The 288,358-nt window shown below is 40.8% G+C and overlaps 2 protein-coding genes across 2 annotated transcripts; one reads left to right on the forward strand and one right to left on the reverse strand.

The window, feature by feature from the left end:
• Positions 1 to 59,618: 59,618 nt before the first annotated feature.
• LOC124139862 (gamma-aminobutyric acid type B receptor subunit 2-like) lies at positions 59,619 to 220,774 on the reverse strand. Its single transcript, XM_048388273.1, has 17 exons — positions 219,789 to 220,774; positions 128,923 to 129,060; positions 101,088 to 101,258; positions 99,347 to 99,454; positions 98,259 to 98,324; positions 95,517 to 95,705; positions 92,962 to 93,204; positions 92,044 to 92,104; positions 87,609 to 87,698; positions 85,829 to 85,979; positions 81,879 to 82,011; positions 75,752 to 75,868; positions 74,691 to 74,813; positions 70,325 to 70,660; positions 69,060 to 69,215; positions 61,168 to 61,316; positions 59,619 to 60,506 (listed from the first exon to the last, which is right to left on the reverse strand). The coding sequence occupies exons 1-17, from the start codon at positions 220,239 to 220,241 to the stop codon at positions 59,648 to 59,650; spliced, it is 3,543 nt and encodes a 1,180-aa protein (XP_048244230.1). The 5' UTR covers positions 220,242 to 220,774; the 3' UTR covers positions 59,619 to 59,647.
• A 34,996-nt stretch (positions 220,775 to 255,770) lies between these two features.
• On the forward strand, positions 255,771 to 259,672 carry LOC125376185 (KRAB-A domain-containing protein 2-like). Its single transcript, XM_048388129.1, has 2 exons — positions 255,771 to 256,385; positions 259,538 to 259,672. Exons 1-2 carry the CDS (start codon positions 255,771 to 255,773, stop codon positions 259,670 to 259,672), a joined length of 750 nt encoding a protein of 249 aa, XP_048244086.1.
• The last annotated feature ends 28,686 nt before the right edge of the window (positions 259,673 to 288,358 follow it).

Genomic DNA, 288,358 nt, shown 5'->3' on the forward strand with positions numbered 1-288,358 from the left:
CATACACTCGTCCAGGCCCATGCCATGTAGTCCTTTTTACATTCTTTCAGCACGGAACCCGTTTTCTGGACATGACGGTGTTTGGGCTGACAGCTCTAGGGACATGGTACACCATCGGGCGGCAGCAGGGCGAGACAGACGACGTGGAATCAATGACGGGACAGTTGAAGCCCTGTCCTCAGTCAGGGCGGGAAGTCCAATTGGTAGACAGTTCAATGGTAGCCATATTGAAATTCAGTCAGAAGTAGTATTGCCAGCAGACAAGTGCTGTGGTCGACCTCAACATATAAATGTCCGCTGAGAATGCACAACTTCGAAATCAAAACTGATCGAGAGAGCGTTCTGAGCAAGTGCTAAATTCAGATATTACTTCAGCAAGTCGACCTATGGTTACAGGCACTTATACACTCAGACTGACATGCGACTGTCAACGCTGGTTCTTTATCATGTCAATAGAGGTTTTTTTCAATATGCAAATCGATGTCTGATTTTTTCTTGTCACGGAACAATCAAAATTCTGAATTCTTTTATAAGTTTGGCTTGTGGTCCAGTTATATTATGACAACCCGAGTCAGACAACCCAATGGTTGATAGTGTCAATAGAACATGTCAATGCAAGAGAATAACCAGTCTTCATTATCAATCGAAACAGAATCCATTTGGCCAAAGGTCAAAATAGCCGTCACAATTATATAAATGGACTACCACTCAGTCCCCATTTTAGTCTATTTTACGCCAAGCATTGGGTATAGGATACTTCCTCTGCCCCGGAATCCAAACGGGGGATTTGTAGAGCTCCGGTCACCCAACGACAAAGGCACAGCAACCCCCGCTTGAGAGGTGATGGGGTTGGGGGTCGTGCTGGGATGTAGTTCCATTTATCTGGTGTCATCTTAGAAGCTGTAGTACCAGTGAAGACAGAGTTGGTGTCTTTCAATGCAATGGTAGAGTTACTCGTATCGTATAAAGCAGGTAGGACATCACTGTATCACTTTGAGCTTCCTCCAACATAAAACTGACATGTCGTGATATAACTGAAATACTATCGAAAGCGATACTCACTCACTCACACAAGCAAGTGACCCCTCGACTTTAATCTGACATGCATTCAAACGTCTAAACTAATTGTAAATCAGGCGTCACACCCAACTCACTCACTCGTTTTGTCAAGCAACCGCAATTATTCACGAACGCTCATTAATCAATTCATCTAAGTTATTTGAAAACCAATCTATGATTAAGTATTTATATGTAAATTCATATATTTCCCTGGCTGATGGCTTGCTATTTTGGAAACGTATAAATTGCTACAAAAGATATTGAAAATGTGCACGGATGTTTATATACAATTATGATTAGCGACTGGATGTCTCGCCGTTCTAACTAAAGTCAGTACTTTCCAAAAGGTTCCAATGACGGTATATCATTTGAAGCGTGTGTGTCTATGTAGTATGGTCGTTCCGATAATATACGATAAGCCATTCCTTATCTCCGACTGGTTGTGGCGGCGGATGTGAAATATCTGTCTGTCACTGAGGTTAACTTCTGTGGGCTAAATAAGTCTGACTTGTGTGTCTTTATTAATGTCTGTGGGTGATACATTTTCACGAAGATGAAAAATCAACAGTATGTCTCATTTGTCTTATTACATATAACATAGAGGGGACGTCAAATGGGCTTTAATCAAAGGGACGCAATTCGGCTTCTTCCGGTTCTACGTCTATTGTAAGGGTGTATAAACATGTAAAAGTTTCTCGGGTAATTTGTTTTCAAACTGACAAGGGAGTTAGGACCCTTTTAACTGCATTTAGAACCAAGGAATTGGGAGATGTCAACTATTGTTTTCTCTGAACTGGAACTAGCCAAGTTAGGTAAGCCTTGCAAACTTTGGTAGTGACTACAACACATCTAGTATACCGACAGCCTATTATTGATTCGTCTCTGTTTAACCTGTTTAGGGCTTAATTATTTATTAGTTATTTGCGGATCCGCCTGACCGAATAGAAACAAACACTAAAATTAGCGTATGCCTCCAACTGTAATAATCGTTTTGATAATAAGCCATGGCCTTGAGTGAATTTGATGAAACAGTAATAAGCCATGGCCTTGAGTGAATTGGATGAAACAGTAATAAGCCATGGCCTTGAGTGAATTGGACGAAACAGTAATAAGCCATGCCCTTGATTGAATTGGATGAAACAGTAATAAGCCATGCCCTTGAGTGAATTGGATGAAACAGTAATAAGCCATGGCCTTGAGTGAATTGGCTGAAACAGTAATTAGCCATGGCCTTGAGTGAATTGGCTGAAACAGTAATTAGCCATGGCCTTGAGTGAATTTGATGAAACAGTAATAAGCCATGGCCTTGAGTGAATTGGATGAAACAGTAATAAGCCATGGCCTTGAGTGAATTGGATGAAACAGTAATAAGCTATGGCCTTGAGTGAATTGGATGAAACAGTAATAAGCCATGGCCTTGAGTAAATTGGATGAAACAGTAATAAGCCATGGCCTTGAGTGAACTGAATGAAACAGTAATAAGCCATGGCCTTAAGTGAATTGGAGGAAACAGAAACACTACAGTCATTTAAATCTCTGATGTCAAATTCAAGTTTAAAACCACTGAGATCATTTATTCATTTATTTCCACCTACCGACCAAATTTGTCCTAAATAACACATGTAAACTTAAAAATATATGACGGACCTCAGAAGCCAACGTTCTATGTCGTAGCTTTTCGTTAAACCAGGCTCAAGATATACACAGAATAGGATGTAGTAAATGAAACAGCACAATTCAATTTGTTTCGTATACATCCATGGTCAAAATCATGACAATAAACAAATGGTGTTTTGGAGCAATATTCAAACCACATCTGTAAAGAATCTACACTGGCCACGTCAATCATTGACATCATGCTACACGATCAGCCAAATCACACAATGTGGTCCATCTAATCCCCATAAGTCCATTTATACTTTCAAACTTGTGTACCCTTTGTTTTTCAAAATTGATTCATATGTAAAACCAAATCTCAATGTGTATCACAACACGAATTTTCATTCATTCTCAAAATAAATAAAATATGTTTTAATGTGAGAACACTGTGTGAGTCACCCCTGTGAGGTCTGTGAATAATCGAGACTAGACCCGACTGGAATCCAGTGATTGACATCATGAGTATCGATCTAAAAAATTTGGATACGATGACACGTATCAACCAAGTCAGCGAGCCTGACCACCTGATCCCGTTGGTAACCTCTTGCGACAAGCATAGTCGCACTTTATCGCTTGTCGGTGTTCATTGGCATATTGAAATATAAGAGCAAGCTGATGGAGAAAAGGGAAACCTTCACTATCCTTTTTCAATTTCATGGTTCCATTGATAAGAGGCAACCAGATAAATCAACACGTTCACAAACTCAGCACTGAGTAAATCACACAGACACATTTTGGCACAGGCTCTGAAGTTCGAATTATGCTGGCGGAAATTTTTTCAACAAGTTACGCTATCTTCGTCTTAAATTAAGAATTAAAATGCGACGTATTTGAACTAAAAACTGATATTGTTGGTGTACATGTAACGAGTACTCATGAGTACAATGGTACGAAGGTACTTTGGGGAAAGCGTTAAATTGTATTCACAAAACGTTCAACACAATAAGTGCCGTGAGATATTATTTGCTAAATGTATCATTGTATGTAAGTGTTCTTTATATGTCCTGGAAATAACCGGGTGACCTCAGCTGGATTTGAAATAATTCAGGAAATTACTAGCCACATCAAGAAACTGTGCACGGAGAAAATATAGATATAAGGGCACACCGTCCATATATGAAATATAGGTTTGAACACAGCAATTATTGGAGACATTGAAACGCTCATGCACGTGCCATGCGATATGACGTCATTGGTGGGGGCCTATGGACGTGCAATGTGTTACTGCACGTGCATCCTGTGCAGCTGTACACAGCATGTGCAACTCCAAATTTGCTGTCACTTTGGAAAGCATGATCTGTGGTCATTCAAAAATTCAAAACTTCTCAGGCGCAGACACAAGCATATCACAAGCAAATCATGCCAAGATTGACAGCTGCACAGCGTCATGAAGCCATTGGAATGATCCGAGCGGGAATGAGGCAACAACAGGTGGCAACACATTTCCAATGCCATCGTAACACGATATCGGCATTGGTGAGGCGTTATCAGAACACAAATGACGTTGCCGACCACCCACGTTCAGGACGTCCCCGAGTAACGACGCCAAGACAGGACAGATGGATTCGAGTTACACATCTCCGACACAGGTTCCAAACGGCAGTAACGACGTCCGAGACAATTCCTGGACTGCGCCGTATCCATCCGAACACTTTCAGGAATCGTTTACGTCAGTACGGGATTCGACCACGACGCCCTGCCATACGTCCCATCCTGACACACCGTCATCGAGTCAACCGTCTAAGATGGTGTCGAAATCATGTTCGCCAACCTCGAATATGGTGGAGAAATGATGACTTTACAGATGAATCGAGGTTCAACATTTCCCACAGTGACGGGCGCCAACGTGTCTACCGTCATTTGGGAGAACGTTATGCACGCAACTGTATTGTGGAGAGGAATCGTTTTGGAGGTGGCTCTGTGATGATTTGGGGTGGGATAACAGCACGGCACCGAACCCCTTTGGTGGTTGTTCAGGGCAATCTCACCGGTGTTGGCTACAGAGATCAGATCCTGAGGCCTGTGGTCATTCCTTTCCTGCAACGTCATGGCCCGGGATTGACATTTCAACAGGACAACGCTCGTCCTCACACGGCTAGGGTCGCAATGGATTTCCTTCACCATAACAATGTCATGTTACTGCCATGGCCTGCAGTTTCTCCAGATCTTTCCCCAATAGAGCATGTTGGGATGAAATGGAGCGCCGTCTGCGTCGTCTTCCACATCCTCCAGATAACGTCCGTGACTTGGCACAGGATTTGAGGATGATATGGCAGGCCATTCCCCAGGCCTTCCATGCCCATTTGGTGGACTCCATGCGTCGCCGATGCACTACTGTGATTCACGCACAGGGTGGTCATACCCGTTTTTGACTTTGTGACTTTTTCGTATGACCCCCTACTCCATTTTGATCTTCTGACGTTATCGTAACAGATGTTGTTCAGGTCCCGTTGACATTTTCTTATGGCCCGATCATTCAGCTGCTACAGCGTCTGCATCATTTTGTTCTTGCTGTGTTGTATAATTTCAATCCAGAATATATTTTCTCCGTGCACAGTTTCTTTATGTGGCTTGTATATATTGAAAGTCTACTTCATTTCCTTTTTGTTACCATATTACCATGCGGCGCACAAATGACATTCGTAAATTTACATGTAACAATATACAATAGTTTTAATCAATAAACGGCCATCATATGTATTGCTCAACTTTAGACTAACGGGTGTGATGACAGAAAGATGACGTGTCAGTACATACTTCTACAACCATTAATGGCTGACACGGCATGCGACGCCCATACTTCGTATTTGCACTGCATGCCAAGTGTCCATAAACCATCGCATGTTGGTGATGTCTACAACATATGACAGTGAGCCTAATGAGGCCTTGAGATGTTAGTACCAGCAGCCTCTGTATTGCGGGATTAGTTGGCGAATTAATGATCAGCGGATCCTGCTGTTGTACACAGCAAAGGAGGTGAATTGGCATCCGCTGAATCAACTGCATCCTGTCAAGCGTGATACAAGGACTACACCATGATGAGAACTTCAGCTGTGCATAGGCATCACTGGCGGGTCGGACTGGGCACCAGACGGAATAACACGTGGAGCTCCCTGGACGGAATAACACGTGGAGCTCCCTGGAAGGAATAACACGTGGAGCTCCCTGGACGGTATAACACGTGGCACTCCCTGGACGGAATAACACGTGGAGCTCCCTGGACGGAATAACACGTGGAGCTCCCTGGACGGTATAACACGTGGAGCTCCCTGGACGGAATAACACGTGGAGCTCCCTGGACGGTATAACACGTGGAGCTCCCTGGACGTTATAACACGTGGAGCTCCCTGGACGGTATAACACGTGGAACTCCCTGGACGGTATCACACGTGGAGCTCCCTGGACGGAATAACACGTGGAGCTCCCTGGACGGAATAACACGTGGAGCTCCCTGGACGGTATAACACGTGGAGCTCCCTGGACGGTATCACACGTGGAGCTCCCTGGACGGAATAACACGTGGAGCTCCCTGGACGGAATAACACGTGGAGCTCCCTGGACGGTATCACACGTGGAGCCCCTGGACGGAATAACACGTGGAGCTCCCTGGACGGAATAACACGTGGAGCTCCCTGGACGGTATAACACGTGGAGCTCCCTGGACGGTATAACACGTGGAGCTCCCTGGACGGTATAACACGTGGAGCTCCCTGGACGGAATAACACGTTGGGACCTGGCAGAGGTGTACAAACAAACGCTCCAATAAGAAGATATACTGATAGATCCAATTATTCCTTAATGACTACATAGTAACAACCCTACCTAAGGGCTTTAAGTTTTTGTTAGTTTTGAATGAAATGGAGGTTCTGAAACTATGATTTGAAAACAATTAATAATACCCAGATTTATATTCAGAAATAAACTTGAATTGTTACATTTCTAACGTTTGAGATAAGTATCGAAAAATCAACGTGTCCAAATTATATCAAATTGCACACACACGTGTCGCTACCCCTTACATAACACAATATATAGACGGTGATGTAAATGAGTGCATTTCTACATTTCTAATCTAGACACACGTGTAAATATAACAAAGTGATTTGCAATACTTGGAAATGTGTGCATTTACAATGTTATCAACACAATACCCAGAGCCGGTTTGGAAGCTTAGTGGTTAAAGCATTCGCTCGGCACTCAGCCGACCCGGGTTCGAATCTCCACATGGGTACAACGTGTGAAGGCTATTCCACGTGTCCCCCACCGTGATGTTGCCGGAATATTGCTAAAAGCTTATATACACTCACTCTGCCAAAACGTCTCTGGGCTTCCCCGTGTAGTGGTATATGTAAATGACACGTGTGATCTTGCTAAAATACATTAAAAACGAAATTCACGCGTTCATTATCATTTCCGTTTTGAACAAGTTTTTAAAATAATTTGAGCGCTATAAAACTGTGGCGTCAACACTGCAAACACGAAAACGTCGTTTTTTTCCGTATATGGTCATTGGACGGAAAAACGACGTTATTTGGACGTTTTCAAACCATCGTTTTTCCGTCCAAATAACGTCGTTATTTGACATCGGAATTTACTGGGAGAGAACGATAGCGTTAAGCTCCTCCCTTTCTTGATTGACATTGTCAATCAAGCAACAGCGCCTACCGGTATTTCTACTTCTCGGTTTTCATTGGTCTGTCCCCGCGTGTTAGATTACAGGCCCGCGTTTGACGCTGCACTCGAAGCGCTTAGCGGAAGTACTGAAATCAATCGTTCTGCGCATGCGGATTACTTAATGCCTTGACCAAATTTTCCGTTCTGTGCATGCGCGATTTCGCGTATTGTTTCCTAGATTTAATGTCACCACTATTTGACAATGGTTCATAAACACAGTCACGTGAAGGTTCGGAATCGTAACGAGTAACTCCATTTAAATTGAAGAGTATCCTCAGTGATATGGGAGATTCCAAGATGAAACTATTCTATGGCTATCTAGGCTGCCACCCAAACCGATCTAAACGGGACCCGATAGCTTATTGGATGCTATATAGTCATATGGAAGTGGACAAGAACTATACGTTGTATTCCGGCCGATTGTTCTTGCATTTACTTATAAGTCAGGAAAATGGACTTAAAAGGGGAGTTGTTGAATGTAATTATTTTAATTATTAAATGTTGCCTATACACTAATCTGGACGAACTTCTCATTGTTCTATTTATGTCATCCTATATACTATTAGTATGTTACCGTTCTAAAGTCAACCTCTCACATTACATTATATTGTTCATAGTATCAAAGTTTAATAAACAATATCAAGAGCAGCGATTTACACCACTGAAACACCCAAACACAAGGCTGTTATCAAGCGCTAGTGCAGACGTGATGCATCGTAAAAACTGTATCGTGATGTCTTCAGAAATACAATTATACTACGAGATAGTACGGCTAACGCTGACTCACCGGTGGAACAAAGACAATATCGCTAATACAGATATAACGTATTTGAATGTTAATACTAAAGACAAACAATCATTATTTTTGCAGTGACGATATAACACGTATACACGTTTATTGTTAACTTTCATCAGTTTTGCTCTTCATTTTAATAACTTTGTTTTCACATATATATGTAGCAATACCCGACAAGCATGTCATACATAATTATGGGGCAGTTTTCAATCTTGTGCTGACTTACTCTGGTGTTAATGAGCGAAGTTTATTGGCTTGTGTGTAAAACCCCGTTTTTCTGGTAATCCTATTATTACTTAGTTTATTTCTATCTAATGACACCCTGTACTCTGGATCATGGCTCCGTGACTATCCATAACAATTAAGATGAACATTCAGTTCAAGTAAATGAATGAGTTTGTTTTCACGATACAGTCAGTCAAAAAACCAGTGCTGTGAGGTTTGATAACACACTTCTACCAGGTCGAACATCGTGGATCCTCATTTTCTGCCTAAAGAGAATCATAGTTCATATGCTAATCCATCTGCGAATACCCTCCCACTCAAGACAACCTTACTTGTTGCTAAATCTATCATCTATACACCCAATCTCACCCCCCCCCCCCCCCCCCCCCCCACACACACACACACACACCCGCACGCACGCACACACGCACGCACGCACACACACACACACACACACACACACACACACACACACACACACACACACACACACACACACACACACACACACACACACACACACACACACACACAACTGACCTAAACTAAATAACCTGGACAGGAAATACTGCTGATAGCCTCTGGTCAACTCAGCCGCGCCACCGCGGAATGTTCGTCCAACTCTGCAGGGGGCATTCTCAGTGGCTTCAAACGCGCTGAAATGTTTTCGCCTTGCATCCAAGATGCCGGACAAGTGAAATCGTATGAAATTTGGCTATTTTAGGTCTTATCTCTTTTTTGATTACCCAATAAAGTCAATTCATAGTTGCACGGTTGTGAAGAAGCTTACAACTTTATAAGACTTATTCATCTCATTCCAAAAAAGCTACTCGCGCTCACATAAAGTTGTAGTTATTATGTCACTGTTTTATTTCTGTAAAAATATATTACATGTTCAACAATAACAATTAAGATGAACATTCAATTTCCGATATAAGTAAATGAATAAGTGTGTTTTACGCCACAATCAGTCAAAGACCAACGTTGTCCGGTCTGATGACAGACAATCTACCAGGTAGCACATTGTGTAAACCCTATCCCCATTGAAGTCTCCACTGTGGGTATTCCTGAGGACGAAAAGGCCCAATGTACCTAGGAATTTCATCAATACATTCATGCGCGGCATTCTCTGCCTAAAGAAGATCATCTAGTTAACATGCTAATCCATCTCGAACTACCATCCCGCTCAAGATGAATGTTTTATGTAACATCCAACAGGCCCACATTTACGCACGCACGCACGCACGCACGCGCACATACATATTTGGATTTACCAATCCCTGAATTGAGAAGACGTGCGTTACGAAGCTCCTCCAAGTCATCATCAATATCCGTATATGTCTGTGATATCATTACCCATCCAAAGCCGAATATACATTTATTGTGTTTTCTTGACAACAAATGTTATAATTGGGATAACACTTTCTGAGTAAAGTACAGATTCTCGTACTTTCTTGGGTTGAGTCCCGTCCGGGATTTGAACCCACACTGTGAGTGAGGCACCCAATCGCCAGAACACAAAGTTGGCGATCTAACCCAGCCACCGAACCAAAAATGTTAGTCCAGATGACGTATTATTTGTGTACTCCTCTGACAAGAGAAAAATGGCACGGCTTCTATGACCGAAAGCTTTGAACCAACAATGCCTTTAAGAAAGTGGTCAACAGTAACACATATTATATTTGGATACCACTTTCTCAGTAAACTACATATTTTTAGGGTGGAGATAATAGACGTTGATGGTTGATTATCAATGGACAAATTAAAGCCAAAACTTAACTTATGAATGATTGGTAATGGGAAATGGACAATGGGCAAACGGGAGGCGGGGTAATCAGCGCCATGCCAGTTATCTGTTGGCTTCCCTTGTTGCGTTCCCTTCTTTGCTATCTTTTTACTTTTGTTGTTCTTACAGGTACAAATATATGTTCTCTGCCTCATAGCATTTAATGATATGCAACTGATGAAGGAGAAAGTATATATTCCGAAACGCAGTGTTCCTCCGTTGACATCCATAAATATTTTTCCTTGTGTGTATCAGTTCTTAATGCCCTTCAAAGACTCAATCTAGCTTTGTTTTTAAATGTGGTGATATTTGCGTAGAATATAATATGGTCATGCCTATATACATTTGGGTCTTTGTCTACATAAGCATTTAGACATACAATTTAAAGCTAAGGAAATTGCTAATTCTGCAGGCATGAAGTACACGTCATAGCAAGCTGTGATCTTTATTCATACTTTAGATATTCGTAATGGAGATCTGTAACTGAAGTTTACCGTAATCTTCCGCAACTCTCACCTCCTGACCAGTTGAACGTCTTAGTGCATTCAGATGCCATTGTAAAATTCCAGGCTGCCCCTCTTTCTGTGATGTTTTGACGGATGAAATCTATTGCGTTATAATAATCTCTGTTTGCTGATATATAATATGTACATGTTGTAAAATATTTACGATATTTTAAACGTGTAATTCGATGCATATGCAATGCAATGTGAACATAAGTGCGGATGCACGAAGGCGGTAATAGTCATAGTTATACTGCGATGGATGTAGGGGAATGGTAGGGTAGTGTATGTATGTATGAAAGCACGAATACCGATACATGAGGGCGGATATAGTTATAGTTCGATGGATGTTGGGGAATGGTGGGAGGATGGATTATGTATGAAAGCATGCGCATGGATCCATGATGGCTGACGTAGACATAATGGTGGGGAAAGAAGAATGTGTGTGTGTGTGTGTGTGTGTGTGTGTGTGTGTGTGTGTGTGTGTGTGTGTGTGTGTGTGTGTGTGTGTGTGTGTGTGTGTGTGTGTGTGTGTGTGTGTGTGTGTGTGCGTGCGTGCGTGCATGCGTGCTTGCGTTGTGATACGAGGGTTGGCGAACATGTTGTCAGATGATTGTGTAAGTAAGTTAAGTGGTTGAGGATGTGGCAGGTATGAGTATTGGTACATACAGACTTGGGGTTGGGGGACTGGGTGTGCCTGTACTGAGGTCTTTTGTTTCACTCACTTATAGTGTTTTCTTTCACTCAAATACTGTTTTACGCATTTTAATGACTGAAACTGTAGTGACTCAAAGGTCATACTGGCCGGGCATTCAACATATCTACCCCAACTACATACGTAGCCATTTTTATGGTGTACAATTCTTCTTCTACCTCTTTCTCTCTCTCTCTCACACACACACACACACACACACACACACACACACACACACACACACACACACACACACACACACACACACACACACACACACACACACACACACGCATTAATTGTTTTATTAAATGTATCTTCGAGAGTCAGTAAGAAACTAGAAATAACTGCCTTTGTTCTGTAAACCTCTCCAAGTTTCAGCTTTCGCCTCTTCCTTTGTGGACTGAGGTTTCACATTTGTAAAATGATCTCTCTTATCTGTCTGTACCATCAACTTAACTGCCCTCACCCCCTGCAGTTTTCCCGTCCCATAGTGCCAAGCAGGTGACCCACAAGGAGGAATACCGCCCTCCCTCAGTCCAGTGATACTGTGCCTAGCACAATATGTTGGGGATACGTAGCCTTGCTGTGGGCAAACATTTTGTAACAATTTGGCAAACTTTGATATGTAAACAGCAAATATTATTCAGTTTTATTTCAACAAAATCGGAAAAAATCGGATCCTACTTATTTTGTGGATACCATAACAATAAATCAAGCCAATAGATCGTTTGAGCTGGCATGAATATAAAAAATAATTAGCAAGTCGATAGTCATAATTCCCTCTGTTGGTCCCACGTGAAATGTTCTTCATGAATAGAATAGATGGCTGACTTTAAGGATATTAAAACATTACATTTAGGTTCAGTTGTATTTTTATATTTGTATCATTTTGCAAATGTTACAGAGACCTGATCAGGGATATATAATAATGTATAGTCGCTATTCTTAAAGTAAGAATATGTTAGATTTATCAACCAGAAATATTGCACACAAGAGGATAATCATATTTAATGACACTATTCAACGTCGAAGTCAACGATATTTGTGTATGTTATTGCTACATGACACGGATACGTCATGATAAAGCAATTAGAAATTGGCATTTGATGATATAAGATAGCTACGTGATAAATCACAAAGAACAAAGAAGGAAGCGATATTTATTTCACGATAAAACATTGTTCTATCATGACGTCATTTATTGAGATTCGAACATGCACTCGCAAGTTGAAAAGTAAAATTTGTAAATTTGACCTTATTTTTGAGCGGTATGTGTCTAGTGAGTTGTTCCCAATAAATGTTGCTGGAGAATCCGAAAGTGAGAGTGATATGACAATCGGTATTGGGAGAAAAGGTACAGATGATTGACGAGAAAATTGTGAGAATATGCGGGACCAAACTCAAATCCTAAAATGGATTTATCTAGCATGGCCGCTGTCGGATTCTATTCAAGGTATCATCATTATTTAAGTACGGGTAAATATTGTAAAGCGTGTATTTTTTCCTAATTTAACACCCTAAAAGAGGCTGTACGTAATGTTGATATCTCATATAGAAATCAACGAGTCTCGGTCGTTGTTTATCGTACAATAAACAACTCCCACTCGTCGTTTGTTTCTTAATTACATGACCTTATACACTAACATTATATCTTTTCATGTTTATCGGTCAACAAAAGCGACATAAGCATTTCCATTATCATGAGAAACCCTTGCCAAAAGTAGCGCCAACTGCACCATTGCGACAACATCAGGAGCATGTTTCATGATTCATCATAATAAATGATGACATTGGATGCTCGCAAAAACGCGAGCTCATTCCGATCCACTAGTGGCACCCGCCACAAACACATCCAAAGGCAAGCCAATTGTTCACCCGAAAAGGCAGAGAATTGCATCAGACATCATTTTTGTCATTGATACGTCAAACCTGGAAATGCCGTCTACACGTCCAACACAAAGCCCAAGCCAGGACCCAAATCCTTCAAACGTGGCCAAAGTTCTGTTAATTACATACATTTCCCCCTAACCTTAAATAATCTATACTAGTTCTGAAGTAAATCGTATTTACCCGTATGAATCGTCTTATGATATTTATTGCCGATAAACAGAATATGCACACTTTCTGAAAGTACTGTGTGATAAGTCACGCACCAAACCTATACTCTCGATATACATGCTGCTCTTACTTAAAAAAGAATATTGGGTTAACAAGATACGTATATTAAAGTACCATGCTTTCCTGATGTGCTCTCATTCTAATTTGAAATAATGGCATAAATAGTTACCACTCATCTTTCAATAGTTTTCAAGGTTGGGTTAATCACGAACATATTTGAATATGTACAACATCTATACTTACTTATCTTTATACTTAAAGGCATCAGGTTTGTCTGTCATAAGACCCCGAAACAAATATGTCCAACACAGCCCAATATTTGGCTCTTGGCTCCTTGTTCTTATATTTTATAAGTATTGTTTAAACAACTGTTTTTTTCTGTAAAATATGTTCATTTCAGAAATTAGATGTTATTCTAGCATTAGGTCTGTGGTACGTTTACTGCATCAGCATTACATTAAAACGATATTACATTATATAAATCCATACAGAGGAAATGCTTAACATTTATCTTTTAAGGAAGAGTGCAGGACGACTTGCTTTATACATATAAATGTGGACATATATGTATGGACATTTGGATGATACAGATACATACCTCCTTATAGATAGTGTTCGTAGATGACTGTAGAAAATGGAATAATTATGTGAGTAATCGGGTTAATACCACGTTCAGCAATATTTAGCCATATTGCGATATTGGTTTCCAACATACAAGACGGACCATGAAATTATGACTTGAACTTGGACCTGGCTTTCTGGTGTGATGTAACACCCCAGAATCTCCGGTAGAAAAAGGGCTCAAAGCACGAATTAAGATCACGAGATGATACTGATGTATGCATCTGGACATATATTTGCGTAGTATTACTACCTTAATTCATCAGTATATATGTATTTTGCATAAAAGGATATTATAGGATGGACGCTGACATGCGCATATAACCTATTCACCAGTGCTGTAATATTTCATTTCTTCTGACACATATCGACACGAGAAATTATATTTAAATTTAAAAGGAGCCCAAGTGGGATAGAAATTTGAGTCTGAACCTGTTGAACAAGGCTTGTTTCATTTTGGGCTATAGCATTGCCGCAAGGCCTTGGCGGAAGGGAACACCTGTTTGCACCCATCAGATACCAATCACAACTTCTCTCTCCAAACGAAAACAAAATACGAAAAATGTCGGAAGTGTATCCTTCTAATTTTCTATTTAGATACATGTTTTAACTTAAAAGTAATTATATGTATCTCATGTATTATTGGTATCTGTGATGATGGTACCGTTTTGTTGCCATTCTGTAGCTTTGGTGGAGTTATTATGAATATCAAATACATGCCTTGAAATATGGACTTGTGAAAGAACTCATCATTGAATCATTTGCATTTAAATTTATGCATATACCATTTACTTGGCGTGTATGGACATATTATCCATCTACTTATACACACTTATTATGGACATATACAGAATTTCATTGTACCTTATTATTTAAAAAAATACCCGTGAAGATCCGGGTTAGAATAGGCATTCAACAACCCATGCTTGTACGAAGGCGACTTGGCTCGCTGACTTTGTTGATGCATGTCATCGTATCCCAAATGCGTAGATCGGTGCTCTTGATGATAATGACTAAATTGTTTGGTCCAGACTGGATTATTTACGAACCACCGTCATATAGCTGGTATATTGCTGAGTGCGGCGTTAAACAACAAACAATCAAACAAAATCTATATAATTATTAAACACCTTCCAACAATGAGAAATTAAACTTATATTTTCTAAATATTCTGTTATATTTATAACATAATTTGATTCATAATTTAATTATTGCGTTGCTTTTTTCCCTGTCATTCAATGTGCATGTTCAAACCCCTAAACTTTTAATATTTCATTTTTCATAAATGGCTACGTTAGTGCGTTGCCTAGATCTCTCGTTACCTATTCACAAGAATAGATTAAAATAATTTGTTTTACTATCATATTTCTGTTTATCTAATTCATAATACGAAATTGATAATTCATTTATAATAGTATAGATCATATTCGTGTATATCACTATCTGATGCTAAGGTTTTATTTCAGAAAATATAATTAATTCAAAATGTAGAAAGATACACAATTTGCCATTATTTGAAAGTATGATATAATGATCAGAATGCCTGTAACGGGTAGTATTTAAGAAAGAAATATTTGTCGAGAAGTCCAATTTTTCAGATATGCCCTTCAGTAGTAGTATTGCATATCTCCAGAGAGAGGTTTACATTGTAGTTCTCATTATTTGTGGATAATTCAAAAAGCAACATAGAAAATATATATGCTACCATGACGAAAGAATACAGAGTATACATAACTCGCAATTCTATATATTCAGCAAACAGCCCAAAACCGAAACTCCACAACATATCCGATTACACTGATTAAGGCTGTCCCAGTTCTCCATGCGATACTGACGCCCGTTCGTCTCCCAGACCATACAGAATAAATTTAAAAAGAATCTAGCTCAAGTCTAGAACGATTTGGCAAGCCTAGATTGCCTTAATTCTATCCATGAAAGTAAGCATTAATAAAAAAATATTGTTCTTGTCTGCTTCAGATTATATTTTGTAGATACTTATTTTAACTAGGAAAATTGTACTGACACCGGCGCTGTCCCTATTGAAGCTATCCATAAGAATTTCGAATTGCCGTCCATTGTTCGATGTCAATACATCGATGACAAATGAGGATATCATAAAGTAATCGTTGATGCCGTGCTACACTATAATAAAAATTATAATCAAGTTGACTGGTGTGTACATTACTACAGTGAACATGTACATGATCATGCCCTAATAATCAAATGCCGTAATGTCAAATACTAATTTATTATTGTGTGATGAATTTAACTGGATCAGTGGTAACATGTGATGTTAATATTCCATCAATTTCTTTCCTGGTGGGTCCATCCATGTCTTCAAAATGAAAATAATACAATTAAAATGGAGCATAGAACAATTCTTAATTTCAGGCTAGAGCTGTGGAAATCTAGACTTTCCAAATCATTATAGACTTGAGTTGGTCTCATGTTTTACATTATTCTCTTGGGTCAACGTCACAGCTCCTACCATACACTAACAAGACCAGCTTGCCCCCCGCCGGAGCTCCCGGATTTTGGTTATATCATCTAACATGGCCAACTCTGCTCTTAAGTAAACAAGAACCTAATCAGCGAGGGGTCCTTTATCATCCCTATGTGGCTGCTTATACAAATCTGATATCTTTTCCCAAAGACCTGGTTAATAATATATTTTCTGCTGAATATTCGAAACAAATAGAGTGAGTTGGTACTACATGTACATATGTATACGGTTCTATTTTAAATGACTGCAGCGCTCCATTATGAAAACAATTTGTTTTAACGCCGCTCGCAGCAGTATTCCAGTGATAAATGACGGCGGTCTGTTGTATATGAAATATATGCAAATTGAATCTTGAATCTTGAAAGTTGTAACATTTCCGCAAATAAGTATCACATGCAGTATACAGTATATCAACTGCAATATACTGTATACATCAGTATACAGTGTGTCGCGAGCTCTGCGCTGGGCTGGAGCACACATTTCCTACACCTCTCCCTTCGGCAAACACATCACGAGGGTTGCAACGAGGTCACAGGTCAGGCGTGCACTCGTCAGTTGTCTAATACGGTCAAGAGTAAGATCTTCCGGAAGACCACTGCACTGGAGGTATGTGGATTATTGAGGAGGTACTACGTGTTTGGAACTGGGAGTTGAACACTAAGCACTTTTAGAGAAGAGCTCACAATAAAACGTTATGTACTCGCGGACGGACTTGTGTTTTCATTTCAAGACGTACATTTATCAGGTTGAACTTCCTAACTGTAACAATAACTGAACTTTACGCCTTTTATACACATTTGTGATGGGGCGACAATGCGACAACGAGACACATTTTTACCTTGAAAATGTCGCGTTACGGCATCGTCGCCCTTTTGTAAAATAAAGAAAAGGATTATCAAAGAGCGACAATGAGAACACGCGACAATGCGACAAATGGCCAATTGTCGCGCTTTTGTTAATTTTGACACGTTTTGCTTGTTTTTGTAAAGGCGTCAATGCGACAATGCGTCAACGAGACAATGTCCCTTCCATAGTAATCCGTGCAAATAAAACTGAGTAATGAAATAGAAGTCTGACATGCCAGTTAAAAGATAGAGTGTTGCAGCTTCTGATTTCATAGATCTTCAAGAAGGGTTATCAATAATGGGATGGGTGATGAGTTCAACTACATACGCTGTGATTAACAATAATGCTCCGAGTCAATACATTTTGTCAAATGTATGACATGTATTACGTGAATGAGCATAGTGTTTATACTCGTCCATGTTTTTGACGGACAAAATAATTTACATGCTCGGTAAAACTGAGGACGGGCATCATTGTGTGTTTCCGTGCTTTGTTCAGGTGAACAATTGACTTGTCCTTGCATGTGTTTGTGACGGGTGTCACTTGTGTGGCAGGATACGCTCACCTTTTCCCGAACACCCATTGGATGACCTGAACCACTTCGGATTTTTATCCCACATCAGTCTGATACACCATGATATAACTGAAATACTGAAATACTGTACAGTTGAAAATGATGTTTAATGCGATTACCGTAGTGTGTTACTGCAACTGTTCATATTTTGTGCAGTGATGTTATGTAATATGTAAAAGAAAGCATATTCAATTATCCAATTGATTTGAATAGAATAAACTTGCGTCAGTGTATTTTATTAACGCCCCAAATCGTAATTTAAACACATAAAATAACAGATCACGCATGGTGCCTTGACTTACTATTAGATTTAATGGGCCACCCCGGAATAAAATAGTTCCCCCCAAAGCGAGGAACATGTTTTAGTATGTTTACAAGAAATATATTCCAAACAATATCCTCATTAGATGAGAAGATCTTTTACAGAATTACCTCAGTAAGTCAATTACAATGACAGAGCGTCGTAATACATTTACATCAAGTACAATACGTCAAAATGGCCGACACGATAAACGTGACGGGAGATATTTTCGAAGTTGTTAATTAACCTGTGGCTATTTCAAGCCTTTGGCATCACTGATCAATTGGCCGATCATTGAAAGGTGATTGTGAAGATGTGTCAAATAGATACTAAGGTAAATTCATAGATTTCTGTAAATTGTCACTGCGACAGTTTGGATTTTTTTTCGTGTTTTTTCTCTCTGGGATGGGTTGTAGCGAGGGTATCCTTAAATGGGCTTGCAACCACGCTTCTGTATGAATTCGTACCAGGGAATTCCAAGGGTTTTCCCAAGGAATGTGGAAGTAGTCAGTGTTTACGCCTTTTCAAGAATACAGTCACGTGAAGAACGTCATGTGACCGACCTCGCGTCCAAGTCGTATATCTTGTAAACTTCACATTAAAAAATTAGTTATTGTTATAACCAAATGAAACACAACCCATTATCCGATAGGGGTAACTGTACATAGCCGTTACCACAATAAACTTAGTAACATTGTTTGGTTTGACTTCTTGGCGCGTGTCTGAATTCCATTAACATGTAACATATCCTAAAACTAGCTTATCAGCAAATCTCGCTGCACTGCGCGCGACAGATACTAGAGCAAGGCATGCCAGAAATACGAAACCTAAAGCTTCCGAAAGGAAGCCTTGGACATCACGTGCGTCGGGGGACCAGCGCCATCTGATTGGCCGTTAACAGTTGTACAAGGCGGAGCAAAAAGCATCGTTTTTCCGTCCATTTTACGCTTGAAAAACTCGACCCTTTTCTGGACACTTTCTAGACGCTGACCAATTAATCAATTTTAATGAATTTTTAGTCGTTTTTCCGTCCAATGACCATATACGGAAAAAAACGACGTTTTCGTGTTTGCAGTGCAAGCTCAATGTTGCGCACAAGACCGAAACATAGTTCGTGTACGTTTTGTGTTGCCTGCGACGTGACGGAGAAACTGAAATGTAACTATATGTGAATCATTTGTTTTTTTTGCATTTCATGAGCAATACCAGTTAATATTCAAATCTAAAATCCCTACACATAGTAACAATAATTATACTACAGGAAATATACAAATGCAAAAAAAAAAATCATTACAGTCTCGATCAATACAGTAATTGGCACGAACTGCGGGAATAACATGTCTGGAGTCGTGGCCAACACACGGAGCTCATGAATTCCAAAAACACGTTTGAGGATTCGTTATCAAATCTTCCATACCGGGCTTGTTGTATTAACCGCCCGACATACTTCAGGAGAATACGCTACTGCCCTCTGTGCATCCCAGCACATGGTATGAGGTCAATCAAGGGTCACAGTGACCTTATACTTTTATAAAAGCATTCAGTTGGTACCTGCCCTGAAGTCAAGCAGATAACGTTGTTATGAGGAATATTACACTGGCCATGGCAGTATACACGGCTCCGTGCAATGTCTGCAAGCTGCAGCAGTTACCATGGAGACCTATTTTCAGATTAACGATGATATACATGGTGATGATTTCGTCATAATTTGTCTACACGTAAGCAGTTCACGTAGTACATGTTTATTCGTTGTGTAAAATCTTTAGTGTGTACTGATGTATGCATGTAAAACATCAGCATATCAGAGTCTGCTCAGTACGACGAAGGCACGGGTTTGATACCCACCATGACCAGTCGATGAAGCGTATGTTCATCTCATCTTTTCACGATGTTGCTGAAACATTGCTGAAAGCGGCGTTATACCATGCACATTTAGTTACTTTCAAGGTGATATATACTCTCTCAAAAAAGAAACGCATAACGAAATTGGTAAATTGATGCACAAATAATTAAACACAGAGAGTACACTCATGATACGAAGCACCTGAAGACAGACATATAGATATATATGACCCCTATTGACCGCTTGTGCCCAGGTCCAAGGGAGCTAACCAGCCGGTGCCATAACTGACTGGAAAATATAGCAATCTCGAAAAATGTGTGTCATCTTTAAGCTTTTGTGGAAGAAACTTAGCATCCATATTTTTTGCTAAGTTTTGGAATAGTGTCTGAGAAAGGTTTGATGAATAAGTAGATATGCGCGGAGTATATCTATGTATTATACTTAACAAGTTATACAGTGTCAAACTTTGTGATAAATCTGACAATTCTTCTTTCATTATGGTAACATTATAGAAAAATTCTTTAGAAAGCTTACGGTAAGTAGAATACATACATAGGCGGGGAGATACTGTAACTTCTGTCTATTCTATTTTAAAAATTAAAAAAGAACCTAGTCCTTCTTTGCTATCATATATTGCACGCTCCGTTGAACAGGAGGCACAGCAGGCGACAGGCGTCCAATTCTTGCACATGCGGCAATGTATTGGTACAGGGTGGGTTTTTCAAAAAAAAATTGTTTTGTTTATGATTTCTCTGGTGTTTTTGGCTTAAAACGTCATATCCAAACGCATCCCGCATGAAAAACCCGTATGTTAAAGCATGATTTTCGATAGACGCATTTAATGTCACAAAACACGTATTGCACGTGCAATGCGCGGGAAACTCGGGGATCACATCGTGTCGTGGATGGGTATAAAAGATCGATCTCCGTCTTTTTTCATTCACTTTATTTGGAGGTTTGTGAAGACTGCAAAATGCCAAGACTGAGCCGCGCCAATCGTCACATCGCCATAGGTCTCCTGGAAGCAGGACAATCTCAACTTACAGTTGCCCGTCGAATGAATGTTCATCAAAGCACGATTTCTCGTCTCTAGGAGAGATATCGGCAGCAGAACTCGGTGGAAGATGGACCTAGAAGTGGACATCCTCGAGTCACCACTGCGGCGCAAGATAGGTACATCCGGGTACATCACCTGCGTCAGCGAACAGCTACAGCGACCACTACCGCTAGGCAAATACCCGGATTGAGAAGGATATCTGCACAGACTGTCAGGAACAGACTACGAGAGGCAGGTTTAGGAGCAAGTAGACCCTACTTTGGCCCCGTTATGCGTCAGCAGCATCGACGTCATCGCGTTCAATGGTGTACAAACGTTCAGGCCAGGAATTTTGTGAATTGGCGTCGAATCTGGTTCAGCGATGAATCGAGATTTCTGTTGGAACGACGCGATGGAAGAATGCGGGTGTACAGACGACGTCATGAACGTTTTGCCGACGCCTGTGTCCCCCAGGTGGACAGATTCGGCAGGGGCAGCGTGATGATGTGGGGAGCCATATCCTACACTGGAAGAAGTGAGTTGGTGTTGATCCAAGGCAACCTGAGAGCGCATCGCTACTGCGATCAAGTCCTTCGTCCACACCTCCTTCCCATTATCAACCGCCAGAGGGAGTTATTCCAGCAGGATATAACGCCAGACCTCATACGGCATGTGTCACGAGGGCCTTCCTCCAGAATAAGAACATCAATGTGCTGCCCAGGCCCTCCAGATCACCAGACTTAAACCCGATAGAACATCTTTGGGATGCCCTGGACAGACGGGTGCGACAGCAACTAGCACATGCACTACAGGCAGAGTGGGCTACATTGCAGCAACATCAGATTCAGAGACTAATTCGTTCTATGCCGAGACGATGTCGCGCAGTTCTGAACGCCAATGGTGGTCATACGAGGTACTGACTTCAGCGCCATCAAACGTCGATGTGTGATTCATAAACTGACTTTTTCCGATGTCTTAGTAAACAGTGATACCTTGACATTTCCTGTGTAAAATTTGCTATTAACTTGTCCACAGTGTATCCAAATAAAAAGAAATCTGTAGTTAAAATTCTTATATGCGTTTCTTTTTTGAGAGAGTATATTTATATTTGTTGATATTTTGTGTCATAATGTGTTATTGTGTATTTGATACCCCAAAATGTATTTCGAAACAGTTTTTCAAGCCTTGATTTTTTACGGTCCGCTGTGTTCATAGCTATACTATTTACGTGGCCATTTTTTTCACCCCCAATCCTGCTGACATACATTATTGTCTCCAAGCCGACAAGAAGGATGACTACACGATCCTATTGTGAAGTCACTATAATACACCCACGAATGTCAAACATAAGTTCTGTATGTGTTCTATGTGTTGAAATGAAATGTCAGGAGGCCTTGGTTAAAGAGGTGGCAGCACAAATCCCGGATCGACCTTCACATCGGTAAAATGTATTGAGGTCATTCTAGGTGTCATCCGCCGTACTGTTGCTGGATAATTATTAAACATGAGCAAAATAAAACTCACTCACTCACTCACTCGTGGGTTCGAATCTGGTTCGTCCTGATTGTGTTTCTAGGTTTGTCAGCACCATACCCGCTCGTAGGCTTCACCAAAGTGGTAAACGTCAAAGACCACCCTCACTTCGGGCTTTCCTCCAACATAAAGCTGACATGCCGTGATGTAACTGGAATTTCAAAGCGTCGTTTAACTCAACCAACTCACTCACTCACTTAAAAATTGAATATACTAATGATCTGCAGAAGTGCTGTCAATGGGAGACCCATTGTAGTGACGAGAAGTAGACATATGGTTGGCGCTGCAATGGAAGGGAGGTAACTCCTCTAAACTCACCTCCTTGTCCTTCAGGAACACCGTTCAGATGTACGTCGAATACTCGCAAAATACGGCTCCGACCAGATGGACGGGTGGGCAGTTTGTTGTTAGAATAGATTGTTTACGCACATGCACACAGTACTAGTTGAGTATCTGTTTCAGTGTCGTTATATATTCAACCAAAGGTAAATATACCCAGATACAGAAAGACAAAAACATGTATTATTGGTATGAATGTCTGCAGAATCACAAACAGTATTGCACAAATTTAATAAAAAGTTTTTAAACAACCATTTTTCAATCATACGTACTTAAAACGGAATCAGAAAAGAACAAAGTCTGAACTAAATGAAACTTACAGTTACTGTGCTTACTGCATACTTATTTCACAAATCTTTAAGACAAAGAGGGACTACACTAGGGTCAGGTGGCAGACCCAGCATGATTGAGTTCATTTAACTCACTTTGTTCGCTGCTAACATGTCATAACGTCGATGTATAACAATCTAGCAGTTATACATCGCTCCAACACACGGACACACTGCCTCAGTTTAGACCAAGAAGCTACAAAACTGTAGAGCGTAGGCCGCCTTTAACACCCAACCCACCAGAGTGTACCTCAACTGTGGTATGAATACATCTTCAGTTCACTGGTGACAGACGTGTGTCGTTCGGTTATTTCTGAGAGCTGTTACTTATCCGATTAACACACTTTCCGCTGTTCTTCTCCACAAAGATTAGTCTGGGATGTCTATTGCAATCTAGGCCTCCGTGAGTCCGTGTTTTAATCTGGCCGGGATTTCAGCTGTGGCGATTAGTCTGGGACCTCCTGAGAGTGGCGTTAGCTTCCAGTGAACTAGATTGAATCAAATTAAAGAATCTTGTACAGAATTGACAAAAATAAGAATAGGCAGAATATAAAAAAATCGATGCCTTAATTTTCACAAGTATAAAAATAGCGATCCTGTGTTAAATCGGATTAATTGACCACTTTGTGTCTATTGGATCAATACTATCGTGCATTGAGCAAATGAATGTACTATATATGGTACCCATTGATGCGGAAATCAGAATTTTGTTAATTGAAAAGATATTATTAGTTTAGAAAAGCAAAAAATAAAGTGAAACTATTTGGCACTTTTTCACCGGAAGTGTGGATGCATTGCGTCTTTTCCGACCTGTTGAAGCTATTTGGACATCAGCAATATTTTAACAATGTTGTGAAATTATTTCAATATTCGTAGAGTGAGGTCAAAGCTGTATGAAGGACGGGACCTCACACAAAGTGAAAGACAGTTCTTGTAATTTTCATGTCTCTATTTTTAACCTCGAAGGATGTAGACACAATTTCATTTGGCGCATGAGAGACTTCTTGCTTAATCTGACCGCCATGCAAAAACCAGCGGTACAGCGGAGAAGAACATTAGCGTGAAACCTTATGCTCACATTGCTCTACAATATAATCTTTTGAAGTCACAGCAAACATATTTACATAATATCACCCGTTGATGAGAGTCAGGAACTACCTAGTAAGTAAGTCACCTCATAATGGCAGACACATCAACGCGACGGGGGAAGTCGCCACTGACACTGTGAGATGTGATGGTCAAATGGCCGATCACTCAGAGGTGATGAGGATGATGTGTTCATTCACCAGTTGCTGTAGAATGTAGTTTATTGACACTCTCTGTCGAGCCGAGTGTGTGCATGTCTTCGCTTTGTTAACTGGGATCGTCCCGGACATGCAGTCGAACACTCTGACCTCTTCAAATACATGCAAAACACTGTGTTCAGAACTTAAGTGCCTTAAAAGATCAGAATCAACGCTTTTGTAGTGCAAGGGAATGCCCAATTATTTCCCCAGGAATGTGGAAGTAGTCTGTCTATATATATTTACGTCATTTCAAGAAAAAAAGTGTCGTGAAAAACGTATGAACGTCAAAATGGGTCGTTCAAACCAGAGGCCATATAACGGTATATGGCCACTGTTCATACCCTTATGGAGGTCACTTTCAGTTATGCGACCGATCCAGTCGTCTTAGGCTCCGTGATTCGAACATAGTTGCGTCGCTAAGTCACACCAGGATCTGCTGATCGTTGCTTCGAATCCAAGTTACATACTGACGTTAATCTTTGGTTCCTACTCGTGGTAAACGTCTACAACCAGCGTCATCGAATTGGGTCGCCTTGATAAAACTGAATAACTGTCCCAAACGGCGCTTAACACAACTCATCCACTCACACAATCTGTTAACCGCTGCTCTGTGAAAAGGGGAGCACGTTTATTAAGGCCATGCCGTGTCAACCAGACACCCAAAGTGTTCTCCCGCAGCTGCCAGGATCCGGTGGAGGTTCGAAACAAAAATAATAATGATCATCAGAGAGGTAAACGTATGTGGCATGCGTCATTTGGGTTGTCCTCCTGTATCAAAAAGACAGTTGGTGATGTGTATAAAAAAAGTTAGCAAAAGGGGTCAAGACCCAAATCATTTCTCATACTCGGAATGAAATTATCGTCCTATGTCAAGGACATTTTTCTCTGATTCGGACATTTTTAATCGAAGCACTCATAAAATATCTATTATCCCTCGCGATTTGATGTTGAAATCTGTTTTAATTGTTGTTTAACGCCGAACTCAGCAATATTCCAGCTTTTTGATAGATGTCTGTAAATAATCGAGCCTGGACCAGACAATCCAGTGATTAACATCATGAGCATCGATCCACGCAATTGGGATACGATGACATGTATCAACCAAGTCAGCGAGTCTGACCACCAGATCCCGTTAGTCACCTCTTACCACAAGCATAGTCGCGTTCTGTTCGCACGCCTAACCCCCTCTGAGTACACACCCGACAGTGCGGTACGTTTTCCTACTGATTCAAAACTGATAAATCCTTCTCGTCAAATAATTCAATTCATGTCCCCCACGTAAACAATCATGTTCTAAGCATATAAACAGTAGTTTCATAAGTTTACCATGACGCTTAAGGTTGCTTGATTCTATTCCACTCGATACCTCCAATTTAACTCGACTTTTCACACATAACGTTTGCGAATGAAAATATTGATCTATCGATAACCAACGCATCGATGCTTACAACAATGACTGCCCATAACCATTAGAACAGTGTACGTTCGATAAGTGAACAAGAGCTTATCAAACATTATGAAATCTATATTATAACACACTCAATTAAGTAAAACACACACTTATCACGGTGTCATGGCCACAGAATCATCGGTAACAAAACTTAGCAGTCTCTCATACTCCCTCTGTCGTACAATGCCGGCTCGACCCTCTGCAGTTAAAGGGGCGTTCGGGTAGCCTAGTGGTTAAAGCGTTCGCTCGTCACGCCGAAGACCCGATATCGATTCCCGACATGGGTACAATGTGTGAAGCCCATATCTGGTGTCCCCTGCCGTGATATTGCTGGACTATTGCTAAAAGCGGCGTAAAACCATACTCATCCATCATCTGCAGTTAAATACGGCGGTATTAAGCCATACTGCAGGGTGTTTCTGTTGACATTGGGGTTGTACCAGCAGTCCCATTTTCACTAGTAAATCATCATGTTAATGGTGAACATAAACGATGTTGTCCTCTGAGTTCACGCAATGTTGAGATAGCGCTGTCACCCTGAACTACGAGTCTGTTGACCATGCAAAGGGAAGAGTAACTGAAATAGGTCAAGTACTCTGATGTCCAAGTTCGGAGTGAAGCGATCGTCATTCTGAACATGTATTACTGTTACTGGGAGTTATTTTAAACCAACTGGTACAACATCAAAATAAGTAAACCACTGTGATAATTGAGAAATAAATTAGTTCAGCGTTGTTGTCACTATTTCTATAACTTGTCACCCCCACAATGGAAGATACTAATAATAAAGTCCTTTTCTTCAGCGCCATTTCCGTCTACGTAGTCGCTCATAGCGCCCAACATGACATGTTAATTTCTAAGAACCGACTTGTCCAAGTAGGGCGAACATGCATATGGAATAAATACATATCTATGGAGGGTTATTTCATCCCTAATAAATAGGATAACTATTAACTTGAGAAACAATTGTTCTATTTTTCACTGCCTGTGACCCCTTTTCGGCACGTTCTAAGGTAGCTGGCCTACTAGTCCATTACGAGTCACAAAAGAGCACAAAAGAGACATAAGGCAAATATTTAGGAGATAAACCAACTGTGTTTTGATATTTAATGTAGCCAACTGTAGATTAGATACCCCCAATAATATATTTGAAACTTCGTTTCAAAGCGATCATTTCCAAATATAAGGTGTATAATCTACAGTTAGACTACCTCAAATTTCAAAACACAGTAGGTTTATCTCCTGAATATTTGCTTAATTTTTTACGCACTGTAAGTAACGACGTGTGCAGCTCATATTTCGCTTTTACACCCTTCTGCTTACATCCTTTCAAGTGTGTCAGGTCGGATTGCACAGGAATCTCTATCCGTGGTCGCCATGGCCTCTGTCCGTTCATGCTTCGACACACAATGGGAGACACACCTTGAATTCGAACTTTAGAATCAAATTTACTACAAACTCCCTTCTAACTAAAGGATTTCAGTTGCGACAAATTCACTTGATAATTCCAATGTATACCATCATGCCATTGCCTTGTATTGAGAGGATGAGCAAAACATTTGGGGGGCCCAACAATATATTTTCTTTCATGACAATTTACGTTTTCAGGTTCACGTAAAGGCTTAGGGAGAAATATTTTTTTTACAGTTTAATCTTCACGCATTGACGTGTCTCATACTTCAGACCGTTGGGTCACATGGAATGTTAGAATTGGGTGAGTTAATTTTGAAAAGAATCTTAAGAGATATTTTTTTAACTGGCCTAATATGATTGTTGCTCGTCGCCCATTGTTGAGTTCAGAACTTCCGACCGATGGAGTTGGGAGTAATTATCAAAGTGTATCTGTTCCTGTAGTGAAATTGTTCTATTTTTCTCTTGGGGAATTATTTCCATGTAAGAGTTTTTACTAGGAACAGTTTTTTCACTTTACATTTACACTGGCGGTATTTGTTCTGGATGGAATCAATGCCATGTGGAACTGATCATCGTTGACATAATGTCGCTTCAGCCATTGTTATGCGAATTGGAACTGATCTGGGATTACCGAAAGCGGCAGTTACAACAATGGGGCTCTGGTTTGTCCTCTCGGTGAATCAACAAGTACGACGGGACAGAACTAACTGGGGTTGATTGACGTGAGCAAACTGTCGCCAGGAAGCAGGATTGTAGGAAATTAGTTCACACAACCACAACATACTGCTGTCAGTCAACTGGGTGTGAGTGTGTGACTTGGTGAGTTGGAAGGGGGTGGGTGCATGAGTCTGTGTGGGTGGGGAGGTGGAAGGATGAGTGGATGGATGGGTGGATGGATGGTGGTAGTGAGTAAGTCGATTGAAGAGTCGTGGTTAGTTTGTGTTTTGGTGAAAGAGGATTGGTGTGCGAGTGTGAGTATGTGTGTCGAATGCGTCGCCGGATATGCAAGAACTTTCAGCTCGTAGGATCTGAAACACCCTGCTATTCATGCATGTATATGATATTGTACAGTCACGTGACTCAAATTATGTTAGACGAAGTTATACCGTAACGTAATTTGGGTGCACTTTGTTGCTGCAGTTTTCCGCGTGTAATACCGTTAAGATCCGCGTTAGAATTGGTCTTCAGCAACCCATGCTAGACGTAAAAGGCTGACTAACGGGGTCTGAAGGCAAGGCTCTCTGATTTGGTTTATGCATGTCATCGTATCCCAATTGCGTAGATCGATGCTGATGATATCAATCACTGGACTGTATGGTCCAGACTCGATTATTTACAGACCGCCGTCATATAGCTTGAACTTTGGTGAGTGCCCCGTTATGCATGAGCAGCCATGTCCCAGTTTGTTTTCGGGATAAAGGGTCAGTACATGGTACTTGTTAGTTTTTATTATATTGGAGATTGGATTTTCATGTATTTATGACCATTATTGCCACCTTAATAATTGTACATAGCTTGTTGTATATCTTTAATGATACCGTTGGATAGTTTATGTTCAGCGCTTTATTTTGATACTTACATCTGCAGTATATATGTAGTAGTTGATGTGTAATTCGTGCTTTCCCAATGTTTAGAAACACAGTTTGGCTAAGCGCCACAGACTATTGTATTCCCCGGCTATCCAGGAGAGGTTGGCGGGCAGTGAATGTGTACTTCTGACAGATCTTGTGTCTTTATTAAAAAACATGTGAACCTATTACCACGTATGCATTATTACTTTATTCTTGTTTAATGCCAGCCCTGATCATTGGAGCACAGCTCCGCGAAAAATGACAGAAACGGATAGAATGCAGAGCCCAAACAGGAAGTACTGCTGCACGAGAATTCCATGATGTGACTGTGGTTATGTCAAGTAAATTACACAAAAGGCAGTCGCCAGAGACTTCTCGGGCTGTCGGCATGAAGTAACCTGAAGACTTAAATATCTCACAGAAAATGAGAAAAGGAATTTTTTTATCATGGTAACCGAGATATTATAAAACATTTTTTTAAACAATTTGTTTTTGTTGTTGATTTCAAATGTTAACGGAAAGGTCAAGTAGGACTTTTCAATCATAGATCATTTCTTCATTTCTTCCGACCGGAACAAATATACTGCAAGTATTTGTTTCATTTTTGAAATTCATGTATCCTTTCTCTCTTCCATCCTTCCAGCCCTACGGCACAACAGAATCATCGGACTTGAATCGTCTTGACTACTGAATGAGCGACTGCTCCACACAAAGGGCAAGGTCACTGTCCGAGAAAGAACAGATAAGCGTGATATACACGCAGCGTTTTACGCAAAGGATCAATACGGAATGTCATTGTTCACGGATGGGACCACAGAATGAGAAGATTTGTATCGGGAATGTTACATTTTAGTGATCTGATAGTGCAGTCGAATTCGTTCAATAAACACGTTCGTATTGCACAACCGCAGCAGCCAAGTGGGTGTAAGTAGCGTTCAACATGTAGTCTAAACTGACACGGAAATGGACATGGGTATAATGTATGTTTGCAGTAGATCTGTTTTACAAATGAAACAAAGTTACTGGTTATCCAATCAAAATGCATAAAGTGATCACGCGGTCCACCTTGTACGACACACGTGTGGGGTATGAATGTAGTATCTCATCCCCGGTCTCTTCAACCCGTGGGTAATAACGCTGCGTGTGACATATCATCTGACGTCACTCTCCTACCCAGAGTTCCTTGCGGTCAACCTGGTACATTTAGCTCTATTACAGGCCAACAACATGTGACGATTCGTCACATCTTACTCTGTCTATTCAGTGTTATGTTTCTTTAGCGTCCAAGTCCGTGAAATTGGTACCTTTCATTGCGAAAATGTTTTAATACGTGAAAAATTATTCCCACGTGCGTATTTAATCTTTCATAAGATTGACATCGAGGCCCAAAGGAGGTCTAGTCATACGGTCACTTCCCTGTGTTGAAGATACGTTGTCACACCTCATTGTCGCGGTCAGAGTAAGTGTAGTTACTGTAGTATGTCTTTATAACTAAGAAAAACGATATGTAAAACACACTGAGACGCTTTCATAAGATCGGTCTGTCTGATTTCAGAAGAGGCGGTTTTGTTTACAAACAAGAGAAATGTCAGGTCACGTGATATGCAATTTAGCTTGTGACAGTGGTGTAATGCTAAGTCATCACTGTGCCGGAGTCTGGTCTGACATATCATGTGACGTAAAGCGTGACGTGGCATGTGACGTATGTGGCTTTGGCTATGTGAAACTATTGAGGTCACATTTTTCACCACCCTCGTTTCACTGAAGTTTTTGGACGCATCTTACTTCACCATCACTGAGACCGTCCATGTCCCAGATTCTAAACATGTTTCACTTGTCGACAAGCCCTTTACATACCCAAGTGACCCATAAAGATTCGGTTTGGAATAGGTCTTCAGCAACCCATGCTTGTCCTGAGAGGCGACTAACGGGATCTGGTGGTCAGGCTCGCTGACTTGATTGATGCATATCGTATCGCAATTGCGTGATTCGATGCTCATGATGTCAATCATTGGATTGTCTGGTATATTGCTGGAATAATGCGGCGTTAAACAACAAACAAACCATACCCAAGAGGACTTTAATATGGCAGAGATCTAAAACCTGGAAGACTCACAGGAATCAAGGCCAACTTCTTGATTGTACACGCATGTTTAAACACCTGATCTCGAAACGAGGCACGGGTGACCTAGCCGTCTAAGGCGCCGCACTTCACTGCGCAGTGTTGCTTCCTTTAAAAATGTCAGTACACGATGATTTTGAGTTTTCTGAGGATGTCAGCTCCGTATCCGTGGTTGTGGCTTCATCTGATGAGGCAAACGTGAAAGCCATGCAGCAGTTCGGATTTTCCACCCACATCTAGCCGACACACAGTGATATAACGGAAATACTGTACAACGCGGCGTTAAACCAAGCTCATCCACTCGTTCTTTTCCAAAACACCGAGATAGTATATTTTCACTAAAACCATTTTCCTGCTCCCCCAATACGCTCCTTTGTCTAACAATATTAAATTATAACGCACAAACCAACTAATTGTAAAATGAATGGTTTTCAATATTTATACAGAGCACGTATTTACGCACACGGTTGTTTAAACTTTGGCACTAATTCTTAACAAAATACCCTTAGCCAGAGGACATGTTCGCTAACGCACAAATTGCTTTTCGATTTTCAAGTAAAGTGATTGAACCTCAATAATCTCTCATTGATGACAAGGACCGAATGTTGTTTGAGAAAATCTCGGTTGCTTTAATGAAAACAAAATTGTTGTATCTGACTAACCCGGATCAAGAGGCTTCAGATGATCAGTTAGATTTAAGTCCATGTTCGTTTTGTGTGTCACGAGTTTCCAGGGTACTATAGCGCATGTTGGGAGATCGCACTCACCGGTCTGGGAGGTTGTGGTCATACGGCCATACATGAATATGGGGCAGCTGGACACAATTCGGCTATTTATTTACTATGGCCTTATTCCGTCAATCGATATTTGCGTTGCGACTAACATAAGCGGTCATCAATTCAGTTAAAAAAGTTGACATTTGCTTTGAACTAAATGTTCCAATTTAGAAGCAGGGAACAACAACAGTGTTTAAAATGGGTTCTGCCTCGAGGGAGTCCGATTCTAAGTAGGTCTCAAGTACCTCGTAATGGCCGACTGAAAAATGGGCAACAAGAAGATTGTACTTGATACAGCTGGTGTAGTTGTCACTGCGGCGTTAGACAACATTAGCATGTGAATATGTTGGTGATTTATTCTAAAAAAAACACATAAGATGTAAATTTCTGTCTTGCTTGTCTCATTTGATCCCGGATATTATTTCACATGATGCAGAAAAGAGAGAGCACGATTTCATCCCAGGGGAAAAGCCACACGTGTGATTTGTAATACCTTAACAATAGGTGCCGGTTAGACGGGAAGACACCCATTAACCCCCTCACTAACTAGAGCGAGTTAAATAACGACCTACAGGTGAGGTTTCGGGGTTAAATCATAGCATAGCCTACTTTCTGCGAACCTTTATTGGTGTTGGTTTAACGCCGCACTCAGCAATATTCCAGGTATATTACGACGGTGTGTAAGTAATCGAGTCTGGATCAGACAATCCAGTTATTGACATCATGAGCATCGATCCACGCAATTGGAATACGATGACTTGCATCAACCAAGTCAGCGAGTATGACCACCCGATCCTGTTTGTCGCCTCTTACGACAATCATAGTCGCCTTTTACGGCAAGCATGGGTTGTTGAAGACCTATTCTACCCCGAATCTTCACGGGTAGTGAACCTGTCTACGAGAGAGGCAGGTTGGAATGTTTAATTGGCCACTGTTATAAGCCCTAGTGTACAAGTTTCACCAAAGTGGCAAACGGCTTCGAAATGCGACACATTCATGCCACAATTAGCTGACACGCCGTGATATTTCTGAAATACCGTTCCCAGTTTTTAATAATAAACACGCTTCCTCACTCATTCACTCAGCCTACCGCCCACTTACTTATTCTCTTATTCACTCATCCACTCACTCACTCAATCTCCCACTGACTCATCACTTCACTCACATTATCAAATATCACTCATCACTCACCCACACACTCCAACACCCATTCACTCACTCCCCATTCGCTCACGTCCACCCGGGGAGCGGAAAGTCCGCGATTCAATCCCCGGCCGCTTCAAAAAGACGTTAAAAGATGGAACTTGTTGTTACCCTGCCTGACGCTCGGCATTAAGGGGCTTGAACAAGGACTGATCGGCTCCGAGCCTGTATACTGTGTCTGAGTGGGGTAATCATGTTAAATTGCGGGCCAGTGGGCCAGATCTGTAAAATCGGCATTAGTCCGGACAATACACGCAGTCACACGTGCATGTATAAGTGCAATAATCTTGAACGCGACGTTAAACTCCATTTCACCTTGCCCAGAGACCATCATTCTGTATACGGCCTCGCCTCACTAGTTTGGGGAATACGGGACTTGCCGTGAAACACATCGAAGTTGAACATATACTCAGGTCCTTATGAGCTGCCACATGCGTATCATCCTCTCATGTAAGTGGCTTCGTTATCAGATGCTTTATTGGGCAATGATCGGAGACAATTTGATCTCCCGGGAGCCATAAAGCATTGTGCTCTCAAGTCAGCTGATCCCCCTAGATTGAGCCTCGTCTGCTGCCTATTGTCTCGCATGGAATCTGTACCAGACGACATCAAGTCTTCCCGCCACGATTACCTTATCTGCTGCTCATCATCAGCCGAAGACTTCCGCTTCATCTTGGGTAGATTGTTGTAGTGGCCCGTTTAGTCGCGCGTAACCATGGGCGGTGTTTGAAAGGGATGACATGATAGTATTTTGAGGCCTGAAACGAAACAAAACAGGGAGGCCATTTTCAAATAACCAACAAACCAACGGAGAAATAACTTTCCTTGTGCTTAACTCATCACTTAGCTTTCGTCTCGTCAGATAACAATGGTTGCAAATAACTAACTATTGTCAGTGTACTATAATATAATGTTATTGCAGACTTTACCATGCTGTCGGACTATCAACCACTAGTTTCCATAGCCCAATGAAGATCCGGGTTAGAATTAGTCTTCAGCAACCCATGTTTATCATAAGAAGGTAGTAATGGGTGGTCAAGCGCGCTGATTCGGTTGATGCATGTCATCGTATCCAAATTGCGACGCTCGATGTTCATAATGTTCGTCACTGGATTGTCTCGTCCAGACTCAATTATTTACAGACCAACGTCATATAGTTGAGGGCGGTGTTAAGCAACAAACAAACAAACAAACTATATAGTTTCCATACATCTGAGCTGATAGATCACGGACAATTATTGAGGGAATGCTAATTATCAGGTTACTTATAGTATATTATGTTACAAAAGTGAAGTAACTGAGCGTGCTTTGTGAATATGTTTTGTCAGTGTTTAAACCAAGGGGCTAAACCTAGATAATTAATCGATGCGAACCGGGATTTGAATCCGAAAATCTGGCGTGAACAAGGGACGCAACTCTGGCCAGTGAACTGCGCGCTTTGGACCACTGGGCCACCCAGGCCCTCGAAAAGGAATGAGTGAGTGAGTATCTTTACATCATTTACTATGTCCCGACTGGGCTCCAATAATGGCCTTTAAACATTACATCCGTATGGGAATCGAAACCGTTCTTTGCCATTACGACAAACTACTAATCTACTGTTGTAACCCACCTCCCAAAAGGAAGAGGAACATACCATCAGAATCAGTTTCTGTACGTGTTTCCGTAAGATCCTGAAACACCTAGCCCAAACACGTCTTTCAAGAACTCCTTTTCCGTCGATCTTTGCCGTGACCGTTCTCCGTGGCATCCCGCGGTGACTCGACGTGGAGATTGAGATGTATGGGACATCGGTGTGCCACGCACTGCTGGGGCCTAGTGAGAGAGAAGGGCGCTCATATCCCCACCGGTATAGCTGTCGCCCTTCGGATATGAATACGAGTTGCTCTTGGCTGGAGTTTATCTAATAAAGCACAAGACCTCGTTCAATCACGAACTCTGATCATGGTTTGGAGTACCTTTGTCCTCATCAACTGCTGTGGGACACACGGTGCGGGATTGTTGTGGGGTTAATAATGCACGTGGAATTGATCCCCCGTGCAGACAGCGAAGGAGAAGAAATTGTTTCGTGTACTTTTCTCGACTGACATTGAAAGAAGGACGTAAAATGTTTCCATTATTGATCGATTGGGAACTTTTGATGACTATATGTTTCATCTCAACGAATGTTCCCGCAATGTTTCAGTTTCAGCAGAGACCAGAGTCTATTGTATGGTCTCTGGTTTCAGTTTCAGTATAATGACCCGAATTTGAAATTACAGCGTTTCAATTTTAAGAGCAACTACTGTGCTTCACACCACTCACAACCTGCGTATCATGGAATGTGTATATAGGTGCATGGTCTCCTGTATGATATGGGAACCCATGAAGACCCGGGGTACAATAGGTCTTCAGCGACCCATGCTTGCCGTAAAAAGACAACCCATGCTTGTCGTAAGAGGCGACTAACGGGATTAAGTGGTCAGGCTCGCTGACTTGGTTCATGCATGTCATCGTATACCTTTTGCGTAGATCGATGCTGATGATGTCGATCACTTGATTGTCTGGTCCGGACTCGATTATACATAAAGCTGGAATAACGCTAAGTGCGGCCTTAAATAACCAACCAACAAACAAAACAAACATATAGCGAAAAGGATATGTCATGGTTGGGGAAACTACTTGGATGCACTGAGGACAATTGGTGTGCATAACACATTAATTGCAAACTAACACAAGATATTTAGCTGTCGTATTGGCCGTCTGCCCGATACCCTGTACAGTTAATCGTTAAACTTGTTTGAAAGTACAAGTTCTATAATATCACAATGAAACTTAACAAATGAAACACACAGAGATATCCATAGTTACCATTTGGTTGTAGTAATAATTAATATGGGGATTGAAGGGTATGCGTCATTCATTTCATATTGTATCAAGGGTGGGCCACCCGTCTAAGGCGCCGTGATTTGCTGTGCAGAGTTGCGTCCCTTGGGCTTGCCAGAAACCTTTGATTGTGGGCTCGAATCCCGATTTGCTCCGATTATGTTTCTAGGTATTTCAGCACCATACCCTTGCTTGTGCGTTTCACCGAAGTGGTAAATGTCTGATAATTGCATCAGTTAGGGCTATCCTCCCACATTAAGCTGACAGGCCGTGATATAACTGGAAAACTGTTAAAAGCGGCGTTAAACCCAACTCACTCACCCGTTTTGTATAAACGTTAACTGTGTGGTTACACTGATTCGGATGTCGCTCCATTTGTGTGGTTTACCCGAGCACACATAAATTGTGTTTACAGCGGTTACTTCCAAACAATTCTAAAGACGTATGTATACACATAGATGTAAAAACAAGGGACACAATGCAAATTGATCATAAATCAAATATGTATGTCAACAAGAATATTTACGAACAACATTCTTATGATAAGAATAAATGAAATGGTGTTTATTTATCAAACATTACCTGCAATCCATTCAGTAAAGCAAGACATGTTTTGATTTTAGTCTGATTTAATTATTTGTCATGACCCACCACTCGTTTAAGGCGTGATGGTCCTTTAAATCTTCTAATTAGGGCCATAAAACAATGAATTGGTTATCAACGGAATATTTGCGAAATATTCGCATTTTCTCCTCAGATTATCAGAATTATACTGCAGAACACCAAAACACATTTTGGCGTTGTGGTGTAAGTATATGTTATGTAACCATCCCTGCACTTTGACTTCATGCCCCTCACATGGTTCACGATGACATCCTGAGGTATGTCGTTCCACTTCCGTCCAAGACCAGTCAGCAGCTCAAGCATGTCACTTCATCTTGCGTATGCCTTGTTGTCGAATAAACGCATTAAGCACATTTGCACGGTGTGTAAAAGCATTATAGTCCTGAAAGATCCTCTGTAGCGACGCATACTCCTCAAGAAAAGTACCAAATCTGGGGCCAGTATTTCATCTGTGAAGCATTGTGCGTCTCCGTGACCCTCACAAAAACATGAAACCGTGTCATTGAAATAGCTATAATGTCGCCCTAGACCATTATGGAACCACCTTCAAATCGATTGATTGGACAGCATCATCCTCAAAACGTACATGGTGCCGTCTGTAAATATCAAATGTAAACTCCGGAGAATAACCAGTCTTGATTATCCGACGAAACAGATTCCATTGGGCGTAAAAGGCAAAAACGGTGACAGTTATTTGAATAGATCATCGAAAATCAGTGATTTCAAAGAGGGTAAACAAGTCCTCACTACTGGTAGCAGCCGCCGCTCAATTTGTAAAATATGTAGACCAGGATGCAAGGAGAGATTGAATCTGCCCACATATGAGAACAGAAGTGACCAGAACAGACTGTCAGCACCATAGCAAACGAGCTTGCCCATGACGTGGTGTCAGTAGTGGGCGAATTACTGGACGTAGAGAACGAGGAGGAAAGCAACCTTCTTCTTGTGGTGGCCAGGTGGCATCAACAATGCTGAACCACAACAGGACGTGACGTAATAAACCTGTTACGCAGGAAAAGCTTACAGGGTACCTATCTTGCCTCTGTGTTGTGACTCCAGGACGACCAGATCTTTGAGCATATGCAACAGTTCCGGTGGGTTGGTCTGGTTGCCACGTACAGTCTCCCTCTGCAAGTATGACGTGAACACGCACCCCACCTGACTCTGACCAGCTTCTTATCATACCTCCATGTCAGAATGATGAGATCTGATTAGTCCACGTGATCTTGAATACTTTGTTACCCGCCTTGGAGGGAAATACATTTCTCAGCTGGGAAATAAATCCCTTACGTCACGAAAAGAACAAGTCAGGCTGCACGTGGGTTTCTAAGAGGCAGAATAAATCCCTTATACCCCGCTTCGAAGCAAAAAACCGCACGCATTTTTCCGCGTTAACCAAAGTCACGTGACATAGCACAAGTTAACCACCCAACCTCAATAGAACAGCTGTTTTCTATCAATTTTTTGAATTTTTGTTTAATTCTTTTTCAATGGCATATCAAAACATGTCGGTAGGATAAATTCGCTGTAGCAGAATCACGAGGGGTACATGGGGTTTTATGCGTCCATCGTAGGGTTTATTTCCGGCTCGTGGCATAAAACCTCAGGCGGGACGCATAAAACATGTACCCCTGGTGATCCTGCTACAACACATAGCAGCGTAACGTGGCATGGGCAACTGATGGCCGTGCTCGGGTGTTACGTTTTTTGTGACCATGAATAACTTTAAAATGAATTCAAATACAATACAGTACAATAGGTTGAACGAGAACAAATCATGAATAACAAGTTGAAATAGATTATTCAATTATTGCATCATTTATACGCTGCTACGTTTGTATTGTTTGCATTGTACTAAGAAGGATTTTGTCTGTCCTCTTGCAGATTTAGACTCGGAATGTGTACATTCGAGTTAGGAACAAGAATAATTGATTATCGTGAATATATATTATGCTGCTAAATGTTAATATACATATACATGAACACTGTAAATGTATTCACTTTAAAGTCGTATACGACCTTGGACCTTCGCGAACGAGGTGAATGGTTCAGGTTCATTGGACCGAAATGTAGAACGGGTGTATAAGTTTTTGAGTTTGATAAAATACATGTAGGGTTGTTAAATATGATTATAAAACGAATTTCTTTTTACTTCCTTTCAAAATGTCTTCGGAAAGTAGAGCTCACTTGATGGGAAATGTGACGTTAGCCAGCTGAGACTGTACATGTGGACACACATTGCACCGATACATACAACATACATGTAGGCTCTTTGTTCAAGCAGGAATATACAGGAAATGCCATGTAACAATTCTCTGTGTACTTATTACATGTTTGGATGTTGTCAGTTCTTCGTTCTGAGATACAGTGATGTAAGTATCTACCACAATTAACAATACATGTAGATACTAAAGTAAAAAAATAAACTCTGTGCTGGAATGACATAACGTTAGATCGTTATGATACAGGTGGTGACGTGGGAACACCCATACATGTGGTGTTGAAATCAGTCACTGACATGCGCAATAGGGTTAAGCAACATTAACATGCATAAAGGGTACAGAGAACATGGTGAAATGAAATTGAAATGAGATTTTGAGAAAACATATTAACTTCCCGTGCACAAGAAGATTATGTCAAGACATTTATTTTTGGTTTTATAGTCAATAGACAGGTTGACAGCCGTTGCCGACGAGATTTACGTGCATCACTCGGTTATTGGAACGGCAGTGGCCTTGTAATGTTACAGTAACTATACTTTGAGGATTTCTGTGGCCAGTGACGGACGTAATTCAAACTCCTTCCACACTGACACCGTACTTAAGTTATTTGTGTGCTGATTTACATAGCTCTGACTGACAGGGTGGGGAAGTGGGGTGGTCGTTCACACGATACGGACGACACTGTCTGTATCTGCTGGGCCGCGCCTTTAATATCGCCTCCAAACATACATGTAATAGACGGAATCATTAAACGATGATACACATCAGGATCGCGGAGAAAGAAAACACGATTCGTTCTTGTTGTATATCAAGGCACCAATCCATCTGTCATAAGCGTTTTTGTGTCTTCGTGCCTAATATATCCACAATTAACGAAAATGTGTAATTCATGTTTCTACCAAAAATGTATACAGGGTAAGTATTTGCCTATTTAGTAACATATCCATAACTGTTTATTCACGGATGGTGTGGCAGGTCCAAATTGAACATTATGATAACGAGAGCAGGATGTAGATTCATCTGTAAATTAGGCAGACTCTGTTATTTGATACGACTTTCACTCAGGCGAGTGACATTGTGTATTTAAGAGTAAACTGACCTAATTATAAGAAGAAGAGGTCGTACTGAATGTATTATTAAATCCGTATAAAAAGAGGGACAGTTACAATGAATTGCGATTACTAACATCATGTACGTGTTTTCGAAATGTTTAAACTCATTTTGATGTGGACTTCTTATTGAGATCGGGTTGGACTATTAAACAATACATTGCTCATGTTAGAAATATTCTCACTGCTGATGATAACGATAAATGGTATGCCGCTGTATGGGATGACAGAAATAAACCAACCGGGAACGAATTATGTACTTACAGAACTTATAAATGTTTTCCTGGTGTCCATTTTTAGATGCGGTAATCTACCACTGCATATTGCAATTGAGACCGGCCGATACTCCGAGCCGCTGGTGTCCTCCCATTAGTCATACGGCCCATTAGACATACGGCCCATTAGTCATACGGGTTAAAACAACATATGGTATGGTAGACTGCACCAACAGCTACCTTTGTAATACCCACAATTAAAGTGGAATGATCGAAGGAACACAAAATTACAACTTTCAATACTTTTAATAATCTTTTAGTACTCCTCAGCATAGCATATATATTCATCATAGCACATATCATCATCAATGACCTATAATCTTATATGACTTATATACATAAATACTCACATTAAGTAATCACTGTAAGTTAAATTATCATTAACGCAGGATCACATTAACATTTTGAGTTTGCAGTTTCACATTTAGTGGTCAGTTGGATACAGATAACCAGCAGCATCCAGAAACTGAACACAGTTTTTCTGACCTACTTGGAGTTGGTCCCACAATCTGATTTTCCTTCTCGCGATACACTCGTTTTCTGCCCTGGGGAGCAGCACCAAAGTCAATTTGACGCACCTTGGCAGATTTAGACGTCTCAATTTGCTTGATCAGTTCAACAAAACGATAAATGTTTGGATGATGATGTGACAGAGACTTGTTCAGTCGGTAGTGGAAGCCTTCCAGATTATTGTTCGTGCGAGGTCCAATGTTTCGGTGGTGATTCCATAGAGGGATGAGGAATCTAGCATCATCATCAACCCAAGTTGTTACAATATAATCATTAAAGATGAGATGAATCCTGTACTTGTTCCTTAAACATCATAGGTATTTATTTAAATAACATTAATTTGAATGTTTTGATTATCAAAGACTGTCATGTATTATGTTCAAATAACTTCAATGTATATTACTTTATTAACATTCGTTTATGTTTTCATTACCAAAGACTGTGTCATACTCAGTATAGATAATTATGTTAGAGAATAAACTAATCCCAAGCTTTCTAATTAGTGGACTGATCCATTTTGACCAAAGGGTATATGCCTATTGTTGTTTTAACTGATCCCTCATTTTCTGTATAACTATTGGGAGGATGACAAATGGCCGTATGACTAATGGGACATGACCGAGCCGCCCACACCTTTGTCTCAAAGAATATGTAAATATTGTATATACCCTAAAGAACAAAATGCTTTATGAATGTCATTTCTTAATCGAATGTAACTTTTATGATGATTTACGCTTTGAAGTTTTACAAGAAGTATTTGCTATTAACAGAGATTTACAAAAAAATTTAGGTGGCTTAGATAAAGTGATTTTATTATGCAAGAGGAATGAATCAATGAATATTTAAACAAAGTTAAAAAAAATATATATTATACAATATCGACTTTTAAGGATCTCACTTAATGAGTTTCTATATGTTCTAATAGCAACAGGACATTATACAACGTAATTGTGAGAATATGGGTTATCATGAGAAGGCTGTTGTTTTTTCTGAATTGTTCCCGATTTCAAACCAAAAGTGGCAATGCATTTAAAGTTGCATTCGTGTCACAGTATGTATTCACTCAAGTTTTCGTCAATTGGCGGAATGTCATATCACCCATTTTCGAGGATTCCCGCACCCAAACATTGCCGATGTACCTGGTATATACATTCAATTAAAGATTCATTCTTCATTTCAAAACTTCTCAAAACCTCAGAGTTCATTTTGTTGGAGTTTGTTATCACTTTTGTCTGTGACCCGGTTACAAATGATTAGTGCACAATCTCTCCAGCGCAATGAACATGGATTGAAATCAAATGTTCATATTAGGGAGGTGATGATAACCTTTTTTGTTTATTTATTGTTTAACGCCGCACTCAGCAATATTCCAGCAATGTGACGGCGGTCTGTAAATACTTCAGTCTGGACCAGACAACCCAGTGATTGACATCATCAGCTTCGATCTACGCAATGGGGATACGATGACATGCATCAACCAAGTCAGCGAGCCGGACCACCCGATCCCGTTAGTCGCCTCTTTCGACAAGCATATTCGCCTTTTACGGCAAGCATAGGTTGCTGAGGACCTATTCTACCCCGGATCTTCACTGAATCATAAAACGAGTTTAATTGCTTATCCCAACTTTTTCAACAGGTAGATTTGTCACTGGAGTGTAATAAGTACATGTATAACGTGTATGTAGAATACGTAAACACCAAAGGTCATAACAATCAGACCTGTTTTTTTTAATTATGATAAACCAACAGAAATTGCTCATACATTTAACTGTAATCATTATACAAATATTTTCGATTGAGAGTTACACATTATACATGTACATTGTCTTGTTTTTGCACAATGTACTAATCATTCTGAACATACAGCGCTGTTCAATATCTGGAGAAAATCATAAAGATTATTTATCTGTCCCTTGTATAGAACTTAATAGACAATGTGTGAAATATGTCATGAGATAGGAGCGACTGAGGATAATTACCTGACCCTGGTACTACAAAGCACGGGGCAAAGTATGGAATATTGTGAAAGATGTATTTGCGAATACAAAACATATCATGATACAGGTAGCTAAGTCATCAGTTATAACGAACGTGACCATACATACAGTTGAAAGGGTATGTCAAGGTGTAGGAAACTACATGGATGCACTGACGGCAATTGATGTACGTACAATGTCACTCATAAATTACAAACTAATACAAGATAATTAGCTGTGTTACTGACCGTCTGTCTGATTGTAATAACCTGTACAGTACGTGTACAACGTGCTTGAATGTACAAGGTCTACTGTGGTGTCACAATGGCAATTATCACTTACACACGAAAGATCCATAGTTGATAGTTTTAATTTATATAACATGGGAATTATTATCAACGTTAACTGTATGGCCACACAAATCAGGACGTCCCTCCAAATGTACATGCAGGTGTGTTTTAACCAAGTAAATGTACACGCATCAACTGTAATAAAACCAGTGTCAAAGTGCTATGTATCAAACCACTACATAAGTATATGCTAGTACATACATGTATACATGTAGATTTGTACCAAACATGAGACACAATACAAGTTGATCATAAATCAAATATTCATGTCAAAAAGAATATATAAAGACAGCGTTATTATAGCAGGAATATTTTACAAACTGGTGTTCACATGTATTTATCAAATGTACATGCAATCCATTCACAGCGAAGCATCATAGTATACATTTACGGAGAGTATTGCCACGGCAGGCCACGCGTTGATGGCGTGATATTCCCATAAAACTCCTAATTAGTGCCATAAAACAATAAAATAGTTTTCTCAGAAATCCGCGTCGGTTTTTAAATGAATTTTCAGTCGTTGAATGGCAATAACATTCGGCAAAACGTAACCATTTATCTTCTAGTTATTCGCAAATTATTCGCGAATTATTTGCAACTTATCCGCGGAATATCCGCGGATTATTCGCAATGTTACTGCAGAACACGATAACAAGCTTTTGCGGTGTAGTGTACATGTTTCAAATATGTGACAATTTGGACAGAGTTTACCTGCTTTTGTATTATTTGTCATTCGCATAATGTTTGAATTAATGATGTCAGAAAAGTTCATAATCATAACAATAGACTATTTCTGAAAAATGTCGGCTTCAACTCCTTCACACTCACATTTCATACTTTATAAGGGTGCCATTGAAGTAGTGTTCGACATCACTGAGTGTGTTCCATCGAAAATCATGTCACCAAATTTGCACCATCGTATTTATATCCTTGGACACAAATGTTCCATCTGCGTTTCACCTTCTAAACATAAACAGTTTATCTCGGTGCACTTCGGGCGAGTTGTCATAAACACATTCAGAACAAACACAAACTTAATGCATCGTTTGACCTGTTCACGGGGATGCGTGGTACCATAGAGCCCCCGTCAACAGCGTCAATCACGGTACCGAAAATATATGGTAATGTCTTCTCGGTTCTATTCCCCAGACAGAATTAATTATCAGACCGAGAACAGTTCTTTGTATATTTCTATCCTACGCCACATAACATTGATTAAAACGGGAAACTAGAACCATCAAAGCAGTCTTGGCGCCTAAAGGCCACTCAAAACTCATTGTACATAGCACATACCTGTTTTTAGCCCATTGTGGTGAGGTCTTAATGTATTTCAGCAGTCTTGACTGATGAGTTTGGAACCAAACACGCCTTTTCGTCTCGAAATAGGGAATCTACTGAAATCGGAAACATGGAAATGATTAAAATTAGAAAGAAAAATTCATTCCAAAATTCCACTTAACTCTCATTTATGCATAGCGCCTAAATATACATGCATGTTGTTTGTCAGTGCCTTTTGAAAAAAAATATTTATAGCAGCGAAGAGATTTTCTCACGGAAAAATAAAGCTTTGTTAATAAGATTGTTCCTTAAGTCGACATCGTGCCATTAATGACGCCGTGAACGAGGTGAGTGAGTATCAACGGTTTTTTACCCAGCCATCAGCAATATTCCATCAATATCATGGCGGGCGACACCAGAAGTGGGATCCAAACATCGTGCCCATGTGTGGATTCAGACCCGGGTGTCTGACTTGAGGTGCTGACGTTTTTACCACGAGGTTATGCCATGTCTCGTCCCTATGTAGTGACGGTAAGTTGTGACTAAAGAAAATCTATAAGATATTAATAGTAGTAAATGTTAGCCTCATTGATGCTGCATTGGAAGGTACATCTTCTCGAAACCAGGGAGTTAACTGTCTGTAAAGTTCCAATTTCCCACCTTGCTGAACTAGGCTGGAATTCCGGATTTATATTTTGGCTGGACTTAGGAACCTATGCATAGCCCAATCAATATCGCGTTACGAAATCGACATCGGGTTTGTAAACTGCTGTGCAGATGTCAGTCGATTGCAGGATTTACATAGCATGTCTACTATCAACTCGGCGTTGACAGATATTTTCCAAATCGTTTCATGTTTTAATAAAGGTGCTCAAGTAATTTCATGCACTTCGCGAGATAAGATCCGTTTTATTACAATATATTTCTTTATTATCCACCAGATCGCCATTTTGTTTGAAGCCAATGCAAGTAGTGTGATAGGTTAAATCTAATCGGTCAGTTGGGGAGACATAGAAGGGACATAACTCGAGCCGCGAAATTCCAGTCTAGTTCGGCAAGCGGGAAACTGAAAACTAGACTTTTATAGTCAGTTATCTCCCTTGCCTCGGGAAGATGTGGAAGGTACCCATGTCGAGACTAATCAAAAGAACAACGAAGGAGTTCGCCGCTTTAAGCAATGTTCCAGCAATGTCACAGAGGGAGACACCAAAAATGTGACAAGCTAACGCATGAACCACTAGGTATAGGCTACCCCACCACCCCTATTCGTAAAGGAAATATGATGCTAATTAAAAAATGTAAAAATGTAATTCTCAACACTGAAGTTTATGTGACTTCAGACATATAAAAACACATTTAAGCATCAACAGTGAATTTGCTGTTGAATTCTTACATCTTTACCACATCAATTTTTGAACAGATCTCGATGGTTTGCAAACTCGCCCATCCCCATGCGTTACTTATGACGTCATTTAGATTGATGACGTCATAAATTTCCTCCATTGTTATCATAGCCTTGCAAAGGAGATATATTCATCATCGTCATTGTGTAATCAGTGTGGTGGAAACTCTGCTGCTAGCTGACGGTGCCTCAGGTCCAACAGGTCAATAAAGTTACATACAGCTCGCTATTCCAGAGCATATAGGACCCCCTGTGATCATTACCAGAGTGATTTAAAGATAACTCGCCGCCCGTCGTGGTAACTAAATCTCAGCGTTGACTGAACAGTTTTGACAACATGTGTGTTTGTCTTTGCGTTAATCATCTACCCCTGTCATAATGTTATATAAGAGATTCTCTCGGTCACCTCCGAGCAGGAACACAGCTGTAAAAATTCTGCACATGTTTTCGTTTGATGTTTTTCGTCCCCTAAGGGATGATAGATGTGAAATAAACACTGGCTTGATCATTAGAAAAGGTAATTTGTTTAGGATTCCAAAGTTTGACGCCATGTTTCAATCTTGGGTGGTGGAGCTGGGTGAAGAGGAAAGTAATTGTATCCTCGACGTCCGCTGATTAAATGTGATCACACGACTTAATCCATCACAGATAATGAGACCCGACAGGGAGGGAATCTCGGAGGCTGGGTAAGACGTTGTCTCATTTGTCGAAAAAACGCGCAGCAGATTAAATATTTTTCTTCAACTTATCAAGACAATCTTAAAGTCTGGTTTATCTAGGACGTGATCTGGTTCTGTTGAAAAGGGAGGCACGAGTATTTGATTAAACTACGGAGAGACTACTATACTGTGAATGGTGCCTCTCGTCACAACTCGCGCTACCCTTCGTTTCCACTCCATTCACTCGATCATACATCTGTTGAAGGAGCAAGAAGTAGCTCTGAAACGTCGTGACAAAAAATGAAAGACGTTGGTATCCATAAAAAAGTGTCATGTATCCACAAGACACCTCTCAGACCCCCCACCCCACACGCACACCCTCACTGTGACGGTATCTCTCAGTCATTACACATAAGGATTAGTCGCCACAATGGGTGTCCATGTATCATTGGCGTGAATCTTGGCCCATGATTTCAAGACCATGACCATCCATTGGTTGAACTGTCCCATCTGGATAAGTCTGAACCCGAAGTACCACATGTAAGAGCTAACGATTAACTATTAGGCTGCGCAACCGTCCCCTTATCAATCTCTAAATGGCTCTAATCTCTAATGGAAACTTACCCCGATGACGTGTAGCGCCAGCTCAACAACACCTTGTAAACGAAAATAACTCTGACTTTTTTGGCTCACGACACGCTCAGGCCGTTCATCATGGAAATAACGGCGCTGCATCTACAGTAGAAAACGGTCAGTTGAAGTATCAATTACATTTCGAAAGAACTCACACGTTGTTACAAACGAAAAAATAAGCATGACATTTTGGTTCAAGGTAAATACAGCACTGACCATGTCGCGTTGCCTAGGTCCGGACTAGTACAAGCAGCCACACACACGTGCGTGCACATCTCGGTATCAGTGCAATAATCTTGAACGCGATGTTAAACCGAATTCGGTTATTGGCAGCATAATCACACGGGAGACAATTTCAACATGTGAACAGGGGGTAGGTAATGGCTTTCTCGTGCAAGATCGCACGTCCTCCTGTCTGGGACTGATTATGATAAGGGCCTTTTTTGACCCAATGGAAATGTCATATTTTAGTTAAGGAAAGCATTGAAATAGTGCATAAAATTACCAAACATATGAATGCCTTAAGGAAGCCTTTTGTTTTTCCAACATGCGCACATTTCGGACTTCTGGACCTTTGAATGGCTATAATGAGCGAAATAAGCCGACTTTTAAACTTCAAAAACAATTTATCAGTTAAACTATGAGCAGCTCTGCGGCCAAATTGAATAGTAATAAAACCATATATTTGTGATGTATTTAAATATTAGCTTAAGAAAAATAGCTTAGGTGAAATATTTAAAAAAACTTCCTGAAAATGTCATGAATCAGTTTCTGCAACACAACGTAGCCGTAGGTATACGCACTGTGCTGTTTTAAGCCCCAAACATGCAATTGCAGAAATGTCTTGTTCTCGTACATATGGACACAAAGGATAACTTCGAGTTTTGCAAACTTCATAAATGATGCAATCCTGTGGGCCAAAAAGATCCTTTACACCTTGTCCTTTCTAAATATCTTGTAGGCTACGATGGGGGAAGCGTTGTCACATGGGCCATTGACGAATATAATCCTGGACTGCAGCTTGAGGCTTGAACTGTCTTTAATATGAAATGAGGAAATGACCACTGACAAAAATACACATGGACTAAAGCTCGAGGGGAATGACTAGTGGACGTCATTCATGAATAGCGTTGGGGGTGGATGGCCTCTAGCAACGGTCAACCTGACCATGTCTGTCTCTAAACTTTCGAAATAGCTTGAATGGAAAGGAGGTGCCCTGTGATATGACCGCAGACGAATATAACCATGGACTAAACCTGGAGGGTATGAAGCTTGGTGTCGTTAATGCCCTGAAATGAGACCTGATATAACATCAATGTATTTGCTATTTCTAGGTTTGCCTGCTGGTTAAACATGCACCCGTGGAGATTGAGGTTTGAGGCAACATATGGACTTTAAACTGATTTAAAGGAAGTCATCGGTTGAATATCGTGTACACAGATATATGTCCAAATGATATGACTGCGATTCCCTTTAACCGGAATCAGAATGTGTCACTTATAGATGTATGAGGGGGATTCAAACTTGGATCTTTGGCTTGGCGAGGCGACGGTTTAACCACCCATGTGGTAACGCTTTAAGATTCTCAATTATTTCGACACTTTCTTATATAATCAACAAGGGCTTTCAATAACACTGGAACTGATAGATAATAAGGACTTGCCGCAGAAACTGTACATGTACCACTGAATCATGTTACCTGCATACCAATACTGCCTTGAAATCATTGCCAGTTGCTGCATTTATAAGTGTGGAAATGTCTATCAGTAATGCCCTGATCTGACTGAAATTTGTTTACATTATTTTCTCATTTGAGATTGTTCCGATGATACTAGGTAAAATGTGAGGAGGTTTATAGCGTAACGGGGTCAGAGGGTTTCCTGAGGAATTGGGTTCGACGGTTTCTAGAGTAATGGGATCCATCGGTTAACCTATTATACAAGTCCGAGGGTTGTCGGAGTAGTTGGATTAAAGGGGTCCATGAGTACTTGGTCCAAAGTGTTTCCGTTAACACGTCCAATATTTACCAAATTAACCGGGACTTAGGTTGTCAAATACTTGGTTCCAGCGGTTTTATGCTAGTCCGTGGCCAATGGTTGCGAAAGAATCCAACAGTTTCAAGAGAATTCACGCATTGCACGTTTCCGGGGTTACCTGGGGAATGGGGTCTCGTGGTTGGATTAAAGGGGTCCAAGGGTGTCCTGTGGAAGTTTGCTCGAGTAATTTGGTCCAAAAGTTTCCTGTTTAACGGGGACCGTGGGCTTGGTAATGGTATCCAAGACCAGACCCCAGTATCAAGGCCTGAGGTCTTCCCGAGGAACTGAGCACAGCAATTTGTTGAATTTGTCTGAAACACACGATTTAGATGAGAAAGGCCATATACGTCTGAAGACATTCAGAGACGGGAGTATTACCCAAGGGAAAAAAAATGTCAGACAAATCACCCAAGGGAGATAACCCGCGATTACCAGACCAAGGCGATACCATTTACGGCCGAATATACCACCTCCCAGTCAACACACGTCGTTCTTCACACTTTACCTGTATTTGGTGTGCAATTAGACGCGTTATTCATAAGGTTGTCTTGAGTCAGACATGCCCCTCCAGAAGCACAATAATTCCCCATCAAGGGGAGGAAATAGACATTTTCAATCACAATGTTTAATTCGGTCCGTCATGTGATCGCGAGAACGAGCCGAATGTTTTGGCTTGAGACCAACGTCTGTCTTGCACAGTTGAGGTGCCTCTGGTAAAGATTGCGGCGTAGATTGGCTGCAGGATAGAGACGACTGAGACGTCCATGTTTGGTCCCCGGGTCAGCCGTGAGGTCACATCGGATTCATTCTCATTCTTTACACCAGTCAATTGTGAATTGTGCATTTGGATCTTTTCTAATATTCCATTCACATACATCCGTTGGAAAGCACATGGTTGTTTTTAACTTTATGTCTATGTGGCTTTAAAAAAACCCATTAAACATTAAACAAACATGGTGGGATTAACGTCCCTCTGAACACTAAAGTCATTTCCAGAAGTGACAGATTAATTTGGGTAGAAACCCTGATGTGAATTGGGATATGACGACATACATCAACCAAGTCAGTGAGCCTGACCACCCAAACCCGTCATTCAGCTCTTACAAGCATAGTCGCCTTTTGCGGCAGGCATGGGTTGCTGAAGACCTATTTTAAAACGGACTACTTGTAAATGAAGTATATGTAATATGACAAGATGACAAGCACCAGATTTTCACCAGTCTCAGGACTGATGACTTCCAACAACTTAAAATGTGTTTTATTGACTTTTGACTCTTATAGTACGCACATGTATGTCACATGTGTGTGTGAGGGGCACTGGTGTCCCAGTCATCTGGGGCGTAGCAATTCGCTGTGCAGAGTTGCATCCCCTGGGCATGCCTTTAACCTGTGACAGTGGGTAAGAAACCCTATTCTCGCCGGTTATGGTTTTAGGTTGGTCAGCACCGAACCCGTGCTTTCATCAAAGTGGTAAACGTTAGACCTGCATCACTTCGGGCTTTCCTCCCACATTAAACTGACACGCCGTAATATAACTGTTCAAAGCGGCGTTACACCCAACTCACTTAATCATGTTTTGGCATGGAAGTTCCTTGTAGCTTAAAGCCACTTATGTCAGTATTGATTCTTTTACGTCTGTATGTTACAGAAACAAAACTTTGCATTATATTCAAATAGTCAGACTGCAAACATACATGTATATACACTGCGTATTTTATTAATGACAAGATGTATTTGACGTTCGTGCATGCTAGGAATCTGACGAATCTAACGACATCAAAGGAGACCATCAATTTCATTGACAACTTCTTCATCTGATGTCCTTTGAGTGTATGCATGATATGTTCCCCATGCATGGTGATGTACCATTTCTGTAGAAGCACAACCAAAATGGGCATTTGAGATACGATTGATTCGACAACCACAACATCGTTGTCTACAAGCTAGCAATTAACCTACTTTTCGAAGAAAAAAAGGGACGTTTGTAAAACTTCTTTCTCGTACCTTTGTTCGAAGTCAGGCAGGCGCAAAACAAGCCTCTGTGTTGGGCTCTGTGCTCTAACGAATCACAATATATCCTGCAATCATTAAAGAGATTGCCAGTAACACGAGTTAAGCTCTTCTCAACCCATAAGCCTAAGACCAATGGATCAAAATCCACCGATATCCTTCCAAATTTTCTTTCAATTAAAGTACCAGCTTAGGAGTATTGACATTGAGGGAGCTCTCGCGCCGTCGCGCAGCCGACATTTGGTGGCCAACTCACGTTAATTTAGCGGGAAAATCAACGCCACTGACTTGCCTAATGATGTCTCCCTTGTTGAGCAGGGAGGTCGTATTGTGACAAAATCGACCATTAACGCCACGCTCCGTGTTCGGGAGATACTAATAAACTGTCTAGAACCTAATTTTCCACAAGGACTGTTGTCTGAATTGGAAAATACCGTAACGGTTGTCTCAACGTGTGCTGTCATTTAGCCTGTGCAGGTACCAACTCGGAGCTCCCAGAACCGTCGCGACGTGTTTGTCAGAAAAGGTCAAATTCTGTTAAAAATGAATACATTCAGTGAGAACTCGGTTGTAGATATATGATAATCGGTTGTAACGAATTCTGTAACATGATGATGGGTTTGGGTTTTATTGCTATTTGTTTTACGTCACAGTCAACTTTCACGCTATAGCACACAAACCAGTGGTTGAAAGCATGAGACAACCCACACCAAGAGCGGCAATACGTGTTGTTATCTTACATGTAAAATACAGGAATTATTTTGGAAATGACAATTGATAAATTTCCATATACTCATCTGTAACGGTGTCTCTGAACTGTCTGCAATTCAAGCACCTTAGAGTACCCCTCTGTTTGATGTACCCTCTGTGTGGCCGCGTACCCCTCTGTTTGATGTACCCTCTGTGTAGCGGTGTACCCCTTTGTTTGATGTACCCTCTGTGTGACCGTGTACCCCTCTGTTTGATGTACCCTCTGTGTGGCCGTGTACCCCTCTGTTTGATGTACCCTCTGTGTAGCGGTGTACCCCTCTGTGTGACCGTGTACCCCTTTGTTTGATATACCCTCTGTGTAGCGGTGTACCCCTTTCTTTGATGTACCCTCTATGTGGCTGTGTACCTATGTGTTTGATGTACCCTCTGTGTGGCAGTGTACCCCTTTGTTTGATGTACCCTCTGTGTAGCGGTGTACCCCTTTGTTTGATGTACCCTCTGTGTAGCGGTGTACCCCTTTGTTTGATGTACCCTCTGTGTGGCCGTGAACCCCTTTGTTTGATGTACCCTCTGTGTGGCAGTGTACCCCTTTGTTTGATGTACCCTCTGTGTAGCGGTGTACCCCTTTGTTTGATGTACCCTCTGTGTGGCAGTGTACCCCTTTGTTTGATGTACCCTCTGTGTGGCAGTGTACCCCTTTGTTTGATGTACCCTCTGTGCAGCGGTGTACCCCTTTGTTTGATGTACCCTCTGTGTGGCGGTGTACCCCTCTGTTTGATGTACCCTCTGTGTGGCCGTGTACCCCTCTGTTTGATGTACCCTCTATGTGGCGGTGTACCTATGTGTTTGATGTACCCTCTGTGTAGCGGTGTACCCCTTTGTTTGATGTACCCTCTGTGTGGCCGTGTACCCCTTTGTTTGATGTACCCTCTGTGTGGCCGCGTACCCCTCTGTTTGATGTACCCTCTGTGTGGCCGCGTACCCCTCTGTTTGATGTACCCTCTGTGTTGCCGTATACCCATGTGTTTGATGTACCCTCTGTGTAGCGGTGTACCCCTCTGTTTGATGTACCCTCTGTGTGACCGTGTACCCCTCTGTTTGATGTACCCTCTGTGTAGCGGTGTACCCCTTTGTTTGATGTATCCTCTGTGTGACCGTGTACCCCTCTGTTTGATGTACCCTCTGTGTGGCTGTGTACCCCTCTGTTTGATGTACCCTCTATGTGGCTGTGCACCCATGTGTTTGATGTACGCTCTATGTGGCTGTGTACACCTCTGTTTGATGTACCCTCTGTGTGGCTGTGTACCCCTCTGTTTGATGTACCCTCTGTGTGGCCGTGAACCCCTCTGTTTGATGTACCCTCTATGTGGCTGTGCACCCATGTGTTTGATGTACCCTCTGTGTGACCGTATACCCCTCTGTTTGATGTACCCTCTGTCTGGCCGTATACCCCTCTGTTTGATGTACCCTCTGTGAAGCGGTGTACCCATGTGTTTGATGTACCCTCTTTGTGGCCGTATACCAATATGTTTGATGTACCCTCTGTGTGGCCGTGTACCCCTCTGTGTGGCCGTGTACCCCTCTGTTTGATGTACCCTCTGTGTAGCGGTGTACCCCTCTGTTTGATGTACCCTCTGTGTGGCTGTGTACCCCTCTGTTTGATGTACCCTCTGTGTAGCGGTGTACCCCTCTGTTTGATGTACCCTCTATGTGGCTGTGTACCCCTCTGTTTGATGTACCCTCTGTGTAGCGGTGTACCCCTCTGTTTGATGTACCCTCTGTGTGGCTGTGTACCCCTCTGTTTGATGTACCCTCTGTGTAGCGGTGTACCCCTCTGTTTGATGTACCCTCTATGTGGCTGTGTACCCCTCTGTTTGATGTACCCTCTGTGTGGCCGTGTACCCCTCTGTTTGATGTACCCTCTATGTGGCTGTGTACCCCTCTGTTTGATGTACCCTCTGTGTAGCGGTGTACCCCTCTGTTTGATGTACCCTCTGTGTGGCTGTGTACCCCTCTGTTTGATGTACCCTCTGTGTGGCTGTGTACCCCTCTGTTTGATGTACCTTCTGTGTAGCCGTGTACACCTCTGTTTGATGTACCCTCTGTGTGGCCGTGTACCCCTCTGTTTGATGTACCCTCTATGTGGCTGTGTACCCCTCTGTTTGATGTACCCTCTGTGTGACCGTGTACCCCTCTGTTTGATGTACCCTCTGTGTGGCTGTGTACCCCTCTGTTTGATGTACCCTCTGTGTGGCTGTGTACCCCTCTGTTTGATGTACCCTCTGTGTGGCCGTGTACCCCTCTGTTTGATGTACCCTCTATGTGGCTGTGTACCCCTCTGTTTGATGTACCCTCTGTGTGACCGTGTACCCCTCTGTTTGATGTACCCTCTGTGTGGCTGTGTACCCCTCTGTTTGATGTACCCTCTGTGTGGCCGTGTACCCCTCTGTTTGATGTACCCTCTATGTGGCTGTGCACCCATGTGTTTGATGTACCCTTTGTGTGGCCGTATACCCCTCTGTTTGATGTACCCTCTGTCTGGCCGTATACCCCTCTATTTGATGTACCCTCTGTGAAGCGGTGTACCCATGTGTTTGATGTACCCTCTTTGTGGCCGTTTACCCATATGTTTGATGTACCCTCTGTGTGGCCGTGTACCCCTCTGTTTGATGTACCCTCTGTGTGGCCGTGCACCCCTCTGTTTGATGTACCCTCTGTCTGGCCGTATACCCCTCTGTTTGATGTACCCTCTATGTGACTGTGCACCCATGTGTTTGATGTACCCTCTTTGTGGCCGTATACCCATATGTTTGATGTACCCTCTGTGTGGCCGTGTACCCCTCTGTGTGGCCGTGTACCCCTCTGTTTGATGTACCCTCTGTGTAGCGGTGTACCCCTCTGTTTGATGTACCCTCTGTGTGGCTGTGTACCCATGTGTTTGATGTACCCTCTGTGTGGCTGTGTACCCCTCTGTTTGATGTACCCTCTGTGTGGCCGTTTACCCATGTGTTTGATGTACCCTCTTTGTGGCTGTGTACCCCTCTGTTTGATGTACCCTCTGTGTGGCTGTGTACCCATGTGTTTGATGTACCCTCTTTGTGGCCGTGTACCCCTCTGTTTGATGTACCCTATGTACCATGTGTGGCTGTGTACCCATGTGTATGATGTACCTTACATGTGGCCGTGTATCTCTCGGTTTAATGTACCCTCTGTGTGGCTGTGTACCCCTATGTTTGATGTACCCTCTCTGTGGCTGTGTACCCCTCTGTTTCATGTACCCTCTTTGTGGCCGTGTATCTCTCGGTTTGATGTACCCTCTTTGTGGCCGTGTACCTCTCTGTTTCATGTACCCTCTGTGTAGCCGTGTACCCCTCTGTGTGGCCGTGTACCCCTCTGTTTGATGTACCGTCTGTGTGGCCGTGTACCCCTCTGCGTGGCCGTGTACCCCTCTGTTTGATGTACCCTCTGTGTGGCCGTGTATCTCTCGGTTTGATGTACCCTCTTTGTGGCCGTGTACCCCTCTGTTTGATGTACCCTCTGTGTTGCTGTGTGGCCGTGTATCTCTCGGTTTGATGTACCCTCTGTGTGGCTGTGTACCCCTCTGTTTGATGTACCCTCTTTGTGGCCGTGTATGTCCCGGTTTGATGTACACACTACAGATACAGATGGGAGCCATCCATACCCACAATGTTCAAATTTTTGGTTGCTCCCGTGTTGCTGTAACTATCTTGATGCAATGTTGCATACAGACCGGGCAGACATCAGACAGGCCAAGAAAAGGTAGACCCAGGTAACTTCGCCCAATGAAGACCGGTACTTCCGTAATTTGCATCTCCGCTTTCGATTCCTGACAGTGACGTCATTGGCGACGAATGCCTTAGTCGACAGACAGTGACCCGTACGACTCGGGGATCAAGGAATTAGGGCTTATGGAGGGCAGGTATTGACAGCGCAAAATACTTGTCCTTCCAGCCAACATCGTCAGCGTATTGCCGTGGCCTGCACAGACATGTACCCCATAGAACACCTCTAGGTTGCCATGGATAGTCGTGTTCGACAGCGACCACATCCCCCAATCGACCGACAAGAACTGATACGGATAGTCCAAGAAGAATGGTGACGTCATCAGACGACTGACTGTTTCTGTGCCCCGGAGAGTTTTTGTGTGTCTCTTAGCAGGGGGTGATCATGTGATGTGTCATTGAACTTGAGCGATTTAGATTTCTAACTTGAGTTGTGTCAACTTACGGTCTAGATCTAAGTATTTGATAACACATACCAAAATACTGAACTAGTTTCTTGTCATCGGTCAAACGTAAACCAGGCTGATTCCATTTTATCTGTATATTATTTTCGGTTCCGCTGTTTAATCCTCGTTTCTATTTCTAATTTGAATTTGAATTTCAATTTTAATACAACCTGCCTGCTCGACAAGCAAAAGCTGTGTGATTTAGAAGCATTGGAGGAGGGCCATTGTTTTCATTTGAGAACACCTTAAGACGGTGTGGTAAGATAGAACAAAGGAGTGATGATCATTCTTAAACAGTAGTTTTGGGTCGCCTTATGTGGTGTCAGTTTAATTGATAATTGAGTTAACCAAATAGTGTTAATAACAGGGTTTTTAGTGAAGAGTTCCATTCACGACTGCGTCCTTTTTTCCAACAGTTCTGAACAAAAAGTTAAAACATACAAGTAATCTCGCTTACAGAGACTGCATTGTGTACATTTGAAACATCATTCAGGAGCAGTGTCAGTATAAATATGCATCACTTTTCACATAACGAAAGCTTAGCACAGATAAATTTGTAGCGAAATAGATTCATGTAAATATGGCAGCTTCTTCCTTGACTTGTCACGGCTACGATCCTCTTGATTAAATTTTCAGGGAAGGATATAATCATAGGAACAGGAAGAGGGATCACGCTTCGTTTTTCTGTCTACACTTCTTCTGATTAATGTGAGAAAACACTTTAGCATTGTTCAAATGCAATGGGGAATGTCAAGTAATTTTATCATACTGTTAACCAGCAATTCTTTATTGTCGTATTATACGTGTTTTATAACCACACTAACAGAATGTATCATATTCACAGTCATACATAAGCATATAAACATAGTACTTGAATGAACCTTCAGGGTAATGAGTGGCAGTAGATAGTCTTAATGTAAAACAATATCTTGTTTAACAGCTGTACCCAATACAGAAATACGTCTGTCAAAAATATAATTAGGTCACCCATGTTTTCCTTCCTCTGTTCTCCTCTTCCGTCAGACCTATGCTTACTGCCGACCAAGAATGTTTCAAACCTTTTCATCCACTCGACCGGTGAAGATCCGGGTTAGAACTGGTCTTCAGCAATGTATGCTTGTCGTAAGAGGCGACTTACGGAATCGGGTGGTCAGGCTCGCTGGCTTGGTTGATGTATGTCATCGTATCCCAATAGCAAAAATCGATGTTCATGATGTCAATCACTGGATTGTCTGATCCTGACTTAATTATTATCAGACTGCCGTCATGTAGCTGGAGTATTGCTGAGTACGGAGATAGACAACCAAAACAATACAAAAAACATTCAACACGACTCTGAAATCGAACCTACACGTGGTACAATACGTGTTTTTTTTTATAATTTTTATAGGGATTTTGTATATTAATTCCATTCTAGGCTCCTTCATATATTCTGAACCTACTGTCTGTACCCAGTCACTTGTTTTAAAATATCGGTCAAACATGTCTGCCACTGGGCTATCATAACGGTATCTGTTGACCTAAGGTCAAACAATTAGGCCAAGTGTTAAATATGCACGACTGTTATAATGTAGTTTTTCTCTCTTGTCATAGCAGCATTCAGCATGCTCTGACCTCTGCTGCGTCCACCTCTGCCCCTCTATTAATCGTGGGCAGTAATTACAGAATCAGCATTTACGCTTCCTCAGAAGAGAGCTTCACAACAAAGGGAGATAATTGCATCTTCACGCCCATAGGGGAGCAAAGCTGGGCTATCAATCACGTGACCACGGATGCCAAATAGTACTTTTCAGGATCACTCTTGCAATTAATAATCCAATCAATGATTTGGTTTTCGTTGCTCAGTGTTGGGAAAGCGACGTATTGCTATCATGACCCACAGTAGGACAGTGGGAAACTGACGAATTATTCCCGAGAACTGCAACTAAACTGATTTCGGTTTCTAGATCGCTTCATTACTTAAATATTTATTACTGCCGCCACGGAAGGAGCGGCCCGTGTGGCTGACATAGGATCTATTTACCAGGCTTGCTAATGGCGAACGAGTTGGAACTTGGTAACGCCAATTTTCACAAAGTCTAAGGAAATTGTGTTTATTAATCATTTAGTAACATAGCACTGAGTGTAGTCATACATCTAGCGGTACATTGCGTCATTGGCGAAGTTATATTTCGGAAATCATATCTAATTAATCAACTCCGGATATCCCGAAGCGGTTGTAGCGAATAGTTGGTTATAACGAATCAAACTGTAGTCCATGGTGTGGTCATGCATGCTGTTGTTTATGTAAATATGGAGCTTATATCGAACTGAAAGGTCTCCTTGGAGTTCGTTATATAAGGGGTTAATTTTTGATAATAAAGACATGTTAAATAAGATTCCCAAGCATTCCTTGCATCCGGATTGTATATAAATCAAATATTGTTAAATATAATGCAACAATTTCCTTCTGTAATTTCCCAATCATCGAAAACCAATCCACGTGCTGTCTTTCCAATCGTCTGGCGTCTCGCCATTGTGTTCAGTATCAGACTATCATGTTAACCAAGAATTTCATGTTAGTCAATGGGATGCGGCAGGTGAGATTGTTGACGATGGTTTTTGACGCCGTTGAAAATTCGTTACATCAGCAGCGGCATCTGCGGGAATATATTTGACATTGAAATGGGAATTAATGTAGATGTTCGATGTACATAATGTATCTTTGTGTTTAAAGGTACATGTTGATTTTTGTGTATGGGAATATTTAAAAGACAATCAAAAACAACCTTCCCATCATTGCGACCGATACTAAGCCACTGTGCTGACTTAGACGGAACATCGTTATTCCCAACAGCGGCCTTCCTATATAAATGTTTGAAGCTGTCTATGTTCTAAAGCCAAGAGCCCATGTCCATACACGGACAGTGTATATTAGTGAGAAACTCGTTGCCTGCCGTGTGATCAGGGTAATTATTACAAGTGACGGGTATATTGATGTACATGTTAAAACCTGAGTTAACTGCTGAAGACAATGGTTGGTTGAGAGACTTGAATCAAATGTACAAGGACCGCCATCTTTCCCGAAGCCAGTCCCACTCTTGGCCAGTTATTTTATGACATTTTATAGTTGAAATATGGGTATATATAATATATTCTCTCTCTCTCTCTCTCTCTCTCTCTCTCTGTCTCAGGAGTCAGCTCACACAGTATACTCGCCTAAGTGTTTTCACTAATTCCACTGGGGATAAACATTGAATATGTATATGAATGGGTGATATGTTTATGTGTAATCTCTAAATGCACCTCTAATGTAGTATGTTTATAGGCTTAAGCGTAAGTGATGTTAGCTGACGGAAACTAAAAACTGCCACAAGTTTTTAACATTAACTCTGATGATATATACGTAAATAAATACAACACAACGCATTGCTGTCATTATAAATATAATTAAGAAGATGCACAGCACACTTGAAAAGCACAATACACACACAGTCACACTTGGGATACCTCATACTCCAGTTCATCTAAGTCTTGCAATTCCTTCTGAATTTTGACTAAGTCTGTTTGCAATCTGCGAATCCGCACTCGCCTCTCGTGCTCAATAATCGTCTTTGTACTTTTCAGTTTAGAGAGGGAACGGTTTTTCACGAAAGCCGAGTCCACGTCACGTGACTGGGCGCCATTTTGATTTTGCACTGAAACATCATCACTGTCAATATCAATAAGAGGGTTATTTGAGTACGAACAATTGAGATTTGTGGAGTTGCTTTGATTAGATATGCTCGGTATGAACAAAGTAGCACCTGTAGATAAAGGACACTCCTCTAAACAGTCCTCATTTTCCTCTATAATTGATGGCTTGGCCCTTGTATTGTTCTTCAACCGACGCACAGTTCTTGGAGATTTTGGCACAAGCGTATTTTCGGAAGTCTTCAACTGTAAATTATTTTTGAAGGATTGTATACACTGCATATCTCTAAATGAGAAAGCAGCTGCAGGTTTGTCTGTTCGTAGTTCTATTGCACTGTCACTTCGTCTTTTGGGATATGATTGTAAGCAACAGCCTTCTGGCAATGTATTTGAAACACTGTCTCCTTGAAGAATATTGGATCTCTTGGAGCATGGAGACAACGGTTTCGGGAGGTTGAGCCTAGGTTTGAGATAATTTGCTGGACCAATGCTAAGACTTCGACTGATCCTGCAAATCTTCTTGAGCGCTGATTCAGTTTTGTCGAAGCTGTTACGTTTTTCCATTGGTTGGCAACTATCCTCCTGTTTAACGGCAGCCGTGACAGCTGGATTCTCCTCAATGTCACATGATACAGATCCACCGTCTGATATCGAACAGCCGCTGGAAAAGTAAATACAGAATACGTACATATACTGATGGAAAGAAGAAATGAACGTGTAGCAATTCAGTAAAACACTCACAGCTGCGTTCAATAACGGTGGAGTGAAATGTATTTTTGGTCACTTGTAGTCAAACAGTCTCCAGTTAGCTACTATCAAATACATGCTTTCAGTGATAGCCGTTCTCTCACTTCTTTCTATCAGTTTATTTTATACCGCAAAGATTTCCAGAGATCGGGCAATACGCCCGAACTTGTCTGAGGGTCGAACAGATTACAGAAAGCAAAGTTACTACACAGCCACCCCCGAACATAACGGAGTCGGAAAACATGAACTCTCCCGGGATTGATAGCAAAATGCTATAATTGCTTCTTTAAATTTGGAACATCGGATATAATGAACTCATTTGAAGGTCCCTTAGAATCCGTCATATCCGGACTTACTTGACTGTACAAAGAAATATGAAATTTCGCCAAAGATAATGCAATTCCTTCATTTTCAAAGATCGCAACACTAATTCAGGAGTCGTCTCTCAAATTGTTATGCTACCCTCAGCTTTAAGACGTATCCAGTTATGAGCCACAGCTGCAGTCGAATGATGGTTACGACACCTGTTGTGCTGATGCTTTGTTCTTGTAAATGACCCTTCTTTCTTGTCTCACCTGAGTAGATCCCCCCTCCTCCGCCGTGTGTCAGGGGTGCCGTCCACGGCCGTCTCCGGCAACATATACAGCAGCTCCTCCGTGAGACGGGGGTAGGGCTCCACCGGCATTTCCAACAAGCGTTCGAGTCGCATCAATTCCTGCTCCAGCTGAAACAGCAAGAGTTCGAATTTGGACCACACAAACCACATAAAATCACTGGGCACGTTATAAGTACGCCACTTTCTCGCAAACTGTTGTTTATGATATAGGGTTCCATAGTTTGCAATAGACTTAGATCCAGACACAAAAGAACAGTTGTACCTAGAAATCAATAAAGCACTACCTGACAAAATATATAACAGTGATATACTCATATATAAAAGTTCATGTTTCATGATACTCATTCATAGAATGGTTGTTGACATCGAGCACGGTTATGACAATAACTGACTGCGTCGCCCAAACACAAAGACATATTAACGTGAAGCATGATACTCTCGTGTTTCAGGAAAAGCACTTTGATATTGATGCAAGTAAGGATATATAAAGTGGCAATTATCTGATTGCTTAGTCAGCACATATAACCGTTCCACGCAGGAGGCTTTCTGAGGCACTCCGTTGGCAAATTATTGGCATGTATGACACAGGTATGTCACACAGAGCCATTGAACGTCAATTTGGCAGATCTAGTGATCTAGCACATCTTGTGAGGCGACAACCCTTTGCTTCGAGTAAAGCTCTGAAAGAACAATGACTTCACAACAGGCATCTGTTCACCAGAACTGCCCGAAACCGGCTAAAATTATTTGGGTTGAAGTCACGAAGGGTCTTCAGACGTCCCTTGTGAACTGCTCATCGTCAGAGACGATGGTGTATGGCTCGACGTCATTGGAATCTGGGGACGTAGCGACGGATCAATTGGTCTGGTGAACGCATATTCTTGCTGTACGTCACAGATGGGCGAATGAGGGTTTGGAGACACAGCGTATACCCCAAGAAACATTGTATCAACAGTCCAGTATGGTGGAGGCTCCGTCATGGTGTGGGGAGAAATATCTTAACTGTAAATTGAACATGGCAACAGTACGAGGCAATCTCAAAGGCGATCGTTACATCCTCAATCCTGTTGTGCCACATGTTGACAATCATGCACATGCCACTCGACCTGTGTTGATGGACGACAAGCTGACTCCATCGTTCTCGTGCTGTGACTGCATTTCTGCAAGGGCACGCTATTGACATGTTGCCTTGTTACACAAAGTCTAATACCTGGTATATTTGTCTCGACCGAATTATTGCTAACTGACAACCCCAGGTGTTGGAAGGTACATGTAAATATATTAACGATGTATTTACGTCGGAATTCTATAGAAGATGACAATTACTGTGAATGTTTCCCTCAAATGACAGTTTTTATTGAATTATACACGTTTCATAGCCATTGCTGTCTTCATCAGGCGCTACCATCGGTGCTCATCGATGATAATTGACCATTTTCCCTTGGAAACACCTGCTTATAGACAATCGTGTATCAGAGACACATGTTATGTATGAAGAGGTTGTATAGAGAAATTTTAACAGTAAAACCTCCCTATCTCGAAATCGTCGCAACCACAGGATGTATATCGAGTAAGCCACAGTTCGAGACAAGCATGATGTTTATAGTAGATCATAGTGATGATCCGGATGCTGCCTGGCCGTCTTGTGTCGATGTATCGAGATGATCTGTCTCGAGTAAACGAGTTTCATGGCTAATATAAATGAAAGCGACAAACCAATTTCCGTAATCATAGTCTCTGCTAACAGTAGAGGCCATTGTATGGCTCCAACTACATCAGAAGTGTTAAAAAATCTCCATATCAAAAGTGATACTAGGTGTGTGCTTAAAGGTGAGTGTATGCTGCCCCACCCGGTAATCAATCCCCAAGGTAATCGCAGGGTAATCAATCCCCAGGGTAATCGCAGGGTAATCAATCCCCAGGGTAATCGCGGGGTAATCAATCCCCAGGGTAATCGCGGGGTAATCAATCCCCAGGGTAATCGCAGGGTAATCAATCCCCAGGGTAATCGCAGGGTAATCAATCCCCAGGGTAATCGCAGGGTAATCAATCCCCAGGGTAATCGCGGGGTAATCAATCCCCAGGGTAATCGCAGGGTAATCAATCCCCAGGGTAATCGCAGGGTAATCAATCCCCAGGGTAATCGCAGGGTAATCAATCCCCAGGGTAATCGCAGGGTAATCAATCCCCAGGGTAATCGCAGGGTAATCAATCCCCAGGGTAATCGCGGGGTAATCAATCCCCAGGGTAATCGCAGGGTAATCAATCCCCAGGGTAATCGCGGGGTAATCAATCCCTAAAGCCCTACATTATGATATAGCATACGCTGTCATCCCGATCATTTTATGGAATAACTGTGGGGTATTAAACTATCATTATGGGAAAAGGAAATGATAATAGAGAATCATGATAAATTATGTATTCTTCTTCATGTACATTAAAAACAAAAAGTGGTCTCTCGGCCCCAAAATAACATTTATTCTCCAGATATAACTCATATTGTGTAAACAAGATCCTGCCATATCCGGATCTCGTTAATTTCGACATTTGATTTATCTTGATCCAAATGCATCAAGTAACTGTTACACCAAATCATATTAATCCACCCCGTACATAGACAAAATACACTCTCTTTTACTCTTTTCAAACTCTGTTCTTCAAACCTCGTGATGTCTGCACCTCCGTCTCCAACACGACGATTACTTGAGCATAGCCAGTCTCCTGATACCACAGCCGACAGTACTGACCGCTTTCAACTCTATCTGATTTCCTGCTTCATGACGGTGACCAAAATTGATATTCGGAGTATTTATAACCGGGCTGTTCCTTTACGAAAATACCAGAAACAAGCTCTTAACAGCTCCAGTGTCTCCGGGGCATGTGGTGAGAGTGGAGCAGAAGGGGTCGGCTTGACTCAAACGATAACCCCGGATTTTCCGGGAATTAAAGATGTCTAATGCCAGCCTTAAGACTGAGATAATAATGGTGGCACTGAATCTCGCGAAGGTTCATTTCAGTCAGACAGTCTTGTGCACTATTATTATTAGAAAAAAGAAATCCGAATAAAAAAAATACCTTGTTATCTTGCTTCTGGTGAGGTTTTACAAAAATATGTACATATTATTTCTTTTATTCTAGCGGTGATATGTACGCCATAAACAAGATTTTCGTCGAACTGCGAGTTTGATTTCGGATTCCACTGAAGAGCGGTATCCCATTTAAGAATATGGACAGACTTAAGGTGCCAATAATCCGGTCTTATGCGCTTCAGTGTTCTTGCATCTATTGAAGTAGTAGTAATAATAATAATACTAACAATAATAGTGAACCGTTTCAACAGTTTAAGGTGCTCTCATATAACTAGATTACTGTGTCATTCCGTCAAAGGCTCTGTATTCAGATTGCTTTCCCGACTCCCTGGGGAGTATACTTCCCTAGTGTCTCATAGGTACAAGTACATGTACATTTTGTATTGCTTTACCACCTCATCCTTGATGTTTGGCGAACTGGGTGAATGTTCACTATGAATCCTTACAAAGAAACCTCAGTGATACCTACTCAATGGGGTCAAACATGAATTGTACATTCTAAACGCGCACATGCCCAGTGGAATACAAGGATCTGTATGCATGTGACCCCGTTTAACCAGACACTCAGCTTTTCTGAAAATTACTTAAAGAAGAAGTACGTACACGTATGTTCAAAAGACATTACTTCATAAACAATTACTCGTTTATCCGGATATCTGTTAATCCGGACAACCGGACAGACGACCGTGCCGCCCGGATTAGAGGGCTTTCATTTAAAGAAATTTATCAACACAATCTCTTGGTGAAAGGTGCAATAAGCACATAATATGGTTTAGGTAATACAGTTCAGTTTATCACTTGACCAGCTAGGCCATTCAAAATAATTTCTGTAATTCTCATCTCAAGGTATAGGAAGCGGTCGACCTGTCGGTCGGATGAAAATAACAACCATAAAGTAATGGCTTTGGTTAAAAATACAACTGATAAGTCTGTTGTTTAAGATGTGCAAAGATGACAAAATTATGTCCCAAGTGAATCTGTATCGATGAGCTTTAATTACAAGAAAGAAAACAAAAGCAATAGACAGTGATACTGTACCTCTCAGTTGAATTTATATTGTTTGATTTTCAATCGACAATATCTTACGTCAGCAGTATTATATCCAAACATGAACTGCACTTAGTCGGAACTCAAATACTTCTACATGGTTATAAGTTTTAAAATATTTGATTAAAAATTAGAAAAATTCTAAAACACTCGCATAATACGGGGACATCATTGTAGGGGCAATATGGTTGCAATTTCATTTCTAAGCCCAGTCTTCATTGAACCAATTTACTTTTACACAACATTACCCAGCCACAGATCACTTTTCACAACACTGTTGCAGGAATGAGGACCACCGGAAAATGAAAACTCACCTGTTTGAAAATACAACGTTTCGGGTCCTTTTCATTGCTATTTTGCTTTTAACGTCCAATAGAATTTGTTTCTGGGTGATCGAGACAGCCTATTTTCTGGGTTTGACGTTTCATATTTTGAAATTAACTTGAAATAACAATTAATCATGACATCTGATTAAGTTATTCTTGTATCAACCAACCCAAAGTGAAGTTGCTTGATATTTACATCTGACCTTACTTAGTCTCTCAACTGTTCTAATGTTGATGAACAAAACAGATCACTGCAGGAGTGTAGCAGACAAGACGTAGAACAGATACCAGCAGACCCCTGTTTGTCGATGCTGAAATGATTGAACCAATATAAAGGCCATAAGTCATATATTACTAACTCTATTACGAAACGTCGCAGAGTTAATGGAAGTTCCTATTCCAGTGTGTATAACGAAATGTGATTTTAATCCATTAAGCCTACGCTGGGTCATTCAAGTCTCTGGTCACGACATGAAGCGAGGTGGGCGGACAACGCACTGGCCATTAATCATCTCCGTCTGTGTTTGGAGGCTCAATCAGAGATAATACATAGACAATAATTAAAGATATGACATTACGATTTCAGGACGTTGTGCTTATGAACACGTTGTGTTTATGTGAATAAATATTTTTCGTCTATTTCTTTGTGGCTTTGGGTTTGCCTTGTGGTTAAAGCGTTTGCTTGGACCCGAAGCCGAGGACGCGAGTTTGTTACCTCATATACAATGTGTAAAGCCCATTTCTGCGTTTTAGTAATAGTTCCATTTTTAAACGTAATAATGACGTCACGCTATTGTCCTTGTAGTTGATCCTGAGTCGAGGAATTCATTTGCCATTCCGAACGTGCATTTTATACAATAACTACTGATGAAACTATAGGTCATCGTGCAAAATCATACAGAAATCATACATCAGCCAAAGGATGGTTAAAGTCAAAGAAACCTCTCAAATCTCTTCCTGCCGGATGTATAGAATCAACAGATTCGCATGAATTCTCCATTCTCAAAGCGATCTCAGCCCTTCAAGAAACCCATAAATAATACAATGTTATTGTTCCAGATGCAAAGAGTGGGTGAGTTTTTAATCACTGTGTTACAGAATTGCCCTTCCATATTAGTAAGTAAGTGAGTTTGGTTTTTACGCCGCTTTTAGCAATATCAGGGCGGGGGGCACCACACCTGGACTTCACACATTGTACCCAGGGGCCTTCGGCGTTACCGGCGAACGCTGAAACCCCTTCCATATCAAGTGTGCTTAGGATATTGATATTAGTAACATTGACAAAACATATCGAGAGTATATTAAGAGTCAATCATACTATTGTAAAATCAGTATTTGTTCAAAACAAACATCAAAGCATAATGCCTCTCTAGCTTTGCATAAAACTGTATTTGGAGTTGATGAAAAACCATGAGAATCGTCAACGCGTCAAATATGATTTTTGTTTAGGTTAAGAATAAATAAGTAAAACATCGGCATTTCGGTTTAATATCAACACTGCGTTTGTCTCGAAGTACGGTAAACTTAATATATACAGAACAAAATAGGAATCATGAATATTTATTTGTATATTTTCATGAAATTGTGTGCTCGATCTTCACCACAAAAGAATTCACATTCCCCCAAATATTCACATCTTTGTTCAGTATATATTTTACAAGATTTCCAGTTAACGAGGTACCACTATACTTTTTTATGTTCATTTTACCAAGTACATGTTGTACCTACGCTACTCACGCGCTCTAATTGGCATATGTTATTTATACATGTACAGTCAACTACGGTTATAACGAACTCAAAGGGACCACTAATTTTAGCTCGTTTTAACCGTAGTTCGTTATAAGCATATATACAGAAACGACCGAGACGTCGAAATATGTTCGTTCTATCCGTCATAAGCGTGTTACCTTGTTTCCTGTACATGCATATATGTCAATATTTTTGTGTTTTAGGTTTTACCTATCTCATTAACGTCATGCTTACAGCAAAACATCTTGACACATCCTGAAAATGACGACTCAAAAGAAGCCGACATATTTCTCAACCCGCACAAATCATTAACACTGCAGCATTTCACTACATCCGACTGTGTCATGGTAAGAAGCATCATATAAATCCAAATCAAATTACACGTTGTCCATTGGACAGACTAATTACATGGTAGAGTACAGCCATTGGATAGATGCTTGAAGGAAAGGAAGACGAAACCATTGAAGACTAATGCCTTGAAGGTGAATTTTCTTTCTAATGTCGCTTTAAGGGTAAAATGCTGAAAAGATAAAGGCTGTCAAATATAGATTCTTTGACCTACTGTCAAGTCCCAGGGACACGTAAGACTACAGCCCCCGGACAGGGCACACATAACACGTTGGTGACTGTAGGGCTTTTTTCACTGTGACAAAAATTATCATTTTGCTTTATCGGAAAACAAATCATCACCCATGATAGTTTCTAACAGGAGTAATGTGGTTCAAATAATGTTGTTGTTTGTTGTTTGACACCGCACTCAACAATATCCCAGCTATATGACGGCGGTCTGTAAATAATCGAGTCTGGACCACACAACCCCAATGACATCACGAGCATCAATCAGTTGGGATACGATGACATGACCAAGGCAGCGAACCAAGGCCACCCGATCCCATTAGTCGCCTCTTTCGACAAGCAAAGCCGCCTCTGACAGCAAGCATGGCTTTGGGTTGCGAAAGACCTATTCTCTTTACGGAGTTTCAAATGTCTCGATTCACATTAAAAATAAAATTAATACAGAACTCCGGGAGTGTTACTTGATAAGCGATCTTATGACAATAGCCTAGATCATGATGTAAGTCAATACATGCAGGTTTGTTTGGGATTTCTGGTTTGTGTTTTTTGTGTTTCGGGGATGGGTGAGGATTGAGTTCAATTTGTTCAAAATGTTATGATCTGTTTGTATGATCTGTTTCATAACGCATTTTAAAGTGACATTCAATCGTATTGGAAATGAGATGAGAAAGTGATTATGTGTTTGTTTCGGCTTCAGCAAAGTTCGGGATGACCGAAAATGGGCTTCAGACATGTTACCAGCCTATGTATCCAGCCCAGATCTTCGTTCACCACTGTCTTGCGAGTAAGAGACAGAATATCTTTTCGGTCACAGCTTTAATAATGAACACTAAAATACTATTGAAAGAACAACTCACTCACTCTTCCCACTAAGCTAAAGGAACAGAATTAAAATGAGACGATGTCATTTCTATTTCCCATTTATCCTGAACTCCCACCAGGATCACCCATCACCGAATGAAACCAAGCGTGAAATCAGACTGAGACTTGGGCAGTGTGTTGATGGCAAATATTCATCAGACGAGGCTACCACAGGGTCCAGACAGATCGAGTCCGGTATTTACCTCAATCATCTCGCGCTTGTACACCCGGTTCTGTACTTCCGCCCGGTAGTAGATCTCCTTCCGGTCGTCAAACACGAACCGCCTTGTGTTGGCCTCTACAAGGATGCCGGAGGACGCGATCACCGGGTTCCCCTTGGACGACACGATCACATAGATCTGACAATAGGGAAAACACACAGTTAGTTCACTGAAATAAATTAGTCAAGTGTTAAGTGACCGACCATCTGATATTCTGGGGGTGGGGTTGGGGGGTGGGGTTGGGGGGTGGGGTGGGGTTGGGAGGTGGGGGGAGTGGGCAAGCTGGGCTTTTGTATCGAGATTAGATATTTTCAGCTTCAGCTGCAAAACCACCTATTTTTTTATATTTAAAACTGCGAGCCTGAATTTTTGTTAGGAAAAACACATTACAACAATGCAACTTTTTGTGGCTGGTCAAATTCATTTTTTCAAAGGTCTGAAGCATAACTCTTTTATTCAAGAATTTTCAGGGACAATTTTTTTTTTTTCGATAAAATCCCAGGCCCCAACTCAGCCCTTTCCCCGACATGTTATCCTGCCTGAGATGGGATACACAATTCACAAAATTTATTGTTTATCTGATCAGCACCTTAAAATAACGATGACTTTTTAAAACTACTTTGTTATTCTTCAGTTGATGTATCACGTGAATATGTAATACATACTACTCAAAAGAACTTAAAGAACACCCAATTCTTTCATGTCACTATAGTTGATCCGTGAAGATCCGGGATAGAATATGTCTTCAGCAACCCATGCTTGCCGTAAAAGCGACTATGACGACTACAGCTGGATTATTGCTGAGTACGGCGTTAAACAACAAACAAACAAACACATGTTACTTAGTTTATCTGTGATGCAATGACAGGTAAGTTCTTTTAAGAAGTATATATGATGCAGAAAACTTTCATTTCAGCAAATATGTGAATTTCTTAGTCGGCCATAGTAATATGTATATCAGCAGGAGTGAAAGGCATGACAATGGGGTGACTGGATTATTTTTAAAATGAATCTGTTATACAATTTGAAACGCAATTTACAGGCGGAGCCCAGTCGAACAGAAGCTGGACTTTTAAATGTTAGACAAAGTCAATCATTCCACTGTCTCCGCTCAATTTTTAATTCAATCAATAAATACTGGTTCCCTGAATTGTGTATGATCTCGGCTCATTTAGTTTCCTGTATTAATGTTTTTAAGTTGAATTGCTCCTTCCGAGCCACGACTCCCGAGGCTCCAGCGGTCTCACCTTGGGAACAAAGAGTAAACACAGCGTAACTGTAGTGGAGAGGAACATGAGAGATGACTCCATAGCGTAGGCGAGTGTGGGCTGGTTGGAGAGGATGTTGGACAGCACAACGACGCTGATGCTCATGATGACGACGTTGTACACGTTCATGCCGATGTACTGCGAGTCGTTGAGGGCGGGTATCTTGACGTTCCGGGTTTCCCAGGCCATGTACACCCCGAAGATGAGAAGCAAGCCCTTGTAGGCGTAGAATCCCCCCATCCACTTCTCCAGGTGGTGGGAGTGACACGTGGTAAGCTGGTGGAGGTACAGAAGATCTTCGTCATCCTGGGATGCCTGCAACATGAGTGAGTGAGTGAGTGAGTGAGTGAGTGATAGTGAGTAAGTGAGTGAGCGAGAGAGAAAGATGGAGATGATGATGATGATGATGATGATGACGACGGGGGTGAGTGAGTTTCTCATTTTCCGCCCCTTTCTGGATTTAATGATAACCAGGGGATGTAACTCTGACTCTAACCTATTTCAGTGACATGCCTTTTGTTGTTTGGTGTCCTCTATGTGCTTCCGGTTTAGATAGGAATCCGACATGTGCATAGACGACAATATAGCACTGAAGCAAGGAGCTTTAGTATTCATACATAGACATGCTAAATAGGAGATCGCTTTGGTGAGTGAATACAGCATCTTGTTATGTCATAGGTTGTCAGCTTGGTGTGGGAGGAAGGCCCGAAATAATGTAGGCTTTAGACGTTGACCTTTTTGATGAAACCAACGAGCACGGGCATGATGCTGACAAACCTAGAAATATAATCAGGGCGCACCGGGATTCGAACCCACGAATATAAACTTTGGACCTCAGAAGAGATGCGAAACACAGCGAATCGCGGCGCCTTAGACAGACAACTGGGTCATGCATCCTGGATTAATAGTGGGTACAGTATAACACTAATAGAGAGAGATGATCATCAAATGAGATCAGTAATCTGCAATCGTTGAAGCCATCCGATTCCCATGTTACACACTGTAGCTATGTAGATTAATATAATGAAATATGGATCCCTGACAAGCTTTACTACACCACGGGGTTATTTTTGTTTCTTTTTATTTGTTTTATTCGTGAGAGAATTCCATTCGTTACTATTAGCCAAATCAGACAGTTCACGTATGGATCGAACATGCGCTACATGTCCACAGTATTTTACTTCTGTGCACGCTAAAAAACTGAAAAGCATAATCATGTGGATTTTGCAGACAATATCACATTATAACTATCAATCTCTCCTCTGATACTACCTCTTTCCAAAGAGCAACGTACTTATCAAAGGAAGCAGCCAGACAACCAGCGGAAGCCATGTGCCAATTTGCCAGGTGTTGATATTTATAATCGTCGCCTTTTCGTCTAGTGGAAGACATTTCTACACAAATATTGGCGCATGTTCCACAAGCTCATCCCGAGAGTCTAAAGGAGGGGTTTGTTTGTAATAGCCATTGAGTGATCTGGTCATCACTGACAGCACTCGGGCCAAGCACGTGAATCTCACGACGGTGGCTTTCATGTCCAAGAAGGTCATTTAGATTTCTAAATTGGCTTTATTGGCAAAAAATCTAAAACGAAATAAGGATGTTGACACAATTCCAGCCCCCAACTCAGAGCGACCTAGGAGTGAGCCCTTGACGTAATGGACCCCTAATCGGAGGCACCAAGAGTCGGGAGCCAAACTGAAATCAATTTGTAGGATTCAACTCTTGGCGTTTCAGTGCTGATTAAATCTTAAGCCGTGGTTGAGCAAACACTGTTAGAGTAAAAAGTGTTTTGAAACTCTCTTGTGAGACATCCGCCTCTCAGTGGCACCTGGTGCTGTAAACGGTGATAGTAGACGGTTTACTAGACAAAACCCCACATTGTCTACGGGTCAATGGACGGGAGAGTGCTGTGAGTAACTGTACTGTTCTCAAGATGGACATGTCGAATTCTTTTTTCGGACGTTTACACGTCGCATTTGTTCGCATCTGTCCAAATATCGTTAGATTTGAAATGGTATTTTTTTTGTTCTGATATACACAAGAAATGTAATCGTAAGAACCTAGAGTATATTGAAAGTTCGATTTTCTATTATACAACACTTGGCAGTACATGCTTGAAAGTGAGTGCACTATATTCTTATATGTGGAGGCGTATGATATAGCCTAAGGCTTATAGTTAGCACGCTATTGGGTCGTTTTCTAAATTTTGTTTACAGCTGGTTATGTTCGAGTGAGTGAGGGTATTAGTGCACCATTTCAGTACTGTTCTTTCTATTTCGCCGAGTCAGCTTAATGTGGTTGAGAGACCAAAGTGATGCAGGTTATTTTTAACTTTGGCGAAACCAAACAGTACGAGCTGACATGCCAAGACTCACAATTAGGTTGAATGTTTGATCAGCGGATCCTTACATGGCTAAGGGATGCAACTCATTGTGATCGACAAGTATATATACAGTCCCGTATTTATTTGGTTTCATGACACGAGACCAGGCATGTTCTGGCCAATATACTCATTCGCAATGAATACTTACCTATTAAACATAAAAAAATATTAAACTTCAACAGATTAATACTTATAAAAACATGGACAGGATCAACAAAAATAATCAAGCAGTTTTGAAATACAAAAGTATACAAACTGTTAATTTTGTTATTACTTATATGTACAGCATCGATGGTACAATTAACAAACAGGACCTGGTTAATATACTACTCAAAAGACGTTAAGGACTACCCGATTCTTTCATATTACTATTGGTGTTATGTCATGCCATGACAGATTAACAAAATGTAGTAATAGGAAAAAAGAAGGTGGTCTTTAACTTCTTTTGAGTAGAATACATAAATTGGATTTAAGTTACAGCTATGGAACTTCCAGCTCAATAGGGTTAAATGGAGAGAACGCAAAGTCTGGCTAGGGAGCTGTGCTTGTAGAATGGTGTATATGTATGGCCAGTTTAATGCAGGATCTAACTGTCTGGGGCGCGCTGCCTAAATGGACAGAACATGTTCTGTACGTCGTATACATTACGTTCTGTGCACATTATGTAACAGCGTACATGTCCCGATGAATGTTTCGGTAATCTTCGTGAATGTCCCTTGAACCATGCAGACTGGAAATAATCGATTCATTTGGGCCATTCATGATGCGTATTGTCAGCCACGCAATCATCTTTAGGCCATTTTGCTGAATACGTATAGTAGGCTTGAAGTGTTATGTTCTGGTGTAAGTGCAGAAAGGTCAGAGAGGTTTTGATCAAAATGAGGTTGATTCAGGACCTTCAATGATATTCCATAAAGCTTACAAACATCATTCTACACGCATACTGGGCTTTGTCAGACTAATGTGTGTTTAATGAGAGGCAGACATCAAGAACTTGGTACGATCTGAAACAGCCTATAAGTGCTTTTGGTTGATGAGAAGTGTTATAAGTTTTCTGCTGCTCGAAGTTTAGGTATAATTATTATCATTCGTGAAAAATGCGATTAGGTTTAAGTAAAGATAGATGTATAAATATTACATATGTCACGTTAAGGTGTCAAAGATGTTGGGTATAACGAAAAGTCATATATAACATGAAAGTCGTGTGTATTAAACAAAAAAATGAGGGTATAACGAGAAAAAAGGTTGTAACGAAACGTCGGGTGTTAAGTGTGTGTGTGTGTGTGTGTTTGTGTGTGCGTGCGTGCGTGCGCGCGCGCGCGCCTGTACTAGTCCGGACTAATGTCGATTTTATAGTGCAGGCCCGGCTGAGATACCATGACGCAGTTTAACATGATAACATGACTCCGAGCCGAGCAGTCTTTGTTTTTAGCCCTAAATGCCGAGCACCAGGCAGGGTAAACGTCTTTAAACGTCTTTTGGTGTGTGTGTGTTTGTTTGTTTCATGTTGTAACTCAGCAATATTCCAGCTGTATGACGGCGGTCTGTAAACAATCGAGTCTGGACCAAACAATCCAGTGCCTGACATCATGAGCATCGATCCACGCATTTGGGATACGATGACGTGCATCAACCAAGTCAGCGACCCTGACCACCCAACCCCGTTCGTCGCCTTTTACGACAAGCATAGTCGCCTTTTTCGGCAAGCATTGTTGCTGAAGACCTATCCTACCCCGGGTCTCTTTTGGGATGACGCCGCCGGGGACCGCATGCTCGACCTGTATCACGGCGGCCGGTCATTAATCGAATCTGGACCAGACAAACCAAGACTGAAACCATTTACAAACGATCCACGGCATCGAGGCACGATGACTCAAGAGGTAGAACTTGAACCATTCCAGTAGGCTCTTCTGAATGTGTCAGTTGATATTATACGCTCTTTCGTAGATAAGGACGTACCTCTTGTGTAAGGTTGGTGATTCGCCGCTCCATAGGGTCCACCAGCACCCAAACAAATACAATCGCAGAGTCCACTATCAGCAGGGCTCCAATGATGAACAACAGGTGCTTATCCTGAAGCAGCTGAAACATTTATAACACAGTGCCCAATACAACAACATTCCCACTTCAACAACATTCCAAACGTTCCAAAACAGCAAACTTCCCAACTCAACATTTGTTTGTTTGTTTGTTGTTTAACGTCGCACTCAGAAGTATTCCAGCCTCTGGACCAGACAATCCAGTGATTGACATCATGAACATCGGTCCACGCAGTTTGGATACGATGACATGTATCAACCAAGTCAGCGAGTCTGACCACCCGATCCCGTTAGTCGCCTTTTAAAGCAAACATGGGTTGCTGAAGACCCCGGATCCCTATTCTACACCGGATCTTCACGGGACGTCTCATTACAGAATAGAGGTCTCTGAATATTTGCGTGAATGATTATTACGCTTATTATTATTTTTTTCAATACCATGGCGGTGTAGACCGAGAATAAGTTCTACATATTGTATCAGTAGGGATCGAACCCGGACTTTTTATCGCAATGACCTAACGCTGTGTCCGGCGAACCCGAACCATCCACAAGAAATCCTTTCTTTGTTTCTGAATATTTTACATAAAACGAAACACGATATTCATGAGTGCATACTGTTTTATGCCACAGGGAGCTTTTAGAGATATACCGATGCCATATCAAAAATCTGATCTGTTCCAGGTGAGTCCAGTGGTTGTTATCAAGAGCAAACACCAAGGCAACACACTTTGACCACCCGATCCTCAAAAAAATAAGTCAGGACAACAAACATGGGGTACCCGATACCTTTTCTTTCGAACACATTTCCAACATGGTACTAGCAGGTTCCAAGTTAACCTGCATATGTTATTTAGTATTTTGTTGACACTCCAGGGAATGCAATTTATTAACAATAAGAACCCAATCATCATAGTGAGTGAGACTTATCTTATCGAAGTCGTGTCAGACACTCGACTCTGTCGGGTGAAATTAAGGCTTTACCTTGCTCTTAACGAGTCCACTGTTGGCCCGTGTGAAGATCTGGTGCACTCTGTAGGTCTTGGCAAACATGGCACCGAATGCTAGGGAAAAGCCGGCAGCTAGGAGGAAGGCTCGTGTCTGAAGACAAAAACACGTCATTGGTAAGTTCAGGGATCTGAGGTATCTGAAGATTTGAAAGTCAATACAAACACAATTTAATCTTTAAAAGAAAAAACACGTCTTTTAAGCCGGAAGTGTCGCTTGCCATCGCTGAAGGTTGCCATCTGCGTGAAACCAGCGAGCTCGGTAAGGTGCTGACAGACCAAGGATAATGATTAGACGAATATAGGATTTCTACTCACGACCGTCGGATCCATGCGTGGCTAAGGGACACAACTATGCATGGCTGTTAGTGTTGCCTTAAACCAGCCGACCACTCGTGACACCATTGACAAAACCAAAGCTGCACATATTTGCGCGATGTTAATTGATAAGACAGTCAACTTTTTATTTTTAAAATTATTTGCTGTCATTTATGCTTGTTTCGTTTCATAGTTGATGGAATTTAAACACAAAAGAATTTATTCAATGAATGTTGATAAGAAAACGTCAGCTGTGTTCGTTTTTGTCAAATCCTAGAAACATGCCCACAATTTACATTTCTCCAAGAACGAGATCCTGTATTTTGCGGCAAATCAATGACAGGCCAATATAGCATGAGTGTATGTCATAAAATATTTACATTACCTTTTAGAGTGGGTTACCGTCTGACAACCTAACGAAATCTATTGCCATTCAATGTCACGTCCTTTGGAGTATTCAGTAATTCAGTGCACATCAAACATTCCCGTGGTAACACTCTCATAAGAGCGTCGTGAAAATCACCAATACGAACACCAAAAGCAACAAAGTGCCATCTTCGTGCAAATGTGAATACATAATCTGACAGTATTCACAACCAGACTATGAATAAATAAAATATACCAGAGTGCAAATATTTTATCGCTTTCACGTGTTTAAGTGTTTGCATTGTTTTATCCGAGGTGACATGGAATGGCGGTGTTGACAACTTGCTGACATTAATTGGACATAGAATAATATTGGTCTAGACATGCTATTGGGTAGTTTATGAACTGGTCGTTACTGTGGACTGCAGTGATAAAAGAGTTATTAATTGATGGATTGGCGATATACTTGAGATTTATACGTGCGCTTCAATTAACGACCCACCACGGGGCACGCTACCATGCCTCTGTTAGTCAGAGCGTCCCCCGGCACTGACACGATTGAGGTAGTTTCGAGCAGTTCAGTGGAGAAATCAGATATAAAGGCACGTGGATATCAATCAGTTGTGAAAGTGTCGGATGAAAATGTAAAGGTAACTACATTGGCTCCATATTACGTAAATGTGGATAATACGGTTGGGGGATAGGTTAGTGAGGTGAGGTGAAATTAAGTTCAAACGTCGTGTTCATGATTATTGAACCAATATACGTGCATGTTTGTGAGAGAGAGAGAGAGAGAGAGAGAGAGAGAGTATATTAAATATACCCATATTTCAACTATAAAATGTACTGGGACTAGCTTCGGGAAAGATGCCAGTCCTTGTACATTTGATTCAAGTCCTCAACCAACCATTTTCTTTAGAGAGAGAGAGAGAGCTTGTACCATTATTCCGGGTTAATGACGGTTTTATAGTACCAGCCAAATGAGACGACAAAGTCAGACACTGTATACCGACTCCGAGCCGACCAGTCCTTGTTTTATTCCCTTAATGCCGAACAAACAAACTGACACAAAACAAACTGACACAAAACTATCAATGATATTTATCTCACTGGTTGACACATGACACAGTTATGTGATACGGGTAATATGTCAGACACATAACGACATAACAGACGCCGATTATAGTAACAGACAGAAGACTCAACACGTGTCAAAGTAACACTGTCAGACAAATAGCTTAATATCCGACGAATAACACCGTCACCGAACAAGAGCCACACAGACACAAAACACGATTAAAGACAATTCAATAACAGATCCGAGCAGTGCAGCCACTCGGTCTCTCATTAAGTTATGTCATGAATGACACAAAACTCCAAAGAACAAAACATAAGGTACATTTCCTGATAGGATTCCATCACTTACAGAGGGACCCGTGAAGATACAGGTTGGAACAGATCTTCAGCAACCCATGCTTGCCGCAACAGGCGACTAACGAGATCGAGTGGTCACGCTCGCTGACTTGGATGATGCATGTCATCGTATCCCAATTGCGTGGAGCGATGCTCATGATATCAATTACTGGATTGTCTGGCTCAGACTCGATTATTGACAGACCGCCGTCATACAGCTGGAATATTGCTGTGCGGCGTTAAACAACAAACAAAGAAACACTGACAGAGGGTTACACAAACATTTAAATATACGTAGGCGCACGTACATGTAGACATACATATAGGGGAGGGGCACGGCGCCCTCTGCCGAGCATGTCATGGCATGTCAAGTGTAAACTTGACAGTGTAAACTTGACAGCATAATGAGATTGTGTCCAGGAAGATGGATGGCGGGGACAGTGAGGGGTGTTTACACACTGATACATGAGATCGTGGTGTTGGTTGACGCCGCGGGCAGGTCATGGGTACACGTATGGGTTGATGGAATCTCTGCAGACTCTCACAGCCTGGGGTATTAGGGCGAATTTAGTCATTCGTCATGTGCTGAATACTTAATCATTTTGTAATCTCACGATTTCGACATGTGAGTTAATTGAACTGACCTCGTTTTAATCGATCGTTCATTTTGAGAACTTGCATTGGTTGTATTGATAAGTATTCAGTTAGCCCATAGAAGCAGGGGTAGTACAGTGTCACGCGTGTTAATGCAGTTCTGACGTAAGGTATAAACAAAAGGTAACATTATGTAGGCCAATGCAGTTATGAAACAGTGTGCACCTACAAACCTGCCGCCAGAGGATGGGGTTTGAAAGGGAGAGGGATTGGGGCAAGATGCAGGATGAAGCGATGAAGTATAGTCATGACGCACATTACACACAAAGAGGAGATGAAGTATAGTCATGACGCACTTTACACACAAAGAGGAGATGACGTATAGTCATGACGCACATTACACACAAAGTGGAGATGACGTATAGTCATGACGCACATTACACACAAAAAGGAGATGACGTATAGTCATGACGCACTTTACACACAAAGAGGAAATGACGTATACAGTCATGGCGCACATTACACACAAAGAGGAGATGACGTATAGTCATGACGCACATTACACACAAAGTGGTGATGAAGTGTTAAGTCATGACGCACATGACACACAAAGTGGAGATGAAGTGTTAAGTCATGACACACATTACATACACAGAGGAGATGAAGTAGACAGTCATGACGCACATTGCAAACAAAAACGAGATTAAGTATAGTCATGGCGCACATTACACACAAAATGAGGTGAAGTATAGTCATGACGCACATTACACACAAAGAGGAGATGACGTTTAGTCATGGTGTACATTACACACAAAGAGGAGATGGCGTATACAGTCATGACGCACATTACACACAAAGAGGAGATGACGTATAGTCATGACGCACATTACACACAAAGGGGAGATGTAGTATACAGTCATGACGCACGTTACACACAAAGTGGAGATGAAGTGTTAAGTCATGACGCACATTACACACAAAAGAGGAGATGAAGTATACGGTCATGGCGCACATTACACACAAAGAGGAGATGAAGTAGACAGTCATTACGCACATTACACACAAAGAGGAGATGAAGTATAGTCATGGCGCACATTACACACAAAGAGAAGATGGCGTATACAGTCATGACGCACATTACACACAAAGAGGAGATGACGTATAGTCATGACGCACATTACACACAAAGAGGATATGAAGTATAGTCATTACGCACATTACACACAAAGAGGAGATGTAGTATACAGTCATGACGCATGTTACACACAAAGTGGAGATGAAGTGTTAAGTCATGACGCACATTACACACAAAAGAGGAGATGAAGTATACAGTCATGGCGCACATTACACACAAAGAGGAGATGAAGAAGACAGTCATGAGGCACATTACACACAAAGAGGAGATGAAGTATAGTCATGGCGCACATTACACACAAAGAGGAGATGAAGTACAGGCATGACGCACATTACACACAAAGAGGAGATGACGTATAGTCATGACGCACTTTACACACAAAGAGGAGATGACGTATAGTCATGGCGCACATTACACACTAAGAGGAGATGAAGTTCAGGCATGACGCACATTACACACAAAGAGGAGATGAAGTATACAGTCATGACGCACTTTACACACAAAGAGGAGATGAAGTATAGTCATGACGCACATAACACACAAAGTGGAGATGAAGTGTTAAGTCATGACGCACATTACACACAAACTGGAGATGAAGTGTTAAGTCATGACGCACATTGCACACAAAAGAGGAGATGAAGTATACAGTCATGGCGCACATTGCACACAAAAAGGAGATTAAGTATAGTCATGACGCACATTACACACAAGATGAGATGAAGAAGACAGTCATGACGCACATTACACACAAAGAGGAGATGAAGTATACAGTCATGGCGCACATTACACACAAACAGGAGGTGAAGTAGACAGTCATGACGCACATTGCACACAAAGAGGAGATGAAGTATATAGTCATAACGCACATGACACACAAAGAGGAGATGAAGTATACAGTCATGACGCTCATTACACACAAAGAGGAGATGAAGTATACAGTCATGACGCACATTACACACAAAGTGGAGATGAAGTATACAGTCATGATGCACATTACAGGCAAAAGATGAAGTATACAGTCATGATGCACATTACACGCAAAGAGGAGATTAAGCATAGTCATGACGCACATTACACAAACAGAGCAGATGACGTATAGTCATGACGCACATTACACACAAAGAGGAGATGAAGTATACAGTCATGACGCACATTACACACTAAGAAGAGATGGAGTCTACAGTCATGACGCTCATTACACACAAAGACAAGATGAAGTATAGTCATGACGCACATTACACACAAAGAGGAGATGAAGTATACAGTCATGAAGCACATTACACACAAAGTGGAGCTGAAGTATTCAGTCATGGCGCACATTACACACAAAGTGGAGATGAAGTATACAGTCATGGCGCAACATGCACACAAAAAGGAGATGAAGTATACAGTCATGACGCACATTACACACAAAGTGGAGCTGAAGTATTCAGTCATGGCGCACATTACACACAAAGTGGAGATGAAGTATTCAGTCATGGCGCACATTACACGCAAAGAGGAGATGAAGTTTTAAGTCATGACGCACATTACACACAAAGAGGAGATGAAGTATATAGTCATGACGCACATTACACACAAAGAGGAGGTGAAGTATACAGTCATGACGCACATTACACACAAAAAGGAGATTAAGTATACAGTCATGACGCACATTACACACAAAGTGGAGATGAAATATACAGTCATGACGCAACATGCACACAAAAAGGAGATGAAGTATACAGTCATGACGCACCGTACACACAGAGAGGAGATGAAATATACAGTCATGACACTTATTACACATAAAGAGGCGATGAAGTATAGTCATGACGTACCGTACACACAGAGAGGAGATGAAATATACAGTCATGACACTTATTACACACAAAGAGGCGATGAAGTATAGTCATGACGTACCGTACACACAGAGAGGAGATGAAATATACAGTCATGACGCCTCATACTCACAAAGATGAGATGAAGCATAGTCATGACGCACCGTACACACAAAGAGGAGATAAAGTATACAATCGTGACGCACCGTACACACAAAGAGGAGATAAAGTATACAATCGTGACGCACATTACACACAAAGAGGAGATAAAGTATACAATCGTGACGTACCGTACTCACAAAGAGGAGATAAAGTATACAATCGTGACGTACCGTACACACAAAGAGGAGATAAAGTATACAATCGTGACGCACCGTACACACAAAGAGGAGATAAAGTATACAATCGTGACGTACCGTACACACAAAGAGGAGATAAAGTATACAATCGTGACGTACCGTACACACAAAGGGGAAGATGTGCCAGTCTAGTGTGGCGTCGTCCATGCCGAGGAGAATGACGGCAGAGTAGACGAGGATGCAGCCAACCACAGCCACGTTGTTGAGTTTGGGGCTGGATAACTTGATATAGCTGGAAACAAGAGACTGTGGTCTAGACATACATAACACAGGGATCAATGTCGGCAATAGAAAGGAACCGGTAAGGACAACTCAGTATGTCCTACTGCATGTGAACAGCATAAGTATAAGATGGCTTGTAATATGATATAAACTAGGCCAGTCAAACCATTGGTGATGTAAACCTCCACAAACAGTATCCATGCATGGTCAACACCCTACAAGAATGACATACCTGACACCTATGCTGGCCCTAAATCGCAATGGTGCAGTAATAATATATGCTTGTTTGGAGCCCAATTCGTTTGTACCCCATATGCATTAAAATATTCATATAAACAAAACATTAACGGGTTTGTGGTTGCTTGCACAAGAAGAAAGTCGTAATTATACAGAAACACTATTGGATTCTGCGTGTTAACATCTTCATTTCCAAATTCCGACAACATTCAAAACGAATAATTACATCTTGATTGACACATTCCATTTTTCACTAGCTCTACTGCAGCGCGTGTCACTTCTTCGTCAATGCAAGGATTTCGCTCACGGCGTTTCCGCTTGGTTTGAATTTCAGAACCTCAAAAGGTGTGAAAAGTTCCACTTGATTTATCGTTTTTAGTGTACTTAATGCACCTTTTTCCAACTGTTTACAATCATTACCAAATATTACATTATCTAAGAATTATTCATTTATGCATGTAACTTTTGTCTCTCCCTTCAATGCTTTTCAGCTAAGTAAACAAGTCTCGCTGCCATTGCCGCCCTGCGTCGTGTGGCATTATTCGGGCGTTTGATTATGATGCCAATGAATAAGATATTCACAGAATTCTGTCTAAATAAAGTGAGAATTATAGCTTTCTGATTCATACACGGCAATTTACTCTGAGATGAAAAAAAACAATTGAGAATTCTGGACAAAAAACGTTGTTTGTTTTGCTCGAATTTTTCATAATTATTAAAAATAACGGCTCCTGCCAACGATACTAGACATGGCTGTGATTATTCGTTTATCCGGTGATTTGTTCATTGCAACACATACCCTGAGGGAAAGTTTCTACCCATGTCCAAATCCGTGCCAGTTTGCCATTACTCATCAAGTGCAAGAGCTTTCAAACATGCAATTTGAAAATGTCAGCGATAGATGAAACAAAATATGATTAATGCTTTTTTGTTAAAAAATGGACCGAATGAAAGAAAGATGCATGAGTTGTCCAGCACAGTGATAAGGGCCATTCTTATGAAGTCCTGTACAACTCTCAACGGGTCTCGCTGACCCCGTGCTGCCTGTGCACGTGCAAGGCGTGCCAGGTCAAAGTCTAAACTATCTAATATCACACCATTGTCAACATTGTTAGATGCTAATATAAACATTGTGTAAGCAAGATTCCGATACCAGTACTCTCAAGCGAATCTTATCCTTTAACAAAGCCAATACAATCAAAGATTATTTCTGATAATGTCAAACCCCATCTTATCAATTTCATTTCACATGCGCGTGATTTTGAGAAGGGATTTGAAAATACTCCTTTTTCAAATACAAAACTCGGAAGGTAGTTAACACGATTGTTTTGCGTTGTGGGAAATCACGTTCCTCGGGTCTGTTAAGCCTATAGTGATTTGATTACAGAGAGGCCTGAGAATTGTATCTCTTATGATCAATAATCCATAACCCTGAGCTATCGCCCAGCTTTCATACCTTGAGACCAGCACGAGAATGACGGCATGGCACATCCATAGAAAACCCGAGCCCGGCATTACAAGGGAATCTCTAATTTCTTTGATCCTGTTTTTGAGGGAATGTGATTTGAAATTATTCAGTTTTGCTATTGAAGGCAGCCACGCAACAGAACCACGAAGAGAGATCGGCTTCTTTCTCCAAGTTAATCACTACGCCAAGTAACTGTGTTGCTTTTTGTTCCTAGCTCGTTGATGTTTAATGAACAGACAAGGTGTGTGAAGACGATTATACTGTGGTTTGAGGCCGATAGAGGGAAGAACCGTTATCAACCAATCTCCTTTGAAACACGTTTTTTAAAATTGACCTTTCAATCCGATCAGTAAAATCACTTTTATTTCTTACTTGTTTTAGCTTAGCTGTAACGATGTTTAACAAGGGATTGTTCTTGACATTGACTGGTGCAAAACCAAGAAAGGATTTTTTCCAGTCAATCACGTTTGCTGATTTTCATTTATCTAATAGGAACATCCGCAGCGACTGTCTCGGTATGACAGATTATCGTGCATTTCTTCAACAAATCATTGTTTGTTTTATTTATTGACGCTTCAGACAGATAAACAATCGTGTCAGTTAGAAAAAAATATTGAACGTTTTTCAGGGTAGTCATTAATACGATCATCAAATGTGAAGTTAAATCGACTGTTTTTCAAGTTTTAGGAAGTAAAATGTAATTAAAAATATATGATTTTGTATTGATAGGGAAATCTAAAATCTCCAAAGAAATATTAACTGTTTACACGAAAAGCGTTTGATTGGCGTTTGCACGCACTTTCATTGAGTTGTTGCAATAGTTTATTATCATAGCTGAGTGAGCTAAACTTTCAGGTCGCATCGGCACTATTCCATCCATATCTATATCTACATGCATGTCATAAATAAAAAGCTATTCTTAAAAAGCAAATTTGTCAAACATATTTTAGCATAACAATGTCATTTACAACCATAATTCCAGGGCTCGCGTTTCCTGAAGTTTTTCAAAAATTATCTGCCCTTGATTTTCATTGACATATTACCGACCAATCAAAAGTCGAGATAAGGAAAGAGAAAATGGGTAAGGGGGGTAGCTCGTATTGCCTAGCAATAAAGCCACCGTCACTTTTGTAATGGACATGAAGGCATTCCTGTCTAGCCTGCAATGAGTGACGAGTGAGTGAGTTGGGGTTAACGCAGCTAAGGGAGCGTAAAAACTACACATCTTGCCCCCATTCCTCTACCTTTCCACCCCATCGTCTTGCGTCACGTTTGCATTCCAGTTATATCACAGCTTAATGTGGGAGGAAAGCCCTAAATGATGCATGTCTCAGGGGCTCGTTTCACAAAGCAATCTCAGCGCTACGAATGTTAAAGTATACGATAGCATTGCGATCGCTTTATGAAAAGGGTCTCTGACGATTACCACATTGGTGAAACCCACGTGCATGGTGCTGACAAACCCAGAAACGTTATCGGGGCGAAGGCGAATTCGAACCCACATTCATAGGTTTCTAGCGTGCCCAAGGTCAGCAACTCTGCAAAGCAATTTTTCGGCGCCTCACGGGACTGGGTCATCCGTGGCCCTAGCTAGTTAGCTTATATTGATACATGGAATTGATTTCGACCATGAATGAACAGCGCATAGTGTGTATATGGAGATGTCACAGTAGGTTAACCACTATTCGTGATGTACCCATGAAGATCTGGGGTAGAATTGGTCTTACAGAGGCGACTAACAGGATCGGGTGGTCAGGCTCGCTGACTTGGTTGGTCGATCCCAATTGCGTGGATCGATGCTCATGATGACGGCTGTCTGTAAATAATCGTGTCTGTACCAGACAATCCAGTGATTAACATCATGAGCATCGATCTACGCAATTGGGATACGATGACATGTATCACTCAAGTCGGCTTGCCTGACAACCTGATCCCGTTAGTCGCCTCTTACGACAAGCATAGTCGCCACTTGGGACAAGCATGGTTTGCTGAAGACCTATTCTAACCCGGATCTACACGAGTCGACAATCCAGAATCCCAGGTTACTGGCACGCTAAAGGGACAGCAAAATGCAGCGCCATTAACGCTTGGGCCGCATCGCATACATCATTCGACTACTTACCGGAGTTTCCTGTGATGAAGGTTAAACGTGAGAAACAAAATGGCGGCGATGACTCCAAAGCCACACAGTACGCATGACACGTAGAAGAAAAGTGGGTCAATGGTCTTCTGGTTCAGCCATACTATCTTCTTGTCCCGCGGTACACGCCCACCTGTGGTAAGACAGAAACTTGTTAAGGTAGCCAGTTTCTGAAAATTCAGGCACACACAAAAATGTGTAATTTGGGGCTAAAAGTCGCTTTTAACAGTAGATGGGTTTTGATGTAGGGGAAGGCCAAAGTGTTCCAATCCGTACTCCCGTGAGCAGGTGCTGATAACAAACTATAACAACTTGGGAGTTGGTTTAAAACATATGTAATGATCCTGGAGCAAAGGGACGCGACTCTACGTGGGCAAGTCGATGTTGTTGGTAATATCAGTTCACGTATCCCGTCTCAAAAATCTGTAAAATTAAATATAAATTGTCAATGTGAGAGAATAACCAGGCCAGATTACCCACCGAAACAGATTCCATTTGGCGTAAAGGGTTTAATAGTTGCTGAAACAATATGAATGGACCCCTGAAAATCCGCGATGACACCAGGTGTTCGCTACAGAGACAGCATGCCCTGCCCTACAGGTAGCACCCGCCATTCACACAATTTGCATAAAAAGTAACTAGTTATTGCCTGAAAAGGCACATTAACATTCGGTAATAGATGTAAGTCTTACTCAAGGCGACTGTTTAAAGATTGGTTTCAAATAAATCCTGTTGAGGTAAGCAAATCGGCCATGCTTCACACACTCATTTGATCAGTTCCTGGCCTGAACGCCAAGATGTGTTCTTGAGAGGCAATAGATTTAATTAGAGTCCTTCCCTGAAGAGTGGCAACTTAATGACCTTTCGCACGCAATGCAACCGATCTGTCAATTGCAAAAAGACAGATTGGATAACGCAATTTTATGCAATAAGTTTCATTGGAGGTCGATGCGTCACAGTAATGACGTCACAGTATTGTTATGAAAATGAATGTCATCGGAAGAAAGAACCCACACGATTCAATATCTTATAGAACATGCAATCGAATTCAAAGCGTTCTTTAGAACCTTACTAGGTAAGAATATTTTCTTGATATATTTATGTATGTGTGGATGTCAATTATAGGTTCTGGAGAATAAGTTTGACAATTTAGAAGGACATTGTTCAGATATTTCTCACAATGGCATACAATAAATGGTTTTACTCTGAGTATGACCCCTCGGCTCTCCGATTAGATGTTAGTGGAGTGTTTTGCCACTTTCAGGAATATTCCAGTGTCACGGCGCGTGGGGGTGGGTGGGTGGGAGCAAGAATGGGCTGCAAACATCTTCCCCATATGCTGACTCCCCAATTTGTCCAGTTGTATATCAGAAGTGGTGTAACCTAGCACTTAAAGCGTTCTTCTTGCACCCCAAAGACCTATGTGAACGTCATGCTGTTATTCTACTCATGTTAGTAAATACTGCTTGCAGAGGCATAAATATCACTCACACACTCACTCACTTGCGGCAGATATACATACACTGAATACACAGCATTTACCATTCGGTAGCCATGAGGTTAATGTACTACTTCGTCACGTCAAAAGCCCGGGTTCGATTCCCCCAAAATGTACAAACTATCACGCCGATTACTTGAGACCCAGTTGCGATATTGATGAGATATTAATTGCAAATGGTCTCGTAAATCCCGTTCCACCTGCCTTTTTATATATCCTGTATTGATTGATACAGTTTATTAAACAGTTTCTCACAGTACTGACCCTGCCAGTTGATGTCCCGACACTGGTTGCAGTTGAAGTCCAGCTCGTCGCTGTTGGGTTCCAGAACTGCCACACGTGTGAAGTTACCATCTGAAACACATGCCTTGAAAGCTGATCACCACCCTCTTGTTATGCAACAGTTATGTATGTAATCTTTCCTGCCCTACCTTAACCAAGTACACTCCTCGAAAGAAGTTAAGGAACCCGCTTCTTCTGTGTTACTATATTTAGTCTGTCACTGCACGACAGATTACAATAATAGTAATATGAAAGAAGCGAGTGGTCATTAACATCATTTGAGTAGAATAAATACCTCTATATTTTCTACACTTTGATCCAACTTTTTTGTAATTGTTGCTCCGATTGATTTTTGTTTTATTCTTTTTTTCTAAAGAAATTCCCCATTTTTCGTATCGAATATCGTTATTAACGACATATCCGAGTTATTGATATATCAGACTTTTCCTCTATGAAACGTTGCCCATTGGTATATTGAGAGTGAATAATTATGTGCACGTATACGTTCAGTTCACCCACACCACGAGGCGATATGCAAGTCTGAAATGACTACAACTGGAGAGACCAAAAAAATGTTATGGGGATCTTGGAGCTCCATCACAAGCATATTTTCCTGAAATAGCTTAATTGATCTGAAAGATCTCATTCATTATGAGTGTAAATTAAATTTTAACGTCGCATCGGAATTATTTTAGACATATCGCGACGAGAACAAGTTAATATATATACAAACGAGTCATGAATACAAAGTTTTTAAAACAAATTTGTCAAATATATTGGGTCATAACAATATTATTAATGACTGTTTAAAACACGGACTACAGGCCACCAGTAACCAAAGCTAGGTCACCTCGCTGGGGGTCATGTGGAGTTACGGTGCCGCAGCTTCCTGAATGATACCCCAGCAGGATTTACGTCCAGACAATATTCAAAGATGCACAGCAATGAGTTTGCTTAAAACACTGGTTGATGATAGTTACATTGATTATGGTGGGAATTACATGTCACTCTGAGGGACAATTATTTTACGGTACTTTAACCTCCTGGACAGAGCTTGCAATAATGACAGTTGGTAATAGCATCACACCAAATTTGAAAACAAGCAATTAGTTATTCACATACATATTTAAAATTTATGATACAGACGAATTTCTTTTTAGTAGCTTAGAATGAGTTGCCCGCCTACACGGGAAAAGATATCTTATATCATGAGATGTTTGATCATGTGAATCCCCTATAATTGCAAGTCCACACAGTCAAGCAAAACATGCTTGACGGTGAACCTTTCATCACGAGGGATACACCTAGGAGGTTCGCCCTCATCTGTTTTCAGTTTATGGGAAAACCGACCCTGGCCAATACGACATCATGGCTAAACGATCTCACCATGCCTTGACTGACAGCCCAAGTAGGTATGACCGATTGTTGCTTTAATTCATGAAGTTTATTGATTCCTACCTGGGTGTCCCACCTCTTTTGCATGATATCCCGAGTATAACTTTTGATGGCTGTTTGAAATCACTGTACGGGACAAGGAGTGGATACAAGGGTTTGTCAAGAGCTGCCTTAGCTGCAGCATCGGCTTTCTTTTGATTTTGCTATTATGCCTACATGACCCGTAACCAACAATAGACGATGTCACATTGGCCAGTAGAAAGATCATTATATAGTTCAGAAATGTGTTGGATTATAGGATGATATGACAAGGAATCTAAAAAAATGATATTTTTTACATTTATTTCATTGTTTAATGTAGGTCAAAGCTGTTAAGATAGCTTTCGCCTTCACTGTGAAGATTGAACCAATCTGGGATTCTTGAGGTAATAGTTTGGGGTCCAATGATGGTGAATTTTCAATCTAATAGCAACATGTAAAGCACATTTTGAGCTCCTCTATTCGTTATCAATTGGACTCTTTATGCCACTTCGACTGATAAACTTATGTAAAATATGAGTTTCCATTGTTCCACACACTGCACTTTAAGCTCCAGCATGTCATGAAGACGAACAAAATCTCGATCATTTCCCGTCTTCTATTTCACATGGTATTTATGTACGTGGCATTTTTTCTTTGGTGTCAAGCACCGCCTCTGTGTTTCTCTGGTATTTTTTTTTGTTTAACGCCGCACTCAGCAATATTCCAGCTATATGACGGCAGTCGGTAAATAATCTGGACCAACCAATCTCTGTCTCTAGTTGATTGAGCATCTGTCCGGAGAGCAGAAGGTTGGTGGTTTGATCCGGACCGCGTCATGCCAAAAGACGTTAAAAAACTGGTTCTTTTGTTACCTTACCAGGCGCTCGGCATTTAGGGGCTAAAACAAGGACTGGTCTGCTCGGAGTCAGTATACTGCGGCAAAGTATCTCAGTGTGCTAGCACTATAAATCGGCATTAGTCCGGACTAATGCAACAGCCCCACACACGTGTGAGTGCAATAATCTTGGACGTGATGTTGAACTCAAAACTCAAGTCTGAACGCCATTAAAAGCAACCTCGTCCTCCTTCGATAGCCGCGGTCCAATGACTGTCATGTGGTTACGACATGCCTAAATTAACAACCGCCCGTGTCGCACGTGCAACACATAAAACAGGGTGTCACGTCAAGCAGGTTCGGGACGTCAAGTGAAATGTGACTGACAGATCCTTGCTACAAGTTCATTGTTGAAAGGAATTACTCCCGTAAACTCGAAAAGTTCGTGATTCACCTTGATTCCATTTAACACTTACACAAGATATGAAATGGTACTGAACACTTTTCATAAACAAATTATTTTGTGTAGCAAAATAGTTGTCCATTTATTTTGTAAAATCGATTTTTTTCGCTCATTATGCATTGTTACTTGAAAACCATCAAACCAATATTCCTGCCTGTTATGTACACATAGCCACAGCACTCCGGTGCACATATGTCACTTACTTACTTCATGTTGTGTCAGTCTTTGATATTCGTTGACAGATAAATATGTTACGAAAAACGCATGAGACACCTAATGGTTTCTCCTTAACATGTTCTACGATTCTTATTACTTTTTCGAATTGCGAAAAAAACATTTAAAGAATAACTACTTTACCTGGAAATAATATATCTATCTTAATGTGCAAAAAATGACTTTTACAGGTTTCTTTTCAAATGCCGGATATTTGGATTTTAAAATTCAAAAAGACTAAATTGTTTATCTCTTGTGTTTTTGACCGCATAAGAATGAGCGCCAGTCTGGATTTTACTTTTTGTTAACGAGAGGTGTCTTTTATAGATATTCAGTTTTTGTATGGGGGCTTTCCCCAAGATAATCATTTTTTATCAATTTGCAAAACACATGATTCTGTTGATCATATGTTTATTCTTGGAGCTGGGATTGAGTGCCCTCAGTGATCAAATGCCTAGCAATGCAGGAGGTTGCGCCATTTTAATAACATAGAGGCTGAATTGTATTCTAGTATTACTGTGCCATTATTCCACTACACAACCGGGACTGGATGACATCGAGGACAACTGTCCGTATAGGTATGAGGAGGCTCAATCAGCCGATGAATAACATCATGACCACATGATCCAAATTACAGTCGGCTGTCACGACACATGGATGCTGGGGACCACTATCTCTCCACAGAGAGAATTATAATGTTAAATCAGATATATGTACATGTACCAATTATTGTATATCCAAGGTACTTACATCTTACAAGAACCAAAACTTTAAAAATGGAATTGTCCACCCATCGAGTAAACTATATTCGTATGTGATGAAGCAATAATATTCAGACTTGTTCGTATCTTGCCTTTACGTGTATTATTACAGTAATGAGACGTTTTGGTGGTCCAGAGTCGATTATTTACAGACCGCCGTCATATAGCTGAAATAATGCCCAATGGGGCGTTAAACAACAAACAAACAGAAAAAGAGACGAGAAATAACGTAAGCTACAAGAAAAGTAAACAGAAAATATGAAATATAAAACAAAAACCCGCTGGTAAAAGTACATATTTTTCGTTAAAAGAACGACAAATTCTTTATGTAACGAAAACATGTTCCAATTCCAATCACTTAAATGAGTTGACATCAGTGCTGCAATGTTAATTTTCTGTAACCTTTTTTACTTCGATTCTTTACTATGGGTACAGAATCTTCCTTATGGCTATTCATAGCACACATTGAAGTACATGTACATACACCAAATGAAGATTAGGGCTGCAAGGAGCTTGACATAAGTAGTGGAAGGTTCTCCAGTGTGCACAATAAAGGTTTTTAAGAATTTGAGTACTGTGATAATCAGCACCCTCCCTCAGCTTTCATGCATCGGTATTTCATTCGGATGATTTCATCGTAAAAGACAAGTCGATATTGCATAACACATTTCTCCCGTAATGGCATAGGAATCTAGCATCAAAACAACATTGATAGGGATTGACAGTTACCTTGATTTTGATAGATGACTGCTATACTTTCTCTGTCGGAGCCTTTGAAGGAGACGGGGCCCTGTTAGATGAAAAAACATTGTTAAATGAAATATAAAATGGGGATAGAATATAAGATCTTATTCACCGGTGCAGATATGTGATGATTGTAAGACTGAAGAACATACCAACAAAGGCTTTCATTTCTTAGATCTTTTTTATTTGCCCGCAAAATAATGCACGCCTGTCTGGATTTTACTTATTGTTGAATTAAGGTATCCTTGACTGATAGTCGGTTTTTGTGTGGGGGCTTTCCATACAATGATTATTTTTTATCTGTTTGCAAAACAAATGATGCTTTTGATCATATGGTTATTCTTCGAGGTAGGGTTGAGTGCCCACAATGATCAAATGTTCAGCAATGCAGGAGATTGCGTTACGTTAGGTTAAATTGATGAGCACAAAAAGAAACAACCAGCTGTGCACTAACATAATGCTTCTGGCCTTTGACCTGACAGATACTGCTCTTAAACACATCTGTCAGTATTTAGACCAACACTCTCATCTGAGCCTAATCCATATCTGTGTTAATATCGACACCCACAACCAAGCCCATCTTCACAACCACACCCTCAACCCCAACCACACCCGCCTCCACAACCACACCCTCACCCACAACCACGCCCACATCTACATGTACAAATAGCCACCTCTGAACTGCCGGACAAAAGAAAATATAAGCATGGGTTTGACCAACACATTACAAATGTAATCAAAACGTTACTAGGCTAAGAGCAGTGGCCGAAACACTGCCAACTGCCTACTGAAGATCCAAGATCACCATGGAATAACCATTTCCTTTTTGTGTCATTCACAGCTACCATCAAACATGGGTGAAAACTTTCGTTTACCCACACCTACATCAACACCCACACCCACCGAGACTCCAACAAAGCCCAGGTCTTCAATGGTTTTCATGAAGGCGTCCTTGACAGGGCGCATATCGGAGTAGTTGAGCCGTCTGAGGTCGGGGAGGCTGTTGTTGCCTGTGTCCGCGCGTTCCAGAGTCGCCCTCAGTGTTAAGGCTATTGTCCACATGGTGTCGTACGTCGTGCTGGCGTACATGCTCATTGGCACAGACCCGTTGTTCTCCCAGTACTCGCGCTGAAACTCCCCCGTTGTCTGTAAGCACAATGAAAGAATGAAACGTCATCATAATAAAGTGTATGGAGGTTTAGGTGAGTGTATTGGGTCGATGTTATGTGGACATATTGGCTTATGTAAGAGCAGGAGGACGTAGTCAGTTTTACAACGGTGATGTGGTTGTACGCATCTGTGGATCCCTTCGCTCGCTTGCTCCCTCGTTTTAGAAGACAGACCACCCTTCCAAAGGCAATCATTGTATCATTGTCTCATTCTGCCACATGTCCGCATACTGGAATATCATTCGCCCACTGCCTCACTTACACAAAATCTAATCACAAATACAGTCGTCGCCATTCATTTTTACGTTTTATCTCAACACGGAAGTGTAACTGTAAACAACAAACTATCGGCGCCCTGGAGACATTATTCACCGAGTTCCAAATCTCAACTTGCACTTTTTTTATCCTCTAAGAGAAGACCTTCACTACTGAAGTATTTCTTGTCCTTCGTAAGGGAAACTGGGGAAGGGTTTAAATCAAACACACGTCCATGTGCTCTACTATGCTAAACGTAAGAAACGAATACTATTTTACATAGTCCAGCACACCCATTTCGTTACTTCACATCATAAACTCTACTTTCTGTTGTCTCAGAAATACCATGGAAACGGGAGATATTGCTGTCTTTCATATTTCAAAATACAACCCCAGGAGGGATATTGCGTGCTGCGACCATGATAACTTGGAAGTGGATCTCCTGGTTTCCGGGCAAACATTGCTACATGTACATATATATTACATACTCACATGTACATGTAGCAATGTTGTCCCGGAAACCCACTGAAGTGCGATGCCGCCCTTAGTGCAAAAAAACTCAATGCGAAATGGAGCAGCACTGGTGATGCTCTTCAACAAATAAAGGAACCACTCGGTGCTCCAGATGCTGGGGAGGTCTTATCGGATATCAGGAATCCATGCTAAAGGTTGTTATATTCAATGCGTCATTAAGACTAATCAATTGCTCAAACTATCCTGCTATTGTCTTTATTGGATTCGGTTTGCCCTTAACCCAGTTCTCAACGCATCATCATCATGATCATCATCTTTACCATCATCGTCCTTATGATTATTATTAATATTATTATGTATAGATTAAAATAAATGAATGCAGCAAAGAGTGTTTGGGTGATCCTAGCTGGTTAGGCTCGTCATCAGCTAAGGGCCAGTGTCCCTTCTACACGCAGCGCAGACATGGGGCTTCTCTCAGGAAGCGCTGTCTTGTCGACCCACCCAGAACGTTTCGGAGAATGTGAAAACTTCCCCAAAACTGCAGCCTTCTTAATTACCCAGATTGTAAGAAGGGCTGTATTCCTGGCAGCAAAAACGGGAGCTCTCCAAATGTCAGTCAACAGATTGAGAGGTAACCTAAGGCACCAAGAACAATGGGTCGGAGAACTTGGTTCTGTGGATGCAAGCTGAACATTTCGAAAGCGAGATCCGCATCACATAAGTGATAAAAGGTACAAAAATCTTAATGATATAAATGATTTCATTGGATTTTTGAAAAAGGACAAGATCGGGTTTGTTGGCCTGGATAGGTCTCAGGCCGTTTACGGGCCTATTTCAAAGAATTTTGTATTTATCATTTCCATGACGCCCTCTACATAGGCTGGTTCGTTCCATGGATGAACTTCTTTGTCAAAACCACAAGCATGGCGAAGGCAGAAATAAAAAGATCGAGCCACTCCTTCATGTCGCTTAAGATACTGTGTTTATGCTAAAGCTGGGCTACACTAACAATGTGTTGGACAGTCTCATTAAATTCATTGCATATTCTACATTTCAGATTGACATTTTGATGCAAAATCACACACTGGCGGTTTCGAGCGGGAAGTGACTGGTCTTGAGCAGCAAACATTTTTTCAGGCCAGCAGACTTCATCCAAGGGAAGGACTCTGCTGGGTTGCCTCCTTCTCCTCCACACTGCACATAAACTCGATGCAGTGGTCGTTCAGATAGCCCCTCCTTTAGCCGATTTGACCTGGCACTTCGCTTGGCTGACACATATTTCTGTACAGTCCAGCGGTACTGAACCATCAACAAAATCAACACCGACATTGAGATTATGTCCTACATCCTTGGCTCGTTTAAAGGACACTGTGAAATGCCTTGTTTTCATCATGAGTCTTGACATGCTTCAGATGAGGGTCATCAGACAAATAAATGTGTGAAAAGTGCTCAATACAATTCTGTCATGAAGAACGCCACGTTAAACCACGCCCTCCCATTATAATAGGTGAATATAAGCGATTGCTATTATTAATAATTTCATTATTACAGGCTACCTACCAGATTAGCCACAGACATAGTATCGCCCATGAGATTGTTGAGACTGGACACGATGATATACCCCTCCGCCGCTTCCCGTAGTTGTTGTCGTGTGCAGCCGATGACGTCGGTGCTGTTCCACCATGTGTCGAGGAAGCTCCCGACAAGGAGCCATACGTAGCGGTGACCGTACATACCCAACTTGTAGGCCTGTATCAAGCATACGCATACGTTTATTTCTGCTTATTTCCACATTGTAACAACATTTGTCAGTGTTGATCAACTGTAATTAAAATTTGGCCGTTGCAAAACACGTTCTTGACTTTGTCAACATTCAAAACAAAATAATCGTTGTGAGATTCTCAAAAGTTCAATATCGGATAAAAACTTGCCCGAAGTGCAAGTCAATACGAAACAGCCCCAATTGTTCTAGTTTTCTGGAACTTAACATCATCTTTATCGTTGGTAAAATGAGATAAAATACAAGAAATATCGTGTTTTGGTGACGCTGTTAATCCACACCTTGTTATGCAATGCGTTCATTTTTACCATTAAGATTCAGGGTAAGTGTGGGCGTGGGCTATGTTACAGATCTAAAAAGACATCGAACCTGTAAATGCTCTCTTAGCCGGTTTACAAACTGGGGGGGGGGGGGGGGGGGGGGGGAAAGTATACCGAGTTTGTTTTTTAAGTAATTAAAAAATGGAAAGAACTGTTGTTGAATTTGATTGTGTCGATTTAACAATCACTCATTCCTGCAATAGTTTGTAAAATGTAATATATGCCTGGGTAATTTTGTGTAAAAAAAAATTGGTTCAATGAAGACTGGGGAAAGCAATGAATTTGTAACCACATGATCCCAAACCAGTGTTGTAAATTGTGCCGAAAAAAAGTTAATTTATTGATTGTTTAAGATAAGTAGTCATTCCCATCAGCAGTGTCGTATTGTGCGAACTTTATTTTTTTATTTTTAAATGTTTAAAAAAAAAGAACATGTGTAAACCATGTATTTTTTTTAGTGCCAGTACAGTCCATTCTATTAAATGAACTGGCTTACTTTACATAGTTTCAATTGAAAATAAAATATATAAGTTATAGTTTTTCCTCTCGGTTTATCATATACTGGACTGGTAAACGTTGATTCTATTGACAGTGTTGTAGTTGGAAGCTGCTATTATCTCGCTGATGTGTATCCAGTTGGTATAATTATTGGGCAGAGTCGACGTAATGGCCGACTAAAATGAGGACCGGATGGTCACAATGGTTTTGCCTGGCTGATCGTGGGTCATTGTACCCAGACAGTGTGGATTCTTCCCCATACACTCATCAACTCGATTATTTACAAGTGAGCTGGCACAGCTGGACTATTGCTGACTGCGGCATAAAGCAACATTCATGCACTTACTGATGTATATCAATCAGCAGCCATGTACGGCTATTATTAAAACGTAATGTACCCGTAGGGGCGGGAGATGTGACTTTACGTGGCTTAAATTTTCTTAAATTTTAGCATCTAGTTTGTTTGTTTGTTTGTTGTTTAACGCCGCATTCGGCAATATTCCAGCTATATGACGGTGGTCTGTAAATAATCAAGTCTTGACCAGACAATCCAGTCATTGTCATTACGAGCATCGATCTACGCACTGGGGATACCATGACATGCATCAACCAAGTCACCAAGCCAGACCACCCGATCCCGTTAGGCGCCTCTTACGACAAGCATAGTCGCCTTTTAGGACATGCATGGCCATGGGTTGCTGAAGATTTATTCTTCCCCGGATCTTCACGGGTGTTTGAGCATTTGAGCACCTTGATGGTGTATACTTGTATCATAACAATACAATGAAATAACAGGTTTTTTAGCCGTTTAAACACTCGTAGTAGACTACTTAATCCCGTTTGGGAGATACAGCGGACTGCTTGTATGTCGAAGTTAAAGAAATCAAAGGAAACTTCGAAATACCCATAGGTTCGACATGTTGAGGTTAAGATAAGTAAACAGCACGCATTTTGGTCCGTTAGTCAATTTCAAGATGAATCCGAGATAATGGATTCGAAATGTTTGATCTCGGTCTTCGACTATAATATTTGAATCGACCCTTGTTGCCTCGGTTTAAGCTGGAGACTGTACTTGTGAGACACTGTAAGGTTCATTGTGTAAAACTGTGTTGATCAACGCCGTGATGCTGCTGGTGTATTGCTAAAAGTGGCGATATTAAGTGGTTTTATTAATAACTTCAGTTACACTAGTTATCATTAAATAAGTATGTCGATCTGTAAAATGATAACGCGAACCCTAGTAAATGCGGACAGGATGTTCTTAAGATCATTTAATCATACCTTTTTTCAAGAATCTGTTACGAGAACATCGGCCACCTAAATAATGTGCCCAAAACAAACGCAATTCAATCATGTTGTTAACGCCAGGGTACACAGTTGACATTGTCTCCTGAGCCACTACAATAAGCTGGACAGTCCTTTAGTACCAGTTGCGTCCCAGGATCCGTTGGTCAGGGGGGTTCGTTTCTCAGACGTTCCCCAAAGGTGATCATTGGTACGTCACACTACAAGTACCCGTGAGTTTCAAAATTTGCTGAACGTGTACGACCTTCCTTACATTAAAGACACGTCGAGGTAGAACTGACGTTTTAACAGCCTTGTTAAACCGAACTCAGTTATTGTAAACTGTCAATAGGTAAGACAGAGGAAGTGGTCACTGATATATTTTAGAAAGTACTGATATCTTTGTAAACCAAGACAAACCTCACAGAACACTTGCCTCGCAGAAGCCTGCGAAAATCCTCCGATCAAGATCCGAACGTCCAGAGTCTGCAAAGGTTAGACACATCTATTATATTCTGCACAGTTATTTGTATGCATTCACATACACGAAGTGGTTAGGTTTTACTATACATGTAACTGATACTGCCAAATTGCAGCAATGTTCTCGCGCAAACTCGGTGTAATCACCATGCTCAGGTACTATAAAACCAAGAGATCATGCCAAGGCTCACAACAACGTACTAAGTAGACTGTAGACATTAAAGATGGTATCCTGTTGATGAAACATCACTGACAGAGCGGATGATATATTAAGTCTAAGACATACATACATTTTAATTATTACATCGTGTTTCATCAAGTATATACATATATATATATATGACATTATAACACGTGTGTTATCCATGAAAGTGAAATAAGGTGATGATTGGATATTGAAACTTTATTATTCTGCAAGATGTAAGACTCTTGGCATTTCATGATGTTGATAATTACATTAAATTCATAGATTTTGCTCTGTAGAAACTGTGCATATATGTAGCGATTTGCTTGTCAACATTTATATTGCATTTACATATTTTCATTTGTAAGAGACGTGGCGGTTCTGAATTTAATACTTAGGCACACCCCTTTTTGAGAAATATAGTCTTTCTACACAATTAACGTTTTCACCTATGAATGACATTGACCAGTTGTATGTGTTTGACATTATGTATGACATCTTTGCATATAAAATGTCTGTATGTCATTGGAATATGTATGTCACTGACCTCCTTGTCAGACACTGACAATATGTAGTGCATTAATATTTTGTATGAAACTGACATCATGTATGTCACTGACCTCTTTGTCTAACACTGACAATATGTATGGCATTAATATTTTGCATGAAACTAAGATCATGTATATCACTGGCCTCCTTGTAAGACACTGACAATATGCATGACATTATCATTTTGTAAGACATTCTGACATTCTGTGTGTCATTGACCTATACGTATGCTGCCTCACCTCAATCCCCTCCCTGACTTCTACTGACAGCGAACACGCAACGTAATCAAACCTACTTTTAACTTCTTCATTTTTTGAGGCACTTCGTTCTTCGACGTAAAGGACAGTGCCGCGACGGTAGAGATGTTGTGGTTGTCGAACACGTCACCCATATCGTCCATTGCCTGGAAAACATGGTGATGAAGAACTGAATTGTAATTGATTTAGCTCCTTCCATGCAGAAGTCGACAAACCACAATCCATGCTATCATGTTGACAATTCCAGTGCTAAAACTGTACTGGGTCGTTAAAGCCAGGGTATCACCCATTCTCCCTAACACTGCTTCATACCACTAACACCCCAAGCAGTGTTACATGTATTCTCTTGTCAGTCCCTAATGTTGTCTAATATTTGAATATGTCTTAACCTTTCTAAATATTCCAGAAGCATCTTCACAGTATATCCCTGATAAACGTCCCTTAAAACTGTGAGCCATGAATATGAAATAAAGTGATGATTAGATGTCGAACGCAAGATTCCTGGCATTTCATGATGTAGATACTAACATCCATTGTTTCATGCATTTTGAGCTTCACAGTAGTCAAAGTAAGAGCCTTTTAAGACGGATCGCAGTGTACAGTGATTCTTTTGTTCTTTTGACGTAGATATATGTTCAGGAAGCAATCAGCTGAACACTAATTAGTATCTACCCTGAACCTGTTGAGTTCCCTATGCCCCAAGTCTACGGGACTGTCAGGGAATCACCTTTCATGCAAATCACTCCCTGCAGTCATGCATCATCGGTTAATCACCCTGCGGTCTAACAGGCATTAGTGTCCGAGCGGTCACCACCATGGGATGACCATGTTGTCCGGCTAATTGGAAGCAACAGAATCTTTCACGATTCTCTTTACTAAGTTCACGTCGGTCAGGCCCTTGATAGATGAGAAATATCCGTAAGGCTACCTAACGAGATCAGCTCAACACGTATAGCCATCCAAAGGGATATGTGCTTGTTGATGTATATCAGATCCACACGAATGAATGGCCACTCATCACCAATCATGGCGTTCGTGCTGCTTTAATGTCATATTTCAATGTATTCTTAGTGACATATTGCAGGTGATTATTAAGCTTACATCCCCCGTGTGCAATAGTTTATGTGTTTTTCACGTCGAACATTATAAAACCTTTATAAGATTATGGATTTTTTTACATTGCACTTGTGTAAGGAGAATCGAAATCAGAATATTCTGCCCCGCAGAATGAAGTATGTTGCGTTAGATGTTAACTGGGAACAGATATGGTATATGGTGAAAAGGCTCTGACCAACAGTTCTAGCGGGTTTGGTAATCAAATCAAGCCATTCAAATTACCGAACCTCAAATTGGAGTTATATATGTGCATCACTGGCAAATACTCGTTGCCCCAAATTCAGGGAGACGATGTCTTATATCACTTATTAGGACATCTAGATGCGCCCCCAGCACCCCATATCTAGTAGTAAGAGGCGACTTAAATGGGAAGCTATGGGGATTCTGAGTCAGAATTGATCCCTAGTGACCTATGCTGGACGTAAAAGGCGAGCAACTGGATCGCTGGTCAGGCCCGGTGACTTGGTTGGTGACGTGTCAACGTAGCCCGACGTGGATCCTTGCTCATAATACCATATCACTAGATAAGATTTATATTTTCCATCATATTCAAAATATTTTCACTCCGACTTTTTTGTGTGTTGGAGTTTTTTTCCGAACCATCTCTATGATAACCTGTGACATTGGCATCATAAACACAAGCAGACTCTACTTTCTACTTACAAGTGAAAACTTTTCTTTATCCTCGTAAAGTGTAGCAACTGTATTCCACCGGAAGTATTGAATGAGCATGCGCCGAGCAGGATTGAGAGAAGAATCCCCTGGCGCGAGACGGAAGAACGTATTATATTTCTCTCTTTCACTCAAAGCAGGTGACGTGGCAGCATGGGATATCTACAAGAAATGAAGTTTTATATAGTGTCAGTACAATGTTCACAGTTTTCGTTCAACGTCAAGAATATTACGTTATGAAAAACGTGATATTAATTTCATTAATACTTCTCTCGTTTGCTGTCTCCCATTGTGTAAAATCTTAATTACGCTAGAAAAAGACAAATACCAAAAACGACTATCGTCAGGATACCTATATACCTGCACATTGTAATAATTAGTTTTACATTAGAAAGTTTCAGATAACATAAGACCATCCCAAAGGTGTAAACAATTCCTGCAAAACACCCATTGCCAAAGAATGTGTTAACATATTTGGGTTCGAAATGGATTTATGTCTGGTAAATTGTATTATAAACCTCGTTCGTGTAACTCTTGGCGATTATGTAAAAAAGTGTTCAATATAGTAGAAAACTGTAAGCGTTCAATAACGAGCATTGGCTCGTAGACACATTTCATCTCTGAACGTGACTATGTAATCTCAAACGCCATATCAGCATAATTCTACTGACTATGCGAAGTGTGTGTTTTAGTGAATCATTCATATATCGCCCGGCTGATTCGAAAAGCTCCATTGTGTAAGTCACGTTATTCGAATTTAAAAAGCCTTCGATCGGCTTTTCTGCACCAATGCACACTTACATGGAATGTGCCTAAGAGAAACGTATCCAGAGCTTTTAACGTTAGCATCCGGGTTCAAACAGATAAATAACATCATTCGATTCGCATTTAAGAAAATCTATCAAAAAACACGGAGAATTCTCTTGACAGATTAATTCAACTGATTGATCTCAACACAGGTTCGGACCATTTGATTTTTTTAAAACTCATGTGATGAATTGACCTGGGAACAGGTCTTCCACTGATCAAGCTTGTTCGTCATTTCCATTGGTTTCCAGAGAGATGCGAGACGCCCGAGTTCCGATGTCAGCACTGTGGGTTATGCAGGACGGAAATTGTTTTAAAGAAGTCCCGGTAAAAATACTAAATACTCTCTCATACCACCTGAACCAGTAAAACCACGAATGAAGACCAAATATGGCATCTGCAAGGAACAAGGAAATAAAAGGGACGGCTATGAACAGGTCCAATGGTAAGGATCAGGTCCAGGGTCTGGTAGTTCTGCGAGGCTTTAGATTATTTCGATGAGACATTTCCTTTGTGTCTTGCAATGTATTGATCGACGTTTGGTGTCGTACAGATTTTCCTAATTATAATTTTCAAATATGATTTGATAATTTACCATATATATGTGAGGAGGAATGAGAGAAGGGTGGCATCGGCTGTCCCACAATGACTGAATGGTTACACGAACTGCGCATGCGTGCCATCTTCTGTAGTCTTAGGGAGCGGTTCAAAAGCTCGATGTCGGATTAAAATCAAAATTCCTCAATCCTCAATTTTTTAATCAAGAGTATCATATTTGCAAATTTTCTGTCCGACATAATCAAGTTTTGAAAAGAATCGCTTTGAGGGTGTCAACAGCTTGCATGAGACCGCACATTTGTCTGAGCTGATATTCCTGTCAGTGGAATTCCATATTGGTATACAGTGGATGGAAGAAGACAACGTTTGATCAGGACCATTTCGCGCACAATAGAATTGTTCAAATGGCGAAACTAAAATAATCTGCCTCGAAGTTAATCGGGTTTATGTGACCGTCAACTTGCAAATTTCAGGCCTGAGACAACAAGTGGTACATTAGTGATCAATGTGCGAAAACGCCGTTTTAAGATTTCTTAAGAAGATGTTTATATTTTACTGTAAAACGTATTTTATTGTTCAAATGCATTATATATGTCCATCACCATTGCAGACAAATGCACGACAAAAACGTTCATGACGGACTAGCTCATTTCTAAAAACTTTCGAAAATCGATCTTTTCCGTGTATCTTAGCTATAAATCTCTAGTTAATGTGGCCGTAAGTGTAACATTCACATGTTTATTAAAGAAAACAATCGTGCTGTTACATTCTTTAAACGCTTGGGACAAAGGGTTCCTAAATTTGTCCATGTGCCAAATCTAGTTGTCAAAAAGAACCTTATCATCTTTCATCCTGAACAAATCGTTTTCAGTTATTTTTAGTATTCAGAACTAATGTAATTCCTACATGTAAATCAACTTTAAGTTAAAAAGGGGCGAGTGTTCGTGTCGATGTTAAAGTAGGGGGCGAGTGTTCGTGTCGATGTTACAGTTAGGGGCGAGTGTCAGTGTCGATGTTACAGTTAGGGGCGAGTGTCCGTGTCGGTGTTACAGTAAGGGGCGAGAGTCCGTGTCGATGTTACAGTTAGGGGCGAGTGTCCGTGTCGATGTTACAGTAAGGGGCGAGTGTTCGTGTCGATGTTACAGTAAGGGGCGGGTCTCCGTTCCGATGTTACAGAAAGGGGCGAGAGTCCGTGTCGATGTTACAGTAAGGGGCGAGTGTTCGTGTCGATGTTACAGTAAGGGGCGAGAGTCCGTGTCGATGTTACAGAAAGGGGCGAGTGTCCGTGTCGATGTTACAGTAAGGGGCGGGTCTCCGTGTCGATGTTACAGTCAGGGGCGAGAGTCCGTGTCGATGTTACAGAAAGGGGCGAGTGTTCGTGTCGATGTTACAGTAAGGGGCGAGTGTCCGTGTCGATGTTACAGTAAGGGGCGGGTCTCCGTGTCGCTGTTACAGAAAGGGGCGAGTGTTCGTGTCGATGTTACAGTAAGGGGCGAGTGTCCGTGTCGATGTTACAGTAAGGGGCGAGTGTTCGTGTCGATGTTACAGTAAGGGGCGAGTGTCCGTGTCGATGTTACAGTAAGGGGCGAGTGTTCGTGTCGATGTTACAGTAAGGGGCGAGTGTCCGTGTCGATGTTACAGTAAGGGGCGAGAGTCCGTGTCGATGTTACAGTAAGGGGCGAGTGTTCATGTCGATGGTACAGTCAGGGGCGAGTGTCCGTGTTGATGTTACAGTAAGGGTATGACACTTCAACCGGATATCTTCACATGCAGTTCAGAATTGATGAAAACATGTACCACAGCTAGGGGGGATTTCAATTATAACTTTCAAACATGGAACTGCAATGGTCAATGAAAGAGGCAGATTCATCTCTGGCTCTGAAGGTAAGAACCATACCGTCGTTATTGGCCGTGATTGTGAGCACGGCGTCTCATCTTTAATTGGAATTGTGACACATCCCAGAGAAACTAATTTCAGAAGACGGAGATGATACATGGCAAGATTAAACATCAACAAATCACACAGGATCACACAACCTTTGATTGGGTTTGAAAGCATGTGTCGCTTGCATTGCATCCGAGATACGGGGATGGAATAACCATGCATGTACAGGCAGCCAGACTGCCATCAAACAAATGTCTTGGGTCATTGTCTCTCCTATGTGGTAATCTTTATATGCCCATATCGACACAATAGCGAGTCTGGTGAAGTGGAGGAATACTTTTAAGTCATTGATATGGTATTTCATATTCAGTGCATTTTGCCACAGGAAAATGAAACTGACGGACAAAAGAAAGTATACACTTGAAAATTGGATTTAATAAAAAAACACATTTCTGACGTTATGTAAACGTTACTTGGCTGAAAACAGTTGCCGAAACACTGCAACACTTAAGGTCCAAACCCAAACTATGACATCCGTATCAAATACATCACCATCGAATTCTTTTTTTTTCATTTTATAATTAGCCATCATGAAACACGGGTGTATGCTTTCTGTGTAGGTCCCCAGGAACTTGTCGACTATGCTTGTCGTGAAAGGCGACTAACGAGATCTGGTGGTCAGGCTCGCTGACTTGGTTGAAACATGTCATCGATCCCAATTGCGTGGACCGATGCTCATGATATCAATCACTGGATTGTCTGGTCCAGACTCGTTTATTTACAGACCGCCGTCAGATAGCTGGAATATTGCTGAGTGCGGCGTAAAACAACAAACCAACCAACCCCAGGAACTTGCTTGTCGTATGGTGCCACTGGACGGATCTGGTGATCAGGGTCGGCGCGCCAGATGATTTCGTGTCAGCATCCCCCGACAACGTAGCTCATAATATCAATCGCTGGATGTCTGGTACATACTCGATTATAAACAGGCCGCCATTATACAGCCCGAATATTGCTTAGTGCAACATTTAACAACAAACAAACACTCTTCCAAACCGCTAAACCTTGTTCTCTGTCTTCGACAGCAAAACATGAGTTTGACTTACACAAACTTCATTTCATGACGCGTTCTACAAGAAGCAAGACTCCAGTAATGATAATCCTCAACACAGAATCAAGAAGCCATAATCCAATTTCTGGTGAAATGTCACAAAATGTTAAAAAGTGGCCCACTTTTCAACCAGTAAGAATCACGTCTCTTCTTAACATGAAACCTACTTCCAGTGACAGGAGGGTGAGAACATCATGGTATATAGCAACATGTTGACACCCTTGTCGTTTAACAATTACTGCACCATGCCATATCGTCATCCTGACACAGCCGGAGGATGTTTAACATTGCTCCGCAGGCAGAGATGACATTACCTGGACACTATCCGGCCCCTCCGAGGCTGTGTTGTGTTACCGACTGACCGTCGTCTCTTTCACATGCTACAAATGTAATGAATTTCATCTAGCAAAATATGAAGTTGATTACACAACGGCCTTGGACGTCCTCTTGCGTGGATTAGTATCGCACAACCCTTCTGGTTCCTCAACACGATCGCGGAGCCCATAGAAAGTTCAAATGTTAGCAGCAAATCATTTTTTTTATTATATTTGGAATGGTTGTATCAGAAAAGAATGTTCCATCAAGTCAGATCGATAATTATTTCTGTAATCACATTCTGTGTGTTGTTAAACCAACCTGAGGGGTAAAATGAGGGGTGTTTGTTAAACCAAATTCAGGGGGGAAATGAAGGCTGTTCATATCTGTTGAGGTCAATTGTGATTTCATAGGAGGATTACGGTATCCTATCCACATTACGCTAAACAGATCGAGTTTGACAACTTTTTGGTAGTAGTTGTGCGTTTGTGATATTCTCAATGCCGTTTACCGGTTAGTCCCCGGGCCCACCATTAACTGTTCGGGGGAGTCCACAGCCTGGGAGTTTCTGTTAGAGATAGAGTTAGAGATAGTATTTCAGTTACTGCCTCAACACACGCAATTATTTCTGTGGAAGGAGGAGCCGCTCAATGCGAAAAAACAACTTTGTAAAACAGTTATTTTCCGGACATCAAGCATGTCCCCGAACAATTTATTTTTGAGATTAAACCTGCCAACAAATTATTTCTTTTACAGGGGCTACGAATACGTGGCAATTTACATAACAATTAAGATCCTTAAACAAAGCTTACCACCCTCTGATCTAAATGGTTTCGTCTAACATCAGCATATACACATACGGCGTAGTTACAAAGAACAGCCAGCTCAAACAATGGGCATGACCCAAATGCAACTTTGTCGTGTCGTTATTCTATATGACTAGCATAGGCTTAAGTCGAGTACTGACATCACGATGCCTGAAAATACAGATAACTTGATATCGTTTCAATGGTTCCCAGGATATTAAATTATGCATAATAGAAAGTAATCTAAGAGATATGTTTCTAGGCAAAGATTCAGAAAACACCCAGGTAGCGCAAAACATTACTGTCCCGGCCCGATTTGGCAAAGCGACGTTATCCGTGTGAGTTAGTTGGGTTTAACGCCGCTTTGATCAGTATTTCAGTTATATGGGCGTGTCAATGGGGAAAAGCCCTAAGTGATGCAGGTCTTAGACGTTTACCACTTTGGTGAAACCCACTGGCACAGGTATCGTGCTGACAAACCGTGAAACATAATCGGGGTGAACCGGGATCCGAACCCACAATCACAGGTTTCTGGCGTGCCCAAGGGACACAACTCTGCACAGCGAACTGCGGCGCCATAGACTACTTGATCATCTACATGTATGTCCACCCTCATCCGTATGACCAACTCACAAACATAAAGGCATACAACTGCCGTAGCACAGAGGTCGATTATGGATGCAGGATTATGAGTGAGTGAATGTTGTTTCACGTCAGAGTCAGCCCCGTTCCGACAACTTCACAATGACCGTCAATGGTCGAGTCTGATTAAAGCTAATCAGTTGTAGACTGCATGATTGGTTGGTTTGTTTGTTGTTTAATGCCGCACTCAGCAATATTCCAGCTCTATGATGGCGGTCTGTAAATAATCGAGTCTGGACCAGACAATCCGGTGATTAATATCATGAGCATCGATCCACGCAATTGGGATACGATTATATGCATCAAGTTAGCGAGCCTGACTACCCTATCCCGTTAGTCGCCTCTTATGACAAGCATGGGTTGCCTATTCTACCCCGTGGACTGCATGAGAAACACAAGAAGCTAGATGACAACGTGAACTCGATTCCCATTTGGATGTCAAGTATGTGGTATGGGGACTGGTTGTTATATACTTAACCGCAAAAGAAAAGTCACTTCTTGAAATTTCGTCAAGAATGTTGACATTATATCACTGTCAGGAGGGGCGGTCGGGTAGCCTAGTGGTTAAAGCGTTCGCTCGTCACGCCAAAGACCCGGGTTCGATTCCCGACATGGGTACAATGTGTGAAGCCCATTTCTGGTGTCCCCCGCTGGAGTATTGCTAAAAGCGGCGAGACCATGTTCACTCACTCACTCACTGTAAGGAATCGATTCCGGAGATGCAAAGTACGGAAGAACCGGTAGTCTCTTTGGGCGTAGTTACCCTGGGTCTGCCTGTCTGCTGTCTACACGGTCTGTCTATAACGTTGTATCAGATTAGCTACAACAACGAGGGAGCAACAAAAAGTGGGCGTGGGTGGCTCCCATTTGTATCATACCCAGGGCCCGCTCGCGTGGTTCGGGTGTCAGTCTTGGCAATTCTGTTGTGTTTCTCTTTATCAGCGTGAGTCTCTAACATATCGTCCGTGTCGTTCATATACCCTTGTTGCGCGTTTCGACTGCCAAAGCGGAACGTGTTTTTCACTTTTTCGCATTCTTTTATAAAAAAACGTGCCGTGAACGTGTATCACTGTCCGCACCGAGCATCGTTGTGGTTGGAAGATGTGTTTTGCATTGATTTAGTTTGAACTTGTGTTTTTAAGTTTTTGCAATTTCATTTTTTAAAGTGGTAAAATTTCTTTTGGCCGTCGGTAAAAAAACGCCATTATACACACATTGGAAGTTGTTCAACGAAGATACTTCGTGTTTGCTGTAACCGTCGGAATTTCTTATTTTGCATGCTCTATTGAATACCCGGGTTCTGAGTGAAACTGGTCTGTAGTGCCTGAGGGTAGTGGAAACTGTCTACTTGACGCACGAGGACCAATCGCGACCCACTGTCAACGCCCCATTATTTTCTCCTCCACAACAGTCTCAAGACGGAGTGATTGTTGCAAAGCCAATAGCAATGCTGATTTCTTGTCAGGATTGAAATTAAAGATTGAGTGTTGAAAGGAAATCGACAACACACACCAGAGAAGCGTGTCTACCTAACGCTTTCAATCTAATTAGCTGTGATTTGCATTTATGCAATCATTGTTTGTTACAACCAAATGACGGGTCTGAAATTCCATTACATGTACTTCCTTACAAACTTTGAAAACGGAATGTCTTGACTTGGCTTTGTAGCATTAGGTAGTGTTTTTGTAACCGTCATTCTGTGTTGGAACAACACACAGTGAAAAGTCTGTACTAAGAGTGAGTGAGTGAGTGAGTGGTTTAACGCCCCTTACGGTCAACGAACAGTATTTCAGTTTTATTACTCCGTTAGTTAAACTTAGGATGGAATCCCGAAGTGATGCAGGTCTTAGACGTTTACAGGTTTGTGAAACCAACTATCAAGGTAATGGCGCAGACAGACCAACATTCTAACCGTTTCACCATTCATGAACTTGTCCGTTCAATTAGACATTTGTCGATATAGGTACATGCTTGTTCCATAAGGGGATCAGTATTAAACTATTTAGGATGCATCAAGAGTTTCACAGTTCCATCAGGCGTCCGTAAGTTCCATCAACGTATCTATCAGATGCGTCAAGAGTTTCACAGTTCCATCAAGCGTCTGTCAGTTCCATCAATGTATCTTTCAGCTGCGTCAAGAGTTTCACAGTTCCATCAAGCGTCTGACCGTCCATCAATGTATCTTTCAGATGCGTCAAGAGTTTCACAGTTACATCAGGCGTCCGTCGGTTCAATCAATGTATCTTTCAGCTGCATCAAGAGTTTCACAGTTCCATCAGGCGTCCGTAAGTTCCATCAACGTATCTATCAGATGCGTCAAGAGTTTCACAGTTCCATCAAGTGTCTGTCAGTTCCATCAATGTATCTTTCAGCTGCGTCAAGAGTTTCACAGTTCCATCAAGCGTCTGACCGTCCATCAATGTATCTTTCAGATGCGTCAAGAGTTTCACAGTTACATCAGGCGTCCGTCAGTTCCATCAATGTATCTTTCAGATGCGTCAAGAGTTTCATAGTTCCATCAAGCGTCTGTCAGTTCCATCAATGTATCTTTCAGATGCGTCAATAGTTTCACAGTTCCATCAAGCGTCTGTCAGTTCCATCAATGTATCTTTCAGATGCGTCAAGAGTTTCACAGTTCCATCAGGCCTCAGTCAGTTCCATCAATGTATCTTTCAGCTGCATGAAGAGTTTCACAGTTCAATCAAGCGTCTGTCAGTTCCATCAATGTATCTTTCAGCTGCGACAAGAGTTTCACAGTTCCATCAGGCGTCCGTCAGTTCCATCAATGTATCTTTCACCTGCATGAAGAGTTTCACAGTTCCATCAAGCGTCTGACCGTCCATCAATGTATCTTTCAGCTGCATGAAGAGTTTCACAGTTCCATCAGGCCTCAGTCAGTTCCATCAATGTATCTTTCAGATGCGTCAAGAGTTTAACAGTTTCATCAAGCGTCTGTCAGTTCCATCAATGTATCTTTCAGCTGCATGAAGCGTTTCACAGTTCCATCAAGCGTTTGTCAGTTCCATCAATGTATCTTTCAGCTGCATCAAGAGTTTCACAGTTCCATCAGGCGTCCGTAAGTTCCATCAATGTATCTTTCAGCTGCATCAAGCGTTTCACCGTTCCATCAAGCGTCCGTCAGTTCCATCAATGTATCTTTCAGCTGCTTCAAGAGTTTCACAGCTCCATCAGGGGTACGTCAGTTCCATCAATGTATCTTTCAGATGCGTCAAGAATTTCACAGTTCCATCAAGCGTCTGTCAGTTCCATCAATGTATCTTTCAGCTGCATGAAGAGTTTCACAGTTCCATCAAGCGTCTGACCGTCCATCAATGTATCTTTCAGATGCGTCAAGTGTTTCAAAGTTCCATCAAGCTTCTGTCAGTTACATCAATGTATCTTTCAGATACGTCAAGAGTTTCAAAGTTCCATCAATCGTCTGTCAGTTCCAACAATGTATCTTTCAGATACGCCAAGAGTTTCACAGTTCCATCAAGCGTCTATCAGTTCCATCAGGCGTCTGTCAGTTCCATCAAGCGTCTATCAGTTCCATCAATGTATCTTTCAGCTGCAAGAAGCGTTTCACAGATCCATCAAGTGTCTGTCAGTTCCATCAATGTATCTTTCAGCTGCATCAAGCGTTTCACAGTTCCATCAAGCGTCTATCAGTTCCATCAATGTATCTTTCAGATACGCCAAGAGTTTCACAGTTCCATCAAGCGTCTATCAGTTCCATCAGGCGTCTGTTAGTTCAATCAAGCGTCTATCAGTTCCATCAATGTATCTTTCGGCTGCAAAAAACGTTTCACAGATCCATCAAGCGTCTGTCAGTTCCATCAATGTATCTTTCAGCTGCATGAAGCGTTTCACAGATCCATCAAGCGTCTGTCAGTTCCATCAATGTACCTATCAGATGCACCAAGCGTTTCACAGTTCCATCAAGCGTCTATCAGTTCCATCAATGTATCTTTCAGATACGCCAAGAGTTTCACAGTTCCATCAAGCGTCTATCAGTTCCATCAGGCGTCTGTTAGTTCAATCAAGCGTCTATCAGTTCCATCAATGTATCTTTCAGCTGCAAGAAACGTTTCACAGATCCATCAAGCGTCTGTCAGTTCCATCAATGTATCTTTCAGCTGCAAGAAGCGTTTCACAGATCCATCAAGCGTCTGTCAGTTCCATCAATGTACCTATCAGATGCACCAAGCGTTTCACAGTTCCATCAAGCGTCTGTCAGTTCCATCAATGTGTCTTTCAGCTGCATCAAGAGTTTCACAGTTCAATCAAACGTCTGTCAGTTCCATCAATGTATCTTTCAGCTGCGACAAGAGTTTCACAGTTCCATCAGGCGTCCGTCAGTTCCATCAATGTATCTTTCAGCTGCATGAAGAGTTCCACAGTTCCATCAAGCGTCTGACCGTCCATGAATGTATCTTTCAGATGCGTCAAGAGTTTCACAGTTCCATCAGGCCTCAGTCAGTTTCATCAATGTATCTTTCAGCCGCATCAAGAGTTTCACAGTTCCATCAGGCCTCAGTCAGTTCCATGAATGTATCTTTCAGATGCGTCAAGAGTTTCACAGTTCCATCAGGCCTCAGTCAGTTCCATCAATGTATCTTTCAGATACGCCAAGAGTTTCACAGTTCCATCAAGCGTCTATCAGTTCCATCAGGCGTCTGTTAGTTCAATCAAGCGTCTATCAGTTCCATCAATGTATCTTTCGGCTGCAAAAAACGTTTCACAGATCCATCAAGCGTCTGTCAGTTCCATCAATGTATCTTTCAGCTGCAAGAAGCGTTTCACAGATCCATCAAGCGTCTGTCAGTTCCATCAATGTACCTATCAGATGCACCAAGCGTTTCACAGTTCCATCAAGCGTCTGTCAGTTCCATCAATGTATCTTTCAGCTGCAAGAAGCGTTTCACAGATCCATCAAGCGTCTGTCAGTTCCATCAATGTACCTATCAGATGCACCAAGCGTTTCACAGTTCCATCAAGCGTCTGACCGTCCATGAATGTATCTTTCAGATGCGTCAAGAGTTTCACAGTTCCATCAGGCCTCAGTCAGTTTCATCAATGTATCTTTCAGCCGCATCAAGAGTTTCACAGTTCCATCAGGCCTCAGTCAGTTCCATCAATGTATCTTTCAGATGCGTCAAGAGTTTAACAGTTTCATCAAGCGTCTGTCAGTTCCATCAATGTATCTTTCAGCTGCATGAAGCGTTTCACAGTTCCATCAAGCGTTTGTCAGTTCCATCAATGTATCTTTCAGCTGCATCAAGAGTTTCACAGTTCCATCAGGCGTCTGTCAGTTCCATCAATGTATCTTTCAGCTGCATCAAGCGTTTCACAGTTCCATCAAGCGTCTGACCGTCCATCAATGTATCTTTCAGATGCGTCAAGTGTTTCAAAGTTCCATCAAGCTTCTGTCAGTTACATCAATGTATCTTTCAGATACGTCAAGAGTTTCAAAGTTCCATCAATCGTCTGTCAGTTCCAACAATGTATCTTTCAGATACGCCAAGAGTTTCACGGTTCCTTCAAGCGTCTATCAGTTCCATCAGGCGTCTGTCAGTTCCATCAAGCGTCTATCAGTTCCATCAATGTATCTTTCAGCTGCAAGAAGCGTTTCACAGATCCATCAAGTGTCTGTCAGTTCCATCAATGTATCTTTCAGCTGCAAGAAGCGTTTCACAGTTCCATCAAGCGTCTATCAGTTCCATCAATGTATCTTTCAGATACGCCAAGAGTTTCACAGTTCCATCAAGCGTCTATCAGTTCCATCAGGCGTCTGTTAGTTCAATCAAGCGTCTATCAGTTCCATCAATGTATCTTTCGGCTGCAAGAAGCGTTTCACAGATCCATCAAGCGTCTGTCAGTTCCATCAATGTATCTTTCAGCTGCAAGAAGCGTTTCACAGATCCATCAAGCGTCTGTCAGTTCCATCAATGTACCTATCAGATGCACCAAGCGTTTCACAGTTCCATCAAGCGTCTGTCAGTTCCATCAATGTATCTTTCAGATACGCCAAGAGTTTCACAGTTCCATCAAGCGTCTATCAGTTCCATCAGGCGTCTGTTAGTTCAATCAAGCGTCTATCAGTTCCATCAATGTATCTTTCAGCTGCAAGAAACGTTTCACAGATCCATCAAGCGTCTGTCAGTTCCATCAATGTATCTTTCAGCTGCAAGAAGCGTTTCACAGATCCATCAAGCGTCTGTCAGTTCCATCAATGTACCTATCAGATGCACCAAGCGTTTCACAGTTCCATCAAGCGTCTGTCAGTTCCATCAATGTGTCTTTCAGCTGCATCAAGAGTTTCACAGTTCAATCAAACGTCTGTCAGTTCCATCAATGTATCTTTCAGCTGCGACAAGAGTTTCACAGTTCCATCAGGCGTCCGTCAGTTCCATCAATGTACCTATCAGATGCACCAAGCGTTTCACAGTTCCATCAAGCGTCTGTCAGTTCCATCAATGTGTCTTTCAGCTGCATCAAGAGTTTCACAGTTCAATCAAACGTCTGTCAGTTCCATCAATGTATCTTTCAGCTGCATGAAGAGTTTCACAGTTCCATCAAGCGTCTGACCGTCCATGAATGTATCTTTCAGATGCGTCAAGAGTTTCACAGTTCCATCAGGCCTCAGTCAGTTTCATCAATGTATCTTTCAGCCGCATCAAGAGTTTCACAGTTCCATCAGGCCTCAGTCAGTTCCATCAATGTATCTTTCAGATGCGTCAAGAGTTTAACAGTTTCATCAAACGTCTGTCAGTTCCATCAATGTATCTTTCAGCTGCATGAAGCGTTTCACAGTTCCATCAAGCGTTTGTCAGTTCCATCAATGTATCTTTCAGCTGCATCAAGAGTTTCACAGTTCCATCAGGCGTCCGTCAGTTCCATCAATGTATCTTTCAGCTGCATCAAGCGTTTCACAGTTCCATCAAGCGTCTATCAGTTCCATCAATGTATCTTTCAGCTGCTTCAAGAGTTTCACAGCTCCATCAGGGGTACGTCAGTTCCATCAATGTATCTTTCAGCTGCGTCAAGAATTTCACAGTTCCATCAAGCGTCTATCAGTTCCATTAATGTATCTTTTAGCTGCAAGAAGCGTTTCACAGATCCATCAAGCGTCTGTCAGTTCCATCAATGTATTTTTCAGCTGCGTCAAGAGTTTCACAGTTCCATCAAGCGTCTGTCAGTTCCATAAATGTATCTATCAGATGCATCAAGCGTTTCACAGTTCCATCAAGCGTCTGTCAGGGGCATCAATGTATCTTTCATCTGCATCAAGAGTTTCACAGTTCCATCAAGCGTCTGTCAGTTCCACCAATGTATCTTTCAGCTGCATCAAGCGTTTCACAGTTCCATCAGGCGTCTGTCAGTTCCATCAATGTATCTTTCAGCTGCATCAAGCGTTTCACAGTTCCATCAAGCGTCTGTCAGTTCCATCAATGTATCTTTCACCTGCATCAAGCGTTTCACAGTTCCATCAAGCGTCTCTCAGTTCCATCAATGTATCTTTCAGCTGCATCAAGCGTTTCACAGTTCCATCACGCGTCTGTCAGTTCCATCAATGTATCTTTCAGCTGCATCAAGAGTTTCACAGTTCCATCAAGCGTCTCTCAGTTCCATCAATGTATCTTTCAGCTGCATCAAGCGTTTCACAGTTCCATCAAGCGTCTGTCAGTTCCATCAATGTATCTTTCAGCTGCATCAAGCGTCTGTCAGTTCCATCAGGCGTCCGTCAGTTCCATCAATGTATCTTTCAGCTGCATCAAGAGTTTCACAGTTCCATCAAGCGTCTGTCAGTTCCATCATTGTATCTTTCAGCTGCATCAAGCGTTTCACAGTTCCATCACGCGTCTGTCAGTTCCATCAATGTATCTTTCAGTTGCATCAAGAGTTTCACAGTTCCATCAAGCGTCTCTCAGTTCCATCAATGTATTTTCAGCTGCATCAAGAGTTTCACAGTTCCATCAAGCGTCTGTCAGTTCCATCATTGTATCTTTCAGCTGCAAGAAGAGTTTCACAGTTCCATCAAGCGTCTGTCAGTTCCATCAATGTATCTATCAGATGCATCAAGCGTTTCACAGTTCCATCAAGCGTCTGTCAGTTCCCTCAATGTATCTTTCAGATGCATCAAGAGTTTCACAGTTCTATCAAGCGTCTGTCAGTTCCATCAATGTATCTTTCAGCTGCATCAAGAGTTTCAAAGTACCATCAAGCGTCTGTCAGTTCCATCAATGTATCTCTCTGCTGCAAGAAGCGTTTCACAGTTCCATAAAGCGTCTGTCAGTTCCATCAATGTATCTATCAGATGCATCAAGCGTTTCACAGTTCCATCAAGCGTCTGTCAGTTCCATCAATGTATCTTTCAGATACGTCAAGAGTTTCACAGTTCCATCAAGCGTCTATCAGTTCCATCAATGTATCTTTCAGCTGCGTCAAGCGTTTCACAGTTCCATCACGCGTCTGTCAGTTCCATCAATGTATCTTTCAGATACGTCAAGAGTTTCACAGTTCCATCACGCGTCTGTCAGTTCCATCAATGTATCTTTCAGCTGCATCAAGCGTTTCACAGTTCCATCAAGCGTCTGTCAGTTCCATCAATGTATCTTTCAGATGCATCAAGAGTTTCACAATTCCATCAAGCGTGTATCAGTTCCATTAATGTATCTTTTAGCTGCAAGAAGCTTTCACAGATCCATCAAGCGTCTGTCAGTTCCATCAATGTATTTTTCAGCTGCGTCAAGAGTTTCACAGTTCCATCAAGCGTCTGTCAGTTCCATAAATGTATCTATCAGATGCATCAAGCGTTTCACAGTTCCATCAAGCGTCTGTCAGGGGCATCAATGTATCTTTCATCTGCATCAAGAGTTTCACAGTTCCATCAAGCGTCTGTCAGTTCCACCAATGTATCTTTCAGCTGCATCAAGCGTTTCACAGTTCCATCAGGCGTCTGTCAGTTCCATCAATGTATCTTTCAGCTGCATCAAGCGTTTCACAGTTCCATCAAGCGTCTGTCAGTTCCATCAATGTATCTTTCACCTGCATCAAGCGTTTCACAGTTCCATCAAGCGTCTCTCAGTTCCATCAATGTATCTTTCAGCTGCATCAAGCGTTTCACAGTTCCATCAAGCGTCTGTCAGTTCCATCAATGTATCTTTCAGCTGCATCAAGCGTCTGTCAGTTCCATCAGGCGTCCGTCAGTTCCATCAATGTATCTTTCAGCTGCATCAAGAGTTTCACAGTTCCATCAAGCGTCTGTCAGTTCCATCATTGTATCTTTCAGCTGCAAGAAGAGTTTCACAGTTCCATCAAGCGTCTGTCAGTTCCATCAATGTATCTATCAGATGCATCAAGCGTTTCACAGTTCCATCAAGCGTCTGTCAGTTCCATCAATGTATCTATCAGATGCATCAAGCGTTTCACAGTTCCATCAAGCGTCTGTCAGTTCCATCAATGTATCTTTCACCTGCATCAAGCGTTTCACAGTTCCATCAAGCGTCTGTCAGTTCCACCAATGTATCTTTCAGCTGCATCAAGAGTTTCACAGTTCCATCAAGCGTCTCTCAGTTCCATCAATGTATCTTTCAGATGCATCAAGCGTTTCACAGTTCCATCAAGCGTCTGTCAGTTCCATCAATGTATCTTTCAGCTGCATCAAGAGTTTCACAGTTCCATCAAGCGTCTGTCAGTTCCATCAGGCGTCCGTCAGTTCCACCAATGTATCTTTCAGCTGCATCAAGAGTTTCACAGTTCCATCAAGCGTCTGTCAGTTCCATCATTGTATCTTTCAGCTGCAAGAAGAATTTCACAGTTCCATCAAGCGTCTGTCAGTTCCATCAATGTATCTTTCAGCTGCATCAAGCGTTTCACAGTTCCATCAAGCGTCTGTCAGTTCCACCAATGTATCTTTCAGCTGCATCAAGAGTTTCACAGTTCCATCAAGCGTCTCTCAGTTCCATCAATGTATCTTTCAGCTGCATCAAGCGTTTCACAGTTCCATCAAGCGTCTGTCAGTTCCATCAATGTATCTTTCAGCTGCATCAAGCGTTTCACAGTTCCATCAAGCGTCTGTCAGTTCCATCAGGCGTCTGTCAGTTCCATCAATGTATCTTTCAGCTGCGACAAGAGTTTCACAGTTCCATCAGGCGTCCGTCAGTTCCATCAATGTATCTTTCAGCTGCATGAAGAGTTCCACAGTTCCATCAAGCGTCTGACCGTCCATGAATGTATCTTTCAGATGCGTCAAGAGTTTCACAGTTCCATCAGGCCTCAGTCAGTTTCATCAATGTATCTTTCAGCCGCATCAAGAGTTTCACAGTTCCATCAGGCCTCAGTCAGTTCCATCAATGTACCTTTCAGATGCGTCAAGAGTTTCACAGTTCCATCAGGCGTCTGACCGTCCATGAATGTATCTTTCAGATGCGTCAAGAGTTTCACAGTTCCATCAGGCGTCTGTCAGTTCCATCATTGTATCTTTCAGATACGCCAAGAGTTTCACAGTTCCATCAAGCGTCTATCAGTTCCATCAGGCGTCTGTTAGTTCAATCAAGCGTCTATCAGTTCCATCAATGTATCTTTCGGCTGCAAAAAACGTTTCACAGATCCATCAAGCGTCTGTCAGTTCCATCAATGTATCTTTCAGCTGCAAGAAGCGTTTCACAGATCCATCAAGCGTCTGTCAGTTCCATCAATGTACCTATCAGATGCACCAAGCGTTTCACAGTTCCATCAAGCGTCTATCAGTTCCATCAATGTATCTTTCAGATACGCCAAGAGTTTCACAGTTCCATCAAGCGTCTATCAGTTCCATCAGGCGTCTGTTAGTTCAATCAAGCGTCTATCAGTTCCATCAATGTATCTTTCAGCTGCAAGAAACGTTTCACAGATCCATCAAGCGTCTGTCAGTTCCATCAATGTATCTTTCAGCTGCAAGAAGCGTTTCACAGATCCATCAAGCGTCTGTCAGTTCCATCAATGTACCTATCAGATGCACCAAGCGTTTCACAGTTCCATCAAGCGTCTGTCAGTTCCATCAATGTGTCTTTCAGCTGCATCAAGAGTTTCACAGTTCAATCAAACGTCTGTCAGTTCCATCAATGTATCTTTCAGCTGCGACAAGAGTTTCACAGTTCCATCAGGCGTCCGTCAGTTCCACCAATGTATCTTTCAGCTGCATGAAGAGTTTCACAGTTCCATCAAGCGTCTGTCAGTTCCATCATTGTATCTTTCAGCTGCAAGAAGAGTTTCACAGTTCCATCAAGCGTCTGTCAGTTCCATCAATGTATCTATCAGATGCATCAAGCGTTTCACAGTTCCATCAAGCGTCTGTCAGTTCCATCAATGTATCTATCAGATGCATCAAGCGTTTCACAGTTCCATCAAGCGTCTGTCAGTTCCATCAATGTATCTTTCACCTGCATCAAGCGTTTCACAGTTCCATCAAGCGTCTGTCAGTTCCACCAATGTATCTTTCAGCTGCATCAAGAGTTTCACAGTTCCATCAAGCGTCTCTCAGTTCCATCAATGTATCTTTCAGATGCGTCAAGAGTTTCACAGTTCCATCAGGCGTCTGTCAGTTCCATCATTGTATCTTTCAGCTGCAAGAAGAGTTTCACAGTTCCATCAAGCGTCTGTCAGTTCCATCAATGTATCTATCAGATGCATCAAGCGTTTCACAGTTCCATCAAGCGTCTGTCAGTTCCATCAATGTATCTATCAGATGCATCAAGCGTTTCACAGTTCCATCAAGCGTCTGTCAGTTCCATCAATGTATCTTTCACCTGCATCAAGCGTTTCACAGTTCCATCAAGCGTCTGTCAGTTCCACCAATGTATCTTTCAGCTGCATCAAGAGTTTCACAGTTCCATCAAGCGTCTCTCAGTTCCATCAATGTATCTTTCAGATGCATCAAGCGTTTCACAGTTCCATCAAGCGTCTGTCAGTTCCATCAATGTATCTTTCAGCTGCATCAAGCGTTTCACAGTTCCATCAAGCGTCTGTCAGTTCCATCAGGCGTCCGTCAGTTCCATCAATGTATCTTTCAGCTGCATCAAGAGTTTCACAGTTCCATCAAGCGTCTGTCAGTTCCATCATTGTATCTTTCAGCTGCAAGAAGAATTTCACAGTTCCATCAAGCGTCTGTCAGTTCCATCAATGTATCTTTCAGCTGCATCAAGCGTTTCACAGTTCCATCAAGCGTCTGTCAGTTCCACCAATGTATCTTTCAGCTGCATCAAGAGTTTCACAGTTCCATCAAGCGTCTCTCAGTTCCATCAATGTATCTTTCAGCTGCATCAAGCGTTTCACAGTTCCATCAAGCGTCTGTCAGTTCCATCAATGTATCTTTCAGCTGCATCAAGCGTTTCACAGTTCCATCAAGCGTCTGTCAGTTCCATCAGGCGTCCGTCAGTTCCATCAATGTATCTTTCAGCTGCATGAAGAGTTCCACAGTTCCGTCAAGCGTCTGACCGTCCATGAATGTATCTTTCAGATGCGTCAAGAGTTTCACAGTTCCATCAGGCCTCAGTCAGTTTCATCAATGTATCTTTCAGCCGCATCAAGAGTTTCACAGTTCCATCAGGCCTCAGTCAGTTCCATCAATGTACCTTTCAGATGCGTCAAGAGTTTCACAGTTCCATCAGGCCTCAGTCAGTTCCATCAATGTATCTTTCAGATACGCCAAGAGTTTCACAGTTCCATCAAGCGTCTATCAGTTCCATCAGGCGTCTGTTAGTTCAATCAAGCGTCTATCAGTTCCATCAATGTATCTTTCGGCTGCAAAAAACGTTTCACAGATCCATCAAGCGTCTGTCAGTTCCATCAATGTATCTTTCAGCTGCAAGAAGCGTTTCACAGATCCATCAAGCGTCTGTCAGTTCCATCAATGTACCTATCAGATGCACCAAGCGTTTCACAGTTCCATCAAGCGTCTATCAGTTCCATCAATGTATCTTTCAGATACGCCAAGAGTTTCACAGTTCCATCAAGCGTCTATCAGTTCCATCAGGCGTCTGTTAGTTCAATCAAGCGTCTATCAGTTCCATCAATGTATCTTTCAGCTGCAAGAAACGTTTCACAGATCCATCAAGCGTCTGTCAGTTCCATCAATGTATCTTTCAGCTGCAAGAAGCGTTTCACAGATCCATCAAGCGTCTGTCAGTTCCATCAATGTGTCTTTCAGCTGCATCAAGAGTTTCACAGTTCAATCAAACGTCTGTCAGTTCCATCAATGTATCTTTCAGCTGCGACAAGAGTTTCACAGTTCCATCAGGCGTCCGTCAGTTCCACCAATGTATCTTTCAGCTGCATGAAGAGTTTCACAGTTCCATCAAGCGTCTGACCGTCCATGAATGTATCTTTCAGATGCGTCAAGAGTTTCACAGTTCCATCAGGCCTCAGTCAGTTTCATCAATGTATCTTTCAGCCGCATCAAGAGTTTCACAGTTCCATCAGGCCTCAGTCAGTTCCATCAATGTATCTTTCAGATGCGTCAAGAGTTTAACAGTTTCATCAAGCGTCTGTCAGTTCCATCAATGTATCTTTCAGCTGCATGAAGCGTTTCACAGTTCCATCAAGCGTTTGTCAGTTCCATCAATGTATCTTTCAGCTGCATCAAGAGTTTCACAGTTCCATCAGGCGTCTGTCAGTTCCATCAATGTATCTTTCAGCTGCATCAAGCGTTTCACAGTTCCATCAAGCGTCTGACCGTCCATCAATGTATCTTTCAGATGCGTCAAGTGTTTCAAAGTTCCATCAAGCTTCTGTCAGTTACATCAATGTATCTTTCAGATACGTCAAGAGTTTCAAAGTTCCATCAATCGTCTGTCAGTTCCAACAATGTATCTTTCAGATACGCCAAGAGTTTCACGGTTCCTTCAAGCGTCTATCAGTTCCATCAGGCGTCTGTCAGTTCCATCAAGCGTCTATCAGTTCCATCAATGTATCTTTCAGCTGCAAGAAGCGTTTCACAGATCCATCAAGTGTCTGTCAGTTCCATCAATGTATCTTTCAGCTGCAAGAAGCGTTTCACAGTTCCATCAAGCGTCTATCAGTTCCATCAATGTATCTTTCAGATACGCCAAGAGTTTCACAGTTCCATCAAGCGTCTGTCAGTTCCATCAGGCGTCTGTTAGTTCAATCAAGCGTCTATCAGTTCCATCAATGTATCTTTCGGCTGCAAGAAGCGTTTCACAGATCCATCAAGCGTCTGTCAGTTCCATCAATGTATCTTTCAGCTGCAAGAAGCGTTTCACAGATCCATCAAGCGTCTGTCAGTTCCATCAATGTACCTATCAGATGCACCAAGCGTTTCACAGTTCCATCAAGCGTCTGTCAGTTCCATCAATGTATCTTTCAGATACGCCAAGAGTTTCACAGTTCCATCAAGCGTCTATCAGTTCCATCAGGCGTCTGTTAGTTCAATCAAGCGTCTATCAGTTCCATCAATGTATCTTTCAGCTGCAAGAAACGTTTCACAGATCCATCAAGCGTCTGTCAGTTCCATCAATGTATCTTTCAGCTGCAAGAAGCGTTTCACAGATCCATCAAGCGTCTGTCAGTTCCATCAATGTACCTATCAGATGCACCAAGCGTTTCACAGTTCCATCAAGCGTCTGTCAGTTCCATCAATGTGTCTTTCAGCTGCATCAAGAGTTTCACAGTTCAATCAAACGTCTGTCAGTTCCATCAATGTATCTTTCAGCTGCGACAAGAGTTTCACAGTTCCATCAGGCGTCCGTCAGTTCCATCAATGTACCTATCAGATGCACCAAGCGTTTCACAGTTCCATCAAGCGTCTGTCAGTTCCATCAATGTGTCTTTCAGCTGCATCAAGAGTTTCACAGTTCAATCAAACGTCTGTCAGTTCCATCAATGTATCTTTCAGCTGCATGAAGAGTTTCACAGTTCCATCAAGCGTCTGACCGTCCATGAATGTATCTTTCAGATGCGTCAAGAGTTTCACAGTTCCATCAGGCCTCAGTCAGTTTCATCAATGTATCTTTCAGCCGCATCAAGAGTTTCACAGTTCCATCAGGCCTCAGTCAGTTCCATCAATGTATCTTTCAGATGCGTCAAGAGTTTAACAGTTTCATCAAACGTCTGTCAGTTCCATCAATGTATCTTTCAGCTGCATGAAGCGTTTCACAGTTCCATCAAGCGTTTGTCAGTTCCATCAATGTATCTTTCAGCTGCATCAAGAGTTTCACAGTTCCATCAGGCGTCCGTCAGTTCCATCAATGTATCTTTCAGCTGCATCAAGCGTTTCACAGTTCCATCAAGCGTCTATCAGTTCCATCAATGTATCTTTCAGCTGCTTCAAGAGTTTCACAGCTCCATCAGGGGTACGTCAGTTCCATCAATGTATCTTTCAGCTGCGTCAAGAATTTCACAGTTCCATCAAGCGTCTATCAGTTCCATTAATGTATCTTTCAGCTGCATGAAGCGTTTCACAGTTCCATCAAGCGTTTGTCAGTTCCATCAATGTATCTTTCAGCTGCATCAAGAGTTTCACAGTTCCATCAGGCGTCTGTCAGTTCCATCAATGTATCTTTCAGCTGCATCAAGCGTTTCACAGTTCCATCAAGCGTCTGACCGTCCATCAATGTATCTTTCAGATGCGTCAAGTGTTTCAAAGTTCCATCAAGCTTCTGTCAGTTACATCAATGTATCTTTCAGATACGTCAAGAGTTTCAAAGTTCCATCAATCGTCTGTCAGTTCCAACAATGTATCTTTCAGATACGCCAAGAGTTTCACGGTTCCTTCAAGCGTCTATCAGTTCCATCAGGCGTCTGTCAGTTCCATCAAGCGTCTATCAGTTCCATCAATGTATCTTTCAGCTGCAAGAAGCGTTTCACAGATCCATCAAGTGTCTGTCAGTTCCATCAATGTATCTTTCAGCTGCAAGAAGCGTTTCACAGTTCCATCAAGCGTCTATCAGTTCCATCAATGTATCTTTCAGATACGCCAAGAGTTTCACAGTTCCATCAAGCGTCTGTCAGTTCCATCAGGCGTCTGTTAGTTCAATCAAGCGTCTATCAGTTCCATCAATGTATCTTTCGGCTGCAAGAAGCGTTTCACAGATCCATCAAGCGTCTGTCAGTTCCATCAATGTATCTTTCAGCTGCAAGAAGCGTTTCACAGATCCATCAAGCGTCTGTCAGTTCCATCAATGTACCTATCAGATGCACCAAGCGTTTCACAGTTCCATCAAGCGTCTGTCAGTTCCATCAATGTATCTTTCAGATACGCCAAGAGTTTCACAGTTCCATCAAGCGTCTATCAGTTCCATCAGGCGTCTGTTAGTTCAATCAAGCGTCTATCAGTTCCATCAATGTATCTTTCAGCTGCAAGAAACGTTTCACAGATCCATCAAGCGTCTGTCAGTTCCATCAATGTATCTTTCAGCTGCAAGAAGCGTTTCACAGATCCATCAAGCGTCTGTCAGTTCCATCAATGTACCTATCAGATGCACCAAGCGTTTCACAGTTCCATCAAGCGTCTGTCAGTTCCATCAATGTGTCTTTCAGCTGCATCAAGAGTTTCACAGTTCAATCAAACGTCTGTCAGTTCCATCAATGTATCTTTCAGCTGCGACAAGAGTTTCACAGTTCCATCAGGCGTCCGTCAGTTCCATCAATGTACCTATCAGATGCACCAAGCGTTTCACAGTTCCATCAAGCGTCTGTCAGTTCCATCAATGTGTCTTTCAGCTGCATCAAGAGTTTCACAGTTCAATCAAACGTCTGTCAGTTCCATCAATGTATCTTTCAGCTGCATGAAGAGTTTCACAGTTCCATCAAGCGTCTGACCGTCCATGAATGTATCTTTCAGATGCGTCAAGAGTTTCACAGTTCCATCAGGCCTCAGTCAGTTTCATCAATGTATCTTTCAGCCGCATCAAGAGTTTCACAGTTCCATCAGGCCTCAGTCAGTTCCATCAATGTATCTTTCAGATGCGTCAAGAGTTTAACAGTTTCATCAAGCGTCTGTCAGTTCCATCAATGTATCTTTCAGCTGCATGAAGCGTTTCACAGTTCCATCAAGCGTTTGTCAGTTCCATCAATGTATCTTTCAGCTGCATCAAGAGTTTCACAGTTCCATCAGGCGTCCGTCAGTTCCATCAATGTATCTTTCAGCTGCATCAAGCGTTTCACAGTTCCATCAAGCGTCTATCAGTTCCATCAATGTATCTTTCAGCTGCTTCAAGAGTTTCACAGCTCCATCAGGGGTACGTCAGTTCCATCAATGTATCTTTCAGCTGCGTCAAGAATTTCACAGATCCATCAAGCGTCTATCAGTTCCATTAATGTATCTTTTAGCTGCAAGAAGCGTTTCACAGATCCATCAAGCGTCTGTCAGTTCCATCAATGTATTTTTCAGCTGCGTCAAGAGTTTCACAGTTCCATCAAGCGTCTGTCAGTTCCATAAATGTATCTATCAGATGCATCAAGCGTTTCACAGTTCCATCAAGCGTCTGTCAGGGGCATCAATGTATCTTTCATCTGCATCAAGAGTTTCACAGTTCCATCAAGCGTCTGTCAGTTCCACCAATGTATCTTTCAGCTGCATCAAGCGTTTCACAGTTCCATCAGGCGTCTGTCAGTTCCATCAATGTATCTTTCAGCTGCATCAAGCGTTTCACAGTTCCATCAATCGTCTGTCAGTTCCATCAATGTATCTTTCACCTGCATCAAGCGTTTCACAGTTCCATCAAGCGTCTCTCAGTTCCATCAATGTATCTTTCAGCTGCATCAAGCGTTTCACAGTTCCATCACGCGTCTGTCAGTTCCATCAATGTATCTTTCAGCTGCATCAAGAGTTTCACAGTTCCATCAAGCGTCTCTCAGTTCCATCAATGTATCTTTCAGCTGCATCAAGCTTTTCACAGTTCCATCAAGCGTCTGTCAGTTCCATCAATGTATCTTTCAGCTGCATCAAGCGTCTGTCAGTTCCATCAGGCGTCCGTCAGTTCCATCAATGTATCTTTCAGCTGCATCAAGAGTTTCACAGTTCCATCAAGCGTCTGTCAGTTCCATCATTGTATCTTTCAGCTGCAAGAAGAGTTTCACAGTTCCATCAAGCGTCTGTCAGTTCCATCAATGTATCTTTCAGCTGCATCAAGCGTTTCACAGTTCCATCAAGCGTCTGTCAGTTCCATCAATGTATCTTTCAGATGCATCAAGAGTTTCACAATTCCATCAAGCGTCTATCAGTTCCATTAATGTATCTTTTAGCTGCAAGAAGCGTTTCACAGATCCATCAAGCGTCTGTCAGTTCCATCAATGTATTTTTCAGCTGCGTCAAGAGTTTCACAGTTCCATCAAGCGTCTGTCAGTTCCATAAATGTATCTATCAGATGCATCAAGCGTTTCACAGTTCCATCAAGCGTCTGTCAGGGGCATCAATGTATCTTTCACCTGCATCAAGAGTTTCACAGTTCCATCAAGCGTCTGTCAGTTCCACCAATGTATCTTTCAGCTGCATCAAGCGTTTCACAGTTCCATCAGGCGTCTGTCAGTTCCATCAATGTATCTTTCAGCTGCATCAAGCGTTTCACAGTTCCATCAAGCGTCTGTCAGTTCCATCAATGTATCTTTCACCTGCATCAAGAGTTTCACTTTTCCATCAAGCGTCTCTCAGTTCCATCAATGTATCTTTCAGCTGCATCAAGCGTTTCACAGTTCCATCACGCGTCTGTCAGTTCCATCAATGTATCTTTCAGCTGCATCAAGAGTTTCACAGTTCCATCAAGCGTCTCTCAGTTCCATCAATGTATCTTTCAGCTGCATCAAGCGTTTCACAGTTCCATCAAGCGTCTGTCAGTTCCATCAATGTATCTTTCAGCTGCATCAAGCGTCTGTCAGTTCCATCAGGCGTCCGTCAGTTCCATCAATGTATCTTTCAGCTGCATCAAGAGTTTCACAGTTCCATCAAGCGTCTGTCAGTTCCATCATTGTATCTTTCAGCTGCAAGAAGATTTTCACAGTTCCATCAAGCGTCTGTCAGTTCCATCAATGTATCTATCAGATGCATCAAGCGTTTCACAGTTCCATCAAGCGTCTGTCAGTTCCATCAATGTATCTATCAGATGCATCAAGCGTTTCACAGTTCCATCAAGCGTCTGTCAGTTCCATCAATGTATCTTTCACCTGCATCAAGCGTTTCACAGTTCCATCAAGCGTCTGTCAGTTCCACCAATGTATCTTTCAGCTGCATCAAGAGTTTCACCGTTCCATCAAGCGTCTCTCAGTTCCATCAATGTATCTTTCAGATGCATCAAGCGTTTCACAGTTCCATCAAGCGTCTGTCAGTTCCATCAATGTATCTTTCAGCTGCATCAAGCGTTTCACAGTTCCATCAAGCGTCTGTCAGTTCCATCAGGCGTCCGTCAGTTCCATCAATGTATCTTTCAGCTGCATCAAGAGTTTCACAGTTCCATCAAGCGTCTGTCAGTTCCATCATTGTATCTTTCAGCTGCAAGAAGAATTTCACAGTTCCATCAAGCGTCTGTCAGTTCCATCAATGTATCTTTCAGCTGCATCAAGCGTTTCACAGTTCCATCAAGCGTCTGTCAGTTCCACCAATGTATCTTTCAGCTGCATCAAGAGTTTCACAGTTCCATCAAGCGTCTCTCAGTTCCATCAATGTATCTTTCAGCTGCATCAAGCGTTTCACAGTTCCATCAAGCGTCTGTCAGTTCCATCAATGTATCTTTCAGCTGCATCAAGCGTTTCACAGTTCCATCAAGCGTCTGTCAGTTCCATCAGGCGTCCGTCAGTTCCATCAATGTATCTTTCAGCTGCATCAAGAGTTTCACAGTTCCATCAAGCGTCTGTCAGTTCCATGATTGTATCTTTCAGCTGCAAGAAGAGTTTCACAGTTCCATCAAGCGTCTGTCAGTTCCATCATTGTATCTATCAGATGCATCAAGCGTTTCACAGTTCCATCAAGCGTCTGTCAGTTCGATCAATGTATCTATCAGATGCATCAAGCGTTTCACAGTTCCATCAAGCGTCTGTCAGTTCCATCAATGTATCTATCAGCTGCATCAAGCGTTTCACAGTTCCATCAAGCGTCTTTCAGGTGCATCAGGCGTCCATTAATTCCATCACGTATCTGTCAGTTCCATCAAGTATTTTTCATTTGCGTCAAGAGTTTCTCAGTGCCATTAAGTATCTGTCAGATGATGATGATGACGCCGCGATCAGCAATATTACAGCTTTATGACGGCGGTCTGTAAATAATCGAGACCATACAATCCAGTGATTGACTTCACGAGCATCTATCTACGCACTGGGGATACGATGACATGCATCAACCAAGTCGGCGAGTCTGACCACACGATGCCGTTAGTTGCCTCTTACGACAAGCATAGTCGCCTTTTCCGGCAAGCATGAAGACCTATTTATCCCGGATCTTCACGGGTCAAGAATCTGTCAGTTCCATCCTGTATCTGTCAAATTATCACTTCCACCAGGCGTCTGTCGGTATCATGTAGCTATCATAAGGGTACGTTTTAGAAGCTTGTGAACGACGCAGTCGCCAGTTGTAGGATCGGTGAGGTTTGTATGTTGTTTAACGCGGAACTTAGACGGCGGTGGGTAAAAAAGGGGTCTGGATCAGACAATCTAGTGACTGACATCACGAGCATCGATCTTCGCACTGGGGATACGATGACATGCATCATACAAGCCAGAGAGCCTTTAGTTAATTTCATCAAATTGGTAGCCAATAGGAAATAATGGAGCACGGCGTTATTCACTCCTTTACTGCTTGATCATATATAATGTGCATGATTAAAAAAGACGACTACAAATTAATTAAAATTACTCTAAGTTCTGTTCCAGACGCATGTTTACGAAAAAAGTTATTTCCCCCCAAGTATACATTGGTCTCAGAAAAGATCTACGGCAATCAATATCAAAGTAGGCATTCCATTCTACTTGTACGCCGATAACGACACCTCCGCTGAGAGGCAATCCTGGGGGCTAAATGGCAGTCTTATCATTGAGCCGTGGGTGAAACTAAGGATTTTTTATACGACTGAATTATGGGAGCCGTTGAAATCACCGGGTAAAGGAAACGTCAGCAGTTGGCGAGGGCAGCTGCACCGCAAGTGTCAAATATGTATCGCATCATTTGTAACTCATTATAAGTGAACTCCGGCTATCACGATCTCCGGATAAAACGAACTTCTGATTTCATTGAGAACAGTTGCCATCCAACATTCTTCCTTCAGGTGATCGAAACAAATATAACATTAGTTACTGCTGTTCCTGAATTTTAATACGAGTCGTTGTAACCCTTGACAAACTAAGGAGTAAGTGAGTATTGCTTTTAGCAATATTCCAGCAATATCACGGCGGGGGACACCAGATATGGGCTTCACACACTGTACCCATGTCGGGAATCGAACCCGGGTCTTCGGCGTGACGAGCGAACGCTTTTACCACTAGGCTACCCGTAAACTAAGGATATAACGAAAGACGGATATAACGAATATATGACAGGCCCAGCCAAAATGTAATCCCAAGGTATGCATGGTAAATATTATTATTTTGAGGATCACGTGGAGTTCGTCATATAAGAGGTTGACGGAACTATATCCGAATTCGTTTTATCCGAAGTTGATCGTGTTGCTACTTTGTGAACATGTGTGTGTGGCCTTGTTTTTTAGGCTTCATAATACTCACAAGGATGAGATTCCAGTAAGGCACTATTTCGGCGAGTATCTTAGTGACCTCTGTACAGGCGCTCCCCATAACCATAGTCATCTTGGGTTTCCGATATATCAGGTCATAGAAGGCATCGGTTCCAATACCGGGGTCACACTGGAACAACAAATATTGATTGACATTTACTGGGGACTGCAAAATAAATACGATATACAGTAAATTACGGTTATAACGAACTCAAAGGGATCGCTAATTTTAGTTCATTTTCACCGTAGTTCGTTATAAGCATATATACACAACAACATAAATACAGCATATGGCCGGAACCAACAAATGAGTTCGTCATGTACGTCAATTCGTTATAAGCTTGTTCGTTATGAACGTAGTTTTCTGTTGTAATCATACACAGAACCAGAACATTAAACTGACAACATGGAGAGTGAAATTGTCTTATTCTCTTGTTTGATGACCATAAATATTGATGACAGCATAAATATTCGTCTCATACGTTCCAAAGTTTGTCTTTAAAAAGTGTTCTGTGCAACTCGCTTTGATGAGGTGTGTCTATTAGATGCAAGGATTCGTTTCACAAATCCTAGGTTTAAGTGATTCTAACTAAAGTTTAGCAGCACCATACCGGTGCTAAACATTTTCGACTTGTGGGAATTTGGTCTCTGCATCCACATTCAGATAACACGCCGTGACATAACTTAATTACTGTTGAAATATGCTTTAGCGTTCTACCCATTTATACATTTGGAAGTTTTATAGGTAATCGCGTGCGCCACATGTCTACAACACAATAACTAAATCATTCGGGTAGATGTAGATACCAATAACCCGAGTTCCAAATGCAAATTGCTACGCGAATTATTTCCATTCATAGAGCATATGTTGTTATCACAAAATGTCCTCATCCCTTTCTGAATAGCTTCATCCTCGCTTGACAAATATAACACGTTTGCGGATGAAGAAGGATTCATTATTAGCTTATAATTAAACAAAGTTTCTTCAGCAGATCGTTGAAAACACCATAAAGGCATATTGACAATAACAGTTCCTTCCCGGAACCTTCATACGACTCTCCTGGAACCTATAAAACGGCTATCAGTAAACATGTTTTGATGGTCAAAAACGCTGGGACATTGCAGACAAATGGAAGCACAAATCTTGTTCGCCATAATACATCAACTTTGTGTAATATGAACTGATGTGAGCTGCAGAGGATAAGTTTGAACAAGGTTTCTGTGTCCTGATTTTGCTGGCCATGGGGTGGGGCCGGGGATCACAAACCCAAGCATCTGCAGGGAAACTCCTCGTGATGAATTGCCATGTTTATCTGAGGAGAAAATCTGTCTTGTCCGATAAATGGGAAGTTAAAACTTTAATCAGCCATGGTTTGAATAATTTTTAAATACTTATTTATTGATATTACACGATGGGTTGTAATCAATCTCCGGACACACGCGAGATGAATCGTCCTCACATCGGCAGTCTTGTGGGACCTAATAAAAAACAACAACGAACTTTTGACTTTAAAACATCGAGCCTTAGAACACGACTACTCAAAGTAAGAACGCAAGATATTTAAACTCCATGCGCGACGCACAGCCTTTTGAGTTCTAAGATTTACTAGAGTTTAAATAGCGATTTACAAGCGGGAAATGACGTTGCTCCTGAAACACCATCGCTGTGCTGTCTGCGAGTTTGCATAGTACTTTGATGTTACAAGTATCAATCCTTCACCAATATGTTGTTATAAGTTAGAATTCTACTTATTGAGAATATTACCAAATGTAAACCACTTTGCATATGTTTGTTCAAATAACCATTATACTATCTATTTCAATTGATATGATCTGATTATCGAGTTATCACGAAAGAGATTTATGAGAATAAATCGTTCTTCTGAAACGTTTCTCGTTATCCATCGAGATGTGGTTAGAGGGTTTGGAAAGCTTATTCTTTAATAAACCTACATAATCGACATCTCTCACATCCAGTGCACCAACAACCTCGACCAAATGGGTGAATGAATGTTCCTTCATGCCGCAGTCAATATTCCTGCTACATCAGGACGGAGTGTACACAATCGAACCTGGGCCAGGCAACCTTGGTGTAGACAGCATGAGTAAATATCCACGCTGTCGGGATGCGTTGACACACAAGTTTGTTTGTTTGTTTGTTGTTCAGAGTCAAAAGAAGTTTATTGTACAAAAGGCCACCGGCCCATATACAACGGTTTAACGCCGCACTCAGCAATATTCCAGCTATATGACGGCGGTCTGTAAATAATCGTGTCTGGACCAGACAATCTAGTGATTGACAACATGAACATCGATCCACGCAATTGGGATCGATGACATGCATCAACCAAGTGAGCGAGCCTGACCCTCCGATCCCTCTTACGACAAGCACAGTCGCCTTTTACGGCAAGCATGGGTTGCTGAAGACCTATTCTACCCCGGATCTTCACGGGTCTACGCACAAGTGGACAGTTCATACACTCTGGGTACGTGTAGGGTTACTTTGCGCATGCTCTGCCCCGGGATTCCCAATTGGGTAGCCCACAGGACAGCTGACGGAACCCTTAGATAAAGATTAGCGTTGACGCATTTACCACCATTTGTATGTATAGATAGAGTAGATACATGCACACTGCTACAGGCAATCGATTGTAAACGCCACGGGTAAAATAATTGCGAGTCGCTTTTCCTTATCACAAAGGCCGCATCGTCATTACACAAGGTATCAGTCAGCCCACAGAAGAGGTTCTCTACAAATACAGAAACCTCGGCACGAAGCACCATTCCAATCGAATTTATTTGCCAAATATATTACAAGCGTTCCCGTGACGTGAGTGCTTGACTACTGATGTGATTACTTCAATGTTTCTTATTGCAACGCCTTGGAGCTGATCTAACACTTGCTTGTTCTGAAATTATACGACTTTTGTCTTGACCAATTCAAACACAAAGCGAAAATGGAGCCCCCAGCAATGCACGTCATGTCACGTCATTTGAGTAGTTTGAAAACTGGAATGATTAATCTATTTCGGCGTCTGAGATTCTTTGGGATGTTGCCTGTGTGACGTTGGTCTCGAAGGTATACGTGGTCTTCAACTGATAAAGAGGACTGCAAACACAAGTAAGGGTAATGTCTTTTGGATGCTAAACTGGATAGAGCGCTTAACGAAAGAAGATTTAATTGAAATGTTTATTTGAAACAAAAAACACAGTCAGAATTACGAACGTAAAGTTCGTGTACATGCTTACACAAGGATATGGCGGTTAAGGATTTTAAATTGAAATGTTTAAAGAAATTCAAATTGGTTTATAGTAAGGAAAGGAAGGGAGACACATTAAGAGTTTTCAAGAAACATCGATATTGTTACATGTGGACGTCTTCAGTGTTGGCATCACTTCTTGTTCGTGCACGGCGTGCGTATCAGCCCTCTTTTGTGTTGGCATCTCTTGTTGCTCGTGCACGGCGTGCGTATCAGCCGTCTTTGGTGTTGGCATCACTTGTTGCTCGTGCACGGCGTGCGTATCAGCCGTCTTTGGTGTTGGCATCACTTGTTGCTCATGCACGGCGTGCGTATCAGCCGTCTTTGGTGTTGGCATCACTTGTTGCTCGTGCACGGCGTGCGTATCAGCCGTCTTCAGTGTTGGCATCACTTGTTGCTCGTGCACGGCGTGCGTATCAGCCGTCTTTGGTGTTGGCATCACTTGTTGCTCGTGCACGGCGTGCGTATCAGCCGTCTTTGGTGTTGGCATCACTTGTTGCTCGTGCACGGCGTGCGTATCAGCCGTCTTCATTGTTGGCATAATTTGTTTCACGTACACTTGGTGGGCAGTAAGTAGACATGTCTCCTTGCCTGACCATTCCATCCTGTTAGTCTGTTATTGCTTCAAGCATTGGGTACTGAGGGCCAACGTATCCCCGGGTTCCACAAGGTAGTGGTAACAGTTTTATCAAATATTTAACCCTTTTAGAAAAAAAACTAATATGCCTCGAAAATCGCCGATTCATCGAAAATCAATATTCGCTCCACCGTTGGCGGATACACAGACAGAAATTTTAACAAGTACAACAACCACAAGTTGAATAAAACTGCTATACGGGGAAACCTCATTTGTCCTGACCTTAATAATCCTGAAAATTACACCTGTAAACGTCTTCCTGGCATAAAGAGACATTAGGGAGAATCTATTTGATTTCCCGAGTTGGGTGAGATTTTTTCAAAAAGATAATCAAGCCACTGTTTCACTGAAAAAATACATATGCCTCGCATTTTAGGAAGAAAATAACGTGGCCTCTCCTGCAGACAAGTGTTGAATATGCGTTTTACGTTGTTTAAAGTAACTTAAGGGTACACAATATGTAAAATCTCTCCAGATATAATTCAAGGTCATGTATTCGTTGAATGTGAAGCTGTAATAATCGATCTCAAGAAACTGCTTAATACGCTTTCGAAAATCCGGACAGCACTAACATTTAACATTTCAGTAGTACAATTATCAACAATATAGCAAATTGAAGAAATATTCTATATGTGTGTCACTCCGCTTACATCGAAGTCCTCAGACATTTCTATAGTTTTTGCTCCAAATCATTAACGTGTATAAACACACGTAATATTATGATTCAATACCGTGCGCGCCTCACACCATCCCATGTGTATGTCACGTATCATGAGTATAATCAGAAGATAGCATGAAGCACATCCATGTCCTCACTTCACATGGGCAGATCTCGTAGCTGAAAGCTCCTTTAAGAAAATCGATACAAGCTACGTTAACAGTACAATTTTAGGGTTATTCCCAGCTCATGGCAAGGCATATAAACCTACTAAGACCTATAACGTAATGTGGTCTTGCATTACACCTTAATTTACATGGGCGAGAAATTAACTTTAAAATGAGCTTTGCATACTTTTCTTCCTTGAGAGTTAATAGTCATGTAAGTTATTGCTTTTTGTAAAAAAATACATACAGGCTTTGATCTTTACAGGGCCATTTTTTAACCCCCTGAAATTGTAACAACTGTTTCAAAGAAAGGTAGATATTTCATAGTTACATTGGCGAGGAACTCGGATGAATATGATGACGAAATGCCAGTGAATATGACAATAGCATTGCTGATCACAATGCATAGTATGACACAAAGTAATGTAGTATTGTTTACGACTAATATGACAATAACGGTGATTACAACAAATATACTATTACAAATTGAATGAACATGACGATGATGAGGATAAGAGTTAGTGACAATTACAATAGCGATGTTGGTGGTCATAGTTCCAATGACAATTATGATGATGCAGATGGTGATGATTATGATTATGAAACGGGTGATGATACTCATCATAACATCAGGAAACATATTTCAGATAAGATGTTAGGCAACGGCAGCTTTCACCTTTTAAAGGCTCCAAAATGGGTTCACCATTCAATACAGGTTTTTAAGGATGAAAAAAATATATTTCATTAGTGTCATATTACATTGAGTGACATAAAGACCTTTAGCAAATTAATTAAATTTCCTTTTCGTAATCACATCATATGACCTTTGTTATTTCTAAATATAAAAATCCTTTATATTAATCAAAATCAATAATCCTTATGATTTGATATTTTTTCTTCGTTTGCGTGTCATAAGTCAAATATATTTGATCATTTGTTCGACGAAGCTATGGAATTAACTGTGACACAGAACTACTACCAGATAATAATACAGCAGGATGCACGACCAGTTAACATACATAGGCAATGCGGGACTGCCCCTGGCAGTCTTCATCTTCACGGATGACGTTACAAGAACACAAAGTTATAAACCAGTCTTCCCGTCGATAAAACGGTCATCTTATAATTTGGGCGAGAACTCTTCCGTCAAATTTCAATTACTTAAGTTAGAAGAAGTTAACACTTCTTATAACTGACTTGTGCTCTTGTTGTTTTTTTCTGTTTCGTAGTTGATATGAACGACGTGTGGTTGTCACTTCGACCACTCGGTTAGCGAACCAACTTACAGATGTGGCAGCGCCTGAGACAAGGAAAATCGTTTCATTACATGGGTGCTAATATCTTGGCGGCCATTTGACTGGTCACATGTCCAACAAGGAAAAACCAAAGTGTGGTCCCGGAGTTTACCACTTTGGTGAAACCTACGGTCACAGATGTGGAGCTGGTGAATTAGAGGATTATCATGTGAGTGATTCTGGGACTCGAACAACAAAGGGACACAAACGTGGTACAGTCAATAGTGGCGCCTAGGACCGATGGTTACCATCTTCCAGATTGTATTCTATAATTTACTGATAACAATTTGATAACATATTGATCGATGTAGATTGCGAATGTAAAGAACAGTTCGACAACCAGTCAAATCTGTTTAAATTAATATATATATATATATATATATATATCTGTGAGGGTCAAATGTCGCATAAAACGTCTAGAAAATTTCTGGTCGTCGTTTCAGGGCAACTTATCCGGAAATATTGATTGAAATTGTACCAAGTTGATATTTAGACACTTTTATATCACAGATAAGCAGCCGAAACGGAAATTACTGACAAGGCCAACAGATCTCATATATATAATGACCACAGTTGGTCTTGGACAGATTTAAGCAGAGTCCAGGTATGTTGGGAGAGAGAGAGGGAGAGAGAGAGAGAGAGAGAGAGAGAGAGAGAGAGAGAGAGAGAGAGAGAGAGAGAGAGAGAGAGAGAGAGAGTAGACTGTATGCATGGCATAACTCATGAAAGGCAGGTGAGGTTTCATGGCAGCCCTAATAATGCTCAGTGATAATAAAAACAAATGTCATATAATTATCTAAAACTGTGTCAATTTCCTTTGGTTGATAACGTCGAGAGATGTCAAATATTTAACCAAATTTCATCTGCAAGCAATTTGTATGTAAACCAAGGTCAAAGTCGAATAATAACCATATACGTTAATACATGAGAAAGTCAAAGGTCATATGATAATGACTAAATTGGACTCTTTTCGAGCAAAATGACTGAAGAGATTTCGCATTTCATGAATATCCCATGTAAACTTGTAATTTAAGGCCACGTTATGACACATGTCTTGCAGAATTGGTGAAAATCATCGACATCAGGCTACGTGGCAAAATCTAAAGCCTGCACGCCAACGATTGCTGAATAATTTCCTCTTGAAACTTAAACCATTGAATACTAAAATAGATTAAATTCGATAGCCAGGTAAATGGGTCAGGAATAATTATGTCAAAGTTCAAACACAAACCTTCAGTTGAGCACTCATCCAAAGGACTTTTTGGTGGAGCAATCAGTCCCTTATGCCAATAAATGAGTTTGTAATTATCATCGGAGATGTTTATTATTCATAATGGCTGCACTCATGTAATTAGGTAGGATCACATGGCATTCCAGTCTTATACATATATTCTTTAAAGACCTAGTTCCTCATGTATGCTCTTATTTACTTGCACACACGCATACAAGCACACCAGCAGTCGATACACAAATAACTGGTGTAATTCCCTGATAGCTGGAAGCACCGTTTACAAACCCCATTCAGAATTTTAACATTGACCTTGATATTGATATGTTTTGCGGCCATTAGACTATTATGCAACTCTTACTATAATAGCATCTCGATATCGGGAAAAAACTCCCTAATGATATCATTTACATGTTTTCTGTACAGTAAATCACAGGGCGTGAAAGATGGACAGTGAAAGCCTTTTTACAAATGTTATCGATCTCAAGCTGATCGATGCCAACACTTCTACACTTGACTTTCTGATTGATCTTTGTGATTGTGTTGTAGAAGTTGGAGTTTTGTTGGAATGGAAAAGCAATTTCGATTTCAAATATGTTTGTTGTGTTAAAACCGTGGTGACGCTCCCACTTTAACAACACTTGTGAACAAAAATCGAATCGGGGAGGGAATTTACATAAGAGAAATATTCGTAAAAATACTTACGAATTGCGTAATGGATTATGTGTCGGAAGAATAATTTATGGCATTGTTTTAAAAATGGCTTAAATGTGTTTTACAAAATATTAACATGTTGAGAAATATGTCTTCTGTTTGTTAAAGCTGTTTTGGGTTTAAAAGTGTCGATTTTAAATGATCTATTTAAGTAACCAAGCATTATTCATATGATTGTGTTAAAAAAGCTATAAAATCAATATGACGAAATGTGTTATGCCATCATGATGACGAACATAAAATACATTAATTTTTCATTCAGCACATATATAGAACGAGGCATGTCAAGGTAATAATATGTGACCATTAAATCTACATATGAGAAAACCGTGCAAGTTTTTGACTATACCAATGCAGAAACCAGATGTGCGAAAAAGCATGGATTTTGAGGTTTCGGGAAACAATTTCTAATATTTGCGCCTGCGTAAGTATTTTGGGGAAAGATAGTACAGGCACAAGGCGAAGTAAATGTTTTCGTAAGTGTGAAATTTGCCAATTTACAAAACAGATCACGTATCGTCCCTCAAACTTAAATATTTTGTTGTTTGTTTTGTCTTTTTCTAAGACGAGCTCTTCTTCAACAAACACCTTTACTTGTATCATTGACTGACTGATATTCTTGTTCAATCCATGAACACGTATCCTAACAACAACATTATGACTTAACATGGCAGTCAGTCTGTATCTAGTGTAGATAACTTCATTATCCATTCTAATTAAGAAACCTATAATATCAATATCCGAAGTTCAAACTTCAAACAGTTTAATCAAAATGTTTTAACAAATGCAAAGGTGAAGATCAATGACATTTTTTAAAACTTGGGCGTATCTATGAAATATTTTTTAAACGTCAGGAATAACTCTTTGCACGATTGAATCATTGAAACAAGTTGTTTTTAACAGATTAATCCCTGTGACAATGTCACGTGATCGCGTCACCAGGGTGTTTTTTAATGATATTTACGGTTCATTAAAACTGAAGCAGTTTTATTACTGAAATAGCAATACATCAATATCATAAGACATACTTTGGCAGCTAATCCGTTAAATGCTTTAGGGATGTAATTCCATGGTGATTTGACTATCAGGAGAGGCAGAACAGCATGGCACCATCTGAAGCCGCGGATGAAAACAAATTATTCTCTCCCTTGACATCGTGCTTGCCACTCAAATGCTTTAAAATCATTACAAATTCACTTAAGCAATTTTCTTTGAAATGGCGTTATTAGTTTGTCATTTCCGGTAGTTAGAGGCAAAAAATGATAGAAAAGTGAAAATTAGACAAATTAAAGTGTAAAAGATTGATTCTGTGGGCAATAAACGATTTAGGAAAGCCATTTTGGTCAGGAGTCTGTAATTTAGAAGAAATTAGAGTCCAAAGGAGTACAAGTGGGTTGTCTATCGGCCTTCCGTTGGTAATGAAAACCGCAAATGATCTTTCCGAACAAGAGGTTGAACAAAACACATCATAAAACAACATTATGATTTAATCATCCTCTGAATCAATACATCTTGTTCCTAGTCTGGCGTTTTGGCGCTACTTATCTCTGTTTGAGACTGTATCTAATACTTGTCTCCACTGGAGCGATCTACAGTAAAGTTAGAAATTCGACGAATGTAATCATGCTTTTCGAGCATTTGAACATTTGGACATTTGAAAAACTTGTTTGCAGATCTGTATACATCAGTCATAGGTCATAGGTAAACATTATTTTTGCAAAGGAACATTCGAGCTCTCTGACTTACTTCATGTTGCAGAAACAGTTAAACACTTCCAAAAAGTTCGATATGTTTCAATGTTAAAAACACGAGTCTTGTTGTCGGTCAATCCGAGGAATACATTTATAACCTGTTTTGTAATCTGTGACCTCCAGTTCCGATGACATTCTCGGTTGCTTATACTCGTCAATAAAGTACAAAGGGTACACATATATAAAGAAGGCTGCTAGTCAAGAATATAAGGGTTTAACTTATATTGCACCTATATAGCGACGTGCATGTGTGTGTGTGTTTGTGTGTGTGTGTGTGTGTGTGTGTGTGTAAAAGAGAGAGAGAGAGAGAGTGTGTGTGTAAGAGAGAGAGAGAGAGAGAGTGTGTTTGTGTGTGTGTGTGTGTGTGTGTGTGTGTGTGTGTGTGTGTGTGTGTGTGTGTGTGTGTGTGTGTGTGTGTGTGTGTGTGTGTGTGTGTGTGTGTGTGTGTGTGTGTCTGCTCTAACTAGTCCGGACTAATGCCGATGTTATAGTTCCGATGACATTCTCGGTTGCTTATACTCGTCAATAAAGTACAAAGGGTACACATATATAAAGAAGGCTGCTAGTCAAGAATATAAGGGTTTAACTTATATTGCACCTATATAGCGACGTGCATGTGTGTGTGTGTGTGTTTGTGTGTGTGTGTGTAAAAGAGAGAGAGAGAGTGTGTGTGTGTGTAAGAGAGAGAGAGAGAGAGAGAGAGAGAGAGTGTGTGTGTGTGTGTGTGTGTGTGTGTGTGTGTGTGTGTGTGTGTGTGTGTGTGTGTGTGTGTGTGTGTGTGTGTGTGTGTGTGTCAGTGTGTGTGTGTGTCAGTGTCAGTGTGTGTGTGTGTGTGGCTGCTCTAACTAGTCCGGACTTATGCCGATTTTATAGTTCAAGCTAACTTAGATACCATGCCGCAGTTTAACAACGAACGCCAGACTGCGTGACAACAAGTACCATCTTCTCACGTCTTTTGGTACATGTATGTTGCGACCTGGGACTGAGCCCCCGGCCTTCCGCTCTCCGGAAGACACACTACCACTAGACCATGGAGGCGGCCCAGTTGTGCAATTATTAGTCCATTGTTCTTTCATACGTCCTTTTGTTAATCGTGCATTTTCGTTTTCACACAGAACTATATTGAGGTTAAACATTTCATGGCAGGTCTTGATGTTAGAGTGATTTGCCCTTATCGGGTACAGCACTCCAACCTGATGACCTGATGTGCAGAAATGTCGCAGACTGAAACAGTCATCCGTCGCCATTCGCATGTTTCCGTAACCTACTACAAGACTTTCGTCCTCTCAAAGGCCGCCATGCGTCGAAACTGCACGAGGCATCAGAATGCGCGTCAGCATAGGGGTACTTTGATCAATTATAATCCTGAGTATTTGATAAATTATTTTTGCCAATAAAATTTTGTCTAACAAATGTGGAAAAATATAGATATAGATCAGTTCCACCCTGCAGTGTATGCGGATAACAGAAATGTGTTATAATAGAAACTGATGTTAATCGTAGGGCTGTGTTTGTTGATACGTTCCAATGTACGCGTGCCTTTGTTTACGTTCAGGAAACGGCTCACTTGACAGTAACATTCGTTCATTTGAACTATAACTAGTCCTGGCTTTCCAAAACGACATTCCGTCTCTTTATATTATATACCAAGAATAGAAAAAGTATGAAAAGTAATTAACTAATTACCGATTTCAAAACAAATTATTCACGTACCCATTAAGGCGTATGTCAGTTTTTATTAACTATCTATAAATATGACCTTGTTAGACATTGCTCTGGGGTTTAAATTTAATGTATACCAGCTGGCACTGACATTTAGAGAGACAATCCACTTTCATAACTAGAGCTTTAACAATGATGTTATCTTTTCTTTATTAGCATATTAACAAGCTCATTTGTGAAGGTGAACAGTCAATATCAAAATTAGGGCCGTGGTTATATATTTCAAACGGATGTAATTGCTATAAATAAATATAGGGTGAATATCAGGTTCTCTAAGTTACCCCTAGACACACCTCTGTTTTGTATCAGATCCGTGTCACATACGTTTGTTACATTAACAAGAGATAACTGAAAAAAAAATACAGGTTGCTAGAAAAGAGTCGATTCTCCAATGAAAACTCACAACCATGTGATGGTTTATATACGACAAATCCTAAATGCAAACACAAATAAGATTCGAGCGAATTATTTCGACGTGTGTAAACTCTCGCATAAAATGAAGCCATAGTAGAAAGAACAACATTAAACACTTACAGAAATTGTTAATGAAAACCTAATGTAATACATATTATTGTTTTGAACTGCTTAAATGGGTTGCGTACATATTGAACATGTAAGAAACTAGTATTTTACTCCCACACAATTTCATAACTTAAGGGGGCACGGGTGGCCAAGGCCAGTCGTCTAAGGCGTCGCTATTCGCTTTGCAGAGTTGCGTCCCTTGGGAACGCCTATGATTTTGGGTTCGATTCACGGTTCGCCCCGATTATGTTTCTAGGTTTGTCAGGACCATACCCGTTTCACCGAAGTGGTAAACGTCTGAGACCTGCATCACTTCGGGCTTTCCTCCCACATTAAGCTGACACGCCGTTATATATCTGTTAAAGGCGGCGTTAAACCCAACTCACTCACTCAAAAATTAAATAGCAACTATACTAAAGGTATTTATGTTATATCCAGCACATAGTATGTACTCAGATACATGTCTTTAGTTAGTTTATGAGATTGTAATTCTTCCTACTTTCTTAACACAGTAAGTTTGGACGAGCTTTGAATATTAAAGCTTGTTACTTGTATTTTGCCGCACTAAACACTATTCTCCCTACTGGACGGCTGCTCGTACATATCCGAGACATCACCAGGCAGACCAGTAATTGATATTGTTAGCGACGATCCATGCGGTCAAGGTACGATGGTACGCAATTAACCAAGTTACCGAATCCTACCATCTCATCCATTAAGACACCTATTTCAATCATAGGCTACACGGAGTTTGAATATTATCATGTTTATAAATACCTCGATTCATCTTTGGACATGGTGGATATGACATTTCTTCTTAACTTTGTTTTCATTAATTCATATGAATAAAATGTGTGCACTGTTTGTAAATGAAAGTACAGACTCAATCATGGAATAAATTAATCTTAAAAAGTGTCATTTCAAACATTCAAAACGCAATGTCAAATTTGCCACAATTAACTGAATATGTCCGAGAAATTCATTGTTGAAATTTCTTGAATCCCAAAACCACAAATTGACTTTTCAATTTTTTTCATCTAATTTTAATATCATTTTGAAAATATGATGATTTGCAGTTAAAAGACGAACAGCTGAAAATGAATGAATTGAATGGTTTGCCAAATTTCCTGTTGTACAAAAGAAAATATTTATATATGAGAGGTTCAATATTTTTACAACAAGAATAAGCGAGCACTGCTGTAACGCCTTCAATCTGAATCTTACAGTTAGGCGTGGGTAGAATAAGAGTCATCGTTCTTGTTTGAAGTAGTTCTCGTTTGAAGTAGTTCTCGTGTTCATACGCCAAAATGGACACCTTCGAGAGGGACACGGGTCTACATACGGCTTGTCCAGGAATAGGACGGGTTGATCACGCACAGAAGACTAAATGCGTGAGTTGGAAATGATGCCAACAGAAACTATGTTTGAGAGTTACTCGCACTTGTCGTGTACAAAAATCCGCGAAACAACTGACAATAATATGTTAAATGGACTTTGACCAAATGATACAATTCCGTATTTTCACTTATGCCACACATTTATACTTATACATGTTACTGTGTTTCTTCAGGTGAACGCTGGACATACATCTGCATGTATCTGTGACAGGTGCAACCTCTGGGGGAAGGATGCGCTCACCTTCCCTCGCACTCCTGGCATCATCACAAACTGATAGTGATTTATAAACACATGCTTATGATATGGTCGGAATCGTACAGTCGACTCTGATATGTGCAGAGATTGCTCATGACTCAGGAAATGACAACGACTGTAACTGCTACATGAAAGAGTTACCTGCCCGCGACGTGTACACACATACGCAAAGACCCGATGCACGGGTTTGAAAAGGACGCCGACAGAAAGTTTGTTAAGAGTTACTCACCTTTGCTGTGAACAAAAGAAAAAATACGAACAAACTTTTTGTCGTCGTGGACATGAACTATGTTGCGATTTTGTCCAACGTTATCACGTTCAAAGTTGGCTGGGAATGAGGTGTTGAGTATCGACGGTGGCAACCGCCTATTGATCAGGCTTGACAGGGCTCTCACGTCGCACAGATGGCGAGATGTAACGACTCTGGCCGCTCTGCGAAATCGTGGCACCACAGGAAACTTGTTCGGAAGTGTACAATACTTTCCAAAACAAATGTTCCCCAGATCTCGAAATTATCCCCATACTATTTCAGGGAACGATCGAGAGGACGTCACCCCATGATAAGTATTCTCAATCTTATAGCGTTTGTCAGTGAGTGAGTTAGATTAAAGTCGCTTTGAACCTATTCCAGTTTAAGGAATGAGTCACGGGTGACCCAGCGGGCGATGCAAGTCATTGAATCTATAAGTACAGTAAACTACGTTTATAACGAACACCCATATAACAAACTGACCTATTTTTTACTCCCGGTCATTTGTTGTATATATGTCTATATATTGCTATAACGAACTACGGATATTACGAACTAAAATTAGTGGTCCCTTTGAGTTCGTTATAACCGTAGTTTACTGTAATATATAACTCACCATTAGATCTGTATCTAACAATAACCGGGAAGGTCGGGTAGCCTAGTGGTTAAAGCGTTCGCTCGTCACGCCGAAGACCCGGGTTCGATTCCCGACATGGGTACAATGTGTCCCCCGCCGTGATATTGCTGGAATATTGCCAAAAGCGGCGTAAAACCAGACTCACTCACTCACTCACTCACTCACTCACTCTAACAATCACTATCAGGTGTACAGATAGCAGTAAAACACATTGTTGTAATTAAGTGTAGGGATTCATATGAAATGTCTCTATCGATTTCAAAACTCTGGAGTATATCATTAAGCATACAAGAAGATACCCAAACAATATTTTCCTTCAAATTGAGGAAAAGGCTGTAACATGTTGTTCGCTACTTGAAAGGTTCTATTTTCTCATAATGGGATCATACAGGCCTCATGAAATGTAAGAAAATGTCATCTGAAGTTTACTGAGAAAACAATATGTGAAAAGTTCGGCTTCCTCATTGATAACATCTACGTGGAATTTGGGGATAGCACAAGTAAGCATCCCCATTACCACCATCTGTTTCTTTACCCATATGAATCGGAATTTTTGCTCAAAACAAGGTTAACTAAGACGGTTAAATTTAACGTCAGGTATATCTATGATCTGGTATCTGATATCGTTCAAAAGCGGTCAAAATAACCAATAATCTTCCACTGATCCACTAATCTACCAATACGACCAGCGACCAGCGAAATTGCCTCATCTCTTTCATAATTAGATTTATGCATAAGGATGCAGTGACAATAAAAGATTCGCCACAAGACTGAATGACAATTCTTCAACTTTCGATTTTTGTCGAACAACATTCCAGCAGCTCCAGCCTTTTGTGTCTACATTTTTGTGTCAACTTTTGAGATACAATCGAGCATGCGAAAATTTCAAAGAGCGTCATATTACTCTGGCTCAAGAGTTGTTTGGTCAGAGTTTCAAAATTCAAACACTCAGAAAAAGCCTAAAAATAACCCCTCCAAGCAATACCATATATTGAACAATTGACGTGTCTTTGCATGTGTTTGTGACGGGTGCCACAGATGGGGAAGGATACTTACCCCTGGCATCCTCACCTTTTGAACAAATGCTGATGATATAGTCGAAATCGTACAATGCTCTTAGTAGAGATTCCTTTTGATTAAAGAAATGTCTATTGTCACTTTTACTTATTATGTGTCACAGCTTAACGAAAAACCTTTTTACGAAAAAACGTATTTCTATTTATGTTTTGACGATATGTTTATTCTGACAGGTTAAAATGGAAAACGAAGGTCAAAGGCAAGATCTCCTAATGCGGTACATCAAAAGGAATATGTCTGCATAGAATCCCTGCTAGCCAGGAGCCAGTTTTCTTGAGCCCCAACTTACTGTTGGTAACGTCTTTATCTATAAAAGGGACCTCCATGAATTATTAATCCCACAAAGTGACGTCTATATATTCTTAAATGAGGCAGGGTATAAATAAAACGGCAAATAGACCGTTTATAGTCCAAGCTCTATAATCTACTTTATTCATTCGTTAATCCTGGAATAGTATTGTGGGTCGCGTTTCACAGCGGTTTTCACGTCAGTAGTGTACAGTAGTATGGGGAGTTTATGTTATAGTATACAGGTAAACACAATCGTAGCGCTAAGATTCCTTTGCGACCCGAAGCGATTTCACAGTGGACGGATTGGCGGGGGTGCACAGTACATAATTAAAGCAATTGCGATGAGCTAGGTGACGATGTATGACAACGAATGTGGTCAAATAAGCTACCACCGGACCCAGACGCTAATCCCCATGTCAAGTGAATAACGCTTTCTGTATGAGGAGCTGCTGCACGAACACTCTGATGACATACGTCGGATTCGTCCATCTAATAACAGCTGTGAAGGATTTCTTGTGTGTGCGAACATTTCGGCTTCAAGATCACTTCGTCGAGATTCTTTTGTGGCCCCAACAGCCTTGGTCATTCCTAAACAAATGTTATCCTTCAACGCCACCATAATCTTGGAGTCTTTGAAAGAGCGTCGGGCGTCTAAATATTTATTTGAGCTAGCGATAGTCCAGTTTCGGTGTTGCTTTGATGGGCCTCTCATCGTTTATAACTGTGTCTAAAGTCAATATATCACTGATGTCCGATGATGTGCGTGATACATATGCTCTGATAGCAACCAGGCTGCTTTCATAATTACTGAAAAGCAACCGAAACGGAGGATAAGGTTGGCGAGACAAGTCAGACTGTATGTCAACAGTGAACAGTAGCCATGTTGACTTATTTTGATCAGTTTCTTTCTTTGCAAACAATTTGAGAACGCCTTTTGAGATTTCCTGACTCGTTGGCCATTGAAAATCAGAGAGCTACCTTCTTCGGTGTAACAAATTAATCTTTTATGTTATCAATAAGAAACATTGTCACATGAAGATGCATGACATTTGGAAATGTTAAAGGACATCCCATCTATTTGTGTACAGCAATACATCATCTATGATAATTATTCCGTGGCTGTATTTAGAATGGATATATCTTGGGTTTCAGAAGGAAATATGTAGATGAGGATTTCATTTCAGGATTTATTTCCATCGTTCTTTTGATATTTTGGGAATAACTATAATCCGGTTGAAATTAATTCTCGTGACAGACAAGTTTAATGAAGTATTGTTTGTTTTGATCTTATCTAATATTTCAACATTATTATTGTTATAATTATTTATGTCATTATTTATTCGTAATTTATTTACGACACTGCTTCGTTTGATGTCATTGACTGTAATCGACGTTTATCAATCAGACCTGTTGAAATCAAGTGCCCAAAATGGTTTCTGATTTCCAATAATTTACTTACAGTCACACACTTCTGATTGAATTAAATCAGGGAAGCTCTTAATAATAATTTGTTGCATACATTCTCAATGCATAAATTACGTTACAGTTTCGTAGACTATTCGATATCTAGGATCCGATAGCAGTGAATCCTCACTTGGGGTTCGTTTTATTCGAAATTGGCAGCAATACTAAACTGACAGATTCAAGAGGTCGTCGTATAAAGTTAATAACTTCCTTCAATTATACATGCATAACAATCAGGACAATACAGCACCGGACCGGGACACAGTCCAGTTTAACACTGTGTTCTTCTGACTTAACCTAAGTCTTGAAAATGGTCAACTGAATGTATATCAATGTGCATCAGTAATTCAAAAGGACCACACGCTATTTTGTCCTGTTGATAGAGCGTTCTATTTGACAAATATTGCTTCCCAAGCCTTGCCAAGTAAACGATGTGTTGTTAGTTCTACATCTGCATTAATGACACCAACACATTTGCATTAAGATATGAAATGCGTGAATTCCATTGAAAAAGACGTTGATGCATAAATTGAGCACTCATGTCCTCTTTGCATTTCATCTTTTTACAGAAGTCTTTAATCAAACCACAGTTACTGATTTTCTTCAGCTACATAACATGGACCCACTCCCTCGCTTATCTTCTTCATGGGTATCAAGATTAATGTAAATGTCCATTTAGCCAGTCGATTGAGTTAGTAAGTTAGCCACTCATCACGACGTATCAGATTAGTGTTAGGAATACTATGGGAATAATATGCAAGCATAAGAGAATTACCTCTATGTTAAAACCCACAAGCACGAGTATGGTTCTGACAAACCTAGAAACATTATCAGGCCGAGTCTAGAATTCCGGATCATGACATGCCGATAATGGACGCACAGCGAATTTCCACTCCTTAGACGTTTGGGTCACCGTTACCCCTTCTTGTTGTTTGTAGAATAGAAGTCTTTGCTGATTAAATGTCTCCAAAGAGAGTCATACAACTAGTGCGCAAAAGTTTTTTGATCAAGGTTGGTTGGTTGGTTTGTTGTTTAAAGCCGCACTCAACAATATTCCAGCTATATGCTGTATTCCAGCTGTATATAATCAAGTCTGGACCAGACAATCCAGTGATTAATTTCATGAGCATCGATTCACGCAATCGATGACATGAAGCAACCAAGTGAGCGAGCCTGACCACCCGATCCCCTTAGTCGCCTTTCACGGCAAGCATGGGTTGCTGAAGACCGGGTCGTTTGAGCAAGGTTACCACATTCAATGCCTCAGTAAAGCTGTCAAAAATATATTTCTTCGGGATATTTAAGGCTTTTCCCTCTTCCAATGTCCAAACATAAGCATGTTGCATTAACAGGGCAGGAACATACATGTCATCAGTTCATAAGACAGATTACTACCATCCTCTAAATTTAAAGCTCCTGTCCAAATCTTACCACCATACCAACCTAGCTTCTTTGTCCACCTGCCTTGATCAGTCGATGACCCTGGTTTGATTATAGTATTTCAGCAGATCATTTCCGTGTTTCAGTGAGATCATATTTACAGAAAATACCGGACACCAGTTTAATTAATTACATATCTGATGTTGTCAACGAATACCACGACTGACTTGACCAGTGACATTTCAATCTTATACCCTGGCCAATCAACCCCCTAGGTGGTCTAGTGGTAAAGCATACATCCGGAGAGCGGAAGGTCCGGGGTTTGATCCCCAGCCAGTCATACCAAAAGACGTTTGAAGATGGTACTTGTTGATACCCGGCCTGGCGCTCGGCATTAAGGGGGTAAGAGAAGGAGTTGGATCTTCATGTTAAACTGAGGCAAGGTGCCTCAGTGTGCTAGCACTATGAACTCGGCATTAGTCCGGACTAGTACAAGCAGCCACACACAAACACACACACACACACACACACACACACACACACACACACACACACACACACACACACACACACACACACACACACACACACACGAGCATGCATGTCGCTATATCAGTGAAATAATCTTGAACGCGACGTTAAACCCCACCTCACCCCACCTCACCTCACCCATCTCAACTCGCCTCACCTGGATAATCAACAGAACACAATCTTATCCTACTAACACCGGGAAGTGTCATGGCCATGTCTTGACATATACCTACATGCTTTCGTCTAGCTGTGATCATACGTGATGATGATGAAGATTTATTAAAATATAAAATGCAGCAAAGAGAGTTTGGGTGATCCTAGCACAGTCAGACTGGTTAGGCTCATCATCAGCCCAGGGCCCTTGCCCCCTCTGCACGCAACCCTGACAGCGAATGGAACTTCTCCCAGTAAGTGCTGCCTGGTCAAACCTACCGAGAACGTTTCGGAGAATGTGAAGACTCCCCAAAACTGCAAAACTTCTTCATTACCCAGATTGTCAGAAGGGCTGTATTCCTGGCAGCAAACACAGGTACCCACCCACTGTTAGTCAATAGATCTGGAGGTACCAAACCTTAGGCACCAAAAACAATGGGGAGTCGGACAACTTGGTACCAGAGATGCAAGCGTGACATTTCGAAAGCGAGGTCCGCATATTTGCCATGTTTCCTGAATCTTATCAATCACATGAGGGTCAAAAGGGAAAGAAAACTCAATGATATAAATGATTTCATTGCATTTATCAAAAAGGACAAGATCAGGGTTGTTGGCCTGGATAGGTCTGAGGCTGTATACGGGCTTATTCCGAAGAATTTTGTATTTATCATTTTCCATGACGCCCTCTACATATTCTGGATCATACCATGGATGGACCTCTTTGTCAAAACCACACGCATGGCGAAGACGGTAATAAAATGATGGAACCACACCGTCATGTCGCTTAAGAACAGCTGTGTTTGTGCCAAAGCGAGGCAACCACTAACAATGTGTTGGAGAGTCTCATTAAATTCATTGTATAATCTTTCATATTTATATTTTGATACAAAATCACACATTGACAGTTTCGTGTGGGAAGTGACTGGTCCTGAGCAGCAAACGGAAAGCCTTCTGTTTCACTTTTCAGGCCAGACGACTTCAGCTAAACCTAACACTCTGCAGGGTTGCTGATCCTCTCAACACGATGCAGTGGTCGTTCAGAGAGCCTCTCCTCGAAAAACTGAGCAGGCCGATTTGATATGGCACTTCGCTTGGTTGACACTCATTCCTGTAACGTCCAGCAGTACAGAACCATCAACAAAATAACCATTGACATTGAGATTATGTCCCACATCCTTGGCTCGTTTATGAAAACTGATGAATGATTGTTTTCGTCAGTTTTGACATGCTTCACGAGAGAACCATCAGACAAATAAATGTGTGCAAAAGTGCACGATACAATTCTGTCATGAAGAACCTCCACGTTAATCAAACCACACCCTCCAATTATTGTTTGTAAATGTAAGAGATTGCGGGAAGAGCGAGGATGGGGGGGGGGGGGGTCTATTGTCTGACATGATACTTCATGTGAGAGTTTCAATACCCTGAATGTCTTGTTTCGTCCAGTCAACAACACCACAAGAAGTATTTGTGGCTTTGACTTTATTGCGAGCATTCAGCTCTGAACTCCCGATTTTCTTCAGTCTACATTTCTACTCTGCTTGCAGTTTCTGCTCGTTCTTCCTTGATATGGGCATACCTAAGTACGTATAGGCCTGACCTTCCACGAGACGGGCAATAACTCCTCCCCCAAGTAAACTGACTGATCCTCCCGCTTCTATCTTTCCACATTCCAGATGAAGAATGTTGCATTTGTTGAGTCCAAAGGACATGCCGATGTCATTAGAAAAAGGACTCGAGTATGAGAATCTGTTTTTTAGTGTGGATCCTCCATTGGCAATAAGTTCAAGGTCATCCGTATTAAGAAGGTGAGTAAGGTGTGTGGAGATCTTTGCTGAGGAGGTCCAGCCCCTGCAAATACACATCAAGTTGAGTTGACCAGCGATTCATAAAAGACTTGAGTAAAACAAGCAGTCGCTCAATACATTCCAGTGACTTCAAAATCCATTCGTGAGGTACAGAATCATAAGCTTTTCTGTAGTCTATCCAACACATTGAGAAGTTACGGTGGTAAGTTTTAGCCGAAGATAATCCCCCAAAACAATCAACAAGTGCTAACAGCATCACCATACACAACTACGAGTGAGAAGTGGTTAATAGTCCAGGTATATCCCGCCGGTCTGTGAATAATAGAATCTGGCAAGGCAAGCTAGTTGGCAGCATGCGCACGAAATAAACTCCATTACCAAACCATTTCATATTGTTATACTGCAAGAGTGTAATATAAATAGTTTCCAAATGCAACGAGTAGCATCTTAAGACCACATAAGGTTCACCAAACATTTAAACCAAAATGGTCATCTTAATTTATTGCAGTTATATTTCAGCTCGTGAGCTATTGTAATAACGATTTTATTATCAATGCACATAATGTGGTTATTATATAACTTTGATGTTGTATGTTATGGCACATTAACGACATAAATAAAACATCTCTCGTCCTCCGCTCGTGATCAAAATAACGCTCGCAGATTATTGCCCCATAGCTTTGTCTCTTGCCAGCATTTGATCAAAATTGTTGGGCACTTGTGTGTAAGAACTCTGAAAAAGGAAAACTAATATTCCTTACGGCGCCAGTGTTTTCGGTTACAATGTTTTCCTAATCTATCCAGATCATGATTGTGTTTCAAAAAATGCATGTCGAGGTGGTAATCAATCACGATTTCTTTGAAGTTATGCCCAGACAGTGAAATAGAGAAGATAATTAATAAAACTGAATCAATCTAGGGAGAAAACCAAAGACTTATAAACTTATTTAATTTTCAAGCAATAACATCGTATAATGTGCACAATACAATGATGTATTAAGTATAGAAATCTCTAAAATAAAAATAATATTTAACAACGTAACAATGCTTTGAATCGAGATTTTCAAATTCATTTATGATCAAGTACAAAAGGTTTTTCTTTCACACTAAGTGTCAGTGTTCATAACAATTAATTTGAAATGATATTGTTCTGTCAATATATGTATTAATCAGTTTAAAATCAAGTGTCATAACTTACGGTTATTGTTATTTCGCTATTTTGTAATACAAAATGCCCATGTTTAAATTCAATTTTGGTAACTATTGTAACGCGTGGTAACTAAAGACTGTTTCGTACCATGGCCAATTCCTTCTACGTCCACGTACCGAAGTACACAGCTGTACATCCGTCTGAAAAGTTACAACTATAAACGTATGTAGATACAGTGAACCCCCGTTACCCCAACTCCCCGAACAATGGCCGTACAAAACTGACTAACAAAGTTGCAATACTCCGAACTTTTTCACAGAACCGTCACCGCCTGGATTCGCTGAGGTTAACTGTACATATAAAACGTCAAAGCCAGGGAACAACCAGTATCGATTATCCGCCGAAACAGATTCCTTTGCGCGTTAAGACAAAATAGTGTGAAAATAATATGAACGGATCACTGAAAATCAGGAAAATGCTAAAAATGCTACCCCACCGGTAGCATCGACCACTCACACAATTCGCAAAACAAAGTAAGTGTTTGTAACGAGAACCCACTGGTATCACAATCTTAAAACATGGAAAAGGGTTCAACAACGCTGCTCATGTACTTTGAAATTCTTGTGTTCAGCGAATGTAAAGTACAGGTGAAGTACAACAATGGGGCATCTCTGGACACCTTATGTTTTGTTGATTGGTCGATTTTTATCATGGTCACCATTTCTTGTGATAATATTTGAAGATCAGATGTATTTTCAGATTGTTGATATGCTGCTTTGGAATACAAAGTCTGTTACATCATGGTGCACAGTCCTCAAGTTGACAATTGAATAGTTCCGAGCCTCACCGAGAAGGATTGATAGTACACCCTTAATAGTTTGCATGTATTAAGTATTAAGGATTCGTTTGGCTACCGCGCTGTCATCAAAGGAAGGATGCTGCTTCCTTTGCTACTGCTAAAAGTGGGTAGAGGGGAAGAGAGAGCATTGAAGAAGATCCAAGATCTGGAAGACCTTCAACTGCTACCGCTAAGGCAAATGTCCATAAGCTACATGATAGGAGTATAGCGTCGCATACCCAATGCAGTAGACATGACTCATGACAGAGTTAAATCAAAACAGTGGAATGTCTGACGTCTCCTCTGACGAAAAAGGCAAACTCGGTTCCTTCAGCTGGCAAGGTGATGGCTTCTGTTTTCGGGAATTGCAAAGGAATTCTCCTGGTGGCCTACCTCCCGAAAGGTCACTCCATTAATGGCCACTATTATTCTCAAGCAACTACGTAAGAATGTCAAGGCTAAACGTCGTGGGTAACTCCATCAAAGTGTGTTATGGAAAACCCACTGAGGGTTTGTTGTTCCACCAGGACAGTGCACCTGTGTACAAGTCTGTTTTCGCCATGCATGACGTCGGCTTTGAACTCTGGCAAGCATTATGCACATGATGATGACGATGTCATGTCTGTTGTGGAAGACATTTTACACCACCAGGAGGACCTCTTCCACATCGGTGGGACCCAGGTACTTCAGCCTCTTTGGCAGAAGTGTGTGGACCTCGGAGGGGGTCATGATGAAATATAATTAGCAACCAGTTCATTCAACGCAGTCCATTATTGTTAGAGTCAGCAAGTTTCAGTCACCACTAGTATATATTAATGTCATGACAACAAGAAAAATAATGGGTCTCTATTTGGATGCGACGTCATCATCGAAATTAGATTTGATTTCAGTGAAAGTTGGTGGATTGAAGGGTATATTCTGACGTAACCTGGGGCTCATAGACGAATAATTCCTCAAGTGACAGACATTGATTGTCTTGATACTTGAAGATTGGTGCAGGTGCACGTACACAGCCCAGCTGTGACACTTGGTGTTTTCTCAAACTCTAACGAACAAAACTAGCTAAATTATCGGTTATTAATTTAATAAATCAAAGTCTCGGATCGTGTAAACACGCGATACGGTGTTTTTGGCAGTTGAGACACATAATAAGAAGACCAAGGTTGTTGAAACTCAAGCGACGTTGCATCGGGTCGTCCATACACATGATAAGACGACCAAGGTCGTTCTAAGACAAGACATAATACATATCCTCGGGTCGTCCATACACATGATAAGAGAACCAAGGTCGTTCTAAGATAAGACATAATATATATCCTCGGGTCGTCCATACACATGATAAGACGACCAAGGTCGTTCTAAGATAAGACATAATATATATCCTCGGGTCGTCCATACACATGATAAGACGACCAAGGTCGTTCTAAGACAAGACATAATATATATCCTCGGGTCGTCCATACACATGATAAGAGAACCAAGGTCGTTCTAAGATAAGACATAATATATATCCTCGGGTCGTCCATACACATGATAAGACGACCAAGGTCGTTCTAAGACAAGACATAATACATATCCTCGGGTCGTCCATACACATGATAAGAGAACCAAGGTCGTTCTAAGATAAGACATAATATATATCCTCGGGTCGTCCATACACATGATAAGACGACCAAGGTCGTTCTAAGATAAGACATAATATATATCCTCGGGTCGTCCATACACATGATAAGACGACTAAGGTCATTGAAACACAAGAACGTAGTCTGAGGCCATATAAACAATTTACGATCACGTATTGCGAAGTCTCGGGCCAGGTAACCACATGATAAGAAGTTACGGGTCATTAACTACATGACGCAAAGTCTCTGGTCAATCTGGTACATGATACTAAGTCTCGGATCATTCATCCACGTGATTCGACGTCACATGTCGTTAACGTTCAACAAAATAATACAAAACTCGGATTATAACACATATTCTCTCGGCCCATTAAACATACTAACTCCTGAATACTCTAAGCCCACGTTAAACATGTTAACAAGACCTTAAAACAAATTCCCATAGTTCAAGTCACCATAACACAAATATTGTATTATCGACGCTGACAGTCATGGAAATTAAACAGTTAAAAGTTGGACACGTGGATTAACTGCACTTCTATATATTCATGGTAGATTGCACCCAGAGCACAAGTGTAAGCAGGGAGAGTCAAATTTAAAGAATACGGCATTTAAACATCACTCTGATGATGAACATGAACATGATTAGTTCCATGATCATCTTTACTTCATTACTAATCAAATCACTGTGGTGATTGTTGGATCTTATCAGTTTGTTCGCTGTGGCCATTCTTGGTAATTTGAGACAGGGCCCTCAGGGACGTATTGACATGTTCCATAATTTAGGGAAACTAATTACCATCTGCGAAGATCAAGCCATAACTCTATCAAAAAAGATGATAAATTTGAAATATCAAATTAAGCATTATGCTTCCAATTAAATGCATGCAACTCGAATTAGAAATTAGGCCACAACAAAATGTGCACTTATTTTGGGGGTTGGGGGATTGGGGTTGGGGGATAGGGGGGTAGGGGTGGGGTGTTTCTAGTTTGAGCGCTGTCATGCTGGGGAGTACCAAGAACTACCCCGCGGGGGTTCCGGGTTAGAATTGGTTCTCAGACTTGGTTTACAGGTGGTCGTAAGAGGCGACCAAATCGGATAGTCAGCCTTGGTACCTTGCTTGTTAGCGGGTCATCGTACCTCGACGGTATGGGTCGTTGTCCACACAATACTACTGTATTGTTGACCTACAGGTATTCGCCATATTGCGAGAATATTGTTGAGTGCGGCGTTGAACAACAAATAAACAACTAAAAACAAAGTACCGGCTTTAGGTATTGTGGGTGGGAAATCGAACCGTATCTTTGGAACGTGACGAGCGAACGCTTCAACCACTAAGCCACCCGGCCAGGCACCATTCTTAAAATAGTCATATTAATTTAGCGGAACTCCATATAAAGTCAAGACATATTCACGCACACACCTCCCTACACCCACAATCCAATACATCCACATGCGTTCTGATAAAATGTTTTGTCAATCCATGCCTCGATAATCGGCCGTCTTATTTTTCCTTATATAGCTTTTATACAAAAAGTACATTGAAATGAAACTTTTCATTGTTCGTCTCCTCTCTATTGACCAAATAATTCTTTTGAAAGATGATTCATTTTGTTTTCACTAACATTTCTATCTTATTGCTCTCCTAATATGATATGTCAGGGTGTTGAATTGTCGAGATTAAGTAGCATTTCTGAGAAGCTGCATCAAAGCCTTGGACGGATTCCACAGAGGAACAAGATAATTCACTTATACCCAACAGACATGGACACACGTACATATGCTTACTATCGTTCAGGAACAAAACAGGCACAAAGCTTTCACTTGAAACAAACAGACATGTTTTCCAATGTCAAGAACAATATTGCCCTAAAATCTGATATTTCAAAGTTGAGTTGTGTCGAGGCTGATGAATGTGTGCGTGTGTTGAATGCAAAATCTTTAAATACGATGAAATATCGGCCAGTGTGTAAGTTGCGCTTTCAGTTTTATCACGATGTGTAAGGTCATGTGATCGTAAATATGTTCTATTTTGGTGAGTGAGTTTTGTTTAACGCCACTTTGGACAGTATTTCAGTGACATCACGGCGTATCAGCTTGATGCTGGCGGAAGTCCCGAGGTGATGCAGGTCAACACCTAGCAACACCAGCACGGTGCTGACAAACCTGCTTGTAGAACCATAACATCAAGACACTTCAGGGTGAGCAAGCATTCGGACACATGATCCTAGGTTTCAGGAACGCCTAAGGGGCGCAACTCTGCACACGGAATTGAAGTGCCTTAGGCGACTAGGCCATCCGTGCCCAAACACGTTGGTAAAAACCGACAATTAAAATTATGTTTACAGACCACGCATCGTAAAGCAGGCGAATCCGGAATTCGAAACCAAGAACAGCGCATCCTGATATCTAAGGGATGCAATTCTGTACAACCAGCAAGTTAGAACACTGGATCAACAGCGGTCCTTCAACTTGACGAAATACAAATGCATCTATAAACGACTTATGGATATTTTTTAGATCATTAATTTATCAGTCCCAAGTAACCAAAATGTTCTGTAGATGAACATCTCAAGTAATGAAGGCAGATATGTCGAAACCACAGTTAGCCTTATTCGACTCCTGCAAATACTGTGTTTACATTTCATATATCTATTTCATATGACGAAGTACATCAAACTTCATACTTCTCACAAATACAGTGTGTGAGTGAGGGGGTTGGGTTTAACGACGGGTTTAAACAGTAATTCATTCATATCAAGAGGCGGAGTGGAAGCAGGAAGTACTTGGATGAAACACACGAACATTGGTACGGATCGGGGCGAACATGGCTTAGAACAGATCAACGGATCCTGACACGGCTAAGGGAAGCAACTGTGCGTAAGGCAAGGTGTCTCAGATCACTGACCCCTTCCGTTCTCCAATTTTATAGAATAGACGTTAAGTAGAACACGGTCGCATGGGCTTGCCATTACCTGTGGAGCATGTTACTGATCAAGCCCCTTTCTTAAAAAAGAAAAGAAAAGAAAAAAATTGATTTTTTTTTTTCCAACGTGTAATACACCTCATTCTTTAGCTTCCGTCTTGAGATCTCGTCACATTTGCCTATTGGGAAGTAACCATGATGTAATAAGAAATTCTATAGCTATCTTATTTCATCCACGAACATGACGTTGCCGAGAAATTGTTCAAAGCCAAAAAGGATTTAGAGAAATGAAACCAGCCGTTCGTGCTTTCAAAATTTTACCAGTCGCTTTGGTAAACATTTACCTTCAAGAAAACGGTTTTGAATCTAAAAGACGATTGCCCTAGTGGTGTTGACTTAACACGACACGGAACAATCTGCGCCATACCGTATCGTCCAATCGAAAAGACCTCGCTTGCCCGGATGAACAAGCCAGTGAAAAGCGATCCTTTACAAACACACGCCTAACCACGGGCGTAGCGGTATGAATCGTGGCAAATTACCAACTGGAGGAAAAGCGTCTTCCGAGATAAAATACATTCTTTGAACAGGCACATTTTAAATAGATGTCCATATCGAATTGCACGGTCTTTGCCGGATCGCGAAATCTGTACTAATTGTGTCAGGGTAAGAGTATTGAAAGACTTAAATGTTCCTTTAAAGTAATCGACCTTGCTCTTTGAAAGGATCCCCTAGCCCTCCATGAAGGTGAATACAATACCAGCAGCTCAGACCAAAATAATTATCCTTGTACTTTTTCTTTAAGGGGTTCAGGGACCAGATATAAAGGATTTGGCCACTTGTTCATGCTGGTCAATATGCCTTACACTTGTAGAACATTTAAAATGAGAAATTAAAATTGAATTTAAATACAACAACCATCGGACTGCTGTAACGTAGAATATGTCACCAACATATGTTCCAGATGACATAGTTACCACGCTGCCACTAGTCAACGTTATGTCGTTTTAAAGGAACCTAAAACATATCTGTGAAGGTTTGAGAAAAAAATATGCAAAAGCGTCATTGCCTATATTCAGAAAAATAAAAATTGAATGTATTCTTCGGCACAACTTGGTTACTTTCCTGTTTATATTCTCAAAATATTGGTCGATGCAATTTTCATAATAACTGCAATTTTATTTCATATATCCCTCGCTGTATAAAACCAAACGAGTGTGAGTGAGTGAGTTGGGTTTAACGCCGCTTTTAACAGTATTCCAGATATATATCGCGGCGTGTCAGCTTCATGTGGGACGAAAGCCCGAGGTGATGCAGGTCTCAGACGTTTACCTCTTCGGTGAAACCCACGAGCACGGGTATGGTGCTGACAAACATAGAAACATAATCGGGGCGAACCGGGATTCGAACCCACAATCATAGGTTTCTGGCTTGCCTAAGGGACGCATCTCTGCACAGCGAATCGCGGCGCCTTAGACGACTGGGCCACCCGTGCCCCCTAAAACCAAACGAACCTACATGTACAAGTATATTGCAAAGTTTGTTTACAAAACAGACCACATGCATAATTTGATGAGCCTGTACATAGAAGCGTTGACAGCAGTCCAAATCATTCTAAATGGAAAGCGTTGACAGCAGTCCAAATCATTCTAAATGGAAAGCGTTGACAGCAGTCCAAATCATTCTAAATGGAAAGCGTTGACAGCAGTCCAAATCATTCTAAATGGAAAGCGTTGACAGCAGTCCAAATCATTCTAAATGGAAAGCGTTGACAGCAGTCCAAATCATTCTAAATTGAACTCTAGAGGTTAATAAATACATGATCATAAACAGAAGTTTGACCTCATTACTATTGCATACGCTCTTGGCGCGAGTCGGTATGAAACTAACACTCTTCAAAAAAAGAAACGCGCAGGTAGTATGTAGTTCATTGAACCTGACTACACAAAACATCCGATATACAAACTTGATATATGGTATTGGAAAATGTTGGCGGCCTGATATTCGACAAACGGTGCGTCAAAAGCCATTGGTAGCATGATATTCACACATTTGTTGATATGCAATGTCTTAAACGGCATTCTTTTCACACTTGTTCAAAAATGTCACGGAGGAAAACAGTAAAGCCAAATACACGTACAAGTTATGGCATTCGTAAATCGTGGTTGTAGCTATAAAAAGGCAAGCGTAAGCCAATAATTTGCCATTCAATTGTCAACATTTTTCAAGTTCGAAAATGCCGAGAATCAGCGCTGCCGATCGGAATATCGCCATAGGACGTATCCAAAGAGGGGAATCGCAGTCTTCTGTTGCACGCCACTTCAACGTCCACCACAGCACCATTTGCCGCCTTCGCACAGTTCAATACCACCCCTGCAAAGGATCGCTACATTCGCATGTATTCATCGCAATGCCACAGCTCCGTACGGAGACTGCAGGACGCATCCCTGGTTTGAGGAGGATATCGGACCAACGCGTTACAAGCAGAATGGCGCAGAATTCCGCAGGACAGAATTCGTACACTTACCCAGTCAGTGCCGAGGAGATGCAGAGCCGTGACTGCTGCCCGGGGCGGCCACACGAGATACTGAGTTCAGCGCAAACCTTGTGACATGACAATGAACAGTTTTCAATGCCTTTGTACAACGACATGTGACTATCAAGCTCCAAAATTTCATATTAGTATCTATGATATTAAATTAAATATATCGACTTTTTTCGGTACAATAAATTGCCTACAAATCTTCCTGTGCATTTCGTTGTTTGAAGAGTGTACGCACGATGCCAGACATTCCGAGAAACAATGGCAATACGGATAATCTAAGATATGCAGATGAGTAATCTACGTGAGTAGTGTCTACGTCTGTATTACATAAAAAATCATGCACCATCTTGAGAGTTCCCATCATGACTGTGTACATGTGTATTCCTCCCAATAATCTTACAAGAATCTGCAAATGCTTAATGTTACTACAGACAGAAGCAGGAGTCATCCCTCCGTCAACTCCAACCCATTCAACCAGAACGTCCATCTGACTAGGTAGTTTTTTTCCTTTCGTCCAATTCCCCCTGACTTCTTCCTTCTTTCTCTGACCATCACATGCGTCCATAAAGACGTTTTGTTGACCTGTCAGGAAGACTAACAGGCCAACGTCCAATCTTCAGGCTCACCACACTGATGTAGCGCCGACCCTTCCGCTTCCCTGACCTTGTCCTGGATACCCAATGGAATAACCCTCTTCTTCACTTGCTGGCTAAATCAGCGGAGATCAAATTAACTCTTTTGCTAAGTCAGGTCAATCAAAGAATGTTCTTTGTCTGTGGAAGTGGTATCTAGTTCAGATGTGGTTCAGACCCTAGTCATACATTCCAGACATCTTATAACAGCTGAAATTGGTTATATTGTCGTTCTGCCCGGCCTTAGATGGAGCAATGACTCTAATAGCGAAGTATAAACTCGTGATTTAGAGACACGGGCCATCACAATGGCATCTCACACAACACTAGCCGGACCTGAAATTTATTTATGTCTTATACTTGATTTCTATATAAGGTTGCTACGGAATCCTTCTGTTAATTAATTGTTTTGGGGAGGTTCCTCTGTTGATTACCATGAAATATGACTGTATCTGCTGGAAGAAACTATCATTTCATTCAATTTACAAAACAATATCGCGATAACCTAATAAGTATTGACTAACCTTTCGAGAGTTTGGTGTGCATTAGAGGAGTTTATTGGCCATTCTGTCTCGATACAAATGCAATGAAATAAACACACTGATTTCCCTGAGTGGCAAACCTCGTGGAAAGAATGCCAGCAGAAGGAGTCTACTACGAGATCATCTATAATAACTGTCGAAGAGAAATATCGATCATGAAATTAGAAAATGACGACGATCTTTTGCCGCCTATGCTGCTACTGCAATATTGCCCGCACTCATTTCGTGTTTCAAATTAAAAATTACTGGAGATGCTTGGCGCCTCGGGACAAAATTCCCAATTCTATCCATGCTTTCTACTTTTTTACATGATTTTAATTCCAATCCAAGCACTTTCATCCAAGTGTATTTTTTACATGGTCACCACCACAACCTTTGAACGCTGCAGCGGAACACCAAAAAATGGAATTACCAACAATGTACTCGAGACAATTAAATACATGTATCCAGTAGAGCTATTTGTATTGACACATTTCCTTGACTTCAGTTTCTTCTTTTGAGAACTTTATCATTGAAAAGTTACAGAAAATGAAAATATGATGAAGATACGAATCGGCCAAATTAGGATACAGTTAAAGCATAGACTGTATTTTGTTATTTCTGAAAACGTGAAGGTACAGACATGTTTGTACGACGTATTGGCAATTATCAGTGCTTTCAGTAATGACATGTATTTAGGAGTTAGCGTACGCATGTATTATCATTTCATGTTAAATAAATACATATCATTTACCGATCCAGGGCAATCTCAATAAAATCCGTCAGTTAAGTCCGACACCGTCATCACCGTCACTACCATCAACACCATCACCTACATCAACACCATCACCGACATCAACACCATCACCGCCATCAACACCGTCACCACCATCACCACCATCAACACCGTTACCACCATCATCACCATCACCACCGTCACCACCATCACCACCATCACCACCGTCAACACCAACACCACCAACACCACCATCACCACCATCACCACCGTCATCACAAACACCACCATCAACACCATCAACACCATCACCACCAACACCACCATCACCACCAACACCACCATCAACACCATCACCACCATCACCACCGCCATCACCACCATCACCACCATCAACACCAACACCACCATCACCACCAACGCCACCATCACCACCATCAACACCATCACCATAATCACCACAGTCGCCACCATCAACACCATCAACACCATCAACACCATCACCATCATCACCACCGTCGCCACCATCAACACCATCAACACCATCGCCACCGTCGCCACCATCAACACCATCAACACCGTCAACACCGTCACCACCATCAACACCATCAACACCGTCGCCACCGTCGCCACCGTCACGACCATCAACACCATCAACACCGTCGCCACCATCAACACCATCAACACCATCACCATCATCACCACCGTCGCCACCATCAACACCATCAACACCATCAACGCCGTCGCCACCGTCGCCACCGTCACCACCATAACACCATCAACACCGTCGCCACCGTCACCACCATCAACACAATCAACACCATCAACACCGTCGCCACCATCAACACCATCAACACCGTCGCCACCATCAACACCGTCACCACCATCAACACCATCAACACCGTCGCCACCCCGCTTACTCAGAGCCCATGATTATCTTTCAGCGTTTCGGCAGATGAAAGATTCTGTAAAAAAAATCACCACCAATCAATGTTTGCGTTAGCTAGCTACGCAGAAACCCCGGGTTCGAATCCAAACAAATGTTTCCCTGTTGGATTCCGAGACAGGATCGATCCCCAGTACATTGTGTCTATTGAAGATTGGGTGACCTGGATTGTTGTTCATGATATCGACCATTGGTTTGTCAGTGACAGACTACCATGAAATAGCTAAGTGATATTTCCGATTGCGGCGTGAAACGGCACCCACTCACGCATCCCAAAAGAGTACAATATGTGAAGCACATTCTTGATAACCCGTCGCTTAAAGGGAGATGGGGTGATGCGTGGTTTAGTCGTCTGAAGCGCCATAATTCGCTGTGCAGAGTTGCGTCCCTGCGAGATGCAAGAAACCAATGGTTGTGATTTCGAATCACGGTTCTCCCCGATTATGTTTCTGGGTTTGTCAGCACCATACCTAAGCTCGTTAGTTTCACCACAGTGGAGAAAATCATCACTTCGGGTTTCCTCCCACATCAAGTTGACACGCTGGGATACTGTTAAAAGCGGCGTTAAACCCAACTCACTAACTTGAAAGGGAGCCAGTTAAAGCTGCTTGAATCATCAACATTAAAAAGCTTCTCGGCGTTAATAACATATATCAGTCTGACAGGTGATCACACAAAGACAATGTCTAGGATTCATCATGATACTTATTACAATGTTTAGGCCAAGACTTGAAACGGGCACCTTAGCAAAGAGGAAAGCCCAGCTTTAAATTAGGGTTACCCACTCAACGTGTACTCGCGTCAAAGTGGCCGTCACACACAACCTGATTCATCTGAGTTTCTACGCCCGTATTAATGGTATAAAAGCATCGTGATGCCTCGTGTTAAATGCACGGCGCTAAAGATATCATATTTATTATAAGTGATACTACCTCTTCATCAAAACAATTATTCTTCATTAACCAACCCTCTCATTCAAACACAGGCTCAATGTATTCTAGAGAGGCATCGCTCGTTAGAGTGATACTTGTATAAATATGATGTTGACAGTCGTGAAGAAAATGGGACGATTGTCGTGTTTTGGTGTTGTTAGAACCAAGGGTGAATATCCCTTCTTCAGTTTATTCATGGATTTGTGTCTTTAACTAACTGCAAATCGATTCCGTTTAATGGATCAACTTCAGTCCAGTGTTATATGGCAGATCAACATATTCCAACCATCATGGTAATGTCTGTTCACTGTAATTACCGAGCCGAAAAATAGTCCTTTCCACTTGTATAAGAAAAGCAAGGATATTTAGTGCCATCCTCATCATCAGGTCCACAGATTATTTCAGCAATTTTATCCAGAAGTGTTAAACTATCGAGGGTAATAACTTTCCGATGTTTGCATCTGTGCACTTAGAGACTCAGGACTGAATGTCTTCAATTGATGTGAGATAACGTCACATTCCTGCCTTCTTGAGAGTGGTAGAAATGACGTTATCTTGCGTTCACCACGGCACGAATTGACAACGTTACGATATGAGAACGACAATTGACTTCAGATAATTTTCTGTGTAGTTCTTACAATAAATGCCTTTAACTGGTTTAACTGATAAATAAAATGCGCACTTGAATATCAGGAACAGGAGTTAGTTGTCCCTTTTGAAAGAATGAAAACGAAGACCCATGAAACAGGCGTTGGACTAACGTCATTTATCCTTTAGGGATAGAGCAATCATAATTCCCCGAAGCGCGTTGCCAATTCACTAATTAACACCTCCATTCTGGACCTATTTAATAAAGATTATTTACTTCATGTCCTTAAATTATATCCCCAACAGCCCATCAAAAGAAACTATGTTGCTTGAACATTATGATAACTCACTTTGGCCTTTCCAATCCTTTAGGTGAAGTACCCCCAAGTGCCTATACTCTGCATAACTATCTCAAAGTTGCCATTGTTCAATCATGCTCGCTCAGTATTTATACGAGCATCAAAGTAAAGTTTGATTCACTTTCTCACATCATTTCTTGATCTTTTTATATATCCACATATCGATTCAAAGAATGCAATGTATTTAGTTCTCCGCACGAATGCTATACTATGAAAATAAAACACATTAGCACACTATTATTGCCCGTGAATGTATCCACTAAGTTTCAATGCCGCGAAATCAGAAACCCGGTATATATGTCAGTATCCTTGTGATAGTTATTACTCATGCGATAACCAACAGCAAATGCGACACTGTTTATATTACCCCCACAAGACCAAGACAATACAAGATTTGTTTCTTAGATATACTCAGTAGCTTATTGAAACATCGGAAAGACATCAACATTGTATGACTCCTGTAATTACAGTCATTAGATGGTGATGTATTCGAGACGGGTTTCATAGTTATGTTTTGGACTTTAAGTTTGCATAGTTTCGGCGACTGTTTTCAGCCTTGTGACGTTTTGATCACATTTCCAAGAGTACACCTTTTTTGCCATTTTAGATACAGTAAACACTTGATAACTCGAACACTGTTATGTCGATGCATCGGACATGAAACTTTATTGTCTGTAAGAATTATCGGCAAGACGGTTTTATGTCAACAATACGTTTATGTTGAACTGCGATCATTGATGCAATGTCGATAATATCTTAAATCGATTTTTTTTTATATAGGTATGGATTATAATTAGGACATATGTGCACGTGATCATATAAGGATTATATTTGTTCTTCAAACCAGTGTTTGAGTGCGAAATACGTCACCATGGTATTGTCCTGTAAACTAAAGATCATGTACGTATTAAAACGATATATAGTGAAATGCTAATACACATACACTACATGACATGTATTCAAGGAAAAGTATTATGTGGAGAACGCGACAGTTTCAGATATAAATCTTGCAACAACGTTGTTCTCTATTCCAACTCGTAGTGCAGTTAAATATTTCCTAAGAGATAATTGTGCAAATTCTCTTCATCCTCCACAAAATACAGCCCTTAACCAGGCTCCTTCCCAGTGCGTGGCACCTGTGTTACCCTTCCAGTATCAACAAAGCCACCGGTGTGAACGCTGCCATAGGCCATTAAAAGAATATTGAATTCTTCACTCTAACCCCAAACTGTTGTGACATTTATATTTTGTGCATGTCTTTGGGAATTCCATTCAAGTGAACGGGACAAGTTTACAACTGACTTGTCAAAACTGAAAGCAAATGTAATCTGAAATGTCCTGAGAAAACAATGTTTGAAATGTTAGACTTCATCCCAGATAACATCAATGGGAAATTTGTGGAAAGGACGTTTGGGCCTTGAAGTAGCCATCCCCATGGGTAGGGAATGTGCTCCCCACCTTGCTGATCTGTTTCTTTATACATACGTTGGAAGTTCTTCATGGAATGTCCATACTAAAACATTAAGCGTAAGGTATAGGAATGATCATCCATATGGATGGTTTCTTCAACAATAAAACATGTTTAATGTCACTTTTTACAAGTCTGTCTGGGGAGCGAATATATTTACTGATACGAAATTATGGCAACGCGACGTACACAAAATGTTCAGTTTACTGTTTGAATAAGTTGGAATGACGTGTATATTATCTCTATAGGTCCCTAATCTCTTTCCATTACAGAAAAGTAGCATTTACCAAGTCTATGGTTGTACCAAGATAGATTCACATTATAACATTGTCATGGTGTTAAAATGAACCACTCATAAACCCCTGTCTTACCGTTAAATCTTGAAAACCAAGCGGCTAAGAAAAGGTGTATACGTATTTATACCATATTCCGATGCGTATAAAATCTCTACTTCAAGACCATTTCGCACCTTTTTGGCACACGATGAGGCAGTTCCATCAGAGACTAATAGGTACATCTAATGTGGCTATCACATTGACTATGGCTATCGCAAATATGGCCATCACGATGAACATTGCATTATTTCCTTTCGAATTCTATCTCAAAGACAAGCAACTATTCTGTGTTCCTATGATACACATCTTGGTCTTCTGTAACACGTGGAACACCATCAACATCAAAAGCAATGGTTTCCTACGAACGCCGGGTCAGTGTAAGTGATACCTAACTTTGCCAATTACTTGAATATGGATTATATCCTGCAACGTAAAAATAGTGCGGACTGATGTTTCGAGTCGATAGATATTTACTATTACGAAATTTCCATCATTGACACGTTGTTGTAATAACTTCTGTGAAGGTGTCCAGCGTTATATAAGTGGCGTATTGTCAGTTACAAAAACCTTGAAAATAAGGCTCACATTATCTTGTGCGTAAAAGGTTGTACAAGATGCCATGGCCCTAAGACAACGGGCATAAAGGGAGTGATCCTATTAAACCATCCCAATTCATTAAATGGTTGGTAAAACCTGCTCCCTTGGGCTTGGAGGGCGGTGAAGATATTGAGAAAGATAATTTCCAATCACGACGCCTAGATCGATACTGGCCATCGTATGTTAAAAGTCTTGTTTGGCTTGTGGTCCACCCTCGCGCTGGCCAATACCAAAGGCAGTCCAAGAACCGAAGTGACACGTTCATTCGCCTGAAACTTGGATGTTTTTCTGTCGCGTCGTTTAATCGATGACCATAAATGTTGACTTGTGATCCTTTAGGGAAAGGTTGTTTGTTAAATTAACGTGTTATTAGTTATTTTGACAAAATATTCTGTATCTGTGATTACGTTACATGTTTCTTGTTGAATATACAAGTTTGGACCCTGGTTTACGGAAGGCTAGTGGTTAATGTACCCCTTCGTTAAAGTGACACTGAATACGCGGGTCCATACTTCCTAAAATAGGTGCATGTGCAGTGTGTTAAGTCAATGGCGTATCTGCCCTGATATGGCTTGCATATTGCTACAAGGCGGAACATCATATTTAGACAATCGCATTCGTATCAAAGACTGAAATGTGATGATAGTCATTATAACAATGCATATACCGTTACGTGAATCTTTGTCGAGACATTAATGCAACTATTTTATTGAAACTGTATGTTTGAGGGACGTAGGCAATTTCATGTGAAGTGGTGATCTATTCCATCGACTGCCGATGACACACCATCGGCCAAGTAGCAGTCAATACCTGGTGGGCAACTCAACCAAATGTTAGACGGCTCTTACAAGACTCAGGCAGATCTACTGTGGACCTGAGCTCACAGAAATCCCCACATGGAGTTCCTTGAAGGAGTTTTGTTTATTATAAAGCCGCCTAGGGATGTCCGCTCGTCTGTAGTGATAGTATTTACCTTTTTCTAAGATAGATGTTTCTAAAACCTAGATGCTTGAAGGGGGTTAGTGTGCATTATTTTGCGTTAGGCGCAAGTATTAACGACTGCGACAAATCCTTACCTTAATGTAGAAACATAGGGGAAAACACTTACACTGTTAGGAGTTTTACATAAAAATATGGTTTCTAAACTGACAAAAGAAACGATACACTTGAAAATTGAACAGTCGCCGAAACACTGCAAACTTTACGTCTAACGCTAGGACATCCGTGTCAATACATCACCATCGAATAACCATTTCATTTTTTGCCACCGATATGGCTGTATACTTTCTTTAGTTCGGCAGTTTTTAACGCTTTTTGTAATACTGTAACCACGTGTGGAGTAAACGCCTATATATGGGAACATATGATAATGTCCATCTCTTAGTGTGCTGAGCAAATGGATTAAAACATGCTCATGGTCGTAATTGTTTTGATATCAAACGCACGGGGATATTCCACGGATAACGTCATATAGTACTACGACGTCGTAAAACAAGGTTAAAAGGCAACGACGTCACAGCTAAGAACGTTGCGGCGCTACTCCCGTCCTGTTTGTAAAGATAAATAGGCGACCTGTCGTAAAATTCACGTTTTGTTGAACATTAAAAGCACTACCTAGGACTATTTGACTTTAAGTAACTCGACCACATTTTAAACAATCAATGTGAGCTGGCCCTTGTCTTTACGGCTTTACGCCAAGAATTAAACGGTCTTCATACGATAGCATCTCGCCATTGTCAACCTGCTTCTGTTCACGTGGATGTTAGTTTGATAGATTCGTTCAACGATTGAAGCTCAAATAACATCTCCAGGAACTTAAAAGTGCAAGATAATAGAAAAAAACAATCTCGCCCTACAAGTAGCACTACTATCTCTTAGCATATCGCAACGTATATTAACTCTGTGTAAAAGGACCCGCGCTTCTTGAGAAAATAGGCAATAGTTTGCGGTGTGCGTGTATGTGCATGTGTTTGTGAGCGTGTGTGCCCATGCAGCATGATGATGCCAACTATAGATAAAACAACTATGCCGCGCTACTTTATCGATATTATCAATAGACAAAAGAGAAATGAAAACAGTAATTTGATCATTAACCTTCAACTTTGGTGTTATTAACAAATACACTTGGCCTAGTCATCTAAGGCGCCGCGATTCGCTGTGCAGAGTTGCGTCCCTTGGTCACGCCAGAAACCTATGATTGTGGGTTCGAATCCCGGTTCGCCCCAATTATGTTTCAAGGTTTGACAGCACCATACCCGTGCTCGTGGGTTTCACCGTCTGAGACCTGCATCACTTCGGGCGTTCCTCACACATTAAGCTGACACGCCGTGATGTAACTGGAATACTGTTAAAAGCGACGTTAAACCAACTCACTCACTAGATATACACTTTGTGTAAAAAGAGTTCATGAGTTTATATCATCAGTGGTACATCCTTAAATCCCCAACAACATCCCCAAAGCATCTGGTGAATCTGGGACACACTTGGCTTTATATCATACAATGCAAGGAAATCTACATCATTGTAGATCAGTATTGTCAAAAACATCTTCAAAACAGTTACTTAACCTCGGTCGATGACCTCATTTTCAAACTCATATATATTTCTCTCCTACAAAGTCAAAGCATTCTCTTGGGGTTTTGAATGGTTTTTTTCATTAGTGTCTATGAATAAAATAGGGAGAGTAAACCATTAGTTTACTCTCAAACAATTTGCCTAAAGCCAGCTGTCATAGATCTGGTTTTTCAAACCTTTATCGGAATGTTCTGTTATTGGTATTTACCTTTCAACGCTAACAAGCCACATTGGGAATCTCAAACCAAACCCAAATAAAGGGCACGCGCTGTGATAAGGCGGTTTTTCGGTGCTTACAAATATTTCAAAAGGGTTTCTTTGGCACAAAACAGTTACAACAGCTGACTTTCGTCAGTGGATCAATACGTCATTCATTAGTGAAGTCGTATCATGATGATATATTTACACGTCTTGCATTTACTGCAAAGATATTGCATCTGCGACGTAAACCCATGGGTGTCATGGGGCCACAAGTAGCTATGTTTTTTTAAGTTTTTTAACAAAATGGTTTTTGTTATGATTGATAACAGTGTCTTATATGACCCGAATAAATAATAGAATCAATACGTCATTCAGTGGTAATGGTCGCATCATGATTCTGTGTTTACACGTCTTGCATTTACAGCAAAGTCAGTTAAGATATTTTATCTGCGACTTAAGCTCATGGATGTCATGGTGACAAGAGAAGCTATTTTTAAAAGGTTTTTTTAACTAAATTGTTTTCGTTATGATTGATAACATTGGCTTATTTGGCTAGAATAAATAATTATCATATTATATGTTATTATCTTAATAATCTGAGGTTCACAAAAGTTTTATCCGATCTTTTCTTGTTTCTTGATGTCACTACCGGACGAGACAATGACCACGTGTTTTTAAAATGCACTTTGCTCAAATTTCATCGTCATGTTGTTTCCGTTACTCACATAAACTATTTTCTCTCAAACTCAAACTGTATGGATGGCACTTTTCAAACATATATATAAACTTCAGTGTCGCTATTGTCAAATTAAACACATTAATTCCCAACACAATATACTTGACATATATACCTCAGATTCTGCAAAAAGCAACAAATTGTTGATTTGAATTGTAAAAGTGTCTATACGTAAATGAAATACAGAAAACGAACATATAAATTTCATTTGTTAATTTAATTACATAATGCTGATCAAGTGATTTTATTCGCAACAATGACATCAGATTAAAACATCAACTTGGGAAATCAAGATCACAATAACTGCGATCGAATTGGCAATTGCATTTCTTTTCTCCGTGATTGGATTTTTGTAAAAAGAAACGGAGCATATCTAATTACACATCCTAATCCAGTTAATATTGTATAAAGTACACTACTATTCAAAACTAACGTCCTCTCGATCGCGATCCTGAAGCGACCATTTCGTGGTCGTATCCCAGTTCGTTTGCAATCGGAAAAAGCAACGACACGATCACCGTCGAGGGAGGTTATTTTTCAAGAGAACTGTACGGAAAAGACGATCAAAGACCTAATTAGTTGACAATCAATCACACTCTGTAGCAAGGAAGATAAGGCAAATGTAAAATCAATTGTTAAAATTGTCCAGAGTTCTATCTTGCTGTAGCCATGTTTTTCGTTGTCTTGTCCAACACCCTATTCTGGATTTCATTGCCGTCAACAGGGTGATCGTTTGGCTGATGACTGTCAATTTCCTCGGGCTGACCCATGGTCCGTGTTGCATTTATTTGAGACATGCCTTTAGTTTTGACCTCACACTGTGTTGAACCGTGACGAGTGACAGTGATGCCGAGCTCGAGATTACAAGGGAACCGCATACACAAAGCTGTTACCGACTTCAGCGGCTAAAAATGACGGAACGATCCCAGAGAGCTAGATAACATGTACTGGTTCTACACCATGATTGGAAATAGGACTGTTCGGTATCGTCATATACAACATTTTGGACTAAGAATAATACAGTATTTACCGCAATTACCCACTAAAATTAATATTTGTGTGCTTCACAGATTTAATAATTCTGCTTCGCTCCATCGCAACATGATAGCTGCTTGAAAATACGTAATAAGCTATTAAATGAGGACCATGCTCGGGCCAGTCTTCTGGCAACATTCAAGAGCTCTTTGTTTGTCTGCTAAACTAATTCTTATTACTTAAATCAGTCTGGAAGTTGACAATGGCTAATAAGTAAGAGGCAGTGCTTCTGTTATGTTACAGGGCACCAATCACAACGTTCGTATTGCACACAGGTAACATACTCTTGAGCATAGAGTTAGACAGGCAGTTTACTATGAAAGACGGCAGCATTCAACTACGTACATGTACCATGTATTCTTAAATTTCTGCTGCAGTAACAGATTCCACAACTAACAATATCGCCTGCCTTCAAATTTGTCTCAACAACTGAGTGAGCGAATATCTCAAAATTCCGATCCCGTTAGTCGCCCCTCACGGCAAGCATGGGTTGCTGAAGACCAGTACTAACCAGGATCTTCACAGGTCCATGGCAGTCTGTAATAATGGACAAACCAGTCATCGAAAGCATGATCATCGATTCGTGACATCTAGGTGCAATGCCTATCAATGACATCATACGGAAATGATCCTGATTAAAGGCTGATCGGGGGGGGGGGGGGGGGGGGGGGGGGAGGGGGCAGGGTATGGGTTTAAGGGTTCCTGACATTATCTGAAGGGGATTCTCATATTTTAGCCCCCAAAATGCTAAAAAATGTTGGATCCGCCCTTGAGTGACTCTGGAATAAACCAGTGAGGAGTTAACCAAGCCCCCCACCCTAATGACGAGTTTGTCAACAACGTGTAAGGGTTTCTTTTTAAATCTGTATGCTGCTTATAATGAAACATGTTACATTCTCGGACATAGTAATGTTTCTGAGTGACATTGTCGATTATATGTTCAAAACATCTATCACTCTGACGAAATCGGACAGGTTTAAACAAACTGGCGGATTCTGTACGTACCACTTCGAGCTTTCTTACTGGTCAGTCATGTTGCTTGATTGACTGTGGATAGAGCTTACTTGGAACCCACGAACACTGGATTTCTTACAACCTCAGTCATTGATTTAAAATCGCTTCCTGATGATGGGCCCAACAATGGAAAAGATAATCTCCGTTAGTAAAACAAATCTGCCAATATTTCAGAATGGCACGCCTCCATTTACATAACAAACTACATGTCACGAAACTATCCAAGATAGCAATGGTAGCAAGCAAGCCGGAAAACCGCCGATAAAGACGTTGTTTGGTATGTAATATTTATTCAGCAAGGATGATACGATCTGGCGACAAGGAAATCCTATCATATTGCAAAAGCATCATGTTTTATTACAAAGAAATCCCAATAGCCTGCCAGGAACTATGTTATCTCTATACAATAGGGGAAGTGAGGTTGGTGCTTATCCCAGGGAAAGACTTCAAATCAAATCAATCAAACATTGTTTCATGGTTCGCAAAGGCTGGTGATGATGGTGATAGTATCATCGCCATCATCATGAACATCATTTCTATCATAATCATCACATCATCGTCGTCATCACCTTCGTCGTTATTATTACTTTTATTAGCCGTATAAAACAGTATTCTAAGAATATTCAATATGAGAGCTGTAGCTTAAGATTCAGTAAGTCATGATAAGCCTATAACCTATTACCTATAACCATAATTTTAGAAGTAATATACAAGTGCTTAAGAGATTTGGATCACTTTGCAAACCAGTGACCTTTTTCCGCGATTCCTCTGGGAAAACTAGCCGAACATACATAACTGCAGATTAAGAACGGTATTTGATAAGATAGCGTCTAGACCTTGCAGATAAGATTTAGGTACATGCCAAAAAAATCCCTTTCCACCAAGTTCACTTGTCATCAATCATAGACGTCAGCTTGCATGTACTCCACGCGGACATGTAATTAGACTCTCACTCTCACACTAGGAGTAATCATGAAGGTGTTACTGTGTTAAAACGATTGTGTGGCGTGTTATGCCTGGGACTCCATGAAGTGCTTACTCGGTGAAGGTATCAATCATTTATAAGGCAGTTTATTTTGATGACATATTCGAGATTGACTCATCCGAACCCACCTGTCTGACGACTTCATTATATCAGCAGACGTATTTCGCACTAGCATTAACTGTGGGAATCCACAGGGTTGAACGTTGGCCATCCCAAAATTGGTAAGACAGCGGAACAAGTCGAAATCATCGTCATTTGCGTTGTGTGCGTTGTGGTCAGGAAATATTTGATAATAAGATTATTTCAAATAATATTGTTCCTCAAGATGGAAAATGCTTTAATACAAGGGCTGGTCAAAAAGTCCTAAGTCTGACTAAACTCTCGCTATGGGCAATAACAAAGTGAACTAGTCAAAGAAGTACATTGTTTGAGTAGTTTATTGCAAGAGTATTTGCTCTGTTGAGGCGGTTTGTATATTAGTGACATCCAGTTGAACGTGATCCAAGAACGAGTACGTGATCCAATAAGGAGATAAGTACCCCCCGAGAAATTCATGACCGCATGTCACAAGTGTATGGGAATAGGTGCCCCAGTTATTCCACTGTTAAACGTAAGGCAGCTATGTTTAAGGCAGGGAGGACAAACCTTCATGATTGCCCTAGGCCTTCCCCAACTTCAATCAGTGAAGATTCAATAAAGGCGATAGAAAGACTTCTACTGTCAGATAGACGTATTACCATTGCTGAACTTGAGGAAGACACAAGCCGAAGTCACGGATCCAGTCAAACTATTATTCATAAACATTTACAGATGAATAAGATATCTGCTCGTTTGGTGCTAAAGTTTCCAAATTCTGATCTTAAGGAAAAAACAGCTGACATTGCCAGAGACCATATAGAGTTACTTGAGGAGGACTTCTTCAAATTCGAAAAGAGACTAGTAACGGGTGATGAAACATGAGTCTACTACATGAGTCCCGGGTCAAAACGACAATCCATGGAAGGTACCATTCCACTTCTCCGGCACCAAAGTCTTCAATTGCAAGTCTTCAAGATCAGTGAAGAAATTCATAGCCACTGTATTCTGGGATGCAAAGGGTGTGATCCTTGTTAATTACTTAGAACGTCAAAAGACGATTACTGGTGCCTATTGTGCTGAATTGTTTCATTGCCTGAGAGATTCCAACAAAGAAAAGCGTTGAGGAATGCTGACTGTTGGAGTTCTACCACTTCATGACAATGCCTCTTCTCACACCAAGTCTCTCGACTTCGCAAAGGCTGCTGTACGACAATGTGGGTTCGAAGAGCTTCCTATACCTCCATACTCGCCAGACCTGGCACCAAGTGATTTCCACCTGTTTTCTAAACTGAAAGAACATCTTCGTGGAAAGCACTATGAAGACGATGACCTCAAAGCTGCCGTGAATGGGTTTTTCAGGGTAGCTTCAGAAAACCTCTTCCCGACTGGAATTGAAAAGTATTGAAAAGGAGGGAGATAATGTTGAAATATATAATTTAAAACACTTTCACAATAGTTGGTTTTGTTTGTTAGGTTTAGAAATTTTTGACCAGTCCTCGTATATGTCGATCCTTCCTCTTCTGATGAAGATGATGGTGATGGCGATGACAGACATCGGAACAGGTTGAAATCATCATCAGGGGCTGCCAATTGGCACTGTAAGCTTGTTGTGGTGAGGAGGGATTTAGATAATGGGCTCTTTTACAATAATTATTCCTAAAGATGAGGAATGATTTGATAAATGTCCTTCCTCATCTGGTGATGGTGATGAGGAGGATGGTAGTGGTGAGGCTGGACAGCGAAACAGGTCAAAATCATCATCAAGGGTTGCAGTTTGACACTGCATGCGTTGTTGTTGTGAGGTAGAATTTTGATAATAGGCTTTTTAAAAATAATTGTTCCTCGAGATGGGGAATACTGTCCTTCCTCATCTGATGATGGTGATGGTGATGGTGATGGTGATGAAGAGAATAAACTACGGTCTATCAGGAATTACAGATTACGAAACATGTACATTTCCCGGGGCAACTTTGAGTGAACTTATTCGCGGTAGTTGTAGTCGTAGTGGTAGTAGTGGTGATGGTAGTAGAGGAATACGTGGAAGTAATACTATCAGTAGAAGTAGTAGCATTTGTTACTATATACAGTTCATTGCTCGGTACAAGTAGTTCATTTTAGCATGTATATTGCACCATTATAGAGGGCACTACCAAACAAATAGGGGACTAAACACTGTCATGTCCCTGAAATGTCTGGGCCTTCAATGATATCGTTATATCGTTACTGTTGTTATCGTCAGCATCATCACTAGTAGTAGGCGTAATAGTCGTATCAGCAGCGGCAACAGTAGTTTTTATAGTCGCAGTAGTAGTAGTAGTAGTAGTAGTGGTGGTGGTGGTGGTGATAGTAGTTGTAGTAGTAGTAGTAGTAGTAGTTGTAGTAGTCGTAGAAGTAGTAGCAGCAGCTTGTTTAAGTGACTGAAGATGTAGTTATAGCAGCAGAAGTGGGAGCCTACCTGATAGTAGTAGTAGTAGCAGTAGTTGTTGTTGTTGTTGTCGTCGAAGTAGTAGTAGGAGTGGTAATTGTTTTAGTAGAGTAACTGTATCATTTGTGTCACTATTGTACTTCAAGAACCATGGTCAAATGCTAGTTTGGTATCCCATCATCTCTATCGCCACGCATCCCTGTAGCATGTGCCATCTATAAAAAGCATGTTGTTCATGACTCAACACCATCTAAATACCAGCTCATTGATAGTCTGATAGAATTGGTATATTTTAGGTCTTGTATGTCAACAACACCCAAATGGGTCCAAAACGAATTACAACTTTATCTGAAAATACCATCAAAACAGTACATCATCATAGAAGCATATGCCCCAGAGTGTGCCGCCTTGATTCCGTAGTTAACGTGAACACCACTTACTGTGTCCTATGAAGCACCCCTGCAGCTCTGTTGCTAATAACCCAGGCACATAGGCTGCGATTACCACCATACACAACCACAGCGGATGTCCTATATTTGCAGGGCGGGGAGGGCACACATATAAACGATGACAACAACTCAATTAGCGATACTGTCGAGATATTTCTGAAACAGAACGGTCATAATTGGCTCTATGGGACAGTAAACAGCCATTCACTAATTATAGGAACCACCTTTACCATTAAGTATTTCAGACAGTGACATATGAATGATGTGTTTTCAATGTGGAAACGATGAACTGTGTTATGCAAACGTATCTAATTGTGTACAGTTTCCGAGCAGGGAATGTGGTATCGTAACAGTCGTGCTCACAATATACATAACAATCTTTTGACGTTGCTTATGTGGGATTTTGAATTTGCATTAGGTTGTTTTATTCAAAATTAGATATACTGAATTTCTAGTTCATGATGACACATTGCCATTGGACGAGTTTCTCTTCTGATTTATCAACGAGATATTTCATGATATTTCAAACACATGATAATACAACAGCACGTTAAATCAATTTGCAGAGCTTGCTGTTTCATATTCATACCATAAAATAAACAAGATTAAACACACTTGTGGGTTTGATTGCTTCAGTTCAGTATTCTACATTATGACGAATAAACTCGCTTGCTTATTCATCGAGAGCAAAATCCATCAGGAAGATTAGTAACAAACGCTCAACGAAGTGATCATTTTACTCCCGTCCTTTATTCAGAAAGGACTGGCATGGTGTAGTGTGATTAAATGCTCCTACATTAGCACACAATCTGTCCTACCAGCTCTAACAAACTACCAATGACAAGTTTTCGAAGAGACCAAAGGAAACTTGCCTGTTTTGTCAGACTTTACTTTCTAAGGCTTTGGATTGTTATTATTATTATTGTTGTTGTTGTTTTTATTATTATTATTATTATTATTATTACAAACTGTGATGTGAGCTTATTGACATCCATGACATGTCTGCTTGATCCAATGAATGTTATCCAATCACCAAGAGCTTCACAACGCGAAACATCAGAGGCTGGCCCTGTCTGTCTAAACTTGGAATAAGCAGAACGATGTACGTCCTGAAATATGACACTTGGCGACAGGAGTCTGGTAATTAGCTTACAGTGTCCCCAACATGCTGTACTCCCTTGTCTGGGTCAGAAGAAGCAGTATCAACAATCAGGCTGACATATCAAGTTTCGAGTGCCTAGGAATTATCTGCAATTCCCAGCGGATCCTTGAATCAGATGGATAGGCGGCATTGGCTTAAAACGTCAACACGAGTTGGGAAAAGTTACGGTTATGTTGTTGTGTGCCTACTTAAGAAGGAGGACAGCGGAAGTGTTTTGCTTGTTTTCACTTAACACACAAATTACCTGTGACTTGTACGTTGGAAACAACCACACTAGGCAATTAGTTATATAACGCCACGTGCTATTTCATGCAAACGTGTTTTTTATACTGAAGATATCAGTAATACTATTTGAAAATCAGTCAAACAAAATAACCAAAACTGTATTTTTTTTACTGACGCGTTGACGATAAAGTTGACGTGGACAAGGTGGATTTGAAACAAGACGTATGCTCTTTTCCTTTGCTTAACGTGGGTGAGTTGAGTACCCATGCACAGAACATACACAGGAGACACCAACATTACATCAACATAGTGTATCAGTTTAATGTGGGGGAAAGATCAAGTGACACAATTAGTTAACGTATATCCGTCTGGCGAAGCCTACAAGCACGGTTTTGTTGATGACACCGGGGTTCGAATCAAGGATCAAAGGACCATGGCACGGCTAAGAAACTGTGGCGCCTCAGAGCAGTGGGCTATTGGGCTTATTGTATGTTAGTGTTAAATACATAGATTCACTTATGAACCTGTTGGTTACTATAATAAAATTTAGGACGATCCGGGTTAGAATAGGTCTTTAGCAACCCATGCTTGCCATAAAAGGACTTGGTTGATTCCATCGTATCCAGATTGCATGGATCGATGCTCATGATATCAATCACTGGATTGCCTGATTCAGACTCGATTATTTACATACCTCCGTCATATCGCTGGAATATTGCTGAGTGCGGCGTTAAACAACAAACAAACAAATAATATTTTTTTAAATAATGCGAATTTACGCGATGTACGACTTTTCCATTGAACGAGAGACTGGTCACATAACAGCGAAACGTTTTATACGTCTTTTCACGAGACTATATTCTTGCTCCTTCCTGGGAAAACCCTAGAAATTACACGGCATGCCCTAAATACAGAAGAGTTGTTAGTGATCTGTTTGACCCTTTATTCTTAAACTCAGTGTTTCTGCATACATTGGGATACAATTAGTTGTCGCTACTACCCATCCTAGTAAACCAAAGCGAAGAAATACATACTATTTTTCGAGCAAGCGACTCGGTTCTTTTATAATCCATGTAACATGACCCCTCATGTTGAAATAAACCTATCCATCTAGGTTTATATCCATAACCCGATAATCCAGGCAACGTTAATGGTATATTTATTGTAATGGTGAGGTTTCTGTTCATACTGCCTGGTTCGTTAATGTTGCATAACGCCACATATTCGTTTCATGTATTGAATGCGTCATATGGTTAAAGTACATAATGATTTTATTTCGTCATAGATAACATTAAATGCCATTAACGTGCCACCAATCTCTAGGTAAAGTTGTCAACCATTTCCGAAGAACTCCTGTGTTTGAATAAAAAAGACGTTTTAAGTATCATGCGCCTCTGAAACGAAGCAGTGATGATGTATTGAGCGTGAGGGATTTTGAAAATTGAATGTAATAAAAGTGTCTGAATGGAATACGATTTGAAGACAAATTTTCAAAGAACACATCGATGCAGCTAAACAATGTATCAAACTTGATATAAAATTGTTAATATCTCTGGTTTTATCAAGTATATGAGAGATATCTACTTTGTCGTGGGACTCTGAAGTCGTATCATTTTAACTAAATTGATGCATCTATCAACAAATGAAATGACCGTATGTAATATGACCGCAGGGTTTTCATGCTTTGTAATGATATAGTCGGCATCGTACATTGGACTGAGATTTCTTATGATCACGGGAAGGATTTTATTGCTTTATTTATGAGATGTGTATCAAATCTGATTCCTAGCTAGATTCTGTAAACAGAACGTTATGATCATGGCGTCGTCGGGCTCGCTCTGTGGCTTGAGTTCCGTCTATTTGCGATGTTACTGTTTCAAAACAATAATCAACTTTCTTCCTTAAAGGAGCTATTCCCATTCGAACCATCTCTGCAGAAAGCAGAGGTAATGGTCAACATGACACCTTAGCTGTGCCTGATTCACATCAGAAATATAGTTCAATGTCATCTTTTTTTGGATCCTACATGCAAGGTAAACCAAACCACGACGGTTAAAACGAATTTAGGAAGAAAAGACGACGCACAGTGTTTCTGATGGGACACCAGACTATGGAGAATAGTCTTTCGTTTAACATAAGGGTGGAATCAGAAGGTTATTCTGATGTATACGGCAATACTTGGAAGATGCCGGGGAACAACAGCTTTGATCTGACCCTGGCAAAGGAAGTCAATTCAATATGTGGATAACTGGTTTTAACACAACATACTCTGGGTGAATTAAAAAGTTGGTACCAAAGCAAAATGGTGCACTGGCATTTTATACGCTTAAGAGTGAGTGAGTTGATTTATATTTAGTGCTGCTTTAAACAGAAATTAAATTGATCACGGTGTTGTCTGTCTTATGTTTGTCGAAAGTCCACAAAGGTTTCACGTTTACCGCTTTGGTTGAACCCCCGAATGCGGGCATCAAGGATCAAGAACAAGGAGGGCGAATTTTCAATTTGAAACCACGATGACAGAATCATGGCACGCTTAAAGTACGCAACTCTGTGCAACGAATTGCGGCGCCTCAAATGACCGCCAACCGCCAATCCTGAAACTGTATAGGGATTGCTTATCATTGACTACATACAGATTAAATAGAAATTTACACACGAATTACATATGTTTTAGCTCTCACAAATATATTATAATGTCCCAGATCGAATTCATGTTCTTCGCGTTATGCACACAGTCCTTATTGCCAGTACATGAACCAAATGAAGGTTTCTAATATTCGTAAACGAACTTTAAGTGTCTTGAACCAGTGAACCGGCATAGGACTGTTTATAATGAAGACCACGGACATGCACGGCGGATCTAAATGTCACACGAGTTTGTAATTAATATAATCAATCAAGTATTTCAACAGGCTGTGATTACCAACAAACCCTTGCTAATAGTTCATCGTCCTCCGAGGATGCCAAACGGAAGTGGGTGTGACGTCAGAAGTCGATTCCTGCCGCCATTTTAAAGACCTCAACTCCGTTGTGGCGACAAAGATACCCGAGTTTTAATCTGACCTGCCCCCAAGCGGCGTGTCAAACCCACCTTCCGCTTCTGCTCAGTGTGAGTTGGACTTCGGGAATTGTCTTACATCCGTAGCCTTTGGCCTGGAAATCAGTCAGGGACGCCAAGCAATAGATATGCAGCCATAGGGACCCAGTTTCAGCTGTCAGCTGGGAAGATATGGTCTCAGATGGCGCCGAGACGACTCATGTAGATCAAATATCTGCTGTGGGGGAACATTTTCGGGCAATAAACTGATATGGCTTATGTATCAAGGATTGGTTTCTGGAGTACCATGATGGTATACCTGGATTAACAATAATAACCAAATGTGGTTCTGGTAGATAATTAAACGAAAGACGGTTCTTGTTATGTCGCAAATGTTTTGAATATAACGATTCTTATACAAATGGAGTATTTCGCTTTTTGCCATTGTCATGTGACGTTATTTTAGTGATGTATGACGTCATCATTTGATGTATTGTGTACCACAGTGAAGTAGTATATAAAGTATATAATTCTTTACAACACTGACCACATCGAAACATAGCTTTATGAAATCATGTATATTGTCAAGTATGTGGAGTGTAATAAAACCGGAAGGGGGAACGGTAATTCTGGCACCGCAACTTACAGAGAGTCAATAGTGAGGCATTCGTAGCAACAGATATGCCACTAGAACATTGTCGCACGAAATATAACCTAGTCGAAATAGCGATGGTACGTTGTTTTTTCTTGGCTACGGGTCATCTTAACATATTGTTCTGAAGAACATATCAATGCGGAAGTAACGAGCTAATGCTTCGGTGATATGGAAGCACTGAAGAATATAATCATCGTCAATGATGTAAGGTTAAACTATTCCACAATAAATGGTGCCGTGAAGCGCGTGATAAGTGCAGATCTTTGTAATATTAAGCTAATGTTCTTGAAGAAAGAAGCAATTTGAGGAAAGTTTATTGTACCAATCAATGCTTTTAATGATTAATGACTAACATCTGCGCAGTTTTGTATTTGTTGGCTTTTTTGTTATTATGGTTGGGTTTGTTTTGTTAATATTTGTTGTTTGAGTTTCAATGGTACCTTTTGTTTGCCTTTTGTTCGCTTAGTTTCTTTTGAATTAAAAATATCCTTTTCTCTGGATCTTTTAACAAACAAAACGTCACTATTCGCTTCTAAATAGCAAATCCATTACCGTGATCAAACAAATTTTCGAACCTAAATTACAGGGTTCAAATCCAGACTCAGCACACCAAAATACCAGTGTTTGCTAGTGATTACTTCAAGTATTGGTGAAACGAATGAATGTTCCTACTCTGGCCATGGTTTCCGCCTAGCTGGTAATCACCAGTCCGGTGTGCCATGGAGCCTCCCTGTGTGCGGTGATAATGTTGGCAATTGTTACAGTTGCGTGTCGTCCCACTATTTACGAAGGCATTCCAATATAACGGTACTCCCAGCTTAGTCCGGGCACTCAAGAAGACCTTCACACGAACACTGCCTATCAGGGAAATATGGTAGTATGATATCAAAGAAGGCTGGACGTTTAGACAGTTAACGCTTTGAATCAATGGTTGCGGAATACACTGCTTATCATGCCATACTTCAAAGACAATTTGATCCCGTCAGTCGCTCTTTGCGACAAGGATGGGTTGCTGAAGACGCATTCCAACCCGAATCTTCGCGGTCCGTTCCATATGAAGCCTGAGCACCGTGGTATAACCTTTCAAAACAGCGTTAAACCAAACTCACTCAGTCACTAAAACGTGACACTGTGGTGAGTAATCCGATTAATATCCGAACCCAGCATCCATTTTAACCTCCCGATCCACATTTTATTCGGTAGTTTTATATTACCGCGCAATGCGTGGGGTCAAATGAAGCTTATTTACAAAACATCACAAAGATAATAAGCTACACAGCAAAAAAAATGCAGTTTCCGGTATCCGGATACCTGCCGGATACCACCGGACACTTACCCAAAACGCGTCCGGGTATCCGGTGGCAGATACCTTGCCGGATACCAGATCCGTGGTATCCGGCATGGACACCTCACCTGAAAGTATGCCACCTGGAATCCGGGTATCCGGCACCGGATACCTCACCGGATACCTCAATCTGGGTGTCCAAGGATCCGCACCGGATACCAAGAATCCGGCACCGGATACCTCATCCTGAGTTTCCAAAAACATGTCACAATTTGGGGGTGCATTTTGTTCAATTAAGTGTGAAACACCTAAATATATATTGGAAACTAACCAGGAAAATTGAACATTGCTGAAGGTATCCGGCAGGTATCCGGCAGGTATCCGGATGCAATTTTTCGAGATGTCTTATTTCTGGTAAATAATGTTAGCCTGGGCATATCAGATAGCTGTAGTAATATTCTGTGTCATTTTAGTTGTAAATATCCCCTTAAAGTTGAAATCTATGGGCATGTACTTTTGGAGAAGACAATTTTTTTCAATTTCATCTATAATTCTTTTTAGATGTTAAGCTGTTTAATGAACAAACATCAGTTCTAATACATGTATGATGATATCCTTAAATTTCATGTTCAGACTTCCAGATTATTCTGAGTGAAAGTATAAACTCATCGACTGTGTGCTCACTTGGGCCTTTGGTCCTAGTGAGATGATAATATGATTATTTGTAAAGGTACAAGTACTTGTTATGAGCATACCAGCTTCATTTAAGTTTGAAACACAATATGCCTCACTCTGAGGGTGACATGTACCAGATTTCATCACACTACAGAGAGCTGTTCCTCAGTTACTGTGAACATTTTTACTGAAAGACATTGAAAGCTAATGTCTGTAAAGTAACCACTAGTGCATTTCTGTATGTAATGAGTCAACAGTTGAATGTTCTTTAAGAAGCATACATTGTTTACCCACAAAAGATCCACCATGGTCGCATCCATATGAATGCCAAGTTTCGATCAAATACATTGAATGTTTTTCGAATTCTGCCCCAGAAATGAACCTCATCCCCAATTGAGTCTATGTCCAACTTGATTCCATTAAAAAAAAATAAAAAATAAAAATTAGAAAAATCCCAAAATTTGAAAGGCACCACTTCAGTATGTGCATGATAGCTTTGCCAAGTTTCGATCAAATACACTGAATGGTTTTCGAATTCTGCCCCGGAAACGAACCCAATCCCCAATTGAGTCTATGTCCAACGTCATTCCATAAAAATTTAAAAAAATAAAAATTAGAAAAATCCCAAAATATCAAAAGGCACCACTTCAGTATGTGCCTGATAAGAGTTGCCAAGTTTCGATCAAATACACTGAATGGTTTTCGAATTCTGCCCCAGAAACGAACCCCATCCCCAATTGAGTCTATGTCCAACTTCATTCCATAAAAATTTTAAAAAATAAAAATTAGAAAAATCCCAAAATATCAAAAGGCACCACTTCAGAATGTGCCTGATAAGAGTTGCCAAGTTTCGATCAAATACACTGAATGGTTTGGGAATCCTGCCCCGGAAAAGGAAATGATTACGGACGGACAGACGGACAGACAGGCTGATCACTATATCCCCCGTATTATATGCCGGGGGATAAAAAGTAAGTGTATGACCTGTTGCCAACTTCTATCCCTGCCCTAAGGAAGAGTTTGGCCATTAACAATTTTTTTGACTGGCTGTGACATTGACCTTTGACATAGCAGATCAATGTGTTATTCCAAAGATGTCCAAGCAATGCATGGTTTTATACGATAACTGTGGCTATCAAACTGAGGCAAAATATTGGAAAATCCCCATTTACACAGCGGGCTAAAGAAACAAACAACAAACAAATTATCAATTTCTTTTATTTATATGCATATATCACACATTGAACAGTGTTCATGTAATGGTTCCTGATGCAGTATGCACTTTCCTCCTATTCTTCAATACTCATAACAGAGCGGGATAACTGTTCGCTTGAAAGCATCAGCAGACCATGCTCACCAGTTCAGAGTTACTTGCCCTCAAACATCCTTTTCCTTCTATATTGCCATGGAAAAACAGGAACCAGGATGAGGGGAGGCCAGATGGGCTCTATCCCTGTTGCATTGTGTTAGTAGAATTGTGAACATTCTATTTGGTGTTTGGGTCCACATTTATAGACAAGTAGTCGCAAACATCATTCCTTTCAAGTGATTACCACATGGCAAAAGACAATAATTTCTTCAAGGTCCTTGAAGGATCCCACTCCGACTTGGCATTGGTTGGTCTTCTCACATTTGCCTGACCACCCTTTGTGAGTGTGTCCCAGTGTCAATTGGCATATAACTTCTCGGTAGGCTCCCATTGAAATAACAGGACTCTCCTCATCGCTGTCTGCCAATCACTTCGGATATCTGGAAGGGTCCTTCCAGACTGTCAACCTGTCATCCGGGTATCTCAAGCTGGACTTCAGTTTCTGCAAAATTATGTATAAAGATTGTAGCAAAAGAAAAGAATTGTTGCAACATGTACTTACAGATAAAAGGCAGCAAATTCACTTAATTTATCATCTTTGAGTTTTGTTATATACCAAACATTTGAGATATATATTGTTCCATGCTGATGAGTTGAAACAATCATTAACTGACATCTCTTAAAAATGTTCCTAGCAACCTATGCTTGCCATACAAGCCAAAGTAATAGATGAGGTAGCAAGTGGGCTCATTGAAAGCTCGTAATCGTACCCAATAACATGGGATGTTGTCCATAACAGTCATCATCGGTGCGTCTGGATCGAGCTCATAACATTAATCTCTGGTTTGTCTAGTTGAGATTTGAGATTTGATTAATTTATAATCCTTGTCATTTAGCCGAACTATTGCTGGATGTGGTGTTAAATGAGTGAATTGGGTTTAACGCCTCTTTGAACAGTATTCCAGTTATATCTCAGCATGTAAGCTTGATGTGGGAAGAAAGCCCGAAGTGATGCAGGTCTTACATGTTTACCACTTTGATGAAACCCACAAGCAAGTGTATGATGCTACCCTCGATTCAAACCCACGACCATCGGTTTCTGTCAAGCCCAAGAGATGCAACTATGCACAGCAAGTTGTAGTGCCTTTGATAATTAGGCCATCCATGCCAACAGGTGATAAAGAACAAGCAAACTGAAGAAATATTTGCAGAATAGCTACATGAACATGATGAACCAAACAGAATAATTTCAAATATTTACCACTCACTGCTACTCTTCTCTTGTTCCTCATTGCTTCCCTTTTTCCATTGATGCTGTGCAGATGACTGACTCATTCATTCATCCAGACATTCTGCAAACATAAGTAGCATTCACATTAGAGAAATGTCCAAACTGTACATGCTGTACATTGAATTCAATTGAAAAGGCCCCAGTTGAGTTTCCAACTTAGAACTGTCCTTATTAAAATATTTCATCCCAAACATTCAGAGATAAAACATAACCCCATATTTAACAACTGTCAAACAATTATTTGACAACAAAGCCAGGGTCATTCAACATACACTTTACATAAGGAATCACTTGTTGCAAAAAAGATCCTCGCCAAGGTCAGAGTCATTCCATGAAATATTGAATGATTAAGTTATGAAGCTTATACAAAACAAGGACATAACAGTGTAATTATAACAATATCCTAAGCGTAAAAAATATAAAGTCTTTGGTGGCCATTATTGTAAATTATAATCTGTATTAGCATCCCACGAAAGTTAAGAGTTAATAATCGTTCCTAGATCTTGGTACTGTTCTTCATTATCTATAAAAAAGCGGATCTAATTTGGATCATCTTGTTTTGACCACAAATCCATTACGCCTCTTATGCTAACAAACAGTTGACCATAATACTAAAAAAAGGACCCTTGGCGTTTACGGTAAAGTATGTAGAGCAGGAAAATATCTACATCAATCCGTTCCATAAGATCTCTGCACAGAAATCATAAGGCCTCGAAGCCCTGCTACGTACCTGGCAATGCCAATCGCCTTTCCAAATACTGTTGACTTCCGCGTTGTGGATGGCTGAGAGGAACTTCGGCCGGCATTTCCGTGGTGGAGGTGAATGAGAACAATGTATCGATACACGAGGTAAGCTTATCGTAATCAAGAATCACAGTGTATATCGATACACGAGGTTTGTTTACATCCATGTTCTAAAATGGCGCCCTGGACCGTAGGGGAATATGGGTAAAATGGCTTGTTCCTGGACCGTAGGGGAATATGGGTAAAATGGCTTGTTCCGGGTTAACACTAAGCTGGGCCCCGTCTCTAATATCACATTATTGTTTGGCGCAAGTTGACGACGCGCATAGGGAGCCGGGAACCAGGTTAACACGACATAAGCTGGTTCCCGGCTCTCTATGCGCGTCGTCAACTTGCGCCAAGTTATATTAGAGACGAGGCCCAGCTTATACACTGAACACGATCGGTCATTTCGTCAAAACTGGCCAAATATTGAGATTGCAGCTGAGGTCATGCTGGCAGCTGAAGTGACACATTAAGGTAAGGAATATGTGAATATTACAATGATCACGTATTAAAGTAATTTACCACATGTAAGCCTGTCACATGTGACACATTAACTTTTATAGCCAACATGTAAGTAAATGTATAATTATATTTTTATATGACAAGTAGCCTGTCTATCATATGTTAGTATTTGCTTATGTATATAATGTAGAAATATGTTTACTTTAACTGGATAATTTGTATGCTAATGTGACTCACTGTCTTATTTCATATACTCCCTGTACTCTTTGAGAATGATTAATAGCCTCAACATATTTTTCCAGATGTGAAGAATCAAGAACAGCTGTAATAACAGGGAAGTTTTGCATCAGAGATCATCGTGAAGTGGAAGAAAAGACATTTTAAGGGTATGAACATTTTCACTTGAACTAGTTGAACAATAACCATGATGACAACTTTATCATGGGGGAATTTTTGGTGGTGGGGTAGCCTAGCGGTTGAAGCGTTCACTCTTCGTGCTGAAGACCCAGGTTTGATTCCTGCCACATAGCTGCGATATTGCTGAGTGTGGCGTTAAACATCAAACAAAGCTAACAGCCGCATACTTACTCACGTGGGGATTCCAGGTTGAAGTTAGTCCCCATCAACATGATCAACCTATGCTAGTTGTGAGAGATAACTTAATGGATCGGGTGATCAGGCTCCCTGACTTGGTTGATCCATGTCATTGTATCCCAATTGTGTGGATCGATGCTCATGATGTCAATCACTGGATAGACTGGTCCAGACTTGATTATTTACAGACCGCCGTCATATAGCTGGAATATGGCTGAGTGCAGAGTTAAACAACAAACACCAACATGATTCTACAACCTGCTCTTGTGGATACCATTTTGAAGATCCTACACATAACTTCTTTTCGGGTCTTAACTATTGCAATATGTTCTACTACATGTGTTTTAAACATATATTTTTTTTATAGTGAACTGGATTTGCAAACAAGCCGATGGCTTATCTAAATGATGCTGAAATACAAAATAAGTATAAATAAAATACTAATTCTATACTATTGCAAACTATCAGTTGAGCAATAATGTAATCATCTGATTATAAGTAGATAATGAAGGAGAAGTCCATATTGATTAAATCTACCAGATTCTGAGATAAATGCACGTATTGATTGATTTATTTCAATGTTTTCCTGTACATAATTTTCAACAATTCCATATAAAGCTTTCTTATATCATATCCATGCTGTATAATAATACCTATTATTTCTAATAATAGCATAATTTGGACACACAAATAAGTAATGAATGGTATTTTTATAACAGGTCCCACACATGCGGGATAGGTCATTTGACATGAATCAGTTTTATGTGAATTTAAATCACTACAAGCTGATCTGAGTCATGAAAGGATATGCCTTTGATTCTGTGAAAATGGAAATGCTAAAACATCTCCCAATATTAACCATGCTATTACAGAATCTGTTCACTTGTTTTTGTATGTAAAATATTTTTGAACGATTACATCCATCTAATGATTGTTTGTATGTGTGATATGCCAGTAGAGGTATATGTGTACAAGCATGTGCATACACATAAAAAAAATTATGTTTGTTTGGCTAGGTACCAGTATATGAATAGGTTGTTTAGTGCGACTTGTATATTAGCATCATCATAGTTTCAACAGACAGTTTATGTATATCAAATGTTAAATGTCTTTGTAGGGAGAATTGCATATCAAAACTGTCATTATTTTATTACTTATGAGTAGAACTTTTTAAGTATCTGGCATGATACATTTCCTTGGTCCACAGACACATGTTACCAGTAAACTGACTTGATAAGTAGCATAACAGTCAGTGTGGTTGGAAACTAATTAAGCCGTCACTACTCAATTAAGTAATTAACAGACAATTGCAAGTGATAATACCCACCTGACACTAATTGCCCTGTTAATCCCTAATCCACCATGAGTTGACATTGAGCTCATCTTGCTAATGAGCTGTTGTGAGCGTAACGAGATGATAAACATCAAAGGTGGGGCAGGCTTTGATCAAGTGTTCTGTAGAAGAGATTATGTCACTTGTTTAATGTTTATTTAGGATTAGCTACATCCCTTGATGCGACCAAGACCATACTTGAGATTATCAGACAGTTTGTCTGGATACAGCCTGATGTCTCAACTGTACTTATTGGATTCTGCCTTGTAGCAAACTATGTGTGTGACAAGGACTTTGACCACTCTGTGCAGATGCATAACAATGCATAATGAACTTGGGGTATGATTCAATTATGTCACACAAGTCAAAGATAGGTTCCACTGTATTTAGAAACAGACGATAGATGCAATACTGTGTAACTTTATAACAATCAAATGATTTACAATTACCCTTGAAAAGTTCCAAAACCAAATGGAACTACTTAAATTATGATTACACTTGACCAATATATTTGGCAGTTTTTGCCGTTATTGTTAATCTGAATTAAAGATAGGATAAATGATAAAAATATGATAATGCATATCACACACAAGTGTGTATTATACGCAAATAAATAAGTCTTGTATACATTGATTAATTGGAAAGGGTCCTAATTGGGATTGTTCACTAGCCAATATATTAGCAAATATTCCCCTGGGCGCTTATTAGAGCGAGGCGCTTATTACGTCAAATACTTTAGTTCTGTTTTTATGTATAAGAACCTATTTTATGCAATTTGCATTGCCTTGTTTACCTTTCCTTATGTTTTGATGTAATGCAAACATTTGAGAAAAATTCAGGTGAGCCTGCCTTATGGCACTACAGGAATTGTTTTCAGAAGATCAATTACAATTTTGTATTTTCTGTACAATTTACTGTTTGCTATGGCTTTTTTACATTGGTTAACATGGTTTGGTTAACAGTTGCTTGATAAATTGTCATTACCTTACTCATTGAGAAACCAAATTTTTACCCTTTGTCAATATATGTGTGTTTCTTATATTTTTAATAACAAGCTTTTAAAGATGTTATAAATTGTTTCAGGCACCTGGATTTCACAATGACACCAGATCAGACAAGTCATACAAAGGACTCTCCGGATGATGAATAATCCTCCCCAGAACAACTAACAGGTTCACCTCAGAAAGTGATGATTCTGAATGAATAATGCCACATCAGTGTGATTCTGTAGGTTGTTTTATTACGACATTAATCAAGTCTAAAGGAATCAATACCACAGCAGTGAGACTGTTTATGTGGTGTACACTGACGCTGACTATACAAATCTGAATGACTTTTGTGGTTTACTGCACAAACATAATTGACTTTAGATATTCTTCTACCTTGAAATTCTTCTGAGATTTGACTAATTTGTTTATTTAGAAAATGGCATTGAAGCATCTGTTTCTGTTTTTGAATGTTCTTGCAAACACCTCTGGTTACTGAACCAATGAAATGTCATAAAATCAATAAATATGATTTTTTATCTTAACAATTTTTTTGTTTTGCTTCTTTAAAGAAATATGATATTGATCATTCATAACATAGGTGCTAACATATATCAAATATACTAATGCCCTGAATGTTTTCCTACAATTAATACAGCTCACTGAACAAAGTTTTTAGTTCCATGTCAGTAGAAAAGTTACATTGATATTTTTATGTACCAGTACTTTATTAGGTGTTTTCTGTGGATGCCATTAGTCTTATGCACCCATTTGGGTTAATGATATTCTGTTTCAAACTTCAATGAAACTCGTCTGTCAAGATGTAACAAGTATTGATACAGTTCCAAAATAAACTTTTAATCTCACCAGGAACAAAGGCCCAAGTGAGCACATAGCCAATGACTTTCATTTTTTTGTCAGAGTGAGTATGGTGTTATGCCACTTTATGAGCAAAATTCAAACAATATTATGATGGGTGACACCAAGCAATGTCCTGATGTGGTGAATCGAATGCTTCAACCACTAGGCTAAAACAAACTGGGAATATGAAGATGATATGTAAGGATACCATCATACCAGGACTGAATGCTTTTCATTTAATACGCTGAACATCTAAATTGAAATATATATGAACTTGAAAAATGTTTTCACCAAAAGTACATGCCCATAGATCTCAACTTCAAGGGGATATTTACAACTAAAATAACACAGAATATTACTACAGCTATCTGCTATGCCCAGGCTAACATTATTTACTAGGAGAAAGACATCTCGAAAAATTGCATCCGGATACCTGCCGGATACCTGCCGGATACCTTCAGCAATGTTCAATTTTCATGGTTAGTTTCCAATATATTTTTAGGTGTTTCACACTTAATTGAACAAAATGCACCCCCCAAATTGTGACATGTTTTTGGAAACTCAGAATGAGGTATCCGGTGCCGGATCCCTGGACACCCAGATTGAGGTATCCGGTGAGGTATCCGGTGCCGGATACCTGGATTCCAGGTGACATACTTTCCGGTGAGGTGTCCATGCCGGATACCACAGATCTGGTATCCGGCAAGGTATCTGCCACCGGATACCCGGACGCGTTTTGGGTAAGTGTCCGGTGGTATCCGGCAGGTATCCGGATACCGGAAACTGCATTTTTTTTGCTGTGCTACGACAACCAGAGGGAAATTCTTCGCTGAAAACATACCATTTCTGGATATTTAAAGCATACTAACTCTAACTCTTTTTTCCACGATCTTATTTGAACATATGAACCTTGCATAAAATGAAAGTAGGAAGCTACAACTATCAAAAGTCAAAACCACCAACATGCAAGCAGTCCTACCAGGCAAGACATGGCTGTTTGATTCAGTCGCACACAAAATTCGATCAATATTTTGCGTGATAGTTTCCACAAGAAACTCTTTATCACTGCGGAAGCTAGGACAAAGTAACCATACATGAACAAATCAAACTGAACATCGTCTATTCGTTGCATGAAAAGCTTCATTTATTGAAAGATTGTTCATTAACTCTCGGAAAGTTAAATGGGCGTGCTTCGGGCTTACGTTCGAAAATGTCAGTTTCAGATACAATGACATGTGGAACTATTTCTGTGTAATCCTTAGTTTTTGGAGAATGAATTTACCAAAACCGCCACACTTACACTTGCAAATGGTCAGACGCGAGTCCAGACATAGATATAAGTAACAAATCGATCATTTTAACGGATGAATACATATGTTGATTTGAATGTAAACATCTTGACTGTATTAAATAATGAAATGTTCATGTGTCTTGTGATTCTTTACAACATACAGTAAACTACGGTTATAACGAACTCAAAGGAACTACTAATTTTAGTTCGTTATAATCATAGTTCGTTATATGCATATATACAGCATATGAACAGCAGACGGACGGGTCACCAAAACAGTTCGTTATATCCGTCAGTTCGTTATAAGCGTGTTCGTTATAAACGTAGTTTACTGTATATCACAGCTGCTGGGCATGTTGGAATGATGGTTATACCATTGGAGCATGTTGAGCTGCACTGAGCATACAACGTATCCGAAAGTGGTCTGAATGGAATAAACCTGTGAAGACCCGGGGTAGAAACCCATGCTTGCCGTTACAGGTGAATATGCCTGTCGTAAGAGTCGAATAACGGGAGCGGGTGGTCAGGCTCGCTGACTTGGTTGATGCATGTCATCGTATACCAATTGCGTGGATCGATGTTCATAATGTCAATATGTGCATTGTCGGTCCAGACTCGATTATTTACAGACCGCCGTCATATAGCTGGAGTACTCCTGAGTGCGGCGTTAAACAACAAACAAACAAACAAATCTACATGGAATACAATTTTGTAGGAGCTCTGTTAATATGGATGCTATGGTGGCTTGCTGGGGTCATTTGTAGTCGTACATTTCTCGACGTGCTGTAATTGGGTGTAAATACTGATCAGAAATAGCTTCATCAGCTAATCATGATAAGACTGCATCTGCTACTTCGACGTACGCATATCAGGAAGCTGTCAATACATTACATAGTCTCGTGTCATAACGCCCCGCGTACTGACTGAGTTATCGGCATTGTAATATTCAGATCTCAGTCGTTGTCTGATCATGTTGACGTAAAGTGGCATGGCCATTTGTTGATCTGGGATTTAAAACTAGGAACATCATTAACGTTCGATGCATTTTGTAAGGAACAATACATTCAGTAGCCGGGAACAACGCATTGTGTAGGGAAAAATGCATGTTGTTGGGAACAATGCATTTTGTAAGAATCACTGCATTTAGTAGCCGGGAACAATGCATTAAGTAGCCGAGAACAATGCATGATGTAGGGAACAATGCAGTTTATAAGGAACAGTGAATAAGGAGATATTTAACAGAATTTATATGTCACCGTCATATGCAATTATTAATCATGACTTCAAATGAGACGAACGTCAGAAGTATGGATTCACGTTGGAGCGTTCAATGGACGGTCATGGCGGCCTACAGTTATTTCCTAGAAACCAGGTTTTTTGGCGCGTATCCTGCAAAAATCATTAACGAAATACATTTCACTAATTGGCCGTCAGCTAGGACATCCTGACGATATATTTTAAGGAGAAAAAATATCTGAGTGATAAAAAGACGATGAATGGTCAGGGTGATAAAAACTGATAAACTAAAAAGGATAACTATGAATGAGGTAGGAGGAATAATAACGGAAAAGGTCACTGCTTGCATCTATATAATTAGTCCAGCGGCTAATTGCTTCACAAACAAAGACCGGGGTGGACACCAGTGACATTTGCTCCCCGTCTAGCGACGATTTATATAAATTGTAAAGTCACCAAGGAAAGCCTGCGCCGGAAACGAATCCGGATTCGGATCATCGTATTCTCTGCTTCTACCTGAGTGATCGATGGATGGGCCGCTCGACACGCTCAGAAGAAAGCAGATTCAATTTAGAACATAGAAGTAACATCCAATTGTTTTCTTGTAGAAGCCATTTCCATTTTCAAAGGTCGTTGTCAAAGCCAGCGTGATATTCGATTCTACACATTTCTGTCTGAACGTTTGTGTCTGTGTAATGAAGAATTGTTGAAATCCCCTAACCAAGACTATTAAAAATATATCATAATGTTATATTAGATATAAAATCAAAATGTCACTGCTGTCATGTCTTCTGGTAAACGTGAAGAGAACTTACTAAAAACCATCAGTGTGTGGGGTACTGGCGGTCCATTTGCCTCAGGTGCAATCTTTGTTTGCTTAGGTTTGTTTGAATCCTGAACCATCTGGTTATGATATAAAAAGTATCAGCATTATACCGGTGTTCGTAAACACGATAAACACGATAAACACGATAAACGTTTTACTCACACATAAAAGTGTGACATAATTGAATTGCAACTACGTTACCCACTCGCAGTCAACTTGTAGTCAACTCGTAGTCAGCTCGTAGTCAGGTCGTAGTCAGGTCGTAGTCAGCTCGTAGTCAGCTCGTAGTCAACTCGTAGTCAGCTCGTAGTCAGCTCGTAGTCAACTAGTAGTCAACTCGTAGTCAGCTCGTAGTCAACTCGTAGTCAGCTTGTAGTCAACTCGAAGTCAGGTCGTAGTCAGCTCGTAGTCAACTCGTAGTCAGCTCGTAGTCAGCTCGTAGTCAGCTCGTAGTCAACTCGTAGTCAGCTAGTAGTCAGCTCGTAGTTTACTCGTAGTCAACTCGTAGTCAGCTCGTAGTCAGCTAGTAGTCAGCTGGTAGTCAACTCGTAGTCAGCTCGTAGTCAACTCGTAGTCAGCTCATGTATCACCATGTTCGCGTTGCTGGCACATTTGCAGTTAATGTTCACCTGTTGTGTGAGCGGACACGAGTGACCCAGTCGCCACAACTTGCTGTACAGTGATGTGTTCCATAGACATAGAGAATACTACACTCATTCTCGTTAGACACCATTTTTACGAAACGAGTGGACTTTCTATGGTATCTGACCGAGCGAAAGCGAGGTCAGATAACATAGAAAGTTCACGAGTTACGTAAAAATGGTATCTAACGAGAATGAGTGTGGTATTTTATTTATTACCCACGTTAAATATGTATGTAAGTGTAAATACATAACAACTTTTGTTCGTTGACAGACCAAACTGAAACCGGTTGCAAAATCTGGTTGCGCATGAATATTGATATATGCCCAGATATGGGCATTGTTTACATTCCTATGCATACGCATTAACACCATGCGCCTGCAGTTGTGTTTGCAAACATGACAGCACCGACGCTCAAGATCCTTTTTTGAAGAATTTCTTCAACTTATGAGAATTCAAGCGCCATGTTGTTAGTACGCAGGACACCTACGCGTATAAGAAAATTTGAAAAGTCACATTTGCGCCGCGCTTTGAATATCGGACCAACAGTCGGTCACTCGCACTGCCGGGGTCTGTGCATTCAAGATGGTTCGGTTTCCTTGATCTATCATTTGAATTTATATCATGTCCGTACCATTTTGGAAGAGGGAAATCAGAGTGTTCGCCAAAGACATTCATGTTTACTGTACCACCCTTTACTGAAGACGTGAAAATCAAACACGCTAAGTCTGCTTGCATTCAGCGACAGCTTCAAACGAAGGGCAAGGTCACCACCGGAATAAGAAAATACAACCGTGATCTACTCAGCGTTTTACGCTAGAGATAGGGAATGTTATTGTTCACCTTTGGGATATTTTGGGCCACATAATCAGAAATCAGGCACACTTCTACGGAGCTTTCGAATGATTTGTATCGGAAATGTTCACTTTGAGTGATCTGGTTGTGCAGTCGTGAACAAACAACTCCAGAAACAGTGCCACAAAATACGCTTCGAAGAGGACACTGATGGCACAACCGGATCATCCCAAGTAAGTCTAGATATCTGTCCAGATAGATTAAACTGACTTCATTTCACCACGCTTATCCTTTTACGTTAAATCAAATTGGAAGTTGCGAAAGTAGTCGGGTGCGTCACGCTCATGCGGACCCTCGCTCTATTGAACGGTAGTCGAACATTGTAAATGGATATAGATCTAGCTCGATTATATAATGTCTGTGGAAGCTCAATGCATAACTGATATAGGATGCAAACAGAATTTGATGCGTGTGACTATCTTGTTTGGTTTAATAAAGTGTTTGTTAATATCCCTCGCTCACATGAGATTGCTTCAGTTCTGCCTTGAAGTTGCAAAATGAATGACGTCTCGCGATTTTTTATGAATGAAAAATTAGTCCCGGTGTGACAAAGTTCACGGTTATCCAATCAAACCCAATAAAACAAGGTCAACCTTGTACGACACACGTGTGACGTACGGATTTAGTATCTTGCCACCTGTATCTTCACCACGTGGGTAATAAATCCCAGAATCCTATGACAGTGGTTTCGAAACCAAGATTCGTCCTAATAATGATTCCTTATTTATCCGCACCACGCCCATCTTTGTGGTCTTCACCAATGTGCAAGTGCCATGGACTCTCATCACCACGTGCTTTTGTCTGATAACTGAAATACCGTGAAGTCAAAACCCACTTTACACCCCATTCACCGTCGTATCAACACCTAACCCGCAGGGTTCCACAAGGTTAAGATGCCGTTTATATGGCCAATGCTAGTAGATTTAATATTTCGCACCGTATGAACGGTGAATTTAATATCCGAGTGGTTTAAAAGCTCTTTAGACATTACACATCCATCGTCGACTATGCATTGTGAAAATATCATATTCAATCAAAGTGATGATATCTCGTATTTACATGGTTCTATCGCCTGCGTGCTCTAGTAGAAGAGCGTCTACCCAGAGAGGGGAAGGGAGGGGACAAAAGACGTTAAAAGATGGTACTTATTATTGCGCTGCCTTGTGCTCGGCAATAAGGAGCTAAAACAAAGACTGGTTGGCTCGGCGTCTATATACTGAGAGGAGTATTCATGTTAAACTGCGGCATGGTATTTCAGTGGGCTGGCACTATAAAATAGGCATTAGTGCGGACAACAACAAGCAGCCATACACACGCACGCACGCACGCACGCACACGCACGCACACGTCCACGCACGCATGTACACACATGTGCATGCACGTCGCTATCTTAGTGCAATAATCTTGGACACGACGTTAAACCTCATTTCATCTCACCTTATATGTTTATATCAGATAATGCTTATCGCATAAAATAAATTTGCTAATTCATAATCAAAAGATGACAATCTGCTCTCTACAAGAATCATCCACACCTGAAACAATAATAAACGTAGCAATGTCATCAGCTTAACGGCATGCAGTCATTAAGGTCCAGAGTGGCCAGTGACAACACATCTTTCAACTCTGTTATCCAATGCTGCAACGCAGAGGCAAGATACCAATAGCATAACTCCACAAGCATAACAGCTTCTGTGAAGCCTCGTTAGTATAAGAGGTTGTGAGTTGGCTGGTGGTCATTGCTAGATATGGGAATTGGCTTTCGTGTATCGCGTACTTTCATCACAAAGAGCAATCAAGTAAATGTAGGTGTGATTTATAAACCAATAGGCCCTCATTAGGATTGTTGTTTGTTCAGGCAAAGTAACATGTGGTTATGCATACGCTCATGTCTGGTTACAATCATCGTGTACTGCGCAGTTGGTAAGAGATTGTGAATGCATACAATGCTTAACAAGGCATATTTTGAATCATAAACAGTAAAATTTATAATAAATATAAATATACAGTAACAGTAACAATAAACTGTTACTTTTTAGCCATTATTGTTTATTCGCAAATCACTTATTGCCATAAATGAATCGCCATATTGTGTTCCAGAAATTCAATGGACATCTATTTGCATACAATGTTTTGCGGAATAGACTTTAACTATGACTTTAACTATGACTATTATTAGTCAAATATATTTACAATGTAACCATAGTTGTAGCCTAAAAGATTTACTTCTTCTAAAACGTATTTTTTAAATGAATAGGCATTTGTTACTCCTTGGAGGTCTACTTTAATAATGAATATTATTAGTCATAAGTCTTTTTATTGTGTAACCATTGATGTAGCCTAGCAAATCAGATATTCCCTCTAAAACATATTTGTAAATGAATCGGCATTTCTGTTCAAGATTCGTTTTAATGATTATCATAATCATAAACATTTACGTTTTAGCCATAGTTGTAACTAGACAATTCACTTATAGAGTGAGTGAGTGAACATTTTATATCAAATCGGCAGTATTGCAGCCATCTGGCGATTCGCTTAATGCCTCTGGACATAAAGGAATCGGCACACAGTATTTCAATTTAATACTAGCTTAAACAGTTCTAATTGAATAAACTTTTTTGTTCAATTCGTCAACATGATTAATATTGGTTGCGTGGTGATTCCCTAATTCGTACAAATTGAAAGAACGAGCCGAATGAAGGCTTTCGCGTCTTGATGACAGGTCTCTAGTGTGGTGAAAAGCATTAAGTAAACGGCATTTCATGAATATGCATACATTTCATCGCTTCATCGTTCCTTTTTGAAAATTAGCAATTACATTTTGTTAAGACATGAGTAGCAGGTGCGACGTTTATTTGTAATTACTTCCATTCGTAACGGAGTTCATGCAGTGATAGTGTCTGTTTATCGTTACTGTACGACAGAACGGTCTGGTGTATCAGATGCAGATGTTTCTTTCAAACACATAATTGCCTTTCTATAATAGCATTATCAAGATCGTTTATTGCATTATTTATTAACCCACTCTCTGGAACACTGTGAGAATTTATATTAAACACCGGCACTGTGAAATGTGTCAATTTGGCTCATAGCTTTTGTGGGTGTATTTTTTATAATGAAAAAACGACTAAAATAAGGGAACTAATGATTTGAATGTAGCTATCGTTGGGATATACATTTACAATACCGTGGCGTTGCGTCTGAGCGCAACATCTGATCACAATAAAATTTCGCATCATGCATGACGAGTACGTGATGTACGGGCACACGGAACGGAAGCCAAAGCGTGTGCGCCTATTGGGCAACTCACAATCACTAATGCAAGTGAGCAAAACACAACCATAAGAATGCTTCCGTGTGTGTGTGTGTGTGTGGGGGGGGGGGGGGGGGGGGGGGGGGGGGAGGGAGGACGGGGTGTAACGTCAATACGAGGGTGGGTCGAAACGTTGTAAGCCAAACAAAAACAAAACAACAATTGCGAAACTGTTTATAATTTCATTTTTCAACTTTATCTCCCTCTTTCATTATTCTTCTCATGTCGACAGTGAAGCTTTTCAATTCCAGTCAGTAAGAAGTCTTCTGAAGCAACCCTGACAAACCTATTCACGGCAGCTTTGCGGTCATCGTAGTCGTCATAGCGCTTTCCACGAAGATGTTATTTCAGTTTAGGAAACAGGTGGAAATCACTTTGTGCCAGGTCTGGCGAGTATAGAGGGTGAGGAAGCTCTTCGAACACACATTGTCACACAACAGCCTTTGCAAGTCTATAGGTGTGAGAAGAGGCAGTGTCATGAAAAAATATAACTCAAGCAGTCAGTATTCCTCGACGCTTTTCTTTGATATAATCTCTCCGGCGATGAAGCAAACCAGGACAGTAGGCACCGGTAATCGTCTCTTGATTTTCTAAGTAATCAACAAGGATCATACACCTTTGCTTTCCAGAATACATTGACCATAACTTTCTTTACTGATCTTGAAGACTTGAATTTCCTTGGTGCCGGAGAAGTGGAATGGTGCCATTTCACGGATTGACGTTTTGACTCGGGATCACAGTGGTAGACCACTGTGTAAACACCAGTTACAGATCTCTTTTTGAATTTGAAGAAATCGTCTTTACTTAGCTCAAAATCTTCTCTGGCAATGCCTGTTCTTTTTTCCTTAAGAACAGAATTTAGAAACTTTGGCACCCAACAACAGAGATGCTATTCATCCGTAAATGTTCCTGAATAATAGTTTCACTGGATCCATGGCTCAGACCCGTGTCTTCCTCAAGTTCAGCAATGGTTATACGTCTTTCTGACAGTATAAGTCTTTCTATCTCCTTGATTGAATCTTCATTGATGGAAGTTGAGGGACGTCCAGACCTAAGGTCACCTGCAAGGCCTGTCAAAAGTTTAACAGTGGAATAGCTAGGGAACCTATCCCCATACACTTGCGACATGCGGCCTCTTGGGGGGTATTTTTCTCTGAAGTAAAAAACTTGATGACTGCTCGGTCCTCGTTCTTTTCCATTTCTGCGTCCATTTGGACCCCTATCACGTTCAACTGGGTGCCACTAATATACAAACGGCCTCAACAGATCAAATACACTTGCAATGATCTGCTCAGACAGTGAAATACATTGACTAGTTCACTTTGTTATGGCCCATAGTAAAAAGTTAGTCAAGCTTAGAACGTTTTGAACAGCCCGTATCATTAGTTGCCTGATGTTTGAAAAATCAAAAAGTGTAATTTCTCGTGTGTGGGACGAGTGGCAATGAGACCTGGGTATTTCAGGCCTAAAATGACACCTAAAATAGATTAACTTTAATTGCACTACGCATTAGGTTGAAATCTGCTCTTATTATCAATAGATTATTCGTACAATAACTGGAAAACGAATTTCAACATATACCGTTACAAACCGGCAGCCCGCCTGAAAGCAAGGCGTCCTATGAACGGTGTGATCCTAGGCGCCAAAGATTAGGCAATACAAGGAACGGTCTATGCGCCAATTGCGTTACGCCATGCCTTCCAATTCACAAATGGCAGAAACCTTTTTTGGCGACGTAGCGGCGAGCTATTTGCCAGGGTAACGATTCTTGACCATGATCGGTATAGGGGCGGTATTGTCGTGGTGTGGACGGTATCATGATCATGACAGGCGAACTGATTTGGTTATAGTAAATGGACATTTGACTGGGCAGCGATATGCAAACGACATTTTGCGTCCTGTCGTTGTTCCATTCGCTAGAATTATCGGCAGAAATTTTGAACTGTACGATGACAATGCCAGACCATATCGTGCCTATGTACTCACGAGTAGTCCGACGAGTAGGCATACACACATCAGTCTGGCCCGCTGAGTCCCCTGACATGTCACCAATAGAGCATCTGTGGGATGTTCTCGGGTGGAGAGTGTACGCAAAAGACCAAGCACCCGCCAACTTGGCCCAGCTTGAGGTAGCTCTTTTGGCGGAATAGCGGGCAATACCAAGTTAATCAACAGTAAGCCATAAAGGTGTCGTGCATGTACCGCCCATCACGGTGGGGACACCAGATATTGATCCAGACGCTCGAAATTAAGTTGACAGACAGTTATCGCCATTTCACCTTCAATATCATTTCATCAGTTCCCTTATTTTTTGTCGGTAGTACGATATATTTTGATATCTTAGTGAAACCTCTTTAAGTCGACATCTTATGACAATGCATCGCGTCATTGGTAGTTTGCAGACTATGATGTCAAGGGTCCTATCGACAAAGCGTTCGTACCGTTACGACATAGGTAAGTCTTGACGGTTTGTCTTACGGCAATCATGGGTTGCTGAAGACCTTTTCTACCCCGGATCTTCACGGGTCTCCATGCAATTGGGATACGATTACCTACATCAACCAAGTCAGCAAGGCTTAACCACCCGATCCCGTTAGTCGCCTCTTACAAGCATAGTCGTCTTTTACGACAAACATGGTTTGCTGAAGATCTATTCTAACCGGGATCTTCACAGATCTTTTAAACTTTAGAGTTACGTTTGTCGAAACTAACGTAAACGTAAATCGTTTTACACGTTATATCGAGTTGACAATGTTTCACCCTCGTTAAATTATTTCATTTCCCCACATGGACCAAAATATTGCACCGGCGACATGGTTGGAACCATACAAGTTAATTCAGTCCTTTCTACATCGATTGTGACATTGGCAGGGACGTTCAGTATGGGGACATTAGTAGATTAGATGAGTGAAAGTGGTCGAGTAGAATTGACCTCGGTGGGCCTCAATGGGGCGAACTATTGTCACTGGAACTTTATGACATGTAGAAAGGATGACCCGACAAATGCGGTATCGTAACTTTACACATCTTCTATCAATTTGCAAATCACAAAATATTTCCATGATCGACCCCTGCAAATTGAGGCATCATTAAAGTGTCCTTCCTAAACCGTAGGCATATAACTCTGGCCCATGGCTTAACCGTTGTAATGTAAGTGTTTAGTTGAGAGTTTTACTTCCTCAAATGGATGCGGGGTTACAAGGGGCTGCTTGGGGCCATATCCTGTAAGAGGCACTTGATGAGCGAGGTTTGATGAGATTGTAATGGAATAGTACTAATACGTTTTGAAGATCTGGAACAGATATTGATGACTCACTTGAAACCAATTCATATTCCTTTATCTAATTTTGAATGACGGGTAAACGATTGAGAATTACAGGACACAGACGAGGGAGGAAATTCGTTTATATATGACATTTACCATAAAACATGTCATATGATGATTTTATTTCTTTCCTTACAGTTTCATATTATTCATACACGTTATTCTATATGTTTTTATCTCAACAATATCAATATGAGTTTATTTGATTACCTTGGCGAGTACTGAAAGGTGGTTCAAATAAAACGTTAATATTGATTTATCTTTCATATGCAGTGAGGAATATAGTACTTGATATGAGATCATGACGAGACTTGACTTGGTACCTCGAATGGCGTACCCTTCGGCTAAATGCAGAACAGATTTGACCCACGTTTACATTTGATGTGTCAGTTAAGATGCAATCGGGGCGCTATCCATTAATACCAACCGCGCAGCAACACCGTTGACGGGCTGGACGTCATTAATCAGGACAACGGTAATGGCCATCGTGATCTCTGTCCGCAATGTACACATCTCTGATGCAACTTGGGATTGAGAGATGAATAATGAAGATGGAGGAGATGTTTATAGATCACAGTATCCTTTACGTATATAGTATTAATGGTCGCACCAGGAACGGTAGTTTACACGTAAAAACGCTCATTGCAGCGCGTGACACGTTATGCTTCTCCGTGATCACGACCGCGGTGTTGACCATGTAGTCCGCATGTACTTCTACAACAGAGGGTGTCATGTTGAATAAGATTGTTTTTAGCATAGCATTAAATTACCTTTTGGTCGTGGATTAATCTTTCAATGTAGATGCAGGCTCCTTTATCAGAATGTCCAAAAAATACCACTAGCCACTAGCAAATTACAAAGCTGATATTAAGGTATACGGAACAGAGCAGAACGTATTTCGTATAGTCTGACCATGACGCAAATGGGGCTTCAATTTATATGGTTTTGGAATTTCGAAGTGTAAACATTTTTTCAAGACAAAGGGATAGCTGGAATAAAATGTTGTTGTCATTTGTTGTGAGTAGCGATACAAACTTGTGCATGGTAAGATATTCATAATAATGAAAGGCCAAATGTCTTGACCTTAAGTAAGTATAAGCTGGACATATAAATAGTGCTTGTTATTCATCATCTAAGTCATTTTCACAGAAATTGAACAGGCTGTCAGCAAAGTCGTGATTACTAGATTTTCTAGATTTGTGTATTTTTAAATCATTCGAACAACATCTTACTTTTGTTAGAGCTCTTTGCAGTCTTAATCGATTATAGATATATGTCAGGTTGTAGCATGGGTTTGTAGGTGCAATATAATTCTAGCCGTGGTGAATTAGATACAATCTGGCTATTATTGCATAAACAAATCTCTTGTTCTTTGCTTAAATGTATGGGTAAAAGCACCACAGTCTCCGACATTTTGTATCAACCATACCTTACCAAAGCCATAACTAAACAATGTATATATTTCACAAGTGAAACACAATTTTTTATAACCTACTTCATCATACTTATACTAGGGCTGGTCAAAAAGTTCTAAGCCGAACAAACAAAACCAACAATTGTGAAAGTGTTTTAAATTTTATTTTTCAACATAATCTCCCTGCTTTTCAATACACTTCTCATATCAATCGTGAAGCTTTTCATTGGTGCCATTTGACGGATTGACGTTTTGACTCGGGATCATAATGGTAGACCCATGTTTAAACACCAGTTACAGATCTCTTTTTGAATTTGAAGAAATCGTCCTCATTAAGCTCAAACTTTTCTCTGCAATGCTGTTCTTTTTTCCTTAAGATCCGAATGTAGAAACTTTAGCACCCAACGAACTGATATTCATCTGTAAATGTTCATGAACAATAGTTTCACTGGATCTATGGCTTAGACCTGTGTCTTCCTCAAGTTCAGCAATACGTAATACGTCTATCTGACAGCATAAGTCTTTCTATCTCCTTGATTGAATCTTCATTGATGGAAGTTGAGGGACGTCCAGACCTACATGTAAGGTCATCTTCAAGGCTTGTCCTCCCCGCCCTGAACATAGCTGTCCAACGTTTAACAGTGGAATAGCTAGGGCACGTATTCCCATACGTTTGGGAAATGCGGTTACGAATGTCTTGGAGAGTACTTTTCTCTGACGTCAAAAACTTGATGACTGCTCGGTCCTCGTTCTTTTCCATTTGGACCTCCATCACATTCAATTGGCCGTCACTAATATACAAACGGCCTCAACAGACCAAATCCACTTGCAATGAACTATTCAAAAATGTACAATATTGACTAGTTCACTTTGATATGGCCTATAGTTGAAAGTTAGTCAGGCTTAGAACCTTTTCACCAGCCCTCGTACAGCATGAAATAACAGTGCTTTAGACATTTGCCTAGAGACATTCTTAATAGCCTAATCCAATACTTAGTTACTCTCACAACACCATGTTCATACATTCTCGTTCTTTCAGTTCAGCTTATAGAGCAGTGTTTGAAGATGTATATCTTATTTTCATAGTTATATTTACAGTATTTAGTATTAGAATTTCAATGCTTTTTCTTACTTCTGTACCCCATATTTCCGCACCATACATAAACCTTGGGCTTCGCTGAGTTGAATTTAAATCGATTGACAGCAATTATAAAGTCCTATCTATAGCCGTGTTAATAACCAGTTTCAGGTTAACACGAAATCACCTGAATGATAGAGCATAGAATATTCAGAAACTTATAATACACAATGTCTCTCTATCGATCTAACTTAAAGACGTTTACTGTTTGATGGCGCTTTCGTTGATTATTCCGGAAACACCACTGACCAACATCAACTTTGAAGTTTACTCAACGCGAGAGCCGGGCAGACAGACAAGGACGGTCGCCATATTGACTATAGATGCGTCACGTAAAGCGGTCTCAGCCTCGGTATGGTGCTTTCACCAACGCCGGGATGTGACGCTGCTAACATCAGGATGTGATATGGCTAAGGTGTCCGAACCGGCCAAGGGATTATCTCGGATAACCTAGAAAATAATCGCAATAATGAGACTTTATTTCCGGCAGCGTTCGCGCAATTTCTGCTCATAGCTGTAATATCCAATCTCTGTCGTGATTTCGTCTTATAAGAAACGCGTGTATGGATTATAACTCTCCACAAGGACAACACTGGTGTGGCGCTCGTGGCTTGTCAATCTATCGATTCTTATTTATTTTAGTATGGAATATTTGAACATACTAACTTGACCCTAACTGTTTGTTTTGCAAACGTATAAAACACTGAACTTATTTCTCGCTAAAGATGAATGCCAGAATTTCGACCTTGATGTTAAGTGCATGCATTGATTACGAGGTTTGTACATATTCTGGTATTTAGGAAGCTTTAATGAAAGGGCATATGTTTACATGGGACGTGTGCTTTGTATTTGAAGTGAATTTGGCCCAAATGGTATTCCAGTTATATTATGGCGTGTCAGCTTAATGAGAAATGACAAAATTGACGAAGGACCCTTTCAACATTTTGTAAAATCCGCGGGAGCGGGTAGGATCATAAAGGCTAAGGAATAAGTATCATAATCGGAGTCAATCTGGTGTTCGAACCCATGATCAGCGGATCCTCACGGCAAAATAGTGATGAATATTATTTGTCCGGATCGCTGAATATCAGTGATGACACCAGGTGTTCGCGGAAAGTTAGTTATCTCCCGCTTTACTGGCAGCACCCAACACCTTCATTCAACAAGTGAATACCAGTGAGTAACCGGCGTTAAAACGCTGGTATGTAATGCATGACAAATACAATCTATATCCGTAAAAGAGGAAGAGTCAAATACCAACGCACAAAGCACAGCTCTCCAACGTTTGGGGTGCCATCGGGGGTTCAACTTGGTCAAGCCTGAAACAGTCCTGGTCCTTTACCGTTGTGATGCCATATGAAATACTTTGGAAACAAGCGACCGTGTTCAGTGTCACCTATGTCGATGATGATACCCCAAGGCGGGACGCATATTGACATTTTTTGTAGATGGAAGGGCTTTTGCACTATGGTGAACCGGCATTGAAGAAAGGACATTAAGCTATGAAGTGCTGAGATGCCATGTGATGATTTCCACGCCACCAGATATCGCACTACAGTCGTCTCTGGAGCTGATGTTTGTAGAATTGCCGCTGCTTTTGCTTGTCCTTGCGTGTGTGCTTGTGTCTGCGTTAGCAAATGTCAAAATGAACGTGTGTGAGTGTGAATCTATTGCATCAGCTGTAATAGATCTTGTGTGAATAAGTTTGGCACAGGCAGACCAAAGCACTGATGTTTTACAAGCCATTGTTTAGAGTGAGTTTTACGCTGTTATCAGTATTTCAACCCCAGCCAGTCGGTCAGTTTAAGGGACATGTTTTCATGAGATCACGCAGGGATCTTGGTCTCAAATGCATCCTCTAATTCTTGTTTATTGATATCTTTGTCTCCATTTTGGTCGCCATTTACCTGCGGACGTAAGTTGACATTTTAAATGACTCACTATTTTTATCTTGTCTGTTGGACTTTTATTGGTACAAATACACTGCCGGGCAAAAGAAAGTATACATCCATATCTGGTAGTGCCTACACGTGAAACAAACAAGACATAGCTATTCGAAGGTGATGTGTTTGATGCAGGTATCATGGTTGTGTTTCGAACCTTACTTGTTTCGGCGTCCACCTTCAGCATAGTGTTAATAACATTGGAAATTTTGGGGTCAAATCCAATTTTCAAGTGTTGACTTTTTTTTGCCAGGCAGTTTATAAAAATCTGCGAGTACTATATTTTAAGCATATTGATTGAATACTTCTGCCTATTAGTTACCTAAGTGGTAATAAACAGTACAAACAGCTAAAGTCGCTAAGAACTGACAGGTCCTAGTCAGTCAACCCATACATTCCAATGTTCCCAAGGAATTGCTTCCACATGTAAACCGTCCAAGAGATTTTTTTCCGATACTGTCACAAGCTTTGATGTTGTGAGTACTGGAGAGCAATGCACTTGTATCCCTCGGACACTAAATATTGATCAATCGTTCTCCCATATGACATGATGAAGAATCCGTTTCATTCTGTAGAGATTGTATACAGCGGAAACACTTGGAAACCTGCCGTTTTAATCCCTTGGAAGGCTTGGAAAGCAACGTTTACCGGAAAATCTAGAACGAATCCGTGTACGACTGGGACGAGACGTGAAGAGTTCTATTGATCTGTTAAAGGATCGGTGTGGGGAATAATAACGACCTTATGGTTATAAAAATGGTGGATTGTTTCTTCAAAGGGTGACTAAAAAGAAGCGATTATGCTTTAGTTTCACGGAACGTGGATTTATCATTGGACTTAGTCTGGGAGTGTTGATATAGAGCGACGGGCCAAAGAAAACAATACTTAGAGCAGTTAGGTAGGTGGTAAAGAAAAGTGTAAGCTGATCAAAGAAGCCGGTGCAAGGTTTGTGGAATCACACAGCTGATCGGCTCAGCTTGAAGACGTCATTAAATGGCTAAATCACTGTGGACAGCTTCGAACCTATACGATGTGTTCTTTGAAGCCTAGACCTAGATGTGCTGCATTATAAACTGCCGGGCAAAAGAACGTATAGACTTGAAAATCTATTTCACACACAAAAAAATTACAAAAGTTTGCAAAATTGCAAAACGTGAAAGGTTGAAAGGAAACACTGAACACAGAAACACTGCAAACTTAAGGCCCGAAACACAACTATGACACTGTTAGCACCCTAGGGAAATGAAGTAACTATGCAAGTGTAATGCATTACACTACTAACAGTGTCTTGTGCGAGGTTTCAAGTACATAACATTCTGCTGGATCGCTCAACACATATTACATGTAAGTAGTTCGTCAATGAAAGATACAGAAAGTTTAGAAATAGGTGGTTGGCATATTTAAACTTTAAACTATATGTATATATATATATATATATGTTGAATAAAAAATAAAAAATAATTACATACTTTATTGGTAAACCGTTACTTACCAAGCGAATTAAATGCTGTCCTTAATATAATACCAAGAAACCGCTGACATGTATGGTGTGAGTGATTCCAGCACTATACAATGAGGGAAAGTTGGTATAAAGCTGCAAATGAAGCACATATTTAAACACTGGCGCTGTTTAGTTACAATTAATGACAAATTAGGTCACAAAATTTTACGCACAAAAAAGGCCCAACACTGGAGTGACATCAAACATTAACCAACAACCTATATACTCAGCCAAATTCTAGCATGCTGCGATTGGAATTAGAACTTAGTTCACACAACCACATTTGTCCAATGAATCCCCTTCTATCCGGCGGAACAAATCGAATCTTCCAGGTTAACGGAGTAGGGGATTCCCAGATATTTGGTTCGGAGGAATACCCTTTTATGTATTTTTATTGAAATTCTCTACAATAATCATGATTTTAATGGAGTTAAATGGGTTAATGTGTCTGGCTGACGTCGGTATCGCTGTTGACGTTGGCATCGTTGATGGGTTCAGTGAGTGAGTTGGGTTTAGCGTCCCCTTTCACATTATTCCAGTTATATCACGGCGTGTCAGCTTAATGTGGGAGGAAAGCCCAAAGTGATGCAGGTCTCAGATGTTTACCACTTCAGTGAAACCCACGAGCACGGGTATGGTGCTGAAAAACCTAGAAACATAATCGGGGCGAACCGGGATTCGAACCCACAATCATAAGTTTCTGGTGTGCCCAAGGGACGCAACTCTGCACAGCGAATCGCGGCGCCTTAGACGACTGGGCCACCCGTACCCCCGTTGATGGGTTGAACGGGACATTATGTTACAACACTCCGACCAGATTTCGGCCATATTAAAGTCTCATTTCTGCTGTAAAGAGAAGTTTGCATCTTATCGTCGACTCAAACAGTAGAGATGTACTGTAACCAAAACATGTTAATGTATACTAAATGTGTTCGGGGATATATTTTGTTTTCACATTTTCCACTCATAACGATGTATTGGAATGAAGTTAATGCATGTCACAACACCACACGTCCCGTCCCTACATCAAAGGCAAACATTTTCTGAATATAATTACTTCTGTGATTTCAAAGAAATTACTGTTTTACTTGGACATGAAATAATTTGTTACGTGTCCAATGAGATAGCCAGACCAAAACATCTGTGCATAGGAGGTGCAGTTGCCCTGCAATCGTTGACCATCATGTCGGATGGAGTGTTCGCTGCATCCACAACAGCAGTATCGTTTCGGTACAACAGCACCAACATACTGCAACATTGTTCAACCCTGTACCCCAGATGCCAACAATACAACTGTGAGTACCAGGAAATTTAATTTCAATCAATAATATAATCAAACCCATGTAACCCAAGGGGACTTCAAAACCTGCCCCCAGACGGGGTGTAGCAGAGCGAGCTGAAGCAGATGAAAAGAAAGCCGTTAGTTATTGGCATAATAGAGACATCACACTTTTCCTTGATATCTTTTCACTCGATTGCCTTAGGATCGGCGCACGACGACACGAGACTTAGATGAAATCTCGCGAGAATTGAAAATAAATCACATCTTGGTATTGAAACAGAATTAGGTATCATTCCCCGATAAGGATGGGTGCATAATTGGCTGGACAGCCATTGTATATAATCATACATTGTCCAAAGAATCCGATGAGTTTCTACGAAGATAATACGTCCACAAAGGAAACAGGAGCTGGAGTTATTGGGCTGGTATCTTTTCTGTTGACGATTTTTAGATTGATTAGAGATATTGTATCGGGCGACATGGAGGCATGATACAAGGCATTTGGTGGGGTCAGAAGTGAGGGGAGTGTGAGACAGGAAGATGTATAGAGGTAGGGGGTAATAGGGACGTCGGTAACGACATTGCTTCTGATAACACATCTAATTACGAGCCCGGAAGCATGGACGCATCGACTATGTAGATAACAGTACAGAAGATGATTCGGCCTCGTCCGATGCGGGCTCCACCAACACAGCTATGAGGACGGCACAAATAAATTACATGTTCATCTGATGCTGATGATTATTATATACTTTTCTTAACCTGCATTGCCTTCCCGAAAAACTAAGCCTCTCTGTAAAAGTGAGTAAGTGAGTTGGGGCTTAACAATATTTCTGTCATATGACGGTGTGCCACCGCGACGCGGAAGGTCTTGTTCTTGAAATAGAAGCGACAAACCTTTCCCATAATCATAAGCAATCTATGATAAGAGCAGAGTCCATTGTACGAACTCCACGAACATTGTAATGGTTCGCCCAGATAACTGAAATGTTAATATTCAAAGAAATGCTTAACGCCACTCTCTCATAGTGTTGGAATGATACATTCTGTCGCATCGACGTTGTGTTAATATATGTTTTAGACTTCCCCTGGTCTAAATGCACGTTAGTTCTGAAGTTATTCACAACACATTATCTTGTTTGATCCCCTCGATATCAATTAGTAGATAGGGCGACACGGACGGCTTCTTACAAATGGGTAATGATCACGGCGTTGAAATCACCTCACCACTGTTAGTTAGCAGTACAGGTCTCCTTTAGAACCTAGAAGGGTATCAGTGACTGACATCGTGACTGGTGCTCTTGCACGACGGACTAACGCTTTGTCTCTGTACATAATTTTGATAGAAACAAGCAACCGCAAAAAAACCGTGAAAAAGGGAGCTACGTTGATATACGAGATTTAGAAGCTTTGGAAAATCTAGATTAGGTCTATAGCATCACAGTAAGGGTTGGGGGAGGGGAAAATTATATGGTTCAGGGACTGAAAGACAGACTAGCATGCACGACAGTGGAACCTTACTACAAGGGATACCCTGTACTGCTGGATATGTCATAGGTTGCCTTTATTAGCTGACCTCAATGGCGACCTTAAGGGAAGATCTCCAAGGTTGACCATCAAAGGTGACCTCGTAGGCTTACCTCACAGGCTAGCTTATAGATGTACTTCATACATGCATTCTCAAATACCTTTTTTAAAGTAGGGTTCTGCACAGATTAGACTATATGGGTTTACTCAAAGGTATGCTGTGCTGCAAACGATTTGTGCAAGTTGGTTTAAGATCTTGCTATCAGTTGCAAGACAATCGGTGTGAAACCACAGTGGAGAGGCCTGGGTTCGAAGTCTCACAGGCATACAATATTAAAGCTGTTCGTGGATTACCCTTATATGCGAAATAGTATCCTGAAACCTTACTAAATAATCAAGAATACATGACATTTTTATAGATAGCAACATATTTTATTCTCTGTCACGACGTGTCAGAGCTGTGTAAGTGCATTATCATATTAAGTTAATATATATATATATATTGGATGGAATCAACCACTGGTTTGTTTGGTCCATTCCCGATTGTTACAGGCTGTCGTGATTTTCATCGCTGATTGTGGAATAAAATATATTTTCCATCCGTTATTCTTGGGAAACAACTTCCACATACTTTAGATATAACGGTAAATTCTACCTCCAGTCCCTAAGAACCGGGTTCTTTCCCCCTTGAGTACACCGAAATGATGCCCATTCTTGCTGTGCCCAGCCGTGAGATGGCTTGATATCCCTAAGATGCGAAAAATACAATCACCCATTACTACTCCCGCTTGCTCTTGCATAGAGACAAGGCTGTGATCCCGCATATCACGAACAAAAGTCTCTAACAATGTCAATATATATATACACCCAACAATTAAAAATAGTTACTAATGAATGGCTAAATCTGGTTGACCAACCCCTGCGCCACGGGATATGACCGGAGACTGTGGGACCCTTGTCACCAATCGCAGTTGGCAGACCGAGGATTGGCTCGGCTTAGCTTGTTTTTAACGGTTTCTCGTGTAATGGTTCATGCGTTGCATGATCAAACTTGATTATAAACCTAACGAAGTCAGAAAAGATATTACGTTGGGCTAAAGTAGCAATAATTGGTTCCGGCGCTGTGATCGCTATGTGAGCCTAGGGACAAATATTTGTCTTTTGCCACAAAATCCTTCTCTTCACTGACTCGATCAGTGGCTTTACGTTATTTTGGACTACTTTACAACACAGTGTTAAATATATTCCCAATGTTGATCGATCTTTTGTTGTCGTAAAATAATAATCCCCATATGCACCATTACAGCAACGATTACAAATATTAGCGGATTAAGAGTTTACAGAAACATGAGTCTTATTGATTTCAAAGCACTTGTTGTCCAAATTCTACTGCTTTGTTTTTTTGTAACGAAATCATATTACGTAGACAGGGAGAAAAGAACGAGGAATCGAAGAATTAAACGAGGCACCTTTATATCAACTTTTTTATACACGAAGAACGGTGCACATCAACTGCGGGACAAAAGAAAGTACACATCAATGTTTGACGGTGGAATAAAAATGAAACAAACAAGAAATGGATATTCGATGGTGATGTATTTGAAATGGGTATCATAGTTCTCTTCGGCAGTTTATAATAAGATCATATGTTGTTAGTATGCTTACCGAGCACATTGTTACCACTGCACTAGTACTGTGTTAAACCACTAATGCGACACACTTGCAACTATAGCGACTGTATTCCGATAGCTAGGTTGATTAGTACTTCTATTTCCTACAATTTCGTTTGTTTGTTGGTTGTTCAATGCCGCACTCAGCAATATTCCAGCTATATGACGGCGGTCTGTAAATAATCGAGTCTTGACCAGACAATCCCTTGATTGACATCATGAGCATCTATCTACGCAATTGGGATACAATGACATGCATCAACCAAGTCAGCGAGCCTGACCAACCAATCCCGTTAGTCGCCTTTTATGACAAAAATAGTCGCCTCTTACGGCAAGCATGGGTTGTACAATTTAGTGTTGTACAATTTAGCTTTGTACAATTTAGCGTTCCATGCATATCTGTTAAAATGCCAGGTCCTAGATTCCTGAGGTTCATTGGAAATTGTTGGGAGGAAGATACGTATATTATTATTTAAATAAGCATTTTCCCGAGTGGATATCAAGATGTATCTTCAAGCAATGTGTAATTTGGATCGAAAACCAATGAAAAGTAAATGACAAACAGTATGTTTTTTTCTAAATTATTACGTCTATCAATACTATGGATACTATAGCGTGGCATTGATTGTAACTATTGATATTTTTTACTTACCATTCATATATTGTCACAGAATCATAGTCAATTGCGATTCATCAATAATCGATCAATCGTTAAACCCTAATATGTTGTGATTTCTAGATACATAAACGTCCTGTTTAGTGTGACCCAGGTACCAGCGTTCCACGGGTTCTATTATCTGCAGTGTACTAATTATTCATAGGACTTACAAAACAATGATTCATTTCAATTCAATAAATGTCCAAATCTGTGAACGACGACTGTCACTATTCATGGGCACTTGATTTGAAAGATACCTTCTTCAAACACTATGCTCTCCAATACGACTTTCATCGTCTTTGCTCTCTGCTCATGACAAGTGCTTGAAATGTCAAGTGATGCTCAAAGAACAAGGCCATGTTTCAGGTCTATGTTACAAAGACAAGACGTGATTTAGACCAGTCTATCAGATCATATCGATTTCCATGTCATGTGATATTAGCATTGTTATATCATGCGTCCTTGATACTCATCCCGATATGTTTGCTTGGAGGATTTCCATAAATATTGTATAGGTGGTTAATGGGATCGATGGATCGATCTCCCAATGCACTTACTGTGGGGTATCGCTAAGGAAAATAACTTAAAGACGGATAACGAACTCTTTATTGACAGTTACGAACATATTCCCATGGGAATCAGGACAGAACGGTGAGGTATGAAGACAAAAACGAAAAAGGAAGTTGGCCTACATACATTTGTCATTGCGTAAAAAACAAGGTGTGTCCGTCATCGATTTAAAGCAGAAGTCCAGGTGACAACTCTCCAATCACATTCGTTAAAATATACTTTGGACATATCAAAGTCGGGTAAGAGAAAAATCGTTTATTACGAAATATAGTTAAACCTCGTTAACTCAATGAAATGACATTTAAGATAATTGTATTAAGGTGATGTCAGTAGTCCGCTTATCTCGAATACCTATAACGCGATTTGAGAAGGGTTTTCTTCAGGAAAAGACTATTATTGAACGTGTTATCATCATTTGTTTTACTCATAATGTCACTCATCTCAGAAATATGTTGGGCTATCAAACTAAATAATAACGTTTGCATCAATAAATATAGCCAAACATATTCCATAAAGTATAAAATCGTGTATTACTAATAATAAAATAAATATTATGTTATATAATTATACATGCTTTCATAATATATCTGACAACAAGACCCTCGCCATGTTGCGGCAGTACATTAAAAGTACACGAGTGCATGAAATGTGCTCAACATGCTCCAGCGACAAAGAAATTCCTCGATATTATCTAAATTTAGTTTGATCGATAAATCTACTTTAAATACCTGATCACTGACAAATGATTGCGCCCCCAGACGTAATAAATGTAGAAATGTCGGCATTAACAACAGTAAAAAATAGCCATTGAAACGCAGCACCGTGGAATTAACGTGTAACCTGCCAGAGCATTGTAAGGGTAACAGCATTATTCCAACAATACGACCATGGTGTTCTCCAACGCATTACGTGCTATGTCGCCGTGCTGTAATTTCCAACATCAATGATGTGGAGACAGCTACATTCTACACTCAATATGCATCGGAATCTTATCAAACGGAAAGAATTAACTCATAAAATGCTAGTTCAGAAAAAACACTACGATCGCCGATTGTCACCAGATGTTTGAGAGTGATTTGTGATGCCCCATATGTCAATCATTATCTCCCGTAACCATCGTGAATTCAAAATGCCATTGCTGCTGATTGAAAAGGGGAAGATCAAGGTGCCTGATCAGATTTGTATTTTCTATGGCATGTAATGATGGTTCTTTTGCATATTTCGATTACACACTCATTTTCGTACTTATTTTGCGCCGTAAAGTATTTTAGTGACGCTAAACACAACCTCCATTTCACTACTGAGATTAACCTTTTGTTAAAAGTCCAATGTTTTTCCACAGGAAATAGTGATAAAACCATGCCCGGGGTTTTGTTTTAATTTCTCATATATCAAAAAATAATAATAGAAACGTATACAAAAAGTAATTATGTAACTTTTATGCAGCTTACAGTAACCTACGCGCCCTGGAGGATAAGTATACAATCATGACATGAGAATACTCAATGAAATAGGAGGTTATCGACAACATTGGCGATTTTGATTATTTGTTTCAATTCAGTAACGTTTGGAACCACATTTATGGCATACATAATGACCACTTGTGTCTGAGTAGTTTGATTGAAAAGTTAAGAGTTTTCTGTTTAATATTACAGATGGGGGGTATAAAAATATACCGTTAACACAAGTTGGACGCCTGTTTCAGCAACCATGCTCGTTACAACGTCAAACTGTCAATTCACCATGATTGTTTAACGCCGCACTCAGCAATACTCCAGCGATATCACTGCGGCCTGTAAATAAACGAGTCTGGACCAGATAATCCTGTGACTGACATTACAAGCAACGATACAAACCCACGGAGTTTGATATGACGCCGTCAACTAAGTCAAGGATCCTGACGTTCCGATCCTGTAAGCTGCTTCTTACGACCAGCATAGGTTGGGGGCCAATTCTAACCCGGAATCTTCAATGGATTATTTCGACTGTAATATACTGAGGGCAATGTTGACAATTTTGGTAAGAAATGTTAAAAAACAAGTTTTTTCTGACATCTACAACAGTTTTATCCTGTTTGGCACGCGAAACGCCTTTACTCCATCCATCAGTTAAGGTGGCCTTGGCGTGACGTTGACCTCACGGTGACTGTGGATGTGTTTTCCAACGTCCTGTTTGAAGGCTGACGTCAAATACAGCTTCAGATATATAACATACACGACAGCTGGTTGTGGCAGGAGCTACCCTTAGATAACACAGACCATGTATTCAGTGACACCTCGATATTCCGGAAATCTGGAAACAGCTGATCGCCGTTGGGAACGTCCACATATACGTAAAGGGACATCACTCAGAATCAGGGGCGGTCGGGTAGCCTAGTGGTTAAAGCGTTCGCTCGTCACGCCGAAGACCCGGGTTCGAATCCCGACATGGATACAATGTGTAAAGCCCATTTCTGGTGTCCCCCGCCGTGATATTGCTGGAATATTGCTAAAAGCGGCGTAAAACAAAACTCACTCACTCACTCGATCACACTCATCCAGAATCATGATTCGTTAATCCGGACGATCTACCAGGGAGAGTTTACGGATTAACAAGATTTCACTGTCTTATTTCCTTTCAGAGTTCCGTTTTCAATGAGTTTCAATTCTCAATTTAGTTGGAAAGAAAATACCGCATTTACCAATAACATTACCCTTTCATATGATCTATATTTATGTTTTAACCACACATGTGTGTTTTTAGTTTGTTCTCCTGGTTACATAACTACAATATTTGAATTGTGGCGTGTCGCTACCACAGCGATGCAGATGACGGTGTACCGGATAAGGCATGTTTTCATGCAGTAAGTATATTTTCACAACGTTTAATCGTTTTGATATCCTTGTAAAAACGAAGAATCAGATTTGAAGTGCCCGTGGTATAGTGAAGTCCATACCACTTGGGAATAAAAGTTCGAAATCTTTTTTTCTAACCATTATCTCTCAAAATAATCCTTTCTCTACGAAACACTCCTCAGGGACAGATCGTTAAGATGTCTATCGGTGTTTAAAGATAGTACCAGTGCAGTAACATACAGCAGTCAACAGATCTATTGTCTGGGAGTGTTTACATATAAAGGGGCATACGTAAAAATCAATGTATGGACAGCGGTGGGAGACGTGACGCTGTGGCGAGCACACAAAGACAGACGTTATGCCCACGGGATGGGAGCTGTGAGGGCGTTTCACATTTTCTTGAAGGTATTGCTCCTAATAGGCTGGTTCCTGTTTCATGTGGGAGTAGTTAGCTTGTGGGTAAGGGAAAGGCATATCGATGTGTCGATGAGAGGTTTGGGAAGTAACATTGTTAAAAGCTGTGTGTTTATTTCTTAAAGTAATGTGGTGTATTAAATAGGAAACAATGCAGGCATCACTTAAGTTTGGGGATATAGAGATGTCGGCATGCTGTTAACGTACTAAGAACGGAATGCTGTCTAAAATGATAGTGTACTGTTGCTATGAAGGTGACTTGTTTAGGATTACAAACAGCTTATGTAAAAATGATAGTGAGTGAGTGAGTGAGTATGGTTTTACGCCGCTTTTAGCAATATTCCAGCAATATCACGGCGGGGGACACCAGAAATGGGCTTCACACATTGTACCCATGTCGGGAATCGAACCCGGGTCTTCGGCGTGACGAGCGAACGCTTTAACCACTAGGCTACCCGACCGCCCCTAAAAATGATAAATTAAAGGGCTAAAATTAATATTGTGATATTGTCAAGCGATAATTATCTAGTTACGGTAATACAGGTATAATACCAAATTGTTTTTTACGAAATACGTATGGCTATGACAAGTGATGATGATGGCATTTCAGTGCCACCAATAAAGTTTAGTAATGATGTCTAAATGCTGGGGACGTGATGTTTTTTCTTTTAAATTAAATTGAAGCGAGTAACTTTGTCTTGTAGCTGCCTATGGCATCTTCATTTTGAAGGACGTAATGAATAAATAACGTCATTAGTACCAGTCCCATCATTACACAAAATACGTCTCATTACGTTATATAACCAAAGCAAAAACCAATCGCTTTATGCGTACGAACGCAACTCCCGTCATCACGTTATCAACTGATCCGAATCTTGGGATTCGCAGCCACCGGGCTAGACAGAACCCAGTCTGCGTGAGATGACGTTGATGTGTTTGAGCCAGGTAGCCGCACCATCAGAGCGTCTGTAGACGATGGTGTTACCTGATACTAATGCAAAGCTCTGAGCAATGTATACTGTCCCTTGAAGCATAATTAACGTCGATGACGGTAATCATGTCACATGTCTATACACACTTACTGTCTGTGTGGACTAAAATGCCAATCATAAGCGCCAGGCACAACATGGTATTCATTTCAGGAGCTCCTGGAACAGCTGACCTCGGGTACCGTGTTCTCACTTGAGAGGGAGCGTCCTCGCAGATTTTGACCTTTATGTGTGATGGATGGGAGACAGCTTGTAATTGACAAAAAGCTTGTCCGTTTAGTTAGTATTTTGTACATTAGCACTGATAGCTAAACAAAGAGGGCAGTGGCAGTTTTCTTTCATACTAAATATTATAGATGGCCTTCCGTCCAAAGATCATACGGTGATATTTGTTGGTAATGAAAATGTATTTGGCGCAAGTTTTTCGTCCCGCACACGGTCCGAGATAGACGCTGGTCACTCAAAAGATGAAAAGATGTATCAGACGCACGCGACGCTCTGGTTGTAGTACATGTAGGTTGTCTGAGAAGTCTATGATATCGTATACTTCTTCGTGAAGGAAGAACAAATACAATCCAACGGTAGTTACCTGGGGCGTTGAAAGCGTCTCGCGTTTGCCTAGCCCTCACACTGAGGTTATGTAAATACTTGTAATGTCTCTTTATCGTTTGTGAATGACTAGACATGTAAACTGAAAGTAGACGCGTGCTGCAGCGATACACAGGTTAAATATGCATAGATTAATAGATATATAGATGATGGATAGATATAGTAGATATATGGTGCCGAAATAATAGATCGATAGCTAGATGATAGATAAAATATAGAGTAATAAATCTGTTATAGATAATAGATAAACTGATCTTTGCTGAATAGGCTACTGATAAAGAGGACAAAAAAGTCGATAATACACATAATTTCGTGATACAGAAAGTATTTGTAAAACTAAAGGTCAGTGGAAATCATTATTGAAGCGCGAATAAACTATAAGGTCGAAATAACGTCGGGTTTCTATGACAATAAGAGTCGAATAGACACGTCACGGGTTTTTAGGACAATAAGAGTCGAATAGACACGTCACGGGTTTTTCAGGACAATAAGAGTCGAATAGACACGTCACGGGTTTTTAGGACAATAAAAGTCGAATAGACACGTCACGGGTTTTTCAGGACAATAAGAGTCAAATAGACACGTCACGTGTTTTTAGTACAATAAGAGTCGAATAGACACGTCACGGGTTTTTAGGACAATAAGAGTCGAATAGACACGTCACGGATTTTTTAGTACAATAAGAGACGTATAGACACGTCACGTGTTTTAGGACAATAAGAGTCGAATACACACGTCACGGGTTTTTAGGACAATAAGAGTCGAATAGACACGTCACGTGTTTTTAGGGCAATACGAGTCGTATAGACACGTCACGTGTTTTTAGGACACTAAGAGTCGAATAGACATGTCACGGCGGGTTTTTCAGGACAATAAGAGTCGAATAGACACGTCACGTGATTGTAGGACAATAACAGTCGTATAGACACGTCACGTGTTTTTAGGACAATAAGAGTCGAAAAGACACGTCACGGGTTTTAGGACAATAAGAGTCGAATAGACATGTCACGACGTGTTTTTCAGGACGACAAGAGTCGAATAGACACGTCACGTGTGTTTAGTACAATAAGAGTCGTATAGACACGTCACGTGTTTTTAGGACAATAAGAGTCGAATAGACACGTCACGGGGTTTAGGACAATACGAGTCGAATAGACACGTCACGGGTTTCCATCATCCAAGCACGGAACACAAAGGTCACCGTGACACACAGACATATCATCAGTATCAAGACGTTTAAACAGCATCATTAATTACCCTCCTTACCTTTGTGTCTTTATAAAGTAGCTCCAAATTGAATCCGGGGACAACACCAAACTCATTTATATGTTTCACCGCAAGTTGCGCTGCTCGCAATTCGGAAAGACCGCTCTCGGCGTGGGTGGCTCCGCTCAATTCAAACAAACCACCAATATACAAAACATCGTCAGCAGCTAACTCCTTCTGTATATTCCAATCTTTAATTTTCCCGCTGTGAAACTTGTCACTGAACATACGATGGTGCCGGGGATGCGCTTCATGTTTTCCGGAGGGTTTGTTTAAGTAGATCTTATCAATGGCGTCAGTGTAGAGCGAGGATAGTTTAGTCGGCGATAGAACGTAAGGAACTTGATATGGTTTGTGAGAACTAGTCCCTGAACCAAACACCTCGCGAATGTTTCTCATGTAAAGAAGAAGAAGAAAATGTAAAAAGGCGCCATGTTTCCATCCTATCGCCATTATGTAATGTCGAGGTGGGCAACTGGCTGCATTCTGTGGGTCATCGTCCCAAAATGTTCCGGAAAAGAACTGTACAAGGGTCAGCGAGGATTTACATCCTGCCCTTCATAAAATCCCTTTCTTGAATATACACAACCCCTGTCTCGAATATACACGCTACAAAAATATAAAAATATCCAGATCATGAATCACCGCGCTTGTGTTTCACCGCCTTATTGACCAAATGTTCACTAACCATTGAACACATTTCATTCGGCCTAAACCCACACAGCAACGTGTGAAACGGTCACAATATGGTGACACGATCCCAAGAGTTACAGAGGAAAAGCATCTTTGATAGTCCGTTAAGACAAGCTATCCCGGCTGTCCGAACACAGAACAAACTTTCCAACTTGTTAAGCAGAACAAACAAAACAGTTAACACCATGAGGCTAGGCGTTGACTGTTTTAGTTCTGTGAGATGTTGTTGAGTCTGTGTTTAGTATTTCAATCACTCGGTACTCCTAAGGAGTAACTAGTTTTGATGGGCTATTGCGGAGAACACAATTCATCTTCGCACGTTGCCCAGGTCTGGAGCCATTACTGGGAGAAACCGACCAATCAGAGAGAAGGAAGAAGGGAGATGTCGCTGACTGGTTCTGACGATACACTACACCCGCCTCTCTACGCGCAAACTGCTTCTTCAATGATTCATATTGATCAACTTGAATAATGACAGTTCCTTGTCAAGATAATTACTCTCGGTGTATTAGTGTAAGGGGAATAACTGAAGTGGTCGTTTGAGGTTCTTCGATCAATGATTGTAGTGAATGTTGTACAGCAAGTAACATCTCATCGCCGCAAATGTGTGAGGAAAGTGATCACGTACAGAGGTGTACGAGTATCCCTGTGACTAAGCATGAACCAGCTGCGCTGCCACACATATCTTCACCATTCCACCAGAATGTTATGATCTAATATCAGCCTTAGTGAATATTTTCAGGAACTTATTATTCTACTTGAATCCCTACCAGAGCATATTACTTGCAATAGTAAAGGTATTTGAAATATCCCCTCTTTCTGGATACACCGTGTAAACAAAGAACGTAGCCTAACATGACTGTATAAACAAAACTAAATGGGGTTATATGGTTTCAAAGGAAAACCAAAATAGTGTGAGTGACATTGATTCACTCCTAAACAGTTTACATGTAGTGATTATCTTAATTTATTGTATTATACAAGAACATGAACACACAACCTTAAACCGATTTCAGAGGACGTGAAACTGTTAAAGCTGCCAACGTGAGAGACCACTGTATCTATTGTCGATTTGGGATATAGGTGGGTCCGAAGACGGTACCCCACGAGCGGTAAATGAAGAGGTCGTTTTTTTCGGCCTTGGTGGAAATTGAAGAAATGAGCAATCTTTTGGAAAATTATAACATGTATTCAAACGAATTAGGAACTTTGTTTACTTAAACACTTGCATGTTTTTTACTTATAAAACCTCGAAACGTAGAGGTAAGTCAAAATTGATTAAAAGGGACTCATTTGTGTGTTTTTCTGATATTTTTAGCTTATCTTGGTTTAAGCTGTAGTGGGGACAGAACTACCATTTGGTGCCATGTGGCTGTGGTCATCAACATGCTCATGGCTGGATTATATCTTCAGGTTCAAACATTTGTCTTTATTTTATACATGTCATTTGTTTCCTAGGAAAGTCTCTTTTATTGTAAATGCCACGAAATTGACACCTAACCTTACACAGGGCGCCCACTTAAAAACATACATTTTCATAGATTATGTATTTTTATCTACGAAATCCGTACCGTGGGTTTCACTAAATAGTAAAAATGCTTTGTACTGTATGGTGTTTCCTCCAAACATGAAATACTGTTCAATGTGTCGTTAAACTAAATATGTCCCGTCAAAGCCCGAGAATAACTAATCCCGACTACCGGCCAAAAGAGACCTCATTGGGCGTGAAAGGCAAAAGAGCGGTGAAAATCGTATGAATGGATCTCATACTCACTCAAATACCACCTGCTAATACCTGCAGGATCACTTATCGTATATTGATCGGCTTAGGCAGCAGAGCACAAGACCCATCACGGGGAAGCGGTGGTACAATGTGTGTCCCTGGCATGGTCTCCACACAATAATTGTGACCCCTGCAGTGTTAAGGAACGCAATTGCGTCATCAAAGGGAGCCCCACGAGATCCAACCCAAACAAGTGAATTAACAAAACAAAGACTTTGACAGGCGGAGGCATATTTATTCAGTAGATAGGCCAACGGCCCATAATGGGCTATATCAATATGTGAAGGATACGTCATTCTGGCTTTCTGTCACATCGATCTGATTGGATATCATCATCATCATCATCATCATCATCATCATCATCCCTGTCGTCGGCGTCGTTGTTGTCATCACCATCATCATGATCAGTCTTATGCAAGATAATTCTTTGAGTATATGGATCATAGGAAACCTAATCCTAATTATATGTTAGTCAGTGCGATGTTGGAAGTCATTGCTAGCAAACACTATTCATATCGTCCTTACCGCTTTGTCACAAGATGATGATTAATTCTTTAACAACGTGGTATGCTTGTTAATCATCGCCATCATATTCTTCTGTAAGGACTTCATTTTGAGTCAGTCATTTTTTTCATTATTTCTCGACGTGTTTGTCTCTGATGGTTGTTTGTCTCTAGAAGGATCAGTCACTGGCGGTGAAATAGGACTAGTTTCCGTCCTACCAAATTAACCGGATATGACATTTACAATGCGCAAACGTACCAAAACAAACATCTCTGTATAACCTCCCGCTTTCTTTTTGATAGATGCTCCTGTTGGAATAGAATCGATCTGCTGTTATTATACGAACTCACGGTGCATAGATTACGTTCCAAGTTTAACGTGTCGTTTATGCCGTCGTAGTTTATTAACCCGAAGACTGACCATATCAGTATGAACCGAAGAAACGAGAGTATTTACACAAGGGAGACAACCGACTCATTGATCTGTTCCGGTTGAAGAGCTCTGCTCCTTGCAGTGGCATGGGCGAACTCTCGCGCCATGAGGTTAACATTTGATTATGTTTTATCGTGTTTAGGCTTCAGATGTGTTGTAGTAGAGTTCTTGAAATGTGTGAATTATTTCGATTGTCACCCTCTCGCTGTCGGAGAAACAGTGCATAGTTGATTAGAATTATTCCCGAGAAAACATGAAAACAGTTTCGCCTTCTCAAGGGTAATGTATAGTAAAAGGTGGCTTTGATATTTTTGTTTTAATTATCTTGTAAATTATTCATGAGCAATCCAAGATGAAAACTGTTCTTAAATAGAAAATACCGTGTAGTGATCGCCCTATTAACAGCAGGGCCCTTTATTACAACACGCGCGTGTAATGGCTGTATTCTGAGAAAACGTTCTTTATCGGTGATCTCAGGTGGCCTTTCTAGACCCCTATGAAGCCATACGTTGTTTTCTGTTGGAAAGTGATATATTGGAACTTGACTAAGAACACACCGACATATGACAAGGGCTTCATAGACATCCAAGTCAAAAGTGCTACTTATTTTTTATCATTTTTGTACTTCGAGAATGACCTCTACGAATTGAAAGAAAAATGAATTCGTCGAAATCAGGATGAAGCGGTCATGTGAAAAGCACCGTATCTCTCTGTGAAGAGTGCGACCCCCAGCCGTTCCAGGATCCTTTGGTCGCGAGGTCAAGTCCTCAGTTTGATTCACCCATAAATAAAATGTTAAATTCCCTCGGGCTTTTAGGTACACCTTAGGCGGTTACTAAAGAACAGCCTTGTTCTTTGTTACCAAAGAAACCTGTTCTTAAAGTGTAAACGCTTCATCTTACCATGGATGTCTTATTAGCTATGTTAGTTAAAATGTTAATCTGTAGTATTGGAGTAAAGTTTGTTGACAAAGATACCTAATAGCCTTGCCTAGACGCTTGAGTTGAAAGACAACCCGAGCGGGTTTTTTGCTCCAACGTCCGCGCTTCGTCATATCTCACGTATATAAGCTATATCCTAAATATACTCTGGGAATTTATCCCAACGTGGAGACGTTTGCTCTTAAACGGTAGTTTGAGCCGATGACCGTTAATCGTGGAAAGCTATACATGTGTAGATTTAATACCATCTGGGTTTTCAGCTCGGGTCATGATCAGTTGTATATTTGATCTCACTTGTTACCATCTTTGTCAATTCGCCTGAATGCACTCGGTCTGTGTAGTTATGAATTTTTCAACTTCACGAAACCGGATATGTGTTCAGTAATCTTCGTGTTGGAGCTGATTGCAGTGTCGTTTTACCGCCTCTGTTTCACCACAAGGTTACTTGACGTTTTCTAAATTTGTTTTGGCATTATCTTAATTATAAACAGACGTCCAGGCAAATATAGGTGTACTTCCAGCTGGAAACAACTTTCTCATGGACTTCAAGTTCTATTCAATGCTTGATTATTCCTTGGGGGCTTCTTGAAAATGACATCAGGAAATCTACAAAACGAACTTATCGTCTTACAGATTAAATTAATTTAGGTGTCTTATATATATATATTATAATTAGACAACATGTCTCCTTATCGATGTATGACTATAAAATCTCCTGTAAGTCACAGGTTGTTATTTTTTAACACTGTTTTAACGACATGACATGGAACCTAGCCAGTTTATTTTGTGTTTAAACAGTCATATTTGATTGCTATGAAACCTTTGTATATGACATACTGTACATCGATATCTATACGATGAGTAGTGTGTACCACTGTTCAATTCCATTTCGTAAAGAGGGTTAAAATACAAAAGGGTCAAGATCTACAGAGAACAGGAAACTTTGCCGTTTGAATGGCAGTGTCATCTACAAAAGCCTACATCTATAGTTGGAAACACAGCACAACATAGAGGTAGGCTTCCTCTACCACCTATAAGTCGAGGGAATTGAGTGTGCCTGTGTCTTAATAGAGGAGACGAAAGACAAATGATGGTGAAATGTCAACATTGCTTGCTTTACCACTCACATGCTCTTACTCCATGTGGCCGATGCACTTTTCACACCTTTATAGTATGTCGCACGAGGCGGGTGCTATTTATGTTTTGCATTAGAAAAGCCAAACGTTATAAGATTAACGAAATATTATATATCTATTATTTGGATTGACGTGTGTCGTTAAAGGCGACTTAATTGAAAATCGGTTGCCTATAAATATGTCTTACAGTCAATGTGTAAAATGACTTTTACTTTTTCCATTTATTAAATATATTACGATAACGAATTCCAAACATGTTTATGCTCTATTTCATCACCCAAAAATGGAAAATAATAGGATTAAAAGTAAGCGAAAGTCAATATTGTATATTTTAACATATTTTGGCTTCTAATCCCAGCAGAATGAGTATATTATGGTGTTTTTAAGACCTTTTGAAAATCTTCATAATAATTGATTAGTATGACGGAAAAATAATTGTAAAATGACTGAAATATTTTGTATTTTGTATAGTGGCTCAGTGAAAATTTCAAACATTTTACACATTAACTGATCTTACAAATAGATAGAGACGCCGGATCAAGCATGAATCGTTACAGACACCTGAAGTCACACACACCCATTGACACAAAGAGCCTTTCGCGGCAGTCCGGGACATACAGCTACCATGTGAACTATCGTAATCACATATGACTCACATTGGGGTCACGCCCAAGACCCATTTCCGATATTTAAGTTCCCCTTCTGTTACTAAGATATTACTGAAAGCACCCCAAGTCATTCATCCATTGTTTGTAATCTCCCATAACGAGCATGCTGACGTAACACATATGCAACGCAGTGAATGCAGAAGGATAATATTGCAATGTGGTTGTTAACGTTCTAGTGCACAAACTGCAGCTTGGGTTATATACTTTCTAGGGAGGTGAGATTGAATGGTTTGAGTGCACACTGATCCACTGACCATGGTCTAATCTTTTAGCACTTAGAGCATGTGTCTGCATGGAGTACAACGCCATATAAATGGACTACTACTAGTAGTAGTAGTAGTAGTAGTAGTAGAAGTAGTAGTAGTAGTAGTACAGAATCGAGCTGTACTCAGAACAGTGGACCTAGTTGGCTTCATCAACATGATAAGAATACCAACGGTGTGGGTCGTTTCAGTTAACTAATTGTGTTACACAGTATCCAGTATATCCAGCATAATGCGCAAGTATTATAACATATAATACACTCTTTCCCTCATCCCCTTGGACTCTAAGTGGCACTCCTATAGTTAAAGGTCATTCCATGTTCAATAACAGCTTATAAAACCCGACACTGGCTCCTGCAAGATAGCGCTCACTAGTCCAGCTAACAATCACCTTGTTCTGACCTCTTGGTTGATATATGATAATCTGGCCTTCTGGAGCATTCTTCTCCCGCCACTGGTCAGTAAATAAAGTGCCCATCAATGTTTATCTCTTCGGCCAGGCCGTGACACTAAGCACCGGTTGTGTGTTATGACTGGGTAATGACACAATATATCCCGGAAAAGTCATCACTTGCGCTGATGACCTGACATCCAAGAGTCGTTGCACTAATTCGAAGCATAAAAGAAAGGTCGTATGGTTGACACCTCATGTAATCGCTTCCTGTTCCAATGTCATTGATGGAGTGTACGTTTCTCAGAGGTCAAGGATGTCTTAAGTATGAAAGTCATGTCCGATTTTGAAATGTGGGTCAGAGTTTCTATTTCAAACTGTCACATGACTCATGTGTGTAGGCTTGTGGGCAATCCTTGTCTTCTCGTCGACAGAACTACTTATTCTCTGTTATGGAATAAAAGGATTATGTCCCTTCGGTATGATAAATCTCCTTCTTTATTGTATAAACAAATCAAATGTGTTTGGGAACATCAACAGCTTATCATATGATATATTTTACATCGAGAATAATTGCTTCAATTTGTAACTATTTCTACCATTGGTAATAGATCTGACCTCTATGTATTGTCCTGATATGTTTCTTAACGTTGCTGAGTTAAAGTAGACAAAACATTTTTTTATGGATAACAACTTCTTTATTTAAATGTAATTGCGACGTTTTCGTATAGATTCTTACACCGTTGTCAAGCAACACTGACTAATAAACTTTCCAATCATCCCACCTAGTAATTTAATCCGGTACGTGTTAATTGGCTTCCTCATCGTGTGTTCTCGGTCCATCTGTTGTCTCAATTATTTTCCTTCTGTTGTTATTAGTCAACCTACACATGTCAATTCCTCACATGTATGACAATTGTTGTCACTGTTAATCCTTTACCTGCCATATATATTTATGTACCATATGCATTAGGTAGTCTTGCTCGACAGCGGTACAAGAAGCTATACCGAAACGTCACAATTACAGTATAATAAGGAAGTTGCTGTCCATAATGAAATGTTTGTCTCCTTTTGCTAAATGATCAGTTTCTCACATAAGTTCAAACAAATAAAAGCGTAAATCTCAACATCATTGAGGGGAAGTTTTAGATCCCACAAACGTAACATGTTCGCAACACTGACGATTAATTTTGTATATGTTCACTGGCTAAATATATCCATGGCCGACAATTCATGTAACATCAATACACTTCCTGTCTAAGTGAGCCGTTATCCGTCTCCCGTCTTCGGGATCATATAGCCTATTGCCAGCTGTCACGAATAACCATCTCCTCTTCTAAAAAACATCGATCGTTTGGTCAGATAAGAATACTGCCGCCATCTTGATATTTCCAGACGAACTTCCGGTTTGACAGAAGCCTCGCTGACCTTGGTGGCGTCGACATACGATAGATCGATAAAAGCTATCAGTGAAATGTTGGTAATGTGATAATTGTGTTCTCCATGTTACGTAGAAGAATTACACCATAATTGGTCTTTTCCTATTTCCCCTTCCATGCCACTGCTGGGATCAACCTGATGTAGGTTCTGAAAATTTGCTTTGGGTGTTTAAATTTTGCCCTTCGCGATCGTCCGACCCCAGTAGCAATGTAATGCACAATATATATAGTCGTGATTTTGAGATATACATTGATCAACGAAGATAGAATGTTCTTAAACCCAAGCGCATCTATATCCCACGCGAGGTTAGATCATGAAGACCAGTTTTAATAAAAGCGGGGCGGTCGGGCAGCCTAGTGGTTAAAGCGTTCGCTCGTCACGCCGAAGACCCGGGTTCGATTCCCGACATGGGTACAATGTGTGAAGCCCATTTCTGGTGTCCCCCGCCGTGATATTGCTGGAATATTGCTAAAAGCGGCGTAAAACCATACTCACTCACTCACTTTAATAAAAGCGACAATGACAATTTCCATAATTATAAGACATCTCTTCTCTAGGAAGGGTTCATTGTACTATTAAATAGTCATGTTACCAGGTGTTCGCGAAAAGGTGATCGTAACCTGCCCACCGCAAAATCAAGTTCACCTGAATCAATTGTTCTGAAAAAATACGGGAACATATGGTACACGTCAAAATACGGAATTGAATCGGACATCAGATTTGTCACTGATGAGTCAATTTTGAAATTATTCTCCACATGTCTACCAAATAACTTTGTGAAAGCTTACCAAAGGACTTGAATGTTCTGGTCATGATTAAACACCTTTGGACAAGAGTCATAAGACGCTCAAAAGGTGTGACATGCCGACACTAAAGGCGCTAATATTTCTCGACACAAAGGGAAAGTTGACTGTTGGGAAGTCGTCCCTCTTGTCATATAATCTTGTGGATATTTTTTTGTCACTCTGACTCCCATGCATATAATATGACAAAGATGAGGCGGTCTCCTGTATTTCTAGTTCAGTTTGGTAAATTAGTTGAAGTTAATTGACTATTTGATTGTTGTTGAACGATATCAAATCATTGATCATATCATATATAGGTTCAGTTTAACTTCTTTGCCAAATTCCCTTGTTTATATTTTGCCAATCTGAGCAGGAATTCCTATTCACGTGCATATAGAAAAAGACCACCGGGAAGGGGAACACAATTGGTGACGAGGGAATGCCTATGTCTTGTCTAAATGTCCTAACCCCTATATTTCACACTGATGTTATAAATGAGGAAGTCCAATATTTCACATATTGTTTTCTCAGTAAAGTTCAGATGGCATTTGTTTTCATTTTTGTACAAATTGTATTGAAAGTTTCAAGATGGGAATATACTTTATATATAATCATCACGTTTAGTGACAAATGGTCCATGGATCAAGGGATGAAGTGTTTCCTTAAGTTTCTCATGTGGGATAGTGGTTTAACGAAGTGGAAACTTGATACTTTCTGAGAATGCAAAACTTTTAGCAAATCCTATTGAAAAAATCCTTCCTTTGAAATAATAAGGATTATGGTAATTTTTTGTGACAGGGATTTGGTGGTACATTTTTTGGACCCAGCAATCTAAGTCTCTTTGTAAGAAATAACATGGAGCTTTGAAATCCACTACAAAATAGGAATAAACATGTCTTTAGGTTTTAGAGTCAAGTCAAACGTTGATATTATTCATGCGTGGTTTTGGCTGGCTTCTTCCTCAGTTAACATACAGGCCTTATATTATTTGATATTTGACTGCCAAGTTCTTTGATCACAGAATTAATGTAGCGATGCTTACATAAAAGAGTCAAATGAAATGAATGGACAACTTAAATAATGTGTTTCAGACTATCATGTTACCTTCTTATTCGGTGAATGAGGCACAGGTGGCCCAGTGATCTGGTGCCTTTATATGAAATGTGTCCCATAGTCGTTCCAGGATAAGCTGATCGGATCATATTTCTCCTTACTTCCCTAAAGTGGTAACTATGACCTGCGTCACTTTGGTTTTTCCCCGCAACGAAACGAACCTGCTCTGCAATAACTGAAATGCTTTTTCAAGCGTCGATAACATGCATTATTCCTTGAACGACGCTCGCTCCTTGGACTGTCAGACAGACATAATTTATTCAAGTGTCACCTCAGGCATAATGCAAGTCAAATTCGATAAAATACGATTTGATATAAAAGCTGAGCCATTCCATATGGAGTAACGAGTGACTTCTAAAACGATCAATGATAAGAAGACATGCAAGATAAAATACATAAAAATATATATAACGGTGCACTGAGATGTACATGTATGCTTTGTGTTGGCAAGGTATTCTAGTAAGCAATGCTTCCACTCATACTAGCTGCTAGGACAGAACAGATAATGTCCACTTCAGGACAGGGACACAGCACGGTGAGGTTTGCATAGCAGCAGAGTTAAGATAAAGACAATTGCATTCAATGAAACCACTGAATTATACAAGTTGAAGTCTGTAATATGACACACAATTTCTGGCACTAAAACATCGGGAGAATTGTCCTATTTTCACAATTAAAATAGATAAATGAGCTACAAAGAATTGAACCTTAGGCACAACGACATCATTTCCCAACAAGTATCCACGGATGTTCGGTTACCATGTCCTTTATTTTCGTGGTTCAAAAAACCACATGTTTCAGTATAATCATCGTAATTGAATTAATGTAATCAGATTAAGATCGCTTTTTCATGACCCGAGAAACTCTTTTTTTATCTACTGCATGGACATTTCCTGCATGGCAGCCCAAAGTCAAACCGACACAGTCCCGGTCTCCTGTTTCTCCTCTAAAATAAACAGTAATACCCTCTGGACCACGGGCAGCTAAACATAGGGCAGTAACACATTAGCAAGGTTGAAGAAGTAAATCCATAGTAGAGTTCTAGTGTTACTGAGTCTAGCGTTCCTTGGTGTAAAGTAGTGAGTGAGTGAGTTGGGTTTAACGCCACTTTCAACAGTATTACAGTCATATCGCGGCGTGTCAGCTTATTGTGGGAGGAAAGCCCGAAGTTATGCAGGTCTCAGACGTTTACCACTTAGGTGAAACCCACGAGCACGGGTATGGTGCTGACCTAGAAACATAATCGGGGCGAACCGGGATTCAAACCCACAATCATAGGTTTCTGGCGCACCTAAGGGACGCAAATCTGCACAGCGAATCGCGGCGCCTTAGAGGACTGAGCCACCCGTGCCCCAGGTGTAAAGTAAACACTCGCAGTGCACAGTGCTGTGCACATTAATGTCATTGGTGATTAATCTAATATTTACAATGTTTTCATTGCACCTCTTTGGCCTGAAATCAGCAGACGTTCAAAAGGTGGTTGCAAATATTTTGTTGATTCGTTAAGAAACGGACATCCAGTGTTAAGGGCAACGCTTCCCCTACTTGAGACATCGACTGAAAAAAAGAAAATTAGGAGGAAAGCGCACAAAATAGATTTAAGACAAGTGCTTTTCTTAGTTTGCCTGTGTACAGTCACGACCGCGAACTGTGACCTCATGTCTAGACACCGGTTGATACCGGACAGCATTAAAAATATAAATTCCCCTCAGTTAGGCGTCGTGGACTTCAGTCTTCCTCGTTGAAAATATGTTTTTCACATTTACACCAGCTACTAATGGCATAACATGAGACTTGGGATATGTGTTTTATACAGAGAATTTCAGATGTAGAGCACTTCATTCACAGTGTAATTTCGTCAGGAGCAATACCCGGATGTTCAATAAATCAAATGACAACGACAACGCTATTGTTTTTTATACCGACTTGGAATAGCCAACATATTTCTAAGATATCCAGATAAGGGGCTAAAGACGGCTTCCATAGATTAACTAGTAGTTTTTAGTGAACGCATCAAAATAGCAAAGTCCATTTAAGAAAGCCAAGTACATTCAGGGCGGTCATGTGTAAATTAAGTCTTGGCAAGGCCGAGTCAAATCCCGTTGTTAACGATGTCGTGAGATACACATGTACATCGTGTACAGTTTCCGTGAGCGCGCGGCTATATGTAGAGGGTCGGATAGTGGGCTGTTGTGGCGCCCTCTTCTGTTACAGACCAAGAATGAAGTAACTGAAAAGCTTGCTTGCGACAATCAGTTGGTTATGAGCGCGAGAAACCATACTTTATGTCCCCCACCCCATACTTGATTCAATTCACGCATAATTAAGTGTCTGTCCGGTTTATCATGCAAATTGAAAACACGATTGCATATGTGGATCACATTTTGAATCGGTATCATATATAGTCTCAACCAAAATGCAAATTGAATGTTGATCTGCATTTAAGGTAAGAACAACTAACCCTTGGCTGTGATGTTCGCTTGTCAAGATAAAGACTCACTTTTGACTACGAACCAGTGACAGTTGTCATAAAGCAACAAAGCTACTCTAATTCACTTTGTATGCATAATTTGGTTGATTTCTAAACAAGGAGAACTTTGCTGTATGGTTAATTGTCCCATAGACATATGTGTCAGGATCATTGTTACCTCTGACTCTGCAAAAAGAGTTAATATCTAAGCACTGACAAATATATGTAGCTTTTCTGTTGCAAGCGGATTATCGAGGACAGTGAGTAATGTTTCACGGTACTATAGTATTCCAGTAATCAAGGCGGGGTACACCGGAAAAGGGCTTCACACGTGCTACCCATGTGGGAATCGAACCCGGAAGGACAGATAAGTAATGCTTTTAACTGTAAGCTACCTGCCCCTCAAAGGCCATGACACACATTTTAATCAGGGAGTCCCACTTTCGCCAAATCTTGATGGAGGGTGCGCTGTCTTATCACAGGTAACCACTTTGCGCTGCATCTTCTCGTCACCTTGGTTAACGGGCTGATCATGACGTTTCCGTTTTTGACTTCCACAACTGCGTGTCATCGGGGCATGTCACCAACTCCTGACAGTGTGTGTAGGGGAAGATGGCACGATGGTCAAGTAGTCTAAGGCGCCGCAATTCTCTGTGCAGAGTTGCTGACCATAGTTGTGCCAGAATACGATGTTCGTAAGTTCGAGGGGTAAGTGTCTATGACCTGCACCACTATAGGCTCCCCTCCCACATTTAGCCAGCACGCTGTAATATAACCTCAAGAAAAAACGCTGTTCAAAGATGCCATTAAACCCCAACCCATTCACATACTGGAGGAGAGTTCTGAATAACAATAGATACCTTTGAAAGCACGTTGTTCTGTTAAATATAGTGTGTCCGCACTCTTTTAGAATAGTTTTACAATGCTCCTCCTGTTAAAAGAAAACAAGTTCAGGAATTAATAGTAATTAATGTAATTGTAGGCGATATCCTGATTTCCATTTTAAGGTCACTTTCACTTCGGGGTATGAGTAACAGAAATATGGAGACGTCATATGGTGGGATGTTGTCTTCACAATTTATACTTTGTCAATATACTCATCGCGATAGCTTAGTAATAGTGTCTACATATTTTATATCTGGTTGAGTTTAAGATGAGATAGCTTGATACATAGAACGATGATTAGTCATGCCCTGCCTGATTTTAAAAGTTCTGTTTATTAGTATGGGTGGTGGTGATCGTAAGATCATGTTGATTCCTAATTACAGGGTAATCACAAGAAAAGCTTAATGCGAGGCTTAATATAAGTTGAAAAAGACAATCGTTGTGTTCCAAATTCAAACCTGTAAAACAGCGAGCGAAAACCTAATATGTGAGTGAGACGCCTAAGTTGACATGATGATGTGTCTATTCTACTTGGATAATGTATTGTATCACGGGGTCATGCCCGTCTTAAAATCAAGATCAGCCAAAAATACACGTTCATGTCTCCTCCTCATTTATGATTAAAGCGAAATGCTTACATTCGATTCAATGCATCTTAAAAACTACACTTGGTAACTTTCATAAAATGTATAGATAACACACTTTGTGTCAAACGGATGAAAGCACAATTAAATATATTGATAATGTATGTATTTCCCCGTTCAATTAACCCTGTTCAGAGCCCTTGTAGACGTTTCTTTAAAAATACGTAGATCACGTCATCACTCGGTCATTTCAAGCTATTGTTTCTCTCACCTATCAACATGCTCCCATACTCTATCACGCAACCATCCACTCATTAACCATCGATGTCAACCTCCTTCACTCTCCACCTTGAATACATCCACTTAAACACCCACCCGCTAAATCATAACCCCACTCAACCCCCACCCAATTCACTCAGACCACCCATCCAGCCACACAGTCGCTCAATTATCATCCTACTCAACCCCCACCCAGTTCACTCAGACCACCCATCCAGCCACACAGTCGCTCAATCATAACCCCACTCAACCCCCACCCAATTCACTCAGACCACCCATCCAGCCACACAGTCGCTCAATTATCATCCTACTCAACCCCCACCCAGTTCACTCAGACCACCCATCCAGCCACACAGTCGCTCAATCATAACCCCACTCAACCCCCACACAATTCACTCAGACCACCCATCCAGCCACACAGTCGCTCAATCATAACCCCACTCAACCCCGACCCAATTCACTCAGACCACCCATCCAGCCACACAGTCACTCAATCATAACCCCACTCAACCCCCACCCAATTCACTCAGACCACCCATCCAGCCACACAGTCGCTAAATCATAATCTCACTCAACCCCCACCCAATTCACTCAGACCACCCATCCAGCCACACAGTCGCTCAATTATAACCCCAATCAACCCCGACCCAATTCACTCAGACCACCCATCCAGCCACACAGTCGCTCAATTATAACCCCAATCAACCCCGACCCAATTCACTCAGACCACCCATCCAGCCACACAGTCGCTCAATCATAACCCCACTCAACCCCCACCCAATTCACTCAGACCACCCATCCAGCCACACAGTCGCTCAATCATAACCCCACTCAACCCCGACCCAATTCACTCAGACCACCCATCCAGCCACACAGTCGCTCAATCATAACCCCATTCAACCCCCACCCAATTCACTCAGACCACCCATCCAGCCACACAGTCGCTAAATCATAATATCACTCAACCCCCACCCAATTCGCTCAGACCACCCATCCAGCCACACAGTCGCTCAATTATAACCCCAATCAACCCCCACCCAATTCACTCAGACCACCCATCCAGCCACACAGTCGCTCAATCATAACCCCACTCAACCCCCACCCAATTCACTCAGACCACCCATCCAGCCACACAGTCGCTCAATCATAATCCCACTCAACCCCCACCCAATTCACTCAGACCACCAATCCAGCCACACAGTCGCTCATTAGCTAATTCTCTCATACCCAAAGCAGCCTGGGTCAAGTTATCACTATTAAATCTTAATTAAGGACAAATGAGTTTATCCCAGGGTCGAAAATCTCTCGTCCATTAACTTGAAATTTATCTGTGTACTCAAACCAGTTTCATCTTACTACTTACATATGCTGAAACAAAATTCCCTATTATTAAGTTATTATCGTCTACGATTTTCTCTGGCAATTTGTAACAGTGATTTGATGATCAGAAATACTGAAGATAATTGATTTTGTAACCCTGGACATCTTATCGATCTCAAAATGGCATCAAATTATGACATTGGTGTCATGAACAAAAGGTTATAGAATCATTTGTAACTCTTTTCATGATTACATGCAGCTTGGAATAAACCTTACTGGATAAATGCAAACATGGCTGAAAATGGCTGTCATCTCGGAACATGCCAAAGGAGGGAGGAAGAACCAGACACCCATTTGTTCCCTACATCCGTTTCATCAATCTCTTCCCTCAAGAAGGCGCGCTGGTCAAATGGCAATGAAATCAATCTGGTCCAATCAAGGCTCGTCTCTGATTGATGATTTCCCTCCTCGCCAACAGGGGGCAGTCATGTCACGTGGCCAGGAGAAGATACGGATCACTACAGATTACCCCTGGGTGACTCAAGTTTAGTTCAATCTTCCACAAACCAGGATACTTCTAAAAAGTTGAAATGGCAGATGAGGTTAAGATGACTCCTAGATTGGATTTGCCCTCCTGATTACTTCATATAGGATTTAGTACTCCACATGAGTCAAACTGGGTCGTTTTTAAAAATGAAAGCTGGACTGTCTATTGGTGAAGAGGATTAGAGAGGAGGTCCTAGCCATAAAAACTCCACACCACATGGAAGACTCCGCCGTGTAATCCCGACAACGGCGCGAGGTGCCTGGCACAATTAGACATCTAAAATGTGTTAGGTGTTGGTTTTGTATTTTGTTGGAATCATGCTGATCGTTGTTAGAGAAAATTGACCCATCGAAATGTGAAATACAGCAGTTGACTCTGAAACATTTCAATGTGCGGGTACAAATGTGAAGTCAGTGCGTGAGTTGGGTTTAACGCCGCTTTGACCAGTACTCCACTGATATCACTGCGTGTCAGCTTAATGTGGGAGGAAAAACCGAAGTGATGCAGGAACAGACTTTATCACTTTGGTGAAACCTCCGAGCATGGGAATGGAGCTAACAACCTGCAAACATGATCAGGGCGAACTGGGTTTTGAACCCACAATCTCAGGTTTCTTGCGTGACCTCGGTCACAACTCTGCACAGGACCGGTGAACATCCGGGGTAGAATAGGTTTTCAACAACCCATGCTTGCCGTAAAAGGCAACAATGCTTGTCGTAAGAGTCGAAGAACCGGATCGGGTGATCAGACTCGCTGACTTGGTTGATGCATGTCATCGTATCCCAATCTGGTAGGGGGCGGTCGGGTAGCCTAGTGGTTAACGCGTTCGCTCGTCACGCCGAAGAACCGGGCTCGATTGTACATGGGTGCAATGTGTGAAGCCCATTTCTGGTGTCCCCCGCCGTAATATTGCTGTAATATTGCGAAAAGCGACGTAAAACCAAACTCACCCACCCACCCACCCAACTGCGTGGAGCGGTGCTCAAGATGTCAATCACTGGATTGTCTGGTCCAGACTCGATTATTTACAGACCGCAGTCATACAGCGGGAACACTGCTGAGTTAAACAACAAACAAACAAGTGAATTGTGCGCCTCAGACGCCTGGGGCGCCTATGCCCCCAGCAATGTGACACACACTCTACTGTTGTATTTAGACACCATTTCAAACGTGCGAAGTTCACTTCACTGTCACGAGGGACATTGTATTTCCATATCTACATATCCTTCCGCTTCAACATATCTTTATAACGTGATGTGAAGTCTTAACTCAACCACAACACCTAATTGGTAAACATCTACGCGCAGTGCCTCTTTGGTCCCCTGGTCACGTGCAATGTCTGCAAGTCGGTAACAAAACAAAACCACTCCAGGTATCCAAGGTTCAAGTCTATGTTGTTTATTTCAAAAGTGTTTAAAATGTTTCATTTAACATTATCATCCCGTTATTCGCCTCTTACGGGAAGCATATATATATATCATATTTATCATGCATGTATCATATTTTAGTGCTGATCAAGTGTGACTTATGAATTTCTCTTGGGATAATAAAGTTTTATCTTATCTTATCTTATCTAGACGTCGCTATATAAGTGCCTCAATCTTGGACGCGACGTAAAACCCCATCTCACCTCACCTTATCTTAGATAGATAGCAGACGATAGGTTGCACATTGCAACATATAGACAACATCATAGAAACTTTATTTCCCACGAAACACTTCTTCCATAATATGTGTGAAATAAAACGTCAAAAAGCTTGCAAATGTTCACTTGGAACGTTTCGTGGGAGATCATGCTCTACATTGATGCGTAAAGGTTATCAAGACTCAACTAAAGTTCAAAGAGTGTTGATTAAGAACATGAATGCAAGCCCAAGACGTAACAAGGAATAGGGCCATCTTGATTTAATCATCAGTCTCAACGATAATTGCCTAGCAGGGAAAGAGAACTGTACACACAAAAAATCGTCTATGATGCTGCCATTCAGTGGCAGAGATACTGCACCTGCTGTGCAGGGAAGGTGTCAGTCAGTGTGTAAATTGTATTGATTAATGCGGTAAAGCGTCCAGACTCATGGTATACTTGACATGTTTCAAATCATCCCTGTATTGCCATGACCCGCCGCGAGTGTATTACTTCAATGGCTAAATCTAAAGTACATGTATGATCTCAAGTAGATTGGAAAACCGATGATAGGCATTAGTAGAGTAATTAATTCCAAGTAAAATAGTCCCATCCCGTTCTGTGATTAAAGGTGTTCCTTTTTGTCGTTTTATGAAGTGACATATGCAACAACTTCACTGCAAAACTTGAAGGTGTCTAAGAAGAATGAAATAATGTTTGTTTCTACTTAGAAAGACTTGTTCTTCAGGTACTCCCGTTTATTATCGTTAAGTATCAATGTCATTCGATATGACACTTCGATATATGTCAACGACATACGCTTCCATCCACGTGGAAATTTTCAAAACACCCATTTTATTTGATTTGTCAATATATTTTCAATGGTGTTTTATCTCTCGATAAATTCAATTTGAAAATTGCTGTTGGCGGTGATCAAGGTGTATAGGCATCATGGTTTAGTTTTGTCAAAGAGAGTTTTGTTAGTTGCGATCTAATTGCAGGACAAAGGGCGTTACTGGTGACTTCTTGTTTGCAGGAACCAGTTGACGTTCTCGTTCTCGCCACATTGCAATTATCCTAACCTTAGTTTTGAAACAAATTCAATTGAGCGTAAAAGACAAAATAGTTGTGAAAACCATATAAATGGATCATTGAAAGTCAATGATGACACCAGGTGTCTATAAAAAATGTATATGAACGTTATATTGATCTTGTACAATAACAAGCTTAATTACATGTAGAATCTACAAGCTGATAGAGTCAGTTTTTGACACGAACGTTTTGTCGCAAACGATATTAGGTTATAGCTTTGTTGAGCATCGTATCCTTTAAAAAAATTAAATATATAAAAGCGACAAAACCCTTTCCTTAAAAATAAGCAATGTCCAATGGCACAATAATAGGAACAATTCATGGCAATTGGCATTATACCTCCAGGTTTTATTGTGCAGGTAACATGTCTATTGCCGACGTTCATTTGACAAGTCTTCTGATTCCACATGGACTGTGTATCATATGGTCCTTTGAATGGCAGTGCCATGGTCATCTTCTTAGATTTACTACAGCTGGAAACACAGTACAGCATAAAGGTAGGTGAGTTGAGTGTGTCTGTGTCTTTATATAAGGTGACGAAAGACGAATGATTGTGAAATATCGACATTGGTTCCTTTACAACTCACATAGTATAACTTCATGTGGCCAATGCACTTTGCATACCTTTTTGGTAGTACTAGACGGCTGACTACTTCTGTCACAAAGATAGACAATTTATCAAAATATAGAGGCCACTGGCCTAAAATACAGACATATACCAGTTACATGTTTTTGGTATGGACTAGACAAATACACACACAGACATATAGACATACATATAGCACAGACACGCATATAGTTTGTAGTATTCATGAAAAATAAGCATATCTAATGGTATTAAATAGTGGTATTAAAACAGGTTTAAACAAAGATAATGTATTGTCTTTTCTGATATATTTACTCACCTACGTTTGTCTACAAGAGGTATATGCATGTACTATTTATTAAGTGCTTTAAACGCGCCAAACTTTACAAGATAGATTATATTCTTAATGTTTTATTTTCGGGGTTATTTTCAGAAAATCTTTCCTTGATTAAGGTGTGTCGTTAAAGGAGACTTAATTGAGATCGGTTGGCTACGCCGGTTGCAGACATATGTGGCTAACATAAGCATTAGACAGTTAAACTATATATGATGAGAGATATTGTTAGAGATAGAGTATTCTGCTTAAAGACATGTGTTTCCGTAGCCTGGCCAATGCTCACCCTCTCATACTATGTTTGGCTGGCCTGGAAGGATTTACATGTTGCAGACAGCCATGATATATTGCATATAATTGGCGCCAGCAGCGCAGAATCTAAATGCGACATCTGTTTTAGAGAAGTACTTGACATTTGTTAACACCTTGAATGCATGTATGTCATGGTGCTGTATATACTTCTATTTCTACACATTGATGTGACACTGCATCATAATTTAATATTTTTTTGTTTCTCAAGAATAATTCTTCTAAAAACGACGAGGATAGGAGGATCTGTATTTTATTACTATTGCTTTTGAGTGGGGAAGACATGATACAGCTTCCTGTAACCCATTAAACCACACTCAAGGTCCAGTATTAGTTAACGGAGGACAGACACGCCGGATAAAGCATGATTCGTTATACACATCTTTATAGCTCATAATGGCTGTCGGAGAAACACTGCTAACAAGTGAATAATTGCTGTAACATCTGTCTTACAGTGGGGTTATGTCTGGTACTGTGTCTTCGTATCCCATTGCGTTAATGATTTATTTCGCTATGAAACGCAGGTTGGTCCAGACTTGAATGCAGTCCCTCGTAACATTGTTGGCTGTGGCATTCGACAAACATTCAAACAACATCTTGTTGAAATGACTGATACCTTCAGTGAGGTTGAGATTAAATAATGATGCTGGTGCATAAATATTTTACAAAGTCGTCTTTGCCATGGTGTAGCAAGCACGGCAGTCCGTGGAAGAGTTTGATACCGAATCGGGAGCTGTAATGTGTAGTCTGGCCGGTTGTGTGTCTTAAAAAAAATCGTATGATTTATTTTGCTTTGCATGAAAATCAGGCCTGTCCAGATCTAAATACAGTCCCTCGTAATATAGTTGACTGTTGCAAACATTCAACCACTCACTTATAAAAGTCCCAGGAATCAACAAGTTAGCTGATGGTATTTGTGCAAAACTATTCATTACAATGTCAACTTTGCAGGTTGAGCAGACATCGTAGCTGACGGAAGGGATGGGGTGCGGTCACACCCAAGACCAAGGTTCAGTTTCCGACATTTAAATGTCATTCTTACTGTTCCCTTCAGACATGTTACTAAAAAAATGTAAATTCCCATGTCATCTATTAGCCTTGTGTAGTCTCCTATAACGTGAATACTGATAAAAAAATAATGCAATATTATATCTCCCCGAGGCAAGGGATTTTACTGACTATAAAAGTCCAGTTTCCATCCTTGCCGAACTAGGCTCGAATTATTGAGTTATATTTTGGCTATATTAACGAGTCTATGCATAGTCCAATCATAATCGCGTAACGAAATCGACATCCGGTTCGTAAACTGCCCTGCAGATTTCGGTCGATTACAGGATTTGGAAATGATATGTACCGCCAACACGACGACAATAGCTAATTTCCAAATCGTTTCATGTTTTTAATCAAGGTGCTCAGGTGATTTGATGCACTTCGCGAAGTAAGCACCGTTTTATAACACTGTAGATGGGATCTGATTGGTCAGTAGGAAGGGCATAGAAGGGGCATAACTCGTAATAGCCACTGACGATCGAGCCCAGAAATTCCAGCCTAGTTTTGAAGATGTATTTGCATTATTCATTCAACTATTCTCAGAATTCACTACTTTTACACTGGAAAACTTCCAACAGTTTGGCTCGTTTCTAATGCGTAGTTGCATAGCAAGTAGTATCAAGCATTATTATACAGTAACTGCATATCTATGATACGAGTCCTTCCCTTAGCCCTTGGACTCTCTGTGGGAAATCTACAGTGCAACAAAGTGTACGATAACAGCATTCAGGCAAATTGTACCTAACACACGCTCCTGTAATGTATCTCCAGCAAGTCCATGTTCTGACCTTTCGATAGAGGTGTAATAATCTTACTTTCTTGGGCAGTGGCCAGTGATAGGCGAATGATAGGCAAATGAAGTGTCTATCAATGTTAATCTTTGTTTGTGTGACGCTATTGGGTAATGACAGAATACATACAGGTTAACTTCATCTCGTGCTCTGATAGAGTCCAAGGGTCATGGCTAGCGCTGATGACCTGACATCCAAGAGACGTTGCAGTAATTGGGAACATAAAAGAAAGGTGGCATGGCTGACACCGCATAATCACTTCCTGGTCCAAAGTCATGGATGGAGTGCATCTTTCTCAGATGTCAAGGATGTCTTGAGTATGTAAGTCATGTCCGATTTTGAAATGTGGGGCAGAGTTTCTATTTCAAACAGTTACTTGATTCATATGTGTAGGTTAGTAGACAATCGATATCATCGTCAAGGGGAAAGACTCCTCCTTCTCTGTTATGGAATAAAAGGATTATGCTCCCATAGAACAATGTCATTTCCTTTGAAGAGAATTACCGCCTTCGTGGTCTAGTGGATAGAGTGTCTGCCCAGGGAGCGGAAGGTCGATTGTTCGATCATACCAAAACACGTTAAAAGATGGTATTTGTCACCCTGTCTGGCGCTCGACCTAAAGGGCTAATTCAAGGACTGGCTCGCAGTGGGGTATTCATGTTAACCTGCTGCATGGCATATCAGCGGGCTCGCACTACTGGCATTAGTCCGGACTAATCAAGCAGTCAGACATAAAAGTAAAGCGGTCCTAACACTGACGATTTGTAAACGTTCACGGTGTAAATATACGGTGTCCGTCATTCCGTGATATATTTATAAATGTCTTGCCTGTGTAAGTCGTTCTCCGTCTCCTGTCTACAGTACAATCAGCTAGCCCATTGCCGCTGGTGACGAAATAACCACAACCTTTTCTCACAAACACATCTTTTTGCTGCACCAGAATACCACCGCCATTGTGTTATTTCCACGCGGTTTGGCAGAAGCCTCCCTGACCTCCATTGTCAGTGGGATTATTGTATTCTCAATTTTCAGGAATGTGGCAACGTTACACTGTAGGAAGTCATTTATAGCATATTGTTTCATGTCACGTAACGTGATGTAGTTTCAAAGTGTATTGTGTGTTTTGTTTTTCATTCTTAATATTGATGTTGATGTACTGACAATTGGGCAACTTAAACATCTAACATATTCAGTAGAAGGGGATACCCCTGGCCCAGTGCTGTCTGTCTGTCCGCTATGCGTCCATTAGTCGTGCCAGGATAAGCTGATTGTTTGCTTAAATCCAAGATTCGCCCATAACTTCACGAAAGTGATAAACGTCTACGCTTTGTGTAACTTCGGCAACTCCTCGCCGTAAAACTGACATGCCAGCCATATAATTTTAATTTTATAAATTTTGGTCCGATTTATTGAGAAAATTGGTTGGTTTCATCATGCAAATTGAAAACAAAGCAGACCACGCGTTGAATCAACATCACATCTATTTTCAACCCAAACGCAATATTATGAAAAGAAAAGACGTTATTGTAAGGACTATAAGCCTCCTTGATACGATGTTCGCTTGTAACATAGGGGTCCTCGAATAGGTACTCTATGTCAATAATAAAATAATAGTGAAATACACAGAAATAGGTGTTAGAAGCAGGCAGAGAAGCGGGTGTTTCCTGTAGGTATCCCGTCTGCATTGGACAAGTAGGTAAAACACAATTCGAATCGTTCCAATCGCCCTCGGATCGCCCGCACAAACATTATGTATTTATCTTTCCATCCGTAACTTGCAGAAAACTAAACACGGTGCTTGCCAATGAAATGAATAAGTCGTAAATATTAGTTTTCTCCAAATGTGGGCCGACTTACTTTTGTGAATAGAGATGACTGCAGGTGGGCCCACATCTTAGAAAGTTGTCATATGTTGAGTGTAATATGAACATCTTCTTAGGTTGGTTCAGAACTGATAGCAATTTTCTAAAATGTAGGTCCACTTTGTCCCCGTCTTATATGGTGATGAAAACAAGTGGGCGGCCCGCATTTGTATAGGGCCAGGGCCGACAGCAAAGCTTGATTAGGCTGGCATAGTGCTGTTAATCTAAATGTGGGCAGACTTTTGTTCCGTCATAGTGATTGCAACAAGAGGGGCCACATTTATAAGGTATAAACAACTGAGGGAGGTCACTCACATCTACGTGCCCTTCAATCTGCTATCACTATCAATCATCAGAAATAAACTTACAATATGTACTGCCACAAAACACCCTGTGTGTATTCTTCAGTTCAGTTCAGCATAAATACTCACACACGGAGGCACGGACGCACGCACTCACGCTTCCAAGTTTTGCTAGTCCTGCACCATGACCGTGGAATATATTTATTTTATGAAAGAAAAAATCTAGAAACGCATACAAAAACAAGTCTAGCCAGCTCAACCTAGCTCTAGTCGAATCAAGAAGGATATTGTGTAATATAAGATTTCAGAGACTAAATGTTAGTCTAAAGTTTTGCATGCATAACTCGTTTCAAAACGTTTCTAAAACGTCTAATAATTCTAAACGAGGAAACGTTTGTTCCATAGGTAATTATCCTACAGACAAAGCTACCAGGATTATAGTTAATTCTGACTGTGAAAGAGAAGCTAATGTTTAAACAATGCGGGGAATATGTGGCAGTTGCTATTTCTGTGGCAATCGGATTATCAAAGCTTACGGTGACAGACAGGTAATCCTTTCAGTTGTCTGGATAGGCTACCTGACAATTACAGGCGATGGCGGACTTCGGGAAGACTTATTTCAATAGTTCTTGGTGCGGGGGATGTTTGATGATAATATGGTTTTTTTACATCTTAATAATAATATTTAAAAGAAGAAGAATTTAAAAAATGTAGAGATGTTTTAATGATACGGATAGTGTGGTGAGGGGAGACTTCAAGAACATGTCACCGACACTACATTACAGGTGTGTGTGTGTGCGTCCGGGTTGTGGTGGTGGAGAAAGGAGGAGCACTGGTGGTCAAGCCGTAACGGTTTAAAGGTGCCAATTTTCTGTGCAGAGTTGCTGGCTTTAGTCATCATGGTTCAAGTTGTAAACGTCTTGGACCAGCGTCACTTCGGGCTTGCCTTCAATAAACTGACACGCCGTGATATAAAACAAATGCCCATCAAAGCGGCGTGAAGCCAAACTAACTGACTCACTCACTCACTGATTGGTTCGCGGAAGAGTTATGACTACCAACAGATAATCTGTCCTGTCAGAAACATTGTATTCCACCCTGTTTTATATTGTTATAAATCTTCTCCCCAAATTAAAAAAAATACATGCTTTTGAAATAATATTGAAATTATTGCAATTGTAGGGATATATAGAGAATACTACACTCATTCTCGTTAGATACCATTTTTACGAAACGAATGGACTTTCTATGGTATCTGATCGAGCAAAAGCGAGGTCATATGTCATAGAAAGTTCACGAGTTTCGTAAAAATGGTATCTAACGAGAATGAGTGTGGTATTTTATTTATTACCCACGTTAAATATGTATGTAAGTGTAAATAGATAACAACTTTTGTTCGTTGACAGACCAAACTGAAACCGATTGCAAAATCTGGTTGCGCATGAATATTGATATGTGCCTAAATATGGGTATTGTTGACATTACTATGCATACGCATTAACAACATGCGCCTGCAGTTGTGTTTGAAAACAAAACAGCACCGACGCTCAAGATCCTTTTGGAAGAATTTCTTCAACTTATGAGAATTCAAGCGCCATGTTGTTAGTACGCAGGACACCTACGTGTATAAGAAAATTTGAAAAGTCACATTTGCGCCGCGCTTTAAAAACGGACCAACAGTTGGTCACTCGCACTGCCGGGGTCCCGTCTGTGCATTCAAAACGGTTCGCTTTCCTTGATCTATCAGCTGAATTTATATTATGTCCGTACCATTTCGGAAGAGGGAAATCAGAGTGTTCGCCAAAGACATTCATGTTTACTGTACCACCCTTTACTGAAGACGTAAAAATAAACACGCTCAAGTCTGCTTGCATGTCAGCTTCGAACGAAGGTCAAGGTCACCAGCGGAATAAGAAACGACAACCGTGATAGGGAATGTTATTGTTCACCTTTGGGATATTTAGGGCCACATAATCAGAAATCAGGCATACTTCTGCGGAGTTTCCGATGATTTGTATCGGAAATGTTCACTTTGAGTGATCTGGTTGTGCAGTCGTGAAGAAACAACTCCCGAAACAGTGCCACAAAATACGCTTCGAAGAGGACACTGATTGCACAACCGGATCATCCCAAGTAAGTCTAGATATCTGTCCAGATAGTTTAAACGGACTTCATTTCACCACGCTTATCCTTTTACGTTAAATCAAATTGGAAGTTGGAAGTAGTCGGGTGCGTCACGCTCATTGGGACCCTCGATCTATTGAACGGTAGTCGTACATTGTAAATGGATACAGCTCGATTATATAATGTCTGTGGAAGCTCAATGCATAACTTATATAGGATACAAACCGAATTTGATGCGTGTGACAGTCTTGTTTGGTTAAATAGAGTGTTTGTTAATATCCCTCGCTCACATGAGATTGCTTCAGTTCTGCCTTGTAGTTGCAAAATGAATGACGTCTTCGTGATTTTTTATGAATGAAAAAAGTAGTCCCGGTGTGACAGAGGTCACGGTTATCCAATCAAAACGAAGGTCAACCTTGTACGACACATGTGTGACGAACAGATTTAGTATCTTACCACCTGTATCTTCCCCACGTGGGTGATAAATTATGATATTCATCTTAGGAATACGATTTGCTTCGGATTTGAGGCAGAAATATGGTGTGTTCATATGTATGTGAATGTCCCTTATTGCTATGTGACGCGAGATGGTGTAGCGTCCGTTGCACTCTGCCGACAGTGCTACAGAATGTAGGGCTATTGTTAGTTCCTAATTACAGTGTAATTACAAGAAAACCTAAATGCAAGGCACCAACGTGGCGCCAATACTATGTTTTATGTTGAAAAAGACATATTGTTTGAAAAAACCTGAGCTAAAAACTGTTGTAATCAAGTGCACCCATGTGCTGTGTGAGACGCCTCAGTTGATCGTATTGTATGTGTATGCAATCTGGATACAGTGAAGCATCGACGGGTTCAAGCTGTGTGCGACGATCTTCGCGCCCGTCTAGGAACCAAGTTCTGCCTCATAGGGAATGTTACCCGTCATTATTGTAGCGAAATGCCAATATGAGCGTTGGATTTTACAGCGACGAAACCCTTTCCATATTCATAAGAAATCTCTACCAAAAGCAGATTCGACTGTATGATTCCGACTGTTTCAGGAACATGTATCTGTGAACACACGGTACACGCAATAACACTGGAAACACGGTACACGCAATAACACTGGAACACACGGTATCCGCAATAACACTGGAACACACGGTACACGCAACAACACTGGAACACACGGTACACGCAATAACACTGGAACACACGGTACTCGCAATAACACTGGAACACAAGGTACCCGCAATAACACTGGAACATACGGTACCCTCAATAACACTGGAACACACGGTACACGCAATAACACTGGAACACACGGTATCCGCAATAACACTGGAACACACGGTACACGCAACAACACTGGAACACACGGTACACGCAATAACACTGGAACACACGGTACTCGCAATAACACTGGAACACAAGGTACCCGCAATAACACTGGAACATACGGTACCCTCAATAACACTGGAACACACGGTACCCGCAATAACACTGGAACACACGGTACACGCAATAACAATGGACACACGGTACCCGCAATAACACTGGAACACACGGTACCCGCAATAACACCGGAACACACGGTACACGCAATAACACTGGAACACACGGGACCCGCAATAACACTAGACACACGGTACACGCAAAAACACTGGAATACGCAATAACACTGGAACACACGGTACACGCAATAACACTGGAACACACGGTACCCTCAATAACACTAGACACACGGTACCCGCAATAACACTGGAACACACGGTACACGCAATAACACTGGACACACGGTACACGCAATAACACTGGAACACACGGTACATGCAATAACACTAGACACACGGTACACGCAATAACACTGGAACACGCAATAACACTGGAATAACACGGTACACGCAATAACACTGGAACACACGGTACCCTCAATAACACTAGACACACGGTACCCGCAATAACACTGGAACACACGGTACACGCAATAACACTGGAACACACGGTACACGCAATAACACTGGACACACGGTACATGCAATAACACTAGACACACGGTACACGCAATAACACTAGACACACGGTACACGCAATAACACTGGAACACACGGTACACGCAATAACACTGGAACACATGGTACACGCAATAACACTGGACACACGGTACATGCAATAACACTAGACACACGGTACACGCAATAACACTGGAACACACGGTACCCACAATAACACTGGAACACACGGTACCCGCAATAACACTGGAACACACGGTACACGCAATAACACTGGAACACACGGTACACGCAATAACACTGGAACACACGGTACACGCAATAACACTGGAACATACGGTACCCACAATAACACTGGAACACACGGTACCCACAATAACACTGGAACACACGGTACCCGCAATAACACTGGAACATACGGTACCCGCAATAACACTGGAACACACGGTACCCGCAATAACACTGGAACATACGGTACCCTCAATAACACTGGAACACACGGTACACGCAATAACACTGGAACATACGGTACCCACAATAACACTGGAACATACGGTACACGCAATAACACTGGATACACGGTACACGCAATAACACTGGAACACACAGTACACGCAATAACACTGGAACACACGGTACCCGCAATAACACTGGAACACACGGTACACGCAATAACACTGGAACACACAGTACCCACAATAACACTGGAACATACGGTACCCGCAATAACACTGGAACATACGGTACCCGCAATAACACTGGAACACATGGTACCCGCAATAACACTGGAACACACGGTACCCACAATAACACTGGAACATACGGTACCCACAATAACACTGGAACATACGGTACCCGCAATAACACTGGAACACATGGTACCCGCAATAACACTGGAACACACGGTACCCGCAATAACACTGGAACATACGGTACCCTCAATAACACTGGAACACACGGTACACGCAATAACACTGGAACACATGGTACCCGCAATAACACTGGAACCAAGGTACCCAAAATAACACTGGAACATACGGTACCCACAATAACACTGGAACACATGGTACCCGCAATAACACTGGAACCAAGGTACCCAAAATAACACTGGAACACACGGTACCCGCAATAACACTGGAACACATGGTACCCGCAATAACACTGGAACACATGGTACCCGCAATAACACTGGAACACACGGTACCCGCAATAACACTGGAACACACGGTACCCGCAATAACACTGGAACACACGGTACACGCAATAACACTGGAACACTCGGTACCCGCAATAACACTGGAACACACGGTACCCGCAATAACACTGGAACACACGGTACCCGCAATAACACTGGAACATACGGTACCCTCAATAACACTGGAACACACGGTACACGCAATAACACTGGAACACTCGGTACTCGCAATAACACTGGAACACACGGTACCCGCAATAACACTGGAACACACGGTACCCGCAATAACACTGGAACACACGGTACCCGCAGTAACACCATCTTCCCGAGGCAAGAGTCCAGTTTCCACCCTTGCCGAACTTGGCTGGAATTCCTAGGCTCGTCGTAGCGCCACCAGTGGCTGTTACGAGTTATGTCCCTTCTATACCTCTCCTACTGACCAATCGGATTCCACCCCTCGTATCACTTGCATTTGCTTAAAAAAAACGGGCGCCGCCCAGTCAAGACATCTGATTGATAATCAAGATCTATATTGTGATAAAACGGATCTTACATCGCGAAGTGCATCCATTCGCGTGAGCACCTTGATTAAAAATTGAAAAGATTTGGAAAATATCTGTTGACACCGAGTTGGCGGTGCACATGCTTTGCAAATCCTGCAATCGACCGAAGCTGCATGACTCGTTAGTCCAGCCAAAATCGAATTCCATAATACCAGCCTTTTTCGGCAAGGGTGGAAAATTGACTTTTATAGTCAGTTAACTCTCTTACCTCGGGAATATGCAATAACACAGGAACACACGGTACACGTAATAACGCTAGAACACACGGCACACGCCTCAATTGGGACCACCGTCACCTTTACGTCAACTTGAACTATTGGACTATTGGAAAGTTGAAGTCATACTCTTGTCATACAGTCTTGCAGAGAGTTTTTTGTCACTCTGAATATTTATGCATGTAGCTAAACATGAAACAGACCAGGCGGTCTCCTTTATTTCTAGTTCAGGTGGGTAAATCAGTGGAAGAGAATTGGCTCTTTGATTGTTACTGAACCGCATCAGGTCATCGATACACCTGAAGCTCGAGTTAAACGTCTTGGCCAAATTACCCTGTTTTGACTTTGCCAAAGCGACCAGAAATTCCGATTCATATGCATAAAGAAACAGATCAGCAAGCGGGACTTCAGTTGGTACCAGTCAGGATGCCTACTTGCCTGAATGTTTCACCCCCAGATTTTACCTAGATGTTACCAAGTTCAACATGTCATGTATTGTGTTCTCACAACGTTTACAAACAAAATCCAAATAGATCAAGGAATAAAGTTTTTCCTGTTAGTTATATGGGATAGTTGTTTCAAAGTTGAAAAATCAACTGTTTTAAAAGCATTATATTCGATTCTTTTCTGAGATTGCAAATTAATATACGTAAAACCGTTCACTTAGCCATAAATTCCATGGACCTTTCACCAACAAATTAAAGTGAGAGAGCGGTTCTTGGCGCTGTGCAATATGTTATCGAACGCTCGCTCCACTCACCAACCCATCAAGTCATGAATTCCATCACTCATCAACCTGCCCCAACACTTTCATCCGCTCAAACTCACTCATGCAACCACCCGCTCATTCACCATCCATTCAAGACTCTCACTCTGTCACCCGTCAACACATCCATCCACTCCGGCCACCCAGCTATGCACTCACTCACTTACCAATTTTCTGACGCTTCAGCTTTATCAAAAACACTATTTTACTATTTGCCTGCCTCAAACGATCCTACGTCAAGACAATTGAGGCTATGTCAATAATCTCTTATCAGCCGTCCATTTACTTGGGAGTTATCTCAAACCGTTTAATGCTGATGTTAAAATGCATCCATTTCAATACATTCTTTTTCAAAAACCTCATTTATCCAAAATATCTTATTGTTTAAATATGTTCCCAAAGTGCAGCGAGATTTCTATCCTCTTTGTATACAGCAAACATTCGGCGTAACCCCTCTAAATGTAAGTCCCCTCCAGGACCCTTAATTACCACCGCTATCTATAGATGACAATTAAGAAGTCACTGGCCTTGCACCACGTTACGTAATTCCCCTATCAACAAAACCTGACTGACATTGTATAGCACGCCATTCTTCAAAATGACAAATTTCCCTCTAATTAAATAAGCAACCCCAAAGCCCTTCCTTTTCGGACATACCGAACTAAACCACGAAATGGCCTGGCGGGCCTTCCTATCGTCAGCAACAGACATCAGCCCAACCCTCCCGGTCGAAAACAACAAACCGCAGCCCAACCTTCCCGATCGACAGCAACAGACAGCAGCCCAACCTTCCCGAACGACAGCAACAGACAGCAGCCCAACCTTCCCGATCGACAGCAACAGACAGCAGCCCAACCTACCCGAACGACAGCAACAGACAGCAGCCCAACCTACCCGAACGACAGCAACAAACCGCAGCCCAACCTTCCCGAACGTCAGCAACAGACAGCAGCCCAACCTTCCCGATCGACAGCAACAGACAGCAGCCCAACCTACCCGAACGACAGCAACAGACAGCAGCCCAACCTTCCCGATTGACAGCAACAGGCAGCAGCCCAGCATACCCGAACGACAGCAACAGACAGCAGCCCAACCTTCCCGAACGACAGCAACAAACCGCAGCCCAACCTTCCCGAACGTCAGCAACAGACAGCAGCCCAACCTTCCCGATCGACAGCAACAGACAGCAGCCCAACCTACCCGAACGACAGCAACAGACAGCAGCCCAACCTTCCCGATTGACAGCAACAGACAGCAGCCCAACCTTCCCGATCGACAGCAACAGACAGCAGCCCAACCTACCCGAACGACAGCAACAGACAGCAGCCCAACCTTCCCGATTGACAGCAACAGGCAGCAGCCCAGCATACCCGAACGACAGCAACAGACAGCAGCCCAACCTTCCCGAACGACAGCAACAAACCGCAGCCCAACCTTCCCGAACGTCAGCAACAGACAGCAGCCCAACCTTCCCGATCGACAGCAACAGACAGCAGCCCAACCTACCCGAACGACAGCAACAGACAGCAGCCCAACCTTCCCGATTGACAGCAACAGACAGCAGCGCAACCTTCCCGATCGACAGCAACAGACAGCAGCCCAACCTACCCGAACGACAGCAACAGACAGCAGCCCAACCTTCCCGAACGACAGCAACAGACAGCAGCCCAGCATACCCGAACGACAGCAACAGACAGCAGCCCAACCTTCCCGATCGACAGCAACAGACAGCAGCCCAACCTTCCCGATCGACAGCAACAGACAGCAGCCCAACCTTCCCGATTGACAGCAACAGACAGCAGCCCAACCTTCCCGATCGACAGCAACAGACAGCAGCCCAGCATACCCGAACGTCAGCAACAGACAGCAGCCCAGCGTACCCGAACGTCAGCAACAGACAGCAGCGACAATCAACCAACATTCAAGATCAACCAACGTCAAGATTCTTCAGCAAGTGCCTCCCGATAATTGTGTGTGACAAAAACTTTTTTCTTACACACCTGTTTCTTAGACGCCTATTTGATCTGGTATATTTCAAACTCAGCTGCTATACAAGCATCCCTGAATTCCTCATAGATTTTAGAAACAAATGACAAATGGTTTTTGTCACCAATGCAAATTATCTAGATGAAATTATGCAAAATAAATTAAGTATGGAAACGAAATCTGTGCTCGGAAAACTGTACTTGCTGAAATGTAAACAGAGCAAAATTCAGATTTTACACTGTGTAACATTACAAGTTTAAGCCTAAATGTTGCATACATTGGCTCGATCACGCGTTTGACAATATTCATGGGATCGTTGCATTAATTATGTAATTACACATATATACATAACAGTGATGTGGGAAATTCAACCACAAGCCGTAAAAGTTTCCGTCCAGGTGTGTGACGCTGTGACTGACGCTAAATCACGCACAACGACGATGGTAGTTATCTGCATTTCTGACTAATTCTCTTTATTACATTGGAAAACATGCTTAACAAATGACAATACGCAGAATGTTTCTGATTACTCACGTTACACATTTATGTACCTCCCTCAATCAACGAAAATCCTCCTCTGGAAAATCCCGCGTACTGGTGTCAGTGAACACGCTATTTTGTAAAAGTTGGTCACCAGTAGTGATGTCATACGAAAGTAAACATTGTTGTACATATTTGGTAATTTCTTTGAGGTGTAATCTTTTAACTCGGCATTCAGCGTGTTCTTCGTTTTTGTCTAGCTTGCATTATCATCACCGCCTTGATACTCAACAGATATGGCGGAAACCTTTTTGTGTCGGGTCACTTTATTTATGAGTAGTAAGCAGTCCATGGGATGACGTCACTTATGACACGGTGTTATGTAATAATGCGCTACTACTTGAGAAGAGACAAAATGCATCGGTTCGATGCTAAAAAGATGCGATTTCAGAGTGTGTAAGAAACAGATTACTGCACTAGTGCCTGTCAGATACCCTTGATCTTACAACTCGTTGTTACAAAGCGTATCTAACTCGCTTTCGCTCGTTAGATACGTTTTGAAACAACTCGTTGTAAGATCAAGGGTATCTGACAGACACTCGTGTAGTAATCTCTATGTTCGAGCTCTCCACGGGTACTGTGTTAATTTATACATATTCTCACGGACATTCTTGTTCATTTTAGATATGTTATCTATCAAGAAGTCATTGTTTCGTTTGTGTTCAAATTCTGTCCTGTTTTCATACGAGTATGAATTGCAATCTATGTGTTGTTGTCATATAGATCTAGGTACATCCTTATCAGATTAACTTTTTGGCTAGACTCTTACTCTATTACATACGCTATGCTTTTACGCATTTAGTGCAGATGCTCCCATATAAATCAGACTTATAATTTGTGGTTCTATAACCATTCCTACAGATACTAGCTTTCAAAAAGTTACCCAATACGTTCCTGCTTATATCTTCATTTGTTCCTTTTTGAGTATGTAAGGACTGGCTGAAATTATTTGTACTCATTGTGAAAACTGATAAAATCGTTCCATGTGGTGGTAATCGCGATTGTAGAAGTATAAGTTAGGGAGCCTCGTTGCTTGCCGAGGTTATTCAGTGGAGACTGTGCATACAGTCTATATCCTACTTTTTCATTTTACCAACGCGATTTTGTGCTTAATTATGATACCGGAGAAAGTTATGTATCTTCAACCTTTAACGGTCTATGGCACACAAAAAATGATTCCTTCAAATATCTTTAAGCCAATTCAACAAAATTGAATTTTTCATTTCATTCGAGTCTTTTGAAGTTGGTTAGGTTTTGCATACACATTCTACGGTTTAGCTCAGATCACATATCTGCTAGCCTGGCCGTGTCTAGGCTCACGGTATAAGACTCCAATTTCAAAGATTTTACTGTTATCATGAAAATATTACTTGCATTTGCAAACGACAAAGCTTTACGCACATTATGTTTTTGTGCCTACGCCATCAGTGTACTATACTTCAACAGTGTTTATCGTCTGTTTCAATGTGATACCTGGGATAATAAAAGCATCTGGCAGTCTGGTATTCCGACTGCAGGGACGACCGCGAGCAGGATGTGCGAATAGGTGGAAACCTCCAAGGTTTTTTAGTGCGTAAGCCTGAATATCCGCTCACATGTATTTTGTGTCTACGAGCCAGCAACTTCGCTCAACTTAATGTTATGTGTAATTGTTTGACTGGTGTTTTTATTCACTTCATTTACTTGTACACGCCTGTATATCTTATCTAATGTCATTTCAATCATTCGAGTCCCGATCACTGTCTGTAGCAAAGACTTCTTTTTTTTGACATTTTTTATTCCTTTCAGAGGGTTGTACATCAAGTTCCAAGGTTTTACAGTAGGTTAAATCAATTGTAGTGAACATATGTTACATGGATGTACATTTCTTGTGATATAAATATGTATGTATAACTGAAATATATATATATATATATATATATATATATATATATATATATATATATATATATATACACACATGATATGTTTCAAGAAAAGCATGAAAAGTTGTACCGATAGTCAGATATAAGCATTTATGATAGTATTGCTATTTGAGGCGTTACTGGTCTATAGCATTATTGTACAGGGCATGATTATGATTTTAATTTGTGTAGGATTTTTCCCCATTTTCGTTCAAATTGTATTAGACCATGTTACAGGAAACAAGTATAATCAGTGATTAAGTCTAATAACTGGAAATTTCAGTGATTATGTCTAATGACTGATTCACTCGGTGGTTATGTCTAATTACTGAAATCTTCAGTAATTAGACATAATCACTGAAATGAACCAAGGGATTTTATACTTGTTTACTGAAAGCATATCCCTGCCTTTTTATAATAACTTGTGAGAAGGCTTCATAATGCTGTCCTAAGCCAATCAGGCAAACACATATAAATGGTACACCTTGACCAGATACCTCACACTTTGACTATGGAGCCTCACGATACCTTCAGAGATGCACTGTACAAGATGTATGAGGAAAACAGGCGTGTCCTCATCCCGAAGGAGCTTTACTTGGAATCTATGAACAACTTGCTGGAAGCCTCCAGTACCACTAAGAAGACACCACACCACTGCTACCTCCTGAAGAAGTATGAACTACTGAAGTGTGGTGACGTTGACAAGTTGATCAAACGACGCCAGTCATCAGAGGAAGATGCACTGTATTTCGTGACCATCGAAGATACGTACGACACTATCAAGCGCGCTCACCTGGCAACTGGTCGTGGCGGAAGAGATAAGATGATTCATGAAATAAATAAGAAGTATGCCAACATCACCATTGATTCAATCTCCCTCTTCAAATCCATGTGTACGGTGTGCCAGCGGAAGAGGAAGCGACCAACCAACAAGGGGACCGTTGTCAAGCCCATTCTTTCCAAGGACTTTAATTCAAGGGCTCAAGTGGACCTCATCGACATGCAGTCAATGAGTCAAGGCCAGTATAAGTGGATCATGGTTTACCAAGATCATCTTACCAAGTTTGTTGTGTTGCGTCCCCCAACGTATAAACGTGCTTCTGAAGTCGCCTATCAACAGTTTGATGTATGTGTCAACAAACTGTATAATGCTGACGATTTCAATACCGATCGAAGACTCTCTTTGCGTCAAGCGGTTCAACTTGACTCGGTCTGTGGTGGTCAAGGCTTTGTAAGGTGTAATTGTGTTGGAACTAAACGGTGTCAGACCAATCGCTGCAAATGTTTTAAGGCCAAGATGCAACGTAATTCTAGATGTCATTCAAGTCTTTCATGCGCAAACAAACATTCCTGAGTGTCCATCTGACTGCTATTTGTCATACCATTCACGTCATACCATTTTATGAAATAAAAGATTGAACTGTTTAAGCTTATTTCTGTGATTTTTGTGTAAGGTATCTGGTTACAGGAGGTTGTATTTACTTTGATAGCTAATCTACTTTCAAAACTAGCACACATTATAAAAACAAGGCAGGAATATGCTTTCAGTAAACGTATAAAATCCCTTGGTTCATTTTAGTGATTATGTCTAATTACTGAAGATTTCAGTAATTAGACATAACCACCGAGTGAATCAGTTATTAGACATAATCACTGAAATTTTCAGTCATTAGACTGTATCACTGATTATACTTGTTTCCTGTAACATATATATATAGATATATATATATCTTTTACTGGATATTATAATATGATTAAGTAAAAGTTTTTGGTAAGTGAGATCCTAGTATTGATATCAAGGTTTAAAAAGGTTTCCAGTTTGCTCCAAAGTGTTTAACATATTCACACACCCAATATACATGTATAAGGTTTTCTATGGATAAATTTAAAATGAAAGTCAATCAATTTAGTATCTTTAGTACATATTCTGAAGTTTGAATAAACTTCTTTCCATGGAATATCATCGTCAAAAAGAGACTGCCATTTACCATTTACTAAGGGTGGTTTTGTTATTGTAATTAGTCTATCATAAAAGTACCTAGATCCTTGAACGGGTATAAATATATCCCTCAATTGTGGACTAAGATTTAAGTCATGTATTGGTATTTGGATATAATAATTGACAGTGTCTCTCCATTCTTTAGGTATACTAAGTTTAACCTTATTATAATCTAGTATTGTACCCTGTATATCATAACGTACTTTTAATATTTCAAATAGCAGAAATCCATTCTCAAGTCCTTAATTGTCATTATACCCATTTTAAATCATTTTTTAATTATGTAGTTTTCATGTTTAAATCGGTGATTTAGGGGCTGTTATAGAATTTCGGAAATCTTTTCTGAATCTGTTGTAAATTTTATGCCATAATTTCCCACAACATTTAAGACATCTCTCTAAAAAGGGTTTTTCATACATAAATATTTATCAGCATTAACTCCTAAATTAATCATATCAGTGAAAGAAAAAACTGAAGGATTATCATATGTACTCTTTTTTAAATACCTTCTTGATGTAGATAATTTTAGTGATTCTATAAATATTTCAATGTCCACCATTCTAAGCCCACCATCAGCATTTTTTTTCTTCAGATTTTGCCTTTTAATTTTATCTGGTTTGTCATTCCATAAAAACCTAAACATAATTTTATTTAAGTTAGTAATAAAATCTTTTGGGGGGTTTGGCAGTGCCATAAAAATATGGACAAGAGTTGAGAGAGCCAATGACATGATAACAGTAATTTTACCTATGAGAGTCAAGTTTCTTCTTCTCCAGTTTGCCAATTGCCTATTTATTGTTTCAAGTCTTTTTCGGATATTGATAACCCATAGATCTTGCAAATGGGGGTTGAGAATAATTCCTAACACTTCAAAATTGCCTACATGCCAGTCTAATTTTAAATCTTCACAAATGGTTGTTGAGCTACCTGCTTTCGACCCGATCCAGATGGCTTTTGTTTTATCAATATTTATTTTGAGTCCAGACATTTTGAAGAAACATTCAAGTATATTTATTGCTGCATACAGGCTTTCTGCCTCTCCGTTTAAGAATACTTGTGTGTCATCTGCATACTGACCTAATTTATACTCTTTATCATTCAATACAATTCCTTTAATATTTTTATTGTCACTTATCATACAGCCTAAGATTTCTACAGCAAAAAGAAAAAGATATGGCGATATTGGGTCACCTTGTCTGCATCCTCTTTCATTAATAAAGAAAGAAGACATATGACCGTTTTGTATTACACAGGGGGATGCATTATTTGTTAGAAGGTGTATCCATTTTATCACATAAGGCCCGAAACCATACTTTTCTAATGCCTTGGAAATAAACTTGATATTGTATCAAACGCTTTCTCAAAATCAATCAGAAGCAACATTCTTAGTCTATTTAGTCTTTTACATTCAAACATAATGTCATAAAAAAGTCTTGTGTTTTCGCTAATACATCTTCCAGGAATAAAGCCAGTTTGATTATCATGAATTAGATGATCTAAAGTCATTTTCATTCTATTTGCAATACAAGTACTAATTATTTTATAAAGTGCATTTAGCAATGATATTGGACGCCATTTTTTTTAGAAATCTTCTGTCTTTGTTTCCCTTGGGTATACAAGTAATGACTCCCCTTTTCATTGTATACGTAATTTTATAAGTTTCAAAAGTTTCTGTAGCAAAGACTTGTCAACCTGTCGATGTCACATGCTTTTTACTGTATACTTGTACTCTCAATATTGTCACTATTTTTAAAACGCTCTTGAGAACAAAAGCTCCACGGGGTTCAGGGGTATTGTTATAGTGCAAACCATTTCAATACTTTTCTTTAAAACTTCATTTATCCAAAATACCTTGGCCACTCGGCCACGGTGTGCGTTCTGTCACGCTATTATCAACCTGTACCCTTTCGACTTATTTTAACCCATCAACAATAAACATGGCTGCTGTCGTCTTAACTTCACCCTTGAGTTTGGTGTTCCGTGGTCTAATCTGAAACCCTCCGCTGTTGGACACTATTTACATACACTTCCGATGACAATGTTTTAATATCAGGTCTTGTCAATTTGCTGGGATGAAATTTTGGAAATATGGGGTGGAAATGGTTGGTTGGTAATCATGTCAAAATGACAACTAATTACTATATAAATATTGTATATAAATATGTATAAAAAATTGTAAACATGTGTGACACTTTTTGTTATTACATACAGCCTGGAATAAACTCAACAACTGCATTACAATTATGACTTAAAATTGCTGTCATCTCCGAACTTGACAGGGAACCTGCCTGCCTGAGGATGAAACCGACACCAGTGATGCTCCCTTCATCTGTTTCATCAATCTCTTCTCACAAGATAGTGCGCTGGTCAAATGCCGATTAAAACAATCTAGTCAAATGAAGGCGTGTGTCTAATTAATAACTCGCTTCCTCGCCAACAGGGGGACGTCAAGTCACCTGGGTAGGAGAGGATACGGACCACTACAGATTACCCCTGGGTCACTCAACTTTAGTTCAAAAGTCAATCATTACGTGCACGAGGTGGGTATTTGCAGACCCCTTAATAATACATACTCAGGTTTTATAATATACATTTCCTAGCTGACAAATTCTGAATTAAGTTTGAACTCCGGATTACTTCATATAGGATATGTACGACTCACAATTAGTAAACTTGGGCCCTTTTAAACATGGAAGCAGGGTCGTCTTTCAGGAAATGAGATCAGACAGGGGTCTTCGCCAGGAAAACCTTACACCACACACTCCGTCATGCAATCCTTACAACAGCAGGGACAGTTATGTGCAATTACACTCTTAAATGTTCCTCTTTGTTGGGATCGTTCTATTCGTTGCTGGAGGTGATTAAAACAATAGTAGTTGACCCTGAGCATATGATAATATTGAATATTGGTAGCTGTTAGACAGGACATCTTTTTTCTTTAACAGATTAAATTGTTTACTTCAAGCTCTAAATGTTTGAAATATAGATACAAAGTCAGATACATTTACCTAGTGATAAGTTCCCCCAAACATCAAACGGTCCATATAATGTTCACATCAGAAAGTGGGTTAACTACTATACATTCCTCGTTTGGAATAAGGAAGAGACCATCTAATGTTTAGGAACTTAATTATTATTTCCAACATAAACAGGAACTCACTTTGTTTTGAAACTAAATGAAAAAATGAATTTCCAAAAATTCTGAAGTATATGCTTAAGTCCACTGGAAAACTGATTACTGGCATCAGCGTAGTAACACAGCCGTAAGCAAATAGACACATCCGAATCTCGTCAAAGGAACTTCAGTATGTAATTTTATGAAGTGACTTAATCAGTGTTGGAAATATGTCTAATAAGCGTTTCATAAAGACAGGCTTTTCGATAGCTATCGTTGATTATCGATACTTATATGTTTCATTCGTAGTATTTCAATATCTTACATCCTCCTCCACCCACTAGCTTCATTAAGCTAGCCATTGCCGAGATGCTCATTTACAATACAATACGTTAACATCAATAGGTGTACCACGACCACCTTAGTGTATATGTCGGGTATTACATGTGCATTGATAGATTCTCTTAAAGAGATGCTTCTGTTGATGTACATCAAGCACATGTCCATGCTTCTGTGTATATGTTTGTCTACCAGAGGTTTCGTTAGCTGCGATCTACTTGCAGACAAAGTAGGGCGTTCCTGGTGGTTTCGTGAGCTCATCGCACGCTCTGCAATCGTCTGGACCTAGTTAGGACTTCTGGAACAAACGTTTGCAGGAACCGGTTGAACTCTCGTGCCCTGGAAATAGATTGTCTTTTATTTGTGTTATAAAAGAGGATACTGTATCTTTTCTATTTTTTATACGTAACTATAACTGAGTACTCTTGTTCTGAGTGTCTTCTCTTGTTTCCATTTTGATGTCCTTTATATTTTTCAATCTCTTTCAGCTGAGATATAACATGTTCAAAATATTTAAATCATAGCAAACATCATATTAATCATGCAAAATTTAATATAACCGATGAAAACATAAACAGTAAATGCGAATGTTTCACTCTATGTCAGATCCAACTCTTGTACAATGCAATTACAGTAGTTATTGCTCTCTGTACCTCATTACTGTACGTGTTATCTGATTGATTTTTATCTTTTTATGCAGAACATAACAACGTCTTTGAATGCGAACTATATGACAGCGTGGTCCAAAGAATCGATGTTCTCCTGTGTTTCTCGGACATTTTGTATTTGGTCCTCCATTATGTGAGCATAAGTAGTTTGGAGACGATTTAGTGAATCTGGATGAGATAGAATATCATAAGCATGTATTAATCTCCTAACAGCAGCGTGACTTTCAGTTATATTGCATGACATATTGTAGGGAGCTAGCATGATACATTGAACGACAGATTGGCCCCTGGTTATTAACAAACAGTGGATCGATGTTGTCATACGATCGTATGTCTTCAGGGCTGGCGTAATGCAGTTACAATCTTAGCTCACCACATCAGTGAGTCCGGTAGAGAATGGTTCATGTCGTTCATCTATCTTTTCGACTTTGCAAGCACACTGTAAAATGAATATGTATTTAGTAGTTAAAATGTTTAGAAATACATTGGTCACGTAATAAAAACACTTTTCATAATCAAAAGAAATTGTTGTTGTTGTTGTTGTTGTTGTTGTTGTCTTTACCCAGCCTGGCGGTAGGAATTAAGAAAACAAGGACTGGTCGACTCGGACAGTATGCTGTGTCTGAGTGGGGTACTCATGTTAAACTGCGGCATGGTATGTCAGTGGTCTAGCACTTTAAAATCAGCATTAGATAATCATTATTTCTAATCGACATAATAATTATCATCGCTACAATATATCCATCAATGCAATCACATGGAACTTTCGACAGCGTGATCAGTTTCCAGTTTTATTGCACGCAATTATAATGTGAATGAATGAGCACGCGTTGTTTTGTGCTGCATGAAGAAATATCACGATGGCACGTACAAATCCAAAACTGGCCTAGGAAAATCATGAGATCAGGGATTGATTAAGGCTACATGAAGACACACACTCCGACTGACTGCACACTGAATACCCTTTCTTCATTTTGAAAGGTTCGGGCGACATGTATTTTGGAATAGGTACTTATATCGCCCTAACATTCCAACATGGACTTAAACTAAGAATTCAGCTATTCAAACGATTCGCATTTGTCTTAAATTCCTTGAGAACTTTCTTATTAAAGGATGCTCATCATTTTAGATGTATTACAGATATGCTGTAGTTTAGGATAGTTTACGCCACGATTCAATGACAGACTGGAATCCTGTACATACACTATTTGTAAACAAGCACACCACCAGTCATAGCTACCGACAACAAATGATTTGTCAATGTCAATACGGAGTTCAAAGTGGTTTGTTTGTTCACAAGAAACAAGAGACAAACACTATCTACTATTTTCAAAACTAAGATCAAGTGAAAATGTAACACTGCGACACTGATAAATATTCACCTCGTGGGCATGTTTTTCACGTGTGTTTCTAAAATTTTAACTATTGGCGTCTTTACAATCCAACTCACGTCTCGTGATAACATACATGTAGTTAGTGCAAAAAACATCTCAGCTGCATCGGCACACTTAGAATGTACGGAAGCTAACTCATCGAACACAAATCACGCCGGAGTTTCGCAGTTTGAAACAGTAACCCAAAGGTCCAACCAAATTAATATGGCCGATAGCATAATGACTTGTAGATAAAGGGAATGATAGCTCGTGTGGTATTGCGTTTTATATTTGCCTCTGCTTCAGCTTCATACATCGTGACCGAATGTGATCATAATGTCACGATACAGGCGAACATCAATGCATTGTATCAAATATGCTTTCGAATAAACAAATCTACCTTAAGTTATATACGAAATATTTCTCTATGGGAATGATCCAAACATATACATTGACACTGTACTCTTGACACAAATACAACGAAAACCTTAACATCTTTAAAAAAGTCAACTAGTCAATGATAAATGTACTGTATACATTATCATGAACAATAGCAGCAGCAGCAACGTCAAATGCATCTATAAATTTTGCAGTGTGCATTTAATGACACGGATTCCTTGTCGTCAACTTGATACGTATAGCGTCGTTAAACAACGTGACATTTAATCAATATCTGAAGGCACCGATCGTCTTCCAAATGATAGCTGGTATTCTACCACCATACTACACAAAGCATGACACCATTGTTTTGCTGCCGTTTTATTGATATCCGTTTGTCATTGAGCATGAGCTCTGTATCACAGAATAGCATACTGCTATTTGGTGAACTTACTGAACATCCCTTCTTTCATATCAGCACTGAGTTTAGCCAGAAGTCCCGGGAGGAAGTTTGCAACACTAAAGATCGGCTTGCTCTTCGAAGGATTCATTAAAGTTATTTGTCATTCATCTGTATTTTTTATGGCGCAATGCTGTTGACATGAAGTTCAAACCATGAGTACACCTGTACCTTTATTGTGGCATGAGGTCATCCCCGGGAGCAAATCTTCAGCACAGCATATGAAAGTATTATTTCTCTGAAGGATAAGTCTGTATTATATTTCTTTAATACTGACAATTCCTTGTCAAATGATGAATTAAAAAAATCCGACTGTGATATTTATATATTTATATATAGATATATATATATAGATATATATATATAGATAGAGAGGGAGAGGGGGGGGGAGAGAGAGAGAGAGAGAGAGAGAGAGAGAGAGAGAGAGAGAGAGAGAGAGAGAGAAAGTGGTTATCACGCGAGTGTGTTTGGGGATGGTAAATATCCTGCATTAGGAATAAAAATGATAAACGTGATAACCTCTTTATCATATAATGTCATTCTTTAATTCTGTGATGAAAATCGCTTTCCCTCTCTCACAAACATAAGCGAAACATTGCGAGTTTTCCTGGAATGTGCGCATTAATATTTATTTCGTCACAGGGTAAGTGATGTGTCAGTCGGACAGTGACAGTAGCTAATATAGTCACAACTGAAATCTGTTTCGTATACAGTGGCGAAGCAACATATACGCAAAACAACAATTGTTTTTAATTGCCTTTCGCCAATCCATCGGTCTGTCTGCTAGAGTAACTGCCCTTTGTCAAAGGGAAGCTACTCAAACCCGTAGTCCATGAGACGTCACGGCCACGTTCAGACGTTGTTGACAGTCGGTCTGTCCTGTCATAACGTTAAGAAGTGTAGTCAGATGTACACACAGCGACAAAACGAAACAAGGTAACAATTCAAACATATTTCGGCCAAATCCAAATATTTTAATTTGTGGAGAAGGTTTCAAGCCGCAGAGGTCTACAAGCAATGGTTAATTCTGACTCGATCGCGAATGACGAGGGCGACGCCATGTTTGTTTATAAACAGTGAAAGTAGTCCCTACTTGACCTTTTTATATTTGCATCTCTATCCGCATATGATCCCAACGGATATCGTTTTTATCCGTTGGCTTTATCCTGCCGAGATACCAACCCATTATATGATAAATATACTTATTTTCTTTACATTTATATGTAGAGAAAATAAGTCCCTAGATAGATATTCAGCGTGCTGTTGGGGTGACAACAAATAAACATTATTCAGTCAGTTGATAGATTTGCATTTTTAATATGTTTGTGTAACTTATTCAATGCTCATCCTATGTTTATGTTTGTCTTGCCTGGCCCGGATTACCTTTTGCAGACTTCAGACTTCAGTGATAGAATGCATGAAGTACTAGTATATGATTGGCGTCAATGGCGTTCATCCGACTGTGAAACGTTATCTTTAAATACGTAAATAAACTTTGTTTAGGCTTTGATCCGTAAATATTTGTCGGGGATAATTTTGATTCTAAAACAGATGAGAATATGAAGGTATCTATCTATTCAATATCTATTCTTATTTGTTTTATTTTCACTTTAAAAGTGCAAAATGTTAAGACGCCCGCCGTGATTTGACTGGATTGGTGCGTGCTAAAATGCAGTGTACATCCCAGCTCAGTCACCATATGATATCTTCTATATCGAGAGAACTGATGCAAAACATACAATACCATGTCTGCTTTACACTCTCGCCGTGCTCAGAATAATGAGCCACTTGTCGGTCGAGTCGGAGAGCAACCATCATATAAGGTCAAGTGGTACTACTTGGAACACAATCACCTTTTCCTTCAACTAGTCACGTGGCAATTAATACTATTGAGGATTAAGACTCCTTGTACCTTAAACCCATGAACTGTGTTTTTTGTGTGTTGTGACAGGGTAATGACACAATATATCTCAGTATTGACATCACATAATCAGATAGATCTTGGCTGATCATATTGACCTAAACTCAAAGAAATGTTTCTGGGATAAAAAACGTAAAAGAAAGGTCATATGTTCGTGTCCCCATAACTTCCTGTTCCAATGTCACGGCTGGAGAGAATATTTCTCCTAGGTCAAGGATATCTGTGTATGTAATCATGTCCCTTTGAATGTGGGTCACGGCAGCTTTGAAATGTGGGCCAAGGTTCTATGATTTTCAAACCGTCACTCATGTGTGTGGGCTTATACATTTACGAACGAAGGAAATTATTTTTGAGGGAGACACTTTGTAAACGTTCTTATCGATCATATCTCTCAAGTACAATATACATGTTCTTTTTAATGAATTATAAATAGTGCCACAAAACTGCAGCTCACCTGGCTATATCGTCAACAATTTAAAATGTCAACAAGGGCAAAAGTTGACAATCAAATATACTCTGCATAAATACTGAAGACTAAAAGCAAACATTATATTCTAATACTGTAAACATTTTTTAGCTCATTCAGTCTGGCAATTTCATAGCAGACGTTTACAGAGCCAAATATGTATTATGAGATACATTGTCAAATATTAACTTATCGTAAAAACAAATATATGTGTTAAATCCCACAACTAACTCCGCGTCCGAAATCATTAGATTCGACCTCGAACGTCATGAACACATTCAGGCGTCATCAGTGTGGCAAGAAGCAGTTGTAGTTTTAGCATCAAGTGGTTTCGGAGAAGAAGATGTGTACGGCGGACGACGCATAATCAACGGAGCAACAGGCCATAACAGGCATAAGCTTTTAACTTTCAGCCAGATGAGCTAAAACACTTACGTGTCTTGTGCCTTTTGCCCAATTCGAATACATTTGTAAATTTACGTATACAAATTTCATAAATCAAATTTGGTTAAACTTTCAATTTTGTCGTGGCGCATTTACAGACTAGAATCTTTGAATATCATTACTGAGTGAGTCACTAATGATACATTGTGAAGACTATCACCAAACACATGCTGCTGCTTAAAACATAAATATATTCCGAATGCTGTTCAGATTGGTTAAATGTTGTTTCTTCTCTTAGTTAAAATATACCTTGCTCCCCAATCTTTTCAAATAAATGTTTTCATGAGACACCGTGTTGAGTTGATATTTGTAAGTAATACATACATAACGAGCTCATTCCCTATCAACATGATTCACTAGCTTACATCAAAACATTTGACCTATAAGTTAGTGTAATCTTCACAAACAAGTAAACACAAATCTAATGATAGATAAATGCTCCTAATCCCGTGTCACTTTCCAGTCTATGTTTAACCCCTGTAATCAATTCCATGTGTGAAACATGTTGTCTGGGCAATTAGAGTAATCATGAAATGTTAGATTGATACCTATGATAACATGAGCACTGACAATCAATCAGTTTATTCGGTTGTAAGGCCACAGATATATACAATTTAGTTTCACAGCAAGTGCTGCATGAAATAATATTTACAGATAGGAAGAACGAAGATAGATAGCATCTTTAACAAATTGGCTCAGAACAAAAGTTCTCAAGACAGTTTACCTCAAAAGAGTTAAAATTCTAACTTGTACGTCTTTACCAGTAATAAAGTCTAAATATGGAAAATATTTTGAGCGAATATCTTCATAAATAGGGCAAACAAGAATGAAATGAATTTCATTTTCAACTGTCCTTAACTTGCACAATTGACAAAAACGGAGTGTCTTATCGATGCCATCCCTCTTTCCTGTTTTATGTATGATTCCCAATTACTCCAATACGTAAAAGCTTAAGCATACGTCGCTTTTCTTTTGATAATGCGCTTAATAGATACGGTTAAAGTGATCATGATGTCTTAAATAATGAATACAGTTCTAATTTCGAGCATCCAGACACTTCAGAATACCATGTTTGTGAATGACAGTATAAACTCACTTATAAAATATTCAGGATCACCAGCACCTTGAAATTCCAACACATGTCCGAAGCCATGAGAATATAACATATTCTTAATGGCAGAAACCCAGGTATTCCTACCAACGTCATCAAACCTAACTAACATATCGTAACACCGTTTTGGAAATATCTCTTGACACATATTGAGAAGCTTAAACCAGTACCTTAAACATCTTGTGTAAGAATAAATATAAATACCATATCGACCACATTCTCCGAGCACTGCAACATTTGTAGATTTGGAACTAATACCCAAAACAGATTTACAAAACTTCGCTTGGAAACGTTTGAGAAACAACCATTTATGAACACCCCAAATCTCCGAACCATATAAGATAATAGGTTTAATCTGCGAGTCGAACATTTTAAACAACACTTTAGGAGCGGTATTTCGAAGTTTATAACTGAGCTGTTTTATAGGAATTAAAGCTTTACTTGCTTTTAAAACTAATGTCTGAACTGTTCTCGATCAACACAGCCTGTTTGAAAATATAATACCCAAATAACTGTAATATGTAGAAACCTTGACAGGCATATGCCCTAGTTTCCATTTCTCGTAGTTCCTTACCACTTACCTTACCTTACTTACCACTTAAACTTACCACCATTACGAAAAACTAAGATATCAGTTTTATCCATGTGAACTTTTAAACCTCATTTGTTACAAAATTTGTGTAATACATCAATCTTCTTCTGTAGTTCAAGAACTGAATCTGCAAAAATACACAAGTCATCCGCATATAAGAGAAGAACCAATTCCAGTAAATCCTCATGTACAAATATCCCTCTAATAAATGCCCTGTATGATAGTAAATATTTCCCCATAAATTCCATTTGAATGCAGAACAAACCAAAGAAGATGCCTATTAATTGAGTCGAAAGCTTTCAGAAAGTCTATGAACATACAGTAAAATCTTCCTTTTGACTAAGACAAATATTTCTGCACTAATGATTAAAGAATAAACGTGTTATCTACTGTGGAATATCCATTTCCAAAGCCAGCCTGCCATTCCGGGTGCTTGTAATATAACTCAACAAAATGCTTTAATCTATTCTTCAAAACCTGGGTAAAAACCTTACCACAAATATCCTTCAAGGAAATGCCCCTATAATTGTTAACAACATGAACATTACCTTTCTTAGTGGGAGGGAAGATAATACTTTTAGACCACTGATCTGGAAAACTAACACTGCATAGAATGTTGTTAAAAAGAACTAGAATATGTGAAATTAAAACATCACTGTCATACTTTATCATCTCTGGCAAAATACCATCAGGACCAGCTGCTTTAACACATTTGAGGGAATCTATGGCTTCTGAAACCTCTTTAGCCGTTATATCTTGATTCAGCAAACTGTCAACACCCTCATCGTTACACACATGACAATTCATGCTATTAGCTTGATGCTCTCTAATAACAGATTTGCAGAACGCAACAAAATCCACATCAGTTACATTATCAGTAATATTCAAAAAAGTTTTAAAGTAATCAATCCACTGAGAAACACCAATACTTGTTGTTGTTATGGGTGGCTTTCGTAGGTGAAATTTCAGGACCAAATTGTTTTTGAATTTCTCTTATCATTAAAGTAGTTAAGAATATTTACAATAACAGATTCTTCAAATGCATCCTTTTTTCTCCGGCATATTACTCTAAATCTATTGCGGACTACATGAAAGCTCTTTAAAGTGTCTATATCTTCCACTATATCGCTGACAGGTGAACCAAGAGGTGTGCCATATGGTCCGAGCCTAGTCACTGCTTAACCACACCTCTTTCCAATTCTTTATTTTGGGGATATTGTCGATGTACGAGGAGTATACGGATATAAAATGTCCAAGCCAGAGAATAATCCGTCTCGATTATCTGCCGATACAGACACCATTGGGCGTAAATGCCCAATAGCTTTGAAAATGATATGAATGGATCACTGAAAATTAGTGAAGACGCCGGGTGCTCGCCAAAAGTGTAAGCATGTCCTTTGGAAATACAACGGATGTACAACGGTAATGTTTTAGTGGAAACACCGTTCAAATATGAAAAAAATGAATATTCGGAATAAAAAGTCGGTTATGTTCAGTAGATGTAAACGTTAATGGATTTCCGTTATGATGACTTCTAGGCATTGGCTGTATCTAAGTATGTTTGACCTTTCTTGTAACGTTTCTTAATTTCCTGTTGTTTATGTGAGTTGTTATCCGTCTCCTTTCTATAGAAACGTCTAGCCTATTGCCAGTGGACACGAAATAACCACTTCCATATGTCAGACATATCTATCTATTTCAAGAAAAGAATTTCGCTGCCATCTTCCAGACGAACTTCCGGTTTGACCAAAGCGTTGATGACCCTGGTTGCCCTACTTTGCTCCAGGAAGAGGTCGACTATCAGTTCCAATGTTGATAATGAGATAATTGAATGTGTTCTCACTTGTCATGGATGTCAGCAACCTTACACTCTAGGTCGGCATTTCCAATTCCATCTAGCATTTCGCTTCCGCGATTAACATGTTCAGAGTTCCTCCTTTTGTTTTGTTATTAATTTGACCGAGGTCATGACACCAGTGGTAGCGTGAAGCCCACAGACGTGAAGTCTTCATCACCAACCGGTGTATTATTCGTCACCAGATACATTGGGGTATTTTATTCCAGAATGTGTGATTTACAAAGATAACTCTCTCTTAAGGAACAGTGATTGTTATGGTGTTGTGTCCCTTTGGACACACTATTGACATCCAGAATGTTGAGTGATACAGACCAGCAGAGTTATTGAAGATGCAACAATTTCAAATTGCAAACGATCATAATAATAATGTGTCCGAATTTCGTGACACAATTTGTAGTCATATCGTTTAAACCATGTATTCAAGACATGGAAATAAATACTGAAACGGCCATCTATAAACGACTTCACATCATGAATTCTAATTCAAACCGGCGCTCTCACAGTTTCCTGTTCCTACCAAAGCAGGAAAGGACTCCAGAAATACCCTCAAGACTACGTCAGGTAAACAAAGGGAAGCAATTCATTAGCGAGATGAAGAAGTAAAACCGTTATGTCTCAGTAGAATTCCGGTGTTACTAAGTCTTGTGTTCCTTGGTGTAATGTAAACAATCGCAGCGCACACTGCTTCGACAGTCTATGCCACTGGCGATTGACCTAATATTTGCAAATTAATTATCGTATTTCCATTGTCCCACTCTGGTGTATAACCAGCATATGTGTCTTGGAAACGTTGGGCGATTCGCAAAGAAAGCAAGAGGGTCAGCGTCAAGGGAAGCATCCCTCCCCCTTGGGCAAAACATTGAATAACTCAAATTGAGAGGCAAGTGCAGCAAGTACCTTGTAGGCTTGACTATGTCAATTTGGAGCGTTCAACGTGAGTTTAATGTCTACCCACCAGTTGACGGTGATACTACCGACAATTTGATTACGCTTTTGAACTCCCCTCAATAACGTGGAGTCCTTGAGAGTTAAGATGTGCATTTTTGAATTATAGGCCTCATCTGTTCCCATTGAAAATAATCGCTTTATACGTTGTTATACATGTATATCGTTATATATTGTAATGCATGTGTATGGTTATAAATTGTTATACATGTATATGTTATATATTGTTGTACATAGATGTGGTTATAAATTGTTATACATGTATATGTTATATATTGTTGTACATGGAAGTGGTTATATATTGTTATACATGTATATGTTATATATTGTTGTACATGGAAGTGGTTATATATTGTTATACATGTATATGTTATATATTGTTGTACATGTATGTGGTTATATATTGTCATACATATATATGGTTATTCATTTTATTCATGAATGCCAAGAAAGGATGACCGCCCGGGTCGATATTATAACCTCAAATCCACTTGCCAATCATTAAAACCATTAAAATACTTAATGAATAGAATCCACTGACCTGGTTGGCACGGTGGGAGGATGAAGAGACACATCTATCCTGTGTGGTGAACAGGGGAATAAAATCAAATAATTTAATCTTCTAAGCTTAGAATCTCGAATAGGGAAATATGTTGGTTTTACATGTCCTGTTTTCAAGTCGTGACCTAGTTCAAGCGAAGGGGACGAACACAGAGACGGTTATAAGTCTATGTGTAGTATAGTAGTTCAACTCACCACTTTGTAATTGTAAATAAATCTAGAATGATGTTTTTTAACATAGGTGCATGCTAGCCAAATCACGATGTACCAATCTCAAACACGCACTGCCAGACATTACATTGCACAAATCAATCCCAATCACTCTTCCCTTGCGTGACAGTTACCATCTTGGATCACGTTCCCTGCAGTTACATGATTCCTATTGTGTGTAATTGGTATGGAGGCAATGTGACGTATCAAACCACAACGTATAATCATCATCTGAGTCGTAAGTGTACAAACAATGTTAGCCATTGGCCGCAAAGTGCATGTGGTGCAACATTTCCATCGACCGAGAAAGTTCCCAGCTTCGGTGTACTATTTCAAATGGCAGTATTCTTGTGATGTGTTACTGTCCTATATGATTACTTGTCATGAGTTATGCCATCATTTAATGAGTTTTTTTCTGGTTTTTGCTACAGTGTTGTTATGTCCGGTTCGGTTCAGACAAAGATGATATGGTTTCATATACTGTAGAATTATACTATATTTATACTCTCGTTTGAAAAATATCACTTTAAATATGTATGCCCGCGTTATTAGGGACACTATGACATTTGTACTTATGTGGCCTATGTGGTAATGTGTAAATTTGTCATGCCTTAGAGATGAGTTCGATTCCTGACAAGGATACAACTTGTAATGCTCTTGTTGGTGTAAACCACCAACTCACACCCTAAACTCTTCCTTCAACCCATTCACCCACATACTTCAGCCCAATCGAAAACGGTTTTATTGCCAGGATGTAGGCAAAACACATATTCGCGCCGGAGTGAATAAATCATTATTGACCGAGGTCCTTCGTCAGAACACTAAAATGAGCTAGACAGTTTGTCTTCAGTCCCCTGCTAACTTCTCAAAATAAATGAATATTCTTTTGTTAAAAAACTGAAAAACCAAAGAAAACAGTTTAAGAAATTATCGCGATTTACAACAATGATAAGTTGTTATTGTCAGGCTCCAGGAGGTCATGATTGATATATGTTGGTAAGTATCCCCTCATTTTTGCTTCACATTGCTATGGAAACATTTTAAACATGTGTCATCAGTAGCGGAGGCTTACCTTCGCTCGAGGACCAAATGTAATACATACATATACAGGGAAAGCAGGAAGCTGCGTTCGTACATGTTTGGATATCAAATAACAAATATACTAGTGTGCAATTATATGATAAAGACTGCTTAGCTTACATTATATATTGCTAAAGATATTCTGGACACAAACCGAGGTTGGTAGTATTCATGGTCGCGATCTGTCTAAATTAAACTTATGAAATGCCAAACCAATAAAGTCATAACATTCAGTACTGTTTGGGAGTAAGTTTTCTATCGGACCTTGACAGGGACCCTGCCAAAGTAACCGAGAATAAAAAGACACCCATGTCGATGCCTCCTTCCGTCTTATTGATCTCCTCCTTCATTTGGTGCTCTGGTCAAATGGCGATGAAATCAATCTGGTCCAATGATTGATAATTCCCTTCCTCGCCGACGTAGGGCATACACGGCAGGTGAAGACATGGGTGTGTACAGACATGGAGCATACACGGCAGGTGAAGACACAGTGTGTACAGACATGGAGCACACAAGGCAGGTAAAGACATGGTGTGTGTACAGACATGGGGTATACAAGGCAGGTGAAGACATGGTGTGTACAGACATGGAGCATACAAGGCAGCTGAAGACCTGGTGTGTACAGACATGGAGCATACGAGGCAGGTGAAGACATGGGTGTACAGACATGGAGTATACAAGGCAGGTGAAGACATGGGTGTACAGACATGGAGTATACAAGGCAGGTGAAGACATGGGTGTGTACAGACATGGAGTATACAAGGCAGGTGAAGACATGGCTGTGTACAGACATGGAGCATACAAGGCAGGTAAAGACATGGGTGTGTACAGACATGGAGTATACACGGCAGGTGAAGACATGGTGTGTGTACAGACATGGAGCACACAAGGCAGGTAAAGACATGGGTGTGTACAGACATGGAGTATACACGGCAGGTGAAGACATGGGTGTGTACAGACATGGAGTTTACACGGCAGGTGAAGACATGGTGTGTGTACAGACATGGAGCACACAAGGCAGGTAAAGACATGGGTCTGTACAGACATGGAGTATACAAGGCAGCTGAAGACATGGTGTGTACAGACATGGAGCATACAAGGCAGGTGAAGACATGGGTGTGTATAGACATGGAGTATACACGGCAGGTGAAGACATGGGTGTGTACAGACATGGAGCATACAAGGCAGGTGAAGACATGGTGTGTGTACAGACATGGAGCACACAAGGCAGCTGAAGACGTGTTGTGTGTACAGACATGGAGCATACAAGGCAGGTGAAGACATGGATGTGTACAGACATGGAGCATACAAGGCAGGTGAAGACGTGTTGTGTGTACAGACATGGAGCATACAAGGCAGGTGAAGACATGGTGTGTGTACAGACATGGAGCATACAAGGCAGGTGAAGACGTGGTGTGTGTACAGACATGGAGCATACAAGGCAGGTGAAGACGTGTTGTGTGTACAGACATGGAGCATACAAGGCAGGTGAAGACATGGTGTGTGTACAGACATGGAGCATACAAGGCAGGTGAAGACGTGTTGTGTGTACAGACATGGAGCATACAAGGCAGGTTAAGACATGGTGTGTGTACAGACATGGAGCATACAAGGCAGGTGAAGACGTGGTGTGTGTACAGACATGGAGCATACAAGGCAGGTGAAGACGTGTTGTGTGTACAGACATGGAGCATACAAGGCAGGTGAAGACATGGGTCTGTACAGACATGGAGTATACACAGCAGGTGAAGACATGGTGTGTGTACAGACATGGAGCATACAAGGCAGGTGAAGACGTGGTGTGTGTACAGACATGGAGCATACACGGCAGGTGAAGACATGGTGTGTGTACAGACATGGAGCATACGAGGCAGGTGAAGACATGGTGTGTGTACAGACATGGAGCATACACGGCAGGTGAAGACATGGTGTGTGTACAGACATGGAGTATACACGGCAGGTGAAGACATGGGTATGTACAGACATGGAGCACACAAGGCAGGTGAAGACATGGATGTGTACAGACATGGAGCATACAAGGCAGGTGAAGACGTGGTGTGTGTACAGACATTGAGCATACACGGCTGGTGAAGACATGGGTCTGTACAGACATGGAGCATACAAGGCAGGTGAAGACATGGTCTGTGTACAGACATGGAGCATACAAGGCAGGTGAAGACAAGAGTCTGTACAGACATGGAACACACAAGGCAGATGGAGACATTGATGTGTACAGACATGGAGTATACACGGCAGGTGAAGACATGGATGTGTACAGACATCGAGTATACACGGCAGGTGAAGACAAGGGTCTGTACAGACATGGAGCACACAAGGCAGATGGAGACATGGATGTGTACAGACATGGAGCATACACGGCAGGTGAAGACATGGATGTGTACGGACATGGAATATACACGGCAGGTGAAGACATGGATGTGTACAGACATGGAGTATACAAGGCAGGTGAAGACATGGGTCTGTACAGACATGGAGCATACAAGGCAGGTGAAGACATGGGTGTGTACAGACATGGAGTATACACGGCAGGTGAAGACATGGTATGTGCACAGACATGGAGTATACACGGCAGGTGAAGACATGGTGCGTTTACAGACATGGAGCATACAAGGCAGGTGAAGACATGGTGTGTGTACAGACATGGAGTATACAAGGCAGGTGAAGACATGGATGTGTACAGACATGGAATATACACGGCAGGTGAAGACATGGATGTGTACAGACATGGAGTATACACGGCAGGTGAAGACATGGATGTGTACAGACATGGAGTATACACGGCAGGTGAAGACATGGGTCTGTACAGACATGGAGTATACACGGCAGGTGAAGACATGGGTGTGTACAGACATGGAGTATACACGGCAGGTGAAGACATGGTATGTGCACAGACATGGAGTATACACGGCAGGTGAAGACATGGTGTGTTTACAGACATGGAGCACACAAGGCAGGTGAAGACATGGTGTGTGTACAGACATGGAGCATACAAGGCAGGTGAAGACATGGTGTGTGTACAGACATGGAGCATACACGGCAGGTGAAGACATGGGTCTGTACATACATGGAGCATACAAGGCAGGTGAAGACAACGGTCTGTACAGACACGGAGCATACAATGCAGGTGAAGACAACGGTCTGTACAGACACGGAGCATACAAGGCAGATGGAGACATGGGTGTACAGACATGGAGCACACAAGGCAGATGGAGACATGGATGTACAGACATGGAGTATACACGGCAGGTGAAGACATGAATGTGTGTACAGACATGGAGTATACACGGCAGGTGAAGACATGGGTGTACAGACATGGAGTATACAAGGCAGGTGAAGACATGGGTGTACAGACATGGAGTATACAAGGCAGGTGAAGACATGGTATGTGCACAGACATGGAGTATACACGGCAGGTGAAGACATGGTGTGTGTACAGACATGGAGCACACAAGGCAGGTGAAGACATGGTGTGTGTACAGACATGGAGCATACAAGGCAGGTGAAGACGTGGTGTGTGTACAGAAATGGAGCATACACGGCAGGTGAAGACATGGGTCTGTACATACATGGAGCATACAAGGCAGCTGAAGACAACGGTCTGTACAGACACGGAGCATACAAGGCAGATGGAGACATGGATGTACAGACATGGAGTATACACGGCAGGTGAAGACATGGGTCTGTACAGACATGGAGCATACAAGGCAGGTGAAGACATGGGTGTACAGACATGGAGCATACACGGCAGCTGAAGACATGGGTGTACAGATATGGAGTATACAAGGCAGGTGAAGACATGGGTGTACAGACATGGAGTATACAAGGCGGGGGAAGACATGGGTGTGTACAGACATGGAGCATACAAGGCAGGTGAAGACATGGGTGTACAGACATGGAGTATACAAGGCAGGTGAAGACATGGGTGTACAGACATGGAGTATACAAGGCAGGTGAAGACATGGTGTGTGTACAGACATGGAGCATACACGGCAGGTGAAGACATCGTTGTGTACAGACATGGGGCATACAAGGCAGGTGAAGACATGGGTGTGTACAGACATGGAGCATACAAGGCAGGTGAAGACATGGTGTGTACAGACATGGAGCATACAACGCAGGTGAAGGCATGGGTGTACAGACATGGAGCATACACGGCAGGTGAAGACATGGTGTGTGTACAGACATGAAGCATACAAGGCAGGTGAAGACATGGTGTGTGTACAGACATGGAGCATACAAGGCAGGTGAAGACATGGTGTGTGTACAGACATGGAGCATACAAGGCAGGTGAAGACATGGGTGTACAGGCATGGAGTATACAAGGCGGGTGAAGACATGGTTGTGTACAGACATGGAGCATACAAGGCAGGTGAAGACATGGTTGTGTACAGACGTGGAGCATACACGGCAGGTGAAGACATGGTGTGTGTACAGACATGAAGCATACAAGGCAGGTGAAGACATGGTGTGTGTACAGACATGGAGCATACAAGGCAGGTGAAGACATGGTGTGTGTACAGACATGAAGCATACAAGGCAGGTGAAGACATGGTGTGTGTACAGACATGGAGCACACAAGGCAGGTGAAGACATGGTGTGTGTACAGACATGGAGCATACAAGGCAGCTGAAGACATGGTGTGTGTACAGACATGGAGCATACAAGGCAGCTGAAGACATTGATGTGTACAGACATGGAGTATACAAGGCAGCTGAAGACATGGATGTGTACAGACATGAAGCATACAAGGCAGGTGAAGACATGGTGTGTGTACAGACATGGAGTATACAAGGCAGGTTAAGACATGTATGTGTACAGACATGGAGTATACAAGGCAGGTGAAGACATGGTGTGTGTACAGACATGGAGCATACAAGGCAGGTGAAGACATGGTGTGTGTACAGACATGGAGCATACACGGCAGGTGAAGACATGGTGTGTGTACAGACATGAAGCATACAAGGCAGGTGAAGACATGGTGTGTGTACAGACATGGAGCATACAAGGCAGGTGAAGACATGGTGTGTGTACAGACATGAAGCATACAAGGCAGGTGAAGACATGGTGTGTGTGCAGACATGGAGCATACAAGGCAGGTGAAGACATGGTGTGTGTACAGACATGGAGCATACAAGGCAGGTGAAGACATGGTGTGTGTACAGACATGGAGCATACAAGGCAGCTGAAGACATTGATGTGTACAGACATGGAGTATACAAGGCAGCTGAAGACATGGATGTGTACAGACATGAAGCATACAAGGCAGGTGAAGACATGGTGTGTGTACAGACATGGAGTATACAAGGCAGGTTAAGACATGTATGTGTACAGACATGGAGTATACAAGGCAGGTGAAGACATGGTGTGTGTACAGATATGGAGCATACAAGGCAGGTGAAGACATGGTGTGTGTACAGACATGGAGCATACAAGGCAGGTGAAGACATGGTGTGTGTACAGACATGGAGCATACAAGGCAGGTGAAGACGTGGTGTGTGTACAGACATGGAGCATACAAGGCAGGTGAAGACATGGTGTGTGTACAGACATGGAGCATACAAGGCAGGTAAAGACGTGGTGTGTGTACAGACATGGAGCATACAAGGCAGGTGAAGACATGGTGTGTGTACAGACATGGAGCATACGAGGCAGGTGAAGACATGGTGTGTGTACAGACATGGAGCATACAAGGCAGGTGAAGACGTGGTGTGTGTACAGACATGGAGCATACAAGGCAGGTGAAGACGTGGTGTGTGTACAGACATGGAGCATACAAGGCAGCTGAAGACATGGTGTGTGTACAGACATGGAGCATACAAGGCAGGTGAAGACATGGTGTGTGTACAGACATGAAGCATACAAGGCAGCTGAAGACATGGGTGTACAGACATGGAGCATACACGGCAGGTGAAGATATGGTGTGTGTACAGACATGGAGTATACAAGGCAGCTGAAGACATGGTGTGTGTACAGACATGAAGCATACAAGGCAGCTGAAGACATGGTGTGTGTACAGACATGAAGCATACAAGGCAGGTGAAGACGTGGTGTGTGTACAGACATGGAGCATACAAGGCAGGTGAAGACATGGTTTGTGTACAGACATGGAGTATACAAGGCAGCTGAAGACATGGTGTGTGTACAGACATGGAGTATAAAAGGCAGCTGAAGACATGGTGTGTGTACAGACATGGAGTATACAAGGCAGGTGAAGACATGGTGTGTGTACAGACATGGAGTATACAAGGCAGGTGAAGACATGGGTGTACAGACATGGAGTATACAAGGCAGGTGAAGACATGGGTGTACAGACATGGAGTATACAAGGCGGGTGAAGACATGGGTGTGTACAAACTTGGACCACACAAGGCAGGTGAAGACATGGTTGTGTATAGACATGGAGCATACAAGGCAGGTGAAGACATGGGTGTGTATAGACATGGAGCATACACGGCAGGTGAAGACATCGGTGTGTACAGATTGCAATGAACCTCTGGCTGACACAAGTTTCGCCCAACTTCAAAAATACAATGAAAAACAGGGTGCACATCGATTGTGGAAATGGAAGTTCGAGCAACTAAGGTCAGTATATCCCCAACCTTAGCTTGGCGTAAGTAGCGACTATATAGATCTTGTGATCGGCTTGACTGATGCGTGGCGCCGTATTTACAGCGGCCTGAGACGTTGCTCATAAATAAATACAAATCACTGGATATGTACAGGCTACCATGGCATAGATGGAATACTGTATCAAAACAACAAACACACATTATCAGTTGTTTTGTCAGTTATTTGTTAAATGAGGTTACAAATTTCAGAAAATCAAAAAGAATGAATCCGTCGATGAATCCAGTGAGCCTTCATGGGAAGGTTTCGTTTATTCTAACGTCAGGATTTGCAGGCTGGGAGTCGAATGAAAGTCAGTTTGACCTCACCCGCAATTCTCTCCGTGGTTAGGTCGGTGACGTAGGGTGCAAACTAAGCACACATAGTGAGGTGACCGAAAACCCCGCGATGATCGCCATGATTCAAACTAGTCGACACCGAACATGTATGCGACTGGTACTACTCATCTTCCCAAGGCAAGGGCGTTAACGTGGCTGGAATTTCAGAGTTATGTTTCGCCTGAACTAACGAGTCTATGCATAGTCCAATCATAATCGCGTAACGAAATCGACATCCGGTTGGTAAACTGTTGTGCAGATTTAGGTCGATTTCATGATTTGTACCTTGGCGTCTACAGACATTTTCCAAAACTTTTTATGTTTTAAATCAAAGTACTCAAGTAATTTGATGCACTTCAAGAGGTGAGATTTGTATATTTGTTTGTTGTTTAACGCCGCATTCAGCAATTTTCCATCAACTTGACGGCTGTCTGTAAATAATCGAGTCTGGACCAGACGGTCCAGTGATTGACATCATGAGTATCGATCCACGCATCAACCAAGTCAGCGAGCCTGGCCATCTGATCTCGTTAGTCACTGCTTACGACAAGCACAGTCACCTCTTTCGGCAAGCATGGGTTGCTGAAGACCTATTATAATCCGGATCTTCACGGGTCTCGCGAGGTTTTATTACCATATAAATCTTGATTGTCGATCAGATTGTCTTTAATGGGCGCCGCCGTTTTGTTTAAGCAAATGGAAACATATATGATAGGTGGAATCTGATTGGTCAATAGGAGTGACATAGAAGGGACAATACTCGAAATAGCCACTGGTGGCGCTACGGTCGAGCCACGAAATTCTAGCCAAGTTCAGCAAGTGTGGAAACTGGACTTAGTAAGTTAACTCCCTTTCCTCGTAAAGATGGGTACTACTTCCTGTCATGTTATATGAACCTGTCTGAATTACATCCAGAAAACATAGCACTCATTCAAAATATACAGAACACTCATAAACATTCCTTCCGACACTCGCTGGTACTTAATCTCAAACTGGAAGATAAAACGTCCCTTTGCTTCAGAATTGGTTGTTTTTATCCTGTTTTACTCTGTGTGTCGCTTTTGTGAGTATGCTCAGTGATATTGGAACGCAGAGAATGTTGAGGACAACCGAAGAATGTTGGGTTCAATTTGAAGCAAGGCAGTATCTACATTCGGTATTTAGAGAATGAATTTCCCATTTTTGAAAGAAAAAAAATCCAGACAAAAAAGAGATTGGTGAAATTGCGAAACAAAACTCGATAATTTGAGAACGAAATTCGATTATTTGGCCCACTTACTTAGGGAAGTCTCCCGGGGGTTATATGCCAGCACTATGGATGAGCTCGTTGGTTTCACCGAGGGGTAAACGTCTTGAACCTGTATCACCTGTGTCATCATGAATTACTTATTCATCATGACCATCCGCGACATAACCACCACCATGACATTCACCAAAGATCACTTTACATATATGCATGATATACATATTTTTGGGTGTTGGTATGTTGCTGAACGCTGCACTATTCCAGCTATATGACGGCGGTCTGGAACAGACAACCCAGTGATTGACAGCATGAGCCTCGATCCACACAATTGGGATACGGTGACATGCATATACCAAGTCAGCGAGTCTGACCACAAGCTCTCATTAGCCGACAAGCATGGTCGCCTTTTACGGCAAGCATGGGTTGCAGAAGCCCTATTCTAACACGGATCTTCATGGATCTGAGTTAAAATTAAACGACGAGTCGGAGTTGTTTATTTCTTATATGAGATATCAACATAATGTACAACCGTTTAAAGGATGTTGATGAAATGTGCAAGCTTTAAAAATAGTTACCCGTATCTTCATAAGGAAAGACTCCGTGAATAGAATCCGAACTCGAAAATGTCGGACAAGTCTATTTCATAAACAGGTGGGTTAAGTTTGGTATTTCCCGTATATTCTCACAATCCTCATGTCGACTATCTGTACCTTTTCTCCTATTACCGATTGTCATATCTCTACCACTTTTGTATGCGATCGTTCGGCCACTGCCTTGATCTTCCTAGCCCAGCTATATCGATGGGGAACAACTCACTAAACACTTCCTACTCAACAATAACGTCGTCTAATATATGACATCATCAAGTTGCGAGCGCATATTTGAATCGCCAGAAATGACGTCATGATAAACACGATGTTCTATCGTGAAATAAACCACGCATCTTCCTTCATTGTTCTTTGCGATATATCGCGTAGCTATCTTATATATACATATGATACGTATCATATTTGTTATGAAGAATGTGATCGGAAGACCACAAAACAAAGTAGGGAAAATTCACACAAAAATTGTTACTGTAACATTTAATATCAAGGAGGTCATGTGCATCAGTGAGATTCTACGAGATAAATGGATTTAAGTTCCCCAACAGCCCTTTCGAAGTGATAAATAACCCTGTGAATCTGTTCAAAATATCTTTCTCCAGTTTCCCTTGGAAATCATCTTGTAAGGTCTGGTTTTCTGCGAAATGTAACACCACCAAAGATAAAACTATTTCCATTGCATATGTAGTAGGCGCGATGTGGAAGAACCAGATATAGTTTACCATTCCCTGCACATGACAGTCCATATAGAGTACATATAAAGACTAAATGCATCGCATTGCAGCGTACAGAAAGATTATTTGCCACAAAAACATTTCTTCTGTAAAGTGTGTAAGATCTAACATCAAGCAGCTTCCAAATGTACGCAGAGAGCGTCTCCCGAGAGGATCATCCCCTACGCTGATGTGTAAAGGGTATCACGACTCAACTAAAGTTCAAAGAGTGTGATTTAGACAGTATAACATGAATAGAAGCCCAAGTAGACAAAGTACTGTCTTGATTTAATCAGCAATCTCTATGTTTAATTGCCTAGCAAAGGGGAAAGAGGTCTGTGCAACCGTCCATCTACCGTATCTGCAGTCAATGGGAGAGATATAACACATGCTGTGCGGCGGAAGTATTAAACAGCGCTTAAACTGTATTGATTTATATGTCTAGACATATTTTGTCTAGACATATGGGATACAAGACATGTTTAAGATCATGCATGTAGTGCCGCCCTCTGCTCAAGGGTACGACTTCAATTGCTAATCAAAAGTGTACGCTGAAGGTTATTGCACAACCGACTGTTAACTTTAACGTACATATACAATCATCCCGTCCCACTCTTTAAGAAAATGCATCCACTTTTTTTAAATTCGTGAAGACTTAATTGATTTCTTTACTATGAAGGTTTAAATATGTTTGAAAGGAATGTATGTGGACAGTGAGAGTTTTAGTCAGCAAATCGTTAATCATCGGTATTATTCGGTGTATGTCGTGAAGTGTCCCGGTGACATCGTCTTCTTCCCACAGGATTCATTCACATTGCATGAACAAGACACTCATTTAATGTAATTTGTTCAAGTTCATTTAAAATACGTCTGTCATTCGTAGATTTAAGCTCTTAGAAAAGAAATGTCGTGTAATTCAAAAATTGTTTTTACAGTAGTTTCAACAAATACGATTGAACAGGAAACTTCAAAGATGGAAACATGCGTCATGGAATGTTTTTGCCTAATTGTAAGAGAGTCTCTTTTTACTTTGAACTTAATTGCAGGTAAAAGTAGGGCATTCTTGATGGTTTCTGTTGCTCAGTCGACCACGATGTTCTAGGACAAACGTTAGCAGGAGCTATATTTCAAATGTATAAAACGTGGCATCTAATATACAGTTAGATTAACTCAAATTTCAAAACACAGAAGGTTCATTATCCCCCTCCACGAAGTGGGGCGAGGGAAATATAGGAACGGGGTACGCCCGTCCGACCCACTGCTTCTCAAAGGGGACAAATGTTTTTAAAAACTATTTCCGTCAGAGAAATGAAATTTTACACACTTACGTTACCAGTCATGATTTCAAATGAGTTCGAAAATTGAGGTCGTCAAATCATTTTGTTACAGGTTTATGGCTCTTGTTAAGACTGAGTTCGAAAATTGGTCCCATCGATTGGTATGGTATGGTATGGCATTGTATGGTATTTGGGTTTAAGGACAACTTGGACCATCAAAGGTCTATATGCGCCCAACACATCAACTGTTTTAAACAAGCGCAATCTGAGTAATGATGAACTGAATGATCAACTAATCTGCTTCATGATCTAACTTATATATTAGAACAGCAAGTAATCACTATTTCATTTCTGAAAAGTAAGAACTCATTCCATAAAAAAATCAGACACAAAAATAAAAATAGTTTTAAAGTCAATACGCAATGTATGTATAATTTCTACAATATATCAAACTTTCCTGATGCAGTCACGAAGTCTAATATTGCTCGCTGAAATGAATAATAAAATATGTTGGTCAACAAAAGTATAATAAGAAAAGATCAGCTGTCTCTCTCAAGTACTGCATTTCTTAATTTTAATCTAATTTTGATTGTGGCCTGGGCATTCAATGAGGTAATGCTTCCTTGTCTCGGAAGTATTTTCGTCACAGTGTGTACATACAGGGGAAACCTCTTCATCAATGACACCGCGGTAAGAATTTTACCCACAGTGTCCAGGGCGAAGTCTTGTAATTATGACTTCCTCACGTTTCTTTCGTCGACGAATTGTCCAATTTGTTTTTACAGAAGGACAAATTGAATGGGATTTCATATGTCGGGTCCCATCACGTATTTTATTTGGAGAGTTATTACCCTTGATCTACGGCATTTTACTTTGTGAACATTGCGTGAAATTGGGTTTCTCAGAAACTACTGAAGTCACATGAATGAAAGTTTTCATGCTTATCTAAGAGATACTTGTAAAGACTGAGTTCGAAAACTTGTCCCGTCAATTATGTTTTAACGGCCACTTGATCTATCAAGACTGATTTATATTTTTTTCGGAAAAGGGGCCTTTTTGTGTATTATTGTAACATCTAATTTTCACATCATCATTTTCTTGATGATATAAAGCGACCCTTGTGCCTATGTCTCCATAGAGATTTTTTGTGGGTCTTTTTTACTCTTGTTTATATTTAACACTACATGAATTCTTATGTGCCCCATGGCTGGGGACAGTGATTACGTTGTTTTATTTTCTTCATTCTACCTTGACGACAAGAGCGCTTTGAAAAGGGTACACATAGGCAATAGGCCAACTATCGGAGAAGCGTGTCGAAAAGTGATCACAGTCAGTGACAAACATGAAACACTTTACTGAAGTCCAAGATTATTTACTGATAATATTGACTAGTTCAAAATAATGGTTACATAATATACAGTTTCAAAAAAGATTTAATGAAATAACCCTCCATAGATCGCAAACTGTTACATATTTGCACTGCTTTGACCCACTTCTTGGAAAACAACATGACATCTTGTAGTGGTGACAGATTATAAAAATAGAGACAAAACTGGTGAACTAATTTCTTTCTCAAATAACTTATTATTTCACGCTATATTAGTTATTTAGAAGTTGTTCTTATGCTCCAGTTGCTTGGAAATAACTCCCCAGTATCAGCAATACATTTTCAGATTACATTTCTCTCCACCCCAAACTCCGAAATGGCCGAACTTGACCTACTTCAGTTACACTGTCCATGGTCAACAAACCAGTTGTTCAAGGTGACCTTGCTATTTACAACTCATTGCGTGAACTCTACGACCTCATTGCCAACGGAACAACCCTGAAGTTTCCATTATTCTTCCAAATCTTAAATATGGACCAGATAGTACACACTATATGGCACGGAGCTGGTACTTAGTGTCCTTTTCTATGTTCCATTTGTATTCGACAGTGTAAATCATGCAGATGTTTAGAAAATAAAATTGATGCCTCACCATATCTGAGACCTTTAGAGAGTGAGTGAGTGAGTATGGTTTTACGCCGCTTTTAGCAATATTCCAGCAATATCACGGCTTCACACATTTTACCCATGTCGGGAATCGAACCCGGGTCTTCGGCGTGACGAGCAAACGCTTTAACCACTAGGCTACCCGGCCGCCCGAGACCTTTTGAGCTGATTCCAGAAATAAATCAAATTCAAGTGAGCTACAGAGCTTCATGACACCAATTAACATGCATGTATGTAGCGGCATGTCAAGAAAACTCAGCAAAAGACATCAAATTTAAGGTTACATTATAATGTGGTGCCTTGTTTTACAGGGGAAGGTTTTCAATTTACTATTGTTTCGCCCTCGCGCCTGCTTCTTGCATTTGGTTGACTTAAATTTGTATAAGGAATCTCAAACATATTTTCGAGAAAATTGATCGATTTTTGCTAGATCTTTTTAACGAATCAATCAACATTTTAAATCTAAACAAATTGTAAGCCGTATAAACTTCACAATGCAGTTAACAAACTGTTCGACTGTATGGATTGAAAACGTTGTATATGGTCCATTTCCTTTACGCCTCCTTCACAGTTCACCCGAAGTTCTTGGTATTTTTATGAATTGATGAAAAATTGCAATGAAAATGAAACTCTAAACCATCTAAAATGTCTGAAATCATTTAACCCACACATGATTTTACAACGAAAATTATTGCTTCTACCAGCAGTTAACCACCCTGATCAAATTCCTATCTTTACCGTTCATTCCGAAGAAACAAGAGCATAATTGCAAACAAGACTTCTGCTGCTCTGAGCGCCATGATGTATATGGCTACTGATGGACTCGGACTCTGCTGATCCACTGTCGTGGATTATTATGTTATAAAACAAGTTACCAAATCCAATCTGACTGATGTTTGAACCGATTCTATTAACGAATGAGTGAGTGAGTTGGGCATAACGCCGCTTTGAACAGTTATATCACGGCGTTCAATGTACGATGTGGTATTTGGTAGTCATTAAGATTGGGTAATGTTTTGAGCTGTAACATGTGTTGAAAGTATTGTCAACACATGAAAGTGTTAATATTTTCTAGATCATATGGTATGTGATATACATTTAGGATGAATTAAACACATTGAATATCGCATACTTCAGCTCTTTTATTTTCCACGTTTTCTTTGATATTTTACGGATCCACCAGCCACAAATGACATAATGGGGAAAAGGTAGCCTTGCCTCATCCTACTCACATGTGCACAGTATATCTTGGCCTTGTTGAGTATAAATTTCAAAAAACACCCATAGCATCACACGTCTTTCATTTCATTTAGTCATTTGACAGTATCGAAAATACTTCAAGATATGTATTCAAAATGTCGGAGCACGTGAATTACAAGTTGAAATTCAATCCTATGAGAAATCAATCATAATTCACATGTATTGTTATTGGAAAAATGTGTCGTGAAACAATAGTTGAATCACAAAACCTCCTTTTTGTTTTATAACGATTATCTTGACATCTGTATCTGTAAATCATCATTGTATACTGAACCGCAAAAGAAACGTCATCATGGATAGATATATGAGAAAACTTATTTGTCTAAACACTATAAACATATTTTGAGACATATTAAAAAGAAGAAACTTGGCAAAACTGATCATCAAGGTTGCAATTAAAGTGTCAAATGTTCTTAAAGTGAAACACAACACTAGTCTCTGAGAAAATGGCAGCACAAGTCAGTATCTCGTGTGTCTGAAATGTGCATTGGTGACTGCCGTGCAACGTCGATACGTGGAATGGAGGAGGCAGTTGATGAAGGCCATAGGCACTTGAGCCCACACTCTGAGAACGCCTGACGCAGTTCAGCTGCAGTTGTCGGCCTTGGTCGGACGTCATTCAGCCGTCTTTGAATCTCGTCCCACAGGTGCTCAATGGGACTTAAATCGGGACTGAGGGGAGGCCACTGCATGGTTCTGATGGCATTCTGCTGGAGGAAGTCTCTTGTCTCTCTCGCAGTGTGGACACATGCGTTATCATGCTGAAACTCGTGGTTGCGGCCACGTGCCAAATGAGGTATGGCGTGTGGTCTCAAGACTTGATCAATGTACCGAGCTGCTGTGACACCATTGCCTCTCCCTGGACCGATGTTATGGAAGACCACAGGACCGGCCGATCCTCTGTGCAAGACCAATTCCACCCCACACCACGATGCTCGTACCACCCCATGTGTCTCTCTCAACAACACAAGCATCCGAATAACGTTCTCCATACCGTCGCCAGACTCTCTCTGCATCGTCGATGCACGGTCTCCGCACTAATGTGTCGCTGATGTGTCCCCATGGTCTGTCGAGCAGTTTCCGCAGCAGTAACAAAGCGATCTTGAAGATGCTGTCGCACAATCCGACGATCCTGACGTCGGGTGGTGACCCTTTGTCTTCCACTACGTGGTCGGTCATCTGTAGTGTTGGTGGTCTGGTAGCGTTGCTAGAGCCTGTATATGGTCCTTACGTGTACTTGAAATGCATTGCCTATTTGCCGGGCGGTTTGTCCAGCTTGAAATCGTCTAAGGGCTTGGTGTCGCTGATTTCCTGTCAATCTCGGCATGTGGTAACAATTTGATAACGAATAAATGTTATCCGAGTGGATTTTTATAGGGCAAAATTTTCGCGAAACTCACGTGCATCGGGTTACCATGGCCATTGTCGTGATCATAATGCGTTTGGGCGATCGGTTATATTGTCATTTGCTTTGGGGGGTTTTATCATCAAATATCATTTTACCGGACAAGAAACTTTGA

The sequence above is a fragment of the Haliotis rufescens genome, unplaced genomic scaffold (assembly GCF_023055435.1).
Source record: "Haliotis rufescens isolate VD_foot unplaced genomic scaffold, xgHalRufe1.0.p SCAF_7, whole genome shotgun sequence".
In the NCBI taxonomy this organism is placed as follows: Eukaryota; Metazoa; Mollusca; class Gastropoda; order Lepetellida; family Haliotidae; genus Haliotis; species Haliotis rufescens.

Bases quoted from the DNA above. Each gene is read 5' to 3' on its own strand.
- LOC125376185 (XM_048388129.1), top strand. From the start codon at position 255,771: ATGGAGCCTCACGATACCTTCAGAGATGCACTGTACAAGATGTATGAG. The intron at 256,386-259,537 runs GTATGTGTCAAC...CGAACTTGACAG, and splicing joins TCGCCTATCAACAGTTTGAT to GGAACCTGCCTGCCTGAGGA.
- LOC124139862 (XM_048388273.1), bottom strand. From the start codon at position 220,241: ATGGCGATAGGATGGAAACATGGCGCCTTTTTACATTTTCTTCTTCTT. The intron at 99,455-101,087 runs GTAAGTAGAAAG...CATGTTTTCCAG, and splicing joins ATAAAGAAAAGTTTTCACTT to GCAATGGACGATATGGGTGA. The intron at 95,706-98,258 runs GTTTGTCTTGGT...TGCTTGATACAG, and splicing joins CGAGGCAAGTGTTCTGTGAG to GCCTACAAGTTGGGTATGTA.